Below are 237,808 nucleotides of genomic sequence, written 5' to 3' on the forward strand. Positions count from 1 at the left end.
AGTTGAAAGGGACCTTGGAGGCCTTCTAGTCCGACCTTCTGCCCAGGAAGGAAACCCTACACCATCTCAGTCAGATGGTTATCCAACATTTTCTTAAAAATTTCCAGTGTTGGAGCATTCACAACTTCTGAAGGCAAGTCGTTCCACTTATTAATTGTTCTAACTGTCAGGAAATTTTTCCTTAGTTCTAAGTTGCTTCTTTCTTTGATCAGTTTCCACCCATTGCTTCTTGTTCTACCTTCAGGTGCTTTGGTGAACAGCCCGACTCCCTCTTCTTTGTGGCAGCCCCTGAGATATTGGAACACAGCTATCATGTCTCCCCTAGTCCTTCTTTTTGTTAAACTAGACATACCCAGTTCCTGCAACCGTTCTTCATATGTTTTATCCTCCAGTCCCCTAATCATCTTTGTCTGAAGGCATTTCAGCCTGACTTGCCTCATGCTGACAAAGGAGCATGTAGCTTTGGGGCTGATTAGCACATTAATGGCCTCCCCATTTTTTTAACTTTCATAATTTTAATTATTCTATTTTGTTTTAATTACCTCCTAATGTAATATTTATGTTTTTATGATTTAATTGTACACACATCACATTCTGTGAGTGTGATGGTCAGTTTTTAAGTTCATTATGTAAATAAATAAATGAATAAATAATAAATAAATAAAATTTCTCTTCACTATAAAAGAGGCAGATCACACCAAAATTCTTTGGAAAACTGGTTAGGTTCTTTTTAATTACAAAGTTCCAAATCCTTTAGCCTGTCGTTACCAATTTTATTTTATGACATATTTCATTAAGTTATAAACATTTTTTTAAACATCAAGCAAAATCCTATAAATGTTTGCTTGGAATTCTGACCTTTGAATTAAGTGTGACCTATAGCTCTTGCTTAACAATCATTTATTCTGTGGCTGTTCGCAGTTACAATACTGCTGAACTAATGGCATAATGGCAGCTGCTTGTGTATCCTCTCACACTAAGCAGCAGCCACCCCCAACCTAAATGTATTTCACCCAGACTACCACAACCACTTATCTGCCTATTGGCCTGCCTGCAAATAACTGGGACCTGCAACTTCCTGGCAGCTTCTCCATTGACTTTGCTTGTTGAAAGCCAGCCGGAAGTCTCAAGGAGGTCCTTACTTAATGACCCACAATCCTCACTTAATGACGGCAATGGAAACTGATGAGATTGCCATTGCTAAATGAGGCAGTCACATGACATCATACTTTAAATGTGCTTCACAATGGGAATTCCCGTTCCAATTACTGCTTTAACCAAGAACCAGCTGTATGGAAAGTAGCCATGTCTGACGCTTACAAAGCTGTATGCGGTAGAGGGAAAATAGGTGGTTTTTTTTAATCTCATATTAGTACATGGAAGTCTTCTTATAAAATCAGTGGAAATTAGGTACAGGGTAGAACAAGGGAAAATATTTCTTCACAAAACACATAATTAGCACCACCACAGCTAATCATGATGGCCATTATCAATGCCTGCCCAAGACATTTTTCTGCCTGAATTCTAGATGAGAATTCCTGCCTCTCAGGGGTCTGCTTATGTTGTAATCTTACCACTTCATTAAGACCGGACTTCCTGCATTCCTTTGTTCTGCCCACTACATAGCAATGATCACATCAATCTGAGGACTTGGGCTTTTAAAATTCACCAACAATTACCACATGAGAAAAATTTTCTACACAAAAACAGAACCTTAACATTGTATACTTCTATGTGGGTTTTATTATGATGCCAGCATAATTTCTAGTATGGCCCTTTCCCTCTAATACAGATAGTGACTTACATGTGTCCCAGAACCAGGAGGTTTATTTGAGTGTTGAATCCAATACAGATAGTGTTGAATCCAATACAGATATTGGCTCTGCGCATGCGCGAGAATGGTAGCGACCTAGAGGAGCCCGAATCGGCGATGGCGGCTTTTCCTTGAAATGGAGGCTTTGGGCTGACTCACCAGGCTGCTCCGGTCCCTCGGCGTGTGGTTCGATCGGTCTGGCTGCCGCTGGAGAGGTTTGTGGCCTCTCGGTCATGCGACAGCCGAGAACGGGCCGAGGGACGGAGTGGCGGTCCGGAAGGGGGCGGCCATTTTGGAGGAAGCGGAGATGCGAGGGAGGCGAGGGAGGCCTGCTGTTTGTTGCAGGCTCCGGCCCCGGCCTCGGTTCTGGCCCTGCCTTGCCCAGCGGAGCGGCCCTGCCTCGTTTTGCGGAGCCCTGCCCAGCGGAGCGGAGCCCTGCCCAGCGGCGAGCCCTGCTTAGCGGAGATCTGCCCAGCGGCCCAGTGGCGAGCCCTGCTCAGCGGAGCCCTGTCCAGCGGCCCAGCGGCGAGTCCTGCCCAGCGGAGCCCTGCCCAGCGGTCCAGCGGTCCAGCGGCGAGCCCTGCCTAGCGGAGCCCTTTCCAGCGGCGACCCCGGCGATCTTGGCCAAATTTCAGCGGCGTGAGATCGTCGGTGATTCCGGCCTGGCTCCGACGGCTTCGGGGTGTGGATTCGGCCTGGTTTTGGCTGGCGCGAATCCCGGCCCGTTTTTGCCTGTCGGTGGGCTTGCCGGCTCCTTCGGCGCCAGTTCCATCGGCGCCAGTTCCATCGGTGCTGGTTGGGCCCGGCGGGGCTGTGTGGACCGCGAGGTGCCTGTCCAACGGCGCCCTGTATTTGGCAGCTCCACCGAGGAAGGGTGTGGTAACGCCTCGGTGGGAGAGGAGGCCGGAACCGTGGCTGAGGTTTGTCCCCTCTTGTGGCCTGTTTGGTCGCAGCTTTCCATCATGTGTCATCGAATGGCCCTTGGTGGCCTGGCTTGCTCCATCGTATTTTCCTTTGTGGCCTTATGGCCTGGCTTGCTCCATTTTATTTCCGCTCCCCTCTATCCCTATCCCGGACCATGGGTCATCTAAACTGGGCGGTCATGCATTTCCATCAGCGGGATGGAGTGGATTGGACTGGATTGGACTAGCTTGGACTGGTCTCGGGACTTGGGCTGACCGCTAGCCACGTCTACCTGATTAAGATCTGTAGAACTGCTTCCCATAGGCATGCTATGGAGACTGTCGGCCTGTCTGTTCCTGTTCTGTTATCGCTATCCGGTTCCTGCTCCATCTGTCCTTTGACCAACTGGACTCCCGCTAGAAGACTCACCATTTCTATTACTTTGGGATTTTACCACCTTAGCATCCCTCGCCGATTCGCACTTTCCTATGCGCTACACTGCACGTGAACTCTTGCGCCTGCGAGGTGCCCCCGCCGCAGGAATGGCCCATATCGCTACCAAGGGCCGCCCTCAATGACGGGTCTTGGGACCCACAGAGGTGGCATGCGAGAAGAAAGAGCCTTTGGGGGTTTTTAGACAGGGCATTTTTAAGGGGTGGGAGGGGTAGGGCGGGTGATGGGGGTAGCCCGTCGGGAGGAAACCAGTTCCAGCGCATGCTCGTGGCGATTATCAAATGGGTTCGGAGGTTATGGGGGGGGAGGGTGTTCCTTTGTGTGAGGGTGAGTCTATTGGCACGGTAAGTGGGAGGGGCAGATATGGCGGAAGGGGGGGATCGTATCGATATAGGGGGTCACGCGTTCGATGTATGCAGGCGATCGCGTGCCCCGATCCCCCTAACTTTACCCGTTCCCCGGATGGTCAGGACCCTCAGGGCCTGGGCCTTCGTCTGATGTTATGCAACGCACGGTCCGTGGCCAATAAGGCCCCCCTAATACATGATCTAATTCAGGGGGGTGCCGCGGATATTATAGGCGTTACGGAGACCTGGTTGGGCAATGAAGGGGGTGTGCCCCTGGTTGAGATGTGCCCACCGGGTTTCCGTGCATTCCATCAGCCGAGGGCCCAGGGTAGGGGTGGAGGGGTGGCGGTTGTGATTAAAGAGAGTTTAGAGCCGAGGGAGACCACTGTACCTCAGATATCCGGGTGTGAATCCCTCTTTGTGAGGTGGGGTCATAGATGTCAGATGGGCTTGCTGGTCGCGTACCTGGCTCCTTGCTGCGTGACAGCGGCCCTGCCCGAGCTCCTAGAGGTGCTTGCCGGGGTGGCGGTGGAGACCCCCAGACTTTTAGTCATGGGGGACTTTAACCTGCCATCTGCCGGCTCGTCATCGACGGTAGCTCGGGAGTTCTTGGCCTCCATGACGGCCTTGGACCTGACTCAAGTAGTGGATGGCCCCACTCACATCGGGGGTGGCACACTGGACCTGATTTTTGTCTCTGGTCAGTGGTCGTGAGAGCTGGACTTAAAGGAAATAGTCATTGAACCTTTGTCATGGTCAGATCACTCTCTCCTTCGCCTGGACTTTCTGACCGCTACCCAACACCGCAGGGAGACGGAACCATTACGTTGGTACCGTCCCAGGCGCCTGATGGACCCAGAGAGGTTCCGGACGGAGCTTGGGCCACTTCCTGAGGATCTGGCTCACGGCACGGCAGAGGAACTGGCTGCAGCCTGGGAACGGGCTGCGGCCGGGGCTTTAGACCGTGTCGTGCCTTTGCGGCCTCTGACCCGGCGTAGATCCCAACCGGCTCCTTGGTTCTCCGAGGAGCTGAGGGGGATGAAACGCCGGAGAAGACGCCTAGAGAGTTCCTGGAGGTCCAGCCGTTCAGAGGCTGATCGGACACTAGTTAGATCCTATACTAGGACCTACCTAGTGGCACTGAGGGATGCGAGGCGTTGCTACGCCTCCTCCCTCATTGCGTCGGCAGATAACCGCCCAGCTGCCCTGTTCCGAGTGACCCGCTCCCTCCTTCACCAGGGGGAGCGGGATGACCCGTTACAGGGACGTGCTGAGGAGTTTAACGGTTATCTATACGATAAAATCGTTCAGCTGAAGGACGGTCTGGACCAAGATTGCAGCGATTCGGACGAGCTGTCTGAGGGCGGTCTTGGTGATGTTGTATGGGATGAGTTTGACCCTGTGACTCCCGAGGACATGGACAGGTTGCTGGGTAGATTGAATGCCACCACATGTTTACTGGACCCGTGCCCCTCCTGGCTGGTGCTGGCCACTCAGGAGGTGACACGAGGCTGGCTCAGGGATTACGAGTGCTTCCTTGTTGGAGGGAGTCTTTCCGGCCGCCTTGAAAGAGGCAGTGGTGAGGCCCCTCCTCAAGAAGCCTTCCCTGGACCCGGCTGTTTTAGGTAATTATCGTCCGGTCTCCAACCTTCGCTTCGCGGCGAAGGTTGTAGAGAGTATGGTGGCATATCAGTTCCCCCTTCACCTGGAGGAAACTGTCTATCTGGACCCGTTCCAGTCCGGCTTCCGGCCCGGTTACAGCACTGAGACGGCTTTGGTCGCGTTGGTGGATGATCTCTGGAGGGCCAGGGATAGGGGTTATTCCTCTGCCCTGGTCCTATTAGACCTCTCAGCGGCTTTTGATACCATCGACCATGGTATCCTGCTGCGCCGGTTGGGGGGATTGGGAGTGGGAGGCACCGTTTATCGGTGGTTCTCCTCCTATCTCTCCGACCGGTCGCAGACGGTGTTGACGGGCAGAGGTCCCCGCGCCTCACTTGTGGGTGCCGCAGGGGTCGATTCTCTCGCCCCTTCTGTTCAACATCTACATGAAGCCGCTGGGTGAGATCATCAGTGGCTTCGGTGTGAGGTACCAGCTGTACGCTGATGACACCCAGCTGTACTTTTCCACACCGGGCCACCCCAATGAAGCCGTCGAAGTGCTGTCCCGGTGTCTGGAGGCCGACGGGTCTGGATGGGGAGGAACAGGCTCAAGCTCAATCCTCCAAGACGGAGTGGCTGTGGATGCCGGCATCCCGGTACAGCCAGCTGAGTCCGCGGCTGACTGTCGGGAGCGAGTCATTGGCCCGATGGAGAGGGTGCGCAATTTGGGCGTTCTCCTGGATGAACGGCTGTCTTTGAAGACCATTTGGCGGCCGTCTCCAGGAGAGCTTTTCACCAGGTTCGCCTGGTGCGCCAGTGCGCCTTTCTAGACCGGGATGCCTTGTGCACAGTCACTCACGCCCTTGTGACGCCTCGCCTGGACTACTGCAATGCTCTCTACATGGGGCTCCCCTTGAGGGGCATCCGAGGCTACAGTTAGTCCAGAATGCAGCGGTAGCGGGTGATTGAGGGAGCCCTCGTGGCTCCCGAGTGACACCTATCCTGCGCCGGCTGCACTGGCTACCTGTGGCCTTCCGGTGCGCTTCAAGGTGTTGGTGAATGTCTTTAAAGCGCCCATGGCATAGGGCCGGGATACTTACGGGACCGCCTGCTGCTACCGAATACCTCTCACCGACCCGTGCGCTCTCACAGAGGGGCTCCTCAGGGTGCCATCGGCGCGACAGTGTCGTCTGGCGACACCCAGGAAGGGCCTTCTCTGTGGGGCTCCGCCTCTGGAACGAACTCCCCAGGACTTCGTCAACTTCCGGACCTCCGAACCTTTCGCATGAGCTTAAAACCTATTTATTCATCTGCGCTGGACTGGGTTAGTGTTTTAATGGGTTTTAATGGGTTTTTAGTTCCAAATTTTAATTCTGGCCAATTTTAATAAGTTTTTTAATTGTATTTTTAATCTGTATTTATAGTATAGTATTTTTATTTGGCTGTGAACCGCCCTGAGTCCTTCGGGAGAAGGGCGGTATACAAATGTAAATAATAAATAAATAAATAAATAAATAGTCCTCGAGGTATGACCACAACTTATGAGCCCAAAATTTATGTTGCTGAGTGAGACATTTGTTAAGTGAGTTTTGCCCCATTTTACAACCTTTCTTGCTGCAGTTATTAAGTGAATCATTGCAGTCACTAAGTTAGTAAGAGGGTTGTTAAGGGAATCTGGCTTCCCCATTGACTTTGCTTGTCAGAAGGTCACAAAAATTGATCACATGACCCTGGGACATTGCAACCGTCATAAAAATGAACCAATTTCCATGCATCTGGATTTTGATTACATGACCATGGGCACACTGCAGTGGTCATAAGTGTGAAAAATGGCCATAATGGTCATTTTTTTCAGGACCATTGTAACTTTGAACAGTCACTAAACAAAACGTTGTAAGTCGAGGACTACCTGTATATTTATCACTGCTTCATATTTATTTAGATTGGTTTTCTTCACTTTTTTCCCCAATATGCTGACTGAGCTGAGACTATGCAGGCCGTACAGAACTGATATGCTAATGATTCCTATTTTAGGCATTTTTTAAAATCGAATAACTCATATGAATGAATGCATTCAATATAGAAGAACATGCTTAAGTATAACAGCATCCACAGTAGGGTAAAAAAAAAAGGGCAAGATGGTTACATCATGATCAAAGTCCTTTGTTTCATTTTGAGACTCTCCTAGGGATGCTCCTGCTTATAAGATAAATATTTAGGACTTGGGGGGAAAAAACCCTGCATTTGCAAGATTTCAACTTACTATTTACTTCATCTGTTAATATTTTGGAGCATATGACATTAAATTGTAGGTTCTTGTTTGATTTAGCTATTGATCAGATTACATATTCATGGTAATTTTGAAATTATTGTTACATTAAACACTGGTAATATAGAAGGTTTGAATGTATTTTTTATCAGGCCAGTATGCTGTTTCCTTTATTTACATTGATGTTTTATATTACACTTAATAGATGTTTTCGTTTAGCTTAGCAGGTAGCCTAGCAGAGTTTTCCTCCTGTGGTTCTTTAGATTTAACCACTATATTTCATATTTTTTAGAGTCAGCCTTTGAATAGCTATCTACTTTTATGGTTCACAGGTCTTTTTAATTTATTGCTCTATTTAATGTGGTAAAATCTGTCTAAAATATGTTTCAGTTTTGATTTGACACTTCTGAAATCTTTCACATTTCTCCTACAAGCATTGCATTTATTGGTTATAATGTTAAGCTATCATTTAAAACAGAAAGAGGTAACTCCCTACGCCTGAGAGTTTTTCTTTTTAAATGTCTCTTTGGGGGTCTATGATGCTTTTTGTTTTTGAAGGAAGAGTGATTGGGCTTTGAAAAGTGCAAAAGAAGTATGTCAAATGGGAATCTTAATGCATGGATAACTCCCCTGCTTTATAGAAGCTGTATCTACTGCTTTGTACCTTTTGCATACAAAACCATATAATAAAACCAGAAATATTTAGAAAAACCTTATTTTGTTCCTCTCCTTGCACAGCCATAGCCAAAAATTGGAAGAATCTGTTTTATTTCAGAATTTTCATATCAACCAAACCTGAAATGTTAACTAGGGTTGGTGAAAACAAGTTAGCTTTATCACTGGCCATCTGAAATGGACTTGTTTCCATTAATTATAATTAAAATTAGCCATAATTTGCTTGAGTTTCAGTGTAGAAACTGTGGACATCTAAAACAGAAATCAAGCTTCTGGGCTCTTGCTCATAGTCAGGTTGACAGAGGGATGGAAGACACATGTGAACTTGGCAAGAGATTAGGTTCATTATAAAGACTATATTATACTTTAGCATTATGTTTGAGCCAGGCAGTTATTGCCTCTGAAGATGATTATTATTCAATATAAAGATCTCTTCCATCTGTTCTTCATAATAGCATATTTCTCATTCTTTTAGAATCAAGTATAGATGTATCGATTTAATGTAGTCAAAATCCAGAGTATGTTATATAAACATAAATGACTTTTCCCAAGTAATACCACACATTACTTGCCTCTTTGTTTAGTTAAGGTCTTCAGTGACAAGCACAATTACTCTGTAGACTTTAGAAAATTCCAGTGTAAATAGAAAATGGATAAAAATTTTGAAAATTGTACTTATATTAAAAGTTCACCAACTGGCCAACCACAGTCTCTTGGTATTTTTATCTTAAAATCTCTCTCTCTCTCTCTCTCTCTCTCTCCCCCTCACTCCCTCCCTCCCTCCCTCCCCCTCTCCATCTCCCTTTCTCTCTCTCTGTCTCCCTATCCTTCTCCCTCCCTTTTATATTTTAATATTCGTGATCTATTAAATCCCCCAAGATTAACATTTTTAAGTGTGTTCACGTTTTATGGAGTGCCACTCATTTTGCCAACAAAAATAGCAAAAAAACAAAACAAAACCCAACATGGTTAAATCTCCTATGCTTTTTTTTTTTTAAATAATACATTTGGATTCTTTCATCTTTTATTTCTTTAATTTACAGTTAATGTGGTTCCATTCAAAAGCTTTTATTTTTGACTATAAAACTAATGGGCTTTTTAAAGCAAAGTTGAATATTTTTTTTAAATTATATTATGTAACTACAGGATAAGGAGCTATTATAGAAAATACAAAAGCAAATAAGCAGTGCACTGAAAGTAAAAATATATTTGTAATGGATTAAGAAGGGATTAGCTAAGGAGAATATCCTTTTAACATTCTATTGGGAAGCATGTCTTTAAACACTCAATTGTGTTGTCCTAGATCTCCTATATATTATTTACATATATATACAACTTTGTGTATGTGTGTATGTGTGTGTGAGAGAAAGAGATTGTGTGCCTGTCATAAAAATAATATCTTCATACTTAATTATGTTTAAGGATATATTTGCATCTGATAGCCAGAATACCCTGCTGTGTCCTGTAAGATACTACAATTTTTTTTTATTTGCATTTATATCCCACCCTTCTCCGAAGACTCAGGGCGGCTTACACTATGTCAAGCAATAGTGTATATGTATTATGTATATGTATAAGTAAATGTATTCAGAACACATTAAAAGGTCCATGTAGAAATTACTTGGGCTTGAATTTTGTATCTGATTGGTTTATCAGTTCTTACAAAGCGCATAACCTCTAATGTAGCTTTTCCTTAAATAACAACTACGGTACCTAATGGATTGCACATGATTGCACACGAATAAATGAATGAGAATCTGTCCAAAGGGACAATAGATATATTTATCCAGCAAAGCTAGAAAAGATACGAAGTGAATTGTAATATTTTCCAGATTAGAGTGCTAGTACTCTTCTGTAAAGTTAACCAGTAGCCATAAACTAAGATGAACAATTCTGTCTTTTTCTCAGAGGTGACTGATATTGGGATCAATCAGGCAAAGTCTTGCCAATCTGCTAATCCAATCTGCACATGCGGAGAGACTCTAATGGTTGATGGTCCCGTCCCTTTCTGAGGTTCATGGGATGTAAACCAAACTTTCCTGCTTGACACACACACACACACACACACACCCTTTGGAATACCATCTCTTTGGAGTTCATGATGGTCTCAATCCTGCCTACTTTCTATAAAGAAGTTAAAACCATTTTGTTTGAATATGCTTTTGGTCCCTTGCTGTTCTTAGATGCTTTATGCATGTGTATTATTTATTGAGTAAGGGGTTGGGCTGAATGCTTTATGTTACTCATCCACAGTATAACAGGAATAGGACAGAATATAGAGTATAGAACAGAACAGAACAGAACAGAACAGAACAGAACAGAACAGAACAAACCTAGGTCTTGAACAACTTGTAACTAACAATACAAGACTAAACAACTGCCTTGATCTCATCTTCTGCAACAATTCAAACTCAATTTACGGACTAGAAATTAAAGATCCTTTTTCCAACAGTGACCACTGCATGATTGATTTTCGTCTCAATATACGTCCATACTTAAATCGTCATAACAACAGTACTCCCAACTACAACTTCAAAAAAGCCAATTACGACCTTATAAACAACAATCTTTCATTTCTGGACTGGCAAAATTTGTTTGCAACCTGCATAACCACCGAAGACCACTATAGAGTCTTCCTACTTGAAATCAATAGAGTCATTAAACTATATGTTCCACAAATGACTACCATAATCAAGAAAAACAAACTACCCATATCAATAAAAAAGCTTCAATCAAAAAAAAAGTCCCTCTGGAAAAGAAACAAAAAAGGCTATGTTACAAATTTCAAAAACCACTACAGAAACATATGCAACCAAATAAAAACTGAATGCACAAATTACCACACCAAGCAAGAAGAGAATCTTCTGCGCACAAATTCCAATCGTGCTTTTAAAATTTTGTTAACAATAAACTTAAAGACTCTAGATCCATCCCATCACTAAAAGATTCTAACAACAAAGAATGCAATGACGAAATAGTTAAAGCAAACCTCTTCAACATTTTCTTCGGCTCAGTTTTTGTTAACTCCGATAACACATATTCGACTTTCCACAAACGTACCAGCAATGATTATGATGATTTAACTCATATAGATTTCACAGAAGACAACGTTGGAAGAGCTCTTTACAACTTAAAACCATCGCTATCTATTGGATCCGATGGACTGTGCGCATACTTCTTAAAAAAACTTTCCATTAATATAACAGAACCTCTAAGTATTATCTTTGAAAAAGCTTTCACTACCAGTTCTCTTCCCAAACTTTGGTCACTAGCCACAGTCATCCCTATCTTCAAAAAAGGAGACCCCAGCTTAGTCGAAAACTACAGACCGATCTCCCTTTGCTGTGTCACCTGCAAAGTCATGGAATCTATCATCAACCAATCCATTACCTCATACTTAGAAACAAACAACCTACTCTCCAACAAACAATTTGGTTTCAGAAAAAAATTATCATGTAATTTACAACTTCTGCACTGCAAAAACATATGGACTTCAAATCTTGATCAATGCAAATTAATAGATGCAATCTACATAGACTTCTGCAAAGCTTTCGACTCAGTAGTACACGATAAACTTCTCCTAAAACCAATATCCTATGGCATCTCAGGACCCCTCCACAAATGGATATCTGCTTTTCTGTCTAACAGACAACCAGTGGTCAAAATTGGCAATGCTCTATCAAATCCTGTTCCTGTCAAGAGTGGCGTTCCTCAAGGCAGCGTTCTTGGACCAACACTCTTTATACTATACATTAATGATCTTTGTGACCATATCTCAAGTAATTGTGTTCTCTTTGCTGATGATGTCAAACTATTTAACATCACAGACAACACTTCTATCATTCAAAACGACCTTGATCATCTAACCGCTTGGTCTAAAAATTGGCAGCTCCAAATTTCAACCAGCAAATGCTCAGTCTTACATATAGGAAAAAAGAACCCAAAAACTAAGTACACACTAGATGGACATTACCTTACAGATGACCCCCATCCCGTTAAAGACCTTGGAGTTTTCATGTCAAATGATCTAAGTGCCAAAGTCCACTGCAATTACATAGCAAAAAAAGCTCTAAGAGTTGTAAACCTAATCTTGCGCAGTTTCTTTTCCAAAAACACCACACTATTAACCAGAGCATATAAAACATTTGCTAGACCAATTCTAGAATACAGCTCACCTGTTTGGAACCCTCACCACATCTCTGACATCAATACAATTGAACGTGTCCAGAAATATTTTACAAGAAGAGTTCTCCATTCCTCTGAAAACAATAGAATACCCTATCCCACCAGACTTGAAATCCTAGGCTTAGAAAATTTGGAACTCCGTCGCCTTCGACAAGACCTAAGTTTAACTCATAGAATCATCTATTGTAATGTCCTTCCGGTTAAAGACTACTTCAGCTTTAATTGCAATAATACTAGAGCAACTAATAGATTTAAACTTAATGTTAACCGCTTTAATCTAGATTGCAGAAAATATGACTTCTGTAACAGAATCATCAGTGCTTGGCACACTTTACCTGACTCTGTGGTCTCTTCCCATAATCCTAAAAGCTTTATCCAAAAACTTTCTACTATTGACCTCACCCCATTCCTAAGAGGACCATAAGGGGCGTGCATAAGCGCACAAACGTGCCTACCGTTCCTGTCCTATTGTTTTTCTTTTCTTCTTTCTGTATATATGCTTATACCTCCTTATATTTACCCATATATGTTTATATACTATATAATCTTTTGTATGATTCCTATATATATTGTTGTGACAAAATAAATAAATAAAAAATAAATAAACAGAATAACAGAGCTAGACTGGACCTTAAAGATTTTCTAGTCCAACCCCCTGCTGAAGCAGGAGACCCTATACCATTCCACACAAGTGGCTGTCCAGTCTTTTTTTTTAAAAACGCCTCCAGTAATGGAGCACTCACAACTTATGAAAGCAAGCTGCTCCATTGATTTGATTGTTCTCACTATTTTGCATCAAAAATTATAGTGATTTCTATCCCTGATTGAAAAAGGATTAAGTGTAATTAGAATAATTGAAAGATTGTGTGTTTATTAACTAACTCTAATTCCAGTTCAGATATTGAAATGCCTTATTTTGTATTGTATGCAGAAAATGTTATTTCATTTGGTTCAAATGAAGTTGTGTAACTTTCCAAGTCCCTTTGGCTTTTTTCCATAAACAATTGTCATAATCTATTATTTAGTTTTGAAATGGGCATATTCCTGATCAGCTGAATCTAATACGTAGTTTATAGAGTTTTCCAGAAGTAATAGAATTTCTTAGGAACTAAGTATCAGGAACTTAAGGGACACAGTGGCTCAGTGACTGAGATGCTGAACTTGTCGATCGAAAGGTCAGTGGTTCGAATCCCTAGTGCTGCCGTGTAATGAGGTGAGCTCCCGTTACTTGTCCCAGCTTCTGCCAACCTAGCAGTTTGAAAGCACATAAAAAATGCAAGTAGAAAAATAGGGAACATCTTTGGTGGGAAGGTAACAGCATTCTGTGTGCCTTTGGTAGTCATGCCGGCCACATGACCGCGGAGATGTCTTCAGACAGCGCTGGCTCTTCGGCTTGGAAATGGAGATGAGCACTGCCCCCTAGAATTGGGAACGACTAGCACATTTGTGCGAGGGGAACCTTTACCTTTACCTAAGTATCAGGAATAAAATACCAGACCCTGTATTACCTGAGGTCCCTATTTGGGGTAGAGTTGGGGCAACTGGACGGAGCTGACCATTTATTGGCCAGATCCTTTCCTAATGCCTACAAGCAGATACTTGAATGAAATTGAGGCTGCTTCAGTGGTTGCTTCAGTGCTTGTTTCGATCATTGTTTCAGTGGCTGCTTCAGTGCTACTGGCTTCTGCTATACTGCTGGGCTCTGCTGCGATCACATGATCTTCATTTTCAATGTGTTGTGACACTTTCCCAGCCAGTCTTGCAATCCCTCAGGCCCTCCCACATTCAGCAGCAGCTGCTTATCTGCCTGCTAGAAGGGAAGGGAGGGAAAGAAGGGAGGGAGGGAGGAACAGGGAGGAAGGAACATATAGGTATCTTTCTCAACCCCTGCCACCTTCCTCATGCATCTTCCTCGATCCATATGGCATCACTTGGGCACCCCAAAACCAATGATGGGTTTCAAATTTTTTTACTACAGGTTCTGTGGCTGTGTCTTGGTGGGCATGACATGGCTTGGTGGGCATGGCTTGGTGAGTGTGGCAGGGGAAGGATACTGCAAAATCTCCATTCCCTCCCCAATCCAGGGGAAGGTTATTGCAAAATCCCCATTTCCTCCTGATCAGCTGGGACTTGGGAGGCAGAAAATAGATGGGGGGCGGGGCCAGTCAGACTTTTTACTACCAGTTCTCTGAACTACTCAAAATTTCCGCTACCGGTTCTCCAGAACTGGTCAGAACCTGCTGAAACCCACTTCTGCTTCACACACATCCTTCCTGACTTGCGTCACCCTGCATGCATCTTCCCTGACTTGCATGGTACCTCTTGCATATCTTCAGGCACCCGTCTCAACCCACATGCCTCCCACCCACCATCTCCAACTGGTGCAACACCTCTCTCACACACACCCCTGCAATCCCCATGCACTCTTTTCACCTCATACACAACTCCATGACCGCCCACACCCTTGATCCATGCTCCCCTGCATGTACCCCCTCCCAATCCACACAGCACTTCTCTCATATCCCTGGGCACTCCTCCTTACCTACCCACAAGCCTTCTCTGACTTCATGCAGCATCCTTGGTGCATTCTCCACCCTTCCCAACTCATGCAGCATCTCCTGTATATCCTTACGTACCATTCCTGACCCACACAGCACCTCTACATACTATTTCTGACCCACAGTCCGTTAATCCCTTCCCCACCTGGCAGCAGCCACTTATCTGCCTGCTGGCCTTGGATTTGCAATTTCCTGGTGGCTTCCGCACTAACTTTCTCAATGTGAAAGCCACCAGGAATTAGAGGGAGGGAGGGAGGGAGGGAGGGAGGGAGGGAGGAAGGAAGGAAGGAAGGAAGGAAGGAAGGAAGGAAAGATTTCTGATGCTCCTACAAGGAGGCCAGCAGGAAGTCAGAAGTTGTTTCTGTTCCTACTGCTTTTTTGTCCTGCTCTGTTTCTCTATTTAGATAAGGAAACATCTCTGAAATGATAACCCAATGAGGCATGAGTTGTCTAGTGTGAAATTGTAAATGTCCATCTTCATCTTTAGGACTATCAGCCTTACAAGTCTTTTTAAATATAGCTTGTTTCTCCCCAGTCTGCTAATTAGGAAGCTAGAATAGGAGTTAATTTAAATTAAAATTTAATTTAATTTAAAATTACTTTCACTCTATGGGCACTTCCACCATGTTTCATACTGCATTGGGGTCAAACTAATATTTGCTTAGAATTACTGGTGAGCTCTCTTTCTCACTAGCAATGTGGATTGCTTCCCATTAGTTTTCTTTGTGGGCATTTTGTGGGCCTAAAAGACCACAAAATGGGCTAATTTTGTGGGCCTAAAAGCAGCCACTGCAAGATACTTAGACATTCTATGTTGTTTTACATGCTGGTGAGCTATGTTGTTTTACATTGGTGAATGTATTGACTGGGGAAAAAATAACTGGAAAATTCAATTTCTATAACAGAAGTTCTTAACCTAGATTTTTGATGGTTTATAAATTATGTTTATGCTATTTTTCAAATATATTTCAGGTAGTCCTCAAATTATGACTGGTCAGTTAGTTAACATATGAAGTTGCAAGGTTACTTACGACCCAGATCTGAAGTTCCAATGGCTGAGTCCAGCCAGCACAGTCACATTTTGGGTCCTTGGCATCCAGCTGCGATTTAGGACAATTTGTAGTATCCCACAGTCATGTGACTGTGATTTTTAACATTTTTTTGTTGGAAAGAAAGTGTTTCTTTCTTTTTTCTGGCAAAAAATGCCCTTTGTCGACAATGAATTCTCTTAAGAACACCAGCATTTGCTTATCAATCACTGCAAAAATCGGATGTTGCCATGTGATAGCCTGCTTAATGACTTGGTCCCTGACTAGGTGGCTCAGTGGCTATGACACTGAGCTTGTCGATCAGAAAGGTAGGCAGTTTTGCAGTTTGAATCCTAGTATAGGTCTCCTGCATGAGCAGATGGTTGGACTAGAAGACCTCCAAGGTACTTCCAACTCTATTACTGTTACTGTCCCTTACTTACAACCATAATTCCAAGCTCAATTATGGTCATAAGTGGACTACTCCTTGTATTATATTTTAGCATGATTGGTGTCCTTTGTAATACGATCTATACTGCATTTAAATGTATGCTTTCTGAGAAGAGTTCTGTAGGTTTCAAAAGATCCTCAAAGAGACTCATGGAACAAAAATGTTAAGAACCCTATGCTAGAATATTATTTTACATACCCAAATGGTCCTGAAGTTTATTTATTTTTTTTTATTATTTAAATTTATATACCGCCCTATCTCCCAAAGGACTCAGGGCGGTTCACAGGCATATAAAACATCGATACACAAAATTAAAATAATCTTTAAAAAACTTATTCCAATGCCCTATCATTAAAAATAGAAATATAAATATTAAAATCAATTTAAAACCCCTATAAAATTTAAAATCTAAGCCAGTCCTGCACAGATGAATAAATGTGTCTTGAGCTCGCGACGGAAGGTACGAAGGTCCGGAAGTTGACGGAGTCCTGGGGAGCTCGTTCCAGAGGCGGGAGCCCCACAGAGAAGGCCCTTCCTGGGCGTCGCCAGACGACACTGCCTAGCTGGCGGCACCCTGAGGAGTCCCTCCCTGTGAGAGCGCACGGGTCGGTGAGAGGTATCTGGTCGCAGTAGGCGGTCCCGTAGATAACCCGGCCCTATGCCATGGGCGCTTTAAAGGTGGTCACCAAACCTTGAAGCGCACCCGGAAGGCCACAGGTAGCCAGTGCAGCCTGCGCAGGATGGGTGTTATACGGGAGCCACGAGGGGCTCCATCTATCACCCGCGCAGCCGCATTCTGGACTAACTGTAGCCTCCGGATGCCCTTCAAGGGAGCCCCATGTAGAGGCGTTGCAGTAATCCAGGCGAGACGTCACGAGGGCGTGAGTGACCGTGCATAGGGCCTCCCGGTCCAGAAAGGGGCGCAACTGGCGCACCAGGCGAACCTGGTAGAACGCTCTCCTGGAGACGGCCGTCAAATGATCTTCTAGAGACAGCCGTTCATCCAGGAGGACGCCTAAGTTGCGCACCCTCTCCATCGGGGCCAGTGACTCGCCACCGATGGTCAGCCGGATTTAGCTGACTGTACCGGGATGCCGGCATCCACAGCCACTCCGTCTTGGAGGATTGAGCTTGAGCCTGTTTCTCCCCATCCAGACCCGTACGGGCTCCAGACACCGGGAAAGCACTTGATAACCGTTGGGGTGGTCCGGTGTAGAAAAGTACAGCTGGGTGTCATCCGCATACAGCTGGTACTTCACACCGAAACCACTGATGATCTCACCCAGCGGCTTCATGTAGATGTTAAACAGAAGGGGCGAGAGAATCGACCCCTGCGGCACCCCACAAGTGAGGCGCCTCGGGGCCGACCTCTGCCCCCCTGTCAACACCGACTGCGACCGGTCGGAGAGATAGGAGGAGAACCACCGATAAACGGTGCCTCCCACTCCCAATCCCTCCAATCGGCGCAGCAGGATACCATGGTCGATGGTATCGAAAGCCGCTGAGAGGTCTAATAGGACCAGGGCAGAGGAACAACCCCTATCCCTGGCCCTCCAGAGATCATCCACCAACGCGACCAAAGCCGTCTCCGTGCTGTAACCGGGTCGGAAACCGGACTGGAACGGGTCTAGATAGACAGTTTCATCCAGGTGCAAGGAAACTGATATGCCACCATACTCTCTACAACCTTCGCCGGCGGGTTGAGACCGGACGATAATTACCTAAAACAGCCGGGTCCAGGAAGGCTTCTTGAGGAGGGCCTCACCACCGCCTCTTTCAAGGCGGCGGAAGACTCCTCCACCAAAGAAGCGCTCGTAATCGCCTGGAGCCAGCCTCGTGTCACCTCCTGCGTGGCCAGCACCAACCAGGAGGCAGGTCCAATAAACATGTGGTGGCATTCAGCCTCCCCAACAACCTGTCCATGTCCTCGGAGCGACAGGGTCAAACTCATCCCATAAAATGTCACCAAGACCACCCTCAGCCGTCTCACCCGTATCACCGCAATCTTGGTCCAAACCATCCCGAAGCTGAACGATTTTATCGTATAGATAACCGTTAAACTCCTCAGCACGTCCCTGCAACGGGTCATCCCGCTCCCCCCGATGTAGGAGGGGGCGGGTCACCCGGAACAGGGCGGGTGGGCGGTTATCTGCCGATGCAATGAGGGAGGAGGCGTAGGTACGCCTCGCTTCCCTCATTGCCACTAGGTAAGCCCTAGTATAGGACTTCACTAGTGTCCGATCAGCTTCTGAACGGCTAGACCTCCAGGAACTCTCTAGGCGTCTTCTCCGGCGCTTCATCCCTCTCAGCTCCTCGGAGAACCAAGGGGCTGGTTGGGACCTGCGCTGGGTCAGAGGCCGCAAAGGCACGACCCGGTCTAAGGCCCCCGCCGCGGCCCGTTCCCAGGCCGCAACAAGTTCCTCAGCCGAGCCGTGTGCCAGACCCTCAGGAAATGGCCCAAGCTCCGTCCGGAACCCCTCCGGGTCCATCAGGCGCCTGGGGCGGGACCCACGGGGCGGCTCCGGTCCCCCCCGGGGGTGGGTGGCGGGCAGAAAGCCCACACGAAGAAGAGAGATCTGACCATGACAAAGGTTCAATGACTATTTCCTTTAAGTCCAGATCTCTCAACCACTGACCAGAGACAAAAATCAAGTCCAGAGTGCCACCCCCAACGTGAGTAGGGCCATCAACTACTTGGGTCAGGTCCAAGGCCGTCATGGAAGCCATGAACTCCCGAGCTACCGTCGATGACGAGCCGGACGATGGCAAGTTAAAGTCCCCCACGACTAAAAGTCTGGGGGTCTCAACTGCCACCCCAGCAAGCACCTCCAGGAGCTCGGGCAGGGCAGCTGTCACGCAGCAAGGAGCCAGGTACGCGACCAGCAAGCCCATCTGACATCTATGACCCCATCTCACAAGAGGATTCGCACCCGGCAATCTGAGGTACAGTGGTCTCCTCGGCTCTAGACTCTCTCTAATCACAACCGCCACCCCACCACCCCTACCCTGGCCCTCGGCTGATGAAATGCTCGGAAACCGGTGGGCACATCTGAACAAGGGCACGCCTTCTGGGCCCAACCAGGTCTCCATGCGCCCATAAGGTCCGCGGCACCCCTGAATAAGATCGTGAATTAGGGGCCTTATTGGCCACGGACCGTGCATTGCATAACATCAGCGAAGGCCAGGGCCCTGAGGATCCTGACCATCCGAGGCAGGAGAAGTTTGAGGGCTCGGGCGCGCGATCGCCTGTAAGCATCGGCGCACCCCTAACACGATATGAGCCCCCACTTCCGCCATATCTGCCTCCCCTTACCGTGGAAATAGCACCACCCTCCACCAATGGAACACCGACTCCCCATGACCCTCGGACCCACCAACCCCGCCACGAGCATGTGCAGGAACTGGACTCCCCGACGGGTTACCCCAACACCCACCTTCCCTCCCACCCCCAACCCAAGCCCGTCGGTTTCCTTCCCCTTAAAATCCCTTTAAAACTCCCTTAAAAATCTATTAAAACAGCCAATTAAAAACCCTAAGCCTCCTATTTTTAGCATGCCACCTCTCGGGACTCCAAAGCCCGTCCTCAAGGTGGGCCTCGATAATCTGGAGGCCAGACCCGAGAGGGGCATCTCGCAGGGCAAGAAGGTCAGCCGCAGTAAATGTTCGCATCACTGAGACGGTCCGGGCAAGGCCCATCCTGGGCTGGTCAAGTTGGCAGCAAAAGTCATAACAGATGATAAAATGACCATGACCAGTCTGTCCTGATGGGAAATAGTTCGAGATAATCCATGCGGTAGATGACAAAACCGCTGACTCAGTCAGTTCACCACCCCATACAAACGACCTGGGGTGGGCTAAGGAAGAAGGGAGAGGCACGATGGTAGGGATGTTATAAAGATGGTAAATAGTGGAGGGTGTCCGCTGGACCCGCTGGTCTTCCTCCGCGCTGTCACATATCCGCGCCACTAGGGCAAGGTCACAGCCACCCTGGGCCTATCGGGCCATCCGCCACTTCAAGCACCGGGCAGGCCGCCGCCACCGCCTCTGCCAGGCCATCGCCACTGGAAACGCCCCATCGCCACCGCGAGCAGGCCACTGGAGCTCCCTAGATGAGAGGGGACACCGTCGCCAATCCGCCAGCAGACCCAGGGCTCACCAGTGACAACGCCCGGCGGAGAGGGAAGGGCCAGGCCGCCGCCCTCGCCACCGCAGGTTGAAGGGCCGATGGAGCCCGGGCGGCCCTCCAGATCTTCATTGGGGCGCAGCCCCTCCGGGGCTCCTCCCATCGCCACCGGAGACGCCCAAACTCCAAACCTCAACTTCCACTGGCCCAGTCTTCCCGGCAGGGGTCCCGGGGGCGCTGCCAACGCCCCCCTACCCCCCGCCGCCGCCACCAAACCGCCGAAAAAGGCTGGCGGCGGCTCAGCAGGCCGCTAGGCCGCCAGGATTCCCTCTGTGGCGCCGTGACTCGCCGTGACTCGGGCTTCTCCCAGCGCCGGAGTCGCCTGGCGCCCAGCCACCCTATTTACGGGTGGCTGGATCTTCCTCCATCAGGCGGGGCCTATGATGGTATTAAGCCCCCCCCCCAGACCCAAAAAGAGCCTGGAAAGGCCCGTCGCCGCGTCCCCCGATCAGCAGGGCGGCGCCATCTTGGACATGCGCAGTTATGACTATGGGTGATAATTTCTGCTTTTCTGACAAGTGATCTATGGTATTAGTTGTATTGAAAAAAGTGCTATGGATGCTAAATGGTGACTTCAGCATGGGACCTGTTGAATGATGCTATCGTATATGGCTTATGTGGGAATGTTATTGGTAGGGATGTCATTAGTGAATGGCAACAGTGTTGCTGCAGAACCTATGAAAGTATATTTTGTTGCCGTCTTTTCTGTTGAATCTGTTTTCCTTTTGATGTTCTTGGGGAAGACTGTTTCCTGTTACACTACCACAAGCTTAAATGCAGCAGTTCATATCTCATCTCAGCATTGCTCTGCCCTTTGGAAATGTCTGTAATCTAATTCTGTAATCTACTTCTGCTCAAAGAAGTGAAGCATGTATTTTTTTTGAAGAAATGCCAAAGAAGTTAAAACAGGCATTTGTTGAGTGTGACCGTCTGAAAAAGAACTGCATGTAATGTAATGCCAAAGATAATTTGAGGCAGATTTAAGGATAGACAGACAGAACGCAGTACTGATTTTTAGTTATATTTTTAAACACACATACACACATGTGTATGTTGTCATTGGGAGAAAAACAAAATTTCAACTCAATCTCTTACGTTTTTTTAGTTTTTGCTAAATGCATTAGCTGTCAGGTTAGGCAATTAATAATTTATCCAGACATAGAGGACTGAAAAAGAGGTTTAAATAATGTAGCCATATTACTTCCATATGTTAAATTAACTATTCTGACGCATTTTTACAAGGTCAAGAACTCAATGTACTCAATGCTAGGTGAGTTAGCCATCTATTCGGCTGGAAAAATATATGTGTTGAGTTGATGTTGGTAGCCTGCCACGAAATCAGATCTAGCATCTCAGTCATGGTACAGTACAGACACAACAGGAAATAAGATTATTTTGGAACTTTACTTCCAATCAAATGTTTGTAAAATGTAAATTATTTATATTTTACAATGTTTTTAGTTCCAGAGTTGACTATAACAAAAAGTCATTTGGTCTTTAATATAATAAAAGAAAGTTTGCAGAGAGAGAAAGAAAGTTCTTTCTATTTAGAGGAATAACTACATTACCTATTCACTCTTAGAAATAGTCAAACTTTCTCCTCTTGAACCACCAGGCTTAAAATGGTCATGCCAATTTATATTTCATCATTTATCTGTAATATCCATTTCACTTTCCATTTTCAGAATGATCCCAAAGCAAAAGATGCAAAATAAAACAATAAATTTCAATACATTTTTAAAGAACAGTAAAAAAAAAGTTTAAGCAGTGCAGAGTCAAACAACAGTGTGAGCACATAAATGTATCTTTAGCTGGCAATGAAGATTTGTAACCACAGAGCAAAATAGAAAAATCCTGGTGCATTTAAAATTCCTAGCCTCTTATTTTTCCTCAGGGGTTTCCTGGAATCATCAGGCAAGTTGGACTAATCATATGATATCGTAGTTGCAGGAAATTCTGCATGAAAAAGAAAATCTTTACTGCTGATTTAAGTAGATTAGCCTCTTTCAATATAGGAGGAGCAGGAGCAGCCCTGAATTAACCATTAAGGGAAATAAGCATGTGCTTAAGGAGCTACGGGAAAAAGAGCACCACAGAGTTTTTCCCCAAGCTGTCATGCAATAACTCTTTCACTGCCACACCCAGCTTTAATTTTCAGCATTTGCTGAGTCTTAATGGCTTGTCGGTTACATAATGGCTAAGAAGCACCATTGTTGGGCTGAGTTTAGGGCATCAGTTGGCTTTAACCCTACCATAAGGGGGAGCGATCTCTCTCTCATCACATGTTGTGACTTAGGCTTCCTGAGTCATTAAAACACACGACTAGCCCCAAAAACCTCTTTTATTGCAACAGTTGTAAATTACGTTCATTCACAGCTGAGTCCTAATTAGTTGCAAAAAGTCTTTTAGGAGAAGTCCTTTGGGATAATCATCAACCTTTATCTCCCTTGACACCCTGTCAAAGACCTACTTGGCAAAGCCACACAGATTCCAGAATCAAACAGAGATGCCGACTGGGAACAGAATTAACAATGTTGCTTTCCTGCAAAGTGCCCACGTGCCTTTGCTCCTCTTTTAAGCCTTATTGGAGGAGCCAGTCATTTCCAGGCCTTACTCCTGAGTCATCCCTTTTGTTTTAACTATTCATGCCTTCTGGCAGCTCTGCGCATGCGCACACTAGGAACAGGCTCCTCCTGTTCCTCTGCCTCTCTACTGTCTGACTCTGGAAGCTCCAGAGTCGTGCATCACTCCCAGATGGCCCTGGCCCCATCTCTGCCTCCGATGCAGAGCCCTCATCTGGGCCTTCCCCAGACTCCAAGACTGGCCCATGTTCCTCCCCAGCCTCCTCATTATCCAACTCCACTGCCAACTCCGCAGGCTGCTGACGAACCACAACATCACATTTATTGTCTAAAGTAAATTATACCACTTCTACTCTGTCCAATTTGTTTGATTTTTTTGAGTCAAAATGGTTACAGTCTGAATCAGATGAAAACATCCAGTTTTCCTCCCATCAAAATTCTAAATAAACTTTGTTTTCGTCTGAGATGCAACAGAACACCTTCTATTTGTCTAACTCCCAGACTTCAGAATCACTTATCAACAGTGCTTCTTGGCTCTGGATTTAGCTTCATCTTATTTGACCAGATTACAGTTGGTCAGCTTTCATACAGTCTCTCTTGATCCAGATGGAGTTTATCACCATATGATTATCCTAGATAATTTCAACAATCATTTGTATGGTCTACACAGATTCATACAACCTTTCCCACTCTACTAAGAAAGCAAAAGCTTCCTATTACACTGAAAGGGTTAACTGGTTTATTCTGTCCTTAAAAAAACAAAATGTCAAAGCTTTCTTGACTGTAGAGTACTTATGGATAGTCATAAGTAACAGCAGATCAAACAACCTGAAGTCAGAAGACCTTCTGCAGTCTTCCAAAACTTTGGCTTCACCCCCAGGATTCCACTAAACGTTGAATCTGAGTTCCATTTTTTCTGTGATATAAGGAAAAGTTATTAAATATCTTGGAAGTAATCATGTGTATAACTTTAGTTGATTAACATGAAAAATTAAATCAAATTTGTTTATTTTGCTGTTCCCCAGCCATGATTTGAAGTAAGCTTACCATTCATAAACCAAAATGAGACTCGTGACTGTTCTAGAATGCTGCCTTACGTAAACAACACATGAACACATAATTCATTATATACATATACATAATGTTTTTATAGACACTGTTATTAGTTTGTTTGTTTATCATCAATAATCATTATATGCCCAGTAAGAATCATGTGTGCTATCAGGTGAAAAAGTCTCATGTGATAGCAGCATTTTACTGGGTTTTAGATGCTAGACTTTGTATCATACTCCAGTTACCAATTGACCTTAGCACTCTCTATTTTCTTCTAAATACTGTATTAGATAAAGAGACCTTAAAAGATATGAAGATAGAAATGAAATGCAGTTCTTGTTTATCTATCCAGAACAAGGGGATATTTCTACCCTAAGCTATTTATTTAGTATGTTTTGGATTAAACTAATCTAGTCCAATTATGTGTCAGTGGAAATGTGAATCAAGCTACTCTAGGAACTGGCTAGGCTTCTTTACATTTTTAACTGAGCCTTTGCCAGCCCTGGCGTATTGTATGGAGCAAGGCAAAGGCTGATCCAATATATCCAGCCATAAACATTTTTAGATGGCAACCTGCCAATATATTGTAGAACTGTTTCCCACCATTTTTTGGTCAAATCCTTGTTGTTCTTACAGAAATTTATAATAAGGGAACTTTATGTTCAATCTGGGGATAGTACAAATGTCACTGGAGTTTCTTTTCTTTGGCAACTATTAACATTTGAAGAAATCAAAATATTCATGTGAATCCCTTCTTAACCCTATGGGTGGTTTGTATTTTCCTCAGTCTCAGGTTCTTTACCAGAGAGCTGAGAGTTTGATGGTTCTGTGTAGTATCTTAGCTGTTCCCAGCACTTCACTCTTCTGTACAGATAGCTCTGGTGTTGTTCCTGATATATGTTGGAGTCACTCCCCCAGCTTAGGAATCACAGATGCTCCTACCACCCAGGAACTACTTTAGCCTGTTCTTTCCACAACTTTCTGGTTCCTCCTTTAGACCCTGGTACTTCTCCAGCTTCTCCTACTCATTTGGCTGATGTTGCTGTCACTTGGCATTGCTATATCTATGACCACTGTCTTCTACTCTTGTCTATTATCACAGTGTCTGGTTGATTGGCCAGTATTGTCTGATCATCTATATAGGGATGTCTCATAAAATCTCTATGAAGGTTTTCATAGAAGGTCCTCTATGACCTTCTATGGAATCTCCCATCTGGACTTGGGAGGGTGTGGCCCATACACTGTGCAGGTGTTCCTGTACACAATCCCAGCTACTTGGTTATGCCATTCAAAGTATGCTGTTCCTACTTTATCTTATACACTGCCATATGTGTTGGATTGTCTCTGAGGCCTAACTGCACAGGCTGTACCCCAGGTCCTATCTAATGTCCTATGCTTCTGTGGCTCTGATTCTTATTGCCTGTTCTTGTGCTGCTATGATCAGTGCCTCAGTGCTGTCTTTTAGTCCAGTCTTTTCCAGCCACTGATAGGATTTTCCAGTATCTGGCCCCTCAACTACTTGTTGACGATATATCCCATGCAGGATTGTGTCTTGCCATGGCACTTTCTCTGCTTGATCTTTCTCTTGTCTCTGCCGCCACCTCAGACATTGTCTCAGCAGATTATCTTTGGGTACCAGTTGCTCTCCAGATCTTCATATTCTTGATCCACTGTTGGTTGGTTGTCTGCTACTGTGGTGGTGACTGGTTCCTATTATGGGAGATTGCTGTGGTCTGTTCTCAGATCCTGCAACCATTTTGCACTGACGTTATGTGTCTTCTCTTTCTCTAATACTTTCTTCCAGTACTATTCAATTTATGCTCTTGGTGGTTCTACTGTTTTTTCTGCTTTGCACCGCAGATGGTAGTATACCTTGGAGGGGTCATTGGAAAACAGGGAATTTATTTTCTTGGCCTGTAGTGTGTCTTTTTAGCTTTGATAACCAGTACCATGAGCCTTTATTTAGCAGGCTTTAGGTCTTCAAATGGTCAGGCTCTTATATTTTTTTTCCGTAACCAAGTCTTATCCATAATCTTCACTTCTGTAATTCCACCAACTGCAACCTCTTTCCAAGTTGCCTTGATCTTAGCCTGTGCGTGTGCGTGTGCGTGTGCGTGTGCGTGTGTGTGTGTGTGTGTGTGTGTGTGTGTTGCTATGTACTTCTATTCTTCTTGATCATGGAGCCAAGCACCTCCAGGATTACAATGGTTATAACATATACCAGTTCATTGGTTTGAGTTCTGGATGTAGTAAGTATTGTTGCCAAGTATTGTCTACTCGCATTTTCTAGTAAAGCAGCTGATGGTACTTCTCAACTGAGACTTGAAAATCCATCTCAAGGGTTGACTGCAGCTAGTTTATTCATGATTTTAGTAAAACATTTTATTAGTAATACTTAAATAACACTTCAGCCTGGTATAGATAGATTACATATATTCCAACTTCAAGAGATCATCTACAGCTTGAGCAGAAAGTGACTTTCTGACAATCGTTTATAAAACCTTGAACAAAGCATTGCAGAAAGACATAAAAGCTTTAATTAAGAAGGAGAAATATAAATAAGTATATGGCAAAAACAGATGGCCAATTGTTAGGAAAGAAACTTATATAAGTTTCCCTAATGGGAACAGTCCCCGGGCCTCCCACACAAATCAATCCATAAACAAATTACAGGAAGTCCTTGCTTAACAACCATTTGTTCAGCAACCATTCAAAGTTAAGATGAACAAACGGTAGTTAAAACTGGTTCTCAGAATCACAGCTGTTGCAGCCCCTGCCAAGGCATAATCAAAATTTGGGCACTTGGCAGCCCACCCACACTTACAACTGTAGCATGCACTTCAATTTCCCCATCTTCCTGTCTCCTTTGCATGGCCTTCACAAGCCCTTGCCGAGGCTGTGTGGAAGCCTTGTGCAGTATTGTGAAGGCCTTGCAAAGGAACAGCAGCACGCCTCAGCACGTTCTGAGTTACAAGGCCTCACAAAGAGCCAGCAGCTGCCTCAGTGAGATATAAGGATACAGGGAGACCTTGCATGCTGCCATGGAGATCTCACAAGGCCTTAGAGAGGCCTGGCATGACGTCACAGAGGCCTTGCATGGCTTCACAAAGGGCCAGCACATGTGTCGTGTCCCACTCCTCCGCTGACGGCCGGGTCAGGGAAATCCGAATCAGGCTTGCCTCTGCAGCTCTGCCCAAAGTCCTAGCAAAGTCCTCAGAGCAGGCAGGAGACCAGTAAGTGACTTCAGCAAGATAAGTTCGACTTTTGCCTGACTCAGAGACTGCCAGAAAGTAGATCCTTTATATAGGCCATGGGGTGTGGCTCCATGACTCAGCACTCATTAAGGCCTGCCCCTCCCTTCCCTCTGTTGCCTCCGCCTATCCAATCTTCTGATGCGAGGGTCACACCAATCAGCTGTTGGTAATAAACCCTCCTCAGGCTCACCTGCTGTGGAGGAGGGGGAGGGGTCTAGCTGCTCCGTTTGCCTGGGCATGGAGTCAGGGCTGGGGCAGGGAGATGCTCCTTCTTCTGCAGTTTGTGTGGGCATGGAGCCAGGACTTGGGCCGGGAGGCATACATTCTTCAGTGTTCGGGAGCAGGTAAGAAGGCCCCGGCTGCTCTGAGGGCGGGCAAGACACAACAACATGCTTTAAGCAGGGTCTGCCTCGCAAAGACTTTATAAACGGCCTCAGTGAGCCACTGCCACATGGAGGCCTTGCATATTGTTATGGAGAACTTCTTACAACACCTTAGGGAGGCCTGGCATGATGCCACTGAGGCCTTCCACTGCCTCACAAAGACCTAACAGATGCTTTAAGCAGGCTCTGCTATGCAAAGACTTTATAAAGACTTTTTAAAGAACCTTTTTCCAACAGTGACCACTGCATGATTGATTTTCGTCTCAATATACGTCCATACTTAAATCGTCATAACAACAGTACTCCCAACTACAACTTCAAAAAAGCCAATTACGACCTTATAAACAACGATCTTTCATTTCTGGACTGGCAAAATTTGTTTGCAACCTGCATATCCACTGAAGACCACTATAGAGTCTTCCTACTTGAAATCAATAGAGTCATTAAACTATATGTACCACAAATGACTACCATGATCAAGAAAAACAAACTACCCATATCAATAAAAAAGCTTCAATCAAAAAAAAAATCCCTCTGGAAAAGAAACAAAAAAGGCTATGTTACAAATTTCAAAAACCGCTACAGAAACATATGCAACCAAATAAAAACTGAATGCACAAATTACCACACCAAGCAAGAAGAGAATCTTCTGCGCACAAATTCCAATCGTGCCTTTTATAATTTTGTTAACAATAAACTTAAAGACTCTAGATCCATCCCACCACTAAAAGATTCTAACAACAAAGAATGCAATGATGAAACAGTTAAAGCAAACCTCTTCAACATTTTCCTTGGCTCAGTTTTTGTTAACTCCAATAACACATATCCGACTTTCCACAAACGTACCAGCAATGATTATGATGATTTAACTCATATAGATTTCACAGAAGACAACGTTGGAAAAGCTCTTTACAACTTAAAACCATCGCTATCTATTGGACCCGATGGACTGTGCGCATACTTCTTAAAAAAAACTTTCCATTAATATAGCAGAACCCCTAAGTATTATCTTTGAAAAAGCTTTCACTACCAGTTCTCTTCCCAAACTTTGGTCACTAGCCACAGTCATCCCTATCTTCAAAAAAGGAGACCCCAGCTTAGTCGAAAACTACAGACCGATCTCCCTTTGCTGTGTCACCTGCAAAGTCATGGAATCTATCATCAACCAATCCATTACCTCATACTTAGAAACAAACAACCTACTCTCCAACAAACAATTTGGTTTCAGGAAAAAATTATCATGTAACTTACAACTTCTGCACTGCAAAAACATATGGACTTCAAATCTTGATCAAGGCAAATCAATAAATGCAATCTACATAGACTTCTGCAAAGCTTTCGACTCAGTAGTACACAATAAACTTCTCCTAAAACTAATATCCTATGGCATCTCAGGACCCCTCCACAAATGGATATCTGCTTTTCTGTCTAACAGACAACAAGTGGTCAAAATTGGCAATGCTCTATCAAATCCTGTTCCTGTCAAGAGTGGCGTTCCTCAAGGCAGCGTTCTTGGACCAACACTCTTTATACTATACATTAATGATCTTTGTGACCATATCTCAAGTAATTGTGTTCTCTTTGCTGATGATGTCAAACTATTTAACATCACAGACAATACTTCTATCATTCAAAACGACCTTGATCATCTAACCGCTTGGTCTAAAAATTGGCAGCTCCAAATTTCAACCAGCAAATGCTCAGTCTTACATATAGGAAAAAAGAACCCAAAAACTAAGTACACACTAGATGGACATTACCTTACAGATGACCCCCATCCCGTTAAAGACCTTGGAGTTTTCATGTCAAATGATCTAAGTGCTAAAGCCCACTGCAATTACATAGCAAAAAAAAGCTCTAAGAGTTGTAAACCTAATCTTGCGTAGTTTCTTTTCCAAAAACACCACACTATTAACCAGAGCATATAAAACATTTGCTAGACCAATTCTAGAATACAGCTCGCCTGTTTGGAACCCTCACCACATCTCTGACATCAATACAATTGAACGTGTCCAGAAATATTTTACAAGAAGAGTTCTCCATTCCTCTGAAAACAATAGAATACCCTATCCCACCAGACTTGAAATCCTAGGCTTAGAAAACTTGGAACTCCGTCGCCTTCGACAAGACCTAAGCTTAACTCACAGAATCATCTATTGTAATGTCCTTCCTGTTAAAGACTACTTCAGCTTTAATTGCAATAATACTAGAGCAACTAATAGATTTAAACTTAATGTCAACCGCTTTAATCTAGATTGCAGAAAATATGACTTCTGTAACAGAATCATCAGTGCTTGGCACACTTTACCTGACTCTGTGGTCTCTTCCCATAATCCTAAAAGCTTTATCCAAAAACTTTCTACTATTGACCTCACCCCATTCCTAAGAGGACCATAAGGGGCGTGCATAAGCGCACAAACATGCCTACCGTTCCTGTCCTATTGTTTTTCTTTTCTTCTTTCTGTATATATGCTTATACCTCCTTATATTTACCCATATATGTTTATATACTATATAATCTTTTGTATGATTCCTACATATATTGTTGTGACAAAATAAATAAATAAATAAATAAATAAAGGACCAAGAGCTGCTTCAGTGAGCCATTGCCACAGGGAGGCCTTAGGGTAGGGGTCTCCAACCTTGGCAACTTTAAGACTTGTGGACTTCAACTCCCAGAATTCCTTAGCCAGTGCTGCTGGCTGAGGAATTCTGGGAATTGAAGTCTACAAGTCTTAAAGTTGCCAAGTTTGGAGACCCCTGCCCATTGGTGGGATTCAAATAATTTAACAGCTGGTTCTCTGCCCTAATGATTTCTTCCAACAACCAGTTCACCAAACTGCTCAGAAAGTTAACAACCGGTTCTCCCGAAGTGGTGCGAATGGCTGAATCCCACCACTGCCCCTGCCTTAGGGAGACCTGGCATGGTGTCACAGAGGCCTCGCATGGCCTCACAAAGGCAGAGGCCTCAGCCAGGCTTGCAAATACTTTATAAAGAGCCAGGTACTGCCTCAGTGAGACACTGCCAGAGGGAGGCTTTGCCTGCTGTCATGGAAAACGTACAAGGCCTTAGGGAGACTTGGCATTGTGTCACACAGGCCTCACATGGTCTCACCAAGGCCAGCAGCTGCCTCAGTTAGGCAGGCCTTGTCAGCAATGGGACGAAGAAGATAGCAAAGGTGAGTGGGTCACATTTGGAGTAGGCTGCAGTGTCGGAATACAGGACAGCCAAAAGGGCAGAGATGAGGAAAGATCAAGGGTGAAATCCAGCAGGTTCTGGAGAATGGGTAGCAGAAATTTTGAGCGGTTCAGAGAACCGGTAACGGAAATTTTGAGTATTTCGGACAACCGGCAAATACCACTTCTGGCTGGCCCAGAGTGGGGTGGGAATGGAGATTTTGCAATATCCTTCCCCCAGGAGTGGTGAGGGAATGGAGATTTTGCAGTATCCTTCCCCTGCCATGCCCACCAAGCCACACCCACAGAACCGGTAGTAAAAAAAAATTGATTTCGCCACTGGGAAAGATAGATGGGTTGGCAACGTTGAAGCAGAGATTAGCACAGTAAGGCAGGAGAAGCGTGTGATCCTCACTTTATGACACTATGGTGTTTCATTTTATTTCATTTTTGTATATGTAGGCCTTGTTTAACTCAGTCAGCCATTAACTCAGCTTCCAATTATTTATTTGTATCCCACCTTTATTATTTTTACAAACAATTAAACACACCTTCCTCCTATTTTTCCCAGAGCAACAACCCTGTGAAGTGAGCTGGGCTGAAAGAGAGTGAATGACTGGCCTAAGGTCACCCAGCTGGTTTTCATGCCTAAGGCAGGACTTGACATCACAATCTTGGAGGGCTGCTTAATATTGTAACTGACTGAGGAGAAGGTTGTTTCACAAATGCTGTGCTAATGTTAAAACTGCCCCTCAGTTGTCACATTATAGAGTTTGTCAGTTTAAACAACAAACCCTACCCTTAGTGACTTGTTCATGTATGTTATGTGAACCAGGCCACTGCAGTTGATCAATATTCACTAATTACTTATAAAGATTTGGTTCTTGTCTGTATACTTGTTTTTCAATAAGTCATCTCTATAGCTAGCTAGATTGATAGACAAACAAACAGATAAAGCTATTTTGGTTTTTAAAATGATCTATTTTTTTTTATTGAGATGAGACCAATTTGTGTCCTACAAATACTAAAATGAATTAATTTGTCTAATTAAAATTATTATATTTTTTTTAAACCCGCCCCCCTCCCCCCCAAATCATTTGGGTGCTAATCTATTCTTATAGTAGGGGGCTTAACTGAAATCTTCTGATGCCAAATTGCCAGTCCCAATTGTAGTTGCTAAAAAAAGGCTACCTATATTTAAGCAGAAATAGGAAAATAAGATTATTTTCAAGGAGGAAAATGCCCATTCAAATAAAATTTCTGATGGGTGGTGAGGTGGGCTGTTTGTTTCTATTCTGAAAAAAAAAGTTTCATTCTGGTAATGGGGCAACCAAGCTGTGTGGATAAACGTAGGTAAGCCCTAAATCTAAGCAACCTGAGTGAAATTTAATCTGAATCAATTAGAAAAGAAAGATACTTGAAAACAAAGATAAGCAGATCTTTGTTATATTATGTGGGTGGTAAAAGAGCAGAATTCATGCAGAGATTTTAAAAATAATTAGGGCATGCTTTCTAGAACACAATACTCTTCCTTCAAAAAACCTATAAAAAGAATTTATTTTCCCTGGTACCAAAGGAGCAGTAGTACATAGCACTAAAATTTTAATAAAAATATAGATTTTTGTGCATTAAAACAATTCTATATGAAATACTTGATAGAAGAAACTATTATTTAATGAGGAATTATTCCTCAGATGTTGTACTCCCCCACTTTTTTTTTTACAAAATTTTGGTGTACCAAAACACAAATAAATAAATCTCTCTCTCTCTCTTTTTTGAAAATTTTAAAAGTTTTTGAAAACTTTTAAGTTTCATCAAAAAATAAAATGTAAGAAAACAAAAATAAATAGAAAATAAAAACCTCAGAAAAGAAACAAGTTAGGAACAGAAAAGAAAAAAAAGCTTCCTTTGGTACAGATACAAATATAAAATATAGTAATCCTTTACTCTCATATTAACAATAATACACAATATTTCTATAATCACAAACAATTCTAATCATCAAATTCCAAAATTAAAGTTTCATCCAAAAAAAAATCCAAAAGTGGTTTCCAGGTAGAAACACAACTTGATAAATTTTTTTCTTTAATAAAAATAGTCATTTTTGTCATCTTCACCAACTCAATTAGTTTCATCATTTATTCTTCCATTGTGAGAATCTGTAAATCCTTCTGTCTATGTGCATACAAAAGTCTTGCTGCTATTATCATATACAAAAACTTATCTGAATTAAAGTACATTATCTGATCTCCAAATTTCTTAGTTTTCTTACATGTCCACCAAAGATGATTAAAGCCATCTTCAGCTTGATTATATTTCCAGCATATAATTGACACACCCTTCTACATCTTTGACAACTTATCATACTAAATACCAATGACATTTCATTTTATAAAAATCATGTTTCAAATTATAATTCAATGTAAGTTTCAATCCTTTATTCCACACATTCTCCCATTGATCATTAGAGTCTAGTCAAACTATAGCATTACATTCAGATAAAACATTCAGATATTTTAGCCATCAATTGCATTTATTTCCAATATATTGAATAATGTCAGCAACATTCCCCCTGCTCCTAAACACACTTAACTGGACTGAAGTTAAAATGGTTTTTTCCTGAAATAATTAAGGGAGCCAGAGCAATGTAGTGGTTAAGTTGCTGAACTAGTAATCTAGATCAGGGGTCTCCAAGTCCACAAGTCTTAAAGGGACCAAGGTTGGAGACCCCTGATCTAGAGAGCCAGATTCTAGTTTAGACATGGAAATTAGCAGCATAACCTTGATGAATCACTCCCTTTCAGTCTTTATCAAGCTGACTGAAAAAGAAATCCCCTTATCACATCATGCACTGATGAACTTTGCTGAACTAGGGTGAGTACATGCAAAACAAGTGATCTTGCAACTAAGACAGGGCAAGAGCTAAGAAGAACAAGAGCAACTTGCCTGAAAGTGAATGTGTTTGGGGTTCTGTTTAAAATGCCTTGAAGATGACAAGTGCAATAAGAATTCTGGTTATTCTCTGCTCTCTCCCAGAGGTTAATTTGAGCCAGAAAGACCTAAGGCTTAACTCCAGAACCTGTTTTAAATACCATGGGCATGCGAAGTAGAAATAGAATACATATGTGCATATGAACAATGGCATTCTTTGCCACTAAATAACCACAACATCTCCCAGACATCTGGATTTACAGCCATCAAAGAGTGCAGCTTCTTGGCAAGCCCATTCTTGAACCCCAGCCCCTTTATTTTAGAATTCAAGCATTACTCCATGCAGTCTTCTCAGCACCAAATATAACTTTCCATCATTTTCTATCCTATTTTTTCCATCTTTGTATAAGCTATTTCCATTGCATATCTGTCCACTATTTGCCTCCTCCCTTTTAATGAACTGGAACATCTGTATGTTTTTATTTCCAAGATATTGGGTGAAAAGACTATTTGTGCCACTTAGCAAAACAAAACAATTCCCCCCCCCAAAAAAAATTCCAATATAGAGTAAAATAAAAAGGCAAAGCATCAACTCTGTTCTTGATCTAAGACAGATTTTCCCAATCTAATACATTTTTAGGGATGCAGTTTATACGAATATCTAGAATAACATGTCAACATGACTTCAGTCCTTTGTTAAAATAGACAATTTGTTTACAGTTAAATAAATTTTCCCTGAACTATTGTTTTCCTATATGTTTTCTAAGATTCTTCTAAAATGCAACTATTTTACTAAAAAAAATCCAAGCAGGTTTATAGAAATATAATTGGCCAAGGTTTATTAGATAATATTAGCTAGAAAAATAATCAATTATAGGTAGACTTGTCTTAAAAACTGCTCTGTTTAGTGACTGTTTGAAGTTATGACAGTACTGAAAAAGTAACTTGACAATCACTTCTCACATTTGCAATTATCACCGCATCCCCATTTATCATGTGGCTGATATTCAGGCACTTTGCAGGTTTTATGATTGTCCCAGTATTCTGCAGTCATGTGATTGTATTTGCATTCTTCATAGCCATCTTCCACAGAAGCAGAATCAATGAAGAAGTCCATAGTAAAATCATAAATTGCAGTCACATGATGCCCTGCTTAATGGGCCATCATTATCATGTGATGTTTCATTTAGCAAGCACATCACTTAGCAATGGATTTGCCGATCCCAGTTGTGTTCACTAAGCAAGGATTACCTGTACTTTCATTTCCTAGTTTCCAATGAAGCAATAACTTGGAATACTTGATTGTGTTGGTTTAAATATTGAGTTGCATTGTCCCAAAGGTGCTTTTTCAAGAGGCAACTGAACTTTCTGGTTTTTCATTGAAGACATTTCACTTCTTGAAAAAGCGCCTTTAGGACAACCATGACCTGATAACTGAGAATCTCCATAGACATTAAGTTGCATTGTTCCACTCCAGTTTTACCCCAGGTTAAAAGCTGTGTAGGGGTAAGTATGAATAACTTTGGGAGAGAAGAGAAAGAGCCATGACCTAGACAATGGTCTTATAAATGAAATTTGAATCTGAAGGAGAAAGAGTGGCAAAAGCATCTCACAAGGGACTCTCCCTAGTTTTCAAGAGAGTAAACATGAGGGATAAGAAGGTATCTTTCAGTTTTTCAAGATTCTGTTACTATAACCTTATAATAAAGATAGAACTAGTACTTCAGAACTGATTTTTCTGGCATTTCAGTGCAACTAGCAAGCTAGTCTTGCAATGAATGAAATAAGATGCAGTGTAAGTAGTGTAACTGAGAGTAAATTTGGATAGCAGCTGATGGAATGGATAGGCAAGACTAACCTAAATGGTTCCTTTTAGGGAATCATGTAGTGTATATCGGAGGTGGAGAATCTTTTGAGAGCTGTATGCAACAAAATTTCACTTTAATGTATCTCTGATAATACATTTATTACAAATGTTTAATGTAAGCCTTATCTGGGGGGAATCTGAGGGAAATCTGGGTGTAAAAGGTTGACTGTATTTCCCCAAAGTCCATGAAATCAAACACTGCATTATTACAATGATGCAAATTATACAAAGTGCAAAACAAATAATACAAATCATTCCATTTGTATAACCAATGTTATTTGCATAAAAATACAATCATATCAATGAGACAATTTGAGGTCCATGCATGTAATGTCCCTTGCCCTGAGATGAAGAAAACTGACCACTGGATTACATTCTTTTATTGTTGTTGTTGTTACTCATAATATTATTGTTTAATTCACAAAAGCATTTTAATTTTGTACTTTATGTGATTTTACTAAAAAAAAAAGATATAGTAATGTTTCTGAATGGCAACATGGATATTATAGAAATTTGACCCAAATGCTTGGGAGCAAAGATGTAAGTTTGCTTAGTACTGAAAAATGGTTTTTTGCTTTTTTTTTTTTTTTTGGCAAAATTTAATTTCTTTTAACTGACCAAAATTGCATTTTATGTTCTCTGTTTTCACGACAATGGGAAACACATGAATTCATTGTGTCACGTAGCTCCTAGCACACATTAGATATTTTGCAACAGAATATATGGTAATAAAAAACATAAGCAATTAAGCAAACAGTATTTCCAACTGGTATTGACTAACAAAAGAACGTGGAGGCCCACTGTTGCGGATGAAATATGAGCAAGACTACCATCTGTTAAATTTTCAATTCAATCTACAAACTACACTAACTGGAAGATTTGGATTTATGCCAAATTCAGTGGGATTAATCAGCTGAAGTTCAGTAGATAATTTATACTTGATTATCTCGGGGATTCATTTTTTAAAAATTTTGTATTTGTATTTCGGAATCTGTTTACAGATTGATATTTTCCCTTTGAAAGCTTTTTTTAAAAAAATACTATGAAATATGGAAAACACAGCATAGTACAATCATGCAGCATAACGAGAACAGTATAGAAGGGTAGCATTAATGCAAGTAATTTTATGCTCATGTTTGTTTGTTTGTTTCCTGTCTTTATTATTTTTACAATTAACTCAAGGTGGCAAACCTGTTTCCCTTTTTATTACATTTATAATTTGCTGTCTTTTGAATAACAATTTAAATGTAAATTTTGGCATGTTAGCTTACTGGAATTATACAATATTGTCAATGTCTGATTTAGAAAGTATAATTTTATCTGAACAAGCTAACCTATTTCCTTACATTTCTAAGTTGCCAACGTACTATAATTGCAGACTTGGCATTGACTTCTGACTTTTTCAAAATGCCAGATGAAATGAATGCTTTTATAAAAGTCAGGAGTTTTACTACTAGAATTTCACCCTATGGAATGCATTGCTTTTCATAATGTAGATCATTTACTCTGTACTGTAGTTTGTTATTTCATCCTAATAGATCAGAACAGTAATTAAAATTACTGATACAGATCATATTTTTAAAAAAGCCACTATATAACTTGCATTATACAGTTGTACAGAAATTGTACAGAGTTGTATAGAAAATACACTGTGTGAAGAACAAACTTTATTATTTTGGTAGCAATTACTATTTTGCTATGTTGAGAGATATTTCTATGAGAAATTATTTACAAGCTAATTTTTCACAGAAAAAAAATATTGTAAATTTAGAAAACTGACCTGTATTTTGAATTTTTATTTATTTATTTATTTAATCATATTTGTATACCGCCCTATCTCCCAAGGGACTCAGGGCGGTTTACAGCCAAGTAAAAATATACATAAATACAAGTTAAAACCCCAATTTAAAAAACTTATTAAATACGGCCGAATATTAAAACACCAATAAAATAGTAAAAACCCCATTAAAACCAAATTTTAAATTTTAAATTCTAGTCCAGTCCTGCGCAGATAAAAAGATGTGTCTTAAGCTTGCAGCGAAAGGTTCAAAGGTCAGGAAGTTGGCAAAGTCCTGGGGGAAGTTCATTCCAGAGGGTGGGAGCCCCCACAGAAAAGGCCCTTCCCCTGGGCGCCGCCAGCCGGCACTGCCTGGTTGACGGCACCCTGAGGAGTCCCTCCCTGTGAGAGCGTACGGGTCGGTGGGAGGCAATCGGTGGCAGTAGACGGTCCCGTAAGTATCCCGGCCCAATGCCATGGAGCGCTTTGAAGATAATTACCAAAACCTTGAAGTGCACCCGAAAGGCCACAGGTAGCCAGTGCAGTCTGCGCAGGAGAGATGTCACATGGGAGCCACGAGGGGCTCCCTCTATCACCCGCGCAGCCGCATTCTGGACCAACTGGAGCCTCCGGGTGCTCTTCAAGGGGAGCCCCATGTAGAGAGCATTGCAGTAATCCAGACGAGATGTCACAAGGGCATGAGTGACTATGCATAGGGCATCCCGGTCTAGAAAGGGGCGCAACTGGCGGACCAGGCGAACCTGGTAAAAAGCTCTCCTGGAGACGGCCGTCAAGTGGTCTTCAAAAGACAGCTGTCCATCCAGGAGAACGCCCAAGTTGCGCACCCTCTCCATTGGGGCCAATGACGCGCCCCCAACAGTCAGCCACGGCTGCAGCTGACTGTACCGGGGTGCCAGCATCCACAGCCACTCTGTCTTGGAGGGATTGAATAATATTTTATAACTTTTCATTTTTTTGATATAAAATGCCAAAATAGTAAAAGATCAAATTCTTTTTAACTCCACTGGTATGTCTCACCATACATTTCTCACACCTGTGCTCACAGCATTAACACTACATCAACCAATTATATCCAACTAAGTTGTGAATAATGAAGCCATGCATGACAAACATTTCTAAAGAAGTGCCAACAAAATCTTACTGCTATGCCTAACTCAATTTCTCTTTTAAAGACTATGAATAAACTGTAAAAATGTATAGAAATGGCTTTTTAATCTTGCATTTCATACTCATGAATCCTTCCCAATCTTTGGAAAATCTACCCTCATTAATGCTAATGTGCTTTATCAGAAAGGTTAATGGCAACATTTTTAATAATATAAGGAAACCTTGTTTCATTGATTAATTGGTGATAGAGGTCCTTGTTATTTTGAAAGTCCATTATGTCATCATAGCAATTGGTACCATGATGTTACTTATGTGATTTACTTTATAATATGTAATTCATGCCATTGGTAAACAAATAATATAAAGAACAGTGGTTTACTGTATATGAAGTCTGTTAATAGAAGTTTGGCAATACATGTTTTTAAAATAACAAAAATTACAAAACCAGAGATATTAAAGAGTGTGGAACATGAGAAAAGATTCTTACTTAACCAACGTAAGCAACTATTTGAGAATATTGCATACAAAGGCTTCTATATAATGAGTGGTTTAAAAAGCATACACTATATGGAGCTATGAAAGCCTACACAGAGAGAAAGTTATGTACAAAACGTATAGTGGGATGATAATGAATGCTGTGTTTTTAATAGTTAAAATGCAAAAAAAAAATCTTCCAACATTATAGGGCTTGGATTCATCTACCTATCCTTCTACTTTATTATTTATTTATTTATTTATTTATTTATTTATTTATTTATTTATTTATTTATTTATTTATTTATTTATTTATTTATTTATTTATTTATACATAAATACATAAGAATATATAAGCATAAGCATGAAATAACTATACAATGTATAAGCATATATATAAGTATGAGTATGCAATAACTATATTAATTGGATATAACAAAAGGAAACAATAGGACAGGAATGGTAGGCACGCTTGTGCTCTTATGAACGCCCCTTACAGGCCTCTTAGGAATGGGGTGAGGTCAATAGTAGACAGTTTTTGGTTGAAGCTTTGGGGATTTTGGGAAGAGACCAGAGTCAGGTAGTGTAGTCCAAGCATTAACAACTCTGTTACTGAAGTCATATTTTCTCCAATCAAGATTGGAGCGGTTAACATTAAGCTTAAATCTATTGTGTGCTCGTGTATTGTTGCAATTGAAGCTGAAGTAGTCTTTGACAGGAAGGACACTGTAATAGATGATTCTATGAGTTAAACTCAGGTCATGTCGAAGGCGGTGGAGTTCTAAATTTTCTAAACCCAGGATTTCAAGTCTGGTGGCATAAGGTATTTTGTTGTATTCAGAGGAGTGGAGAACTCTTTTTGTAAAATATTTCTGGACACGTTCAATTGTATTGATGTCAGAAATGTGGTATGGGTTCCAAACAGTCAAACTGTATTTAAGAATTGGTCTAGCAAATGTTTTATATGCTGTGGTTAGTAGTTTAGTGTTTTTGGAAAGGAAGCTACGCAAGAGTTTAACTTTAACTTTGTATATTTACTGTTTTTATCTTTGGCTGTACACCGCCCTGAGTCCTTCGGGAGAAGGGTGGTATAAAAATTTAAATAAATAAATAAATAAATAAAGATTAGGTTTACAACTCTTAAGGCCTTTTTTGCGATGTAGTTGCAGTGGGCTTTGGCACTTAGATCATTTGATATGAAAACTCCAAGGTCTTTAACAGGGTGGAGGTCATCTGTAAGGTAATGTCCATCAAGCTTGTACTTAGTGTTTAGGTTCTTTTTTTCCAATATGTAAGACTGAGCATTTGCTGATTGAGATTTGGAGTTGCCAAGTTTTAGACCAATTGGATACAAAGTCAAGGTCTTTTTGAAAGGTATTTGTATTGTTGGTGGTGTTAAATAGTTTGACATTGTCAGCAAAGAGAACACAATTACTTGTAATATGGTCACAGAGATCATTTATGTATAGTATGAAAAGTGTTGGTCCAAGAACGCTGCCTTGGGGAACGTCACTTTTGACAGGAACAGGATTTGATAGAGCATTACCAATTTTGACCATTTGTTGTCTGTTTGATAAGAAAGCTGTTATCCAATTGTGGAGGGGTTCTGAGATGCCCTAGGATTTTAGTTTTAGGAGAAGTTTATCATGTACTACTGAGTCAAAAGCTTTACAGAAGTCTATCTAGATTGCATCTATTGCTTTGCCCTGATCAAGATTTGTAGTCCATATGTTTTTGCAGTGAAGAAATTGTAAATTACATGATAATTTTTTCCTGAAACCAAATTGTTTATTAGAGAGTGGTTGTTTGTTTCTAGGTGGAGGGTAATGGATTGGTTGATGATAGATTCCATTACTTTGCAGGTGACGCAGCATAGAAAGATTGGTCTGTAATTTTCAACTAGGCTGGGGTCTCCTTTTTTGAAGACAGGGATGACCGTGGCAAGTTTATTTATTTATTTATTTGATTTTTATACCGCCCTTCTCCCGAAGGACTCAGGGCAGTGTTCAGGCAAAAATAAAACAGATAATACAATGTACAATTTAAAATGTAATTAAAAAACTTATTTTAAAATTAGCCTGAGAAGTAAAAATATACAATAAACTAAAAACCCCATTTAAAATTAATTAATAAAAATTTAAAATTAATAAAATTCAATTCAAGCCAGCCCCGCGCGAATGAAAAGATGTATCTTCAGTTCGCGACGGAATGTCCGAAGGTCAGGTATTTGGCGTAAACCCGGGGGAAGCTCGTTCCAGAGTGTGGGAGCCCCCACAGAGGAGGACCTTCCTGGGGCCGCCAGCCGACATTGCTTGGCGGACGGCACCCTGAGAAGTCCCTCTCTGTGAGAGCGTACGGGTCGGTGGGAGGCATGTGGTAACAGCAGGCGGTCCCGTAAGTACCCAGGCCCTAAGCCATGGAGCGCTTTAAAGGTAGTAACCAAAACCTTAAAGTGCACTCGAAAGGCCACAGGTAGCCAGTGCAGTCTGCGCAGGAGCGGTGTTATATGGGAGCTACGCGTAGCTCCCTCTATCACCTGCGCAGCTGCATTCTGGACTAACTGAAGCCTCCGAGTGCACCTCAAGGGGAGCCCCATATAGAGAGCATTACAATAATCCAAGTGAGAGGTAATGAGCACATGAGTGACTGTGCACAAGGCATCCCGATCAAGGAAGGAGCGCAACTGCCGAACCAGGCGAACCTGGTGGAAGGCCCTCCTGGAGACGGCCATCAAATGATCTTCAAACGACAGCCGATCATCCAGGAGGACACCTAAGTTGCGCACCCTATCCTTTGGGGCCAGTAACTCGCCTCCAACAGTCAGCTGCGGCTGCAGCTGCAGCTGACTGAATCGGGATGCCGGCATCCACAGCCACTCCGTCTTGGAGGGATTAAGCTTGAGCCTGTTTCTCCCCATCCAGACCCGTACGGCTTCCACACACCGGGACAGCACTTCAACAGCTTCATTGGGGTGGCCTGGGGTGGAGAAGTACAGCTGGGTGTCATCAGCATACAGCTGGTATCTCACCCCAAAGCCACTGATGATCTCACCCAACGGCTTCATGTAGATGTTGAACAGAAGGGGCGAGAGGATCGACCCCTGCGGCACCCCACAAGTGAGGTCCCTCACGGTCGACCTCTGCCCCCCTGTCAACACCGTCTGCGACCGGTCAGAGTGATAGGAGGAGAACCACCGACACACGGTGCCTCCCACTCCCAATCCCCCCAACCAGCAAGATACCATGGTCAATGGTATCAAAAGTCGCTGAGAGGTCTAATAGGACCAGGGCAGAGGAATAACCCCTGTCCCTGCCCCTCCAGAGATCATCCACCAATGCAACCAAAGCTGTCTCCGTGCTGTACCCGGGTCGGAAGCCGGACTGGAACGGGTCTAGATAGACGTCTTCATCCAGGTATTGGGGTAGCTGTCGCGCCACAGCACTCTCTACAACCTTCGCAACAAAGCGAAGGTTGGAGACTGGACGATAATTACCCAAAATAGCTGGGTCCAGGGAGGGCTTCTTGAGGAGGGGTCTCACCACCACCTCTTTCAAGGCGGCAGGGAAAACCCCTTCCAACAAAGAAGCGTTGATAATCCCCTGGAGCCAGCCTCGTGTCACCTCCTGAGTGGCCAGTACCAGCCAGGAAGGACACGGGTCCAGTAAACATGTAGTGGCGTGAAGCCTCCCCAACAACCTGTCCACGTCCTCGGGAGCCACAGGGTCAAACTCATCCCAAACAGACTCAACAAGACGTGTCTCCTCTCCCTCGCTTGGATCATCCCAATTTCGGTCCAGACCATCCCGGAGCTGAGCGATTTTATCGTATAGATAACCACTAAACTCCTCGGCACGTCCCTGCAACGGGTCATCCCGCACCTCCTGATGAAGGAGGGAGCGGGTCACCCGAAACAGGGCGGCCGGGCGGTTATCTGCCGACGCAATGAGGGTGGAGGCGTATGAGCGCCTCGCCTCCCTCATTGCCACTAGGTAGGTCCTAGAATAGGACCTAACTAGTGTCCGATCAGCTTCGGAACGACTGGACCTCCAGGTGCTCTCTAGACGTCTTCTCCGGCGTTTCATCTCCCTCAGCCCCTCGAAGAACCAAGGGGCCAGACGAGATCTGCGCCGGGTCAGAGGTCGCAAAGGCACGACACGGTCCAAGGCCCCAGCCACGGCCCGCTCCCAGGCCGCAACTAGTTCCTCAGTCGTGCCGTGGGCCAGATCCTCAGGGAATGGCCCAAGCTCCGTCAGGAACCTCTCAGGGTCCATCAGGCGCCTGGGACGGAACCACCGTATAGGTTCCGTCTCCCTGCGATGGTGGATGGCGGTTCGGAAGTCTAGGCGAAGGAGAAAATGATCGGACCATGACATCGGATCTGTTACTAAATCATCTAGTTCCAGATCATTTAACCACTGTCCAGAGATATAAATCAGGTCCAGCGTGCCTCCCCCCATGTGCGTGGGGCCATCATTTACCCGAATCAGGTCCAAGGCCGTCATGGAAGCCTGGAACTCCCGAGCTGTAGTCGATAACAAGCCAGCTGATGGCAGGTTGAAATCCCCCATGACTATGAGTCTGGGGGTCTCAACCGCCACAGAGGCAAGTACCTCCAACAGCTCGGGCAGGGTTGTGGTCATGCAGCAAGGAACCAGGTACGCGATCAACAAGCCCAACTGATTCCTATGGCCCCACCTGCACTGGCTACCTGTGGCCTTCCGGGTGCGCTTCAAGGTGCTGGTGACAATCTTTAAAGCGCTCCATGGCATAGGGCCGGGCTATTTACGGGACCGCCTACTGCTACCAAATACCTCTCACTGACCCGTGCGCTCTCACAGGGAGGGACTCCTCAGGGTGCCGTCAGCTAGGCAGTGCCGTCTGGCGACACCCAGGGGAAGGGCCTTCTCTGTGGGGGCTCCCACCCTCTGGAACGAACTCCCTCCAGGACTTCGTCAACTTCCGGACCTCCGAACCTTTCATCGCGAGCTTAAAACACACTTATTTATCTGCGCGGGACTGGATTAGATTTTAAAGTTATGGGTTTTAAGGGGTTTTTATTATTTATACTATTTTAAATTTGGGCAATAGAATAAGTTTTTTAATCGTTGTTTTTTAATCTGTATTTATATGTATTTTAACTGCCTGTGAACCGCCCTGAGTCCTCAGGGAGATAGGGCGGTATATAAATTTGAAAAATAAATAAATAAATAAATAAATAAAACTCCCCTTAAAAAATCTATTAAAACAACTAATTAAAAAACCCCTAAGCCTCCTATTTTTCGCATGCCACCTCTCGGGGCTCCAAAGCCCGTCCTCAAGGTGGGACCTCGATAATCTGGAGGGCCAAACCCGCGAGAGAGGGGCATCTTGCAGGGCAATTTTGGGAAGTGACCAAAGTTTGGGAAGGAACTGGTCGTGAAAGCTTTTTCAAAGATTATACTTAGGGGTTTTGCTATATTAGTGGAAAGCTTTTTTAAGAAGTATGCACATAGTACATCAGGTCCAATAGATAGGGATGGTTTCAGTTTGTGAAGAGCTTTTTCAACATTATCTTCTGTGAAATCTATATGTGTTAGGTCATTGTACTCATTGTTGGTATGATTGGGGAATGTTGGATATAAGCCATTACTGTTAACAAAGACTGTGCCAAAGAATGTGTTGAAGAAATTTGCTTTAACTGTTTCATCATTATATTCTTTGTGGTTGGAATCTTTTAGTGATGGGATGGATCTCAAGTCTTTAAGTTTGTTGTTACAAAATTATAAAAAGCACGATTGGAATTTGTTCGCAGAAGGTCTTCTTCTTGCTTGGTGTGGTAATTGGTGCATTCAGTTTTTATTTCATTGCATATATTTCTGTAACGGTTTTTGAAATTTGCTACATAGCCCTTTTAGTTTCTTCTCCAGAGGAATTTTTTTTTTTTGGATTGAAGCTTTTTTATTGATATGGATAATTATTATTTTTTTGTTTGTTTGTTTTGTGGTGGTTTGTGGTATGTAAAGATTAATGACTCTATTGACTTCAAGTAGGAAAACTCTATAGTGGTCTTCTGCACTGATGCAGGTTGAGAACAGATTTTGCCAGTCAAGAGATGAGAGGTCGTTGTTTATAATGTCATAGTTGACTTTTTTGAAATTGTAGTTTGGAGTACCATTATTATGACAATTTATGTGAGGGTGTTATTGAGACAAAAGTCTATCATACAGTGGTCACTGTTGGAAAAGGGTTCTTTTATTTGTAGTCCATAAATTGAGTTTGTGTTGTTGCAGAAGATGAGGTCAAGGCAGTTGTTGAGTCTTGTATTGTTAATTACTAATTGTTCAAGACCTAGGTTTGTAACAGAGTTGAATAGGGTAGTATGGATGGGTTCAGTTGTACATTCATTTGTTATCCAGTTAATACAAGGTAGATTAAGGTCACCCAGGAAGATGAGAGGATATGGGCAAGAGGTAGCCCATGTTAGCAGTGTGGTTAACATGTTCGCATGAGCGATTATCTAGTATTGTTTATATTGTGAAATCATTTGCTATCTTAAATATAAAGCTGCTTTTATAACAACTTGATATGCAGTGGAGGGCTAGCTTTATGTACAACTTCATTTATTATGAATTTCATTTATTTTGAAAACAATAAATCAATTTGTATGCCTTTTAGGGAGCAGCTGCTGGACACAAACACACGCAAATATTTCTCCAGATTTAATAACAGTCCTCAGGCAGATGAAAGCTTACTGTGATCACAATGAGTGGTATATATCCTGTCACTTTAATTCTGTATCTTAATTCCAGAATTCTCCAAGTATTTTGAGCCAGGCTACAAACTGGGAGACCATACATTCTAGTCCTGCCTTGGTACAAAGCCAGCTGAATGACCTTTGGCCAGTTATACCCTCGTAGCTCTAGGAAGAAGGCAATGGTAAGCCAATTCTGAAAAACATGTGAAGAAAACTGCTGGTACTTTTCCAGGTAGTTGTCAGAACTCATGAACAGACTCAAAAGCAACAATAACAAAAAAAAAAGAGAGGAAATTTTTGCTGCAGTAAATGTTATGTTTTCTATAAAGCACATATCACTGATGACTAACCTTTTCCGGACCGAGTGCCCAAAGTGCACACATGTATGCACACGAATGCACACATGGGCGCCCGAACCCCCAAAATGCAATGCGTGTTTAGCCCCCACACATGCACCTCACCCCCACGCATGAGTGCATGGGCCCCATGCATGCACATGTGGGCTCCTGCATGCGCCCCATCCCTTCGCACATGCACATGTGGCAGAGACCTGAAGGCCAGCTGGCCTACGGGAGGCATATGTGCATGCGTGCCGGAGCTGAGCTGGGGTGATGGCTCGTGTGCCATAAGTTCACCATCATGGGCATATATGATAGAGTAGTATGCAAGGGTGCATCTTTGTTCGTTTCTTTGTTTTTTGCCTTTCTAGTGCATATCACTTTAGACAAGTGCTTTCCTGGGATGCATTTTAATCTGAAGCTAGTTCTGATGCATACTTAATAAATAACAGAGCACTGCTGCTGATGCCATTAGCTTCTGCTATAGATTTACAGTAGAAATGAAATCAAAGCCTCAAACATACATTTAAATATTGCTGTATATTTTCCACCAGCAAGATAGTTTCAGACTCTGGATCATTATATACAATAGCAAGAAGCCTTCCTGTTTCAGTCTGTGTTCAGCCAGTCTAACAACTTCCAGTACAAATCCCTAGCATAGATTTTTTTTCCCCTCACTGATAGTGCTTAAGAAACTGGATATAATTAACTAGGTCATTTTTTCTACCCTTACTGAAAAATAGGAATCTTTTTATAGATAAAACTGCTAGATGTATAAAATATTTGAATATCTGCTTAAGAAATATTTTATCTATACAAAAATTTAGAAATATTTAATTGGTAGAGGAATTGCTGAAGTTGTTAGGATCAATGAATAACTGAACTACAATCAAGAAGAGAGAGAGGCTGAGAGGAAGAAGAAAATGATAGATGTAGGAGAGTAAGACTGGATAATTACGATAAGTGGAGATAGAGATTAGCTATATGAGGAATACTGAGCTGAAATGCATAACTGAGAAATCTGTGAAATAATACTGATGTTTAATTAAAAATATAATAAAAAAAGTTTTATTACTTTCTTTCTTTAATGCTAAACAATGAGTTCTTGCTTGCTAGCTTCTTTTTTATAAAGAAAAGTTTTACTGGACCATCTGCTGACCTAAAACAGTATTACAATGGCTTACTGTATGCTTATGAACTTCCTATTAAACAGTACTTGGCAATATTAAATTAATATATTAAAATAATTAAGCATTATTTTATTATTTTTCCACTCCAGTAATTTATGATGGCATTTTGCTGTTTTGAAGTTGATTTTTTCTTCCAAACACTCACACTGGAAATCATTGTTGCTTGTATTATACACGTGAGTTTTAAATGTCTATTGCCTGCTGCACATTTTTAAAAATAAGCAAAAAAATCATCACTATAGACAATTTTAGCAGCTGTATTCAGTAGTTGGCACCAGTAGGAGAGCTGTGCAACATTAAACATTATGGCTTCCTAAGCATTTCAGGTGCTATTCCATTGTATCAAGCTTTCCATTATTTTTGGCAGGACACCTTAGGAATGTCTGCTTCGTTCAACTGTAGCTTGGATGCCAAGATCATGCTGGGGTAAAAAAGGGCTTACAGTAGAAAGCAAAGCAAAGTAAAGCAAAGCAAAACAAAGCAAAGCAATACAAAGCAAAGGAAAGTAAATTCACTATTTTCAGAATCATGAATTAAAATAATCAGATTGTGATCAGTCTGGCAACTACAAAGATAGAACCTATTTGCCAGACTGAATGCCTACTTCTCGAGGTAGCTGCTTTATTTAGTTGGATGAAATGCTTAGAAAACTGTCAATCTATGGAGATAAAAAAGAGACTTTACTTATTCCTGTGTTGGTATGAGGAAAGGAGGCAGACTGAGTATAAATTTAAAAACTTGCTTGTCAATAAAACACTTGCTTAGAGTTCTTCTATGTACTGTTGGCTGCTTAATAAACTTAATAACTTATTAAACGTTACTAAAAATTATAACTAAGACTTGTTTCTAGAGAACAATTAAAATATTGTTGGGAGGAAAACCTGAACCCTATGTCCAGATTTACATCATAACTGGCACCCTTTGTTTGATATGATGCAAGCATGTTATTTAATTGTAGTTGCAATGTGAACTTTTGCTTAAATGCCCGTGACATGTAGATCTTGTGTAACCTTTGCTTTAACATAGAGAATATTTTTTCTGATGATAGTTAACTAGCCCATGGTAACTTAATATGCACGGTCACTCATGCTCTCGTTACTTCTCGCTTGGACTATTGCAATGCTCTCTACATGGGGCTCCCTTTGAAGAGCACTCGGAGACTCCAGCTAGTCCAGAATGCGGCTGCGCGGGTTATTGAGGGAGCAGTTTGGAGCTCCCACGTAACACCTATCCTGCGCAGACTGCATTGGCTACCTGTTGTCTTCCGGGTGCGCTTCAAGGTATTGGTTATTACCTTCAAAGCGCTCCATCTACTGGACCGTCTACTGGACCGTCTACTGCCATCTTCTATCTCCCAGCGACCGGTGCGTTCCCACAGAGAGGGACTCCTTAGGGTGCCATCGCCAAACAATGTCGAATGGCGGCCCCCAGGGGGAGGGCCTTCTCTGTGGGGGGCCCTACCCTGTGGAACGAGCTTCCCCCTGGACTTCGACAACTGCCTGACCTTATGACCTTTCGCTGCGAACTTAAAACCTATTTATTTCGTATGGCTGGACTGGCTTGATTTTTTAAAAAAAGAAAAATTTTAATTTGATTTAAATGGGTTTTAAATTCCTGTAATTTTATAGGGTGTAATTTTATCTTAAATTTTTGGCCAATTAAATAAGTTTTTTAAGGGTTGTTTTTAATATTGTATGTGTTTTGTTTCTTATATTTTATTTGGTTGTTCACCACCCTGAGTCCTTCGGGAGAAGGGCGGTATACAAATTAAATTATTATTATTATTATTATTATTATTATTATTATTATTATTATTATTATTATTATTATTATTATTATTATTATTATTATTATTATAGTTATGTGAAATGTTACTTTGTGATTTTTATTTCATGTTTTCAAGAGAGAGACTACAAATAACCAGCCAGTATTGTATGTCTAAAGAAAACCAGTTCGGTCTAGTAATTAAGGCACCAGTATAACAACCAGGAGACAGTGAGTTCTAGTCTTATTCTGGAGACTTAATATAGTTTAAGGAAAGAAAGCCAACTGGGTGACTTTGGGCCAGTCAGCCTGTCTGCATCAGGCTCAGGCAACAAGCCAGTTGGTCAATTCCTTTGCAATCAATGGATCAACACTTGGTTGATCTGGGGGAAAAAACCAGGGCCTGCACTTGTGGGAAAATGCCTAGAAAAAATTAAATGAGATCTAATGGTAGAAATTATTAGGTTGGATTCAAATATTTATTTTTTGAGGTTCTCTTTTAAAAGATTAGTTTCATGTCAGTTTCATTTGAAAGAAGCTTCTTTCACTCTGAAAGGGGAAACCATTCAGACCATAATGGCAACTGAAGACTATAATTTCAGCAGTAAAAGAAGAAAAGAGAAAGTTGTAAGCTTACCCAATTAGCATTTCATATGCCTTCAGTTGAGGAAGAGAGGCATAGCATTTCCCATGTGTATATATTCAAACCTGGAGTGGAAATAATGAATAAAATACCTATCAGAAATCTTGCCAAACAACTACTATCAAAATGAATCCAATTCTACTGCATCCATCTGCATGACATGGCCCTGCCCTCTTTGCATCATGGCTGTTGCAAATCTTCAATATCAAAAATCCTAAGTGCAGTCTGAGTTACAAAGACATTATACGTGTCCTGATTATATGTGAACCTCCCTATGCTCCTAAAGCTTCTTCCTATTCTTCATTTTATAACAGAACACTTTTTTGTGTCTTCCAATAATTTATTGTGGAAAGAAATTACAGAGTTCAAGAGGACTTTTTTTCACATACATCCCAAAAGTTTTCTAGTTCCTCTAACAGGCATGTAATAGAACTTCCAAGCATGTTGGTGACACCTTCTGATTTATTGAAAGAGGCACCAATTGAAAAGGTTTTTTTGTTTTGTTTTTTAAATTGGTTCTTATGATTTGCATGGGAATACATTTGTGCAACTGAATTGTTCAATGGTGTTTGAGATCAGGCTTCAAGCTAATCTTTTATTTCTAAAGTGGTCACTGTGGTGATAGGAGAACTTGGGCTGTGACTTCTAAACTGGGAGAGTGGCTCCAATAGATCCCAGGAACAATATCAAAGTTTTCTATCCTGAAGAATACAGTGCTAGGAACTGCTTAGATACTGCACAAAACCCTCAAACTTCCAGGCCTCTGGTAGAGGACCTGGGATTAAAATAGACTCATCACACTCATAGGGGTGAGTAGGGTTTTGTTTTTTTAAAAAATACATATTTATATATATTGATCTTATCTTTTATATTCTGGGGTCTTTTTTTAACTAAAAATGCTGAGTGGATAAGTTACATTTGTACAGCTGCACTTTTGTCCTGTCATCTAATCCGCACTGTATATTGCAAGCCTAGGTATAATGTAGATCACAGATGGTTAATTCTCAAGTCCATCTTCTTTTTAACTAGAAGCCCAACATCTTGTAGGCAGTTACTAGAGTTCAATAACAAAAGGATACTGAACATATTCTGATTCTGTTTGCTTTACCAAACATTTTTTACTCTCATTTTTACTCAGAAATACTACTCAAGCTTTCTTCATTTTATAACAGAACACTTTTTTGTGTCTTCCAATAATTTATTGTGGAAAGAAATTACAGAGTTCAAGAGGACTTTTTTTCACATACATCCCAAAAGTTTTCTAGTTCCTCTAACAGGCATGTAATAGAACTTCCAAGCATGTTGGTGACACCTTCTGATTTATTGAAAGAGGCACCAATTGAAAAGGTTTTTTTGTTTTGTTTTTTAAATTGGTTCTTATGATTTGCATGGGAATACATTTGTGCAACTGAATTGTTCAATGGTGTTTGAGATCAGGCTTCAAGCTAATCTTTTATTTCTAAAGTGGTCACTGTGGTGATAGGAGAACTTGGGCTGTGACTTCTAAACTGGGAGAGTGGCTCCAATAGATCCCAGGAACAATATCAAAGTTTTCTATCCTGAAGAATACAGTGCTAGGAACTGCTTAGATACTGCACAAAACCCTCAAACTTCCAGGCCTCTGGTAGAGGACCTGGGATTAAAGTAGACTCATCACACTCATAGGGGTGAGTAGGGTTTTGTTTTTTTAAAAAATACATATTTATATATATTGATCTTATCTTTTATATTCTGGGGTCTTTTTTTAACTAAAAATGCTGAGTGGATAAGTTACATTTGTACAGCTGCACTTTTGTCCTGTCATCTAATCCGCACTGTATATTGCAAGCCTAGGTATAATGTAGATCACAGATGGTTAATTCTCAAGTCCATCTTCTTTTTAACTAGAAGCCCAACATCTTGTAGGCAGTTACTAGAGTTCAATAACAAAAGGATACTGAACATATTCTGATTCTGTTTGCTTTACCAAACATTTTTTACTCTCATTTTTACTCAGAAATACTACTCAAGCTTTCTTCATTTTCGCAAACTAATTTAGATATAAACAATATATATACTGCTTGGTTCAGTTAAACATGTGAAAGACAGAAATCAACTATAATCACCCAGAAATTTCCCTGAAATCCACTATTTGTCATTATAATGAATGACAGATTTTCAGAGAACATTTCTGCTCCATTTGTAGTTTTCGTCAGACAAAATATTAAGTGGAATTTAATTGTGAATGATCTTTTTCATTACTTTTACAAGCAGGAGCGGTAAATTCTACTCAGGTAGAACAACAGAATAGAACAGAACAGCAGAGTTGGAAGGGACCTTGGAGGTCTTCTAGTCTAACCCCCTATTCAAGTACTGTATGTGATTTGCTATGTTATGTTTATGTGCAAATGGGAACTCTGGATTATTTCTCCTTGAACAAACCAGAATCAAAAACATGTGTTAGCAATGACGGTTCTGCTAATCCCATCTGCTAGTGCAGTTGTTAGGTGAGTTGTTAGTTGCCATCATTAGTCAAGAAGCTCATGCTTCTCCTGCCTTGACACTGTCATTCTGTTTCAACTCTCTCTACCCACCTATCTCCCCTCTAGTTTTTGGCTTCCCTTTACTTCTCTGCAACCCACCCTTCACCTCCCTCATGGCTCCAGCTGACCATCACTTTTTCTTTATGTTAATGATGAGGTGTGCTGAGCAAGGCAGATGCTGGTCCTTCAGGAGGCCACCCTGAGGCCACCCATGCAAGATCTCAGGAAGGGCCAGCAGCTTCCTTGGCAAGGTGCACCTTGACAGTGGGAGGAAGAATTGAGAATCAGCTGGGGCTGCAAGAGGCAGCAGATGTAGGTGGTGGCAGACTGCAGGGCAGCCAAATGGACAGAGATGGGAGCAAGATAGGTGAGGCAGTTGAAGCTCATATTATGGTCATAAATATGTCTGGACTGCCAAGTGCCAGATTTTGTTTGCATGATCACAGAAGCACTACAATAGCCACAACTTCAAGAATGGCCATAATTACTATTTGTTCTATGCCGTAGTAATTTCAAGTAGGAAAGCAAGGATATAATTGGTTCTTGTACTATACAGTATTAATGTTGTGAGAACAGGTATGTGAAATGTGTGGTGAGGCATATCAGTAGAGTTAAATAGAATTTGATTTTTTAATATTTTGGCATTTTATATCAAACGGATGAAAAGTTACTAAATATTATCCAAAAGCCATTAAAAATACAGGTCAGTTTTATAGATGTACAATATTTTGTTTGAAAAATAAATATTTGCCAGCTGTAAAATTGTGTTGTTAATATTGGCAGAAAACTTATTTTTTTAATGTGTAAACAACAATTCAATCTGTCATAGTAAAACTCTCGTTATGTTGAAAAATTGCATGAAATCATAAATACTTCTGCTCTCATGTCAGATGTTCAAGTCTTGAAATAGACAAGGCTGATAAAGGAAAAAATGAGTAAGGAATAACTACATTTCAGCTCTTTTCAGTCTACATGTTACAGTAGTTATGATTTTTTAAATTACAAATATAATTTGCTTTTCTTCTAAGAGTTTATTAGTGCATATAAATTAATCCAACTTAATCGCACATTTGATGTTCAATAATTACTTATCTCAAGCCACCCTCCATAATTGTATGTCTCAATTTTAATTTTGGGGTGCCAAACGCTGTTTGCTTGCTTTGTCTATCCTTTAATTGGCTAAGATCACGTTTGTGTAGGAGTCCTCTGTGTAGATATAAGAACATATATCTAATTAATTTGTACTAAAATTTGCCTCTTTATTTTTCTTAATCTTATGCTTGTAACATTTATTTTTCTCTGTTGAAATGAGGGATGGTTAAGATGCTGTAGTGCAGAGACTAATGAATTCCATACGCTTGGGAGAGTCTCTAGATTTTTTTTCTTTTTTGTCATTGGAACAAAAGTGTTCTTTGTGGCATGAATAGTTGTTTACAAACTTGCACCAAGTTGTATCAGATGCAACCCTTCTTGGATAGACATAGTCATGCTTCAGTCATCCATGTCATAACAACTTCTTGTTTAAATTACTGAAGTGTGTTGCAATGAGGTTGCAAAATTCTTATTAATGCAAAATATGAGACCTAGAATCTGACTGGAACTGGATATTGTGTTAAGTATGCCATCTCCATTGTCTTCTAGTTTATTTGCATTTTCTGTCTTATAAAACTCTTTATTGGAGTATGTTATCTGAAAATATGCTTCCTCTTTTATAGCCCTAAAATCAATTGCAGAAACACTCATTTAGGTAGTAAAAAATGTGGCATTTTGAAGATCCACTTGAGTAGGCCTTTCTCATGATAGCCTTTGTGCTTGGTAGTATCTTATTAGTCTTTCCTTAGGCATAAAAGCTGGCTGCAAGACTTTGGAGATCGAGATCTCTCTCTCTCTCTCCCTCTTTTTCTTTCAATTCTTTGAAACTATTTTTAGCCTATTTTTAGTATCTACTACTGGTAGCATATTTGTACTTTTCCTAATTAAAACTTTATAGCTTTCACCCAAAGTAATGTTACTAGCATGAAACATTTAAAGTTATGACATACATAACTTATGTATATATATATATATATACAGGAATTTGAAGCTTTGCTTCTCAAAATAGCCAAATACCCATATATAGATTAGTTTTACTGAAAAATTATTTTATCCTTTCTGGACCTTAGGCTAAAAAGCTAACATATTAAATAAATAGAAATGCTATAGGTGGGAGTTTTGCCTTTTTCCCACATTACATTTCAGTACTGCTATAATTCATTCTGAATTTGAGAGAATGTCATCACAAATAGTTGACAGACTCACAAAGGGGTTGGTCTCTTTAGATATGGACCACCATTATCTCTGTTCATTCGTCACTATGGTAATTACATAAATATCTATATTAATCTCTTGGTATTTGCCGAGTGATTTTATATGAGTGGCTTCAAAACCACTGGATTCAAGATTAGGGGAAATACATATAGAAGATGAAGTCACAGTGATAAATGCTTTATCTCTGATCTTCTTCCAAGCACAAATTGTCATTGTTGATTGCATGTACTGAAGCAAACCACTATTTAGCAAGCCAGTTTTAGATAGAAAAATAATCAGACATACATCTTGCCATGGCATGTAGGCAATCATTGGTATTGATTCTGATTCTGTGCATCTATGCATGCAAAAGTTCTTTATTTTGTCATTATCATTATCAATTCTCTAAAGTTTGTGAGTTAATTCCTTGGGATAAGAATACACTCATAAAATACCAATAGAAGCTTTTCACATTCCCTGTCTTAAAATAATTATATACCAGTGGCATCATGGGTAAGGGATCAACAGTGTCAAAATATTTGGTGCAATTGGGCAATTGAAGTTCTGCCTCTTTTTACATGCATACAATGCAGATGAACACATTTTAAAATTGACCAAAATTGCGCTGATCCAAGTGGGGTGGCGGAGGCACGTCTTGTTGAGGTTGTTTGGGATGAGTTTGAGACTGTGACTCTCGAGGATGTGGACAGGTTGCTGGGAAGGTTACATGCAACCACATGTTTACTGGACCCGTGTCCTTCCTGGCTGGTGCTGGCTACTCAGGAAGTGACACGAGGCTGGCTCCGGGGAATTATAAATGCTTCATTGTTGGAAGGGGTTTTCCCCACTGCCTTGAAAGAGGCGGTGGTGAGACCCCTCCTCAAGAAGCCTTCCCTGGACCCAGCTATTTTGGGAAATTATCGTCCAGTCTCCAACCTTCGCTTTGTGGCGAAGGTTGTAGAGAGTGTGGTTGCATGTCAGCTTCCCCGGTACCTGGATGAAGCTGTCTATCTAGACCCGCTCCAGTCCGGCTTCCGGTCCGGTCACAGTACGGAGACAGCTTTGGTCGCGTTGGTGGATGACCTCTGGAGGGCCAGGGATAGGGGTTGTTCCTCTGCCCTGGTCCTATTAGATCTCTCAGCGGCTTTTGATACCATCGACCATGGTATCTTGCTGCACCGGTTGGAGGGGTTGGGAGTGGGAGGCACCGTTTATCGGTGGTTCTCCTCCTATCTCTCCGACCGGTCGCAGACGGTGTTGACAGGGGGGCAGAGGTTGACCGCGAGGCGCCTTACTTGTGGAGTGCCTCAGGGGTCGATTCTCTCGCCCCTCCTGTTCAACATCTATATGAAGCCGCTGGGCGAGGTCATCAGTGGTTTCGGAGTGAGTTATCATCTGTACGCTGATGATACGCAGCTGTACTTTTCCACCCCGGACCACCCCAACGAAGCTGTCGAAGTGCTGTCCCGGTGTCTGGAAGCCGTACGGGTCTGGATGGGGAGAAACAGACTCAAGCTCAATCCCTCCAAGACGGAGTGTCGTGTCCCACTCCTCCGCTGACGGCCGGGTCAGGGAAATCCGAATCAGGCTTGCCTCTGCAGCTCTGCCCAAAGTCCTAGCAAAGTCCTCAGAGCAGGCAGGAGACCAGAAAGTGACTTCAGCAAGATAAGTTCGACTTTGCTTGACTCAGAGACTGCCAGAAAGCAGATCCTTTATATAGGCCATGGGGTGTGGCTCCATGACTCAGCACTCATTAAGGCCTGCCCCTCCCTTCCTTCTGTTGCCTCTGCCTATCCAGTCTTCTGATGCGAGGGTCACTCCAATCAGCAGCTGTTGGAAATAAACTTTCCTCAGGCTCACATGCTGTGGAGGAGGGGGAGGGGTCTAGCTGCTCCGTTTGCCTGGGCATGGAACCAGGGCTGGGGCCGGGGGATGCTCCCTCCTCTGCAGCCTGCTTGGGCATGGAACCAGGGCTGGGACCGGGAGGTGCCCCCTCCTCTTCAGCTTGTCTGGGCATGGAGCCAGGACTGGGGCCGAGAGGCATACATTCCTCCGTGTTTGGGAGCAGATAAGAAGGCCCCGGCTGCTGTGAGAGCGGGCAAGACACAACACGGAGTGGCTGTGGATGCCGGCATCCCGGTACAGTCAGCTGCAGCCGCAGCTGGCTGTGGGGGGCGAGTTATTGGCCCCGACGGACAGGGTGCGCAACTTGGGTGTCCTCTTGGATGGGCGGCTGTCGTTTGACGATCATTTGGCAGCCGTCTCCAAGAGGGCCTTCCACCAAGTACGCTTGGTGCTCCAGTTGCGCCCCTTCCTTGACCGGAATGCCTTATGCATGGTCACTCATGCCCTTGTCATTTCCCGCTTGGATTATTGCAATGCTCTCTACATGGGGCTGCCCTTGAAGTGCACCCGGAGGCTGCAGCTAGTCCAGAACGCAGCTGCGCTGGTAGTAGTGGGAGCAACTCGTTGCTCCCATGTAACACCACTCCTGCGCAGTTTGCACTGGCTCCCTGTGGTCTTTCAGGTGCACTTTAAGATTTTGGTTACCACCTTTAAAGCGCTCCATGGCTTAGGACCCGGGTACTTACGGGACCGCCTGCTGTTACCTTTTGCCTCCCACCGACCCGTACGCTCTCACAGAGAGGGCCTTCTCAGGGTGCCGTCCGCCAAACAATGTCGGCTGGCGGCCCCCAGGGGCAGGGCCTTCTCTGTTGGAGCTCCTACACTCTGGAACGAGCTTCCCCCTGGTTTACGTCAAGTGCCTGATCTTCGGACTTTTCGCCATGAGCTGAAAACGCACCTATTTATTCAAGCGGGACTGGCCTAAAAATTTTTATTGGGGTTATTTATATTTTAATGTTTTAAATTGTTTTAAATTTGGCCACCTATAATATGTTTTGTTTTAATTTCTTTTAATGTTTATACTGTGATTTTTACTTGGCTGTACACCGCCCTGAATCCTTCGGGAGAAGGGCGGTATAAAAATTGAATAAAATAAATAAATAAAATAAATAAATAAAACAGAGCTGGGACTTCAATCGCCTGGTTGCAGCTGTCATTTTGATGCCATTGCTCTCACCACAACAAACACACAGATGCCCATATTCAATATGATAATGGAGGAATGGGATTAAGTGAATCAAGCTGTAAAATCCACCTAGGTTTTTAAACCGAAGGTTATATGAGAAAAAGAACATTAAGGGCTAAATGTATACAGTATTGATGGAAAAATAGACCACTTACAGAAGATTTTGGAAGGCAACAGAAGAAATGAAAATGATACACAGAAAAATGTAATCGTTGGAAATGAAACAAAAGAACTAAGCAACATAATGTCACAATCAAAACTAGCATCTGGATAAAAGCACCTGCTGGAAGAATTCTTCACCCTTCTTGTCTGTTTAATTTATTGTCAATTTTAGTAAAATACTTCACACTTGATTGATCATTCTCCACATCTACTCCAAGCTGTAAAGAGGAATGCTGTTATTTCACCAGGAATATGTGGCAGTGAATGTGTTGGATAGAGTTTTGGGCAAATTTCCTATACCCTTTTTAAAAAACTTGATAACAATAAATTAACAGTGGAAGTGAAAGATCCATCAGGTTCCTAACAAACCTAGCAGACAACTTTGTTTCCCCAAACATAGAGAAAGGAACAAGGGGATCAGCCATATTGGACTTAATTCTCACTAACAGAGATCAAATGATAGACGGTGCTGAAGCTACAGGAACCTTGGGGACAAGTGATCACACAATATTGGAATTCAACATTATGCAAACACAAGTAGTAGAACAAAGTCAAACTAGAGCTTTGGACTTTTAGAAAGCTAATTTCAATAAACTTAGAGAGATCTTGAGAAGGATTTCATGGATGAGAATCATCAAGGGGAAAACAACTCAAGAAGCTTGGGAAATTTTGAAAAGTGAGATTATAAAAGCTCAGTCTAGCACAATACCAATGAAGAAGAAAAATAATAGATCTCAAAAGAAACCAGCATGGCTGCATAAAGAACTCTCTGACAAATTGAAAGACAAACAGGACAAGTATAAAAAGTGGAAAGAGGGCCAAATAACTAAGGCAGAATATCAGCAAATAGCCCGAGCCTGTAAAGATGAAGTGAGGAAAACTAAGGCTCACAACGAACAAAGACTAGCAACAAAAATTAAAAATAACCAAAAAAAAGCTTCTTCCAAAATGTTAAAAACAAGAAAAAAGTCAAGGAAACAATTGGCCCATTGCTGGGAGAAAGTGGCAAGAAGGTGACAAGCAACAGGGAGCAAGCAGAACTACTTAACTCATTTTTTGCATCTGTCTTTACACAAAAGGAAAAATCAATCCAACCTATCAAAAACAGCACCACAAAAAACAGATTAGGAACACAAGTTGAAATAGGGAAGAAAATGGTAAGTGAACACCTGTCTACCCTAGACTAGTTCAAATCACCAGGACTGGATGGATTACACCCTAAGATTTTGAAGGAACTGGCAGACGAGATCTCAGAACCACTGAACTGTATCTTTCAAAGATCCTGGAGTACAGGGGAACTTCCAGAGGACTGGAAAAGAATTGATGTAGTTCCCATTTTCAAAAAAGGAAAAAAAAACAGATCCAGGACTACAGACCGATCAGCCTGACCTCAATACCAGGGAAGATTCTGGAAAAGATAACCAAGCAACGAATCATTGAACATCTAGAAGCAAACAAAGTAATAACCAAAAGCCAGCATTGGTTTGTCAAAAACAGATCATGCCAGACAAATCTTATTGCATTCTTTGACAAAGTGACAAAATTAGTGGACCAGAAGAATGCTGTCAATATAATTTACTTGGATTTCAGTAAAGCATTTGATAAAGTAGACCATAACCTACTACTAGATAAAGTAGAAAAATGTGGATTAGACAGCATCACCACCAGATGAATTTGTAACTGGCTGACCAACCACACTCAATGTGTAGTCCTCAATGGAATTGCATCTACATGGAGGGAAGTATGCAGTGGAGTACCCCAAGGCTCTGTTTTAGGCCCAGTACTCTTCAACATCTTCATCAATTTTTTTTAAAATTTGAATTTATATCCCGCCCTTCTCCGAAGATTCAGGGCGGCTTACATTGTGTTAAGCAATTGTCTCATCCATTTGTATATTATATACAAAGTCAACTTTTATTGCCCCCAACAATCTGGGTCCTCATTTTACCTACCTTATAAAGGATGGAAGGCTGAGTCAATCTTGGGCCTGGTGGGACTTGAACTTGCAGTAATTTCAAGCAGCTGCTGTTAATAACAGACTGCATTAGTCTGTAGAGCCAGCATCAATGACTTGGACAAGGGGATAGATGGAGAACTTATCAAATTTGCAGATAACACCAAGCTGGCAGGAATAGCCAACACTCCAGAAGATAGGCTCAAGATACAGAAGGATCTTGTCAGACTTGAATATTGGGCGCTATCTAACAAAATAAAATTCAACCGTGAAAAAAGTAAGGTTCTACATTTAGGCAAAAAAACCCCCACCAAATGCACAAGTACTGTATATGTGGTATCTTGCTCAACAGTAGTAACTGTGGGAGGGATCTTGGAGTCCTAGTGGACAACCATTTAGATATGAGCCAGCAGTGTGCAGCAGCTGCCAAAAAAGCCAACACAGTTCTGGGCTGCATAAACAGAGGGATAGAATCAAGATCACGTGAAGTGTTAATACCACTTTATAATTCCTTGGTAAGGCCACACTTGGAATATAGCTTCAGTTTTGGTTGCCATGATGTAAAAAAGATGTTGAGATTCTAGAAAGAGTGCAGAGAAGAGCAACAAAGATGATTTTTTTAAAAATTTGAATTTATATCCCGTCCTTCTCCGAAGACTCAGGGTGGCTTACATTGTGTTAAGCAATAGTCTCATCCATTTGTATATTATATACAAAGTCAACTTTTATTGCCCCCAACAATCTGGGTCCTCATTTTACCTACCTTATAAAGGATGGAAGGCTGAGTCAACCTTGGGCCTGGTGGGACTTGAACTTGCAGTAATTGCAAGCAGCTGTGTTAATAACAGACTGCATTAGTCTGTTGAGCCACCAGAGGCTCCGATTAGGGGATTGGAGGCTAAAACATACGAAGAACGGTTGCAGGAACTCGGTATGTCTAGTTTAATGAAAAGAAGGACTAGGGGAGACATGATAGCAGTGTTCCAATATCTCAGGGGTTGTCACAAAGAAGAGGGAGTCAAACTATTCTCCAAAGCACCTGAGGATAGAACAGAAGCAAGGGGTGGAAACTAATCAGGAAAGAAGCAACTTAGAACTAAGGAGAAATTTCCTGACAGTTAGAAAAATTAATGAGTGGAGTAACTTGCCTGCAGAAGTTGTGAATGCTCCAACACTGGAAATTTTAAAGAAGATGTTGGATAGCCATTTGTCTGGAGTGGTGTAGGGTTTCCTGCCTGGGTAGAGGGTTAGATTAGAAGACCTCCAAGGTGCCTTCCAACTCTGTTGTTGTTGTTGTAAATATTTTGATTTACAACCAATGAATCAGTTCTCCAAATAAATCACAAGTATAGGACTGAGGAAAAATATATACTATTCTTTTGGCTAATGGCACTGATTTAGCCCTCAGTCATTTATGCCCTAGTCATCACCCACTTGAACTGTTGCAACATGCTCTACATGGGGCCCTGAAGACTATTCCAAAGCTACAGCTGGCACAAAATGCAGCCCCACCGACAGTCCTTGGGGCCCCTAGGGTAACCCACACCTTGTTTTGCAAGCTGCACTGGTTGCCAGTTGCTTCTGGGTCCAGTTCAGAGTATTCATTATCACCTTTAAAACACTTCATGTCATAGGTCCATGTTATCTAAGGAACCATCTCACCCCAATTTTTGGTCAGCAAAAATATGCCCAAATCTGGGCAAGAGGTATTCTTCAGCGTATGTTAGTGAAGTAATGTTAAGTCTAAAATCACTATAGATCCCAATAGTTGGACTTCAGGCAGGTCTAGCCCATTGGCTTCCTGCAATTTAAAAAAAATAATCAGTTTTTTTAATGCAATTCAGTTCAGTTTTTTATAGTGTATTGCATATGGAACTGGAGGTACTCTTGCAACACTATTTTACCTTTGAATGCTAGCTTCATTCAAAAGTTCTACACATCCAATTCCATTTTCAGTTTATTTTTGGTGGTCTCTTTGAAAGGAAGCACAGCACGCTGACTATTGATGGAGTCCTAATTCAGCTGAGACCTCTTCAGCCAATCATGAACCCAAAGTGCTGGGCCCCTTGTTTCTGTAATATATAAGTCTAGGAATATACAGTACTTTGCTAATTATTATATTATACCAGGGGTCCCGAACCCCTGTGTAGCCTGTTAGGAACCAGGCTGCACAGCTGCAGGTGAGCGAGTGAGCAAAACCAAAATCATCCCTCCCCCCCACCCCAGTCTGTCAAAAAATTGTCTTTATGAAACTGGTTGAGTGGTGGGTAAGCACCCATTCTTCCTCAAAATAATAATAGTAATACTAAGATGAAATTACTATTAAATAAAAACACACTAAAATAGTTTTGTTAATTTTTCAGTCTTATTTTCTCCTAAAATCCTTTTTTTTAATATAGGTAATATACAAGGAGTAGGAATTTTAGTTTATAGGATGGTTGCAGTAAATTTTCTATATTATCTTTATTATAGTTTGGTGCTATTAAATAAGTGGATTTTTTTTTCTGTTCAGTCATGTCCAATTCTTGGAGACTGCCTAGACAGATCCCTTTAGGTTTTTTGGGGCAAGATTTTGGAGGCTTGCCATTGCCTTTTTCCTAGGGCTGAGAGAAAATGAGCAGCCCACGGTTACCCAGGTGACTTTGTGCCTAATGAGACATTAATATTCATGATCTTGTTTCTAGGCTCATGCCTTAACCGCTTTGTAAACAAGTGTTAAAAAGAAATGCAGAGCCAATTTGGTGTAGTGGTTAAGTGCAAGACTATATATTCTAGTCCTGCCTTAGGCGTGAAGCCCCTGGGTGACCTTGGGTCAATCATTTTCTCTCATCCCTGAGAAGAAGGCAATGGCAAATCAATTCCAAAAATACTTGGCAAGAAAATTGTAGGTACCATTTCAGGCAGTCACAGTCACAGGTACAGAGAAGGAGAAGGAGTGTTCTGTCCCCCTCCCCACCTCACAGAGAAGACGCAGAGACACATGTCCCACAGTCCTTTATATTTACAACAGACCTGACTTTCTGAAGTGGATGACAGACTTGGCAGTGACAGTGCAAAGGCCTGCCAAGTTCCAAGTTCCTTATCTCTTACGGAGACAGAAGGCCACGTGTCCAAAATCCATTGCCAAGAACTCACAGAAAAATCCTTTGCACAGTCCAGGCCTTTTAACTCCCAAACGACCGATCTGCAGTTCACACTTGGTAGCTTTTGTTTGTCACAAGGGCCAGATGGCAACTCCACCCGCTTTTATCCCCTGTGGGGTATGGCTCAGTGACTCAGCAATCTCTGAGCCTGCCACACCTCTTCCTTTGCTGCGCGTGCTTATATTTATGTCGCTGCCTCAGGTCAATCCAAAATTGCTTCTCAGCAGCTGGAGCTGAGGCGTTGCCAGGGAGGAGGAGGGTCTGGGAGATGGAGACCTTGTCAGCTCCTCCTCCTGGCCTGCAGCTGGAGCCTGGGGTGGTGCCAGAGAGGAGGGTTCTGGAGAGGGAGGCCTTGTCAGCTCCTCCCCATCACTCTCAGAGTCATCCTTCTCCATGAGGACAGAGTCGGGGGCCGGAGTCACAACAAGGAGAAGGAGAAGGAGAAGGAGAAGGAGAAGGAGGAGAACAACAACAACAACAACAATAAACTGTACATACCACAAATTACCACCAAAATCAGAAAAAACAATTTACCCATATCAATAAAAAAGCTCCAATCCAAAAAAAAATCCCTCTGGAGAAGAAACAAAAAGGGCTATGTAGCAAATTTCAAAAACCGCTACAGAAATATATACAACCAAATAAAAATTGAATGCACCAATTACCACACCAAGCAAGAAGAAGACCCTCTGTGCACAAATTCCAATCGTGCTTTTTATAATTTTGTGGACAATAAACTTAAAGACTCGAGATCCATCCCACCACTAAAAGAATCTAATGGCAAAGAATATAATGATGAAACAGCTAAAGCAAACATCTTTAACACATTCTTGGGCTCAGTCTTTGTTAACAGTAAAGGCTCATACCCGACATTCCCCTATCGTACCAACAATTAGTACAACGACCTAACACAAATAGATTTCACAGAAGATAATGTTGAAAAAGCTCTTCGCAAACTGAAACCATCCCTAACTATTGGACCTGATGGACTATGTGCATACTTCTTAAAAAAACTTTCCACTAATATAGCAGAACCCCTAAGCATAATCTTTGAAAAAGCTTGCACAACCAGTTCCCTTCCCAAACTTTGGTCACTAGCCACGGTCATCCCAGTCTTCAAAAAAGGAGACCCCAGCCTAGTTGAAAATTACAGACCAATCTCTCTATGCTGCGTCACCTGCAAAGTAATGGAATCTATCATAAACCAATCCATTACCTTCCACCTAGAAAAACACAACCTACTCTCTAATAAACAATTTGGTTTCAGAAAAAAATTATGTAATTTACAACTTCTCCACTGCAAAACATATGGACTACAAATCTTGATCAAGGCAAAACAATAGATGCAATTTAATAGACTTCTGTAAAGCTTTTGACTCAGTAGTACATGATAAACTTCTCCTAAAACTAAAATCCTACGGCATCTCAGGACCCCTCCACAATTGGATAATAGCTTTCCTATCAAACAGACAACAAGTGGTCAAAATTGGCAATGCTCTATCAAATCCTGTTCCTGTCAAAAGTGGCGTTCCCCAAGGCAGCATTCTTGGACCAACACTCTTCATATTATACATTAATGATCTCTGTGACCATATTACAAGTAATTGTGTTCTCTTTGCTGACGATGTCAAACTATTTAACACCACCAACAATACAGCTACCCTTTAAAAAGACCTTGACTTTGTATCTGAATGGTCTAAAACTTGACAACTCCAAAACTCAACCAGCAAATGCTCAGTCTCATATTGGAAAAAAGAACCTAAACACTAAGTACAAGCTTGATGGACATTACCTTACAGATGACCCCCACTCTGTTAAAGACCTTGGAGTTTTCATATCAAATGATCTAAGTGCCAAAGCCCACTGCAAGTACATCGCAAAAAAAGCTTTAAGAGTTGTAAACCTAATCTTGCATAGCTTCTTCTCAAAAAACACTACACTACTAACCAGAGCATATAAAACATTTGCTAGACCAATTCTTGAATACAGCTCTAAATATGACTTCAGTAACAGAGTTGTTAATACTTGGAATATACTACCTGACTCTGTGGTCTCTTCACCCCATTCTTAAGAGGTCTGTAAGGGGCGTGCATAAGAGCACAAGCATGCCTACCATTCCTGTCCTATTGTTTCCTTACGTTATATCCAATTAATATAGATATTACATACTCATGCTTATATATATGCTCATATATTGTATAGTTATTTCATGCTTATGCTTATATATACTGTGTGACAAAATAAATAAATAAAAGAAATAAAAGAAACAACAACAAAATCATGAATGTGATTTTTACAAGATATATATATATATTTGTTTTCTGAGGTTTTCGTGGGTGTTTGTATGTAGGTCTTTGGTTATTCGGGTTTTCTCCCACATAAAATTGGAAGTGTCTTGGCGACAGCATGTCACCACTACACATCCATGCGGAAAGCAGACTCAAACCCACACCGATAATGAAGCACGACCACATACCAGAAGCCAGACCTCAGCTGCATCATTAGCCATTTCAAACCCCTCCAATCCATACATGCAGCAGACTGACACCCACCATGAAGATGTAGCATGACCACGAACGCGAAGCCAAACAACAGCAATGCAGCTCACCAGCTCAAATCCCCCTGCAACTCAGACTAACCTGAGCACAACCAAGCCCCCCCAAACAGAACACACCCCCATCCAATCAGAGCACAGCCAACCCCACCATCCAATCAGAACACAGCCAAGCTCCCAACCAATCAGTTCAAAGCCCCACTAGCAGTTAAAAGGAAGAAACAGCTGCGATCACACATTGCTCCTAGAAGCACGAAGTTGTAAATACCAGCCTGAAGATGACATATGAGACTTCATCGAAACGTCGCAAAGACACTTCCAATTTTATGCGGGAGAAAACCCGAATAACCAAACACACACACACACACACACATATATATACGCACACACACACACATACACATATACATACATACATTCATATATATAATCAGACAATACATTTCTGCATTAAAAAGTGGCCCAGTCTATTTAGATTTGAAAATACTGTTATTTGCTTTTTAAAATATATTGAAAGGCGACTCATCTGCACAGACCACATTTGTAACAGCAGTTTACTGTGTATGTAAAGGAATTCAGAATATTTCTTTTTGTTTGAATTATGATCAGCTTCAAACACAGATGTAGAATTTAAAGAATTTTAATATAAAAAGTATGGGAACAAAACTCAATATGCTATAAAATCAAGCATATTATTATGGAAAAGTTTAGTTCTGCCAAGTTTTATTTTATCTGGAAAAATTAATAATGGGCACATAATCAAACGCCTAATATATAACCATTATAATGATTTATAAATAATGAGAAAAAAGATGAAAGAATATATAGTGCTCTTTATGCCTGTTATATGTGGGCTAATAGCTTAAATTTTAAGGACATATAAAGTTCTTTTTTCTGTACAAAATAGTATTGTAATACATTAATCTTATTGCAAGGAAGCTAAACAAATACTTACCCTTTCATCATCTGATTCTAAACCTCTTTTCATTTTTCCCCCTCAGCCCTCCCACTGTTATACTCCAAGTCTTCTTTCATGGTCATTTTTCAAGAATATATGTTGCTGCTACTCCTTCAGTCTTAATTTAAAGGTAATGAATTTGAAATGAATTCTCACTTGAAATCTGGAATATTTGGAGGAAAGGTCAAAAAAGACAAAATTGCAATCAAGTCATAGAACCAAAGTTCCATGCCTCCATCCCTTTTTATGTATTATGTATATATTTCTTTTATTTTTTAATCCTCAATGGTCTAAGTTACCTAAACATTAGAGTGTTAGTAAACTTTAATCAACACTGCACAAGTACCACTGTATCAAAACAATATAATATATTAAGTTTAGCAACAATATAATAAAAATATTACTATTTTAAAAATGTTCTGCTGTAATAAATTTCTCAGCTAGAAAGATATTCATTGTAAACTCAGCGTCAAAAAGAGTTTCAAGCTATAAGGCAATTGGTTGCTGATCCATTTTAACAGTTTTCTTAATTAAACCTGAAACAAGATCTTGCTCATTTATTTTGGAGTGATCTTGTTGGGGGGCATTTGTTAGCTCTCTTGAAACAAAATTATTAAGGAAATGGGTTTGTTATGAAGCCAGCCTGCCTTCACAGTATTCCAGAGTGTGCTGGGTAAACTGCAGACAGAATCCACCATTTGTTTGAGTCTGAATGTAAATAACTCAGAGGGACAGATTTATTTATTTATTAGATTACCATCCTACCTTTCATTCAAGAGCTCAGAGCTATGTACATTGTACTTCATCTTAACTTTTTCCAAGAAAAGCCCTGTGAAATCAGTTGAACTGACAGGGATAGATTAACCCAAAATCATTCAATTAGCTTCTGAGGATATATGTGAGCTAGAATTTGGTCTCCCTAGTCAAAATATTTGAAGATATTTGCAGATCCCTCGCATCCTGGACATAAACTGTTTCAACTCCTACCCTCAGAATGACGCTATAGAGCACTGCACACCAGAACAACTAGACACAAGAACAGTTTTTCCCCGAAGGCCATCACTCTGCTAAACAAATAATTCCATCAACACTGTCAGACTATTTACTGAGTCTGCACTACTATTAATCGTCTCATAGTTCCCATCACCAATCTCTTTCCACTTATGACTGTATGACTATAACGTGTTGCTGGCAATCCTTATGATTTATATTGATATATTGGCCATCAATTGTGTTGTAAATGTTGTATCTTGATGAATGTATCTTTTCTTTTATGTACACTGAGAGCATATGCACCAAGACAAATTCCTTGTGTGTCCAATCACACTTGGCCAATAAAATTCTATTCTATTCTATTCTATTCTAAAAATAGAAACAACTGTGTGGTGACTCTGGGTGGTTTACAAGATTATAATATTCAGACATTTTTGTCTTTCTTATTGACAGTTGTTAAGTCTGGGGTGTTACGTGGCAGGTATGTGTCTGAATTCTGAAGTCCCAGAGCAATATAATTTCTTCGTTTTCTATTTCTTTCTCTGTTTTTTTTAATCCCACTGCTTTTGTTTGCAGGGAAATGGTATTCTTACAGATCTTCCAATGAACCATTCCCACTTTGCCATGCCATTATTTTTTCAGCTACAACACAGAGTTAGCATTTGACGTCTGTTGTTGTCTTCTCAATTCTGGCTGTGTATGCATTTGCTTTTAAGGTTTGGTCCTGTGCAGCCAGAATTAGCCCCTCTCTTTCTTTCCTGCTCTTAGCCAATGCCAGGTCTTGTTATTTGCTTTGCTATATTTTATGGAGGTGTGTAATACTCTATATTGCCATATCTCTTTTTGTTCTTCATTTCAAGGCCCGTTTGGTCTCTCCAGTACCCAAGTAAGCCTTTTGCTGGATCTTTCATTATCAGGTAAGTTTTGGCAGATATCAACCAATCTTCAATTTCACCTTTTTGCAGTATATTGTTAAACTGCAAGGGAGTAGGCCAGTTGGATGCATGCAGTTCATCTTCACTGGTGCTGACTAATTCTTGATCTTCCTTGATTTTCACCACCATTTCTGCTATTATTATTATATTATTATGTTATTATTATATGTGTTAATATATTAATATAATTGACAGATTCATGGTCTAAGACTGGTAGAAATGTAATAATTCAAGTCTTAATCAACAACCTAAAATGATTACGTAGTGTCTAAGAATATAGAAAGGTCCAAATAGGATAGGTTTTTTGTAAAATTATGGAATTCGGATATTCAGGAATTCTGATAAATTCAACATTTCCAGATATTGAAGAAATCCTTTAGGTATCACTCCAAGGGCTTTAGTTGTGATTGATGTAACAGATTTCTTTTTCCATAAGTGCTCAACTTCAATCTGCCATTCCCAATATTTTCTATTTTTTCTCTAATTAATTTCCTCAATTCTAGCATCAACCATAATAGCAACATCAGCAAACCAAACTTTCTTCTTTCTGAGCAACAATTAAATTTTGTTGGAATTCCATAGAAAGAATGTCAAAGCAGCTAACATAAACAAATCCACTACACAGGTGTGTTAAAAAATGCTTATAATATGCTGTCATCCCTGGAGTGTGATAGTATACAGGAATGTAATCAGGATCATAAAATGGGACCTTATAGGGACCTTATAGGTCAGTGATGGCTAACCTTTTTGCCATTGCATGCCAGGATGGGGGGAAGTGCCTACACCCATAATTCTATGTATCACACCCTGCGCATGCACATGCAACTCCCCTCCCCCCCGCTCCTGCCACGCAATGGCCCGGTAGGCCCATTTTTCTTTCTCACCTGGCTCCAGGTCCTCTCTATGCATCTGGGGAGGGCAAAAGCAGCCTTCCCCACCCCGTCGGAGGCCCTGCGGAGGCCTGAAACGGCTCGTTTCCCAACTTCCGGTTGGACAGGAAATGACGTTTTTTGCTGTCCCCAGCCTCCAGAGTCGCTCTATATATTTGAAAGTTGGTCTATTGCCTCTCATATTATATTGTGTCATTAAGATCTGCAAAATTCCTACAGCAACTGGGAAATCCCCAAACATGATTCACAAAGTAGGAATATCCTACAGCAAATTTTCATCCAAATGAAACTGCCTTCATCAATTATGTAGACATTTTTTTCTTGTGAAAGATCCTCATTTCTGCTGAGCAAGGTTTCACAGTTTTGCAGGATTTTTTTTTTTTAAAGGCAAAGAAACCAAGGTAACTGGGACCAATCACAGAAAAAGATGGATAATAGCAAACTATTTCTGTTTTTAATGATCCTCCATTCAAGATGATCAAAATATTCTACTGAAATATGTTTTTCAACCGCTTCTAGACTGGTGATGGCGAACCTATGGCATGCATGCCAGAGGTGGCACACAGAATTCTCTCTGTGGTTTCTTCTCCTCTCTTTCCTGGTTTCTGGTACGCAGCTGATCTTCACATGCACTGGAGCCCCAGAAACCCAAAGACCAGCTGTCCAGTGCACATGCGCGTGGTGGAAACCAGAAGACCAGGTTTTCGAGTTTCCAGGGCTGTAGCGCACGCTCCAGTTTGGGCACTTGATGTTTTGAGGGCCTGGGGAAGGCTGTTTTTGCCCTCCCTAGATGCATAGAGAGGATCTGGAGCCAGGTGAGAAAGAAAAACGGGCCTTCCCCACCCTCCGCAGGCCCTCCGGAGGCAGGAAACAGCCTGTTTCCCTCCTTCTGGTGGGCCTAGAAGGTCTGAAAATCAGCTGGCTCGCGTGCGTATGTGCGCTGGAGTTGAATCGGCGTGCCCACTGATATGGCTACGCCTGCCACAGGTGGCACACGTGCCATAGGTTCGCCATCATGGTTATAGATCATCTAGTTGAAACCTGTCCAGGGAGGCATATGCTAAAACATTTCACCAAATGGCTAGTCTGTCTCAGAAGTCTTATTTCACTTACTGATATTCCTTACTAGAGGCCAATTCCTCCTAATATATAAGCTGAATCTGATTCTCCACAGTTTCAGCCTGTTGGTTCTGGCCTGGCCAGCCGACAACCAATTACATATTTACTTCCTCTCTATATGACTGCTCCTTAATTATTTGAAGGTTGCTATCATAAACTCATCAGACTTTTCTGTTTCAACTGTTCTTCATTTGCAGTCCTCTTGGCTCTTCACTTCTCAATGCCAGTTTTAGATTGTAGAGCTGGACCCAGGATTCCAAGCTAAGACAAAGCAGAGTGGGACATCACTACCTTTGAGGAACTCAGTGCTCTGCTAATACATCCCAAAATGGCACTTGCATGATTTATGGTAGTAGTAGAAATAACTGACCCATTGATCCTTTGTTGTTTTCCTTTATTTCTAAGGTCTACAGAGATTTACTGTAAAATGAAATATGGCAATTCAAAATTTTACCTGCCATTAAAAAGTCTTAATTCAGTATACCGTGATTCCTTTTGTAGAATCTGTATGGTTTTAGTGTCATTTCAGAGTGCAAGTATATGTAGGATCTTTTAGAACCAGGATTTTTTTATGTGACAGGCCTTAGAATATGCTATATTTTGGGTTTTTAATTTTCTATTCTGTAGCAGTAAAATGGTATTCTCTTTTGAGCAACACCCATAAAAGTTTAATCTACAAAGACAAACAGGTCTATCACACTAGAATACTCACAGGGCAGCTAAATTTATGTATTTAGATGATGTAAAGAATATTTCTTACAGACATTTAAAAAATACCTAAACAGATCACAGTTTTTGCTCTATTAGCAATTTTTACTAGCTTTCTATTTCAACATATTCTAAATATAGCCAATTACTTCTAAAAGTTAAAATCTATATAGTTGGTAAATGTCTATGGAGATTCTCAGTTACCAGGTCATGGTTGTCCCAAAGGTGCTCCTTTCCAAGAGGTGATTGGATTTCTGGTTGTTCTTTGAAGACGTTTTGCTTCTTATCCAAGAAGCTTCTTCAGCTTTATAGCTGGTATTTCTATATAGAAATAAACATAAAAATTCTGTAGCTATTCAGTTTAATTCTACTGACTTCAGTTTTAATTGGACTGTTTTAACACTATTTTATATTTTGTATTTTTATTATAGAATTTTATGAAACATTTTCCTTCATTTAAATTATTTGGGGAGTTACATTTACATATATATATATATATTATTTTTTCATATTTGCAAGTGCTCTGTTAGAACTTTTGCTTTGCTCTCTTGTTCCTTGCTTGTATGAATTTGTCATTCTGTTTTGGTTTCATTTCATCTGTCTCTTGACATTGCTTTTAACATATCCACCGGGTAATAGATTCAGTGTGCTTTGCTTGGCACATAGACACTTTTTTCATTTAAGACAGCTGTAGATTAAATGGAGAAGCCTTCCTCCAATGGCTATACTCAATATTGTGTAATATAACATTTTAGTCTTTTCTTCCCCGATTTTGGCCCCTTCTCCCATAAATGGTATTGGTGACTTTAAAGAAAAAGGATGGCAGGAAAGAAAACAGACAATTCAATCATATTTGTACTCAAAATATATAACATATATATGGGAACTTTAATCATGGCATGGTAACCAGATATATCTTTCTTGTTATATATATGGAAACTTCAATCATGTAACCAGATATATCTTTCTCGATGCCATTCCAAAGATCACCTAAGGTTGTTATCTTATTAAAGTAATTTTAGTATGTTTTATAAATTCCAGTAGGCATTGTTGGATTTCTTCAGAAGTGATATCTATATTTGTAGCATTATTTTTTATAAATCAACCAACTTATGGAATCCTCTCAATAAGAATATATTTTAAGATGCAGTAATTCCATATTAGGAGTCCATTGGTGAGGGAAATGGGAAATTCCAAAATGTGATAAATAAACCCCTAAGACATCCAGACTAGCATGATTGCTTCCTTCCCATCCAGTCTTTAGCATGTTACTGATAATGCTGGAGGAATTAAGTTATTCTGGGAGGTGTGATAGGAGAGCAGGCAGCAACCATAGAGGAACTGCAGTAACAGTGGGAGCAGGAAGAACTACTTGTGGAGTTGCCTGGGTGAATCTGTCCTTGCAGCTGCTATTCAACCTTTTGAATTTAGTTGGCAACCATCTTGTTCTCATTGTGCAGGACCTGACTCTGGAAAGGATGGAAAAACTGCCATGGGTATTTGGAACTTCTGAATTTCCCTTCTGGACTTTAGACCTTTCCCTCATGGACCTTTAATCAATGAGTTACATTTGAACTTGGAAGATAATTTTCATAAATGGGTGCTGTTTGAGCTTCACACAGAAGAGGTAGGAGGACAGTAGCTTTCAATTCCCCTTTGGGTTGATAGAAAAGTGTAAGGCTCTCTAGTACTCTGGTGTTGCTTAATATTCTGGGAGGAATTTGATCTGTTAGTGGTAATGTAGTGGCAATGGAATGGACAGGGGTTTTGGAATAGAAAGCTTAGCTTCCCATATATGGGATCTATGTCCTTCCTGATTAGCTCAGATTTCCTTGGAGATGAAGTATAGTTGGGCCAGGACACAGTGAATTCATCCTTGACAGATAAGGTATTTCTAAGGGTGGAGATTGTGGTTTATCTTTTCATCAAAAAGCCATCACTGTCCCCTCACAGTCTTTCTCTTTCTAGGGAAAGCTGTTGAGAAAGTAGTGATGCTACACCTTCAAAGATTTCTGGAAATTCATTATCTGGCCCCTTCAATTTGGGTTTGGGCCTTGTGTAGGGGACGGGAATGGCATTGATTGATTTGAGGATGAGCCCTGGCAACAGAGCAGTAAGGATGGTTGATCTTTTTGCATTTTCTAATGACATCTTTATGGACCAGCTTGGAAGTAGGGAAGGTTCTCCTTCCTTTGGAGATAGTTTTAGTATTAATGGGGGAAAATATCTAGATTTGCAAGTTGCCTTAGTACTCAACAGTAGTTTTGTTTAACTTCTATGATGTTAACTCATGATAACATCTTGTGCCATTGGATGACCATTAGATGAGGTCATCCAACGGTAGAAGATGAGGCATGAATATGATAATGGTATCCATGTTTGTAATTTGCACCCTGGGCCAACCAGGTGATGCTGTGGAATTGTTTTTGGTATCAGAAGATTGTGGCAGGCTTCAGCTCAACCCTAGCTAAACTGAGGGGTTTGAGGTTTTAGGCCCCTCTAGATCCAAGGATTTTTCTTCTTATTTTAGATAGGGTTGCACAATCCCATGCTGAACCACTGTTCAATCTGGGGCTCATCCTGGAATTGAAATGGTAGCCATGACCAGAAAGGTTTTTGTCAGCTTTGTTTTGTGCACGTTTTCCTAGACTGGAGCCTCTGCTCAAGGTGACTCATGATTTGGTCATCTACTGAGTGGATTATTGCAATGCACTCCACATTCACACTTTTAAATAGCTCAGATGCAGGTTGGCTCATTTATGGGTGTTTTACATGTCTTTGCTTCTTGAGGAAAGTACTTCTGTCTGATTTTCTGAAACTCCCAGTGTATCCTAAAACAGAATAATCTGCTAGGATTGGGTTCCTCATAACCTAACTCCTCCCATGTCTGCAGGTGTTGGTTGCTTCCTAAATTAATCTTAGATAGCTGATTGCTGAGGCTCATAATTTGCTGCATCAGTCCCATTCTTTAATTCTAGCAAATTAGAAGTCATAATATATGAGGCCAGTCCCAACCTAGATAATTTAGTCATCTGGATGAGAAGAGTTGAGCAAGCAGATGTTGCTCTTCTCCACATGCTTTGTCCACCTTCTCAAGAAAACAAGATGAAAATAGCCTGTATTTATTTATTTCTCCTTCCAGAAGAAATAAAAGCTTGTTTTTTTCCAGAAGGCTTCTGATGATTGTAGAGCTCTAAGAACCTATTTGTGTTTGTATTATTTTATCCCCTTATTACTAGAATTTTAAAATATTCTATTATCACCGTTTTAATATCTCTAAACTATATAGAATTCAAGAGGATGGAAGCACTAAATTATATAAATGGCACAAGAAATAAATTCTATTCAGCATGCAAAAATGTTGCTGGCAATGGTGCAAAGAGAAGTTATCTCTCTTCATTGCATCCATTGCCATGAGACTTCAGAGAAATCTTAAATCTTACAAAAGACCTCACTCTGATTTGACCCATCCTGAAAGTTCCTAATTTTGGTCCAGCCCTTTATTTTCTGCTTCCTTGTCCTCTACTTCCCATTAAAACAATTTTTCTGTGTTCAAGAGAAGGGGATGCTTAGGAGTAATAGCTTAAACTGACCCAGATATCTCATATTCCAGAGATTGGCCAGGGCTTGAGCAGGATTGCTGAGAAAAGATTCCTCAAAAGCATTCTGGAAACTGCTGGAACAGCAAAATATCCACCCTCCTCTTATAATGCTTTCTTGAACTTTAATTTGGACCAAAGGGAGTGGCCAAGTACCTTTCTTTTTCAAGGAATTATTGTTCCATTTCCAAGATCATTTTGCCAACAATGGACATGGATATTTCTGAAACGTTGCAATAATAATAATAATAATAATAATAATAATAATAATAATAATAATAATAATAATAATAATAATAATAATAATAATAATAATACATACATACATACCTAACCTAAGATGGCGCCGACGAAGGCTGCCTCGGTGAAATGCTCTCTAATTGTTTCTTTATTTCTAATTGTTCTCTGTGACTCACTACGGATTTCATACTCACGAGACCATCTGCTAAAAATTAAGGAACATTTCTTTAAGGAGCAGCTTTCTTTAATCTCACCCCCGCCTGTCTTTACAAACACGGAGGAGATTCTAACACAGGAGGAGGCAATTCCCACGGAGCCATGGATTACTAAAAAAACCAAACGACGGAAACGAAGGAAACGAGGTAAACGATCTGGGATCTTAATCAAGCTAAGAACTCGCACTTAAACTCCTCAGCCTTCATTTTTCCTAACAAATATCGCTCACTTGCAAATAAGATGGATGAAATACTCCTCTTAAACAAATACTATTCTGATTTTCGCAATTCAGCAGTCCTATGCTTCTCTGAAACCTGGTTAAATGAATCAATTGAAAATAGCAGCCTGAACATTCCAGGATTTCAAATTGAACGATCAGACAGGATTCCAGGAACATCTGGTCAAAGAAAGGAGGAGGCTTATGCCTATATATTAATTCAACCTGGTGTCAAGATTTTAACATAATTTACAAATTCTGTGACAACAATTTAGAGACTCTAATTATCAACTGCAAACCTTACTATTCGCCTCGTGAATTTTCCTCATTTCTTCTAATTGCTGTTTATGTCCCACCACAAGCCTGTGTAAACGAGGCATTACGAACTCTAGCTGACCAAATCATGGAGGCTGAAGCCAAACACCCTGATTCACTGGCCATTGTTTTGGGAGATCTAAACAAGGCAAACTTAAGGAAAGAACTACCAAAATACTTTCAGCATGTCAATTGTCCCACCAGAGGCAAGAATACTCTAGACCACTGCTACACAACACTAAAAGATGCCTATCGGTCTTTACCACGTGCAGCTGTAGGACACTCTGATCATTGCATGATTCACCTTGTACCTGCTTACAGGCAAAGACTTAAAGCCATAAAACCAATAATTAAATCAGTGAAAACCTGGACGGAGGAATCAGAATTAAAGCTACAGGCATGTTTTGACTGCACTGATTGGAATATTTTAAAGATACCTCTGCAGACCTGGATGAACTCACAGATACTGTAACATCATATGTCAGCTTCTGTGAAGACCTATGTGTACCTACAAGGAACTTGCGAATACACAGTAATAACAAACCTTGGTTTACACCTAAACTTAAGCAGCTACGACATTCCAAAGAGGAAGCCTACAGAAAAGGTGATAAAATGCTGTACAATCAGGCCAGAAATGCACTAACAAGGAGATAAGAGCAGCAAAAGAAGCTACTCTGAAAAGCTAAAGAATCAATTTTCAGCAAATGAACCAGCAAACATGTGGAAAACTCTTAAAAATATCACCGGCTATGGCAAACCTCCTTCCCAGGCTGAAGGTAATCAACAACTGGCAGATGACCTGAATGAGTTTTACTGCAGGTTTGAAAGGAAACTACAGCCACCTATCTACACAACCCCATCTCAGACACACCAACAACAGCCAAGCCTCCTACAACTGACCCCATTTCATTGGGTTCACAACCCCTAGTGATCACAGAAAAGGAAGTGCAGGACCCATTTCACAGACAAAAGCCAGGAAAAGCTCCAGGCCCAGACAAAATAACTCCTTCTTGCTTAAAAGTCTGTGCTGACCAATTGGCCCCATCTTCACCCATATTTTCAATAAATCACTAGAGATGTGCTATGTTCCTTCTTGCTTCAAACGCTCTACCATCATCCCAGTGCCAAGAAGCCCACCATCAAGAAACTGAATGACTACAGACCAGTTGCTCTAACATCTGTAGTCATGAAAACCTTTGAAAGGCTAGTGCTTTCCTACCTGAAAACCATCACGGATCCGCTCTTAGACCCCTTGCAATTTGCATACCGAGCAAATAGATCAACAGATGATGCTGTTAATATGGCTCTGCACTACATCCTACAACATCTTGAGTCTCCAAAGACCTATGCAAGGGTCCTATTTGTAGACTTTAGTTCAGCATTCAATACCATCATTCCAGACATTCTTCTAACTAAGCTAAACCAGCTACAGGTACCAGAACAGACTTGTAAGTGGATCACAAGCTTCCTAACAAACAGGAAGCAGCAGGTGAAGCTAAGCAAGATCACATCAAATACCTGTACAATTAGCACAGGGCCCCCCCAAGGCTGTGTGCTCTCCCACTTCTCTCTCTGTATACCAATGACTGCATCTCCAATGATCCATTTGTTAAGCTACTGAAGTTCGCAGATGACACAACAGTGATTGGTCTCATTCGAGACAATGACGAATCCGCATATAGACGAGAGGTCGAACGACTAGCCTTGTGGTGCAACCAAAACAATCTGGAACTGAACACACTCAAAACCGTAGAAATGGTGGTAGACTTTAGGAAAACCCTTCCATACTTCCACCTCTCACAATACTTGACAACACAGTATCAACAGTAGAAACCTTCAAATTTCTGGGTTCTATCATATCGCAAGATCTCAAATGGACAGCTAACATCAAAACATCATTAAAAAGGACAACAAAGAATGTTCTTTCTGCGCCAACTCAGTAAGCTCAAACTGCCCAAGGAGCTGCTGATCCAATTCTACAGAGGAATTATTGAGTCTGTCATTTGCACCTCTATAACTGTCTGGTTCGGTTCTGCAACCCAACAAGAAAAACACAGACTTCAGAGGATAATTAGAACTGCAGAAAAAATAATTGCTACCAACTTGCCTTCCATTGAGGACCTGTATACTGCACGAATCAAGAAGAGGGCCGTGAAAATATTTGCAGATCCCTCGCATCCTGGACATAAACTGTTTCAACTCCTACCCTCAAAACGACGCTATAGAGCACTGCACACCAGAACAACTAGACACAAGAACAGTTTTTTCCCGAAGGCCATCACTCTGCTAAACAAATAATTCCCTCAACACTGTCAGACTATTTACTGAATCTGCACTACTATTAATCGTTTCATAGTTCCCATCACCAATCTCTTTCCACTTATTTATTTATTATTATTATTATTTATTTATTTATTCAAATTTGTATACCGCCCTATCTCCCGAAGGACTCAGGGCGGTTCACAGGCACATAAAACATTTATATACAATTAAAATAACTATTAAAAAACTTATTCTAATGCCGAATATTAAAAATATAAATATAAATCTTAAAACCAAATTTAAACCCCTGTAAATTTAAAAATCTATAAATTTAAAATCTAAATTTAAAAATCTAAGCCAGTCCTGCACAGATGAATAAATGCGTCTTGAGCTCGCGACGGAAGGTTCGGAGGTCCGGAAGTTGACGGAGTCCTGGGGAGTTCGCTCCAGAGGGTGGGAGCCCCACAGAGAAGGCCCTTCCTGGGCGCCGCCAGACGACACTGTCTAGCTGACGGCACCCTGAGGAGTCCCTCTCTGTGAGAGCGCACAGGTCGGTGAGAGGTATTCGGTAGCAGTAGGCGGTCCCAGGTAACCCGGCCCTATGGCATGGAGCGCTTTAAAGGTGGTTACCAAAACCTTGAAGCGCACCCGGAAGGCCACAGGTAGCCAGTGCAGTCTGCGCAGGATAGGTGTCATACGGGAGCCACGAGGGGCTCCCTCTATAACCCACCCATTCTGAACTAACTGCAGCCTCCGGATGCCCTTCAAGGGGAGCCCCATGTAGAGAGCATTGCAGTAATCCAGGCGAGACGTCACGAGGGCGTGAGTGACCGTGCATAGGGCATCCCGGTTCAGAAAGGCGCAACTGGCGCACCAGGCGAACCTGGTAAAAGCTCTCCTGGAGACGGCCGTCAAATGATCTTCAAAGACAGCCGCTCATCCAGGAGGACGCCCAAGTTGCGCACCCTCTCCATCGGGGCCAATGACTGCCCCCAACAGTCAGCCGAGGACTCAGCTGACTGTACCGGGATGCCGCATCCACAGCCACTCTGTCTTGGAGGGATTGAGCTTGAGCCTGTTTCTCCCCATCCAGACCCGTGACGGCCTCCAAGCACCGGGACAACACTTGATAGCTTCGCTGGGGTGGCCCGTGTGAAAAGTACAGCTGGGTGTCATCAGCGTACAGCTGGTACCTCACACGAAGCCACTGATGATCTCACCCAGCGGCTTCATATAGATGTTGAACAAAGGCGAGAGGATCGACCCCGCGGCACCCCACAAGTGAGGCGCCGCGGGCCGACCTCTGCCCCCGTCAACACCGTCTGCGACCGATCGGAGAGATAGGAGGAGAACCACCGATAAACGGTGCCTCCCACTCCCAATCCCCAATCGGCGCAGCAGGATACCATGGTCGATGGTATCAAAAGCCGCTGAGAGGTCTAACAGACTTCAGAGGATAATTAGAACTGCAGAAAAAATAATTGCTACCAACTTGCCTTCCATTGAGGACCTGTATACTGCACGAATCAAGAAGAGGGCCGTGAAAATATTTGCAGATCCCTCGCATCTTGGACATAAACTGTTTCAACTCCTACCCTCAAAACGACGCTATAGAGCACTGCACACCAGAACAACTAGACACAAGAACAGTTTTTTCCCGAAGGCCATCACTCTGCTAAACAAATAATTCCCTCAACACTGTCAGACTATTTACTGAATCTGCACTACTATTAATCGTTTCATAGTTCCCATCACCAATCTCTTTCCACTTATGACTGTATGACTATAACTTGTTGCTGGCAATCCTTATGATTTATATTGATATATTGATCATCAATTGTGTTGTAAATGTTGTACCTTGATGAACGTATCTTTTCTTTTATGTACACTGAGAGCATATGCACCAAGACAAATTCCTTGTGTGTCCAATCACACTTGGCCAATAAATTCTATTCATTCTATTCCCTTGTTTCTGTGTCTGCAGCTGTCAACTTCACTGATCAAAGCTGACCCAGTACTCTCACTGACATCAGTGGCAAGGGACTATATATTGAGCCTGTCAGGTTACTTAAGAATTGTTACGAAATCCCCTTGTGAGTGTCAGACACACAGACGCTAACAAACGACCACAAGCCACTTGTGTAGCCTTAACATATTTCTCTCAAACTCAGGAAGTGAAGGGCAACACCAAATTTTACTGGCAATCAATCCGATTCGTCTTTTTTGTGTTGTTTTTATGGCAGTTGCTCTCCGAGGGCCTAATTGCGATAGGCGAAAGCCTCCTTTTAGCTCCTTCGTTGGGTACAAAAAGAGGATGCCAAGAGTTGTCGGAACAGGTACCGCGACGCGGTACTCCTGGGACGGACGGACGGACTGACTGACTGGCGCCCACCTCCCCCGCCAGTTTTCTCCAGCGCCCCCTTCCAACTTCCCGGCCTCAGCTCCTTCTCTCTCATCCCGATTTCCAAAACTTTCCCCCTCCTTTCAGCCAATTACCAGCGCCGCGCGGGCTTTCCTTTTCCATCCGCCGCCCCCACCCGACTCTCGGCGCCCCCTTGGCGCAGCCTCCCTCCCGCCTCCAGTGGGCTCCTTTCCCACGTGTTTGGCGCGCCGCTGCTGCTCCCCACTGACAGGCAGGCAATCGCCTCCCCCTTGCCCTTTCTTTCCTCCCTCGCCGAGCCGCGCTTTCCTCCTCCCCTCATTCTTCTTTCCGTACACCGGATCGCCGTCTTTCCTCGCTCCTCGGGCGGCAAGCAGCAGCAGCAGCAGCGTAGCAAGGAGTTCCTGAATTTATTATTATTATTTTTTTGTCCCTGGGTTCGCCGTCCGGGTGAAGTTGGCTCGTGTCCGCTGTGGTTATTAGTAACTTTTAATGTTTTATTTTTGAGGCGGACACTTCTCTTTATTTTCTTTTCTTTCTTTCTTTGCAAAGAATAGTTTTGGCTCACTGAGGATTTTTTTCAGTTAGTGTAAAACGACTGGTTGCGAAAACGTTTCCCGCCCTCCTGCCTTTTCCTCCCCCTCCCCGGTTCCCCCGAAAGAAACTGGAAGCTCACTTGTTGCTCTGACCAATTTTTGTATTTTTTTAATTTTTGGTGGGGAGGGGGGGGGTAAAATTTGCGCGCTTTCCAGTTGCTCAGGGGGAAAAAGGGGGAAGGGGGGGAGAGTGAGAAAGATGCTTCGTGGAAGGCGAGCAGCAGCCCCCTTGACCGCCACGACCCGCAAGGCGTCTCGCTGAGGGGGCGGAGGGCCAGCAGGAGCGACGCTCGCTTCGCCGAGGAGGGCAGCGGGCGAGAGAGGAGCAGCAGCGAGCGCTCCCTTAGGAAGAAGTCGGACTCGGTGCCGACACCTCAGGAATTCCTGCCGTCCGCGATGGGGAGACGGCGGGCGCTTTGCCTGCAGCCTTATTTCCTTTGGCTGGGGTGTGTGGCGTTTTGGGCGCATGGATCCGCTGGGCAGCAGCGGCAAGGTCGTCCAGCGGAGGGTGCGGACCCCAGCCGCTACTCTATCCTGGGGAGCCTGGAAGGAGGCACAGCGTCCGCCGCCGCCAACCGCGTCCGCAGGAGAGGCCAGCAGGACATGCTCAGGGGGTAGGAAAGCAACCTTTGCTCGCACCCACGTCCGCTACAGGTAGGCCTGTTTCCTGCAGACAGCAGTGGAAGGTAGTATAAACCTGCGCCTGGATGGGATCACTACAGACGGCAGGTAGGGGGTGGCATGCTGAAATGTGCCTTCCCAGGGATTAAATGGACTAATCCCTGATCAAAGATAAGGAGGGGACTAGGACTGTAGTCTACCTACCCTTCTTGGCTCTGCTGCTATGAGCAGGAATGTCTTGACTCTGCTCTCCCCCTTCCACTTAATGTGGCCCTCCATCTCTGAAAGGGTTGTCTGAAGTGGTACAATTCAGCCACAGGTTTTCTTCCTCAGCTGCTGTTTGGGGAAAAATAGGCCACACATATATAATTACACAACAGCAATTATGTAGTTGACCACATCTTTTAAGCTTAGTAAATATGAACTGTACAAGCCTTAATATTAATATCTGAAGGTAATTCACAGATGAAATGATGCTGTCATTTTTCTGCTTCTGTATAGTATACCTGTAATTAGCCATCTTCCACCTTTAAGCATTATTCCACAATATCAATATCAAGATAGTACAGGTACTAATTTTGTTCCTTCTTAAACAAAGAAGGTTGTGACATAGGTTGTAGTATAGACAGACACTTTGTCCTTAATCCCTTATGGCCTTCATCTATTTCCACTTTTCTAAAACTTTTCTTCAACTTTCCTTAGCTTTAGGCAGGTAATTCACCTGCTTGAAATACAATGACCATATTCATTCTTTAGCCATATAAGCCTGTTGGCCATTGATCAAGTCTGTGTTTCAGGTTTATCCTCATTGGCTAAAATTCAAGATTGTAGTCTTTAAAGACACAGCATACTATTTTATTCTGTGTCCTTAAAGACTAAAGCTGTCTTGAAATCTACCAGTAGTTACAGACTTATAGTCCATAAGTCTGTTTTGATGTCACATTTCTGCCAAATTATGTTTTTACTTCTAAACCAATTGTCTTTCTTTGATTTGATTATTAACCTTCTCAAGATCATGGCTAGGCCTACATGATACAAGAATGTCTATGTATCTAACTACCTCAGCAACCTGTGTCCAAACAATTCATTTACTCACAGGTGACATCAATTCTGGGGCAAAACCACATTGTTTAAAACACACTTCTATCTTGCTTCTCTAACAAATCTGTACGTACAAAACTGGATTGCACTTAGGTTTTAAATAAGTATTGCCATAACATTGGCTACACTTCACTCAGTATTTGAGTGATTTCATGACTGCATTTAAAATAATTATTTTCTCTTTCTTACATCACTGTTCCATAGAATTACATGCAATAAGCACAATTCCTTGTTTTAAAAATACTTAAGTAGAAAGCTTGCTCACAAGTTTAAAGTGGAAGTTCCATATATAATTTTCTTTCCTTTATTCCTATTTGCTTATTGGGTTCATTTTAATTGTGTTACAACAGCCACTTCTTTATTTTACTTGTTTTCTCAGGTAAAATGCATCATATCTTAATATATTCCCTTTAAAACTTTTAGTCTAAATACTTGGCAGGTATCTTAGTGTTCCTTTTGAACACTGCAATATGTCCTTTCCCATATTTATAATTGTTATTCCTTTTCAATTTTAATGTTGATCCTTGTTGGAAAGTTTTCACATGTCTTGAGGGTCTGGTGTAAAACTAAAACAAAAAACAACTGAGGGGTCCTTGGTGCTTTCTGAGCTTAGTTGTTTTCTTGCAGATGTTTCATTACCCAAGCTAGGTAACATATCAGTTACTTTTTAAAAACTAAACATACATAATATGATACCAACAAAGAGTACCAAATGTAGCAGACATTATCAAGTTTTAAAGGGTTTTGGTATAGTAAAGTTGAAGAATCATTTCAGTTAAAACCTGATAAAGATACATGCTTTTTCAAATTTAAGGGGAGAAACTTAAAAGTGCCAATATATAAAATATGTGACAAATCCTTTCCATTTTAAGTCTTTGTAATCGTTTACTTTGCATACCAGTTTGATAGACACTGTAATTCTTTCTTTTAAGATAGAAATGTTTTGTCAGATGTCTTTGATATTTCACTCTTAATAATAATAAAGTATGCATGAATTTGATCCATTCACAGAATGGTTTAAAATGGAAAGCGTATTGCTCGTCTCCCCCTTTTTTTCTATGAAGCAGGTTATTAATTTTTAAAAGAATTTGTAGGAATCTTCCTTTAGAAATATAAAACCCATCTGAATTTGTCTGTCATTGCTATAGCCAATAATTTTTTTTATTCTGTGGAGCAAATATTTGAATGGCTATTCCAAATGACCTGTTTTTTGTGTATGTATTTGTTTGCATGCAACAGACCAAATGTGTGTGGCTCCCGATTCCATTCCTACTGTTGCCCTGGATGGAAAACACTGCCTGGGGGAAATCAGTGTATTGTTCGTAAGTGTTTTGCCTTCAGAGTTTGCAATATTTATTTTTAGTAGATACTTACATTTAAACAACCCACCCATTTTGGCTTCTCTGACCCCTTCAGGCATCTGGGTATGCTTTTAAAAAAAGTGTCCCAAAGGTGCTTTTTCAAGAGGCAACTGGACTTTCTTTGTTTTTCCTTGAAGACATTTTGCTTCTCATCCAAGAACCTCCTTGGTTGAGAAGTGAAATGGTAACCTTTGGGTCAACCATGACCAAGATTGACTGAGAATCTCTGTAGATATTCAGAAGAAAGTGTTGAACACCAATTATCCAGAGTTTGTTTTCTAACAATACTTATGCCACCTAGAGTTGAGATAAAGGATGCATTGGAGCCTCCTGGTTAATAAAATAAAAATAGAAAAATGAGGGAGATGGAACCTGATGGCTGCCAAGAAAACTATCTATAAGCATACATATGTCTGTGAACATTATATTCCAGGTACAGAAATAGATTCAAATCATTCATTCATTACTTCCTAGAATCCCTCTGACACTGCCTAGAGTGTGAGGGAGATGGGCCCTTTTAATGTGATAAATAAATAAATAAAATCTATAGACCTCGCCTTTTTTCTAGAAGACCATTGCATTTAGTTCAGGGGCATCAAACTCATGGCCCATGAACCAGATGCATCACGCATTGGCCATGCCCACCCCCGGTTTAGTGAAGGGAAAAGTCACAATATGTCATGTGACGATAACGTGATGCCGCAAGTTTGACACCTCTGGATTAGTTGGCAGAGGGATAAGACATGACTTCAAACAAATCAATGAGGGTGGATGATCCTCATTTGATCTTCCCAGCCAGTCATTTCTTTTACCAAGTTGCTATAATGATCCTCAATAAATATTTCCAATAATTCTTGAGAAACCCTAGGATTATACCTTTTGTAGGCATAATCATGCTAATTTATTATATCTCACATTTTGATATTCCATGCAATTAGGCAACTGGTACGGAAATAAATTGATATCATTCTGGCCTACCATATGTTTCACTTTTTTTGTTTATCATAATACTTTTCTGATGTTAATATTAAATATTAATCAGATATTTAAGATTATAGATTACACTTACCGATTACACTTATAATTGTTCATTTAACAATGGTTCAAAATTATAACGGACTAGAAAAATGACTTTTTTAATAAAATTTTTGAAGTTACAACTGTTGTATCTCCCTTGCGGTCACTTTATCATAATTAGAGCACTTGGCAACCAATTCACATTTATGGCTGTTGCAGCATCTTGTGGTGATATGATTATGATTTGTGACTTTCTCTGTCAGTTTATGACAATCAAAGTCAATTGGGGAAGCCAAACCGTGTGGATCATTTCACAAGCATGTTATTCATTTAGTAAAAGTGGTCATAAAGTTGGGCCTGATTACATGATACGCTTAATGACTGCATCATTTAGTAACTAAAATTTTTGTCCCAATTGTGCTCATAAATCAGAGAATACCTGTAATGATATTAAATAATATGCCAAATATACAGGATGATAAATTGAGATTTATCTCAAGATTTCACAGCAGTTATATAACTGCACATATCAAAATACCAAAACGTGATAACAATTTGCAAACAACAAGGAAGCACAGCATATTTTGTAATCCATGGTGAACAATTCATCTGTAGACTATGCTTGGAATATAGATAAATCATTAATAAAGACCATCAGTTAGTTATATACACATTGAATATATTTACACAACACATTCCTTTTTCTGGTTTCCTTATTTTTTAATACTAAATTATAATTTGTCAATTGAAGCTAATGTGATTTACACAAGGGATTGCAATATGTATTCTACATTTTTTTTTCTTTTTTCAAGCTTTGCGTTATCAGAAATTGGGTCTATGTTTTTTAGCATAGGACCACCACCACAACAAGAGTGGAGTTTTATGATAGGTTTTTTTCTTTCATGTGCATTCAGATCAGTGTTGATTCCTGGCAATTACCTGGACTAATCTTTTTTTTTTTTAATGTGGCTTGCCATTGCCTTCTTCCTAAGGCTGAGAGAGAGTGACTAGCCGAAGGTCACCCACCTGGCTTTGTCTAAACGCAGGGACAAGAACTCATGGTCTGCTGGTTTCTAACCTGGCATTTTAACTGCTACATCAACCTGGCTCTCAAAATAGATTTGAAGCACAGCCTTTTCACAAATGTCCATAATTTCTTTCCACCAAAATACCAGCCTTGCCAACTTGTTTGATGTCATTACTCTGCTTAATGTGGCTCTCATTGGCTATAGCATTTAATTAAAATATTCCTGTCATAGGGGTATTTTGAAATAAACCTCTTTGAACTAATAAATTTCTTTTGAAGAAATAAATCAACTGAAAGAAAGGATGTATCTGTAGTATATGTTCATTTATATATCACCTTAGGTCTGGTAGTTTATAGTTTCCAAAGGGCAGTTAAAGCAGAATTAAAATCACATTTTGGTATTTTTGCTAGTGTAGTCTGTTAACTAAGAAAAATATATTGTTCTTTGAAGTGAAGCTAGAAATGCATTTGCAATTAGTGCATCTAAACAATGTCTAAACCTAGCATATCTCAAAAACACATGCTTTAGTTAGGAAAATAACATTGAAAGTTTTTTTTAAAAATATATCAGCTGGAAAGCAATGTTTAGTCCTGCAAGGCTAATACAGATCTGATGCTAAATGCAAGAATCTATCAATAAATCTGTCAAATTAGCAATCATGAGCTTATACGGAGAAATAGAACTTGAATTCAGATAAATGGGAACTTCCCCTTTCATATCCCATTTAGAAATCTTTTTCTCCTGAAGGTATTCAATGGGAAACTTCCATTGCCTCTCATTGATTACAGTAGCAGTTTAGGGTAGGCTTATTTGTAGACATTCCTGCTCTGCTGATCCCCATATCTCTCACTCATAAATTGTCTTAACAATAAAAACTTGATACCCTATTTTTATCCATATAGATGATCTGATGATTCTGGATGATTCAGATTTCTATACTGACTTAGTATTACCTATATATAATTTGCATGAAGTAGAATGTTGTGTGCTTTGTCCCACACTGAACATTGTAAAGATATTGAATGAAGACTATTGTTTTCATTCTGTTTGTTGGAGCAATAAATAAATTATAAACGAAAGCAAAATAATAAAAATTCCTAATATAATTAAGGAAAATACCTACGTTCTGTAGTTTTGAAACTTTTAAACATATGTTTTATTGTTTGCTTAACAATGTAATATTGCAAGTCATCTAATGTATTATTTTTTCCACAGCAATTTGTAGAAATAGTTGTGGTGATGGATTTTGTTCTCGTCCTAATATGTGCACTTGCTCCAGTGGACAGATATTGCCAAGCTGCGGACCAAAATCTAGTAAGGTTTAAATAGCAACCTTTTCATTTTATACGTAATAAAGGCATTTGCTGTTTAAGGTTAGAGAGATTGCATTTATTCTGGGATTCGGTTTAAAAATAGATAAATAGTAAATCCAATTACCGTCTTTTGAAACTTCTGGTATGTCTCCACCATTTTCCTACCTTTCAGTTGTGTCTCTTCTTTTGGCAACCCTATTGGAATAAATGGCTAAACTTGCACATTGGTTACCTGTACCTAAAAGCTTAACACATTATCTGGATTTGTTCACAAGTCATGCTGGGTCAGGATATAATGTTAGTTTATTGAAAATTTCAAATATCTATGTTTGTACTACACAGTAATTACTAAATCATGATTGAGAAACAACTGTGGATACACTAAGTGAGAAGCAAACAATCTGCTTTACGGTGTGTAAATATGGATGAACATGGTCTGATTCAAATTCTAATTTCACTGATTACCTAGTTTCTTCCTAGATCTGTATGTTTGCTCACAAAGAACCATTGCAAGCAAGATTTTGTTGACTTTTTGCTACGTTTAACTACCTAACTAGTAGGGCTGTGCAAAGTTTCAAAAACATATTTTGTTTTGATAGCTTGTATGAAGCATCCCTTTGAAGTTATCTCATGGACTATATCCCCTTCCTCCTTCTTAAAGCAAAGTGAAGTAAAGCATCCACATAGTTTTCCTTCCTGTTGTTTTGACCCCATTCATTTTTGCTTGTGATCATTAAAAATATCCCATTGTTTTACTGCGTTTTTATAGTGGTTTATAATTTTTATGAGCCACATTGTTTTTTTGATTGAAAAATAAGATATCAACTGTGTTATGTGATAAACAACTAAAATACGTAACTTGTATACTTAAAATAGCAATAACATGAGTTTAGAAGTATGTTGGAGTGAAGCTAATTAAACAAAGTGGAAATTAATTGAAATCAGAATGATAAAGAGTTTTAAAATAAAATGAATGTAATAAAGATAAAGCTTCAAAGCATTAATAGAAAACCAATTAGAGATTATTAGCGATCAAGATAATGTAGTCAAAGGAATTAATGGAAGAAACTATATTCTAAATATAGAAGGAAAATTATAGTTGAGTTGAGTTTATTAATGCAGAATTCAGATACTCTAGTATTACTTTGGCAAAGAAATGAAACATTGAAACAGCATTTGAGAAACAGAAATAGAGGAAGCATGTGTTAAGGACAAATGTATGTGTGCTGAGGAAGAGTAAGAAAGAGACATTAATAGCAAAACTGCACAAAAAAGCTGAATAGATAGTCCTCAAAGATATATGTACAGTAGCATTTATAAAGAAGCATTTATTTATTTATTTATATCTTGCCTCTTTTGTTTTTATAAATAACTCAAGGCAGAGAGCATAGATAATATTCCTTCTTCCTCCTATTTCCCCCAAAACATCAACTGGACTAGAAGGCCTCCAAAGTCCCTTCCAACTCTGTTGTTATATTATATTATAACTCCCTGAGGTGACTGACCCAAAGTCTCTCAGCAGGTTTTCATGGCTAAGGTAGGACTGGAACTCACAGTCTCCTGATTTTTAGCCTGCTGCTTTAATGACTAACTGTGAATCACTTATACTAGAACCTTAAATCGGTTTAAAGTGAAATCTTAGGGCACAAAATGCTAATATATGTTATATATTTTACGTGGTGTATTTTAATGATTTATTATGTCTATAATATTGAATTATTTCTCAATATTTGTGTCTTTGTTACCTAATAAAAAATGAAAATGTAATGCATAACTAATTGTCTGCATTTTTCTGTAGTACAACAGTGTAACATCAGATGTCTGAATGGTGGTACTTGTCTAGATGACCAATGCCAGTGTCAAAAAGGATATATTGGCACTTACTGTGGACAACGTAAGTAGACATTTGGCAGCTGTGATTTATTTGAATAATTCCTGTCATGAATGTAGCATAAGTATTACATAGTCTTCTGATATTTTTGAATGGCTGTTATTTCATCTGAATATAGAAATTGTGAATTCAGTGCATTTTTCACCTATTAGGTTCAATGGATAGTCATCAACAAAACATATATTATGTAGATAGGGTAGTTACGGGGAAGACATATTTCTTTCAGATGTAATTATTATAAAAATACAGAGATGTATTTATAAGAAGCAGTAATAGTATTAGTTTGTTTAAGCACCATTAGAATTGTGAAGTAAAATGCTGGCAGTTAGCAGGAACATTTTGAATGGATTTTTATATTTCAAGCAGTCCTTAATTAAGCAGACTTTAGTTTATATGTAAAAACAATAACATTGTTATATATTGTGTGTTTTATGTATATATTTCATCTGAATGTCTGCTGTTCACTTCAAATACTATAGCCATGCTTCACATTCTGGTGTTTTTCAGAAAAATTATCTTAGAAATAAGCTCTGATGGTTTGGTTTTGTCAGTATGGCACTGTTAAGTCTATGTAACAGGATTTTCCTTTGGGGAAGATTTGGCATGTGAATTGCATTAAAATGCCCCAAATGTTAACCATATGGCACTCATACTGTATATGTAATCTTCATTTAATGTCTACCTACCTGTATAGTAAAATGGGAATAACTACAATATCTACATGCACTGCTGATGAATCTAATAATTGAAGAATGATTGCTTTCATTCTTTGGAACATATAAAGCCATGTATAAATAAGTATAATGGAAGTTTGAAAACTCTACATTTCATAAATTACAGCCTGCTGCAAATGACAAACTGACTTAAGGAAGCATAAGGAAATTGGAGTGTTTCTTCATTCACTGAATTTGAAACAGCTAGTGATTAATAACTAATGAAATAATAAAAGGCATTTTTTTCTCAAAAAGGATATAAAATTTAAAAGTTTCCAAAAACTAATATAGGAGGTACTAATCTGGTAGCAATTAATTTTGTAGAATGTACAATGTTTTCTGAAGTATTTGCTTAGCTGATTGTGTAGAGCAAAGCAATTTAAGGAATCTACTCTAGAACATTTAGAATCTTTTTTCCCATGAAATTTGGCAAGCAGGACCTATAAAGTATATTCTAAAATAATGCCAAGCTATGGTTGGATATTATTTCAATAAATATAACATGGCTTCAAAGTCCTGTACTCCCTCTTTATATTATAAATTCAATGTCTCCTTTCAGGTTCCTGATCAGTCATTAATTGCCCTTAGATCAGATTCCCGACTCACATTTTAAGAACAAGTTAAAGTTATAAAGCAATAATTTGCAGGTTCTGATAATAGTGGCAAATAATCTGTTTACAAAAATTGAAACACATTGTAGAAGTGATGGAGCAAAAGAGGAAGACTAGGAGATGGAGATGGTTTTTTAAATCAAAGTCTTGATTTTGTTTCTGAAAAAAATACCAATTAATGGTTTATTGTTGTTGGTAATTTGTTTCTTAGTTATAAGAATAGAAATATATGATGCAAGCAAAATACAATTATCTGTTTCTTGTCTCAGTAGATCCTGTTTTTATATCTGTTGCTCTTTCTTCAGCCTTCTTTCTTTTCCTAGGCATAATATTTGTATTCCCACTTCTTTTATTTTAGCTGTTTCATGCTATGTTTCTCTACTAGTTCCTTGGTTCTGATTAAACTGTGCATAATTTCATTACATTCACTTTCCTTCTTTTATATCCTGTTTTTGCTCTTTTGAGTTGGAGCACCATTTTTTAAATGAAAAAATGTACCAAAATTGCACAGATATGGTCTTAACAAGTTTGTAAATTGTCATTAATTTAATTTAATTTACCAAATTGATTATGACCTTCTGTACCATTAGACAGGACAGTTTACAGAATTCTCAAAAAACACAACATTAAAAACATGCATAAAAAGACAGCTTCAGACTAAATCAAGCAGAACAATAAACCATACAATGCAAGAAGGGCCCCATATATACATTAAAAAACACATTAACCCAGGCTTGGGAGCAGAGCCAGCTCTTAGGGGCTTTGTGAAACCCAAGGAGATTATTTAAGGGAAGAGAACTCAGTGAGGAATCAACATGGTTTATCTTTAAAATTTTGGAATAGTGGTTTTTATAGAAGAATGGAATATCCTGAAGAAGGGCATGTCTGATTAAAATGAGTTCAGGATAAAATTACATTGTAACATTTTGTGGCAATTTCCATTTGGAGTCATTGAATTTTAGTTCACAAGTATTTAGAGAGATAATCTTTAGAGTATGACAGTATAGTTATTTGTTACATAAATTGTTCAGTTGCTGCCATAGTTCATTGTCCTACTGTATATAAAAAAATAATTGTATGGTAATTACCAAACAGCAATCATTAATTTAATGAAAACTTATTTCTTTACTCTTTTTTCTGATGCTTAAATAGTCTCAACACCCTTTCTACTTATCTGTTCTTTTGGCACAAGAGAATGAATGCTTTCAATAGCTGACCATATGCTGTTTGAGCCTTTAGTTGGGAAAATTGCCTAAAATACTCAAACCAAATAACCTTTAGCTTTTTCTTAAGGAAGTTATAAACGTGTTATAAATGTATCTGTTTTGTAACAGTGAAATACAACTATTCTGTATGCATCATTTTTTCATACTTTGTAGACTATTGGAGCAATTGTGCATACTGCAATGAAGGATTAATTTTGAATTTATAGGCAAGTATTGCCTTTTTTCAAAATCTCTTAGATTGCAACATATGTCTTCTATAGAAGTAATACAAATTTGTCAAGTTCTGTTATTCAAATTTAAATAAGTTAACATATACATACTTGGGAAAAAAACTAATGCCTATTCAAAATTTGTATTTTTAAAAAATTCATAATTAACTAGACCATCTGTGAATGAAAATGTGTTGACCATTTTAATACTGGTTTCTACATACACTTAAGACTGTAAGTCTATGTTTTTAGACTTCCGTATATTCATTAATTTTACTCACCCTTACTTTGGAAGATTTTACTTTAATTATTTTAACTTATAATTATTAGTTATTAATGACTTCATTGTGCCAGTAAGAGAAGAAATGTATTTATTATATTTTTATCTATTCAATGCAGGAGTTTTTCAGCCTGATTAGTGTGTCATAAAAGAGTAAATATAAAAATACTAACAAAATAATACAGTAAGCAATGAAATTTATTTATTTTATTAATAGATAACCAATTAAATAAAAGAAACATTAAAATAATGCAATTACCCTGATAAAAAAACATATGAAATAAAATATATAAACACAACTATCCAAGTATAATACGGACAGTGTAATTTTTCATTCTTTTTACAAGCACTTTTTTACAGATGACATTCACAATATCAAGGTTTTGTAGCCTCAAAATGTATGATAGAAAAGTCTTTAAGCTGTTGCCATTATTTTTTCAACACTGTAGATGAATTACGTTTTTCCCCCCCGCATTTTGATCTTTTCAGCACAATCTTTTTCTTAGTTCCCTCACTTTGAGTTTTACTTGTCTCCTCTAACTATCTGGATGTATGCTTTTTCTCCTTCTTTTCCCAGACACTGTGGCACTGCAAACAAATGTCATGTCCCCTGAGATGTCTAGATCTGTAAGAGAAGGGAGTGGGTTCTGCTGAATATAAATGCTTGTTTTCTTAGAGGCCAGGTCAAAAATCTTAGGGAATATAGAAAGCATAACAAATGGTGCTTTAATCGTTGTATGGTAGAAATTCTTACTTCAGACAGATGTGTGAAATCCATTATTACAGAAAATACTTTCAGACTGTACTTGGCACATGTAATTTCTATATGTTATATTTAAAAAGTGATATATTTGAATATGGTTTTCAGTGAAACTATTTGATATTTTAGAATTGAAAACAGAATATTTTAATGTACCATAACATTCATTTCTCTTTTTTGCTACAATTAATTATTGGTTTAAAACTGTCTTCTTCCGCTTTTCTTTGATTATATAGCTCACCTCTGAATAGGTAGTGGCATTTACCTAAATGTTTTTTAAGACATTGTGGCCATGTTTTGTAATAGGTTTTCAGTATTTATTTAACATTCATATACCTTCTGATTTCTCCAGCCATCATGTACGACCTTTGTTCTCCCAAAGCTTTAGGCACAATTTATATAACTAAACTTGTCATTAAAGCAAGTGACTTCCACCCACCCATCCTTTCAGGTTCATGAGAGCAGTTAGTGATTATGTTTCCCTTCAGGAAGTTATGCTTCATATGAGTGGAGAGAACGGTATCGTAGTATATTTTGGACTCATCAGTGAAGCTGTGTTATCTAGTGGGATCCAGGAATCATGCCTTTTCTGTTGTAGCATCTGGAATGACAAGTGGCCAGAGACCTAGATGGCTCTCAATCTGATAACGTTCAAGAATTAAAGACTTGGCAAAGAATTTAAGCCTTGTCCCAGGCTTAAAATTGTATGAATTAGCTAACTAATTAATTAATACAGGTACATTTTCCTAACTCATTTTCTTCTAAGCCTTCTCAATTAGGAATAATGATTATTGCGAATATCCGTTTTTTTAGTGACTATTTTCACTTTATTATATACATATAATACTTTTATTCAAAACACAGCTATCTGTGAACATGGATGCCAGAATGGAGGTCGCTGCATCGGGCCCAATCGTTGTGCATGTGTATATGGATTCACAGGCCCTCAATGTGAAAGAGGTAAGAACTACAAAACCAAAATGAAATGTACCCCAAATCTGAATGTTTCCTGTTAAGTGCTGTAGTGGTAAATAGAGGAATGTGGGGATATCACTTCTGTTTGCAAGCAATTAGAATAGCAGTTTATAATACGATGTTGATACTATTCCAGTTGGGAATTTAAGTTTTTTTTTCAAAGAATGGGCAGATAGCAGATCCCTGTATTTCTGCTAAGCAAGATAAAATAGAGTTGTACAATAATCTGAACATTGGGCTGCGGTAACTCAGTGGTTAGAGTGCAGTACTGTAGGCTACTTCTGCTGACTGCTGGCTACCTGCAATTTGGCAGTTCAAATCTCACCAGGCTCAAGGTTGACTCAGCCTTCCATCCTTCTGCGGTGGGTAAAATGAGGACCCAAATTATTGGGGGTGATATGCTGAGTCTGTAAACCACTTAGAGAGGGTCGTAAAGCACTGTAAAGCAGTATATAAGGCTAAGTGCTAAGTGCCATATAGGTAATCCTCCACTTATAATGGTTCATTTAGTGACTGAAATTAAAATGGTACTGAAAAAAGTGACTTATGACCGTTTTCAACACTAAATGACCATTGCAGCATCCTTGTGGTCATGTGATCAAAATTTGGGCACTTATTAACTGGTATGTATTTATGACGGTTGCAGTGTTCTGAAGTCTTTTGATCACTTTTTGCAAACTTCTGATAAACAAAGTCAATAGAAAAGCCAATTCATTTAATAAACATGTTACTAACTTAACAACTGCAGTGATTCATTTAAGTATAGCAAGAAAGGTTGTAAAATGGGGCAAAGTTCAGTTAACGTTTCGTTTAGCACAGACATTGTGGGCTTAATTGTGGCACTAAGTTGAGGACTGCTTATATTAGTAAAGATATAACTGAATATCTTTCGGTGGAACAAAAATCAGTTTTTCTATAATTGATTTCAATGCTGAATTTCTCTTGCTACCAGAAAATCTTTCATCCTGTTCAAATGGAATCTGCTTTTCTGTAGTAAGTTGAGTCTGTTATTTCATATATTATACTCCAGGATAATAAAGAAGAGGTCTTAGCTTTTAGTGACATTCCTTGAATAGTGTATCATGCACCATAAACATTCCTCGTCCATCCATTCCTCTTAATAGAATTTAATATATGGTCTCCTGATGGTTTCTATTCCCATTCTTTGAAATAGTTTCAGTTTTGTGAATCCTTCTTAATAAGATAAGAGTTCAAACTGATTTTTTAATGTAGAGTCTTATCAATGCAGAATAAAGTAGATTCAAATTAGAATTCTTTGAATATAACCAAAAGCAGCATTTGTCTTTTTTTGCACTCTGTTGATTTATATTGTTTTATAATCAATTATTGTTCTGAGATCTTTTTTAGAATAACTTTTGTAAAGCTAGCTGTTTCCTGTTCTGTGCTTATTATTTGATTTCAGTTACTTACATGGATAATTTTGTAGTGTTGACTGTCAAATTTCATTCTACTGTTTTCAGTCTATTTCTATTCAAAATTTATTATGAATTCTACTTTCTTCTACAATCTTAGTTATCCCTCCCAATATTATGTTGTCTGCAAATTTTGTAATTGTTTTTATCTCATCTAAATATAGGTAGTCCTCAATTTACAACCACAATTCAGCCCAAAATTTATGTTGCTGAGACATTTGTTAAGTGAATTTTGCCTCATTTTTACCACTTTTGTTGCCACAGATCCTAAGTGAATCACACAAGTGTTAAGTTAGTAACATGGTTGGTAAGTGAATCTGGCTTCCCCATTGACATTGCTTGTAAGAAAGTTGCAAAAGGTGATCACGTGAACCTGGGACACTGCAGCCGTTATAAATGAGTCAATTGACAAGTGTCTGAATTTTGATCACACAACTGTAGGGATCCTGCAATCTTGCAAAATGTGAAAAACAGTCATAAGTCTCTTTTTTCAGTAACGTTGAACAGTTACTAAACAAACTGTTGTAAGTTGAGGACTACCTGTAATTAATAAAAATATTGACTGTTAAAGGCCAAACACTAGATTTGGTGGCATCTTTCTTAATTATCTTTCCCCAATTTATTTATCTATATATGCATTCCACCAATTCCTTTTGGTTCAGTGTTATAACAAACAATTATGATATACTTTTGAACATATTTTTGATTGAATTATACAGTCACTTTTTTGTCATACTTAATAAGTTTTTCCTTCCCTTCATTGCCTTGTTCTACCCTGCCCTGGAGCTTATTAAGCCAACAAGAAGCTAAATAAATCTTTATTGTACTCTAAGCAAAATTATTTCGGGGGCGGGGGCATAGTTCAAGTAGAAAAAAGGAGGCTGCATGGGATTCTAGAGGGTTGAGAGGTTTTTTAAAGTCAATCATGGCAATGGTTTCCCTTACAGTTGGTCCTCGTCCCATACTCAGCATTAAAAATCCTACACCTTACCAAACCAAACCAAAGAAAACCTCAGCTACATTATTTCCAATTGTTTTACTGTAGAATCAACAGAAGATTGGGAAGCTCTATGCTAGCAGAACCCTTCGTTGATATATCTCTGAGGTTAAACAAAGGAAAATTGTATTACATGATGGCAGAAGGGGATTTTGTCTTCGCCTTAATTCCTTACAACCAGCATACCTTTGACTTAAGCTTGCAGTCTTACTAAGTTGCAAAGAAGAATGGTATGTCTGATAATAAAATTTAATAGTAATTTGTGCATTTTCCTAAAGAAAGATGTATGTTTTATATCAGGGGTCCTCTACCCCTGGGCCGTGGACCAGTACCAGTCCCAGGAACCAGGCTGCACAAGCAACTGAAGCCCCATTCACGCATGTACAGGATCCAGGCACTTCACAAAACCACACACCCTGGTCTGTGGAAAACCGCCCTCCACGGAACTGGTCCCTGGTGCCCAAAAGGCTGGAGGCCATTGTGTTAGATTGCACAAAGCAGTGAAACTAAGTGCTAAATGGATAGTAAATCTATGCTGGTAACTTAACTATATTATTATTCAGTAATGTACATTACAATATGTACAAGTATAATTTTGTATATTTTATAAGATGCTCTGTTTCTTAATATCTGTATTCAGAATTGTAAATTTAAATAATTTATCATATCAACTTTTATATGTTATGTGTAAATATCAAACTTAAGTATTTTATAAGGTAATTGGAATGAAGTATAGATACATAACATATGCAGTTTTTCTTCATAATAGCATCTTAGAATGATAAAGCATGACTGCTTATTCAGCTATCTTGGTTTCCTGTTGAAGGCAGAAGCCAACTGAAGGCATAAGGGTGAAAAGTAACCAATCATTGAAATTATTATAATATATTTAATTGTCATGTTACAAGAAAGTAGTTTTGGGGGACCTTCCTATGTAATTTTTTCAAAAAAATATTTATATTCATTATTGAACTGTTGGCTGTGGTTAGCTCTATTTCTGGTATAAAAGACATACATTCTGTTTTTTTTAGAATAAAACCTAGAACAAAATGGAATCTTTTTTTTAAACAAAATGTATCTTATAAGTATAATTTGTAAGATGTAAATTTTATTTAAATCATAAGAAAATACAAAAGGTAAAATGGCATTTTTCCCCATTTTAATTTGCTTGGGAAAGTGAGATTTTAAATGGGTGCCAGAAAGATTGTAATATAGATGCCAGATACATTTCTTTAGGGAAGACATTCCATAAGTGGGATGTCACCCTCAAAAGCTTTTTCTTTTGTTATTTCTTGGCTTGTTTTCAGTAAGCCTTTTCTGGCATTTACTTATATTGGCTGCTTGTGATTCAATATAATTCAGCCCAGTTATGTATCTTATTATAAAGAAGCCGCCATATACAAACCAATAGCAGTCATTAAAGAAATATTTCTTTACCATTTTGTTTTTCCAATGCTTGAGATCCCAATACATATAGAGCATATATACTCTATATGTGTGCTTCTTTGTATCATTTTTAAGTAAATAACTGGAATTTCTGAATTTAAAATGCTACCGTTATTCAGTATCCTTTATTGACTTTTCTGTTCATAAAATACATTTTAAAATTAAAGAAACTGTATTTCATAATAAATATTTAAGAATTGTATATGAACATAGTTTAATGAGTAAAATAATTATTCTTACATGACAATGATACAACCTAGAATTTCTAGAAAACTAATGCTTGCAACTTGAAACATTTTTTGTTCCTCAAGTTCTATATCTATATTCATAATTATTATTTATAATCCTCTAATTTTCCTTATTTACCTTCTGTGAAGCCATCCAACTCCTTATGATAAAGCTGAAGACAGTGGTTAGTGGGTATGCACAAGTTGAATAGAGTGAAATGTCCTATTATTTTGAAGTGTGTGTGTGTGTCTTGCTGATTCATAATATATTTGTAGGTGCTTTTATTTATTTTATTTATTTATTTTATTTGGCATATATTAACTCTTGGAATTTATCAGTATGGTGAGGAGCCTTTTTTCAGTTCTTCTGGCTTTTTGTCCTTTGTAGTTTGTTTATTTTGACAGATGGACACAAACAATTCCAATAAGAACCTGTCCTTTCCCTTAATCAATTTTTCATATGGACAAAATATATATTCCTTAAATTCAAAGATTCCAGGGATAATCAACAGAGTAAGTTTTGTGACAAACAGAAGAGTATTACCAGGAGCTGCTACATTAAATAAAGCACTGTCTAGTTAAAAAGTCTGTAATTGTTAGTATACCTGGAAAAGAGTCTAACTAGTTCCCAGCAATAATTTGCATTGCTGTCCTTACTCATGTTTTAGAGGACTGAACACCTGAAGAAGGAAAGAAATCCTATAGGTGTTTCATGTGATTGACAAACCTCATTCAGTTCATAAAGTTCTAAGTGGTCCATCCATATTGCCTGGAGAAGGCTTTAGGCTACGTGTTCAATCTTGGTATAATTTTATGGTGCATTCACATTTACAAAACTTTAATGTCTATTAGTTTTTTTAAATGTATATTTTAATATAATATTAAAAGTGTTTTTCAAATGAAAAGCTAAAGAGAATAATGTTAAGAAATCACATCCACATCCTCAGTTTACTAGGACTCTCTATGGAACTTTACAAGTCTTGATGCTTAGCTAGTCATTCAAAAATAAATGAAGGTTATTCAAATGGTATAATACAGTAAAATGAATTACCATCCAAAAGAGAAATTGAGACTGAACAACCCAATCTGATAATGTGACTTTCATCTTATTATAAGCCTAATCATGGGAGATACCATCCTGGGAAATATTTCCATGTTGGTTTGAATATAGAAATCATCTACGGTTGGAGGAGAATGTATTTTAATTAAGTTATTAATTGAATTTAGCTCCTTTTTAAAATCAGGAACAGGATAGAAGGTTAAAATAATCTATTACAATTGTAAAACAAATGTTTACAGAAGTAAAGATATAATCCTTTATTTGTTAAATTTCTGGTCTTGCAAATATTTGAATAACACGGCTATACTTTGTTTCCCCCCACCTTAAGTGATAACTTTTTGCACATGATCATTTTTTCAAATACCTTCTTTACCTGGATTATCTTTAATCTGTTTACATTTGTTTGTGTTTTCTGTAAATTGAAATAATAAAAAAGCAACATTCTGAAATTTGGCATACTGTCAGTTATATAATGTCTCTCATAATATACAATATATTGTATAATAGAGATTTTTATTAAATCCTTTTATTATTTGAAAAGATAGACAAGGTACTCCAAGACTAGAGTTTCAGTTTTAATATTTTTGGTGGTTATAAAAAATATTTTAAAAATCATGCCCTTGGACCTTAGAGATCAGTAGTTTATTGGGACAAGAGCATTAATGGGGAACAGATTATTCCATCGGATAACAGAACTAGATGGAAAAATTCCTGTGTGTTTAAACAGATGGGATGGAGGAACACTGCCTGTGCATTAAACTGTTTCCTTTTAATTTCCAGATTATAGAACAGGGCCCTGTTTTATTCAAGTCAACAACCAGATGTGTCAAGGTCAGCTAGCTGGTATTGTTTGCACGAAGACACTTTGTTGTGCAACTATTGGACGTGCATGGGGCCATCCTTGTGAAATGTGCCCTGCTCAACCTCAACCATGTCGTCGTGGTTTCATTCCAAATATCCGCACTGGAGCATGCCAAGGTGAGCAGAGTACTTTACTAACATTAAAAGTTTCCTTGCTATATCTTAGAATAAATTATTCTAGCCAGATGATATTTATTCCTTTTTGTATACTGTTTACTGTATATTCAAAATAGCAAATATTTGTACAAGTATCAAGCACTTACTAGGTTGCATTATGTTACAATAAAATTAATGTCTTTGGGAAAGAATGACATACTATAAAGAAAACACGAAGCAAAAAGAACTGTATTGTGCATTTGTTAATTAAGACCGGGCTTTAATTTCTACATTAAAAAGTTGCACAGTTTTCTTGGATATTAATTATTAGAAACGTTCAAAATGTTTCAAATGCAAAAGATCCATTTCAGGTTTTACCTATGTTTTTCAGTTGGAAACAACTTTTTGCATTTGAAATTATCGCAATCATTTTGGATATGCTTAAACTCTATCTTGAATTCCTAAAATTTGGAAACTGAAGCAACTATTCTGAATTTAAAATAGTTTTTTTTTAATTTTAAGAAGTTTGAAGTAGAACATTACTACATATTAACAGATTTCCATGTGTTAAATAGTTCATGTTCCCTTAAGAAATAAGATAGAGGAGCAAATGATGCTTAACTAAAAGACGATTCCTTAGTGAACATTTATTATACAGTCATAACGCCCTAATTATTAATATTTTTATATGCCTTAACAGGGCTAAAAAGTACAAGACAGATATTGCAAGATGTCTCTTTGAGGGATATTTTTTGCTATATTTTATTCTAAACATAACAGCAAATACAGCATAGCAAATGGCTGCTTATTTATAAAGTTAACAAATGAAGAATGTTGTCATTTTAAGAAAAAGACAAATTAGTAGGATGCCATAGATGGTACACCTGCTAAGTGCATCATTGATACTATCAAAAGATGGCATAATATTTGGCAGATTTAACTAGCAGTGATTAGAATTAGTAGTAGAAAAAAATTTATTTATTTATATCCTATCTATATTATTTTTATAAATAACTCAAGAGGGATGAACATATCTAACATCCTTCTTCCTTCTATTTTCCCCACAACAACCATGTGAGGTGAGTTTGACTAAGAGAGAGGGTGTCTGGCCCAAAGTCACCCAGCTGGCTTTCATTCCTAAGGCAGGACTGGAGTTTCAATCTTTCAGTTTCTAGCCTTTCAATTTCTACCTTAACACTAGATCAAGATGACTCTTATATAAAATACGGCAATCATATCCTTTTGCTTTATATTTTGACAGGATATTTTTAATCTGTTCTTTAAAATTGTTACTACTGTACAATTTAACCTACATGAAGCTCCTAATAAGAAAAAAAGCCCAATTATTTGTGGTTTCTTTTGCATTCTAATGACTTGTACAGCATTGTTTCATTTTAAAATATTATCATAATAGTGTTACAAGGTTAATGATTATTGACCATGTTCAACACATTGGGAAGGAAAACTGCAAACATCTTTATATCTACATGAATATGTCAGAACAAATGGTAAAAAGGTTTTAAAGATTTTAAATCTTTACTGATTTCAGCAGTTCCCAGTTGGCAGTGGAGTTACAGAAGAAGAGAGCAACACAAAAACCCCTTATTTGTGTAATGTAGTTATACGTCTCAAATGCTTCAGGCAGTGAGACCCAACAAACCTAAACATACATAAACAAGTAAACGCATTTTGGAAAATATACACATTAGAAACTAAGTGTCTTTAGTTTTGCAATTTTGTTTGCAGTAAAATATATTCGAGAGAAAACTCCCCAAGTTTTTAATACATTATTTAATACATTTACTATATTATTTAATACCTTATGTTTAATTAAATATTTATGTTGTGAATGAGCCATGCAAGTGGTGGGCAAGCATGCGAAGCTTCATTTGCGTATGCATGGGATTAGGTTGCACGCGCAAAACCTTCGCCCTGACCTCTGCTGCCGGTCCGTGGAACCAGAAGGATTGGGGACCGCTATGCTAGCTTGTTTATTGGGAACTGTTGTTAGAAACAGAATCATAAAATCTTCAGTACCTATATTTTTATATTGTCTGTACTGTATTTCTTTCAAATGTAAGTTAGTTTGATTAGGTCTTTCAGCTACAGCTAGAAGCTTTTTCTGAGCTTCTTTGGGTAGTTTCATTAGGTCTTTCAGTTATAGCTAGAAGCTTTATTACCATGCTTCATAACAGGGTATCATATTCAGAATAATTCTGTGCAATTTGAATCCGTAATTAAAATACTTAATTAAAATGTGAATTGTTTCCTTTCTCTAATAGTTTTCAGGGATTGTATTCTCTGCTCCTGACTTGGGTTTCTTTCTTTTTTATTTATTTATTTACTTACTTACTCATGGTACTTATGGAGCTTGTGGATAGTGAGAAGAATAAGGTAAAAATTTTAAAAAACTGAATTTAAAATTCACAATTTGTTTATATTTGGCAGTGAACTATCATTAGCCTTCAAAGGTAGGCTAATTGTCATAGGACAATAATTTGATATCTGTCTAATAAAAGTTGTTACAGTGGTGTTTCCAAGGCTAGTGGAGAAAAAATCAGAATAGATTTAATAAAAGGAACTATACAAGGGGAAATATCATTTTTCATTTATATTTTCTGGTAATGATTTTCTGTTGCAGCTATTGTGAATGTATCATTGTGTAAGTCTATCTGATATATGCAGATATACTTCACTCCTAGTTTATCCCCTTGTCTAGTAAGATATTTTCTAACTTCAGGTCATAATATAGGAAAACTATAGGAAAACTACTTTTAAAAAAATTCTCTCTTTTCAGTAGATCAGTCTTAATATAATGCAAGTCATTTGCCTTTCCTCATTTAGAAAAACATTTTTTTTATTTTTATAATTTGGTCATAGACTGAGAATCATTAACATTTCTTCAGTGCAAAAACTATTTTTATTTCAAGAAGAAAGGAAACTTAGCATATCTTTGTTTACTATGAGTACAAGGGATGCCAGCAGATTTTACTTTGCTAATCGTTGTTGACTATAGGGGGCGGTGCTTATCTCTGTTTCAAGGCCATAAGTACAAGAATTCCTTTTAATTGCTTAATTACTTCATTTCATTGAACTGTGAAACAGCTTCTTGTGAGGGAGTCAGACAGAGGCTTCTTTGTAAAGTAATTGTCACTAGAGAATTCATACATTGCTGTTTGCACATTAATTTGCTACTTAAAAACATCTGTAAATTGTTAGTACTCGCTAGTGCTTTCCTGACACAGTTGGCTAAATTGAACAATAACAGCGGCAGATAAAGAATGTACTTATACTCAGTAACTAAATGTATTAAGTGTGTATTGAAGTATGAGTCCAAAATAGAACATAATTTAAGAAATGAAATGAAAGGGTTATTGGGAATATTGAAATGGTTACAAATACTATGCTTCACTTAGTATCAAGTTGGGCTGGATTGTATTTTATAGTATTTTAAATGCACAAACATCACCTGTTACCATTTTGTTGTTTAATGCTCTTTCATCATTGATTGCTTCACCTGAAAGAGAATGAATGTATTTCAATGATTTTCCATCCATTAAAACAATCAGTTTGAAGGTGACAAGAAAATTCTGCTCGTGCATTTACTGTTTGGTGTTTATTGATACATGTAAATTGTTAGTTTTTGAATGTAAACGAGCATGCATGTTTGGAATCATAGAAATTTGCTCATGATTTTACCTTGTTTCCAGTTTGTTGATACATGGAACAACTGAAAGCAATCCAAGGAAATAATGGTCCAAATGGTATTGATGCATACTGCATGATTATATCAACTTTGACAAAATATACAATATATGAAACTGCACTCATTTTTCAGACGCAATAGAGTAAAATGGGGCTGTTCATAGGTGCTCAATGATTGTTAATTATTAAATTGCCAATATTGCTCATATTTGTGAAGACCTTGGTAGCAATATTTCCAGATATTTTATGGTAAAAGGTAATGTTTATCAAATCATTACTGTTGCAACTACTAACTCACTAATAGAAGAGCTATTGAGCGTTTTCAGATAATTCTATTGTAAAATTCTCTTCTTAGAAAGTATATTAATTTTATTAATCTACTCTGAAGCATATTAAACAGCCTAGACTGTGCATCAAAATGGAAATATAATAAAATTGTATGCTTTAAGAAAACAAGATATGAACATGGCTTTATCTCAGTTTTAATCTAAATGATACATTATAGAGGCTAAAGTATTTTAAATAAATTCAGTAAAACATAAACACTTCCTGCAATTATACTAAAAACTTGATATTCATTGCTATGCTAGATGTTCCAAACTCTTTTTTTTCCACAGTATACATTCTTTCAGATTGTTGGATCTCTGAAAATATTTCTATATTATTAATTTACGTAAGTTTGTTTAATGTTAAAGTATAGTAACTAAGGTAAAGTGAATTGGATCCATCCAAATGTACATTTCAGGATACATGTGCACAGAAATTTAAAACAAATAGCATTTTCTAAAACTAAAAAAAAAACTTTCAAGGGTATTTTTTCTAAGTGTTGTGTCTTGTCCGCTCTCACCGCAGCCGGGGTCTGCTTATCTGCTCCCGAACACGGAGGAATGTATGCCTCCCGGCCCCAGTCCTGGCTCCATGCCCAGACAAGCTGCAGAGGAGGGGGCACCTCCCGGTCCCAGCCCTGGCTCCATGCCCAAGCAGGCTGCAGAGGAGGGAGCATGCCCCGGCCCCAGCCCTGGCTCCATGCCCAGGCAAATGGAGCAGTTAGACCCCTCCCCCTCCTCCACAGCATGTGAGCCTGAGGAAAGTTTACTTCCAACAGCTGATTGGAGTGACCCTCGCATCAGAAGATTGGATAGGCGGAGGCAACAGAAGGAAGGGAGGGGCAGGCCTTAATGAGTGCTGAGTCATGGAGCCACACCCTATGGCCTATATAAAGGATCTGCTTTCTGGCAGTCTCTGAGTCAGGCAAAGTTGAACTTATCTTGCTGAAGTCACTTACTGGTCTCCTGCCTGCTCTGAGGACTTTGCTAGGACTTTGGGCAGAGCTGCAGAGGCAAGCCTGATTCGGATTTCCCTGACCCGGCCGTCAGCAGAGGAGTGGGACACGACACTAAGACATATAGTAATAGGAATAGCAATAGCACTTACACCATTTCACAGTCCTTTATAGCCCCTCTCTAAGTGGTTTACAGAGTCAGCATATTGCCCCCAACAATCTGGGTCTTCATTTTTCCGACCTCAGAAGGATGGAAGGCTGAGTCAAACTTGAGCTGGTGAGAACTAAACTGCCAAACTGCTGGCAGCCGGTGATCAGCAGAAGTAGCCTGCAGTACTGCACGCTAACTACTGCACCATCACGGCTCTTAGAAGTTGGGCAGCATGGTGGCCTAATGGTGAAGATGCTCGCCTCCTACTTGGAAGATTGAGAGTTCAATCCTAGGTAGCAGCAGATGTGTCTCTTTTAGGGTACAAAGAAAAAAATATATGCTGCAAACTGCATGGTGTAAGGAAAGGTATCTGGCCAGTAAATATTTAGCTCCATCCAGTTGCCTGGACTGAGATTACAGGATCATAAAAAGGGAGAATATTTCCATTGACCTTTGAAGAAATTTCTGTATTCTAGTTATTACCAGCAGAAAAATCCTCTATCTAGAATGTCTTGCAGTCAAATAAGACTTATTTTGAAGAACAGTGAAAGATAAAATTTTAGAATTTATCTTACTTAATTTACAGATATAGATGAATGTCAGGCTATTCCTGGAATCTGTCAGGGGGGAACTTGCATCAATACAGTCGGATCATATGAATGCAAATGCCCTGCTGGTCATAAACAGAATGAAGCAACTCAAAAGTGTGAAGGTAAGTGAAACAACTTTAAAAAATAATATATAGTAGTTGGTACTATACTGCCTTTTGAAAGCATAGACAATGGAAACCCTACAACTTTCATGTTATTTGACCCCAAATAGCAATTGTGGGATTCCTAATGTTAAATCAAAACAATAAAAACAATAAAAAACTTCTAAAATCTTTTTAATGTATATTACACTCTTCAAATAAAAATGTCATTTGCTTTAAAATACAAATCTGAAAATATAACATTGACATAATTGGAGACTAAGGTTTTAAAAAAATATTTTTTAAATGGATCTCCCATTTTCAGAGATTGAGAGAACAGTGAGAGAAGTATTTAGTCAATAGATGAATATTTGTTTTTTCCTTAACGTAACTGATCTCACTGGCAAGCATCCTGTCTACTCCCTTCCTTTCCTGATACGTGCACAAAGGCAGTTCAAACATTGCAAAGGGGCAAAAGTCTTATAGACCATACCTAGGCAGCATGCCAAGTTTAACATATGACCTTGACATTAATGACATGTTTCTTAACTGCAGTTTCAGTTATGTTTTAGCATGCTTAAAACATTAAAATATTTTTCCTATCAATAATTTGAATAAGTATTGATATTACATTTTCACAAGTTTGCTAACTAAAATTCCTTTAAAAAGCACATTTACTATAAGTTATGTTTATCTACAAGTACAAAGTCTATTGTACTTTTGTAATTGTATGCAATTGTATATTAGTTTTCATTTTTACTACTGAAAGCTGGCATTTGGCTTGCTTGCTGGTGCAGGCTGAATTTGGGAGATAAAACAGATGGATGAATGGATGCTTGCTGGTGCTTGCTAAAATTTCCCATGGTATGACAAGAACTATGACGTTCTGGAACTGCTTGCTATCTCACTTGTCTCTTGGCTTGGGGCAAGTGTTTGTGGGGTAGTGCTGGTCAGGGAGGGTATGTGGGGTAACATAGGTCAGGGAATGTGCATGGGGTGTGACAGAGGTCAGAGAAGGTATGTGGGAGCTGTTTGACTTGGGAACTGTGTGCAGGGTTGTTCCTCCCCTCCTCTCCCATATAGCCATCTATTTGCTGACTGCGACTTTTGAGTTATCATGATTTGATTTGAGATGAAAAGTGGAGGAGACATTATTCTGGATCACGGCATTTCATTTCTTGTTGTTAATGCCAAATAACAAATAACAAAAAATAATTTTAAAGAGAAACACTCCTCTTTCTAGATTAAGAAATTCAAATAATTGTTGAACAGTGAGGAACAGCACTCCACCACAAAGCATCCATTAATTTCAGTTAATCTAAAAATATTGATTATAATAATGGAAGGGTAATCCTTGTTTTTGTAGTTCAAACTAATCTTCACCAGTAATCCTGGTGACAACTAAGACCTGAATGACTGAGAATCTTCATAGAACTTTAGTAATGACTTCCAAACTTTTGGAATTTCCTTATGAATTGTTAGTACACATTTCTAGGGACAACCAAGTTCAGAATGTTGCATGGCTCCTTTTCTGGTTTTATTAATGCAAAGAACTATAAGAATAGACTTTTTAGAAGCTTCTGACTATGAGATCATACAGTTTTAAGTGCTTTATTAATAATAATACCAATTCTACTATTAACAAAAATAGAACATTTATTCATTTGTATGCATCTGCAAAATTGTTCTGGTATATTGGTGAAATTATTTATTAGATACTTATTCATTGAAAGTATAGGTGCATTCTTCCTTATATTCCTTTATTTTCTCCTTACTTTACAAGAAGAAAAACTGTTTTTCCTGGCAGACTGGCTTTTTATTAACTTATTCCATAGCTGGGAATTGGCAATCAATTTTATAGCTATGTCTACTCCTGTTTTTGATGCCTGGTCCTTAAATATCAGTTCTTACATCCCTGGCCTTGTTAGGACTTAAAACAATGACACCACTATGTTTTCTCCAGTTAAAAAGTTTCTGTATCCTTGTTAATCTTTAATAAATAGTTCCATATACATTTACTGTGGAGGTACTGTAGAGATGATAAGAGAGTGCTAGGGGCCACTTCTAGCGTAGCTAATGGATTTATTGCTTCTGCATCACGCATTTTAAGTGAACACTGCAACCTTTGAAAGAGAGAAGTGTAAAATTTAAAAACTGCATCTAATAAGACAGGTTTGTCTGAAGTTTCTTTAAACATGCCTTCTATATATTTATAATTCAACTTTTATTTTCACTCATTAATGGACTATAAAATTAACTATAGAAACAATCTTCCATATGAATCTGCCTTGAATAAGATATGTATTGTTCATTCTTCTATATATTCCATTCTACATATTCTAGCCATTAAGAAAGCTAGGTTTATGGGAATATGGGGCAAGGTTCTTTTCTGGTTTTACATCCTTGCATAATTTATTTTATAACAAATTTAATGTTTTATTAAATGATATTAAATTTATAAACACATTTTTTTTAAATTCTCCCTTATTAATTTTATTATATAGATGTTTGTTATTTAATTTATTATTTTTATTGTATTTTTATTACAGATTACAATTTCTTTTTGTTTTTCTAATTAAATGTTTTAAAGCTTAAAGTTCTTAAGTGCATTTAGTACTATGTGGTAGTTCAAAAATACTGTTAAATAAATAATATCTCTCCTAAACTCTACCTCACATGTTAAGTTACTGGCTAACCATGTATGATTTTTCTCATTTTTAAAGGAACAAAATAATAGAAATATATATATTATCTTAAAAAGAATAAGGTTGGGATGGAGAACAAAACTATACTTTTACTCTCATAGAATCACTTCATTGATCCAATTGTGATTGTACATATTTCTTGAAGAATGAAATAGAAGCAGTTTGTACTGCAGAAACTTAAATATTTTTCTCAGCTTCGTTTCCAAATCCTACAGCTGCTTAGTGTTTCCTTCCATCATCTAGGTACAGAAGCAACAATGCATGTATGCACCACTTTGTTTAAATTAATAAGGATGGCTTCAATTTTCAAAACACAAGGAAACATAATTTGGATAGTAGGGTCAAAATCTGGAGTGGGACATTACTATTTTACTAAGAAATCTTTGCTTCTGATATGAACTTCTGATTCATGGCTATTTTACAACTTATATAGCACGTGCTAATTCCTTATCTACTATAATAGAGATGTAATTATTATATTTAATAAATCTATGCATGATTTACAATGCGATATATTCTTTAGTATTATTGTTTTAGAAATGATACTATTACCGTAGTAATACTACTGAAGATTAGAATTCTGAGCATTAATATATATTGAAGTATGGTAGTCCTCTACCTTCCTATAAATTGTGTTTTGGGGTGGACTGGGGATAGAAAAAATGTTATTCTACTTAGCCTCAAATAATTGTGAAACTGGCTCATTTTTTCAAATAAATGCTTTCGTTATACTCCATTACCATTTTTGTGCTCAAAGTGAACATAACAACTCAAAGAAATATGATTATCTGCTTTACTACCTGAAGTGATCTTGGATATAAGTTCTGGATCTTACAAAAAAGTATGGATATACATTCAATCTGATACAATAAGAAATATGTACTGTCATCAATTTGGCCATAGGGAAGAGGTGCTGTGTACACTGTACTGCTGAGTGCAACATGTACATATTGTATAATCCAGTGTGTAAGAAAAATAGTAGAGAGATCTGAAGTAATTTCTTGATTAGCTTGATTATAAAGATTACTTATCAGAAAATAACCGGACCCCTCCATAATTGGATAACAGCGTTTCTGTCAAACAGACAACAAGTGGTCAAAATAGGCAATGCCCTATCAAATCCTGTTCCTGTCAATAGCGGCGGCGTTGTGTCTGCGCCCCCGAGCCAGGCCCCCTGCCAGAAAGTGACTCGGAAAGTGAGGGGGAAGGGCTATCAGGACTTACCTCTGGAGCACTGGCTTTCCTGGCTCAGCTCCAGGAGCCAGAAGCAGGCCAGGTGGAGGAGATAACAAGGCCTATGTCCCCTGACTCCTTCCCCCCCAGGCCATGCCTCCAGACCCGGCTGATGGCAATCAGGGCTGGCTGGACCCTAGGTTTCGTAGGCAGGAGAGGTGGGAACAACAGAAGCAGGGGTGGGGCAGGCCTAGGAAGTGCTGAGTCATGGAGCCATAACCCACATAGTATAAAAGCAGCCCTGGCTGCTCTTCTGCTCCGTGACGAGCAAAAATTGAGCTGAACTATTTGACTCATGTAGAAGTGAGCTGAACTCTTTGACTCGTGGAGAATTGAGCTGAACATTCGGCCTGGACTGCTGACTTCCTGGTTGCCTGGCAACCCCAAGATAAAAGGGAGACTTTGGCAGGCAGCTGCAGATTTCCTGCCAGGACTGATAGCAGCTGTGAACTCAATTACTGGCTCATTTAGCCAGCTTGCGTGGCTGAGGCCAGGAGGGGACAGAACAGGCATTCCCCAAGGCTGCGTTCTTGGACCAACACTCTTCATATTATACATTAATGACCTCTGTGACCATATTATAAGTAATTGTGTTCTCTTCGCTGATGATGTTAAACTATTTAACACTACCAACAATACAGTTACCCTCCAAAAAGACCTTGACTTTGTGTCGGAATGGTCAAAATTTGGTAACTCCAAATCTCAACCAGCAAATGCTCTGTCTTACACATTGGAAAAAAGAATCTGAACACTAAATACAAGCTCAATGGACAATACCTTGTAGATGACCCCCACCCCATTAAAGACCTTCGAGTTTTCATATCAAATGATCTAACTGCCAAAGCCCACTGCAACTACATCGCAAAAAAGCCTTTAAGAGTTGTAAACTTAATCCTGCATAGCTTCTTCTCCAGAAACACTACACTACTAACCAGAGCATATAAAACATTTGGTAGACCAATTCTTGAATACAGCTCGACTGTCTGGAAACCATACCTCATTTCGGACATTAATACAATTGAGCGTGTCCAGAAATATTTTACAAGAAGAGTTATCCAATCCTCTGATTACAACAAAATACCTTATGCCACCAGACTTGAAATCCTGGGTTTAGAAAATTTAGAACTCCGCCGCCTTCAACATGACCTGAGTTTAACTCATAGATAATCTGTTACAATGTCCTTCCTTTTGAAGACTACTTCAGCTTCAATCGCAACAATACACGAGCACACAATAGATTTAAGTTTAATGTGAACCACTCCAAACTTGATTGCAGAAAATATGACTTCAGTAACAGAGTTGTTAATACCTGGAATGCACTACCAGACTCTGTGGTCTCTTCCCAAAATCCCCAAAGCTTTAACCAGAAACTATCTACTATTGACCTCACCCCATTCCTAAGAGGACTATAAGGGGTGTGCATAAGAGCACAAGCATGCCTACCATTCCTGTCCTAATGTTCCTTTTAATTGTATCCAGTTCATATAGTTATTACATACTTATGCTTATATATATCCTTATATATCGTATAATTATTTCATGCTTATGCCTATATATACTGTTATGACAAATAAATAAAATAAAAATAAAAATATGTATATTTCTAGTATCCAGCAGGACTGTCCCCCCTCCCCAAAAGAAGAAACTAGATTTCTAGAAAATTCTGCACAGGTATTATTTTCTGTATGTAGGTAATGGTATTAAAAATAACTATCCAACAGAACATTTGACAGCTACAGAAACATATAATAATGATGTCCTTATATTGTGTTAAACAAAAGCATCCTTTCTAACATTGGTCCTTTCTGAATAATGACCTATACTTTCCAAAATGTGTGGTGCTTTATTAAAGTGATCTAGCCAACAGAGTGCGACATGAATATAACAGCTGCCCTGACATACTTTCTTCAAGTAAATGCTTTAAAATTTCAGTTTAAAATGCTGTTAGAAATTTGGTATGAATCTCTGTTCTGAGATTCATAGATAAGTCTTCTTTCTTGTCAGATCTTCACTACATTGTTTTGTCTCCTATTAATCTTTTCGATAGGAAGATGTGGGATTTCTATAGTCTGAAAATCTTTTAAAACATAGAGGACTAAAAATAAATTGAAGGCATTATTTTCAAGAAAGCTATAGTGTTTTGACCCTCTTACCTAAATTATTAAAAGCCTCCTTGTCTTTTGAAAATTGCAGCCACATTGTTGTTTTTATACCTGGCTAATGAAACAAAACACTGTGTTTTATTTTTTTCTGACGAAAGACAGACTTTCCCCTATGCTTATTATCTGTCACAAATAGATATTTTGTATCAGTGTAGGATTTTGATGAGATTTAATATCCATTTTATGTTAAAGAAGTGTCTGCCCCCACAAACTCAGTTTAGCTTTATCCTATATACATTTTCTATAGTATAATGACATTTTGTTATTTTGTTATTTGTTACGGTTGCAGATCACAAATTGCATAGGATTTCCTATACTCTATTTTAGAGTATGCCCTATTACTTGCTATCTTTTAAAATATGATTGCTAATATTAGTTCTGGAAATCAGATATAAAAGTGCAGGAGAATTCAATATTTGTAGATACAGATCAAATAATCAGAATTCCATCTTGCATGTAGAGCCCAAGATAGTGCACTCATGGATATCATATTTAATAACATAAATATCTTTAAAATAATTATATTTTGTGGAGAATCATTCTTCATTTGTTTAAATCTGTAGATATTAATGAATGTAGCCTCATCCCAGGAATCTGTGATGCTGGTGAATGTTCCAATACTGTTGGAAGTTATATTTGTTTATGTCCACGTGGCTTTGTGACATCCACAGATGGCTCTCATTGCATTGGTAAGTTACCATGCCCCAAAGTAGCAATTTTTAAGATCCTTTCTATGGGTTTTTCTTTTTTCTTTTCATTTCATTTGTTACTAGTCTCTTGAATAACTTTCCAATCTTTACCCTACTCTGCCGTGGAAGTTACTTGATTCTGAAGATCTTGTTCAGAGAACATAGTATCAGATGGTACATAATATTGTGTTCAATTATTTTGGAAAGAGAAAACGTTATGGTCTTATGTACTTTTGCCTTTTTTCTACACTTTTTTTGTAAGAGATCATTTTGTACTCTTTATCCTATATCAGAAAATCAACTCAGCAGCGAATATGCTAGGTATCAAGTTAGTAGCTCAAAGACTTCAGTATAACTTTGTATGATTTTCTGCACTAAAAAGAAATTTTCATGAATGTAAACATGTCGAGGCCAAGAGAAGAAATCCAAAGTTTTTCTTCTGAAAGGGGGGTAGTTCTTCAAGAGGGCACAAAAACTTAGAGTAAATTCTGAGGCACTATTCTATGGTACTATTCCTCAGAAACTGCCATCTATCTTACTGTATATGGTTGTCATTTCTACTGAACAGTAAAGATACACTTTCTGGCCACATTTGTCATGGTGTTCCTCGGAGCCTAGAAGTCACAATTAAATAATTTGTCACAAGGAAATTTCTATGTAGAGAAGCCTTATAGAAAGGTGCCACAGACCGTCTCTTATAGATGCTTGCTGATCCATCCAAGTGATCTCCTAGATCCGTGATGGTGAACCTGTGGCACGTAACCTATGGTACCAACCTGGTGCAAGGGCCCCCCCGCGCCCAGTTCTGGCTTCCAGGTTGGTGCAGGAGGCTTTCCAGGCCCAAAATGGGGCACAGGGGGCCTTGTGCAGCACCCCTGCATCCCATTTTGGCTTCCAGATTGGTACAGGCGGCTTTCTATGCCCAAAACAGGGTAAGTAGGGGGCCTCACACCCCGTTTTGGGCCTGGAAACCCTCTTGCACCAACCTGGAAGGGGCTTATACGTGGGAGATGCATGCACATGTGCGGGGACGCGTGTACAGGGTGCATGCGTGGAGGGCGCTTGCATTGCATTTTGGGGGTTCATGCATGTGCGTACTTTGGACACTCGACACCAAAAAAGTTAACCATCACTGTTCTAGATCCAAATACAAAGTAGCAAATCCCAAATTAATTTCTAGCCACAAGATCCCTGAAAACATCCACCTGACAAACCTGATAATCTAAGTCAATAAAAGATTTACAAAATAAAAGTGGATTAGAATGCAAATTACAAAAAGATAATTACATGTAATTAATGTTAAAAATATGGAGATGCATTCAAATGTCTCTTTAAAGATTGATCTGAATATATTATTCTTTCAATAGTTTTCTTGGTTGAAAATAAATCTATAGCACCTGCCTCATCCATCATTGATTTTCATTTAGAAAATTCAAATTAAATTGTGATCTAAATTTAAATAAGGCAGAAGAGGATAAATGTATTGGGTGAAGAATCAATTTATTAAAAGCGAGGGGGTAAAAAGTGATGACTTTTTTTAATCCAGGCATATACATGTTCTGTTCTGACCAGATACATTTTCCCCACAAGACTTGCCAATTTAAGTCTATGACACTTTTCACAAATCAGTAATTTATAAAATGTGGCTAATTTGCTAATTACTATTCTAATGTTTCTCACCTTGACAACTTTAAGATTTTTTACTTCAATTTCCAGAATTCCCCAGTTTATACTGGGTTACTTTGACAGCTCACAGTCATTTCCTCATGCCTTTGAATCCAGATGGTTGAAGTCCCAATAGTTAAGTTGCAGCATATTTTAGTCTAGTCACCATTTCAATTAGTCACCATTAGTTTTTAATGTTTTAAATAATAATAATTATTATTTGTGAATAATTGTTTTTTAACTTTATTGTACATTGCCCAAAGTTGCTTGTTTTGGGAGATGGATAGCTGTATAAATTTGAAAAATAAATAAATATATTTTATGGTTCTAGTTAGTTTTTAAAGTACTTTGTTGGGGTTTTTGAGGAAAAGGGGAGGATTTGTATTTATAGAAGACTTTTCTATATCACTCAGGGTCACTTTGTTAAAAATGGGTGGCTATATACTGTAACTAAATGCTGTAACTAAATAAACAAATCATTTCTTCTTCCCACTGCAAGTTGCAGTGAAAAAAGGAAAAGTCTGAAGTAGTGCCTAAGTACGGAGTCACTTGAGTAATTTGTGGTATAAATATAAATTTATTTGCATACTTTTGTCTTTTTTTGTCAGTGGCCTTTCCAAATGTTCTTAGCTATATTGACAACAATGGCTGTTCACAAATTGCAGAGGGTAGTGTTGCCTGTTTCATTGATTATATTTATAATAGTTAAGAAAATGTTTTTACTAAGTGCTCCATTAATAATTTTTCAAAATTAATATCCAGATCAAAGAGCAGGTACTTGTTTCTCCAGTCTGCTGAATGGTCGCTGTGCACAAGACCTTCCAGGCAGGTTTACCAAGATGCAGTGCTGTTGTGACTCTGGACGGTGTTGGGCTCTTGGATCCATTCCAGAAATGTGTCCTGTTAGAGGCTCTGGTAAATATCTTAGCGTGTTAAAATTACTAGAAAAACTCATTTTAATATCAATCCTGAAATAATGAAAACGCTTACTTTAAAGCAGGGGTTTCCAACCTTGGCAACTTTAAGACTTGTGGACTTCAACTCCCAGAATTCCTCAGCTAGCCACCTAGTTGTCAAGGTTGGAAACCCCTGCTTTAAAGTATTTATCAAATTAAGCCCCTCTGCTTCTGAATTGTTGTTGATTGAGCCAGTTTTTCCTATTGTTATTTGAAGTAATTCTTTAAAACAAAATTTATTTGAGGGAATTATTAATCATTTTGATTTAATGAAGCAACTTTCATTTCATTACATTGTTAAATTAAGTCGATAACAATTTTTTATATCTTTATTCTGTTGGATCCTCAAAGGGTGAGGTTACATACAGAAAGCTTCAACCAATTGAATGTTTCTGAAATAAAAAAGCAGCAAGAAAATTTATTTGTATGAGCTGCTTGTCTGCATAGAGAAATGATAATTTCCTATATTGCATAGTATATGTAAGGGTTGTTTTATATAGAAGTCCTTTTTATCCTTTAAGCTAATTGAAATACAACATCTTCAGTTAGTAGCTCATTGACTTGCTGAGTAGGACAACATCATTTGTAGTGGCTGATGGAGAATATTGATGTGGAAAGTAATTCAGAGTTATTCTTCATTTTAATGTTGCTTTTATTATCTGCATCTATAATGTAGATTTGAACTAGCTTTTATTTTTTCTTTTGGTTATTTCATTTATTTTGATTAGAATAATCTTTTTCTTATTAAAAGCCTACATCATTTCCTGAGAAATATTGACTTAGAGTGTGATTACATTGGAAGTGACTTAAATTTTATCTAAATGTTCACCGTTATCACCAATATTTATCATATAGTAAATTAAATCTAAATTGTTAACTAAATAAAATGTATACTAGATCTAATAAAATGTTATACTCGATACCTACTCGATAGTTACTCATTTTTGTATGTTTAAGAATAGTAAATCTTACGGTGAAATGCTGTTTTTCAAATAAGTACATTGATGTCTGTATGCCTTTTTTGAAAGATGTGTGATCTTATGATTTGCATTTTTTGGAAAAATGTGATTATAAATGTTTTTAATTTTTGTAGATGAATATCGTGGGCTTTGCATAGATGGCATTCCTGTTATAGGGGGTTCCAGGCCTGGTGTCGCAGGAGGAAATGGCTTTGGCCCAGGAGGAACAGGATTCATCCCTATTCCTGGTGGAAATGGGTTTTCCCCAGGTGTGCACGGAACGGGAATAGGGACCGGTGGCCACGGTCCCACAGGAAATGGCCCCATCATTACAGGACTGAGTAAGTTGCTTGATTGCATAATTATAAAACTGGAAGCTCTTATAGTAAACTTTTTAATACCTCCTTTTCTGCTTTATGCTTAAAACTAATGGGATTTTTTATGTCTTCTTTATAAAATAAGGCTAACAATGTAAACTTTATTTTTTTCAGTAAAAAATAAATTTGATTTCTTTCCATTGCTTCTCAAGTTGTTTTACATTCCCAGCATACTCCAATTGCACTTATGAATTATTCAATATGTGCAGTATTATGCATCAATTTTTTGAAAAAAATCTTCTTACATTTTAAGCCTATACCCCCAACCAATGACTAATTTAATCTTACGTAAAATTTCAAATTTATTATATATTCTAACTAATTTTTTGATAAAAACATTAATTGATCTACTTTTGGTCTTTCTATGTTTTCATGCATTATGGGTTCTCTTTCCAATTTCTTCTTGATAGGGAACAGAACCTGGCAGTGATATCCACACTCTCTAGCTGCTTTCTTTAGGTTAATGAAAGAAGTATCCCATTGAAAGGTGTACCTCTTTGGGGCATCTGGGAAAACACAGATAACACTTGCATTGCAATGTTGTGATGCTGCTTTCATCAGTCCCCACTGGTGGATACCAGTGGAACCTGATTTCCATTTTCAAAACTCTAAATTTCTTCATTGCGGTACAACCAAGTTATGTAAGGAATGAAAAATGATGAATCTCAACATTATGTGAGAGAAATCTGCAATTCTGCTCAAATTAAGAAGAAACCAAGCAAAAACCAATTGGAAAATACATATGTGCAACTAGTCACTTAGTGACCAAAGTTAGGATAGTTGCCCCCAACCTACTTACGACCTGGTTTCAAAGTTATTCCCACTATAGTGCCCCTGTTGCATTTGCCCTTATGACTGACTGTAGGCATGTTGCAGAGCTGTCCCCATAGATCTTCCTCACCAGTCCCGGCCCATGGATCTCTGAGACCTTTTCCCTGCTCCCAAGCTAGCCACTCAGGGAGTCTCAAGCTGATTGCAGAGGTTACCAATGTGTGCAAAGCTGTTGAAGCTTCCAGGCCTTGGGCTTGTTTCCTAATCAGCCACTCAGCCACCTAGGGCTTTGCAGGACTTGGCCTGTTCTTCAGCCAGTTCCAGGACCCAGCAGCACTCAACTCATCTTTCTCTTTTTGCAACTTCTGAGAGAGGCACCCAGCAGAGGTAAAGCTCAGCTTTCCTACAGAGGAAACCTTGTAGTAGTGTCCTGTTATTCTGCAAGCATGTGCTTTTCTTGAAATCCTTTGGAAAAGGATTTTCTAAATTTTTAAGGAAAAGGGAGCCTCTGTAACATGAAGCCTTCTTTGAAATGGAATTCTGTATAGGATTGTGAGAATACCACTTTCTTTCACAAGGAAATCCTATATCCATCAAAAAGAACTCCTGGAATAAATAACAAGCCCTTACCTTAGCTGAGCTGTTTGAAACCCTTGTTGTCTGGTCAAGTTTAATTTGAAATGTTTCCAGCATCTTCCTCCATTCCATTCTAAAACAGATTCCACCAATGCAGTTGACTTCAGAAAACATTGAGTTCACCTAATGACACAATTTTTTTTTATTTAATGTTAAAAAACAGTACTGTTTTTTTTTTAAAAAAATAACTTTAGAGGTAATAATCCAAACTTACCTCATGTCTTTTTATAGCAATACTCAATCAGACAATAGATATCTGTAAACATCATCCAAATTTATGCTTAAATGGGCGCTGCATCCCAACAATTTCCAGTTACCGGTGTGAATGCAATATGGGATATAAGCAAGATGCCAATGGAGACTGTACTGGTGAGTGTAACATCCAATTTCCCCTTTTTACTTATTATATATCTTATTATATCCTTCTTTAAAAACCAGACTTTTAGAAATTTATTTTATTTTATTTATTTATTTATTTTATTTTATTAGATTTATAAACAGCCCTTCTCCCGAAGGACTCAGGGCGGTGTACAGCCAAAATAAAAAGAAACAATGTACAGTTAAAATAAAATTAAAAAACTTATTATACAGTGTGGCCGGAATTAAAACAATCTAAAAAACCCCAATTAAAACCAGAGAGAAATTTAAATTTTAAAGCTAAACAATTTAAGAAAGCCCCGCACGAACAAACAGATATGTTTTCAGTTCGCGGCGAAAAGTCCAAAGGTCAGGTATTTGACGTAAACCAGGGGGAAGTTCATTCCAAAGAGTGGGGGCCCCCACAGAGAAGGATCTTTCCCTGGGGGCCGCCAGCCGACATTGTCTGGCGGACGGCACCCTGAGAAGGCCCTCTCTGTGCGAGCGTACGGGTCGGTGGGAGGCATGAGGTAACAGAAGGCGGTCCCGTAAGTACCCAGGTCCCAAGCCATGGAGCGCTTTAAAGGTGGTAACCAGAACCTTGAAATGCACCCGGAAGGCAACAGGAAGCCAGTGCAGTCTGCGCAGGAGAGGTGTCACATGGGAGCTACGTGGGACTCCCTCTATCACCCACGCAGCTGCATTCTGGACTAACTGAAGCCTCCGAGTGCATCTCAAGGGGAGCCCCATGTAGAGAGCATTGCAATAATCCAGGCGGGAGGTAACAAGAACATGAGTGACTGTGCATAGGGCATCCCGATCAAGGAAGGGGCGCAACTGGCGAACCAGGCGAACCTGGTAAAAGGCTCTCCTGGAGACGGCTGCCAAATGATCTTCAAACGACAGCCGTGCATCCAGGAGAACACCCAAGTTGCGCACTCCCTCCTTTGGGCCCCCAATGCCATGTTTCTGATTCTAGTGCATTTTTGCAAGCTCTGATCTATCTGAAATGTAGATTGATATGTTTTAGCTAAAATGATAACAATAAAATGATTTTTATTTGTACTCGTCTCACCAACATAAAGCCTTTAAAAGACATATCAAAAAAGAAAATGTTTTCTGTTGGAGAGATTTTTTTTTACAAAATGTATATCAATTAGTAACATAATTGCTAGGTAAATATACTTAGAGTATATCCCTTTGCTTCTCAAGACTTTTTTTCTCTAAAAAGGAAAGCCTTTAAAATATCTAAGTAATCAAACACTTGAACAAATTCATATTTGTGTGTATATATATATATATATATAGTATATACTATATATAGTATATATTTATATTGAACTATTAGAATATGCTCAGAAGCAACTCCTAATACATATTTCAGTTACTAGCTCCAAATTTTCAACTACAAATTTATGAATTCATTTATAAAGCTCCTTAGAAATATTAATTCTGAAATAACTGCTTTGTGTGGACAAAACAAAATAACCTAGTTTGTAATAAATTCCCATGTAAGTTAAAATATTAAAGAGAGTACCTGAGAAGAAAATGTTTAGAAAACACTGAACAATCATAAGGTAGTTTGAGTAATATGGTTGGGAAATTACAAAGATGTCAAACACAGTGGGATTTCATACAGTTTTTTCTGGGTAGGGGTTTTGGGTTTTTTTACTTAAAAGACAAGGTTTGAGCTTATTCTGTATGCATTGATCTGAATAGAAAGAAAATATTCTTTCTGTCAAATTCAGAGATAAAGTACTATACATATAGTGTGCCCCTTTTTGGACTTAACACACATACTATTTTTTTCTAAGCATACTTTAGAAATTTAGAAATGGGCACACTGCCAAACAAAGCATTGGGCTAGTCACATGTAATCTTTACTTTCAAAGAATATCTAAGGGGCCATTATTTTTTGTTCCATAGTGCTTCTTGGCAAAAGTACTGTTGGGAAAAAATGCTGGATTCTCTAATAATTGCAGTTTGCTCTGCAGAATGCTAGTTGCTTCATTTACTTTTTTAAAAAAAATGAAGCAGCTTAATTTTTTTTAAGTCAAGTGGAACAGGAAACATGACAGTAACATAAGGAAGTGTCTGCAAGCACAATGGAGCTCACAATTACTTGAGCAATGGTTTCCCTATAGAAAAAGAACCTATGGCTAGGGAATTGCCATTTGCGACGGGATTTTGGACCCCCCCTCCCTTTTGGGAGAGGAGGGGTGAGGGGTTATTCCTCAGGTTTGTAGATCTACCGGGGGACCTCTTTTCCGGGAATTGACAATGCCAGCGATGGTGGGGACGATGATGCTATTCACCAATTTTCCATATGGGATTGCTGGCCCTTTCTGATTTACCACCGGACATAGTGGCCTCCCATTGGACGGATCATCAATAACTTGCCTGCCCATTCTGAGGACATGATTTTATCTCGCTGTCTCTGTTTTCAACATGCGATACTCCGTACATGAACTCCTCCGCCTGCGAGGTGCCCACGCCTCGCAGGAATGGCCTGCTACATTACCTAGGGCCGGCCTCAATGACGGGTCTTGGGACCCACAGAGGTGGCATGCGTCAAGGAAGAGCCTTTGGGGTTTTTTAAATAGGGAATTTTTAAAGGGGGGGGAGGGTAAGGACGGGTGTTGGGGTAACCCGTCGGGGAGGGTATGTCCAGTCCCAGCGCATGCTCACGACAGTATTTTAGTTGGTCCGAAGACAGGGGGGGAGGGGATTGTGCAGAGCAGAGAATGTTTTTCCATCTGTACGGTAAGTGGGAGAGGCAGATATGGCGGAGGCAGGGGGCCGTATCGTTCTTCGAGAGCACGTGGTCGATGTTTAAAAGCAATCACGTGCTCCGGCCCCCCAGTCCTTACTCGTTCCCCGGATGGTCAAGACACTCAGAGCTTGGGTCTTCGGCTGATGCTTTGCAATGCCCGGTCCGTGATCAATAAGGCTCCCCTGATTTGTGATCTTATTCAGAGGGAGTCCGCGGACTTTATGGGCATTACGGAGACCTGGTTGGGCACAGAAGGGAGTGTACCCCTGGTTGAACTGTGCCCTCCAGGTTTCCGGGCATTCCATCAGCCGAGGGCCCAAGGTAGGGGTGGGGGGGTGGCGGTTGTGATTAAAGAAAGTCTGGAGCCGAGGGAGTCCACTGTTCCTCAGATAGCTGGCTGTGAATCCCTCCTTGTGAAGTGGGGCCATCGGAATCAGATGGGGCTGTTGATCACGTACCTGGCTCCTTGCTGCGTGTCTACAGCCCTACCTGAGCTACTAGAGGTGCTTGCTGGCGTGGCGGTTGAGATTCCCAGACTTTTGGTCTTGGGGGATTTCAACTTGCCATCGGCCGGCTTGTCATCAACGGTGGTTCAGGAGTTCCAGGCCTCCATGACGGCCTTGGACCTGATTCAAGTAACTGATGGCCCTAACACATCGGGGGAGGCGCGCTAGATTTGATTTTTATCTCTGGTCAGTGGGTTAATGATCTGGTTTTAGGAGATATAGTGAAGATACCAGTGTCATGGTCAGATCATTTTCTTCTTCGCCTGGACTTTCGGACCACTGCTCACCACCGCAGGGAGACGGAACCAATGCGTTGGTTCCGTCCCAGGCGCCTGATGGACCCGGAGAGGTTCCTGACGGAGCTTGGGCCGCTTCCTGAGGATCTTACCCATGGCACGACTGAAGAACTGGTTGCGGCCTGGGAACGGGCCGCGGCTGGGGCTTTGGACCATGTCGCGCCTTTGCGGCCTCTGACCCAGCGTAGATCTCAATTGGCTCCCTGATTTTCCGAGGAGCTGAGAGAGATGAAACGCCGGAGAAGACGCCTAGAGAGTATTTGGAGGTCTAGCCGTTCCGAGGTTGATCGGACACTAGTGAGGTCTTTTACTAAGACCTACCTAGTGGCAATGAGGGAGGCGAAACGTTCCTACGTTTCCACCCTCATTGCATCAGCAGATAACCGCCCGGCTGCCTTGTTTCGGGTGACCCGTTCCCTCCTTCATCAAGAGGGATGGGATGACCCCTTACAGGGACGAGCTGAGGAGTTTAACGGTTATCTATACGAGAAAATCGTTCAACTTCGGGATAGTTTGGACCAAGATTGCGATGATCCAACCGAGATGACAGAGATGCGTCTTGTTGAGGCTATTTGGGATGAGTTTGATCCTGTGGCTCTCGAGGACGTGGACAGGTTGCTGGGGAGGTTACATGCAACTACATGTTTACTGGACCCGTGTCCTTCCTGGTTAGTGCTGGCTGCTCAGGAAGTGACACGAGGCTGGCTCCAGGGGATTATAAATGCTTCTTTGGTGGAAGGGGTTTTCCCCGCCGCCTTGAAAGGGGCGGTGGTGAGACCTCTCCTCAAGAAGCCTTCCCTGGACCCAGCTATTTTGGGAAATTATCGTCCAGTCTCCAACCTTCGCTTTGTGGCGAAGGTTGTAGAGAGTGTGGTTGCATGGCAGCTCCCCCGGCACCTGGAGGAAGCAGTCTATCTAGACCCGTTCCAGTCCGACTTCCGACCCGGTTATAGCACGGAGACGGCTTTGGTCCCGTTGGTGGATGACCTCTGGAGGGCCAGGGACAGGGGTTGTTCCTCTGCCTTGGTCCTATTAGATCTCTCAGCGGCTTTTGATACCATCGACCATGGTATCCTGCTGCGCCGGTTGGAGGGATTAGGAGTGGGGGGCACCGTTTATCGGTGGTTCTCCTCCTATCTCTCTGACCGGTCGCAGACGGTGTTGACAGGGGGGCAGAGGTCGTCCTCGAGGCGTCTCACTTGTGGGGTGCCTCAGGGGTCGATTCTCTCGCCCACCTTGTTCAACATCTATATGAAGCTGCTGGGTGAGGTCATCAGTGGTTTTGGGGTGAGTTATCATCTGTACGCTGATGATACTCAGCTGTACTTTTCCACCCCGGACCACCCCAACGAAGCGGTCGAAGTGCTGTCCCAGTGTTTGGAAGCTGTATGGGTCTGGATGGGGAGAAACAGACTCAAGCTCAATCCCTCCAAGACGGAGTGGCTGTGGATGCAGGCACCCCGGTACAGTCAGCTGCATCCACAGCTGACTGTTGGGGGCGAGTTAGTGGCTCCAAAGGAGATGGTTCGCAACTTGGGCGTCCTCCTGGATGGACAGCTGTCTTTTGATGAACATCTGGCGGCTGTCTCCAGGAGGGCCTTTTACCAAGTTCGCTTGGTCCGCCAGTTCCTTGACCGGGATGCCTTATGCACGGTCACTCACGCTCTGGTTACGTCTAGGTTGGATTACTGCAATGCTCTCTACATGGGGCTGCCCTTGAGGTGCACCCGGAGGCTGCAGTTAGTCCAGAATGAGGCTGCGTGAGTGGTAACGGGAGCTGTTCGTGGCTCCCATGTAACACCACTTCTCCGTAGTCTACACTGGCTTCCTGTGGTTTTTCGGGTGCGCTTCAAGATTTTGGTTACCACCTTTAAAGCGCTCCATGGCTTAGTACCCAGGTACTTACGAGACCGCCTGCTGTTACCCTTTGCCTCCCACCGACCCGTACGCTCTCACAGAGAGGGTCTCCTCAGGGTGCCGTCCACCAAACAGTGTCGGCTGGCGGCCCCCAGGAGTAGGACCTTCTCTGTGGGGCCGGCGACGCTCTGGAACGAACTTCCCCCTGGCCTACGACTAGTGCCTGATCTTCGGACCTTCCGTCGTGAGCTTAAAACACATTTATTCCTTCAAGCGGGACTGGCATAATAGTGTGGAATTTTAATTTTGGGGTTTTGTTAATATTTTAAAATTTAAAATTTTAATTTTAATTATCAGCCTTTATAATTCTGCTATGTTTTAACTGTGGTTTTAATTGTATATATTTTATGTTTTTACTTTTGGCTGTACATCGCCCTGAGTCCTTCGGGAGAAGGGCGGTATAAAAATTTAATTAATAATAATAATAATAATAATAATAATAATAATAATAATAATAATAATAATAATAATAATAATAATAATAATAATACTTTAATGTTATTGTACTTGACTTCTGTGATACTGTATTTTGCTTTGTTTTTTAATCATATTATATTTAAAAAAATCAGTATATTTAAATCTGTATAACAAGATCACTAGAGTCAAAACAAAAAAATGGGAATGTACAAATATTAATAATTAGTTGTATGTAAAGATCTATATTTGATTATTTTCTTTTTGAAGATTTTATTTGCATGGAATTAAATATTTTCTATTTTTAAAAAAGCAAATTTATACTTTATATTAAGTTTATTTTAGTTAGAGAATTGTGATTCTTATATTTTTAAAATGGGGAATTGAATTAGTTTGTGATTGATGTAAGCTAATTGTATTTGTTTATGAAATGTTGTATTTTATAAAAAACTATTATGTATAAATTATGAAATCTGATTGCATTCTTTTCTGATGCCAACAGATGTTGATGAGTGTATATCAAATCCATGCTCTAATGGAGACTGTGTGAACACACCTGGCTCTTATTATTGCAAATGCCATACAGGTTTCCAAAGAACACCTACTAAGCAGGCTTGCATTGGTATGGAAATGTTATTTGCAATCTATCAATTCAATGTATGCTTATATTTGATACTTATTCAACTCTGAAAACAAGATTATTTTGTCTCTTCAATAAACCATGACAATGATTTAATGTTTGCAGGTATTTAATTAAATTTATGGTATAGTGAAGCAAAATTTGACAAACTCTATCATGTTAACTCTGGTCAGCTTACACACATGTATCTCATTTTGAGAATGAACCATGAAAAAGTAAACCAGCATTCCACATGTACAGTTCTAATAAAACAGTTACTGGTTTGGTTAACAAGATTTCAGTGAGCCTTTTTTCCAAACACAGTTTTCATTTTTTCAAATTAACGTTCATAAGTTCATAAGCTCCTTTGCACATGTGCAGGTTGAAGCATCCTGTTTAGTAGTTTTGCAATTGATTTTATGAAGGGAAGGAAAGAAAGTTTATGTTCCATATTTTATTTCATTTTTAAATCATAATTTCTCTGTATTAGAGAACACTGTCTCCTCTAGCTTTTGAAGTTCCAAATGCTTTTTCATATATTTGCATACCTTTTACACTGATATCGGATAGGGTGTACTTTGAAAAACATCAGGTAATTTTGGATGAAGATGGAAGATATGTAATAATTGTTGGAAATCTTAATGAGGAAAAAGTGACACTTGTTAATTTATATTTACCGAATGAAAAACAAAGAGAATTTCTTGAAAAAATAACAAAAATTTTGGAGAATGAAAGTGTAGGGAAAGTAATTGTGGCTGGGGATTTTAATTTAATCAGAGATAAAATAGACAGTACTAATCCCACCCGCTGTGGAGGAGCAAATAAAATGGGGATTTTAAATATGTGGATGCTTCGAAACGGCATGGTCGATGTGTGGAGAGAGGTTAAAGGAATTGAGAGAGTATACACTTTTTTCTCTAAGATATATAATACATATTCTAGAATTGATTATATTTTTCTTTCTAAAGATTTGTTGAATAATGTGGATAAGGTAGATGTGGGAATTTTTAAAGATTCTGATCATGCAGAAGTTATGGTGGATTTAGATTTTAATTTTGAGAAAAAAAGAAGCTATTGGAGATATGACGAGAAACTGTATAAAAATGAAAAGGATAAAAAATGGATACTTAAAAAACTGGAGGAAAGTTGGAGATTAAATGATAACGGGGAGGTTAAATTTGAAATTGTTTGGGATGCGATGAAAGCGGTGTTTAGAGGGGAGAGTATTAAATTATCAAGTAGGAAATATAAAAATTATAAAATTAAAATGGAAAGAGATAAAAATCAGATTAAAGAATTGGAAAATCAATTTTTGCTTACTAAAGAAAAAAAAATTCTTCAGGAGCTTAATATGTTAAGAAATAAAATGATAGAAGAAGATACAGAGTTAGTAAAAAGAAATTTGAGATATTTAAATAGGAATTTTTTTGAATTTAGTAATAGAAATTCTAAATTATTGGCAAAGATGGCGAAAGATAAAGAGAGAAGAGAGAAATTGGAGTTTTGATAGATGATAGAGGTATAAGATGTTATAAAATTAGAGAAATGTGAAGTGGTTAGAAATTTTTTCAGAATCTATATTCAAAGAAACCAATTAATCGGGAAAATTGCAAAGCTATTTAGAAAAGTATGTGGTGAAAATTGATCAAACATATAAGGAATTGATGGAAGAAGATATAACACAAGATGAGATTAATGGAATAATACAAAAATTAAAATTAGGGAAAGCTCCAGGTGAGGATGGATTACCTGTTGAGTTTTATAAAGAATTTAAAGAATTAATAATACCAAGATTGCAAAAATTATTCAATGGAATATTACATGGTGGGAAGTACCTTCGTCATGGAATAGAACGGTGATATCCCTAATTCCTAAACCAGATAAAGATTTAGAAAGGATTGAGTCCTATCGGCCCATTTCTTTAATTAATCAGGATGCAAAGATATTTACTGCTATTATAAGTAATAGATTAAATAGATTTATAGATAGATATATAAGTTATAATCAAGTAGGTTTTGTGAAGGGTAGATACATGAGTGATATTGTTAGAAGAGTATTAAATATTATAGATGTAGCTGAATATAATGGTGATAAAATTGGTATAGTATCATTGGATATTTTTAAAGCTTTTGATTCTGTACAATGGGAAACTATTAAAGTAATTGTGGAGGCTTTAGGCTTTGGTAATAAGTTTATACATGTTATTTCAAAATTGTACCAAAAGAGCAGTGCAAGAGTGAAGGTGAATGGAATATTTACTGAAGAGATAAAATTAGAAGCTGGTACGAGACAAGGATGTCCCTGTCCCCAACATTATTTTTATTGGCTATGGAAATATTGACAAAATGATAGAAAAGATGAAGAATTAGAAGGATATAAGGGTATAAGATAAATTTGTATGGATGATACTTTAATTATTTTGAAAAATGTAGAGAAAGATTTGAAAAGATATATAAGCATTTGATAGAATTTGAAGAAATGACAGGATTGAAAGTAAATTGGTCAAAGTCAGAATTATTGATGGATAGTAATGGTAATGAGTCTGAGAATATGCAAGAGCAATTTGGGATAAGGATTAAAACACATTGAAATATTTGGGTATAGTGCTTTCACTTAAGGTTAAAGAATTGAAAAAACTTAATTATGATGTGGTGATTAACGAAATTGAGAAGAAGATAGATAAATATAAAATTTTAAAGTTGTCTTGGTTTGGTTGAATTGCAATGGGGAAGATGATGTTGCTGCCCAAGTTCAACTTTTTATTCGAGATGCTACCACTAAATTTGACAGAGAAAGATATTGAAGGATAACAGAAAAAACTGGATAAATTTTGCAATGGTGGCAAAAGACCTAGATTAGTGAAGAAAATGTGGTATCAAAATCAAAAGGAAGGTGGATTAGGAATCCCCAAATTATTTAATTATTACTGTGCGTATGGTATCCGGATAGTGGTAAAAATACTTAAAGGTGAAGATAATTATTGGAGAGATTTAGAGTTAAGGGATATAGAAATTTGGATCAAGGTGGTTTTAGATAAAGCAAATTTAAAATGTGTAAGTAGAAGTTATTGGTTAAAGGGATTAAGTAAAAATGTGGAATAAATTTGTTAAAATTTTAATTCGGATATAATCTTTTGGGGAGACAACTGGAATTTGGCCAATTAAAAATAATATAAAACGTAATGAAGTGATTAAAGAGGAAAATATAGAAATTATTAGAGATTGGATAAAAGTTATGGAAATGAAAGGAGGAATAAAGAAATTATTGAAAAATTAGGGTTAAGTTGGTTTGAAAAATACAGATAGAAAATGGACAAAAAACTAAAGGAAAATTATTCGATAAATAGATGTGAAACTGAATTTGAATATTTAGTATCTCGGATTATGAAAGATGAAATTGGGCTAAAGGGACTCGTTAGTAGGGTTTATAAGATTATAAATTCTGATGAAAAATTACAAAGAGTGATGAGGACAAATTGGGAAAAAGATCTTAATATTGAAATACCAGAATCAGATTGGAATGTGAATTGGAAGAGTAGAATTATGAGAATTTTATCTATAAGGATTAAAGAGCACAATTATAAAGTTGTTTGGAAATGGTATTTGACTCCAGTAAGATTGTCACAAATGGATAAAAAAACTAGTAAAAAATGTTGGAGATGTGAGATGGAATTGGGGACTTATGAACATATGTGGTATAATTGTGATAAGGTTAAAAAGTTTTGGCAACAATTGGAGAAAATGATATTTGAAATGATGGGGAAAGTAATAACATTGAGAGTGGAAACTATATTATTGTTGGTAATTAAGGAAATAGAATTAACAAAATATGAAAAAGAATTGATTAGAATTATGATTATAATAGGTAGAATTATAATAGCTAGATATTGGAAACTAGATGTGATTTTTAGAATAGAAGAGTGGAATTCTGAAATGTGGAAATTAGCTTTAAATGATAAAATGACATGTGATATTAAAATTAGAAGTGGTGTGTATAAAGAAGATATTTTCTGGAAGACTTGGAAACCATTTGTGGACTTTGCGCTTGGAACATTGGACGCTTCAGTACCTGTACCTCGAGAACGTGGATTTTGGCAATCATGAGGATATATCCGAAGACCCAAATCTTCCTTTTATGTATAGCACAAGGGTGTAATAATGTATTTTTTTTGTTTGTTTGTTGTAAAAAAAGTAATAAAAAAAAAATCAAAAAAAAAAATCAAATTAACGTTTGCCAGAAAAGCATTAAAAAAAATCTGAAGACGCTTCTAGACCCATTTTGATCCTAATGATAGCATTAAAATTATAGTCCACAGGCCTATTGATTCCTAGCATATATTGGACTCTATTGAACTCAGGTGATAAAGAGTATTCTGCTGACTAGGAGAGCTCAGATTTCAGTATAAGATCTCCGACATATCCAGGATACTCTGAGGCTTTAAACATGAAAAGCTGTAACCCTCTTGCTGCTTGAATGCTCTATTTAGATAATGAAAATAATGAATAAATTGTATGTTTGCATAGCCAACTTCTTTTTTCATCAGTCATGATTAATTCTGGAAGTTTGCAATTAATATAATTTCTCATTGGTGTGTATACAATACAAGCATAGGGTCACTAGAACAAAAATTGTTCTAAACCTGGCTCTCTATTTTATTCCAGAAATTTTAGCCAGAGGAGAATTCATACTTGCCAAAGTTCAGCAGAAGTTCCTGTTTAAGACAAGAATACTTGTTCAAAATAGCCCCTAACCTACTATTTCCACTGGGAGGGAAATGATTTGGGGGGAAATGTAGTAATCCAAGTTAGGGCCTCAATATGGATATGAATTAACGAATCCTAATTTAATGATGTCCCATGCAACTACGCATTATTTTTAAGGCAAGGAAGGCAATTGATATGTGGAGAACAGAGTCTTGATTGTTTTAATCCTTGGTCGGGATCATAGCTTAGTTTTGTATTTAATGCCAATAACTTTTGGTCAGTGGTTTTAAAATTTGTGGTTTTAAAGATAGTGACAAAGTGGAAGACATAAGGAATAAATTTATTTGAAAAATTTAAAGGGTTTAAAACATGTGTTTTTTATATTAAATACCCATTTTATGCTTAATCAAATTCATTTTCTTTCTTGCTGTTCCACCTCTTCCCTCTGTCTACATCTGGCTCTTGAATCACAAAATAATTTAGGTTCCCATGATTTATAGACGGAGGTAGTCTTAAAAGTCTTGCAGATAAAATAGTAGCTGGTTATTGAAATGTTTATTTTTATTTGTTTTTCTCAGACATTGACGAGTGTATTCAGAATGGTGTCCTTTGTAAGAATGGTCGTTGTGTGAATACTGATGGTAGTTTCCAGTGCATTTGTAATGCTGGCTTTGAATTAACAACTGATGGGAAAAACTGTGTTGGTATGCATTTCTTATTTTATTTTACTTTTTAGGTGAGCTCTGAATTAATTGTTTGTTTTAGTTATAATTCCACAAATTATATTCCGCTATATTCCGAAATTTCGCTAACGGAAAATCAAATTTTCTGAGAAAAGCTTGCAACTTCTCCTGCTAAAGATGCACTCCATGTATTAAAAATTATATTGGATACTGTCAAGTTTTGAGGTGTGGGGTAATGGGATTGGAAAATTAGTTAAAAAAACAAAAACATACTTTTTTGTCCTGCACCAGGAGTTTCCATTAGATCAGAATTCTATTTCTGAGTAGAAAACAAATCTTTTGGTATTTAGAATTTCAGATATTATTTCAATTGTAATCTCTAATATTTTATTTTTCAGACCATGATGAATGTACAACTACCAACATGTGCTTGAATGGAATGTGTATTAATGAGGATGGCAGTTTCAAATGCATCTGTAAACCTGGGTTTGTCCTGGCTCCTAATGGACGTTACTGTACTGGTATATATTATACCTATCTTGATGAGACCAATATTTGTATAAAAAGCTTTTTACTTATATAACAACAATACTAAATTTAAATTTCAATGCCACCTGACTCCTAGGGACTCTTGTTTGTGATGTGTTTTCTGCATTTTATTTATTTATTTATTTATTTATCAAATTTTTATACCGCCCTTCTCCCGAAGGACTCAGGGCGGTGTACAGCCAAAGATAAAACACAGAATATGTACAATTAAAACCAAATTAAAAAATAGCAAATTACAAAAAAAGGCTGATAATCAAAATTTAAATTTAAATTTTTTAAAAAAAATATTAATAAAACCCCAATTTAAAATCAACTATTATGCTAGTCCCGCTTGAATAAATAAGTATGTTTTTAGCTCACAACGGAAGGTCCGAAGATCAGGCACTTGACGTAGGCCAGGGGGAAGTTCATTCCAGAGCATTGATGCTCCCACAGAGAAGGCCCTACTCCTGGGGGCCGCCAGCCGACACTGTTTGGCGGACGGCACCCTGAGGAGACCCTCTCTATGAGAGCGTACGGGTCGGTAGGAGGCATAGGGTAACAGCAGGCGGTCTCGTAAGTACCCGGGTCCTAAGCCATGGAGCGCTTTAAAGATGGTAACCAAAATCTTGAAGCGCACCTGAAAGACCACAGGAAGCCAGTGCAGACTACGGAGCAGTGGTGTTATGTGAGAGCCACGAGTGGCTCCCATTACTACTCGCGCAGCCGCATTCTGGACTAACTGCAGCCTCCGGGTGCACCTCAAGGGCAGCCCCATGTAGAGAGCATTGCAGTAATCCAACTGAGACGGAACCAGAGCATGAGTGACTGTGCATAAGGCATCCCGGTCAAGGAAGGGACGCAACTGGCGCACCAAGCGAACTTGATAAAAGGCCCTCCTGGAGACAGCCGCCAGATGTTCATCAAAGGACAGCCTACCATCCAGGAGGACGCCCAAGTTGCGAACCACCTACTTTGGGGCCACTAACTCGCCCCCAACAGTCAGCTGCGGATGCAGCTGACTGTACCGGGGTGCCGGCATCCACAGCCACTCCGTCTTGGAGGGATTGAGCTTGAGTCTGTTTCTCCCCATCCAGACCCGTACAGCTTCCAGGCACCGGGACAGCACTTCGACCGCTTCGTTGGGGTGGTCCGGGGTGGAAAAATACAGCTGAGTATAATCAGCGTATAGATGATAACTCACCCCGAAACCACTGATGACCTCACCCAACGGCTTCATATAGATGTTGAACAGGGTAGGCAAGAGAATCGACCCCTGAGGCACCCCACAAGTGAGGCGCCTCGCAGACAACCTCTGCCCCCCTGTCAACACCGTCTGCGACTGGTCAGAGAGATAGGAGGAGAACCACCGATAAACGGTGCCTCCCACTCCCAATCCCTCCAACCGGCGCAGCAGGATACCATGGTCGATGGTATCAAAAGCCGCTGAGAGATCTAATAGGACCAAGGCAGAGGAGCAACCCCTGTCCCTGTCCCTCCAGAGGTCATCCACCAACGCGACCAAAGCCGTCTCCGTGCTGTAACCGGATCGGAAGCCGGACTGGAACGGGTCTAGATAGACAGCTTCCTCCAGGTGCCGGGGGAGCTGCCACGCAACCACACTCTCTACAACCTTCGCCGTGAAGCGAAGGTTGGAGACTGGACGGTAATTTCCCAAAATAGCTGGGTCCAGGGAAGGCTTCTTCAGGAGAGGTCTCACCACCGCCTCTTTCAAGATGGCGGGGAAAACCCCTTCAACCAAAGAAGCATTTATAATCCCCTGGAGCCAGCCTCGTGTCACTTCCTGAGCAGCCAGCACTAGCCAGGAAGGACACGGGTCCAGTAAACATGTAGTTGCATGCAACCTCCCCAGCAACCTGTCCACGTCCTCGAGAGCCACAGAATCAAACTCATCCCAAATGACCTCAACAAGACGTGTCTCCGCCATCTCGGTTGGATCATCGCAATCTTGGTCCAAACCGTCCCGAAGCTGAACGATTTTATCGTATAGATAACCGTTAAACTCCTCAGCTCGACCCTGCAGGGGGTCATCCCGTCCCTCCTGTTGAAGGAGGGAACGGGTCACCCGAAACAGAGCGGCCGGGCAGTTATCTGCCGATGCAATGAGGGTGGAAACGTAGGAACGTTTCACCTCCCTCATTGCCACTAGGTAGGTCTTAGTAAAAGACCTCACTAGTGTCCGGTCAGCCTCGGAACGGCTGGACCTCCAGGTACTCTCTAGGCGTCTTCTCCGGCGTTTCATCTCCCTCAGCCCCTCGGAAAACCAGGGAGCCAAGTGAGATCTACGCCGGGTCAGAGGCCACAAAGGCACGACACGGTCCAAAGCCCCAGCTGCGGCCCGTTCCCAAGCCGCAACCAGTTCTTCAGTCGTGCCGTGGGTAAGATCCTCAGGGAACGGCCCAAGCTCCGTCAGGAACCTCTCCGGGTCCATCAGGTGCCTGGGACGGAACCAACGCATTGGCTCCGTCTCCCTGCGGTGGTGAGCGGCGGTCCGAAAGTCTAGGCGAAGAAGAAAATGATCTGACCATGACACTGGTTCTTTCACTATATCTCCTAAATCCAGATCATTAACCCACTGACCAGAGATAAAAATCAGGTCTAGCGCGCCTCCCCCAATGTGTGTAGGGCCATCAGTTACTTGAATCAGGTCCAAGGCCGTCATGGAGGCCTGGAACTCCTGAACCACCGTCGATGACAAGCCGGTCGATGGCAGGTTGAAATCCCCCAAGACCAAAAGTCTGGGAATCTCAACCGCCACGCCAGCGAGCACCTCTAGTAGCTCAGGTAGGGCTGTAGACACGCAGCAAGGAGCCAGGTACGTGATCAACAGCCCCATCTGATTCCGATGGCCCCACTTCACAAGGAGGGATTCACAGCCAGCTATCTGAGGAACAGTGGACTCCCTCGGCTCCAGACTTTCTTTAATCACGACCGCCACCCCGCCACCCCTACCTTGGGCCCTCGGCTGATGGAATGCACGGAAACCCGGAGGGCACAGTTCAACCAGGGGTACACCCCCTTCTGTGCCCAACCAGGTCTCCGTAATGCCCATAAAGTCCGCAGACTCCCTCTGAATAAGGTCACAAATCAGGGGAGCTTTATTAACCACGGACCGGGCATTACAAAGCATCAGCCGAAGACCCAAGCTCTGAGGGTCTTGACCATCTGGGGAACGAGTGAGGACTGAGGGGCCGGAGCACGTGATCGCTTTTAAACATCGAATACGTGCTCCCAAAGGACGATACGGCCCCCTGCCTCCACCATATCTTCCCCTCCCACTTACCGTACAGATGGAATAACACTCTCTGCTCTGTACAATCCCTTCCCCCCCGTCTTCGGACCAACTAAAATGGTGTCGTGAGCGCGCGCTGGGACTGGACATACCCTCCCCGACGGGTTTCCCCCAACACTCGTCCTCCCCCCAACCCAAACCCGTCAATTTCCACCCTCCCCTTAAAATTCCCATTAAAATTCCCCTTAAAAAGACGGTTAAAACAATTAATTAAAAATCCCCTGAGTCTCCTATTTTTGGCATGCCACCTCTCGGGGTTCCAAAACCCGTCCTCAAGATGGGCCCTTGATAGTGTGGGGGGCCAAACCCGCGAGAGAATCTCGCAGGGCAAGAAGGTCAGCCGCTGTGAATGTCCGCATAGTAGGAGTCCGCCAAACAGGCATTTGAAAGTGTAATGGAAATCTTTATTATTTACAGCTTGCATATGCTGTCTTTTTGTTGTTAAAATCTTTAATGTAATTGCAGAATTAAAACCAAACGTATCACTGTAGCTACATATATTGTTAAGCCAGATTGTTGTTGTCAATAATAGATGTTGAACAATCATTGAGAATTAGTTATACATAATACTCATTTATAATGTATGTAGGAATATTTCACAGAGACAATCTTTTTGTGGACTATCTGGGATTCCACCAATTTTATCTCACTAATAAAATTCAGTAGAAAATCAATGGCACTTTTTTCTTTTGGATAGTGAACAAAATACATTAAGATGTTGAATAAGTTTAAATATTAAAAAAATGAAAGAGAGAAAAATGGCTCCATTGATTTCTAATTCCTTCATGATAATATGAACTTGCTCTTTTGGCTGCAGAAAATAGTTTTTAAAAAGTGGCCCCCAAGTGCTCAACTGCATTAGGGTGTAGGTTATATCAGGAGTCTCCAGCCCCCGGGTTGTGGACTGGGGCCAGTCTCTGGCCTGCTGGGAACCGGGCCATGGAAGCATCAAGTTTCATTTGTGCATGCACAGGATCTAGGCTGCACATGTGAAACCATCACTTCCCCCTGCTGTTGCCACTGCCAGTCCATGAAGCCAAAAGATTGTGGACCACTGGGTTATATGATTGTGAATGTAGCATAACAAATACTTTTTAAAATGGTAGGAAATATTCATTGATTGATAAAGCCATATTAATTGTTTATCAAGCAATCTACTTAATAGGATTCTTGATTATTTTTAAGCAATACGACCTATTGTTGTTCACATAGGGAGTACTAAATTATATGTACAATTTACTTTTTCTAATAGATATTGATGAATGCAAGACTCCAGGTATTTGCATGAATGGCCACTGTATTAATACAGAAGGATCATTTCGTTGTGATTGTCCACCTGGACTAGCTGTTGGAGTTGATGGTCGAGTTTGTGTAGGTTAGTATTTTTTTCCACTTTAAGAAAACATTTTAGGTCTAACCTATAGTCTTGAGATTTACTAGTGGTTTTCAACCCAAGTGCTAATTGGATCCAACCCTGCTTATCCTGTTTTTTAATTAGTCAGGCTCAGTTCAATATTATCACCTGTTGCAACAAATATGTCTTAGATTTAAAAAAATTAATGTTACAGATAGTAGAACCAGAGGTGGGTTTCAGCAGGTTCTGACCAGTTCTGGAGAACTGGTAGTGGAAATTTTGATTGGTTCGGAGAACTGGTAGTAAAAATTCTGACTGGCCCTGCCCCCTTCTATTCTCTGCCTCCCAATTCCCAGCTGATTGGGAGGAAATGGGGATTTTGCAGTAACCTTCCCCTGGAGTGGGAATAGAGATTTTACAGTATCCTTCCCCTGCCATGCCCACCAAGCCACGCCTACCAAGCTATGCCACACCCACCAAGCCACACCCACAGAACCAGTAGTAAAAAAATTTGAAACCCACCACTGAGTAGAACATGGATTCATTTATATCTGAAATAGCATGTTTTTCTCCAAGAAATTAATTGATAAACTTCAATATGCTACTTAAGAAATAACCTGTAACATAGATAGAATACTCACTTAAAAACAGTAATTACATAAACCACAACTAGATGTTAATATTTGAGTGGTATAGAATTTTACGGGAATTCTTGGATTCCATATGAATCCATAAATTTTAGGTGTAAAAATTAGATTCATTTTTTAATTGAGAATTCTTATTTATATCATTATAGAGTAAGAATTTATGTATTGTTTTCACATCTTTTCTTAGATACTCATATGCGAAGCACATGCTATGGTGGAATCAAAAAGGGAGCATGTGTACGCCCTTTTCCTGGAGCAGTGACAAAATCTGAATGTTGCTGTGCCAATTTAGACTACGGCTTTGGCGAGCCATGCCACCCATGTCCTGCCAAGAATTCAGGTAATGGGATATACGGTAATTTTGGACTACATAACTGGTATGAATAATAAATTGTAAACAAATGATGGATTATAAATCTTGTTCATTGTTTTTTAAAAGCAGGTTTTTTATTATGAAGAAAGCAAAGTGTATGTACACAGCATATTCATAATAAATTAATCCAAACATTGAATTTAATTGGATCTAAATGTTGAGCTGGATTCTGTTCCAAAAAGCTTATTTGCTCATATTCCGTAACATGCAAATAAATATAAAAATACAGGATATTGAGTATAAAACCAATACTTTGCAACTTGTTTTTATTCCAGAAAAGCATATTTTACCAACTTTGCCAATGGTAAATTGTTAGTTGACATACTGCCCTATTACAATGTAGTTTAATTGTCCAGGAATTTTGGAATATGTGAAGGTGGGTGGTGTATAGCACACAGTAATATTGTTAAGATGAACAAGATAGTGTTCTGTACTGTAAATGAAGATATAATTTAATGTTTGTAATAGAAAGTTTGCTTCCATCTAAGTAATGTATGTAAATTTGATTATATTTATCTTATTTAGAAACAGTAAATATAGTATAGTTACTTTAGTATCATTAAACCAAATTATGTTGCTGTTGTTTCAGGAAATGTTTCTGAAGTAATTTTATTTATAAGAGAATGAACTTAATTACCGTATATACTCGAGTATAAGCCGAGTTTTTCAGCACATTTTTTGTGCTGAAAAACGTCCCCTCGGCTTATACTCGGGTCTATACGGCTTATACTCAAGTTTTTTTTTTAAGCCCTCGGCTTATACTCGGGTCTATACGGCTTATACTGAGTGTTTTTTTTCTTTTTCACATTTTACGGACTGAAGCCCTGCCGGTGCAGTGAGAGGGCGGGCGGGGAGCCAGCCTTCTCAGCTGAGGGAGGAGGGTTTCCCCAACCGGTAGGTGCCTCATTTCCCACCCTCGGCTTATACTCGAGTCCCCAGTTTACCCCAGTTTTTGGGGTAAAATTGGGGACCTCGGCTTATACTCGGATCGGCTTATATTCGAGTATATACGGTATGTTGAAGTGTATATGAACAAGAGCAGAATTTTCAAGGAATTTAACTACATTCATTACAATATTTTAAAATATTAAAACTTAAAGTATTAAAATATTAATACTTTAAAATATTAAAATATTGTTGCTCTAATTATATTCTATTTCACTATTTTTATTTTCTCATGGGAAGCTGAGTTCCATGGCCTTTGTAGTGGAGGAGTAGGAATTACTGTGGATGGAAGAGGTAAAATATGCATATACAGAAAATAACATTAAGTAAATCTAGTCTTTGACTTACAACTATAATTGAGCTCCAAATTATAGTCATAAATTGTGCTGGCCATTAAGTGGATCATGACATGCCTGCACCTGATTTTTTTACTTTTTTGTTGTGAATGCCTTGATCATTACACAAACCCATTATGAGCAATGGACATTTTGCTAGAAACTGAAAGTAAATGCTGGTTTCCAGCAAAATATGTTGTAAAATGCTACAATAAGCTGTAAATATGATCCAGTGGCTGTGTGCCCAAAATGGCTGTCAGAACTTTGAATCCGGGTCCTAGGTACCTTTTTGGGATCCATCATAACTTTGAATGGTTACTAAGCAACTGGTGATAAGTCAAGGACTATCTGTATTCTTGTGCATGTAAACTTTTCTTTTTTTTTTTTCAAAAAAGTTTTATTTTGACATTCTTATCCAATAACATATCCAATAACATATTTAATGTACCATCATATACAATTAATCGGGTCTGCCCGGTCACCACCCCCTTCCTTTTCCTTTTACTCTCCTTCTCTACCTTCTTCTACTTTCCATAACCATCCTCCCCCTCTCTTATCTACATCCTCTCCTCTTTCCTCCCTACTCCTTTCTTCTCCCTCTTCCCCTCTTCCTTCCTTTCCTCCTCCTCCTCTTCTCTTTCCTCCTTCTCTCTTCTACTCCTTCTTTCCCTTCATTCTAAAGTAGTAGCCAGGCAGGTCCGATCTTACATTAATTATACATCTTCAATCATCTTTGTACATTAACTATCAATCCATTTTCTGCCCCCCCCCTCCCTTCCCTCTCCCCTCACCCCCCAGGACTTCCGAGAACCGAGTACAGGGTATAAAACTAACAACAAAAATTAAAATCTAGCACAAATCATAATCCATAGTCATTCCTTAAAACCTCCACTCCCCTTCCAAAGACAAAGAAGATACTTTTCTTCCACTCCATTATATATCAGACCATTCCACTCCTAGAGTTCTCAGAAGTTTCCGATTGAGTTAGTGTTTATTCTTGAATAAAGTACATAGTTTTAATATCCAACCTTCATCAATCAATATCAAAACAACGTTCCATCTTCCAATATTCACCAAGGGTTCTTCTAAAATGTCTTTCTTCCTTAGCAGTCTCTCAAAATAGTTCATATTTCCAACTTAGTTTCTTTAATTTTTCTGTCCAACCTTCAGGGTAAGCAATAGTCCATCTTTTCACATCTTTAACATTTATATATACAACAAATAATATTACAAATATCCAAAGTATCAATTGTAGTAATTAAAATCTTCACTTTACCTTACTTATATCAAATAACATTGTTAAAATTACACCTATAACTTATCCAAAATATATCTATTATAACAATTACATTCTAATTAACATTACATCCATCTCTTAAATATAATATTTAATCCAAATTCCTAAATTTTACTATCTATCCTCCAAAATTAAACAATATTCCATCTTCCTATTCCTTTATACCTTTAATATATCATATAGTACCCCTAAAATTACACATTTATATCCACAATAAATCATTTACAAAAATTAACCATAATCATATGTAATAAAGTTAAACATTCTCCCTCCCCTTCTTCTATCTTACACATTTTCAACCATCTATTCACCATTCAACTTAACATCTGTTAACAAAGAATTCCCAATCTTTAATACATTAGTATAAAAATCTCGTGCTTTACAAATTGTGTTGAGAAAATACTTTCTTCCTTTATAATTCAGTGTTAAACCTGCTGGAACCTCCCATCTAAAATATATCTGATGTTTCTTAAGCTCATCCACCAGAAAGGCAAATTCTTTTCTCTTTCTTAACATTTTAGGAGGAATTTCCTTCATCATTATTATATCTTGTCCTAATATTTGAAATTTATTTTTATAAAATGCTCGCAAAATTCCATACCTAATCCTCTTATTTGTAAAATAAATAACCACATCTCTCGGTAAACACTTCTGCCTTGCCCACCAGGAATTAACACGATAAATTTTTTCAATATTAACTTCAAAATCTTCTGGTTCCATTCCCTCTATCTGAGCAAAGGCCTGAATAAAAATCTCTTTCAAATTTTCCTCTTTAGATTCTCTTAAGCCCCTTACCCTTATAGCATATTCCATTAATTTATATTGTAATATAACCCTTTCTTCCTCTGCCTTATCAGCCTTAACCTGAATATCATCTATTTTATTTTCTAAATTCAAATTAATTTGAACTTCATCTATTTTCCTTTGCAAATCTAAATTAATTTGGTTAAATTCATTCAGTCTTTCTTCTGTCTGTGTACTAGATAACAATAATGGAGTAATTGATTCCTTTAATTTTTTCATCTCCTTACTCTGCTCTTCCACCAAATCTTTAAAATCCAGTATTTCTTTCTCCATTTCATTAAATTTTTGATCTATTTCTGAAAGATATAAGGAGCTCCATAAGCTCCTGTAAAAAATTCCTTAGACTTTCTTTAATATCCTCTCTCAATTTCCGTACCTGAAGTGAAGATATTTCCAATATTCTAGAAGTGGTTAAATCTCTTTGCTTAAAAGCCATTTTTAAACTAAGTAATATCAAAAAGAAGAGAGAAAAAAAAAAGGAGGGGGAATAAAAAGAAAAAAAAACCCAATAAATTTTTCTTCTTAAACACTGTAAGAAAAAGATAAAAAAAAAAGAATAGATTTTTTTTAAAAAAAGAATTCCATTTAGAAAAAAAAATATCTTGTTATTTTCTTCTTAGAGGTTCCACGCCAGCAATTGTAATCAGCATTTCCTTAGCTTTCACTTTCAAAACACAAAACGCCATCTTTCTTCATCTCCACTCTTCAAATAACTTCTCTGTCAGGGAGTTAAAATCATCTTACAAACGAATGCCAGCCCTCCTGCTTTCGATTCTTTCCGTGTTGACAATTTATCAGTAATCCTCTTCAGTCACGGAGATGGACGCTGCGTTTTGCTCTGCTTTTGCAGAGGCGTTCTGGATTCTGGAGCTTTTTTTGAACTATAGAAGGAGCGTTCCCATCAAACCACCAGAAATCATTCTGGGGCTTTTCTTGGGGGCTCTACTTCAGTTCAAATGCTCATCTCCCCCTCCTTGCCCGAGGGCAGAGATTTACGAGCTGTTGACAGCAGATTAACGCTGTATAAACAGCTCTCACAGAATCACAAAGAATGGGCGGACTGAGATTGTCCGCCATTTAGCGCAGCGGCGCCACCCGGAAGTCTGCATGTAAACTTTTCTAATGACTACAGACTTTTCTTTAGAACCACATAGTATTGGGTTCATTCTGTTTTAATACAATGTAATGTGTTGTATATTTTGATGATGCCTTTTTAAAATAATAATATGTCTCTGGATTTCTAACCAAGATTTTTTATTTTATCTATTAATGTTCATATTGAATATAAACCTGTAGTGACTTTCATGAATAATATGTCCTTACTATTTAATAAAGGTACTGCAGAATATACTCTGACAGATTATATTATTATTGCAGATATAAATGAATGTGCTTTAGATCCTGATATTTGCTCTAACGGGGTTTGTGAAAACTTACGTGGCAGCTATCGTTGTAACTGCAACAGTGGATATGAATCAGATGTTTCAGGACAAAATTGTGTTGGTATGTTATATGAACAATATTCATTCTGAAACTGTTCCAATACCTTAAGATTTTGATACACAAAAAGAATAGTGATCGCTACTATGTCCTTACTATCAATAAGTTATTGACTATGTATCATATAACAGTTATGACCAATTTTTAACTGCATATAATATATTTAACCATATAATATCTATCTTCAAATATTATAGGGAATCATTTTCTTGTGTAATTCATTTTATTTATTTAATTAAACATTGCCATTTTGTGAGAATTACGAAATATGTTGCTGCTTTAGCTATTGATTGGACTTTTGCATTATAAATACATTTCCTATACATAAAATATGAGATCGTTTTCTAAAATCATAGTTAACATCTTGTCAATCCATTATTAGCATTTTAGAGGCTAATAAAAAATAAAGCATTAAGTAAATCATTGTTATTTTTGATTATGTGCCATCAAATTGGTATCACCAAATTGGTATCACATCACCTTATATAGATAGTTTTACTGCATCACAATCTGTTATTATCTTCATGATGATTTGTCCCTAGCCTGGTCCTTTAAGCCTTTCAATTCTAATCCATTACCACAGTAACTGAGGTCATCTTTCTGATGTTTTCAGAGGGGGAGGTCCTTACACAATCTGAAATGTAATACGGTAGTTTGAAACTGATCATTTCTGCCTTGAGTGAGAATTCTGAGTTGATTTTTTGGGATGATCAACTTGTTTTCTTGGTTTGTATTCTCAGAAGTCTTTTCCAACACCAAAACTGAAAAGTTTTAGAACTCTTCCTATCTTGTTTCTTTACAGTCCAACTTTCATCTACACAAAGTATTATAGGAGATACTATTGCTTGCATTATTCTGAAATCTATAAAGGTAGACACAGCACAGCATTTGAATTTATTTTCCAAGGCCTTTGTGGCTCCTCTACTAAATTTTAGTCTGCAGCATATTTCTTGACTATGTTACTTTATTGTAGATAGTTGATCCTAAAACACAGAAGCTTATCATCCACTTTGGTATCTACCTTGTCAGCTCTATGACACATTGTTGTATTCATTGTTTCCTTTATGTTTAATTTTAGTTCCATCTTTTCATTGTGTTCCTTTCTTTTAATACTAGAGATACTTATTATTTGCATTTTGGCTATCAAGTTAGTGTCATCAGCATAACACTGATTATTGATGTTTCTCCAAATTTTAAAATCATATTCATCTTCTTTCGTGCCTGTTGAATGGCAACTAGATACCTTGAAGGCTTTAATTTAGCCAGATCTTTAATTCTCTGAAAAATCATGAGCTCTCCTTCAGTACCATATTGAGTACCATCTAACCCAGTGGTGGGTTGCCCCTGGTTCGGACTGGTTCGCAAGAACAGGTAGTAAAACTGGTGGGAGGCTCCACCCACTGACCTGGATGTTATCAGGAAGTTTCTGCGCGTGGGCACGGTCCCATTGCGAACCGGTAGTAAAGTAAGTAGAACCCACCCCTGATCCAACCTGAGAAGCTGATCATCCAACAATATATTGTCATTCATTTTATATTTTCTATCCATGAGGTTTTCTTTGTAAAAATCAGAAATAGTTTTCTATGCAGTATGAATTGATGCTTCATTATTGTCCCTAATGTGACTCATGCATCTCATTGTAGCTCACTGCAACTCAATATAGGTACCTACTTTCTTTAGCTGCGCAGTGGAAATGACCATCATGCCTTGTATTTTATTATCTAAATTTTTGGTTTATTTTTGTACCAATTATATTTGTCTTTAATTTTTTTCAGGTATATAGCTAGGTAGAAGTCTCACTTATAATTGTTCAGGGCAATGCTATTGGGAAATAATTAATTGACTCCAAATAGTCTTTTCTCTATGTACTGAAGAACTACTTACATATTACATTCTCATGTGAAAAAATGGAGCAAATACAAACTAGTAATCCTGTGTTTAGATAGGGAACAAAAGATTTATTTCCTTTGAAGATCTTTTATCTATAACCTTTATGAAAAGCAGGAGATGCAGCAGGAAATGTGATGGATCAGAGGAAATGGAAAATTTATAACTTTTATAAGCTTATTCCTCTTCTTAGTTACTGGCTAGATCCTTCCATTCTCTCTACTCAGAATCTTTTATACAAAAGGGCCTTCAGGCTCTCCTACATATATTGAGTTGTAATGCTATATTAAAGCAGATTGGGAGAAAAATCAAACCATGGTATATCACGCAAAATTTGTTGTAATCATATGCAGGCAGGAGTCTCCATAATTCTATGTCACTATACTAGCACACGATATAGAAAAGGAAACTACGTAAGAAATTTTACTATTCTTCAGTAAATTTCTAGTTCTAGAAACAAAATTCTTTAAATTGCATAATATATTAAACATACTATTTGTCAACTATATTTAGTGGAAAGCTTATGGTTGTTTGAGTCAAGTTTTCTACATTTGAACTCATGAACCCTATTCATGAAAAAGTGTTTCATTTATGTATTTATAGATTGTATCTATTGCAATAAAAGCTAGTTTGATTAATATGTACTGTATAATAAAAATAATAACCTTAACTTTGCACATCATTGCTAATTAGATTAAAAGATACACTTTTCTTTTCATAATTATATTCTAAAGTGAGACAGTCTGATTGAAAAACTTAGTAATGTGAAAATTAGATATAGGTATAGCTTGCTCATAGAAGAACACATTCTCTAGCATATAAATTAATTTGAACTATTCATTTCTTTTCTAGACATTGATGAATGCTTTGTGAATCGATTATTATGTGACAATGGCCTTTGTCGAAATACACCTGGAAGTTACAACTGTGTATGCCCAAAAGGATATATATTCAGCAGTGAAACCGACACATGCGAAGGTAATAATTTTTAATTAAAAAATAGGGATTCTGTTGTTTAATCAATTTTCTCATTAATTTAAATTGATAATATTAGTAGAGGTAAAGTACTTGATTACAGTTCCTTTTAAAAAATGTAAAGTGCCAAAACTGTTCATTTGTACAATTCTTAATTGTAAGCTATTTTTTTAATTTTTGAGATATTAAAATAGACAAATCTTAGAGGCTGATTCACTAAATTCTGATAAACATTTCTGGACAGATAGGGCATATCTGGAGCTAAATTCAGAGCTAACTATAAAGTTGCATCAGTTTATTAGTTGTTAAGGGCAGATACTTTACAGACTAACTATTCCTCTAATGCTGTTTGTGATGGTGATGTATGGAATATTTGCTTCAATATTCTGGAAGTGTGTCTTTTGATTTTTTGTTCTGAAATGATAGCCACTGGAATCATAATCTTATATACCTGTGATGGCGAACCTATGACACGCATTCCAGAGGTGGCACGCAGAGTCCTCTTTGTAGGCATGTGCCTTTGACAGCTGCTCTTCTGGTTTCTGGCACATGCCGGAGTCCTGGAAACCCAAAGACCAGCTGGCCAGTGCGTATGTGTGCATTGGCCACCTGGTCTTCAGGTTTCCAGTACTCTGGTACGTGCGAAGAACAGCTGGCTGGAGTACATGTGCACATCAAAACCCAGAAGACTAGGTGCCAGCTGGCCATGCACACTGGCCAGCTGTTCTTCAGGTTTCTGGGGTTCCGGCGCATGCAGGCATGCACACATGCACGTTCCAGTTTAGGCACTTGGTGCCGAAAAGAATTGCTATCACTGTTACATACCATATTACAACAATTTGAAAATGCCCTATTGGAATCTTTTTTGTTAATAAAGAGTAGTCTGTTTAGCAGGAATGTAACGATTTAACTATTAAACAATAGTTTAATTAATTAATTAATTAATTAATTAATTAATTAAATTTAACTATTTAACAAAGAATGGAACAATGGAACAGTTAAAGCAAACCTCTTTAACACATTCTTTGGCTCAGTCTTCGTTAACAGTGATGGCACATATCCGACATTCCCCAATCGTACCAACAATGATTACAGCGACTTAACACATATAGACTTCACAGAAGATAATGTTGAAAAAGCTCCTCACAAACTGAAACCATCTTTATCTATTAGGCCTGATGGACTTTGTGCATACTTCTTAAAAAAAACTCTCCACTAATATAGCAGAACCCCTAAGCATAATCTTTGATAAAGCTTTCACGACTGGTTCCCTTCCCAAACTTTGGTCTCTAGCCACAGTCATCCCTATCTTCAAAAAAGGAGACCCCAGCCTAGTTGAAAACTACAGACCAATCTCTCTATGTGCGTCACCTGCAAAGTAATGGAACTATCATCAACCAATCCATTACATTCCACCTTGAAACAAACAACCTACTCTCTAATAAACAATTTGGTTTCAGGAAAAAATTATCATGTAACTTACAACTTCTCCACTGCAAAAACATATGGACTACTAATCTTGATCAAGGCAAAGCAATAGATGCAATCTACATAGACTTCTGCAAAGCTTTTGACTCAGTAGTACACGATAAACTTCTCCTAAAACTAAAATCCTACGGCATTTCAGGACCTCTTCACAATTGGATAACTGCTTTCCTATCAAACAGACAACAAGTGGTCAAAATTGGCAATGCTCTATCAAATCCTGTTCCTGTCAAAAGTGGCGTTCCTCAAGGCAGCGTTCTTGGACCAACACTCTTCATACTATACATAAATGATCTCTGTGACCATATCTCAAGTTATTGTGTTCTCTTTGCTGACGATGTCAAACTATTTAACACCACCAACAATACTACTACCCTTCAAAAAGACCTTGACTTTGTATCCGATTGGTCTAAAACTTGGCAACTCCAAATCTCAACCAGCAGATGCTCAGTCTTACATATTGGGAAAAAAAAACTAAACACTAAGTACAAGCTTGATGGACATTACCTTACAGATGACCCCCATCCTGTAAAAGACCTTGGAGTTTTCATATCAAATGATCTAAGTGCCAAGCCCACTACAACTACATAGCAAAAAAGGCTCTAAGAGTTGTATAGCTTCTTTTCCAAAAACACTACACTACTAACCAGAGCATATAAAACATTTGCTAAACCAATTCTTGAATACAGCTCGCCTGTTTGGAACCCATACCACATTTCTGACATCAATACAATTGAACGTGTCCAGAAATATTTTACAAGAACAGTACTCCGCTCCTCTGAAAACAACAAAATACCTTATACCACCAGACTTGAAATCCTGGGTTTAGAAAACTTAGAACTCTGCTGACTCCGGCAAGACCTGTGTTTAACACACAGAATCATCTGTTGTAATGTCCTTCCTGTTAAAGACTACTTCAGCTGCAATCGCAATAATACAAGAGCAAACAATAGATTCAAACTTAATGTTAACCGCTTCAATCTTGATTGCATAAAATATGACTTTTGTAACAGAGTTGTTAACTCTTGGAACAGACTACCTGACTCTGTGGTCTCTTCTCAAACTCCCAAAAGCTTTAACCAAAAACTGTCTACCATTGACCTCACCCCATTCCTAAGAGGACTATAAGGGGCGTGCATAAGTGAACAAAAGTGCCTACCGTTCCTGTCCTATTGTTTTTCTATCATTATATGTGCTTGTATATAATGTTGTGACAAAATAAATAAATAAATAAATAAAAACATATTGTAGCCCATAGAATTCACAATTCACTTCCAGGGACACTTTAATTTTATCAATGTCCAATAAAGCAGCACTTCTCAAAGCCTTCCCAAAAGTTCAGTGAAAACTTCACTCCTGATTTCCACATACCTTATGGTTAACATATACTCTTTCTACATGTCTAAATTTTGGTTCACTCTAAACAGCCAGTTTCCATCATAGTCAATGTAATTTGAACACTTATTGAAAATCTTGTTAGTATTTTTTTTAAATCACATTTCTGTTTAATAATCGGGATACATAAATATATATGTAAAAATATATTGATGCAACAAATAACACTGTAGCAAGGATTATTTTATGTAACACAATTCTGTTCAATTGGAACAGAACAGATTCTGTTGAACCCTGGGAGGCTTGTATTAAATAAACATGCTTAGCATTGTAATGCATGTCATGTTTTAAAAGCTGTCCACCAGATGGATAAAATTCTCTTTATAGACCCCCAAATCTGGTTCAGAGAGTTGGGGAAAACTTCCAGGGTAGATTTGGTGCATGTAGAAGACAACAAGGAGGAATAACTAAGGGAAATCAGTTTGCAGGATATTTGAAGTTGTGCTTTGTTGGGAGTTCAGATGGTTGCGTATGTGTTTTAATATTTTAGTACTATGGAGAATTTATTAAAAAATGAAGGCTGAAATAGTACAACAAAGAGATGCTAACTGTATCTGTTTATCTTGATATTTAGCTTCAAAGAACAGCTGTAGTTTTAAACATGTTCACGCTGTTATACATGAATCCAGAACACAAACAACAATACATAAATCATTGTTATGTAATCACAAGGAACATTTCAGATGTTGGCTTTGACTTTCAAGAAGAAAAAAATAACACAAGTTACTTTTGTAGAATGAGAAAATTCAGCTAAACTTTTAATGTAGAAATTACAATGGAAAATAGGTTGTTTATAATCTTTATAATCTTTTTTTCTTTAACATTTTATTAGATTAAAAACTCCCTAAAACCTGTTCTAAGCAAAGTGAAATCGAGATGATTGCAAACTCCTATAAGCGTATTAAAATTTTGAATAATCTTGCTTAAATCTATGAGAAACAGAAATGAAAGTTGTCATTTTTAAAAAAAAAAATTAAATAATGTTTTTAAGTTCTTAGACTGCTGTAGCAAATATATAAAATACACAAGGGCTCATTAAAACAAAGAAAATAGAGTGTTGCAAAATGTAACACTGTAGTCCACTCCAAACCATAGGACTTGTCTTAAAAAGGTTTACATACAATTGCCCTTAGTAAATAATAATAATGTAGAAGCTCTACTTAGAACAGCGTACATTCTGCAGTGATACCTCTAACCATCAGACATCAACATCTGCCTATCCTGGGTCCTTGGGAAGGATTCAATATGTGGATACAAATGGCAAATAGCAATAGCTCTTAGACATACCGCTTCATAGTGTTTACAAATGTCAGTATTTTGCCTTCAGCAATCTGGGTACTCAAATCCAGTCTAAACATTTGGTTGACTATGTGACGAACCATAATTTATCAAATTTATACGTTACCAAACTCCCAGCATTTCTGGTTTAGAAATAGTTAACTTTAAAACAAGAAACCTCGCAAAACAAAAAGAGTACAAAGATTGCTAAGATAACATATCTAAAGCCAGGTCTTCAGGGCCTTTCAAAATTCCAGTAGGGTGGGACTACTTGAATTTTAGAAGAATGTCATTCCAGAGGGCAGGTGCTATTACAAGAAGGTGTGTTTCTAGCACCCAATAGATGGCATTGTTTAACGGAAGGAACCTGCAGTGTGCCAACCCTTGAATCAAGCAGGCAGATATTATGTGACACAGGTGTCCCTCAAATAACCAGGCTCTTTAGTATGGAAGCCTTTGAAAATAATCAACCAGCATCTTTAATGGCACCTAGAAGTAAAGTGGCAACCAGTACAACTTGCAAAACAGGTGTCACATGGGCATACAGTGACATGTCCATCTCTGTCTGGGCCACTGCATTCTGGACCAGTTGAAGCTTACAAGTGGTCTTCAAGGGCAGCCTCATTAGAGTGCATTGCAGTAGTTGAGCTGTAAGATGACCAGGGCACAAGTGTCTGGAAGGCCCACCACAATTTAGGACGTAACTGGCACAACAGATGAAACTGCAAAAGTCTTGTCTGAACACCCTTGAATGGGAAAATGCTAACCATGGAATATTCCTAGATCTTGTTGGTTCTAACACCACCAGCCACTTGGACTTGGTTGGTTTATTATAATTAATAATATTTCTGGAAATATAAAGTTACAATAACACAGACATTTACAATTCACTTAAATAGTGGACATATTTTAAAAGGGCAAGTTTTCTCCACACTCCTGGCAATCTTTTAAATTTATGACAGTTTCTAAACACTAAACATGTGTAAAGTTAGCAGAAGAGAGAAGAAGACTGAAAAAAACCTCTATTCATTTGGCACCCAAAAAAAAAGGCTACTTGGCACAAGACACACTTTCTAATGGTTAGATATGACTACAGGACATAAATACAGATTCCCCATTTTTACCTACCCTCTTGAGAAATTTGCCAGCATTTTTATTGATAGACAGTCTTTATAGGAATTCAGATTTATTTAGCTTAAATAAAACAGACTTTTCAGCAGCTTGTCCAAGTTAATTTCTTTTCCAGATTGAATTGCTATTAGAGTTTAGGGATGGGTAGATAGGCAGATGTGTTAATGTCTGGTACATTAAGAAATAAATTTGTTGTATTCCATTTTCATTGTCATTTAAGGTTTATCAAAATATTCTGAATTCTAAATGGTTGTTTCAGGGATTTTAAACTCATAAATCCTCCTCCCACCCCCCTCTAGTCTAGAATTTCACACAAGCTCAAGATAAAATGGGACACGATCTGCCCTAATTGATCAGGCAGTTAAAAGCAATGGGAGGTCCTTTCTAGGTTTCTTCCTCTGATCATTAAGCCATTGGGGACTCTTCCTTGTCTTGTCTGATTGTTCCTTAGACAACATCTCCTTCCCTCATTCATCAAACATATTCTCACATACCATTACAGGTTGTCCCCAATTTGAATGTCTGAAAGTTGTCCATTGTACCATTTAATCATGTAGACTATTATAGACATGTTCAGTCTAGAAGTTGGAACAACATATTGGAAAAGGGGTACAGGTATTCTTGCCAATAAAATCATATAACAATGTGTTAACCTTCTTACATATACCAGATGTGAAACAGACCAGATGAACTACTACTATATTGTAATGCTAATTTACAGAATCTTAAAAGTCTGAATGTATAAATCTCCACTGTTTCTTTTGAAGCCTGTAAAGTTAGGGAGGGTGTCTTCTGAGCCTCTTTCTCCATCCTTTATGCAGCTGTGGCCTATACCCTCTTATCTGATTGTTCTCTAGGCTGTATCTCTTCACCCTATTTCTCAAGGCTTTTTCATATACCATTTATACAATGTCCATAAAGTTACTAAGAACTCCCCTTATTTATCTCTTACTGCAATTAATATCAACTGTCAGATGCTATGTCCTCATATGGAACTACTTAAAAACAACTGTGGAAAAAATGGAAGAGAATGTGAAAAAGAAAATATAGATTATTGCAATCACACATAGCCTTCACCTTCTTATACAGTATTATTTTCCAACTCTGGCTGAGTCAGTGGAGTCACAACACAATTACATTTAGTTTCTATAATTTTTAAAAATATCTTAAAGCTTTATGAGCCATACATTTTTTTAAAAAAACAATTTTTGGACATATTGTTGCACAGAGCATGCTGCTTCCATTAAAAAGTATTCTTGATTTCTCACAAGACAGTTATTCTGGAAAACTCCTTCAATTGAAATTTTTATATATTTCTAGGTTATTTGAGGTAACAAATTATCACTTACAAAATTATGCAGGCACTGTTATCTGCCTGCCATACATTCTCTGCATTATAGACATTTAACTCTTTTCTTAGATCAGTGAATTTTCCAGACATTCTGGCATAATGTTGTTCATGGCAAGATTCATACATTATTATATTTTCCAGAAACATACAGTGAGTCTGACATGTTTCCTTCTGGATTATAGATATAAACGAATGTGAAAGTAGTCCTTGTGTGAATGGTGCTTGCAGGAACAATCTTGGGTCTTTCATCTGTGAATGTTTATCTGGCAGCAAACTAGACTCTACGGGCTTCATTTGTATTGGTGAGTCTAATGGTTTCTTTTTTAAAAAAAACATGAATTCTTTAATTTGTGTTTACACAATAGTTTTTAAAAGCAAAAAGAAGAGTATATGGTAATATCCAAGAAATAATATAGCTGAACTCCATACAATATCTTACCTAGTGACATTCTAGTTAAAATTCATTTTTCATCAAGAAAATGCTATCAAACTTCTGAAAAAAAGTTTCAGAATATAATGTTACAAAAAGAATTTGTCTTTTATTTAGTGAATCTTAAATGTACCCCAGAGAAAAATAAGCTGTAATTCACGGTTGGTACATTTATTACATTTAGAAAAATCCTAATTGTTTGCTGTTAAAAGAATAATAATTAATTTTTAATTAGAATTTTTCTAATTTACTGATAAGGTCTCCTCATGAACTGTGCGAGTTGGGTGGCTCACAATAATTGAAAAATAATTGAAAGCAAGAAATTATATGAAGAACCAATTAAAGGGAATAAATAATATTTAAAGATGGCATGGAGAACAGGCTAGATAGAATGAAGCAAGGGGTTGTGCTGTCCCATGCCAAAGATCTGAGTAAGAATCCTGATTTTCATGGCTCTTCTATACAACAGAAGAATGTTAGGCCATCCAGATCTGTTCTTTAGAAGAACAGCCTTTCATGAGAGAGTAAAACCCCTTTGCTTCATTCCATTTGATCCAATCTACAACAAAGGTGAAATTTTCTGACAGTGAGAACAATTGATCTGTGGAATGACTAACCTTCAGAAGTTGTGAGTGCACCAGCTTTAGAGGTTTTTAAGAAGAGATTGGACAGACATTTGTCCAGAATGGTATAGGTCTTCTGCTTGGATAGGAGGTTGGATTAGAAGACCTCCAAGGTCCTTTCCAACTTTCTCTATTCTGTATTTGATCTCTTATAATTGTATTAAGGTGTTAATATGCTACATAATGAACAAACATTAATTTAATATTATTGAAAATAAAAAGCAAAAGAAGAGTATATGGTAATATCCAAGAAATAATATAGCTGAACTCCATACAATATCTTACCTAGTGACATTCTAGTTAAAATTCATTTTTCATCAAGAAAATGCTATCAAACTTCTGAAAAAAAGTTTCAGAATATAATGTTACAAAAAGAATTTGTCTTTTATTTAGTGAATCTTAAATGTACCCCAGAGAAAAATAAGCTGTAATTCACGGTTGGTACATTTATTACATTTAGAAAAATCCTAATTGTTTGCTGTTAAAAGAATAATAATTAATTTTTAATTAGAATTTTTCTAATTTACTGATAAGGTCTCCTCATGAACTGTGCGAGTTGGGTGGCTCACAATAATTGAAAAATAATTGAAAGCAAGAAATTATATGAAGAACCAATTAAAGGGAATAAATAATATTTAAAGATGGCATGGAGAACAGGCTAGATAGAATGAAGCAAGGGGTTGTGCTGTCCCATGCCAAAGATCTGAGTAAGAATCCTGATTTTCATGGCTCTTCTATACAACAGAAGAATGTTAGGCCATCCAGATCTGTTCTTTAGAAGAACAGCCTTTCATGAGAGAGTAAAACCCCTTTGCTTCATTCCATTTGATCCAATCTACAACAAAGGTGAAATTTTCTGACAGTGAGAACAATTGATCTGTGGAATGACTAACCTTCAGAAGTTGTGAGTGCACCAGCTTTAGAGGTTTTTAAGAAGAGATTGGACAGACATTTGTCCAGAATGGTATAGGTCTTCTGCTTGGATAGGAGGTTGGATTAGAAGACCTCCAAGGTCCTTTCCAACTTTCTCTATTCTGTATTTGATCTCTTATAATTGTATTAAGGTGTTAATATGCTACATAATGAACAAACATTAATTTAATATTATTGAAAATAAAAAAGTAAAAGTTCAAGACCTTGCCCTGGTGTCAAAGGTATAAATACATTTTTTATATTCTCCCATTATAATATATATTCTGTGTCCTAATTGGGAGAGGGGGATGTTTTTGTAATTATGATGAAAAAGAAAAAGAAAGTATCATAAAGGAGAGGGCTTTCAAAAAATAAAATTGCTAGATGTATTTTGCCAAATGTTTTTGGTATTTAAATCATCACCTCATTTATAGCAGTATTATAGCAGCAAAATTTGACAAGCCAGTAAATTTCTATAAGATCAGTAGTTATTTTGTGTTTATTTGTAATGAATATGCTTTACCACAGAAGAATTAGGAAAGCTTTATTGTGTTTTAATTTACTGTAGATAGTCTGAAAGGAACATGCTGGTTGAACATCCAAGATAATCGTTGTGAAGTGAACCTTAATGGAGCTACTCTGAAATCAGAATGCTGTGCTACTCTGGGAGCTGCTTGGGGTAGCCCTTGCGAGCGTTGTGAATTTGGTATGATTTCTACTTCATAATGTTTTCTAAATCACACACACACACACACACACACACACACACACACACGTGTGTGTGTATGTATGTATTTGGTGTGAAGACATCAGCTTCAGTAGAACGTGTATACGACAGTTTACTTTGTGTTAAAATTATTTATTATTGTCGTTATTTTGTTTTATTACTTTAATCTATACTAGTTTTAATGTTTTTAGGCTGTCCAAAGTCATATCTGATGTGATAGGTAGTACAGATAAATTTAATAAACCAACAAACTTATTATTTATATGTATGAGTATAATGGAATACTTTCATTTTACCTATGTTTTTAAACATAATTCCAATTTTTAGATTTCTTAGATTAAAGTAAACTTTTTATTTATCCTTCTTAGAATATTATAATGTAGTTCTCAATTAAAATAAAAGTTGTCCTCGACTTATAACCATAACTGAGCCAGGAATTACAGTAGTCGGTGATTGTGGTTGTAAGTGAAGGCATTATGTGACTGCACCAGATTTTTTTATATCTTTTGCAGTACTGGTTAAGTGAACACTAACCCATTTGCCGTTTTTTGTTTTTTTTTACTGGTAACCAAAACTAAATGCTAGAAACTATAGAAAAAAAATCGATAAACCTACAAACATGTTCACATAACCACGAGACACTGCAAATGGCCATAAAGATAAGCCAGTTGCCAAGTACTCAAAATGTGATTATGTGACCAAGGTAGGGCCTGTGGGTATCCATTGTAATTTTCAACAGTTATTAAGTAACAAGTCATATGTTGAGGACTACCTATAGTTTTTATGTGTTGGTATTTTTTATTTCAAGTGCATTTATGCTGCTTTAATCATTCTGACTTCTGGCAGCTTAAAGTAAGTCCTTGACTTAAGACTGTAATTGAGGCCAGAGTTACAGTATTGTGATTGTTAGACAGGACACTATATTTTTTATAGTGATCATTAATCAAATAAAACAATCTATTTTACCCAATGGGAACTTTTTTGCTGGAAACCAGAAGTAAGCACCTGAAATCTTCAAAAATAAATTTAAAAAATCACAGTCATGTGATCACAGGACACTGTAAATGGCTATAAAGGTGATCCAGATGCCAGGACTGTGGGGGAGTGTGCAGCCATTGTAACTTTGAAATTAGTCTGTTAGTAGTTTTTGGAGGGGGTCTGTCAAAACTTTGAATGGTTGCTAAGTGATCTGTCATAAGCCAAGGACTATCTGTAGTACAGCAATATCAAAATGTCCCAAATGCTTTTTTTTAAAAAGCAAAGTTTTTGGCAGCTTCTTAAGTACCAGGAGTGAAGCTACAGGTCTTATTTCTGATGTATGGATATTCCTGAAAAGTTTTTGTCTTTCAAGTACTTTCCACTGAATCTGATTGGATATGTAACTATCAGCAAACTTAAGGCACTTGTATGTTGAACCAATTTGCAGCGAAGAAAACGTCTCCTTTACAAGTGTTTATGGATGATATACTAAAGAGTCCCAGTTGGCCTCCACGCAGTCGCAGTTATACATTTAGCATTTACAGAATAGCCTTCAGGCCCACATAGTGTATGATGTGGGTGAGGTGATAACATCATGAGTGACCATTGCCAGAGCTTGTGTGTGTTTGTTTGTATACAGAATTTTGCATTCAAAGGAAAATGGCATTTGTCAATAATTCCATGAATAAAAAAAATCCTCGTAGGATTGTACAGCAGCTGCAGTTGTATGATCCTGATAAAAGTTGCAGTTGCTTTAAGGAATTATTGAGAGATGCTGCATATATCAGCCATGTGCTATAGTCTAGATGATTTTTTTATATTTCTATGTTATATATTTATAAATTTAATAAATATTTTTTCTCTTTGAATCTGAAGTCCTACCTAATCTGGATATGCACAGGTATGCATGTACGAACACCCATACTTATAAAGTCTGTCTTTGGTAAAGTTATATAAAATGTATGTATTAGGGGAAAATATTGAATATACTTCCAGTTTTTCTTTTGAAATGAGAGAAATGGGATAATGAGTAATTACGTGTAAATCTGACATGGATTTATTAATATATCTTTAGTTCATAAAGCATGAAATATTTTGTTATTAGGGTAGTGGGATTTGCAATATTGGTCTTATTTTCTACTACTCTAATCATTCTCTAAGTATGTATTTCCTTAATATAGCTGGTAATAAAAGTTTCCCTTTTTAAAACTGTGGTTTATCCTGTTCTAAATTAAGTTTGGGTGTGTATGTGGGTGTGTGTTTTTCTCAAAATGTTTCTTCTTTTCTCTTACAGATACTGCATGCCCTAGAGGATTTGCAAGAGTCAAAGGTGTTTCTTGTGAAGGTAAACTTCTTAACTATTTGAATTATTGTAACTAACAAAATAAAATGAAAATATCTTATATGATCCATATTGTTGTTGAAATCTACTTATTGTTCTCCAATGAACACTATCTTTTATATTAGAATAATACTGTTGTAAACTTTCTTTTGAGTTGATTTCAACTCCTTCAGGTTCCAGTTATTTTCTGGCAATAGAACAGAAATATTCTGCGAATATTTTCCAACTTTCCAGTCTAGCCTAGAGCTATGGTATTTCTTGGTTGTATCCCACTTAATTATGGACCAGATCGAATCCTGCTTAATTTCTGAGATCAGCCATGGTTGGCTACGTCCTGCTGTTTACTAAAGAAGTCATGGTGGCTTATTCAAACACACCCATGCAGTTTTCTTGTTAGCAATATGGAAGACCATAGTATTGTTTTCTTCCAGCTTACTTTTGGAAGTAATAAAGCTATTTTCCTTCTTAATTGTTTTCATGATAGAAAGCTCTTTCTTTTGGAAGACGTGGAAAGGACTTAAAGCAATAATATCTTTACATCAAATGCATTAATTTATGCATTAATATGTGTTTTTTTTTTGAAGAAATTGTATATTATTCTATCCCAAGTCTTTGAGTACTCAAAACATTAAAATATACAATAAAGAAACTAAATCAAATGATTAAACCAGCTAGTTAAATAAATATAAATGTGAAAATATTCTCCAAAACTAGTCTAGTTAAACAGAACCACTTTCTGAAAGTTCATTGGGATAGATGTCAATTGTACTTTTGGGCAAGCTGTTCCATAGCGATAGAGGAGCAACAAAGTTTGGCTCTGGACCTACTCTCCATATTTCTTATAATGTCAGATCCTGAAGCATCCCTTAAAGAATTGCAGAGAATTCTTCTATTCAGAAGAGATGGTTCCAACAGTAACCAGGAATTAAGGCTTTATAATGCTACCCCACCACTTTGAATTGCCCTCAGAATTCTGCTGTACCCACAAACTGGGGTTAATCAGCTAAAGCAACTGTCACCTGTCAGCATGTGAGCAACTATCTTCTGCATTGTTTTTACTTTCTGAATGATCTTTAAAGGCGGAATGTTTTTACATTCTAATATTAGATGTAAGGTGAAAAGTCACTGTTGCAGAAGTTTCTTGGCTATCGAAAGAGCCACAAGCAACCCACCAGCCAAAGGTGATCAAAAGGATCCCCTATCCATGGCTTTTACCTTTTGATCAACTGTCCAGACCTTTTCTCTTTGGTAGGAGACCAAATCTTCTAAATGACTGACATTTTAAAAACTACTTTAGCTACGTATTCTTTGGATTAAAAACTATTTCCTAAGTGTATATAACCAAATTCTTTGCAGTTCAAAAGTTATATGAAAAATCCATTTTGAATCCTGATTTCAGCTACAGTCTATAGAAAACAAAAAACTATGAACCCAACAAAGTTCTAGCCTTTATCTCAACAGATACCTTCACAATCACCTCTCATTTATAAAAAAATAAATTAGTTCAATTTTGACTGTGCAATTTTACACCTAAATATTCAAAATAAAGTTTCACTGCTCAATAGAGCTTACTCAAAATTAGGTGTACATAGCATTGTAGCCTTATTTGTACTTGCATTTTCTTACTTCAAAAATATAGCTCTATAAATAAAATGTAACTTATTTATAAGAAATATACTTTCATATTTTTGATATACTGTATGCCTATAAGAATAGATTGTCAACTCCCTTTTATGTATATATCAGATGTAAATGAGTGTGAAGTTTTTCCGGGGGTGTGTCCCAATGGGCAGTGCATCAACAGCAGAGGCTCTTTTCATTGTGAGTGTCCCAGCGGTTTGACATTGGATGGAACAGGCAGGGTGTGTTTAGGTGAGTATTCAAGATATTTCCCTTAAGCTTCTATCTATCTACATAAGCCACTATAAGTTGCACAGTGAAAAAGATCCTTAGCTTTTATCACTCACACACATTGACCTTTTCTAGTTTGTTATCATCCAAATGCTATATATCTGCAAGTCTCAGAATCTTAGACATCTTTGTTAATCAAAGAAAAATAGAACAGGTATTTTTTGCATTTATTGTGCACTTGTTCAGGTTTAGCTTCAGATTCAGCGAGGCTAAAGACAAGAATTACATGCTAGAATTATGCACACATATACACATGCATATACATACATACAAATATATTGATCATAAATGTCTGTGGAGATTCTCAGTCATGCAGGTCATGGTTGTCCCAAAGGTGCTTTTTTTCAAGAGGCAACTGGACTTTTTGGTTTTTCTTTGAAGACGTTTTGCTTCTCATCCAAGAAGCTTCTTCAGCTCTGACTGGATGGTGGGGAATGGAAGGATTTTACAGGCTACTCTTTCGAAGAAAGCAAACTTCACATTTTGGACAGAGATGAATGCGGGTTTGAAAGAGGGATTAAAGAGGCCATTTATGTCAAAATTGAACAGCCCTCTCTCAACAGAGAGGTAGGTATACGACATCATCTATCTCCAGTCTACAACACAGTTCTTTCAATAGTTCCAAGAAGGCTCCATACCCAGATATGGAGATGATGATACAGATAAACCTCCAGGTGACCTTAATGACCCACTAAAAGAATGCAAATGATCAGCTTTCTGCAAGGAGTATAAATCCTTCCATTCCCCACCATCCAGTCAGAGCTAAAGAAGCTGCTATCTTGGATGAGAAGCAAAACGTCTTCAAAAAAAAACCAGAAAGCCCAGTTGCCTCTTGAAAAAAGTACCTTTGGGATATATTGATCATATTTATTGGAAAGGAAGTCCGTTAATTAAATGGAAGTTGTTTCTACCTAAGACCTCTTCTCAACATCACACGACTGAAATGCTCAGGAAAAATATATAACACAATAGCCTCTGTTTTGTTTTAATTGGTTCATTTGCAGATGTAATTTCCACCCACTTCTTAGAATTTCACATTATATTTGTACTTGTTAGATGCCAGCATTTTGTAATGCATCTCTAAACATATTGAATTAATTTTACAAAACAACTATATTGCAATAAAATTAAAAACAGGACTATGCCTCTCTCACCACAAAACAACATATATAACTTTTATAACTCTGTTATAGTATAAAAATGTATTCAGAATAGACAATACATTAAAATTACTTCTAAAAAGATAGATCTCTGCAGGAGTTTTGTCAGGATGAAGAAAGCAGCATGTTACAATTGCAGGTTCTGCTCCTTTGGTACATGCATGCAATGTTATAGTGCATATACAAAATTTTACAACATAAATCTATCATGCCGTTTTTATCCTTCTGCCCTCTTGTATATATGCTGCTTTGTAGTAAATTCTATGATATTGAGAAGATTTTTTTCTTTAAGAAGTAACAGTCTCCTGTAATTTACTATATTTAATCCATAAGAAAGACTTTCAAGCATAATTGTGGAATAAATAGTGTTCTTTTGAATTCTTACTTAATATGAATTAATTATAATTAATATTTATTATATTTGACAAGTACAAATGGGAACCTTTTGTATTTACCTTTCATATTAATTTTCGTATCTGCTCACATAATGAGCATCATATATACCCGTTATGTGAATGTACATGCTGGCATTTACTGGCAGTAAACCAATCAACACATTTGAATATAGTTTTAGTATTTCCAAAGGGCCACAGCCCAGTACCGGGGCAGGGGGACCCCTGGCTTATAGCATATACAAATAAATGCAGCAGAAACACTTCCATAGGTGATATTGCTTTTAATGACACATGTAGATATCCGAATGGAACAGTGTTACCTGAGATGGGATGAAGATGACTGTGTTCAACCTGTACCTGGGAAATTTCGTATGGACACGTGCTGCTGTGCTATAGGTGCTGCTTGGGGTTCAGACTGCGAGGAATGCCCCAAGCCAGGCACAAAAGAATATGAAGACTTATGCCCCAGGGGTCCAGGCTTCTCCAACCGTGGGGATATTTTAACTGGAAGGCCATTTTACAAAGGTAAAGAATAATATTTCAGACAAACCTTATGTGCTTCATTAATATTTTTTTAAAATTCCATTACAAGGACTCATAATTCAGCAACTACAGGTAGTCCTCCACTTACAACAGTTCATTTAGTGATTGTTCAAAGTTACAACGGCACTGAAAAAAGTGACTTACAACCATTTTTCACACTTATGACCATTACAACATCGCCATGGTCATGTGATCAAAATTCAGATGCTTGGCAGCTGACTTATGTTTATGACGATTGCAATGTCCTGGGGTCATGTGATCCCCTCTTATGACTTTCTGACATGCAAAGTCAATGGGAAAGCCAGATTCACTCTACTGCCATGATATTAACTTAACAACTGCAATGATTCGTTTAACAACTTTGGCAAGAAATGCCGTGAAATGGGGCAAAACTCACTTAACAAATGTCTTACTTAACAACAGAAATTTTGTGCTCAATTATGGTCGTAAGTCAAGATCTACCTGTAGAATTTTAACAGATACCTTTTGATAAGAAAAATGAAGTCATTATATGAAATAAACAATTGTTGAAACAATGTACATAAATCTCTTCCCTCCTTTGCTGTGCTTGGAAGATCTTCTCAAAAACATATGAAATATTATATACAGTATATGATGCAATTATTCAGGCAAAAACAAATAAGCATTTTCTTTTTCTTTTCTTTTGAAGCAACTACAAAGGATTGTGAATTTGGTGAGGAATGGAAGTTCTTTCCCCTAGAGATATTTTCCACTCAAAATCATATTCCAAAACCATATATTTTGTCTCTCAAATGAGAAATAGCTGAGAAAAGTGTTTTTGACTGGGAAAATGGTTAGAGAAGAAACATTTAAGTAGCTCTTCTGCATAGCATTCCTAACAGATGTTTTTCGTTACAGATGTCAGGAAACTACTAAATACTCTGCCTTCTAAGGTCTAGTTTTACCATTTTATAATTGAAAGGAGAGTGTGGAAAGTACATCTTACCACTGTATCCAGGATGACAAAAGGTTCTTTCAAAAGTTTGAAATATGCAAGTGTTATGCAGTCCTATACATGGCACTCAGTAGCACTTAACGCTATAGAGCACTGCACACCAGAACAACTAGACACAAGAACAGTTTTTTCCCGAAGGCCATCACTCTGCTAAACAAATAATTCCCTCAACACTGTCAGACTATTTACTGAATCTGCACTACTATTAATCGTTTCATAGTTCCCATCACCAATCTCTTTCCACTTATGACTGTATGACTATAACTTGTTACTGGCAATCCTTATGATTTATATTGATATATTGACCATCAATTGTGTTGTAAATGTTGTACCTTGATGAACGTATCTTTTCTTTTATGTACACTGAGAGCATATGCACCAAGACAAATTCCTTGTGTGTCCAATCACACTTGGCCAATAAAAATTTCTATTTTTATCTATTTATCCAAGTCTTTATGTATTGAATTGCAGCCAAAGAGATTTTGTTCAGTTCAGTATTTTTGTCTCTAGGTTTTTGAATCAGATATAACCATAAATACAATAATATTTATTTATATGATCAACTGGATTATTGAGCCTAATTTTCTATGAAGGAGTGAAATTATTTGGTAATACACATTTATAATTCCCAGACTACTGTCTGACTAATCAAACGCAAGATTTGGCCATGCAACCTTAATCTATCCCTTTGTCCTTTATTCTTTTCCAGGCAGTATTTTCAGGCATTCTTTGCCAATGCTTTCTTTTTCTTTTTTGTCACAACAGTATACACAAACATAATATAAAAGCAAAAGTATGCAACAACTATATTAATTTGATATAATGAAAGGGAACAATAGGACAGGAACTGTAGGCACTTTTGTGCTCTTATGCATGCCCCTTATAGTCCTTTTAGGAATGGGGTGAGGTCAATAGTAGACAGTTTTTGGTTGAAGTTTTTGGGATTTTGAGAAGAGATCACAGAGTCAGGGAGTGCGTTCCAAGCATTACAGCTTAGAGGTCAAAATCTCTCATTTGGCTTCAGTGCATAAAGCAGCATTAGAATTAAAGTCGCTTCATTCAACTCCAATGCTTTAATCATTAAACCAAATAGCTGTTCCTTAGGATTATGTTTGTTTTTGCATTTTACTAAGTCTTAACTCCTGCTAACTATTTCGACAAGCATGTGCAGTTTTCTAGGCAATATTTTGAGAAATGGTTTGTTGTACAAAAACATCCCTTCTGTATATACAGTATGTTATTATTACTTTAATTATGACTTCGCAACTTGCTTAGTAATTTAATGATTTAATTGCCTACATCAAATAAATCTGTATCTTTCCTTATTTAATCTAAGTGACATGTTGTTAACTGCCAGCCACAAAGAAGCACAATTCCTAATTTCAGACAGTTTATATCTTTCTTGCTCATCATATTAAAGCAAAAATGAAAGAGTTTTCTATGCACTTTGAGAAAATATGATTTCATACAAATTCATAGCGGTCGGAATTTTCTTTGGAGAATTATTCTGTGATGGAAAGATCTGCAAAATAAGTATAAGGCATCCAAATGAATGGAAACATTAAAACTGTTTATCACATATTTATAATCATTGTCCAGATGTATTCCTGTGCTTTATAATGTTTTTAAGGGTGTATGAGTACATTTTTTCTATCTGATAAATAATCTCTTGAATCCATAAAGTATGCATTTATTTTCTTGTTGCAGATATAAATGAATGTAAAATGTTCTCTGGCATGTGCACAAATGGCAAATGTAGAAATACAATTGGAAGCTTCAAATGTAGATGCAATAATGGCTTTGCACTTGATATGGAAGAGAGAAATTGTACAGGTAAATTTGAGGTGGGATTACATATAAAGGATTGCCTTTCACTGCTTTATCAGTTGAGAGACTCCTATTGCTGTCATTAGATTCTGACTACTAATCATGTGTATCGATCTTGCAATAAGTAAACCTTGAAAAGTGTTGATTGCAATCTCTGACGTTCATTAGAAAATTAAAACAATGTTTTTCTCAACATTCCTGCAATCTAAATTTAGATGGTATGTCATTTTGAATGGTTAAATAACCAAATAGTAAATATTTGAGGAGTTTTGTTCCACCATCCATTTTTCTACCGAAACTAACAAATATTTGTACACTTTTCATTTGCGAAATATTTTGAAAAATATTTATGCAACAGCCTGCCCACAGGTGTTTAAGATTTACAATCTGGGAATTAGATGTTTGTAAGTAAAGTTGTGCATGCTTTGAAAATGATTCAAAAGTGTTTTGGACCTCTCATGTAAACAGCCCATTTGCTGTTCATTAAAGCAGACTAACTTTTTATACTCTCATGAGAGCATATTGCTGTAAAAGTGGGAAAGTCGGGGTGCTTTAATGAAAAGCAGAAAAGGATTTCTTCCAAATCATTTCAGCCTTAGCGGTAAAGCAACTTTTACGTTCCAATAGTTGCTAGCCGCCAGCCCTGGGGCCTTCTTACTCCATTTCATCTCTGCAAGCATTGTTAATTCTTTGATCTTGAACTGTTAATGAGAGAACATACAGAAGCAACAATTTATCTCGATCTATTTTAATACACAGTGTCACAGTTTAAAGATGCTAAGCCCATTTTGCACAGTAGTCCTAGATCCAACGTTCTGTCACTAATATACTTGGTGTGTCTTTTTAAAAATACAGGTAGTCGTCCATTACAAGGACTCATAATCCAGCAACTATAGGTAGTCTTCCATTTTCAACAGTTCATTTAGTGACCATTCAAAGTTACAACGGCATTGAAAAAAGGGACTTATGATCATTTTTCACACTTATGACTGTTTCAGCATCCCCATGGTCACGTAATTTACATTCAGATGCTTGACAACTGACTCACATTTATGATGGTTGTAGGATCCTGAAGTCATGTGATCCCCTTTTGTGACCTTCTAACAAGTAAAGTCAATGGGGAAACCAGATTCAGTTAACAACTGTGTTATTTATTTAACTACAGTGATTCACTTAAGAAATGTGGCAAGAAAAGTTCTAAGATGGGGCAAAACTCACTTAACAAATTTTTCACTTAGCAACAGAAATTTTCAGCTCAGTTGTGGTCATAAGTTGAGGATTACCTGTACAGATCTCATCTTTTTTACTGTAAGGAGAAAAACATAAGTAAGAATCTTGTTGACAGTAGAGCTTGGAAAGATTTCTTAAAATGCAGTTTTACTACTGTATTTAAAATAACAATAGTAATGTAAAAAAAATTGGAAAACTTTCTGGGAGTTGAGAGAAAAGGCAGGTTATTTAAATTATCATCAACTGGCTAAGTTTGTTTAAATATTTATTTAGTTTTATTTATTTAGTTATTTATTTGTCACACAGTATATATGAGCGTAAGCATGTAATAACTATACAGTATATAAGTATATATAAGTATGAGTATGTAATAACTAAATTAATTAAATTAATTAAATTAATTAAATATGGTTTCAACCTTTCTACATAAATCACTGTCCAACATTGTTCTGAAAGGAAAAATAATTCTTTAGCATCTAAAAAATTTGAGATTTAGTTAGTGACTTTATACATCTGTGAAGAATACCGTAGTTGTTTGTGGGTGGCTGCACATTTAAAGTGAAAAGAAGTTTGTTCTGGAACAGTAGAAATTAAATCACCAGAGTAATGTAAAATGTGTGTGGCAAGACATGTAAATCAAGGTTTTCTTGGTATTAATGCTGCTGTAGCAGTTATTTCCTTGTTTATATAATGATTGTTTTCCTTGTTTTTATAAAGATTGCATTCATAAAAATGTTCTTGCCAAACTTAACTTGATGTTTGTAAAGAAAATGTTACCCTGAATTCTTACGCCTATCATGTATCAGAAGAATTTCCTTTTCCTCTGACATAGAGTCACCTCTTCACTAAAAGAAAGGTCAATTCTCTCATTAGGGGAGCAAGGCCAATTTCCCAGGCACATTAAATAAGAAAATAGAGCCCCACATAAGTTTATACTCACACTATCGCATTTACCTTTTCTTTTCTCTCATAATGTGTAGTGAGAGATTAGAATGTCAATTGAGTAAATCAGGGAGAAGCTTTGTATGCTGTTCCTGGGAGGCTTCCTGCTCTTTTTTGTGTCAGAACCATGCATAAGTTAATTTTTTCTTCCTATTCTGCCTGCTAGATAGGGAAGAATATACAAGAATTAAACCTGAATTAAACCTTGAAACCTTCTTTCAGTCTTAGAATTTTGATTGGCTTGTCTCACTTCCTTTCCAGTCCAGCCAATTTGAAAAGAACCTATGTGCCTGCCCTCCTATACATTCATTACTAAGGGTGGGCAAGCTTTCTGCCATTTTTTTCTGCAGTTTGAAGCAGAAAAGTAAAAGCAGGAATAGAAGGCTTATTGGTTGTCATACTTGCCAGTCAACTGTTCTGGACATCTCAGAGCAATGTGAAAGAGGTGCATTTCAATATCAATCAATCAATCAATCAATCAATCAATAAGGCCTTTGGTTTTCCTCCTGGCAGTATCTGTTTATTGGTCGGTCTGTCCATCCATCTGTACATGCATCCATCCATACAGAGCAAGTTATAAAATTAAAATGCATATTATAGATATGATAGAAAGTACCAAAAAGTTTATGAATATCAATGTAAAATCAAATCTAATTCTGTTTGTGGTTATTGTAAATTCAAATGTTGATTAACCTTAACAGAGCCTCCAGAGTGAACACCAGTTCATGTTATCTGCTTCCAGATTCAGAATGTAGTCTTTAAGTATGAAGGTGGATGGCATAACATAGTTCAAGACCACCCATACTGCAGTCTCCATGATATATCTTCTTGGGATATGTGTGGTATTATTTTCCACAGTGCAGACAGTATCCTAGGAACCCAGTAAGGTTAACTTCTATCGACCTTATGAGAAGAGGTCATTTGCTTATAAATAGTTACAGTAGAAGGAGGAAGAAATTTGAGAAGAATGAGGAAGTCTAAAGAATGATGGATTGTCAGTGATTGTAGAAATTACTAGTTATAGCAGTGCAACCTTTCATTATATAAATACCATCTTCTTGTTTCAGTCATCATTTTTCCAATCAGTTTCAATAATTGTAAGATTCCTGGTGCCTCTGCATTTGAACTGTTTTCTTATCTCTGTTCTTTGGAGAACTAATTTATTTGATGCTTATGTTAACAACATATTGTTTCCTTTTTTATTCTGAAACCAGATATTGATGAATGCCGTATCTCACCTGATCTTTGTGGGAGTGGCACTTGTGTCAACACTCCAGGAAGCTTTGAATGTGAATGCTTTGAAGGCTATGAAAGTGGATTTATGATGATGAAAAACTGTATGGGTGAGTGATGGAGTTTTTGTGCAGTTTTTTTCCAGCTTCAAATTTCCCACACATGTCTACCACTTGCGCAAATGGAGCTGCACGCATACCCGTCTCCCGCACAGACCCATTCCCTCTCCCCCCACCCCCGCTGGGCCACAAACCTGGAAAGGTTGGGAAACTCTTTATGTTATGCTATGCTTTGCTATGCTATGCTATGCTATGCTATGCTATGCTATGCTATTGTACTGTACTGTACTGTACTGTACTCTACTGTACTATACTATATGCACCAAGACAAATTCCTTGTGTGTCCAATCACACTTGGCCAATAAAAAATTCAATACTATACTATACTATACTATACTATACTATACTATACTATACTATACTATACTATACTATACTATACTATACTATACTATATTTTGTGATGAAAAGATCTACAAAATAAGTATAAGGTATACATCTATTTTAATCCTGATTGCCATTTAATTATTTTAGTTTGCTTTAGTAATATGTGCTATTTTTATTTGATGATTTGGTATACTATTCAGTCATGATATCCCATAATAGTACAAAGTAAGTGCTATGGTACTAGTGGAAGCCACTAACATTGCATCTAAACATACAACTCTTTCTCTTTCTTTTTCAGAACAACTAGAAATCCATTAAAATAAATAGTCTAACTAGAGAAAAAAGATTTTTCAGCAATACCAAAAGATCACGTACCACTTGTGAAAAGCACATGAGCCTTAGCATCTATTTTGCTGTTTATAGTCTAAAACAAAACTAAAAAATGTGGTGGAACAGGATCCTTTTACACATATTAGAATATATAAAAGAACTTCAGAAATAGCAGTAAAAGAATTGGATTTTAAAAGCTTAAATACGATTTTATAAGCACCAAATTACCCATATTCCTGTAATACCATTATTCTGTTGCTTTGCATGTACCCAGAGAGCTTCTGTACTGTAGACAAATTCCTTGTGTGTCTAAACAAACTTGGTCAAATAAAGGATTCTATTATTATTACAAAATGTAGAGATAAGTTGTCATTGTTTTTATAAACAAAATTTAGAATGTAATTGTTTCTGCATTTAACATGTCCTTTAAAATCTTTCCAGACATAGATGAATGTGAACGTAACCCCCTTCTTTGTAGAGGTGGGAAATGCTTAAATACTGAGGGAAGCTTTCAGTGTGACTGTCCTCTTGGGCATGAATTGTCTTCATCACGTGAAGAATGTGTGGGTAAGTTTCATGCATTTATGAATAAATTATTGTGTGAATAAATCATCTATGATGTTGCAGTAGCATAATATAAATTTGTCCACTAATGGATTAAAAATTGTTTTACCTGGAATATTTGGATTACCTACATACCCATCATACTGTTTCCTTTTGGGGAAAGCAGTGTTATGCAAATTTCAGAATAGAAAAAACAAATAACAAAAGAAAATAAAGGCAAGATATAAAAGAAAATACTAATCTAGTTTACACTAACACCATTCACTATAACTCTCAATTATTTTCTATCGTTGATGCCATTCTTTGCTTCTATCAAATCCACCACCAATTCATAGGCTCTCTTTGGCCTGTATAAACATTAGTTTTGTAGTAGTTATTAAACTTACCATCCAGTTGCAACTGGTGAAGCTTTTTGGGTGAGAAGTGAAATGTCATTTTCTTCTTCCTCAAGGAAAAAACCAGTTGCCTTTTGAAAAAGCACCTTTGAGATAAGCATTTTATTTACTCTCATATATTCTTTACGTCCATTATGTACTGCTTTTACCCCACTCATTAACCAACCTTCAGCTCCATATTGTTCTATAATTTAGGCTTTTCATCCTGTCTTAAATCTAAAAAAAATACAATTATTTTTCTTAATTAATTATAATAATTTTCCTAAATCAGTTGTGCATAATAGTATTTATACAAACATTTTATAGTGACTTGTTGAAAAGCAAAATCATGTACATATACAATGCATCTGCCCAGTATAATATTTTGTTGCAATTCCTATAGTTTAGTCATTTCTTTTATATTTAATCACAATTCTGTCCCAAGATCTTTCCAGTTATACTAATAACAACATATAGTTTTTATATTTATTCCTAACTTTTCCTTTTAAATCTTTGTTCCATCTTCTGTCAAGGTGCAGTCCTCAAACATAAATATGTTGTATAGTTATTGCATAAACAAACTCCATCCGTATTGTAGCACCTCTGTAGTTATGCCAATTACACTTGTAACATTTTTACATCAGTTACAACTTTCTTCTCATCGTTTTATTCTCAGACAATACATAAAGGATATCAGATTTCTGTCTACCTGTTTATCTACTATAGCTTCTTTGTCAATGGGATAACTGTCTGAAAATAGAACAGAACATGATCAAATTTAATGTGGTGGAAGAAACAGCAAAAGTAAGATAAAATGAACAGAAGTCATGGTTGACATGTACAGATTAATTCAGGGGGGAAAAACGCTCATTCTAAGCTCCCTTTCCTCCCAGATCTGTGACCCTCCCCCCAAAAAAATCATAGGCAGCCATTATCAGTTCTTCCTACATTACCAAATGGCCTTGTCACCTTTTGTCTACTCTCTTCTCTTGTTTCCACCCCTCTATTTATGCCTCCCAAAATAATAACTTGTCTTTGAAACTGCATTCATTCCAAACATTATACAACATTTTTTTCCACCAAATTGATCCTTCATACTTCCATTAGCACCTTTCTATGGTGAATAACTTGCAATTGTCATAAATGTATGACTTCCTGCTTTTATATTAATCCAAAGCAAAACTTATATCAAGCATATTTTTCATCCTTTTAGACATTTCATAGTAATGAAACTCAAGCCTGTATTTGATACCCTAATTATGCAGGGTCAGACCACTTTCATTGATGCCTGTTACAGCTTTCCCCTTTCACTTCCTTTCACATTTTGGATTAGATATGTGAAATTAAATTCTTCACATTTACTTAGAGATCATCCTGAATAATCAACCCTGAAGATACATGTGCCTTTTGATAATATTAAGCTATTAATAGTTAATATTTGATAACATTGTCATTTATCTTTGTTATTAATAAATCTATAGGAGCACTTGCATTTTTTTCCTATGGAAAGGCTGGATATTAAATAATATCTATGTCAGATATGTGCAAAACTGCATAAGTATTTTTTAAATTTCCAAGAAATAGTATGCAATGCTTAGCAACTAGAACCAGAAGTCCCTAAAATTTTCTGACCAAAATCATTAAGTTTCCCAGCATAAATAGGATTTTAGTGTCAGTTTGTTTATTTGTTGTTGGGCAGACATTAACAAACAGTGTGACTTTAATTAGAACATGGAGGCAGGGTTCTTATCACTGGGGATGAGAAGATAATTTATATAAGGATTAGCTTCCATTTTATTTTTAAAAATGATGACATATTAAGGAGGGTTATAGATATTCAAATTGGAATGGATTGGAAAAGGAAACTAGACATTGTTTTCTAGACATTTGCTAGAAAAGCTTGCGATATGGGTAAACATTCTCTACTTCGAGCCAAGGGCAATTTGCGTTATTACTGTATATGATCTCATGAACATTGATAAAGACAACACTGCAAATAAGGATCATTAAATAAATCTATATAGCTGCCCATGTGCAAAAAGAAATTCTGAGTGGTAAACAGAATAATAAAAAAAAATCTGATTTCTCCACTTTGAAAACTATAATCAGTTTACCTTTAAGATAATTCACATTGAGGTAAAGTACTTGTTGCTTCTGTTGTTTTTGTGAGCACTTAAGCTATTTTTTTTTGCTTTCACATTCTTTTTTTTTATTCAAAAAGTTTTACCAAAAAAAAAATCCCCCCCCTTTCCCCCCAACCCCCCTACCTTCACTAATACCCTCCCCCCTCCCCCCTGACTTCCCGGAACAAGCACAAGGTATAGTTAAAAATAAAACAAACATATGCTAAGAAAATTTTCCCCAAAACTATTATACCAATTTTCCCTCTCTAGCTCTGACTTCCTCCTAACATAACCAAAATCCTTCAAAAAAATAAATTAATTAACAATTAACAGTAATAAAATATATAAATCAATAGAACAAATTAATCCTAAAGTATTTAAAACCAGCTAAATCATAAAAATCCTATCCAATTCAGAGAATATCTCCCTTATAGCTTCTATAACCATATAATTTTCCCCCCAGGTCTTTCTTACATAAGATCTTTCGAGAATATTCTATTTAAAATTCAGTGCAACACATTATAAAATTTCAATACAGAAAATTACAATATCTATTCAACTTTAGTCCTTCCTCGTCAAAATCCAGTATAGATCCAAATATCTAGTCTTTTATGATAGATATAAAACATATAATCAACCCATTTCTTCCAGATCTTCCTCACATATTGTCTTTCCGGGACACTAATATTTTTGTCTGTTAATATTTCAAAAAAACCTTGTTTCAAGGATAATACTTTTGTCTCTTGCCATTTTTTTTGATGCATTAATCTCTGTCTTTCCTTCATTACTCCTTTTGAAAAGTCAGTCACAATATTTCCTAGTAGTTCCTTATGTCCAGGAATCCACAAATTACTGCCGTATATTCCATCAGTCCAAAAAGAGAACTCTTGAAAAGCATTAACCCTGTGAGTTTTTTCGGTTTGGGAGACAGCCTCCTGTAGCACAAATTCAGGCATTTCATCCAAACTATTTAAAGAAAACTTCTTTACATCAACTTGTTTATTCACGATCATATCTTCATATTTATCCACTTTTGTTTGTATCTCCTCCATTCCATTTTCCAAGTCCTGATTGCACTGGTTAATTTCCTCCAAGCTCTCATCCAAAACGCTTTCACATTCTTGAAGTATCTGTATGTTCTCTGGTTTTCTTAACCAATGTACAGAAGATGAAATAAAAATATTTAAACAATGAAATACATTGTGCAAATTGTTGCTATGCTAATGTCTTTTTTTTAGTAGACAATAAGCAGACTCAGAGTCTGAATCTGCCACTGACTAATTGCTTTCTTATGGTTGGATGTTGTAAAATGCAATGTCTCTCTGTGTATGTGGGTTATGTATATAGGGACTGGAATTTGCATTATATCAATAATGTGATTGTTATTTTTCTATGACTGTAATATTAGCATTCTTGTAATATTAAAGCATAAAACAACTGGCCCTTAGATGTTGAAATGTTTAACTTCATATCAGAACCCGTTTTCGTGATATTGCTAGATTTTTGCCCATTGAAAACCTGAAAAAAAGACAAGAGCTGAAGCAAGCAAATTTTCTTTTTCAGATATCAATGAATGTTCTCTTAGTGATAACTTATGTAGAAATGGGAAATGTGTGAATGTGATTGGAATGTATCAGTGTTCCTGTAATCCTGGGTACCAGGCAACTCCAGATAAGCAAGGCTGCATTGGTGAGTACTAGAAATTTTAAAACCAGTCAGTTTTATAATATTATTAATGTGTTCTTTTCAGAATTTCAACTTCATAAAAAATAAGATGTAGCTTCAAGATCTATAAAACTGTGCCACCCCAAATACATCTCAGTACAAAAATTGCACTCTGTTACTTTTGTTAATTTAGCTACATTTTGCATTCTAATTTTAGTTTAGTTTGATACATTATATCACAAAATATTGACTCCTAAAAGCACTTAAGTTCTTCTGTTGGTAGAGATAGGGAAGAAATGTGAAAACTGGGGACTAAAAATATAAAAATGCAACTATTAGAAACAAAAAAAGGGATGCTTTATAAGATACGTGTCTCATCTGTCCCAAATATACTCTCCTAGATATTGATGAATGTATGATTATGAATGGAGGCTGTGACACTCACTGCAGTAATTCAGAAGGCAGCTATGAATGTAGTTGCAGTGATGGATATGCTCTGATGCCAGATATGAGGAGTTGTGCAGGTAAGATAAAGAAGTTTGACTTTATTTATTATACTGCATCCACCAAACAATGAGAAAATGTATATACAGTTCTATAATAAAGAGGCTTAGAGAATGAACCATCAAAGTTAGAGCCAGGGTGATGCAGTGATAAAGATGCTGGACTAGGAATGGGTGGATGCAGATTCTACCCCACCCTAAGTCATAGAAACTCAGTGAGTCATTTTCTCACCACCCAGCTATCATACAGGGCAATTTTTCTGGAAGAAAATTGGAGGAGGGAATGTTATGTATATTAGCTTGAGCTCCTGATTGAATAATGGAAGTATAAATCAAATAAATAATGGTCACTTGTTAGATTTATATTATGCTTATTATATTCTATTATCAAATATAACCTTGATATGCAGCCCAATTCTTTCAGTAATTTCCTTACTTGCCTTTAAAATCCACTAGGATTTTAGTTTCAACAGTAAAATTAGTATGAATTATGATTCTAACAAATGTATGGTTCTAGTAAAATACAAACAAAGTAGCAGTATACACCAAATATCAGGTTAAAAAAATAAAAATACAGAAAGGAAGGACAATCTCTGCAAATCTTTGCAATCTTTACAACCTTTGCAATCTTTGCAAAACTCATATGTGTAGCATCAAATTATGCTTTAAAAAACATGAAGAGATCTTTCTCCTTCTATCTTTCTTTCTATTAAAACCTGTAAATTAAGAAAGATTTTAAATTTCTGAAAAGGAAAGTTTGCTTAATATCTAAGGTAACAATTTCCTCACGAATTTTAGTCTGACCATTGGAACTATTTATTTTCAACAAGAAACTCATAAGGGATTTTTTTTAAGGCATCAGAAAAATGTACTGAAGTATCAGGGAAAGTCAAGTCAGGAATGAAAATAGGCCATGGGTTAAATGCATAGGCAGCCATAGCTTCAGCTGCTTTTATCAAAGTGACAAAAACAATGTCACACAGTTGATGTGCAACTTCTGCCCCTTTGGAACATGCACATAACATAAAAATACATATGTAGAATAGCCGGATTTTGCATGGTGCTGTGCTGCTGAATTAGTGAGTGCTACATAAAAGAAACAAGGAAAGCATTTTTACAGTGTAAGAATCACTCCAGATTACCATAGCCAGACCTGGGCAAAGGATTTTGGATCCCTAGATATTAGAATAAAATAGAGATGGTGGTTAGAGTTTTACAGTAGTCCAAGGGAATAAGTATATCTTATGGCAAAGTCATTATGCAGAAATGTAGACAAGGCAGCAAATTGGGAAAATAAAATATCCCTGGAAACAAGGGAATTTTGGGCACTTTAATACAAGTAAAGACTACAAAATGTTCTATAGTTATGCTGAAAAAAATGTACCCCGACAAATATTTCATAGCAGATTATATAATGATGCATTTGAACATTTTTCCCAATTTTATTACTGGGAAAAGGTTATCAAATTTATTAAGCAAATAGAAGATCAAATGTGATGTTATTGAGATTTTTTTTTTCAGATATTGATGAATGTGACAGTAACCCAGATATCTGTGATGGTGGGCAGTGCATTAACATTCCAGGAGAATATCGTTGTCTTTGTTATGATGGATTCATGGCTTCTGTTGACATGAAAATATGCATTGGTATGTGATATAATTACAGATTACATTATTCCCTTTTATAAGCAAGCTAATGTTATAAAATAGTAACATACAAGTAGGGGAAATTAATTAGATTTTTTTTCTGTGCTTAAATGTAGTTTTAGTTAAGATAGATTTGATTTCAGCTTGTGAAAATGCTGGGAATATAATATATCTTGATTTTATTCGTACGTATGATGTTCTAATGAACTAATTTTGGGTGGGAAGATGGCAAATATGTTAAATTGATTTATTGCTGGTCATAGTTTTCTTGAATGGTTCCTCATCAAACTGAATAAAGATATCAAGTGGAATAGCATAGAAGCTAGAGCTCAGCCTAGTATATTTAACCTTTTTATTTATAAATTGGATGAAAAAGCAGAGGGAATGCTTATCAGAGTTGAAGTTCACACACCACTTAGTGAGATAGCTAATACTTAGGAGACCTATATTTTAAAAATCTGCTGAAAAGATGATTCAGGGGTTGCTTTGCTGTAATCTTCATGAAATAAAAGCACCCATTTTATTCCATACCAGGCACGATAATAACATTATTGAAATGTGTTTGGGAATTGAAACTGATCAGAAGCTGAATTCAGTTTTATTGTAAATTGTGGTGTAAAAGGGCAATGCAGTCTTAGATTGCAACAGTACAAATAAAGTTTTCAGTTCTCATGAAGAAAAAGTTATGATGCTGTATTGCTCATACTCCATTTCAACAGAAAGCTGTTCAGATGCCAAATTTAAAAAACATTCGAAGAAGCTAGTATACGTTTAGAGCAGTAGAATTGTGGTAATAATGTACCTGGCTATGGTTAGCCTTGATGTATGATAGTACTTTCAATCATCATCCTAAAGAGGAAAAAATAGAATAAAGGTCCTGGGTCTTAAGGCAGTATGTGGATAAATATTTAAAAAATCATGCAAACAGTAAGATCAATGGCCAATAAGAATAGGAGTTGGAATATTACGAAGTTCACAATGAAAAGCAAATGGCGCTAATATTTGTTGACACACAGAAAGCATTTGACAATGTCAAATGGGACTTTATGTTAAACCAACTAAGATATATGGAATTTGGTGAGAACTTCACAAATATGTTTAAGGCAATCTATTCTAAACAAGAGGCCAAAGTAGTAGTCAATGGTGAACAACAAAAAGTTTTAAAATACAAAAAGGTACTAGACAAGGATGCCCACTATCTCTGTTATTGTTCGTATTATCCCTAGAAGTATTGACTAGAATAATTTGGAAAGAGAAACAAATTAAAGACTTAGAAATCAAGTAAGAAATTTTTAAAGTACGAGCATTTGCAGATGATCTGGTGTTCATCGTAGAAGACCCATTATAATCTGGTGTGAGGCTAATGGAAGTTACTGGGAGAATATGGGGAAACAGTGGGTCTGAAGGTAAACAAGGAGAAAACTAAAATGTTAGTTAAATATATGACTAAACCTCATGAAAATGAACTGACTGGAAGAATAAATATACAGATAGTAAAGAAAGTGAGATATTTAGGAATTCAATTGGTGGAGAGATGTGCCACACTCAAAGAAGATAATTATAGTAAATTAGTGGACCAAATTAAACTGGATTTGGACAAGTAGAAAAATTTGTAACTCTTCTTTATGGGAGAGAATTGCAACAATTAAAATGAATATATTACTAAAAATACTTTTTTTATTTCAAAATATACCGATAAGATTAGATAAGGAGTTCTTTGGAAATTTAAACAAAATTATATATGAATTCATCTGGCAAGGGAAGAAACCAAGAATTAAGTTAAAACTATTACAGGATTTGAAAGAAAGAGGGGGATTTGGCCTTCCCGACTGGGAAAAATACTACCAAGTGGCAGCTCTCATGTGAGTAAGGGATTGGATAAATTTAGAAAACAGGAGGCTATTAATATTGGAAGGTCACAACATGCAAACGGGGTGGCATACTGTCCTTTGGGAACATAGTACCCACCAGTACTTCCATAAGCACCTCATTAGACGAGCCTTATTGGATGTTTGGGTAAAAATTAAACAACAAAATTACATGGAAATCCCAAATTGGTTATCAACATTGGAGATGTTTGTACACCCAAACTTCATGAAATCAGGAAGAGTAGTTACTTATAAGGACATACTAAATGAAAGAGGAGAACTAAAGTCTAGGCAAGATTTACACAAGGAAGGGATAGAATTGGAATGGTGGGCATATTTATAAGTTCAATCACAATACATGAAAGATAAAAAAGAATGGGGAATAAAGATAGAATCTATGGAATTAGATAAAATTCTGCTAGGAACAGATGAGAAAATGATAAGGAAAATATACAAATACCTATTGGATTACACAATGGCAGAAGAACAGGTGGAAGAAACTATGCTGGCCTGGGGTAAAAACTTTGATTATAGTATTGATTTAGATAAATGGCAGGAATTATAGGAAAGAAATAGAAAATTAACCCTAGCTACTACATACAAAGAAAATCTATATAAGATGTTCTATAGGTGGCATCTCTCACCCACAAGATTAGCTAAGAGGAATAAAAACCTCTCACCAATGTGTTGGAAATGCAAAGTAGCGCCAGGAACCTATTACCATATGTGGTGGGTTTGCCCGAAAGCCAGGGACTATTGGCACCAGATAAAACATTGGCTAGAAAAGATGCTAAATCAAAACATAGAGTTAAGGCCAGAACTCTTCCTATTGGGTATAACAAGGGACAAATATTATAAAGATACGATATATCTAATGTTGCATATATTAACGGCGGTGAGATTGGTCTTTGCACAAAATTGGAAAAGTAAAGAAAACCCACCTGAAGAAGAGATAATAACTAAGATACTGACTTATGCAGAAGTGGACAGGCTGACTTTGAAACTCAAAGACAAGGGTGAAACAGAATATTATGAAATCTGGAACAAAATGTATCAATCAATGGCTGGGAAAGAGGAGGAAAGGTGGGATAGAGAAATATGGATAAATTGAGAATTATAGAATTAGTATTCTAGGTGAAAAATAAGAATTGAATTCATGTTGGATGTATTTTGCCTAGATAAAGAGATGCATATAGTTGAATATTGATCGTTTGTATTGTTATATATAAAATATGAATTGTTGTTATAAGGAAAAATTTGATGGAAATGTTGAAACCAGAAAAGTTGTACATGTCCAATGTTTTTAAACTGTATATTTAATAAAAAAAACTTTTAGAAAAAAGCATAGGAGTTGATCATCTGTTAGGTATACTTTAATTTTAATCTCTGTAGTTAAGTAGGAAAATGGACTCATTGGTTTAAGTGTCTTCTTCCAATTCTATAATTCTCCATCATATTAAATAATATGCTTAAGTAATTTATTAATATGTAACAATTCTTTATTAAATGCTTTTGCTAATCAAGCTCTTTTAAATGTTAGCCAAAATATAGAAGACATTTTACTTTTTTATACAGATGTGAATGAATGTGATCTAAATTCGAACATTTGCATGTTTGGAGAATGTGAGAACACCAAAGGATCCTTCATTTGTCATTGCCAACTGGGTTATTCTGTCAAGAAGGGAACCACTGGGTGCACAGGTATGATACCACAATACTATTTTTAAAAAACAAGCACAAACTTAGATTTGCCTCTGTGGAGAGGTTCTGAACATTTTTCATTTACTGATTTGGGCTTCCTTCTCGTGCTACTAAAAAAGGGGATTCCTCAGATAAGTGGATGCTGTCAGGTGGAAGAGGATATGCTGGTGAAGCGTAATATGAGCATGACTGATCCTAGATTTGGCGGGGGAGGGTTGCACAAGTGGCTCATGCAGTGTCATACGATTGGGCCAGGGCAGTGAGAAATGCTTGGACAGGGATGCAAATGACTTGCTGGGGTGACTTGTGACCTTCCCTGCCAGCTTCCCCATTCACTTTGCTTGTAGGAAGCTAGCAGGGAAAATCACAAATTCAGTCACGTGACTGGGGTGCTGCAACTTTTATAAGTGTGAGCCAACTGCTAAGCATACAGATTGTAACTAAAGGGTTGCTAACGAGTAGTCATTAGCTGATGACTACCTGTAGCTGAATTTGAAATCCCAGCACTTGAATTTTCTGTACTTTGTTTTATTTAAAAGCAAATATATGCTCATCAGAAAAATCTTATAAGGAATTTATTATTTTCACATACTTGTTTCTGTCCATTCTTGCTGTAATTTCCATAGATATGATGACATCAGTAGAAGTCAGATGAATGTAAAATGCTTTCTATGAAATTTGCATATCAGTTTCTGTTCTTGCCTTTAATTCATCCTTTCTTGCATGTAATTCAAGACACATGATTTTTAGTTTGTTTTGGAGGCTTTTTGTATTTGATTTATTGATATTTTTATTGGAATTAAATTGTATCTCTTCTGTCGTATCAAAAACTCGAAGAAAATGTGACACTGAGAGATGGGGCAGGTTTTCTTTTCATGTTATATTGGCTCCTTTATATATTTTGATACTTTTCTATGATTAATTGCTTACAATTGCCTATGTCACTGTATTTCTTTCTTAGGTTTATGAAATTAATATCCATTATTTTAAAATCTATATTAAATCCATGTTATGATTTATAGGTATTGTTTACGGTTATTTTATCAGTTGCAGACATTCTAAAAAGAGAAATAATCATGGTACTTAAAGTATGTGGTACATTAAAGCCATTATAATTATTACCAATACCAACCTAGCTAACATTTAACAAGTTAGTTGAAAGTTTCAGTATTTTAATGTTTAACATTTCTTTGTTTAGATGTGGATGAATGTGAGATTGGTGCCCACAACTGTGACATGCATGGTCTGTGTCTCAATGTTCCGGGAAGCTTCAGATGTAGCTGTAAGGAAGGATGGATTGGAAATGGAATTAAGTGTATAGGTGAGTAAAGATAAATTGATATATATTTTTTTGCCTAATAAAAAGGCAAATGTAAGTTATGTGTTTATTTTATAATTCTATAGGTTGATCAATAAGATAACTAGCTAACTGACACCACAGTAGCAGAATCAGTTGTATATATACTATTAGGAAATGGCTTTAAAAGAATTTCAACAAATTTCAGATAGAATCTCTCTTGTCCATATAGGCTAAATCAAATGTTTCTATTTTACATATTGGATGTATTGGTTATTTTAAGAGCAAACTTTTTAAAGTATCATTTAGAACTTTATATTTATCAGGGTTTCCTATTCCAAAAGATAATTTCAGACAACTGCTGCAAAAACAATGACCTTCACTGTCAGCTGTAAATTCATTCCCAATATAGTTTAGGCTGTGTATTTATTCAGTACTTTAAAAGTACATCTGTATATTTCACTGTTATTAACTATTCAAATATAACCATTATCCACAGGATAGTCAGTGAAACTTGCATGATTTCTAGTGTTTCCCAACTATTCTCATAGTTCACCAAATGTTTTTAGAAGACCTGAGATAGCATTTAACCAATTCATCAATTTTTTGATGTTTCAATAATAAATATCAAGCTAAACTTTTTGCTTTTTCAAGGGACTTATATCATAGTGATTGAAGCCAGTACTAATAGCTTTTAAGCCAACTTCTGCTAGCAATTTGCTTCTGTGAATTCTGTAGAGCCAATAATAGTTACTATTAATATGTTTATTATTTTTCTTTTTCTTACTATTCGTTTAATAGATCTTGATGAGTGTTCTAATGGAACACATCAATGTAGCATAAATGCTCAATGTGTGAATGCTCCTGGATCATATCATTGCACCTGTGCAGAAGGATTTACTGGGGATGGATTTATTTGTTCAGGTGAGAGAAAGTTTAAAGGTATTTTATGAAAGAATTATATGTAATTTAGAAGTTGAATTCAGAACGTCATGTGACAATGGATCAATTCAGCATTTACTTTTACGTGAACCTGAATATGGAGTTTCATCGAAGTCCTAACATTTCTGATACATCGTTTCAAAATACAGATTATTTTGAAAATGGTGTATGTATTTCTTTGGGAATAAAACTGATTTTTACTATTAATAAATTTAAGAAAAAGTGAATGAAATGAATTTCTAATCTATAAATGCTTAATGCTTTCATATTTTTAATTCAATAGATATTGATGAATGTGCAGAAAATATTAATCTGTGTGACAATGGACAATGTCTTAATATTCCTGGTGGATACCGTTGTGAATGTGAGATGGGCTTCACTTCAACTTCCAATAGCCGAACTTGCCAAGGTAATTCTAACCTCATTTTGAGTATCTGGAATACGACTGAGCAGTGGCTCAGCAATTAAGACCCCGGGCTTCTTGGTTGGAAAGCCAACAGCCCAGATTCAAGACCTGAGTGTCGCATGACGGGATGAGCTCTTGTCCTCACCCTAGCTCCTGCCAATCTAGCAATTTGAAAGCATGCAAATAGGTAAAGGTAAAGGTTCCCCTTGCACATACGTGCTAGTCGTTGCCGACTCTAGGGGGCGGTGCTCATCTCCGTTTCAAAGCCGAAGAGCCAGTGCTGTCCGAAGACATCTCCGTGGTCATGTGGCCGGCATGACTCAACGCCAAAGGTGCACGGAACGCTGTTACCTTCCCACCAAAAATAGTCCCTATTTTTTCTACTTGCATTTTTACGTGCTTTGAAAGTGCTAGGTTGGCAGAAGCTGGGACAAGTAACGGGAGCTCACCCCGTTACACAGCAGCACTAGGGATTCGAACCGCCCAGCTGCCGACCTTTCGATCGACAAGCTCAACATCCTAAGCCCTGAACCACCGCGTCCCTTTAAGCATGCAAATACCGGTAGCTAAATAGGTACCACTTCAGTGAGAAGGTAAGAGCATTTTGGCTGCATGACCACAGAAATGTATTTGGACATTTAATACCCCTTGAAACGGAGATGAGCACTGCCCCTATAGTCAGCAACAACTAGTGAAGTAAAATCCACAGGGATCCCCCCCCCTTTTTTTTTTTTTGAGAATTTAGATCAGATAGGAGAAAGTAAGTTCAGAGTTTTTGTGTGATGCAGAATATACACTATATGATTTACATCAATGGTGGGTTTCTACTGGTTCACCACGGTTCAGGCGAACTGGTAATGGCGGTGGTGGAAGGTTTTGCCCACCTGCCCGGATGTCATCATGGACACTCTGCACATGCACAGAAGGTTCTGCACATGCACAGAAGTGCCACGTTCGCACTCCCTGTTCCAAACTGGTAGCGAAGGTAAAAGGAACTCACTACTGATGTACATATAAGGCTAGCTATTTCTTTCAAGCAAAATGACTTTAATGAAGGTTTGCACAAGAAGTTTGCACTAGAGGTTTTTATGGCTTTGCACATAAAATGTTGCATTGAACAGTGGATTGACTATTTTTGTCAATTAACAAATAGCATGTAGAAAAAATGTTCCGGTTACACCATTGTATGTATATGGAAATATATTTCATTAATAGGGATCTTAGCAGTGGTGGAATTCAATTTTTTTTACTACCAGTTCTATGGACATAGCTTGGTGGGCGTGGTGTGGCTTGGTGGGCATGGCTTGGTGGCAAAATCTCCATTCCCACCCCATTCTGGGGGGAAAGATATTGCAAAATCTCCATTCCCACCCTACTCTGGGGCCAGCCAGAGGTGGTATTGGCCGGTTCTCCGAACTACTCAAAATTTCCACTACTGGTTCTCCAGAACCTGTCAGAACCTGCTGAATAGCACCCTGGATCTTAGAGAAGTGAATATAAGAATTTTGTATTTGTGATAATATATTTTTCAATAGATTTCAAAGTAAAATGAATTATTTAATTTAGTGACATGGCTGTGATCTTTCATAGTTCAGATGCATCATATCCATCACATTTATCTCTGCTGTGATAATTTAAACTTATTATTGCGGCTCCAGTTGTATTATTGTTTTTATTGCACTCTTTATTTTAGCTCTATTCTTATTTACGATTTTTAAAAATTATTTTGGCATGCTGTTTAAATTATTTCAATTTTGGGGGGGATTTAGATGTTTTGAATGGAAAACTACGTGCAATATGAATGCAATGTGATATGCAAATATTTTCAAATGATCTCTTTAAATGTTCCCATTATATACAAATATTGTATTCTAAGATATATACATTCTCTTCTGCAGATCCAATCTGGCTTGGTCGCTGGGAGCAGAGGTTTTGGTTTCCAAGTTTTAGGACTAGGGCTAGAGCCCATCTTCAGGGAACTTCTCTTTGGCAGAGTGTGAAGTTCCTTAAGGATGGGCTCTAGCACGAGTCCAAAAACTTGGAAGACAAAATCTCAGGTCCTGCTGATGTATCCAGATTGGATCCTGCAACATTATCCTGGGAATACTTATATTTGCCTTCATTCATGACATTATCTTCTTATTGTATAATAAAATTAATAGAGCCAACTGCCAAGGTTCCAAGTAACACCCCCAACGAGGCCTAACATTAACTTTCTAAGGAAACCACAGGGAACTGTATACATATAAGATTTAGACCTTTCAAATATAGGTTTGCATTCGATGAATTATTATGAAATAAATTATTGGGTATACAGTATGTGTTGTATTCATACATAGTAACTAATCATTTCTGATATTATCCTTTGTTTCAGATATTGATGAATGTGCCTTTCAGAATATATGTGTGTTTGGTACTTGCAATAATTTACCTGGCATGTTTCACTGTATTTGTGATGATGGCTATGAACTGGACAGAACTGGAGGAAATTGTACAGGTAAAAAAAATATGTCTCTGGGTGCGGTAGGTATGTATATGGAAGTATGTGTATAACCAATCCTCTATGTAAAAAGGTTAAAACATTACTGAGACAAAGAGAAAGTTATTTCCACTGGACTACTGTTCATTGATAATTTTTTTTCATATGGACTGTCGGCAAATATTTTCAAAAATACAAAATTACATATTCTTCCTATGAACAGATTAGGTAAAAGCCATAATTATAAACAATCTGCAAAAGATAAATGCCAGCATAAAAAAGTTATATGTACTAAAGTATAATTATATATTTGCTATAATAATGCTATAATAGCTATGAAATTCAATTATATTTTATATAATTAGATTTTGGTTAAAAGAAAGAATTCTGACTTGTTTTTTCATTATACTAATCATTGCTACAATATGCCGTGGTCTAGAGTAAAGATATTCACCTCCCACTCAGAAGGTTGAGAATTCAATGCTAGGCAGTGACCGATGTTTCTCTATCAGGACGCAAAGAGAAAATATCTGCAGCAAACTCCACATAGGCATCAAAAAGGGCATCCAAACTAGTAAACATTCAATTCCATTCAGTCACCCTGAGTCCACCCCAATAAAAGGGATAATACGGTCATAAAAATAATTTTAAAAAATCATTGCTAGAATATAGCCATGAAATGAAATGTTGTTTGGTTCAGTATTTCAGAAACTGGTTGAGATTCATAGATTGTGTTAAGTAAACAGTTAAGAAGGAAGTGTGTTTATTTTTTATTATGAAAAAAAACCTAATGAAATGAATATAAAGGCTTAAGATTAATTTCAGATGCATGTTTTTTACTTTAGATATTGATGAGTGTGCTGATCCTATAAATTGTGTCAATGGCTTTTGTGTAAATACTCCTGGGAGGTATGAATGTAACTGTCCTCCAGATTTCCAGCTGAACCCAACAGGAGTTGGCTGTGTTGGTATGTAGAATTACACATATAATTATTTTATTTAAAGGGAGAGGGAAGACTACCATATGGATGTTAGTATGGAGACAACAAAAATGACAACAAATGTTTCATGATGCAGATGATTCAAATTCATTAGATGTGCTAATCCAGTGGGATTGGCTGGCAAAAAGTGAACCATTGTGTTCAAATTGGTTCTTGAGGAACAAATTGACAACTAGGAAAATAGCAGGTTATAAAGCAACTAGAAATAACGATAATTATAGTTTATGACTGCACTGTAACTGAACTATAAAAAATCTAAAAAATTTTAAAAAAACTATTATTCTGCACATAAAATACTATACATTTTATGTTATATATGTTTGTGTTATAAACACAGCTTTATTACATGGTGTGTTTTGTGATATGCCTGATGACTTTACTTGAATAGAACAGAATAACCGAGTTGGAAGGGACTTTGGAGGTCTTCTAGTCCAATCCCTGCTTAGGCAGGAAACCCTATACCACTTCAGACAAATCAGCTTCCTCAACACCTGGAGGAAACTGTCTATCTGGACCCGTTCCAGTCCGGCTTCAGACCCGGTTAAAGCACCGAGACGGCTTTGGTCGCGTTGGTGGATGACCTCTGGAGAGCCCAAGACAGGGGTTGTTCCTCTGTCCTGGTTCTATTAGATCTCTCGGCGGCTTTTGATACCATCGACCATGGTATCCTGCTGCGACGGTTGAGGGGATTGGGAGTGGGAGGCACTGTGTATCAGTGGTTCTCCTCCTATCTCTCTGACCGTTCGCAGACGGTGTTGGCAGGGGGGCAGAGGTCTACCCCAAGGCGCCTCACTTGTGGGGTGCCTCAGGGGTCAGTTCTCTCGCCTCTCCTGTTCAACATCTATATGAAGCCGCTGGGTGAGGTTATCCGTGGTTTCGGGGTGGATTATCATCTGTACGCTGATGATACTCAGCTGTACATTTCCACCCCGAACAACCACAATGAAGCCATTGAGGTGATGGGCCGGTGTCTTGAGGCCGTACGGGTCTGGATGGGGAGGAACAGGCTCTGACTCAACCCTTCCAAGACAGAGTGGCTGTGGGTGCCGGCGTCCCGGTACAGTCAGCTTACACCATCGCTGACTGTGGGGGAGGAAGTACTGACCCCCAGGGAGGGAGTGCGCAACTTAGGCATTCTCCTGGACGATCGGCTGTCCTTAGAGGATCATTTGACAGCTGTCGCCAGGGGAGCTTTTTATCAGGTCCACCTGATCCGCCAGTTGCGCCCCTTCCTTGACCGGGACGCCTTACGCACGGTCACTCATGCCCTTGTCACTTCCCGCCTGGACTATTGCAATGCTCTCTACATGGGGTTCCCCTTGAAGAGCACCCGGAGGCTCCAGTTAGTCCAGAATGCGGCCGCGCGGGTGATAGAGGGAGCACCGCGCTGCTCCCATATAACACCTATCCTGCGCGGCCTACACTGGCTACCGGTAGTCTTCCGGGTGCAATTCAAGGTTTTGGTTACCATCTTTAAAGCGCTCCATGGCTTAGGACCGGGATACCTTCGAGACCGCCTTCTGCCACCGATTGCCTCCCAACGACCTGTGCGCTCCCACAGAGTGGGCCTCCTCAGGGTGCCGTCGACCAAACAATGTAGGTTGGCGACCCCCAGGAGGAGTGCGCAACTTAGGCATTCTCCTGGACGATCGGCTGTCCTTAGAGGATCATTTGACAGCTGTCGCCAGGGGAGCTTTTATCAGGTCCACCTGATCCGCCAGTTGCGCCTTCCTTGACCGGGACGCCACGCACGGTCACTCATGCCCTCGTCACTTCCCGCCTGGACTATTGCAATGCTCTCTACATGGGGTTCCCTTGAAGAGCACCCGAGGCTCCAGTTAGTCCAGAATGCGGCCGCTGGTGATAGAGGGAGCACCGCTGCTCCCATATAACACCTATCCTGCGCGGCCTACACTGGCTACCGTAGTCTTCCGGTGCAATTCAAGGTTTTGGTTACCATCTTTAAAGCGCCCATGGCTTAGGACCGGGATACCTTGAGACCGCCTTCTGCCACCGATTGCCTCCCAACGACCTGTGCGCTCCCACAGAGTGGGCCTCCTCAGGGTGCCGTCGACCAAACAATGTAGGTTGGCGACCCCAGGAGGAGTGCGCAACTTAGGCATTCTCCTGGACGATCGGCTGTCCTTAGAGGATCATTTGACAGCTGTCGCCAGGGGAGCTTTTATCAGGTCCACCTGATCCGCCAGTTGCGCCTTCCTTGACCGGGACGCCACGCACGGTCACTCATGCCCTCGTCACTTCCCGCCTGGACTATTGCAATGCTCTCTACATGGGGTTCCCTTGAAGAGCACCCGAGGCTCCAGTTAGTCCAGAATGCGGCCGCTGGTGATAGAGGGAGCACCGCTGCTCCCATATAACACCTATCCTGCGCGGCCTACACTGGCTACCGTAGTCTTCCGGTGCAATTCAAGGTTTTGGTTACCATCTTTAAAGCGCCCATGGCTTAGGACCGGGATACCTTCGAGACCGCCTTCTGCCACCGATTGCCTCCCAACGACCTGTGCGCTCCCACAGAGTGGGCCTCCTCGGGGTGCTGTCGACCAAACAATGTAGGTTGGCGACCCCAGGAGGAGTGCGCAACTTAGGCATTCTCCTGGACGATCGGCTGTCCTTAGAGGATCATTTGACAGCTGTCGCCAGGGGAGCTTTTATCAGGTCCACCTGATCCGCCAGTTGCGCCTTCCTTGACCGGGACGCCACGCACGGTCACTCATGCCCTCGTCACTTCCCGCCTGGACTATTGCAATGCTCTCTACATGGGGTTCCCTTGAAGAGCACCGGAGGCTCCAGTTAGTCCAGAATGCGGCCGCTGGTGATAGAGGGAGCACCGCTGCTCCCATATAACACCTATCCTGCGCGGCCTACACTGGCTACCGTAGTCTTCCGGTGCAATTCAAGGTTTTGGTTACCATCTTTAAAGCGCCCATGGCTTAGGACCGGGATACCTTGAGACCGCCTTCTGCCACCGATTGCCTCCCAACGACCTGTGCGCTCCCACAGAGTGGGCCTCCTCAGGGTGCCGTCGACCAAACAATGTAGGTTGGCGACCCCAGGAGGAGTGCGCAACTTAGACGTTCTCCTGGATGATCGGCTGTCCTTAGAGGATCATTTGACAGCTGTCGCCAGGGGAGCTTCTAACCAGGTCCACCTGATCCGCCAGTTGCGCCCCTTCCTTGACCGGGACGCCTTACGCACGGTCACTCATGCCCTTGTCACTTCCCGCCTGGACTATTGCAATGCTCTCTACATGGGGCTCCCCTTGAAGAGCACCCGGAGGCTCCAGTTAGTCCAGAATGCGGCCCGGCAGGTGATAGAGGGACCCCCCCGCTGCTCCCATATACCCCCTATCCTGCGCGCCCTACACTGGCTACCGGTAGTCTTCCGGGTGCAATTCAAGGTTTTGGTTGCCATCTTTAAAGCGCTCCATGGCTTAGGACCGGGATACCTTTGAGACCGCCTTCTGCCGCCGATTGCCTCCCAACAACCTGTGCGCTCCCACAGAGTGGGCTTCCTCAGGGTGCCGTCGACCAAACAATGTAGGTTGGCGACCCCAGGAGGAGTGCGCAACTTAGGCATTCTCCTGGACGATCGGCTGTCCTTAGAGGATCATTTGACAGCTGTCGCCAGGGGAGCTTTTATCAGGTCCACCTGATCCGCCAGTTGCGCCTTCCTTGACCGGGACGCCACGCACGGTCACTCATGCCCTCGTCACTTCCCGCCTGGACTATTGCAATGCTCTCTACATGGGGTTCCCCTTGAAGAGCACCCGGAGGCTCCAGTTAGTCCAGAATGCGGCCGCGCGGGTGATAGAGGGAGCACCGCGCTGCTCCCATATAACACCTATCCTGCGCGGCCTACACTGGCTACTGGTAGTCTTCCGGGTGCAATTCAAGGTTTTGGTTACCATCTTTAAAGCGCTCCATGGCTTAGGACCGGGATACCTTCGAGACCGCCTTCTGCCACCGATTGCCTCCCAACGACCTGTGCGCTCCCACAGAGTGGGCCTCCTCAGGGTGCCGTCGACCAAACAATGTAGGTTGGCGACCCCCAGGAGGAGGGCCTTCTCTGTGGCGGCACCAGCCCTGTGGAATGAGCTTCCTCCAGGATTACGACAACTCCCCGACCTCCGGACCTTCAGACGTGAACTGAAGACTCTATTATTTCAGCGTGCGGGACTAGCCTAAGAACAAAATTTTTTAGTTAAATTTTAATGGGGGTTTTACTGGTTTTTACTTTTTTAGTGATCAGGCTATGATAATATTTAGTTTTAACTGGGTTTCCGCCCTGAGTCCTACGGGAGATGGTGCGGTATATAAGTTTGATAAATAAATAAATAAATAAAATAAATAAATGGTTGTCCAATCTCTTCTTAAAAACTTCCAGTGTTTGAGAATTCACAACTTCTGGAGGCAAGTTGTTCCACTGGTTAATTGTTCTGTCAGGAAATTTCTTCTTAGTTCTAGGTTGCTTCTCTCCTTGATTAGTTTCCACCCATTGCTTCTTGTCCTGCCCTTAGGTGCTTTGGAGACTAGCTTGACTCCCTCTTCTTTGTGGCAGCACCTGAGATATCGGAACACACCTATCATGTCACCCCTAGTTCTTCTTTTCATTAAACTAGATATACCCAATTCCAGCAACCGTTCTTTATATGTTTTAACCTCCAGTCCCCTAATCATTTTTGTTGCTTTTCTCTGCATCTTTCTAGAGTCTCTACATCTTTACATTGTGGCAACCAAAACTGGATGCAGTATTCCAAGTGTGGCCTTACCAAGGCATTATAAAGTGGTATTAACACTTCACGTGATCTTGATTCTATCCCTCTATTAATGCAGCCTAGAACTGTGTTGGCTTTTTTTGGTAGTTGTAACTCTCTCACATACTAATGAGCGAGGTACCACCTAAAAATATGAAAGAGAACATATTTTTAAGTTTAGTATCTAGGTTAAGTGAAAAAACAGCCTGATAGTCATAGTCAGTGCTTCATAGCTATTACAATAAACAAGCTGTAGTTTTTCTTGTTTATGTAAAACTTCTTGGATTATTCTTAGATTAAAACATTTGTGGAATACCTTTCTATATTGAATACATCTCCTTACCTCCAAATTGTTTCCTTCATGGTGCAGAACACAGGAGACATAATTTGTGTTCTACTTTCCATCTCTATTCTGGTGCTGTTAGGGCTGTCGCTAGAAAAACCAAATGCTGTTTTCTTAGAGCTAATTTATTTATTTATTTATTTATTTTATTTATTTATTAAATTTTTATACCGCCCTTCTCCCGAAGGACTCAGGGCGGTGTACAGCCTTATTTAAAACACATAGATACACAAAAATCCGAGATTTAAAATACATTTAAAACGAAATATTTAACAGGCCAAATTTACTAAAACGGTCAATCCCGATATAAACCTTTAAAATTTTAAAATTATAAATAAATTAATACATTAAAATTTAATTAAAATTAAGTTAAAATTAAATTAAAATGCTTAAAATACTTAGGCTAGTCCCGCCCGATTAAATAATAGAGTCTTCAGTTCCCGTTTGAAGGTTCGGAGGTCAGGAAGTTGACGCAGCCCTGGAGGTAACTCATTCCATAGGGTCGGTGCTGCCACAGAGAAGGGTCTCCCCCTGCGGGCCACCAGCCGACACTGTTTGGCTGATGGCACCCGGAGCAAGCCCACTCTGTGGGAGCGCACAGGTCGTTGGGAGGCTATCGGCGGCAGAAGGCGGTCTCGTAAATAGCCTGGTCCTAAGCCATGGAGGGCTTTAAAGGTGAGCACTAACACCTTGAATTGCACCCGGAAGGCTACTGGCAGCCAGTGCAGGCCGCGCAGGATAGGTGTTATATGGGAGCAACGTGGTGCTCCCACTATTACCCGTGCAGCCGCATTTTGGACTACCTGGAGCCTCCCGGTGCTCTTCAAGGGGAGCCCCATGTAGAGAGCATTGCAATAGTCCAGGCGAGAGGTGACGAGGGCGTGAGTGACTGTTCGTAGAGAGTCCCGGTCAAGGAAGGGGCACAACTGGCGCATCACTCGAACCTGGTAAAATGCTCCCCTGGCGACGGCCGTCAGGTGCTCCTCTAGGGACAGCCGATCGTCCAGGAGAACGCCCAAGTTGCGTACCCTTCCCCTGGGGTCAGAACTTCACCCCCCCACAGTCAGCGAAGGCGTAAGCTGACTGTACCGGGACGCCGGAACCCACAGCCACTCTGTCTTGGTGGGATTGAGCTGGAGCCTGTTCCTCCCCATCCAGACCCGCACGGCCTCTAGACACCGATACATCACCTCGACAGCTTCGCTGGGGTGGTTCAGGTTGGAAATGTACAGCTGAGTATCGTCAGCGTACAGATGATAGTCCACCCCGAAGCCACAGATAGCCTTACCCAGTGGTTTCATATAGATGTTGAACAGGAGAGGCGAGAGAACCGACCCCTGAGGCACCCCACAAGTGAGGCGCCCGCGGCCGATCTCTGCCCCTGTCAACACCGTCTGCGACGGTCAGAGAGATAGGAGGAGAACCACCGGTAAACGGTGCCTCCCACTCCCAAACTCCCCAACCGGCGCAGCAGGATACCATGGTCGATGGTATCAAAAGCCGATGAAAGATCTAACAGGACCAGGGCAGAGGAACAACCCCTATCCCTGGTCCACAAACGCGACCAAAGCTGTCTCCGTGCTATACCCGGACCGGAAGCCAGACTGGAACGGGTCTAGATAGACAGCTTCATCCAGGTACTGGGGAAGCTGCCATGCCACCACACTCTCTACAACCTTCGCCACAAAGCGAAGGTTGGAGACTGGACGGTAATTACCCAAAATAGCTGGGTCCAGGGAAGGCTTCTTAAGGAGGGGTCTCACCACTGCCTCTTTCAAGGCGGCAGGAAAGACCCCTTCCTGCAAGGAAGCATTAATAATCCCCCGGAGCCAGCCTCGTGTCACCTCCTGAGTGGCCAGCACCAGCCAGGAGGGACACGGGTCCAGTAAACATGTAGTGGCATGTAACCTCCCCAGCAACCTGTCCATGTCCTCGGGAGCCACAGAATCAAACTCATCCCAAACAACATCAACAAGACGTGTCTCAGTCATCTCATCCGGATTATCACAATCTTGGTCCAAACTATCCCGAAGCTGAGCGATTTTATCGTATAGATAACCACTAAACTCCTCAGCACATCCCTGCAAGGGGTCATCCCGTCCCCCCTGGTGTAGGAGGAAGCGGGTCACCCGAAACAGGGCGGCCGGGCGGTTATCTGCCGACGCAATGAGGGTGGAAACGTAAGAATGTTTCGCCTCCCTCAGTGCCACTAGGTAGGTCTTCAAAAAAGACCTAACTAGTGTCCAATCAGCCTCGGAACGGCTGGACCTCCAGGTACTCTCTAGGTGTCTTCTCCGGCGTTTCATCTCTCTCAGCTCCTCGGAGAACCAAGGAGCCAATTGAGATCTGCGCCGGGTCAGAGGCCGCAAAGGCACGACACGGTCCAAAGCCCCAGCCACGGCCTGTTCCCAGGCCGCAACTAGTTCTTCGGTCGTGCCGTGGGCAAGATCCTCAGGGAACGGCCCAAGCTCCGTCAGGAACCTCTCGGGGTCCATCAGGCGCCTGGGACGGAACCAACGCATTGGTTCCGTCTCCCTGCGGTGGTGAGCAGCGGTCTGGAAGTCTAGGCGGAGGAGAAAATGATCTGACCATGACACAGGTATCGTCACTAAATCTCCTAATACCAGATCATTAAACCACTGTCCAGAGATATAAATCAAGTCTAGTGTGGACCCCCCCCCCATGTGTGTAGGACCATCAGTTACTTGAATCAGGTCCAAGGCCGTCATGGAAGCCTGGAACTCCTGGACCACCGTTGATGACAAGCCGGCCGATGGCAAGTTGAAATCCCCCATGACCAAAAGTCTGGGAATCTCAACCGCCACTCCGGCAAGCACGAAATGATTTCCTAAGTTTAATAATAGGGATGAAATTAGAACTGGTTACTATAGTCATATACTATATGACTAGGGCTGCGGTGTGGTTCAGGCTGTAAGATAGCCTGTTATTAAACACAGCTGCCTGCAATTACTGCAGGCTCGAGTCCCACCAGGCCCAAGGTTGACTCAGCCTTCCATCCTTTATAAGGTAGGTAAAATGAGGACCCAGATTGTTGGGGGGGCAATAAGTTGACTTTGTATATAAATATACAAATAGAATGAGACTATTGCCTTACACAATGTAAGCCGCCCTGAGTCTTCGGAGAAGGGCGGATATAAATGTAAATAAAAATAAATAAAAAAATAAATAAAAAATTTGTTCATTTGTTTTTTCCTTAAATTTGTTCACTGCTCTCTCTACAGTGTCATTTTAATGACACACTGATCAACACCTCTTTATTTTCTTTTGTTCTATCCAGATAACAGAGTTGGTAACTGTTACTTGAAATATGGACCAAGGGGTGATGGAAGTCTGTCCTGCAGTACTGAAATTGGTGTTGGAGTCAGTCGTTCTTCTTGTTGCTGTTCTTTGGGAAAAGCCTGGGGGAATCCCTGTGAGACATGCCCACCTGTAAATAGCAGTAAGAAAATGACTCTGTTAGGTGGGAGGACAAAGAACTAATATAGCAGATAATATGGCTATATACATAAGCCACAAGGGCTTCTATAAACCAGTGCTTATGAGGAATCTGAGGTGATACATCACCTTGTCAAAGTTCCTTCCTATGCTTCTATCACATGTCAAATTAATCCTCATGACTTGGTTTTATTCTTGGTTGTTTTATTTAATCCCTAGGTGAATATAATACCTTGTGTCCAGGAGGCGAAGGCTTCAGACCAAATCCTATAACAATTATCTTAGAAGGTATTTTTGTTTCTTTCAGTACAGCCATGGGTTTTGCTGATAGTAGTCAGATTAGTCAATTATCTATAAAAGGGAGATTTGCAGATTGAAGTTAGAGAGAAAGTACTTTCAAATTTAGAATAAATTTACAATAAACTTTTTAAATATAGATGGGAAGATTGATAAAAGTTCATGATGATAATTCAACCTTCTCCATTTATATAATTTTTCCACAAATTCACAATTTCCTTTTGAAATGCTGATGTCCTTAGAATTTCTTGTTGGATTTGGCAGGTCTTACTGTTAAAGGGGAATAAGGACGTTAATATTAGTTGCCCAAATTTTATTACTTTTGGTATCTCTAAGGAATTTCCATCATCACTTCAGAAAAAGAATAATTAGAAATATGAATTGGCAACTCTATACTTGAGTATTAGTTCCTGCTGAAAGACAGAAAAAGGCTCAAAATGAAAAGTTACTGAATATGTATTAAAATTGCTGCAAAATGTCTAAGATTGGTTAAATCAAATTAATAAAGCCAGTAATTAATAGTAAGTATCATTTAATTGTAATGATTTTGGGAGGAAAATCAAATCTCAGTATTTTAATATTGTACTTACTGGTAATATTTTTCCATCCAAAATTATGAGAATAAAATATTCTTTTAACTTTGCATGGGTAATCATTTATTTGCAGTTCCCCCCCCCCCAAGATCTCTGTAATAACAAAGTAAGCAGATTTATAATAAAAACTAAAAGCATAAGTTAATGATTTAAAAGTAGTCTTTCATGTAAGTTTTATCAGCCAAGAAACATGGCCTTATTTTTTCTTCGCAGACATTGATGAATGCCAAGAATTGCCTGGTCTATGCCAAGGTGGAAACTGTATCAATACTTTTGGCAGCTTCCAATGTGAATGTCCCCATGGGTACTATCTCAGTGAAGAAACACGTATCTGTGAAGGTGAAAATTCTTATTTTTCCTTACAGCAGGAATGGAAAAACAATATTCTTAAGCAATATTTTGTCCCACAACTATTTTCCTTTTGAGAATATTCTATATGTATTTAATGTGGAGTCATAAATTAAAACTTGTGGGTTCTAGCTATTCTGCAGATCCCATTACTGAATTTCTTAGAAATAATAGAAATTGAATCCTGACTTCTTTGTATTCTGATATTAACTCAAATAACTCAATGGGATACAAATTATTTCCTTTCCCATGAAATTTCTTCAAAAATAGGTTCAAGAAGTTCAAAAAGGTATTGGGGAGGGATTGTACAGGCGGAGAACATTATCCCATCTGTACGGTGAGTGGGAGGGGCAGATATGGCGGAGGCAGGGGCGTATCGCTCTTTGGGAGCACGTGTTCGATGTTTAAAAGCGATCACGTGCTCCGCCCCCAGTCCTCACTCGTTCCCGGATGGTCAAGACCCTCAGAGCTTGGGTCTTAGGCTGATGCTTTGCAATGCCGGTCCGTGGTTAACAAGGCTCCCCTGATTTGTGATCTTATTCAGAGGAGTCCGCGGACCTTATGGGCATTACGGAGACCTGGTTGGGCACAGAAGGGGTGTACCCTGGTCGAACTGTGCCCTCCGGGTTTCCGTGCATTCCATCAGCCGAGGACCCAAGGTAGGGTGAGGGGTGGCGGTTGTGATTAAAGAAAGTCTGGAGCCGAGGGAGTCCACTGTTCCTCAGATAGCTGGCTGTGAATCCTCCTTGTGAAGTGGGGCCACGGAATCAGCTGAGTGTCATCAGCGTACAGCTGATAACTCACCCCGAAGCCACTGATGACCTCGCACAACGGCTTCATATAGATGTTGAACAGGAGAGGCGCAAGAATCGACCCCTGAGGCACCCCACAAGTAAGGCGCCTCGCGGTCGATCTCTGCCCCCCTGTCAACACCGTCTGCAACCGGTCAGAGAGATAGGAGGAGAACCACCGATAAACGGTGCCTCCCACTCCCAAACTCCCCAACCGGCGCAGCAGGATACCATGGTCGATGGTATCAAAAGCCGATGAGAGATCTAACAGGACCAAGGCAGAGGAACAACCCCTATCCCTGGTCCACAAACGCGACCAAAGCTGTCTCCGTGCTATACCCGGACCGGAAGCCAGACTGGAACGGGTCTAGATAGACAGCTTCATCCAGGTACTGGGGAAGCTGCCATGCCACCACACTCTCTACAACCTTCGCCACAAAGCGAAGGTTGGAGACTGGACGGTAATTACCCAAAATAGCTGGGTCCAGGGAAGGCTTCTTAAGGAGGGGTCTCACCACTGCCTCTTTCAAGGCGGCAGGAAAGACCCCTTCCTGCAAGGAAGCATTAATAATCCCCCGGAGCCAGCCTCGTGTCACCTCCTGAGTGGCCAGCACCAGCCAGGAGGGACACGGGTCCAGTAAACATGTAGTGGCATGTAACCTCCCCAGCAACCTGTCCATGTCCTCGGGAGCCACAGAATCAAACTCATCCCAAACAGCATCAACAAGACGTGTCTCAGTCATCTCATCCGGATTATCACAATCTTGGTCCAAACTATCCGAAGCTGAGCGATTTTATCGATAGATAACCACTAAACTCCTCAGCACATCCCTGCAGGTCATCCCGTCCCCTGGTGTAGGAGGAGCGGTCACCCGAAACAGGGCGGCCGGGCGGTTATCTGCCGACGCAATGAGGGTGGAAACGTAAGAATGTTTCGCCTCCCTCAGTGCCACTAGGTAGGTCTTCAAAAAAGACCTAACTAGTGTCCAATCAGCCTCGGAACGGCTGGACCTCCAGGTACTCTCTAGGTGTCTTCTCCGGCGTTTCATCTCTCTCAGCTCCTCGGAGAACCAAGGAGCCAATTGAGATCTGCGCCGGGTCAGAGGCCGCAAAGGCACGACACGGTCCAAAGCCCCAGCCACGGCCTGTTCCCAGGCCGCAACTAGTTCTTCGGTCGTGCCGTGGGCAAGATCCTCAGGGAACGGCCCAAGCTCCGTCAGGAACCTCTCGGGGTCCATCAGGCGCCTGGGGCGGGACCAACGCATTGGTGCCGTCTCCCGCGGTGGTGAGCAGCGGTCTGAAAGTCTAGGCGGAGGAGAAATGATCTGACCATGACACAGGTATCGTCACTAAATCTCCTAATACCAGATCATTAAACCACTGTCCAGAGATATAAATCAAGTCTAGTGTGGACCCCCCCCCCCATGTGTGTAGGACCATCAGTTACTTGAATCAGGTCCAAGGCCGTCATGGAAGCCTGGAACTCCTGGACCACCGTTGATGACAAGCCGGCCGATGGCAAGTTGAAATCCCCCATGACCAAAAGTCTGGGAATCTCAACCGCCACTCCGGCAAGCACGAAATGATTTCCTAAGTTTAATAATAGGGATGAAATTAGAACTGGTTACTATAGTCATATACTATTTGACTAGGGCTGCGGTGTGGTTCAGGCTGTAAGATAGCCTGTTATTAAACACAGCTGCCTGCAATTACTGCAGGCTCGAGTCCCACCAGGCCCAAGGTTGACTCAGCCTTCCATCCTTTATAAGGTAGGTAAAATGAGGACCCAGATTGTTGGGGGGGCAATAAGTTGACTTTGTATATAAATATACAAATAGAATGAGACTATTGCCTTACACAATGTAAGCCGCCCTGAGTCTTCGGAGAAGGGCGGGATATAAATGTAAATAAAAATAAATAAAAAAATAAATAAAAAATTTGTTCATTTGTTTTTTCCTTAAATTTGTTCACTGCTCTCTCTACAGTGTCATTTTAATGACACACTGATCAACACCTCTTTATTTTCTTTTGTTCTATCCAGATAACAGAGTTGGTAACTGTTACTTGAAATATGGACCAAGGGGTGATGGAAGTCTGTCCTGCAGTACTGAAATTGGTGTTGGAGTCAGTCGTTCTTCTTGTTGCTGTTCTTTGGGAAAAGCCTGGGGGAATCCCTGTGAGACATGCCCACCTGTAAATAGCAGTAAGAAAATGACTCTGTTAGGTGGGAGGACAAAGAACTAATATAGCAGATAATATGGCTATATACATAAGCCACAAGGGCTTCTATAAACCAGTGCTTATGAGGAATCTGAGGTGATACATCACCTTGTCAAAGTTCCTTCCTATGCTTCTATCACATGTCAAATTAATCCTCATGACTTGGTTTTATTCTTGGTTGTTTTATTTAATCCCTAGGTGAATATAATACCTTGTGTCCAGGAGGCGAAGGCTTCAGACCAAATCCTATAACAATTATCTTAGAAGGTATTTTTGTTTCTTTCAGTACAGCCATGGGTTTTGCTGATAGTAGTCAGATTAGTCAATTATCTATAAAAGGGAGATTTGCAGATTGAAGTTAGAGAGAAAGTACTTTCAAATTTAGAATAAATTTACAATAAACTTTTTAAATATAGATGGGAAGATTGATAAAAGTTCATGATGATAATTCAACCTTCTCCATTTATATAATTTTTCCACAAATTCACAATTTCCTTTTGAAATGCTGATGTCCTTAGAATTTCTTGTTGGATTTGGCAGGTCTTACTGTTAAAGGGGAATAAGGACGTTAATATTAGTTGCCCAAATTTTATTACTTTTGGTATCTCTAAGGAATTTCCATCATCACTTCAGAAAAAGAATAATTAGAAATATGAATTGGCAACTCTATACTTGAGTATTAGTTCCTGCTGAAAGACAGAAAAAGGCTCAAAATGAAAAGTTACTGAATATGTATTAAAATTGCTGCAAAATGTCTAAGATTGGTTAAATCAAATTAATAAAGCCAGCAATTAATAGTAAGTATCATTTAATTGTAATGATTTTGGGAGGAAAATCAAATCTCAGTATTTTAATATTGTACTTACTGGTAATATTTTTCCATCCAAAATTATGAGAATAAAATATTCTTTTAACTTTGCATGGGTAATCATTTATTTGCAGCTCCCCCCCCCCCCCAAGATCTCTGTAATAACAAAGTAAGCAGATTTATAATAAAAACTAAAAGCATAAGTTAATGATTTAAAAGTAGTCTTTCATGTAAGTTTTATCAGCCAAGAAACATGGCCTTATTTTTTCTTCGCAGACATTGATGAATGCCAAGAATTGCCTGGTCTATGCCAAGGTGGAAACTGTATCAATACTTTTGGCAGCTTCCAATGTGAATGTCCCCATGGGTACTATCTCAGTGAAGAAACACGTATCTGTGAAGGTGAAAATTCTTATTTTTCCTTACAGCAGGAATGGAAAAACAATATTCTTAAGCAATATTTTGTCCCACAACTATTTTCCTTTTGAGAATATTCTATATGTATTTAATGTGGAGTCATAAATTAAAACTTGTGGGTTCTAGCTATTCTGCAGATCCCATTACTGAATTTCTTAGAAATAATAGAAATTGAATCCTGACTTCTTTGTATTCTGATATTAACTCAAATAACTCAATGGGATACAAATTATTTCCTTTCCCATGAAATTTCTTCAAAAATAGGTTCAAGAAGTAAGTTCAAAAAGGTATTTGGGGGAGGGGATTGTACAGAGCGGAGAACATTATCCCATCTGTACGGTGAGTGGGAGGGGCAGATATGGCGGAGGCAGGGGGCCGTATCGCTCTTTGGGAGCACGTGTTCGATGTTTAAAAGCGATCACGTGCTCCGGCCCCCCAGTCCTCACTCGTTCCCCGGATGGTCAAGACCCTCAGAGCTTGGGTCTTAGGCTGATGCTTTGCAATGCCCGGTCCGTGGTTAACAAGGCTCCCCTGATTTGTGATCTTATTCAGAGGGAGTCCGCGGACCTTATGGGCATTACGGAGACCTGGTGGGGCACAGAGGGGGGTGTCCCCCTGGTCGAACTGTGCCCCCCGGGTTCCCGTGCATTCCATCAGCCGAGGACCCAAGGTAGGGGTGGGGGGGTGGCGGTTGTGATTAAAGAAAGTCTGGAGCCGAGGGAGTCCACTGTTCCTCAGATAGCTGGCTGTGAATCCCTCCTTGTGAAGTGGGGCCACCGGAATCAGATGGGGCTGTTGATCACGTACCTGGCTCCTTGCTGCGTGACTACAGCCCTACCTGAACTGCTAGAGGTGCTTGCTGGCGTGGCGGTGGAGATCCCCAGACTACTGGTCTTGGGGGATTTCAACCTGCCATCTGCCGGCTTGTCGTCGACGGTGGTTCAGGAGTTCCAGGCCTCCATGACGGCCTTGGACCTGATTCAAGTAACTGATGGCCCTACACACATTGGGGGAGGCGCGCTAGACTTGATTTTTATCTCTGGTCAGTGGGTAAATGATCTGGATTTAGGAGATTTAGTGAAAGAACCAGTGTCATGGTCAGATCATTTTCTTCTTCGCCTAGACTTTCAGACCGCCCACCACCGCAGGGAGACGGAGCCAATGCGTTGGTTCCGCCCCAGGCGCCTGATGGACCCGGAGAGGTTCCTGACGGAGCTTGGGCCGCTTCCTGAGGATCTTACCCACGGCACGACTGAAGAACTGGTTGCGGCCTGGGAACGGGCCGCGGCTGGGGCTTTGGACCGTGTCGCGCCTTTGCGGCCTCTGACCCGGCGAGATCTCAATTGGCTCCTGGTTTTCCGAGGAGCTGAGAGAGATGAAACGCCGGAGAAGACGCCTGAGAGTGTTTGGAGGTCTAGCTGTTCCGAGGCTGATCGGACACTAGTGAGGTCCTTTACTAGGACCTACCTAGTGGCAATGAGGGAGGCGGAAGCGCCTCACGCTTCCACCCTCATTGCATCGGCAGATAACCGCCCGGCCGCCCTGTTTGGGTGACCCGCCCTCCTCCATCAAGAGGGACGGGATGACCTTACAGGGACGAGCTGAGGAGTTTAACGGTTATCTATACGATAAAATCGCTCAGCTTCGGGATAGTTTGGACCAAGATTGCGATGATCCAGCCGAGATGACAGAGACGCGCCTTGTTGAGGTTATTTGGGATGAGTTTGATTCTGTGGCTCTCGAGGACATGGACAGGTTGCTGGGGAGGTTACATGCAACTACATGTTTACTGGACCCGTGCCCTTCCTGGTTAGTGCTGGCTGCTCAGGAAGTGACACGAGGCTGGCTCCAGGGGATTATAAATGCTTCTTTGATGGAAGGGGTTTTCCCCGCCGCCTTGAAGGAGGCGGTGGTGAGACCTCTCCTCAAGAAGCCTTCCCTGGACCCAGCTATTTTGAGTAATTATCGTCCAGTCTCCAACCTTCGCTTTGTGGCGAAGGTTGTTGGGAGTGTGGTTGCATGGCAGCTCCCCCCGCACCTGGAGGAAACTGTCTATCTGGACCCGTTCCAGTCCGGCTTCCGACCCGGTTATAGCACGGAGACGGCTTTGGTCGCGTTGGTGGATGACCTCTGGAGGGCCAGGGACAGGGGTTGTTCCTCTGCCTTGGTCCTATTAGATCTCTCAGCGGCTTTCGATACCATCGACCATGGTATCCTGCTGCGCCGGTTGGAGGGATTGGGAGTGGGGGGCACCGTTTATCGGTGGTTCTCCTCCTATCTCTCTGACCGGTCGCAGACGGTGTTGGCAGGGGGGCAGAGGTCGTCCTCGAGGCGCCTCACTTGTGGGGTGCCTCAGGGGTCGATTCTCTCGCCCACCCTGTTCAACATCTATATGAAGCCGCTGGGTGAGGTCATCAGTGGTTTCGGGGTGAGTTATCATCTGTACGCTGATGATACTCAGCTGTACTTTTCCACCCCGGACCACCCCAACGAAGCGGTCGAAGTGCTGTCCCGGTGCCTGGAAGCTGTACGGGTCTGGATGGGGAGAAACAGACCCAAGCCCAACCCCCCCAAGACGGAGTGGCTGTGGATGCCGGCATCCCGGTACAGTCAGCTGCATCCGCAGCTGACTGTTGGGGGCGAGTTAGTGGCCCCAAAGGAGGTGGTTCGCAACTTGGGTGTCCTCCTGGACGGACGGCTGTCTTTTGATGAACACCTGGCGGCCGTCGCCAGGAGGGCCTTTTACCAGGTTCGCCTGGTTCGCCAGTTGCGTCCCTTCCTTGATCGGGATGCCTTATGCACGGTCACTCACGCTCTGGTTACGTCTAGGCTGGATTATTGCAATGCTCTCTACATGGGGCTGCCCTTGAGGTGCACCCGGAGGCTGCAGTTAGTCCAGAATGCGGCTGCGCTGAGTAGTAACGGAGCCGCCGTGGCTCCCACGTGACATCGCTGTCCGTAGCTTGCACTGGCTTCCTGTGGTCTTCGGTGCGCTTCAAGATTTTGGTAACTATCTTTAAAGCGCCCATGGCTTAGGACCCGGTACTTACGAGACCGCCTGCTGTTACCTTTTGCCTCCCACCGACCAGACGCTCACAGAGAGGGTCTCCTCAGGGTGCCGCCCGCCAAACAGTGTCGGCTGGCGGCCCCAGGAGTAGGGCCTTCTGTGGGGGCAGTGACGCCTGGAACGAACTTCCCCGGTCTCGTCAAGTGCCCGATCTTCGGACCTTCCGCCGTGAGCTCAAAACATATTTATTCATTAAAGCGGACTGGCATAATTAGTGATGTATTTTAATTGGGTTTTTAATACTTTTTGACTTTTTAATTTAAATTTTAATAATCGGCCTTTAAAATTTGCTCTTTTTAATTGTTGTTTTAAACTGTTTATATCTTTGTTTTTACTTTGGCTGTACACCGCCCTGAGTCCTTCGGGAGAAGGGCGGTATAAAAATTTAATAAAATAAATAAATAAATAAATAAATTTAGATCACTATCTTACACAAAGAAAGACAGATTTTAAATAATTTAAGAAAAATTCAAAGGACATAAAGTTCTTAATTTATAGTAATAGCAGTATAATTCACTGTAAACCACAATTGATATACTTAAGTTTAATCTATGGCTATACAAACTCTAAATTAATTTTATCTGATTCAAATTCAGCATGTTGATTTCTTTTTTTCTGTTTTGAAATAATGACAACTTGATCTATGTAGGTAGTCCTTGACTTAGGATCGATCGCTTAGCACTCATACAACTTACGACAGACCTCCTCAGAGTTACTTATGGCCCAGATTCACATGATTACATTTAGGGCACTTGGCAACTAGCCTCATTTACAGCCATTTGCAGTGTCCTATGGCCACATGATTTATAGCATTTTTTGATGGAAACTGATTTTTATTGGTTAGCTGGTTTTCAGCAAAAGAATGACATTGCAGACAATTGTCACTTAACAAATGTGGCATTCACTTAACATGTCCAGTCACATGGTGAGCCGCTTAAAGATTAGCACAATTTACAACCATAATTCCAGGCTCAATTGTGGTCGTAAATTGAGGAATACCTGTATAGGGCCTGTAATAGAGAGGGATAGGATAACTTGTATCCTGAGTCAATGTTTTCCCAACCACATATCTGTCAGGTTCACATAGTGATTTTCAGTGAGATTGTAGCATAAGGAAAACGTACTATTGATGTATTTTGTGGATCATTTAGTTAATGTTGACTTTTAAAAGATGAGTAAAATTTCAAACACAGGATTAAGAGATGCATTATTTGTACCTTGAGAACTTTGTAATAGAGTATGGAAGTTTTCATTTCTTCAATATATTCTATGTTTAAATTTTGCTGATTTGTTATTATTTGTCATTTTACTTATTAAAATTAATTTTGGTGGTTGATTTCCCTACCCCCCCAGATATTGATGAGTGTGTTGCACATCCTGGTGTATGTGGTCCTGGGACATGCTATAACACCTTAGGAAATTATACCTGTATTTGCCCCCCGGAATATATGCAGGTGAATGGAGGACACAACTGTATGGGTATGTTTTCACATTTATGTACTATATTTACTTTTTTAAACTCTTAAAATGCAGGGCCAATTTACACTGATAATTATTTCTATGTGCGCATTTTTTAATTTCATCTTATTTATATCCTGCAGTTGTTATTTTTTTATAAACAACTCACGGCGGTGAACATATGTTGTACATGCAGAGACTATAAGTAAGGTTTTCATCAAAGCAAAATATTTAATATATAAAAGCATCACATGGAAAATATTATTGAAGATCAACTAAACTATTATTTTGTGCCTTTGAGTTGGCATGGACTCCTACATGTTTAAAGTAGAGTTTATAATATAAACTTTCCAATACTAATGATGCATTTGTAATTCATTCTTTATTCCTACTTTCTCTGATTTGTAATTATGCCAAATTTTGGAGCTATTAGAGGCCAGATTCAGCCAATATAAAAAGAAAAGTCACATGAATCTCAGCTTCCTTGATCTTGTTTTTCTTCTTGAAATTCAGAACAAAAATTAACTGGTACCTCTTTCATGGCTAAGTTTCCTACTTATCCTTTTCCTCATCCGCTTTAAAAATCCGCTTTATATCATGGGATATAAATATGGTTGACATACTTTCTGCTCTGTTTCATATAAAATTGAGCTTTCTTAGGTCAAAATCTCATAGCATGCTAAATCCTGAACTAAACATTTATTGTACTCGCCACAATATTTTTTAAAGCACGTGGTTTTTATATGTTTAGATATGAGAAAGAGCTTTTGTTATAGAAGCTACAATGGAACATCTTGTGATAATGAACTGCCCTTTAATATTACCAAGAGAATGTGTTGCTGCACTTACAATGTTGGGAAAGCCTGGAACAAGCTGTGTGAGCCATGCCCAGCTCCAGGGACAGGTAACAATTTATTTACATTTTCTTGAGCAATTTATATTTAAATGCTACATTTGAGTGTCAGGTTGGTATCATGGTAGCTTTAGTATGTTAGCCTCACTTTCAATTTCACAGCAAGGAAGAAAGTAAATTTTAAAACTTTTTTCTCTCTCCAGTATTGTGTTTTGTTCCATGTACAATTGAACTTGTTAAAAATAAAAGTTCTAATTCTTAGATAGCAGTGAAAGAAGGCTGTCCTCCTTCAGTTATTTATTTAATTGTTTGTTAATTTATTTGCTGCTTATTTTGCTATGAGGCTATGTAGGGAGCTTACAAAAACAGAAATGAAAAGAAATGTAAACCTAATAGTAGCTAAATAATGAAACAATAAAATAAAGAATAAAAATACAGTAATGTAAGATTAAAAGATGGCTGGATGGGATCAGGGAATGCGGAAGGAAGGTAGGAAAATTAGTAGCCACCTCCAGTGTGGTACTATGCCATTGGGTCCTCAGGCCAACTGGCAGAGTCAGGTGTCTTGCAGAAGGATAGAAGAGTAGAGGCAGAGCTCACTGTGGGGAGGTAGGATATTCCAGAGAGCAGGATTAATGCTTTCTTCTCCATTGCTGTATTTTGATAGGAAAACTGAATACCGTATATACTCGAGTATAAGCCGAGTTTTTCAGCACGTTTTTTGTGCTGAAAAACGTCCCCTCGGCTTATACTCGGGTCTATACGGCTTATACTCGAGTTGTTTTTTTTTTTAAGCCCCTCGGCTTATACTCGAGTATATACGGCTTATACTCGAGTTTTGTTTTTTTTTTTCTTTTTTTCACATTTTGCGGATTGCTGGGAAGCCCTGCCGGTGCAGTGAGAGGGCGGGGCGGGGGAGCCGCCAGCCTTCTCAGCTGAGGGAGGGAGGGTTTCCCCAACCGGTAGGTGCCTCATTTCCCACCCTCGGCTTATACTCGAGTCCCCAGTTTACCCCAGGTTTTGGGGTAAAATTGGGGACCTCGGCTTATACTCGGATCGGCTTATATTCGAGTATATACGGTAATTGAAAAAAGGTTCACAATTACCATCCTATCTTGCAGTGTCTAATCAGTAGTTAATAACTGGATTATTTTGGCTGAAGGAAATATTCCTATATGAAAGGCAGAAGTTTATAATGCAGTATTTTCTTCAGAATTACTAGTTTTTACATTTCCTTTCTTGTTGGTTCTGGTATTTCTTTTGCTAATCCAAGGCAGGAAAGTACTAGATTAGTGATATGAAGCAACTATTTTTTTTAAAAAAATATTGAAATATAATTGTACTACTTTTAAAAATAATGGTATATTTGTCTAAATCTTGCAGTGAATTTTATTTATTTTCTACAATATGCATGTTCTTTTCTGGCATATTAAATATGTTATTTTAGTTAATTTAGGGAATACTATCTTTGTTAGTGTTTGTAACAAATAAAATAAATCATTTTAATTATAAACAAAAAAGAATTATAAGTAGCTTGAGCAAAGAATAAGGAATAAAATATTATACAGATGTGAATTTGGCATATCATAAGAATAATATGGAAATCCTCTGCAGTGGTTTTATGAGATAATATATTGTGCAAAAATAATTCTTTAAAATTAGTTATACTTATAAATTAATAAGTATATATACACACACACACACACACACACACACACACACATACATTCAGAAGGGTTATGTCCTTGTTGGTTTTATTCATATGTGGAACATCACAAATCTCAAAAATAAGGGTGATTTCTCTCTAATTCACTTTGGATTATTCTGGATGTAATCTTAGTTTCTTCTCATACCAAATAATTCAGGCTTCTTTTTTTTTCAAATCAGTTCAAAACTTGGATAAACGACAGCTGTACAATTGCAGGGAAACAATAGGAAAAAAGCTTTCAGTCTAGAAAAGAATTTGAGGATTAAAGATGAGCTTTTATTTGATACAAGTTTCTACAGGTCTCTGGAATATATACTCAGGCTTGGTTCAGGGGAATTTTGATACCAGTTGATAGTTATTAATTAAATACAAGGATTGTAAAATAAAACTATGAAGTAATTTTAAAAGACTTGCAATAAATATAAGTTTTTCCCCTTTTTGTTACTTAAGTTGAATTCAAAACATTATGTGGAAATATTCCTGGTTTCACCTTTGACATTCATACTGGAAAAGCAGTTGGTAAGTCTGAAAGCTGTGTGTTTTTTAAACTACATAATTAATAATTTAAGACAGTGATAAGCAAACCTATTTTTAATTACCTTTTAAAAATCAACTCTATAATAAAATTCTGACTTCTGTTGCTTGCTGTTTTGGAAATTACAATGTTTTCTCCAGAATCACTCCCCAAATTGTATTTTGAAGATAAACTGAATCTCATGCTGATATTTACATACATAGACATGCATGTGTCTGTCAGCTTAGCATCCCTCATTAAAATGAGTCATTTGAAATATTATTATTTTTTTTTGTATTTATATCCCGCCCTTCTCCGAAGACTCAGGGGCGGCTTACACTATGTTAAGCAATAGTCTTCATCCATTTGTATATTATATACAAAGTCAACTTATTGCCCCCAACGATCTGGATCCTCATTTTACCTACCTTATAAAGGATGGAAGGCTGAGTCAACCTTGGGCCTGGTGGGACTTGAACTTGCAGTAATTGCAAGCAGCTGTGTTAATAACAGACTGTCTTAGCAGTCTGAGCCACCAGAGGCCCAGTATGAAAATACGTCTGTATATGCATTTCTGCATGTATGTAAACATTAAAAAAGGAAAACCTACTTTGATTCCCTATACTTCTACTTTTTATGTATAATTTTTATTAAAGCTTTTAAACAAATAAAAGCATACTAGCATATGAGCCCAATATATTTCATTAATAATGTTCATTTTTCAGATATTGATGAATGTAAAGAGATTCCAGGTATTTGTGCAAATGGTGTTTGCATCAACCAGATTGGAAGTTTTCGTTGTGAATGCCCCACAGGATTTAGCTACAATGATCTTCTCTTGGTCTGTGAAGGTGATGTACTTTCTTGTATAGCCTAACCATTACAGCAATTGTATGTGTTTCAAGCTGGTGCAAATGACTGGGTGTATGCATTGACAAGTGTCTGCAGATTTTATACCCTTGCACTGCCAAGTTACCATTATCTCAAAATCATCTACTGTGTTTAAGTGGGCCAGAAAAAAATGCACAAGATGAAATACTTGTGGAATGTTAGTGCATATTCCTCCATAGTTTGGAACTTTGTGAATGTTTCCTTAAAACAGTCCAATTGTTATAATATATGAAAATGTTACTCTTTGTTGAAAAGATCAAAGGAAGCTTGTCTTTGCCAGAATATTAGTCTTCAGATTGTTTGTTAAATTTTAAACCTTATTATGAGTTGCAATTCTTTTCTTAATATAAAGGCACTATATTTTGACTTATTTCACAAGGTAATGTTTATCTTGCTAATTTGATTTCCTACTTAGGAAAAAAAGAAAATAATGACCTTCTTTATAAGCATCAGTGTTGCTTATGAAATGTTACATTGATTTTCTTATTCTTTGCTATATTATAAGCAAAATGATAGATTTAGTCAATAATTTTTAATACTGATAATCTAATACTATTTTTATTTATTATTTTAAATATATATTTGGGAACATATGTATTGCCTTTCTGATGACATTGTGACATTTTATTTAACAAGTAAATTAAAATATTTATGTCTTAATATTATATAGGTACCCTAAAATATTAGGCAGATAGATTGATCCGAAATGCATTTAGGTTTTAGATTTCAGCTGGAATGTAAAATACATGTTTACCAAGATTAAAATTAATGGAATATAAACATGCTTTACCTGATTCATATTCACTGTTCCTTGTTCAATATAGGAAATATCTGAAGGTTTCATTGTGATAAAACACATATATTAATTCTTAATCATGGATTATTGATGTTACAGATATTGATGAATGTAGCAATGGTGATAATCTCTGTCAACGAAATGCAGATTGTATCAATAGCCCCGGTAGTTACCGCTGTGAATGTGCTACAGGTTTCAAACTTTCACCCAATGGTGCTTGCATTGGTAAGGAGTCAGTTATGGTCAGCATGTTGCTTAATTTTCGTTTTAGTTACATATTTTCCAGTTTTCTGTACTGAATTTGCACTTCATTCACCCTTTTTTAAATTCATAAACAGAAAAATGTAGTAGGGAAATCAGTGATGTAATTTCCTTCAGTATAACTAATATCTTGATTTTAACATGCAGAGAAAATAAAGCTTGTTCAAAGTTTGCTGATTCAGAGAATAGAGTTTTTTCATAGAATAATTTTGTCCAGGGAGTAGGCTTTGACTCTAATAATCACTAACAGATTCTAAAAGTGCAAATTATGAGTCATAGATAAATCATAACACTATAGATAAATATAGGCATCATGTGTTTTATGTTTTGTTTTAGATCGTAATGAATGCCAGGAAATACCTAATGTATGTAGTCATGGCACATGTGTGGATAAAGAGGGGAGTTACTACTGCATCTGTCAAAATGGTTTTAAGGCATCCCGTGATCAAACAATGTGTATGGGTAGGTGAAGAAATACATAAATCTAGAGTATTGCTATGCTGAAGATAGGATGGCAACAGTAGAGTATAATAGAGAAGTATAAGCTTCATATGCACAGATAAAATGTAATAATTAATATGCCATCCTTTGTTACTTACCAGGGATACAGGGATTACAATTGTCAGAATTCCCAGATAGACAGATATTGGTTGTATTATATGAATAAAATCAAATAACACTATTGGAACTGAACATCAGTTGGCATGAGAAGATCAATATATTGATAATCCCCAGTTACACATTCTGACATAACTATGAATCCAGCTGAAATTATATCTTAGTCCTTGGAGGATTTAAGGGAGAAGGAATGGGCTTATCCTCAATTCCTACAAGCTATAATGGCTATGGATACAGAAATTAATGTCGTAGTTTCCAATAGCATTTCTTCTTTGGTCCTGAGTGTTTTTGTGTTCCCTCATATGAAGCAACTAGGCAGTTATTCTTGATCTCATGATTCCTGCTAGAAGAGCAGGTGGAGACCTTGACCTTTGCACAGCCTCATATTGTACACCAACTGCAACCATTCCTGCGCCAATAAATTTTGCAAAAGACTATTTTACATCAAGACTAGTGCATGAGGCCGTCCTTGAAGACCATTCAGAAGCTATTCTAATTCAAAATGCAATAAGTTGAGTAGTCATTGGTTTATCATGGTCGGTTCATATGACTCCATTAGTTAGGGAATATAAATAAATAGGGTAATAATTAGGGAATAAATATAAAATTGCAAACAGTGACCAGGCACACTAATAAGAACCACAAGGAGGTCAACTCAATTTCATCCAAACTTTTTAATATAGCAAAACTTAAAAGAGGGAAACTGGATCCTACCCTTCTCATGATTCTTGGGAGAAGGCAGTATTGCAAGTAACTCAGTCCTATGCCATGTAGGGCTGTAAAAGTGATAGCGCAGCTTACAGAGCAGCAGTGTTACATGGATGTAATGAGCTATGCCATCCTGTGCCACTGCACTCTGAACCAAATAAAACTTAGAGATGTCTTTAAGGGCAGCTACATATAGAACATATTACAGTAATCCAATCAAAAAAGTATATAAGTATGGCCTCCCAAGCTAGGAACAGATATAACTAGCATACAAGATATAGTTGTGGAAAGGATCCACTAGCCATAATTGCCACCTGCTCTGAGAAATCCCAGTTTGCACACGTCTCAATGGGACAGTTCCACTCCATTCAGAACCAAAGTCAGAAATACTGTAGCTCTCAAATCCAAGGAATCCAAATCAGCCTTAGAAGGTTTCAGCATTTTTTGAGTCACTGATGCTACTCTAAGAAGCAAACTGGTGGATGCTTCTACAGCCAGAAATCCAAAAATTGGAAACCTTCCAAATGTACTGTCCTATAGGATCGTGACATCCCATTGATAAATCACATAATAAATGACATCTTCTGTCACCAGTGTTGCAATTAGCCAGCAATAGCAGATGAAATCCATAAATGGCAGCTGAGATCATTTGCTGTCTATAAGTACCCATAAATTACTCTGGAAGACATTACCTCACAGATAGAAAGTTTAGTCTAGAGGTTCTACATAAGGCAAATATAAATAAAGGCATAAGGCAATTAAAAATATGCATTTAATGCAACCCATTTATACACTAGATTTGAATCAAGCTAAAACCTCAATGAAGTACAAAGCATTGTAGTAAGGCATTGTATTAAACATCTATAGTCCTACAGACCCATAATACTAGGGAGATCTAGTTCAAATTTAAAGCCTTAATGGCTGAGGACTTAGATATCCGTAGGACCAACTTCTCTCAGTGGAATCTGCTTGCCCAATAAGACTGAGCAAAGAAGTTTTGCTGTGGGGCCCAACTCTTAGAGAATGTGACTATCAGCTTCATGACTGCATGAACAGCATACCCATGGAAATAAGGATGACTTCCTTGATAGCTACTATTTCAGAGCAGTATTTAAACTGTGGGTGTTCTATAATACCTTTGGGGATGGGTGGTTTTTGAATTGCTCCTGAGGTATAAGATACCATGTTTTCCCGAAAATAAGACCCTGTCTTATATTTTTTGAGCCCTGAAATAAGTGCTTGGCCTTATTTTTTGGGGAGGTCTTATTATTTTGGAGTGCATGGAGCAAGACGGGGTTCCTCTTGCTATCTTACCTGATTTCCAGCTCTGTCTCCCTAACCCTAACCAGAGGAAATGGCGGGGACTGGCTGCGCATGTGTTTCAATATTTTCGGGGAGGGCTTATTTTGGGGGAATGCTTATTTTCAGAGGAGACTTAATTTAGTGCATGCGCTCAAAAGCCCGATTGGGCTTATTATCAGAGGATGTCTTATTTTGGGGGAAACAGGGTACTTGTTCTATTAATGAGCATAGATATATGACAGATTAACATAATGATGATTGTTGCTATAGTCTCATTGTTCATTTATTAATTATTATTTGTTGTTCATTATTTAACCCAAAACTATTATGAGATCTGTAAGCCACCCAGAATAATTTTCTGAGAGCCATATGAGACAAAGAAATAGAAAATTAATTTTATTGTGTATAATTGTTTGGTATTAATGTTTTCTGTCTATAGATGTAGATGAATGTGAAAGACATCCTTGTGGGAATGGAACTTGTAAAAATACAGTTGGATCATATAACTGCCTGTGCTATCCAGGATTTGAGCTAACTCATAATAATGACTGTATGGGTAAGAGAATGAACAAATAGTACATATCATCATTTAGAAAAAGTGATGATATAATTCTATCCAAGAGAAACATGGAAATGCCATAATATTTATTTCAGTCCTGTGATCAGAAAAAAATATGATAATCTTTCAATTTCATAAATTTTATTTAACAGTGTAATCATAATTATACTTTTAACTAATCAGAATTTGCATAAGTTTTGGTTGTCATTTCTCAGTTATTTCTTTGTTGTTGTTTTACGTGGCCTATTATTGTATTTCAATTCTATCAGTTTGTAGTCCAACAAAGCTCTTGATAAGAATGATGGATAATATGAGGACACCAAAATTTCTTATGAGTCAAACTCATGTAGGTCAAACACAGAAGATCTCTAGTTGGCTCACACTTGAAATAACAAATATTCTATTCCTTTCCAAAAATGTTTTTTTCTGGTTTTGGAGTTTTACTTGTAATCAAATACAAATAAGTCTACTTTATTGGGGGGGGGGGAATTACCCAAGAATGTGGTTGCTAAGCAGTTGCAGTGTGGATTTAGACAGATTTGAGATTTGATTGGCCCTAATTGCCCTGATATATTTTTTTTTGTTGGAGAGAAATAGAAGAAATGCAATACTGATCCTGCTTGAACTTTTAGCACTAAGCACAGAATCTTGGGAATCATTTCTGTGGTGGAGATTGTGATATTTTACTGTGGATGGTTTCAAAGAGTAGAATTACATGGTTGCACTTCTATTCTGGCATCTATATTGCAGAATTCCACAGAGTACTCTCTCCACTATTGAGTTACACTATTAACCTCTTTTTCATATATCAACTATATTTGTACTCCCCATTGCCAGTGAGGCCCTGTCTCTGTTGCATCTATTTAATATCACTGCCAAACTGAGATGTCTTGGTTTGTAGGTGTGCCAGCCAGCTAGGCAAGGTGATTGTGTTTATCCTCTGATTTGCTGCCATATCCCTCCAGTTTATTCCCAGCTGGCAGTTAAAATATCAACCAGAGTATAATAGTGCTATCCATTTGCCCAACCAATGCCTCCCTCCAAATTGGAAGATTTTCTTTCCTCTGTTAAACTGAAACACTCTTCTCATTTTACACTATCCAATAGGTGAATATGAATGGACTGTTTCAACTCTATTTAACTCTTCCTGTGCTTAGAATTTCCTTGAATTGTATAACATACCTGATGCTGGTATAAGTTATTAGGGCTATGTGCAAAGACTTGAAAGATTTCTTTGCTTCAGTCAAAGACCTAGTCAAAGCAGCCTTTGTAGTTCTGTCATAAAGTATGGCTGTCAGGGTTCCAAGTAATAATCCCATAGCAAGCAAAACCCCGAGGCAGATGAATTCCTCAAAGGATAGGTTTATTGGAAAAATCATATTGGCACAAATCCAATAAAAACTGACACGGAAGGGTCCCGCAATTTTCACCTAATTAAAAGAGAAAGTTGTCTCACAATCCCAAACAATCAGTCACATGGCCCAATCAAGCTGTATGGTGACCTCACTTCTTTTTCCATGGTCCAGATGTGAGAATGTCCTTGGTTCTCAAGAGAAAATATTTTACTTTGGCTACACAACTCCCGTTATCTCTAATTCCCCCTCCCTTTCCCTCAGCTCCAGTGTGGCAACACTGAAACTCCAATATGGACTTTTGGCCTGCCTCTGGTCAGGGCAGCTTCAGGGTTGACAGTGGCAGCCATATTGGCTTTTGTATATGCACTAAAGATGAAGATCAAAATTTATATACAAATATTTCTGGTCTTTCTGAATAGATTTCTTTGATGTATAAAATATTAAAAAATAAAGATCTGTCTAGTAATATTTATTCTTAAATAATCCATATATCTTAAAATGCTCGAGAAATTATTATTTTTATATAAAAGGACCTAATTCCTTACCAGCCATCTTTTGCTATTTCCATAATTTTATCCATTAGCTGTGTTTATACCTTAATATGTTAACTCTTGCTATATATACATTCATTGTATTGAGCTCATAAGAAATACCTAACTTTTTCTTGTTTATTTATAGATATTGATGAGTGCAGTTCCTTCTTTGGGCAGGTGTGCAGAAATGGAAGGTGCTTTAATGAAATTGGTTCTTTCAAATGTTTATGTAATGAAGGTTATGAACTTACTCCAGATGGGAAAAACTGTATTGGTATGTATAAAAGCAGTTATCGAGTGCCCTATGCTACTACAATGTAATGCACATTTAATCAGCTGCACTGGACATTGTGGAATATATTTTTACATATATTGTATAATATTTATCTGGGTTTTTAGGCACCATTCATAGAATGGTGTAATTATTTTATTTATGTGTTTATTTAAATTTATTGGCTGCCCAACATTTAGCTATTTGGAATTTGAAGTAGCTTAATTTCTGTAGGATAAATATATCATTAAATTTCCATGCAAGAGATTTGATTATGCACTATCTGCAGGGGCTGATTTTAACATTAGATATAATTTTTTCATCTGCAGATTTAACAGTTTTTTCAGCCATGACACTTTCTTGAAGATAGCAGTTCTGCATAGATGAACCTACTAGAAAAGAATCCAGCGAATTAGTGATAGAAATTGGGGGAAGTTCAATGAATTTGTGTACAATATTTGCCTATTGTGCTTGTATTTTTTATGGTGCAGTAATAAAAGTACTGAACTATCAATAGAAATTAAAATTTATCCATATCTATGAGAACCGTTAAGTGATTATGGGATGGTCGGTCAGCTGTATCTACATCTGCTTTTTTTATGGACAAATAATGAATCTTGTTGTCTAAGATGACGGACAGAATATAAATGGAAGAAATAAATTCAGCTCAGAATCCTTAAATTGCCACTTTTTTCCTTCCATTCTATTGAGATATTAATGAGTGTGTAGTGCTTCCTGGCTCATGCTTTCCTGGGACATGTCAAAATTTGGAAGGATCATTCAGATGTATCTGCCCACCAGGATATGAAGTAAAAAGTGAAAGCTGCATTGGTAAGGCTTTCTTTTCTTTCTGGAGATGATTTGCATGGTAAAAAAACTGTTTATGGAAATAAAATTTAAGTATTGTACTACACACACAAACAGACGTGTATGTGTGTGTGATCTGTGATACCAGAAACATACTGATCTTCGTGTTTAAGTAACATGATCTTTCAGATGTTGTTCCCATGCTGAATAAGTCTTATGGAAATTGTACCCAGCAAGTCTTGTACCATTACAAATTTCCTGTTTGGTCTATATACTCACATTAGTTATAGGTGGCCTGTTTCTTTATGGTGATTTTTTGGAAGTCAAGAGGTTGTAACTATATATTTTATAAATCTATGCATTGTTTTCTATGAACAATTTTTCCTCTTGAATGCAGAACCTCCATTTTTTTAAAAAATTGAGATGGATGCTATTTTTATATTCAGCAAAAAGTATCTTTGCTAATTATCTATCAAAACAGTATCTGAAGCAAATAAAAATAAAATGTTTTCTAATCTAAGAAACATGTGATTTTAAAATTTCTTTTAACATATGATACCTTGAGAATTACAACATTTTCCATCCGTTCTCTGGTTCAAATGATTGCAATAAGAAAATATTTAACGTTTTAATTATATTTTCAGATATTGATGAATGTAATGAGGATCCTAACATTTGCCTGTTTGGATCCTGCACTAATACTCCAGGAGGATTTCAGTGTATCTGCCCTCCAGGTTTTGTAATATCTGACAATGGTAGGAGGTGTTTTGGTAAGTATAATGGTTATAACAGGTAATAATAATAAAGTCAAATATTATGAGTGATTAAATTAACAACAATATGGAATCTTGTTTTTTATTGAATAAAACCATTTCTATCTCCCCTTTCCATTTAAAATTTTGTCAGAGTAGTTAAAAGGATCATTAAAATAACAAATTATCTAGATATGAAGGGTAAATGTAACAAATTCAGCTGTACATGCCTTTTAAAAAAATTAAGCAAATAAACATTTAAAAGAAATCTCAGCATACTTCATGATATAGGGTTGAATATAAAAGTAACTGTTGCTAATTAAGTATGTACTAATTAACCCTAACTAGGACTAAAGTGAATTGTGATTAGTGCAAATTATTATTGGAATCTACACTAAAGCTTGATCAAAAACATGGCAGTGTATGGCGAATTACTATTTCCTACTGATGAAAAGTGTCTAAGCTGGAATTCTTAATGTGGGATTAATTACAGCGGTATGACTTTTGATTTCTCTTAGATACTCGACAGAGCTTCTGTTTCACTAACTTTGAGAATGGGAAGTGCTCTGTGCCAAAAGCATTTAATACCACCAAGGCAAAATGTTGTTGCAGCAAGATGCCAGGAGAAGGTTGGGGTGATCCATGTGAACTGTGTCCTAAAGAAGAAGAAGGTAGTAAAAACATTACAAAGCTTTTCAAGAAAAGCAGAATATGAAACATGAAGCCAATATACAATGTCTCCATTTATAAAACCACATCCTAAATTAAAATATTGGATCTCACTCATCAAGTCATCATATGAAATTGGAAGTAGAAAAACATGTTGGAACCTATCATAGAAAAACTTTCTTCATCTGTTTTTATTATCGTCTTACACTAAATGCTGAGCAGTATTACTGCTATAATTACTGATTACATTTTGGACGTACTCTCTGCTTAGCTGAATTCCTTATACAAGAGTAATTGGAAAATTTCCTTGATAGAATGTTTTGAAAATGTTATTTAAATTTCAGTAGAGAGTTTAAAATATTGCTTTGTATATTCTCTCCTTAGTAATGGTGTTTCAGAAATTTTCTTTTAACAGTTGCTTTTCAGGATCTCTGTCCATTTGGCCATGGAACAATACCTGGAATAGATGATACACGAGAAGGTACTGATTTCCTTCATTACTGCTCCACTAAATATCACTCTTGTTTTATATAATAAAGGAAATTGTGTATAGGATGGAACGCTTTTAAAATAGGATTTATATACTTAACTAAGGGAAGTGAATATAAATTTTATTTCAAGAAAGCTTCTCTGCCTCTAAAGATTTGGCATAACTTTTTCCTTTAGATGTCAACGAATGCCTGGAGAATCCTGGTATTTGTTCCAATGGACACTGCATAAACACTGATGGATCATTCCGTTGTGAATGTCCCTTGGGGTACAACCTTGATTACACTGGAGTGCAATGTGTAGGTGTGTGCTGATTCTGTACTGTACGTTGTTTATATATTGCATGTTTTGTAACCCTAAAGTTTATAAACTTGGCTTGAATTTCAGTTTTAAAATACTTGTTTGGCCTATTATATTTTAGATACTGATGAATGTTCCATTGGTAATCCATGTGGAAACGGCACATGTTCCAATGTGATTGGTAGTTTTGAATGCAATTGCCTGGATGGATTTGAACCTGGGCCAATGATGAATTGTGAGGGTAAGTCATAGTATGTTTTTTATACACCTGAAGAGTGTATTTCAACAGCTAGCTTGCTCTGAGTACTTATATTTAAAAGAGAAAAAGAAGATGGTAGGACTGTAGCAAGTTTTCAATTAATTGTATTGTTAACTGCCCGAACTTAATCAGTTCAGCTTTAAGCTGGCCAGAACCCTCACAATATAGCAGGAACACAAATAACAGCAATAAATCTCATGTCTGTGCATTCCTGCATGTAGAGTGGGCTTGAGAAAGAAAAAAATATTCATCTGAGGCATTGAGGCGTAGGGACTTCTGGGCACTGGGGAATTAGTCCATTATTACTAGAATAGCAGTTAGACATATACTATTTCACAGTGCTTTACAGCCCTCTCTAAGTGGTTTAGAACAGGGATCTCCAACCTTGGCAACTTTAAGACTTGTGGACTTCAACTCCCAGAGTTCCTCAGCCAGCAAAGCTGAGGAAATCTGGGAGTTGAAATCTACAAGTCTTAAAGTTGCCAAGGTTGGAGACCCCTGGTTTAGAAAGTCAGCTTATTGCCCCCAACAATCTGTCCTCATTTTACTGACCTTGTAACATCCCTTTCCCTACTATTTCTTTGTTCTAATTATGTTTTATTGTTTTAAATATTGTTGAATAATAATGATAATTATTTTAGGTATTTATTAATTATTTTAGAAATAAAAAATCCATGTATGACCAGTACACTAAATTTTGTTGTTGAGAAAGGACTTCATTAATTCTTATCCCAATCGCTTTCCACACATAACTGCACCACCCACAGCATTAAGAAATGTGAAAAAAATGATTAATTATAAATTATAAGTATACTATTAAATGCAAGTGTATTATTCTGTTTTGCTTTGCTTAGATATAAATGAATGTGCACAAAATCCTCTGCTTTGTGCTTTTCGCTGTATAAATACTTATGGTTTTTATGAATGCACCTGTCCAGTGGGATATGAATTAAGAGAGGACCAAAAAATGTGCAAAGGTAAGGATCTCTTTAGCATGTTAACACTTTTGCCAATACAATTTTTATAGAACAATGTATTCTGTAAAGTTTCTGAAATTGAAGCATGACAATTTACTATAGAAGAGAAGGCTATTGGTATAATGTCATCTTGTATGAAAGATTGTTGTTGTTGTTAGTTGCGAAATCGTATCCGACCCATTGCGACCCCATTGACAACATTCCTCCAGGCCTTCCTGTCTTCTACCATCCGCTGGAATCCATTTAAGCTCAGAGCTTGTTCTCTGTCGTCCCCTTCTTCTTTTGCCCTCAATTTTTCTCAGCTTTGCTCTTCTCCAGTGAGTCCTTCCTTCTCATTAGGTGGCCAAAGTATTTCAGTGTCATCTTCAGGATCTGGCCTTCTAAAGAGCAGTCAGGGTTGATCTCCTCTAGGACTGACCTATTTGATCGCCTTTGTATGAAAAATGGAACTGAGCATTAAAGAATGTATGCAGAATGTATAAAATAATAAAACATGGAATTATTTGGTATTATTAATTAAACGTTGTGCCTTATAAATTACTGAATTGCTACATTACATTTCAGTTTGTCTTTTGATAAGGTTACAAGAATCAGGATGCCATTCAATTTCCAATTTAACTCTGGTATTAAGAAAAAGGTATTTTTTTCTACCATTTATATTATTTTGCTTTCTGAAAAGATCTCGATGAATGTGCAGAGGGTCTACATGACTGTGAATCAAGAGGCATGATGTGCAAAAATCTGATTGGAACCTTCATGTGCATATGTCCCCCTGGAATGACTCGAAGACCAGATGGAGAAGGTTGTATTGGTAGGTACCGAAACTAGGTACTTTACTTTGTTCTCTGTAATTAAATTAAAAGCAAACAATTTGATTTAATAATTCATTCTTAGACAGTGGTAGTTTTTAATATTGTGTATTTTATTGCTAGGTGTTGTAATTGTGTACAATTGTCATCAGATTATTAGAGAAACAGCTAAAGAATCCAAATAAGGGGTTGTAATACAAATGCAAAAAAGGCTTGTTCATAGGCAGTAGCTGGTAACAGGACTTCTACAGGTTACACAGGATGTGTTACCTTCCACATCCCAAAAACTAAGACCAGGTTTAACAAGGTATAACTGAACACATTGATACAGAGTTTCATGCCAAGACTATGTATAATTCTGCCTGACAACCTCCGGCATTTTAATTGCTCTCAGTAGGTTTGTACCTTTGTAGTTTAAGACACCGGGAAAAAATAAACCTTAAAATTTTGTAATATGTAAAATGCACTACTTTTACCACATAACTATAAATATGAAGAATTGTCAATGATGAAATAATTATGTTTGTTTATTAGAAATTACATTATCTTATATTATTTGCATGCTAAAACAAAATTTCTATCTGTTCAATCTAGCTAAAGCTTCAGATAGTTATTCAATAAGTGCATGCTTTCATTCTAATTTCTGACTATTTACCATTTCAGTTTTTCAGCAATTTAACACATATTTGTATCAAAACAGATACAGATCCCTATCACACAGTAATTCTTATTTCTCTGCTTCCCAAAAAACCCCTCCCATTGAAATGTTTTTAGAAATGCAAGCTTATAAGAATTAAAATCTTTTTTTTTTTTTTGCACTCAACATAACTGTCTTTCTGAGGTTAGGACTTTTTAGCACTGACTTTTTTTTAATCCGCTATCATCAGCAGTGTAGCTTTCATTTTGAATTGTGGAGATTACTGTTACTCTTTTTGCTTTTGTGCTATTTCAGCTTTTTTTTTTGTTTATTTTCTTGTGTTCAAGATGAAAATGAATGCCACAGTAAGCCTGGTATTTGTGAAAATGGTCGTTGTATAAACATTATTGGAAGTTACATATGTGAGTGTAATGAAGGTTTCCAGTCAAGCCCATCTGGAACGGAATGCATTGGTAAGTAAATTTATATTCCTAATTTCTATGTCTGTTTGCCTATAGTTTGTAGGTGCTTCTGACAAAAATAAAGATATCTGTTTGCAACATAAAATAGGGTTGTTGTTTTTTCACAAAAGCCAGTCTTTACTAACTTTATTATTATTAGGATGCTACAATCATTTTTAAAAATTTACTTTGACGTAAGAGATATAAATTTTTAAATGTTTTGAATTAAACAATCCAGTGTTTTGAGTTAAATGTTATTATATGTGAAGTACTAAGCTGTTATCATAGCTAAAAAAATCTTCATTTTATTTCATGAAATATATATTTAGATGCTGTTTTTATGAAAATATTTTTCCAAAATAAGTTTACTCTAGAAAACATGATTGAAAAATGAGAAATTATTTTAACAGAATGAAATGCTCCTTACTTAAACGTCTATGTTATTTCTCCCCATTCATTACACAGACAACCGACAAGGTTTCTGCTTTGCTGAAGTCTTGCAGACAATGTGTCAAATGGCTTCCAGTAGCCGTAATCTTGTCACCAAATCAGAATGCTGTTGTGATGGTGGAAGAGGGTGGGGCAATCAGTGTGAGATTTGCCCACTCTTAGTAACAACTCAGTACAAGAAGCTGTGTCCACATGGTCCAGGATACACCACTGATGGGAGAGGTATTCTTTATGGAACTTTCAGACAAGTTTACTTTTTCTAACTATAGGGTGGTAGGAAGATGAAGATGTATAATATCGCCTTAGTATCCCTAAGGATATCTTGATTTTGAAAATAGAAGAATATTGTGATGTACTTTAGCTGTATTGCTTAGCAAACAATTTCACGTGCAGTGAACCATCCAAAAATTTGCACTTCTTTTGCACATTTCTACCATTCTAGTAACATTGAAACAATTGATACTAATTGTTGTGAATAAAACTAGTAGGCATCATATCGAAAGACTATAAAGTAAAATTCTTAAACAATTTAGGACAGTCTATTGGCTATGAATGAGACAGAAGGAGCAAGGTTCTGCTGAGGTTTGGGGGAAAGGATGGTGCTGCAGGGATCCTTTTTTTATGGGGAAAAATTATCCCATTTTAGAGCAGTGGGTAGAACAATAATTACAAGAGATGTTACACTTTCAAGAGCTGCTGGGACAATTATACTGAGATTCACTTTATTCACTCATTTATTTAAAAAATTATCCTGAATTTTTCAGTAGCTTTTTAACTCTTAGTACGCCCTCATTTTCAGTCTGGCTAAAACAATGCTGGCTTCTCTGCTGGTGAATCATTTTCTTCATAGAAAGAAAGATGTTATACTTTGATACCTACAAAAAAACTCATTGGGATATTGCTATATAATTAATTTGTATTTGTTTAATGGCATGTATTTCATTAACTGCAAGCAATTACATGCCAAAATAAAAAATACATCTTATTTTTTATTCTATAGATATTGATGAGTGTAAAGTCATGCCAAATTTATGTAGACATGGCCAATGTATAAACACCATGGGTTCCTTCAGATGTTTTTGTAAAGTTGGCTATACTACTGATATAAGTGGTACTTCTTGTGTGGGTAAGTTACAGCCTTTATGGTTACTTCTATATTTTAGTATATTATTATATCTATATTATAACTTGTTACATTTTCCATTTTGTGATTTAAAATATTGCCTCAAGCTTTGTATTTACTTTTTCATCAGATATAGAAAGTTCCCTTCAATTATATTCCTGATTCAAGACTTTCTCATGTCAATAGGAATACTAATTGAATGCCTTTTAACATAGTCCCTGTATTTTGATCAAAAATAGTGTTCTTGTTCTGTAGAGATTCAAAGCTTGGGATTGGGAAGTGGGATTAATGTCATAAATTACTTTAAGCAAGGTAGTATTTTCTTCCAGTGCCTTTGGAAATATTTTTTATGAAGATTGGAAAGCAGTAATATCACTGTGGTTTATCATGTGGGAATTTGGGACTTAAACTTACGTAGCTTCCTATATGAACTGTAAACTTGATATTGTGAGTTTAAACTTTCTTGAAATATTTTTTCAATCATTTTACAAATTTGATTGCAAATGCTGAACTCTGAATTGAGCTAAAGGATTTTTTTTCCCCCATTACTAAGTGAGAACTTCAAAATTCTTATCAGGTTGGTTGGCTTTTTTGCACTATGATGAATCTTGTCCTTAACCATATTAAACATGTTTTTTAAATAAATTTTAGTCTATGAGGCATTGTCCCCCAGTTTTATTTTGGATCCAATGCTGTGGAATTAATTAAACTTGAATATGAATTATTCCTATAATTAGATCTTGATGAATGTTCCCAGTCTCCCAAACCATGCAATTTTATCTGCAAGAATACTGAAGGAAGCTACCAATGTTCATGCCCACGTGGCTATGTCCTCCAAGATGATGGAAAATCCTGTAGAGGTAAAAAGATTGAGTAACTTAGTGGATTTTCTAACCAATTAAATTATTATGTGATACAATCATGTTTTATATCAACTATCAAAACAATAATATTAAATGTGGCCCATTTGGATTCAATCCCAAAGGTGCTTTTCAAGAGGCAACTGGACTTTCTTTGAAGACGTTTCACTTCTCATCCAAGAAGCTTCTTCAGCTCTTCATCTTCTTCAGAGAGTTGAAGAAGCTTCTTGGATAAGAAGTGAAATGTCTTCAAAGAAAATAATGATAAAATCATGGAGTTCAGTTACCCCTATATTAGATTGTGCTTAATTTCAGTCCATGGAGCTGCCTGGAAATATCAAAGGAGTGGCCCGCAGTGCCTCTGGCAGTTAAAATGGGCTGCGTCTCATTTTCACCTTCCACGGCCTTCTGCCAGCCGAAAATGGACCGAAAAATGAACCCAAAAACAGGCTGAAAAACGAGCCAAAAAGGAGTCGAAAAATGGGCTGAAAAACAAGCCAAAACTGGGCCAAAAAACCAGGCTCAAAACAGACCCGAAAGTGGACAATGAGAGTGCTGCAGGAGGCCATGGAGGTGAAAACAAGGCACAGAGGTACTGCATGCGGACCCCGTGTGCCTTGTTTTGGGCAGCAGGGTGCTGCAGAAGACATCCATCCTGCCACCGCCCCTCGCTGGCCTGCAGAGAACTACAATGCTGATCCGGCCCTTGAAGAAATCCAATTTGACACCCTTGGTTTATATATTCCAGTTCTATGGGCAAAGGAGTAAAGACTGGGCCATTATTCCATTCTTACTGAGCATTTTTGTGGGTTTTTAAAGATGCTTCTCTATACACAGATCCTTAAGGAAGCATTACTCAGGGAGTCCTGATATGCTTTTGCTGGGATGCGTTCCCGTCACCCCAACCCTTCATAAAGGAAATGCTTACCAAACTCAATATCTGCCCAAATGAAAGCAGGACAGGACAGTTGCCAGCATCCACTTCTCTGAAAACAATACAGGGCAACACAGAACATGGGGTATTAACAAAATTAGGATCTTGAGAATTCCAAAAAAGGACAATTTATGAGAAAACCAGAGATTGGATTTTTCTAGACAAAATTGATAGGAACATATGTCTGTGGCGGGGTGGGGGTGGCTACTCAAATGATGCAATGAGTGCCATACCATTGTAGGACAAACTCCTCCCTTTTATTATATCCATTGTGATTCTGCATGCATATTTGTAAGGGGTGGCACTTACACAATGGCATTTTTTAGTATTGAATCGAAGAGAGCCTTTTAGCTAATTCACTGCATTTAAAAGCAATTTTTATTGCTCCAACAATGTTATTAAATATTAGATTAAATAATTATGTTGCCTTCATTTTAAAAGAAATAAACACCTTATTTTTCAGATCTTGATGAGTGTCAAACTAAACAACATAACTGTCAATTCCTTTGTGTCAATACTCTGGGGGGATTCACATGTAAATGTCCACCAGGTTTCACCCAACATCATACAGCCTGTATAGGTAAGAGATTAATGTTGTTGTTTTTTGTTTCATAAAAAACATGTAACATTTCTCAGATCTACTTAGCAACAAACAGGGCTAGTAATAAGATTAATAATCAGATTGATATGATATAATGAGAAAAAGATTAAGATGAGAATTTGATCAATTCCACTTGACATATATCTTTCCATTTATTGACCTTTATCATGTATCTCTTGCTATTTGCAACCTCTTTCATGTAGAGGGAAATTGTGAAACATTCTCAACCAACAAATGCTCTGTCTTACACATTGGAAAAAAAATCAGAACACTAAATACAAGCTTGATGGACATGTAGATGACCCTCACTCCATCAAAGACCTTGGAGTTCTCATATCAAATGATCTAACTGCTAAAGCCCACTGCAATTACATCGCAAAAAAGGCATTAAGAGTTGTAAACCTAATCTTGCATAGCTTCTTCTTCGGAAGGATTACACTACTAACCAGAGCATACAAAACATTTGCTAGACCAATTCTCGATTACAGCTCACCTGTCTGGAACCCACACTTCATTTCGGACATTAATACAATTGAGCGTGTCCAGAAATATTTTACAAGAAGAGTCTTCCACTCCTCTGATCACAACAAAATACTTTATGCCACCAGACTTGAAATTCTGGATTTAGAAAATTTAGAACTATGCCGCCTTTGGCATGACCTGAGCATAACTCATAAAATCATCTGCTACAATGTCCTTCCTGTCGAAGACTACTTCAGCTTCAACCACAACAATAAACAAGCACACAATAGATTCAAACTTAAAGTGAACCGCTCCAATCTTGATTGTAGAAAATATGACTTCAGTAACAGAGTTGTTAATGCCTGGAATGCACTACCTGACTCTGTGGTCTCATCCTAAAATCCCCAAAACTGTAACCAAAGACTGTCTACTGTTGACCTCACCCCAGAGGTCTGTAAGGGGCGTGCATAAGAGCACCAGCGTGCCTACCGTTTCTGTCCTAATGTTCCCTTTGGTTGTATTCAATTTGTGTGATTATTTCATGCTTATACTATTGTTGTGTTTGACAAAATAAATAAATCAATAAAATAAAATAAATTCTGAAAGTGAAACCATAATTTTTCCTATATTGCTTACATTGATAGTATGCAATAGGTAAATATAGTTTTCATTGTATATTATAATGAAAGATAAAAGCCTTGATAAAATTTGAAATTGAGGGTATGTCTTTATGATACCAAGAATATCAATTATGAATACAAATCTGCAAAAGTTCATACGTAGCATTCTTTATTTTTCTTTTGGTATCTGATTTATAAAAAAATGAAATGTCATTTTGTAGATAACAATGAATGTGGATCACAGCCTTCACTTTGTGGATCAAAAGGAATCTGTCAAAATACTCCTGGGAGTTTTGCCTGTGAATGCCAAAGAGGTTTCTCTTTAGATTCTACTGGATTGAACTGTGAAGGTAATAAATTGTGAAAACTGTGAGTGTCATAAATTACATACCAAAGAGGTATTTATGGAAATCGCCAATCATTACTTAATAATCATATTTGTATCTGTTAGACTTATCATGTGATTAATTGGCATCTTTATTATTCACCGGAACTCTTTTAACTCTTAGTGTTACTGTAATGTTGTCATTTAAGTGTGACAGAGCTACTGAAATATAGATTGGAGGACAATTTTGAATTTTTGATTGATTATGTGCCATCAAGTTGTTTTTAGGTCCTAGTTACCACATAGATAGATTTTCTCTATCGCATAAATAGATAACAGTCTATCCCTAACCTTTTCTTTCAGGTCTTCCATCCACATTGCTGTTAGTCTGAGCACTGTGAGGAACATGAGTGTTTGCTTCCTGAATGGATTGCTTTAGTTGTTTTATATTTTACTGTTATTTTCATTTCATAAAGCTTTCCAGAGTCCTCTGGATTGGGATGGCATACAAATTCAACAAACAAATGAACAAAAGAGGGAAAGTAAAAAAGAGTGGCTGAAATGTACAAAATATGTCATAAATCTTCCATCCTTTAATTTATCTGAGTCTTGTCCTTTTCTCAACAGCCAAGAAGTAAACTGAACTTTCTAGCTAACCATGTACAATTGTTATTCCCATCCCCACCCTAAATAAAGCAGCTACTTCTCCTAAATACTGAATGGTTAAGGGTAGGGCTGCCCTCCTGGCCTTTGATTCATAATTATCCTTAAGTGGAACCAAGAGAAAACTGAAGCATTATTTTCTCTGGCTTGTAATGGTTGCAGAGGATTTTTACAGCTTGAATCTACTTTTCTACTAAAAAAACTTTAATAATAACGATCTTTTGCATATTAACTCAGAATAAAATGTCATTATGTGATATGGAATTGTTTTTCTAAATGTATATACACAAAATTTAGCAAATTATTTACTATTTTATTCTCTTATCTTTTTCTTTGGTTTAATATCTTTATTTATAGATATGGATGAGTGTGATGGAAATCATAGATGCCAACATGGCTGTCAAAATATTCTTGGTGGCTACAGATGCAGCTGCCCACATGGGTATATGCAGCATTATCAGTGGAATCAGTGTGTGGGTAAGAAACTCACTTTACATAAAGAGTGCTAGAATTGATACAAGGTAGAGAATAAAAATGGTGTACAGAAATACCAAATCAGTTTATTTTATATCATTTAATCTTTCATGTTGCTAGTTGTTATACAAACCCCTGCTATTAAAATGAAATATATTTATTTTGTTATTCCGGGTTCTTTAAAACAACACCTATTTCTGTATGCCAATCTTAAAAAAGAAAACCAGGAAATACGTTTATTAACCTTAGAAATTAGTCACTATTGTAACAAGCTCTCCCTTGATAAAATCTGTATACTTAAAAAAGTATGTTTTTAATTGCCCAACAGATGAAAATGAATGCTCAAATCCTAGCATTTGTGGTTCAGCTTCATGCTACAACACTCTAGGAAGCTACAAATGTGCATGTCCCTCTGGATTTTCTTATGATCAGCTCAGTAGCACATGCCACGATGTCAATGAATGCTCTTCTACTAAGAATCCCTGCAATTATGGCTGTTCCAATACTGAAGGCGGATACCTCTGTGGCTGCCCTCCGGGATATTACAGAGCAGGGCAAGGGTGAGTAGTTGATGGTGGCAGACTCTTCCTGCATCTTTTACAAAACTGTGAGCAACTAACATATTTTAGTATGAAGCAATTTTCATTATCTTGGAAGAGACACATCTCAATTCATTAATAAATAGTTAGTATTTTACTGTTCAACATCTATATGAAGCCGCTGGGTGAGATCATCAGTGGCTTTGGGGTGAGATACCAACTGTACGCTGATGATACGCAGCTGTACTTCTCCACCCCGGGCCACCCCAGTGAAGCTGTCGAAGTGCTGTCCCAGTGTTTGGAAGCCATATGGGTCTGGATGGGGAGGAACAGGCTCAAACTTAATCCTTCCAAGACAGAGTGGCTGTGGATGCCGGCACCTCGGTACAGTCAGCTGCAGATGCGGCTGTCTATCGGGGGTGAGTCATTGGCCCCGATGGAGAAGGTACGCAACTTGGGCGTGCTCCTGGATGGTCGGTTGTCCTTTGAAGATCATTTGGCGACCGTCTCCAGGAGAGCTTTTCATCAGGTTCGCCTGATCCGCCAGTTGCATCCCTTCCTGGACCGGGATGCCTTATGCACGGTCACTCATGCTCTTGTTACTTCTCGCCTGGACTACTGCAATGCTCTCTACATGGGGCTCCCCTTGAAGAGCACCCGGAGACTTCAGCTAGTCCAGAATGCAGCTGCACGGGTTATTGAGGGAGCGGTTCGGAGTTCCCACGTAACACCTATCCTGCGCAGACTGCACTGGCTGCCTGTCGTTTTCCGGGTGCGCTTCAAGGTATTAGTTACCACCTTTAAAGCGTTCCATGGCTTAGGACCGGGCTACTTACGGGACCGTCTACTGCCGGCTTCTATCTCCCAGCGTCCGGTGCGTTCCCACAGAAAGGGACTCCTCAGGGTGCCGTCAGCCAAACAGTGTCGACTGGCGGCCCCCAGGGGGAGGGCCTTCTCTGTGGGGGCTCCGACCCTGTGGAACGAACTTCCCCTCGGGCTTCGACAACTACCTGACCTTAGGATCTTTCACCGCGAACTTAAAACCTATTTATTTCGTATGGCTGGAGTAGCTTGATTTTACCTTTAAAATTTTAATTGGATGATGGGTTTTAAATTTTGGTAATTTTATGGGGTGTATTGTTATTTTAAATTTCTGGGCAAGTTTAAATCAGTTTTTTAAGGGTTGTTTTAATTATTGTGTATGTTTTGTATTTTATCTGCCTGTTCACCGCCCTGAGTCCTTCGGGAGAAGGGCGGTATACAAATTAAAATATTATTATTATTATTATTATTATTATTATTATTATTATTATTATTATTATTATTATTATTATTATTATTATTATTATTATTATTATTATTATTATTACTAGTGAAGTCTCTGATCTGTGATCTCTGATTTCATATTATGCTTTCATGAAAGATTGAATGTTTAAAACAGTTAATAGAGAGAAACTATAATTTTTGTTCCTCCGCAAAAAAGAAATGTATGTGTAACATCTGTCCAAGTCAATCCCAATTCAGTGCTGACTATCATCACTTTTTAAAGTACCGTATATACTCGAATATAAGCCGATCCGAGTATAAGCCGAGGTCCCCAATTTTACCCCAAAAACTGGGGTAAACTGGGGACTCGAGTATAAGCCGAGGGTGGAAATGAGGCACCCACCGGTTGGGGAAACCTCCTCCTCAGCTGAGAAGGCTGGCGGCTCCCCGCCCGCCCTCTCACTGCACCAGCAGGGCTTCCTAAAATGTGAAAAAAAGAAGAAAAAAAAACTCGAGTATAAGCCGTATAGACCCGAGTATAAGCCGAGGGGACGTTTTTCAGCACAAAAAACGTGCTGAAAAACTCGGCTTATACTCGAGTATATACGGTAATACTACCAGCCGGTTACCAATTCATTTGCTCCACTGTTCTCCAACTTGCACTGAATTCCGGCTATTCCAGTTATGTTTTTGTAAGACAAATCATATACCTCTTGTTTAAAAATGAAATATTTATGAAACTGAATAAGAATAAGCTCACAAATTCCCTTCTGTGCACAGAAGGGAGCTGCCGGTCCCCCTTGGTCAGGTAGTTCTTTTCCTTCATTTGCTTAACAACCACAGCTTGGAAAGTCAGAGTGCAGACATAAAGTTGAGTCAGATCCTGTGGTGACCTGCTTTACAGCCGCCATAACTTATGACCATAATTCCAAAGCCAATGATGGAATATATCATCATTATCCAGGGAGGTATTTACGGTATCGCATCACCTTAATGACGACACTATACAATTTCTGATTTTCATATATAAAATAGCAGTAATGTATATTGAGAACCTTGACAATAAAACTATATTTAATTCCATTTACATTACCTTTTTAAATATATCAGTGACTTACCACTCTGCAGAAAGAAATGGAAATTTATTCCTTTGTCTTACATTTTTTTGTTCTATTTGTGTTAGTGTCATGATTTTTGTTTTGTTTTGTTTTAATATGTATGTAACATACATAAAAAGTTTAAAAAGGAATGAATCCCTCCCTGAAGCTAAGTTACTAACAAAGGTGAAAAATAAAAGATTGAAAATATTGAGAAGGAAATGCACAATTAATGTATGTATTTTGTTTGTACAAAATGATTGCAACTTGTGTTTTTATCTGCATAACAAACCACTCTTTTCTCTTATTAACTATCAACCTGCCAACAAAAAGGCTTCTCTCTCCAGGTGCTAATATTATGATATTATTTATCAGGCATTGTGTCTCTGGTATGGGATTTAGTAAAGGCCAGTATCTACCAGTGGATCAAGGTGAAGAGAATGCTTTGTCCCCAGAAGCATGTTACGAGTGTAAAATTAATGGATATTCCCAAAAAGACAGCAGGAAGAAAAGAAGCCTCAATCAATCTGAGCCTGTAGCGGTAAGCAAAAACTGCCCAAATGATTTGCACTTGCTGTTCCAAAACCAGATCTAAACAATATCATCCACTAAATTTGTTAGAATCTCATGGAGCTTTGAAAAGAAACTACTAATAATCTTCCATTATTAACATCAAGGCCGATATTCTTTTGCCGACTGTTTTCTGTCAATAGCAGTTTCTTACATGAGCTTGCGTAGCACTAATGTAGAATGCGAAGTCATTATGCACAGTAGTTCTGCCCTTCCAATTTCAAAGAGATTTTGTATATACAAACAGAACAAAATAATTGGATTGAAATAATTGAAATTGGACCGAGTAATCAGTTGCAATTTATTGAGTAATCAATCATCAGAGAAAAATATTGTTACTACAGAATATTGAGGAATCCTGGAAAAACTCTCAAATTAATCTTCGTATGATTACTTTATTAAACTTGATATAAGCCTCTCAGATTCATTTTAGAATTACAGCATGTGAGTCTCAGAAATTAAAATAAATCAATCTATGCTTTTGTTCTGGTCTGCTGAATCCCACTCTCAATTCTTGACTGTTTTTTCCATGCTTCACAGTTATTGTCACCATTGGTCATTAATCATTATAACTGCAATGAAATTTCAGTGAATAATGGAATAAGATATTGTATGCAATGGATCAAATGTTCACTGCAGTTTATATAATTTGCCTTATTATGATTATGGTAATGGTATAAATGTCTTAATATGTGCAGAGGTCATCACACAAATTATGCAAAGTAAGATTTTGTGCCATTTGATTATGTCATCACAGATGATGTAAACCTCCATAGTGATAGGCTTTCTAATTTATCAGATATTTGTGGATATCACACACATTTTCCCAACAACTGTTTTATTAAAATGGAAGAACAGTGAAATGAGATTTTCTCATCAGGAGTAGGAATTATTTCATTCTGACCTTCCTCTAGATAAACACTTGGTTTAATTGATATTTAACACCATGCATGCTTTGCTCCCACTAACTGACAAAACATAGGAAATGAAATTTCACACATCTGAAGGCCTGTGTGTGAGAAAGGTTGCTTTGGTGGTATGATACAAGTATGTTGATCTATGTCTGTGGAGATTCTCAAACAACCAAGTCATGACTGTCCCAAAGGTGCTTTTTCAAAAGGCAACTGGACTTTCTTGTTTTTTCCTTGAAAACATTTCAGTTCTCATTCAAGAAGCTTCTTCAGCTTCTGTATTGATCAATATTTCTGATCAGGTCCTAAGCAAATTCTATATTTTCCTGTTGAATAAATTGCCCAATAAATTAGCAGAGCACAAAAGATGATATTTAGACTTATTTCTGTAAAATTCATGTTGGATGAAATATTCAGAAGAATGATAGATGTCCATACATGCTCCAAAATTCAGTTTCTTGACCCGAGGTCTTGATACCATTCTAGAGCCAGATAGCAGCAAGGATGGAAAATTAGAATAATTAATGATGGATGGTTAAAAAAATTATCTAAACAGAAATAATAAGGTTTGCCTATACCTTTTGCCCTTACCTTTGCTTTCTGGTTTAACAGATCAGTTTGGAAAGTTTGGACATTGATCTTCCATTGAAGATGAGATTCAGCATAACTGGCCTTGGCAATAAAGAACATATATTAGATCTCATGCCTGCAATACAGACCCTCACAAATCACAACCGCTACGTTATCTCCTTTGGCAATCACAACAGCACCTTCCGGATACACCAGAAAGATGGGCTCAGTTATCTTCAGGTTGCTAAGAAAAAAGCCACACCTGGTATTTACACACTGGAAATAGTTAGCATTCCTCTGTACAAAAAGGAAGAACTAAAGAAATTGGAAGAAAGCAATGAGGACAACTACCTCCTAGGAGAACTTGGAGAAGCTCTTAAAATGAGACTTTGGATTGAACTCTATTAAAACCTTCCTTCCTCACTCCCATCATGAAGGATTCCCTTCTGTTCACGTATTATATCATATACTTTGGTTTTGAAAGCTTTAAAGGGGTCAGTAACTTACTTTTTCAGAAGACCCAAAATGGCAAATAGTGACCTCTGCATCCTTCTGTCCTGAATAAGACTGAAGAACAGACCTCAACCTTTCTATTACCAAAACCTTGATTACAATGCCAACAATCATGATTACTATATTGTCTATATAATCTCAATTTTAAATATATATATTTTTTAAAAAAAGAAAATGTGGTGCTTAAAAAATCATATATGGCACTAAATGGCACAAAATGTGAGTTACTTTTTTTTCCCTATAAGTACTCTAGCATATTGATGATTTTGCTGTAGTTCCTAAATTAAAAATAGAGATTTTATTTATTTTTAATGCAATAATATATGGAGAAATTAACAATCTGTGTTAAAAAGGAAAAAGAAAACACTTGCTTTTCTTTGCAATTTTATGAATTTGAACTATTACATGTATTAGGTATTTTAGAAAAAAGAACAGAAATGAATAGATTTAAAAAGTTTCTTCTCAGTCTTGTGCCTATTATCCACAAAACATTAAAAAGAAAATGTGGTGCTTAAAAAATCATATATGGCACTAAATGGCACAAAATGTGAGTTACTTTTTTTCCCCTATAAGTACTCTAGCATATTGATGATTTTGCTGTAGTTCCTAAATTAAAAATAGAGATTTTATTTATTTTTAATGCAATAATATATGGAGAAATTAACAATCTGTGTTAAAAAGGAAAAAGAAAACACTTGCTTTTCTTTGCAATTTTATGAATTTGAACTATTACATGTATTAGGTATTTTAGAAAAAAGAACAGAAATGAATAGATTTAAAAAGTTTCTTCTCAGTCTTGTGCCTATTATCCACAAAACATTAAAAGAAAAAAATCACGTGAATCAAATGAGCACTGTAATGTACTACCCAAGGGCTTTCTTTTCCCTAGGCAAGATATTTAAATAATGCATTATCTTAAATAACCACGATCAGAATTTCAACTTTAAACTTGGTGCTGATACTCAATATGCACATCATACAAACTAGATTTTTCTATCAGAGAAGACTATTCACGGAAATGATGCACAACCACTGTAACAAAATACCTGTAATGCTTGTGATATCCTTGGTATTGCAAGTCAACCCGTACTGTATTTCCTTCAGGTAACCTCACTACATCACACAAACCTCATTAACTACAATAAAAGGTGCTTGACATATTTGCATTACTGTAGGCAGCTGATTTACAAATCATGTATTCTTAGAAAGGAACTTCTTAGATGTTTCATTCTAAGTGGTGCTGGCTTGAATTCATCCTGAAGTAAACATGGCTGAGCTATTGCAGAATTGTCATATGTGTACACTATTCATGCTGCATGGAAAAAACACATATTGGAAAATAAGAATGTTCATTAATGCTGTAGTTGTACCCGATATGTCTCGTTTTATCATAGCCTATTTTATAAGTTACCTTTGTACAATGTGTTGGCATTTAGTTTAGTGTGTTTTTTATTTTTGTTTTAATTTGTCATTTAATGTGTATGTCACCATGGTGCTATTAAATAATAACTTGTACTTGTTACAGGTCATATAAAAAAGCCTCACATGTGAACCAACACAAAGCACATTCCATCCCTGCTTTTCCTCTGGTTTTTTTTTAAACCTGTACTGATCAAAAATTGCCAGAAGTTATGGTCACTGTTTTGGTTCATACTCTGTATTTTCTGTGTATTTTCTTTTATGAAAAGAGAAAACCTTGTAAATTGAATTTTGGGGGAAAAAACAGCAGTATTATTTTGTTGGTCTTTGTATTAATACAACATCACTTTTCCTGAAATAAAACTTATTTTCCGGTAGCTGCATTATTTTGTTTTGATATGGGGAGAGTCAGCCTTATAATATTAGGAGTTAATGATGATGATGTGTTTTATCTCCTTATTTTCAATTTTGCAGAACTTGCACAGGATTATCATTGTTTCCTGAGTGAATTATAGCACTTTTTCCTGAGACACAACTGAAAAATATTACTGTGAAATATAGGGCAGGTGGAAAGTATGAAAAAAGGTTCAACTTGTACATTGTGAGTCAAAGTATTTTGAGAATCTGAATAATGAATTCAGTTAATGACTTGGTAATTTTATTTAACAGACTGTGTTAAGTGGTGCTCCTCAATTAATCACTTACGTGATTTAATCCGCACAGGTAGAAAGAGCAATGATTTTCAAGGCCCAAGACTTCTTTCCCTGCAGAGCACAAAGGCAGGAAGAGTAGGGCTAAGGAAGGGAGCAGAACAGAATAACTCACCAAGGCCAACTCACTCAGGGATAACTTGCTATTCAACAATTCAATTTAATTTAAAATAATTTTTAAAATATTTTATTTCTTGTCATTTGCATTTCATTTTGTCCCTCCTTTTGCATTTTTTCTTTAATGATTCTATTCCTTAAATATTATGTAATTCTTGTCCTGCGATGAGTTGTCTGTGATGAGTTAGGTGTAGCAAGTTGGCTGTGGCAAATTGGCCATGGTGAGTTGGCTGCAGTGAGTTGGCCATGGCAAATCGTCCTAGACACAGAAGGGAGGCCCTCTGCCTGGGTTGGGTCTCAACATGCCTTGGTCCCAGCATTTAGTGGCAGGACAGCTGTTGTCTCCCCCACATATAGGTCCCACAAGATCGTATCCATATAGAAAGAACTTGAAGATTCCCATCTCCCATCTTGGTGGCTGTCCTGGCAACCTGATTGTTAAGAAGGACCTTAAAAGCAGGTTTTTACTCAGAGATCATTCAGGAGGCCAATGGGCTCCTTGTAACACTTATGCTTTTTTACATAAGATTCTAAACCTTGAGCCCTATGAAAAATAGGTAGTGTATACAAAATGGCTATTTCTGGCAAAGCATTGCTAGACAATTCATAAAGCTTCTGATACTTGTCTATTCTGATGGCTAGCAGAATCATAGGCAGAAGGATGTGAGTCATGTGGGGCCCTATGTTTATTGTTTAAAAAATGGTGATAGCAGATTGAAGCTAGCGATGCCTCCCACTGAACAAAAGCATCCTTTGTATTCTGAAGGAGGCGGCAAGACAAACCAGGCTTCAAGGTTAGCTATCTTCTTGCATCAGTGTTCTCAGTTTGGCAGGGAAATCTTTCCTTAATTATCAACAACAGATTTAATGATTTAATAATTGGTTAACACTTCCAATTTATGTACATCTATAAAACATACTTCAAATACGTTTAAGAGTGGCCAAAGTATATTAAATCATAGAAGTTATTGCTGGAGTTTTCTAAGTTATACTTCTTAAATTCCTGATTTTTATTTTTTGAAGAGCTTCTAATTTTATTGTTTGGAACAGAGTATGATCAAAGATGCTGTAGTCCTGGATATTTACAGGATTGCTGCTTTTGTCAAAATGGCTAAGTAGTGTGGGACTGTTGTGCTGTGAGCTCCCCCCTTTTATAGGTACATGCAAAACAATGCAATGTCAAATGTGTGTGCTTGTGTCACAAAGATGACACACATCTTTTTGCCCCTGCACACTCTCCTCCTCCCAGGTGCTGGCTCTGAGAGTAGCCCTGAGAGAACAAATTGGAGGCATATGGAAAGAAGGGAAGTTTATAAGGAATGATGCAGATGAACTGATCATCAGGAGGTAAAGCAATGTAAGGAATCCATCACTAGTCTTAAGGGGTCCTTGGTGCTCTCTCAGTGTGGTTGTTTTCTTGCAGATGTTTCATTAGTCCAATTAGATAAGATCATCAGTGCATTGAAGATGTTACCTAGTTTGGATAATAAAATGTCTGCAAGAAAACAACCAAGCTCAGGCCCTAAAGCACCACATTTGATCCCTGAGTTACAAACGCTCTCCTTTATTGGATCACTAGTCTTTTCCAGAAATCAGAATGAGGCAAAGCAAATGATTATCTTTTAATCCTTGAACTTTCTTCTACTCCCCCAATCTATTCGTCTCACTGGGGCCAAATGGCAAGGAACACTCTAATTTGGGGTGGGGGGAATTAGTATCCCTCCTCTTTTTCCTTTCCCTGTTTAGCATTTCAGTTACATGTTAAAAAGATGCTTCCACTTTCAGTGCAGCTACTCTGGCAAATGACAATGGAATTTTGTAGAGCCCAGGAACCAGGCTGGCAGGGTTCAGACCAACTGCGGCATTCCAGGTAAATTGGAAGTTAGTGAGAATGACCTTACTTTTAAGAATTAAATCCAGATTTCAACCACACCTGTTGTGCATTTATGCTGTTCTTTATACCTATTTTTATTACATTTAGTAAGCCTGAATGTGTGCCTTTGCAGATGAAAATGTAGCAAATTGATTATAATTATCAGTATCTGTAGCACTTCCAGGCCCATTATTGCCAGCTAACCTGGCAAATTATCATGGTGGCTAAGAATTATGGGGAATGTAGGCCAACCTAGGTGGAAGTGTTACATTCAGTTCAGTTTTCAAATTGTACCTGGTAATGCACAGAATCAGGTTCTACTTCATTCTTTTCTTCTTCAAAGACTTAAAATAGTTGGCTGCACTTGGCCCTACCTTTATTTAAATGGGTGCCTCTGCTTTTGAAAACAGCACAAGGAGTTTGAAAAAAATGCTGGCTTTGGAATTTAAGGGCAAAAAAACACCAGCATTTTCTCAGCAAATGCTGGAGAAGGTGGGATGAGCAGTGCAAAGTTATCTACACTACAAATAATCTTGAACGTTCTGTTCTGAGAAAATGGTTGCTTTATTTGGTTTAAATATTTAATAGTTATTAATATTAGTTCAATGATCCTTCTCTCCAGTGCTTAATCTAAAGACACTGGCAGAAACTTCTCTTATATGACCTCGGATCTTTTTTAGCCTGAATTTGTATACATTGATAATTTTAGTTCAGTTGTAGCTCTTGGTTGGTTAAACATGCATATGAGTTCAGGAAGACTTCTAGAACAAAATAAAGTTGCCTTAGAAACTGAGATATGTGGAAATTATCACACTTTAAATGTCTATATTTCAGTGTATGTTTTGCTGAAAGCACAACAAAAGTAATTCTTACCTGCTCTCTAGAATTGGAATTAACAAAAGATTTTCCTGGATATTGTATAGGTAGTGCTGGAACTAAGGGAATCATTTCAGTTTGATTACTTTGTTGAAAAACTTATGCAGGCTATAATACAAAAGTCTAGGTATTAAACTAACAGAGGTTCATTGCAATGATATATAGTTTATTCAGTGCATGGAGGGCACAACATGTGACAACTACAGCAGTCATTTGGGGTCAGTGTCTATAGTTGGATATTAAAATCGAATTAATCAGGGTTTGTAGGATTTTTCTCTGACCACAAGATGGCGTTTGACAACTTCCATATGACAATGTTCTCAATTTTTGTTTCCCGCTTGACATACTATCTGGTTCATTTCAAACTTGACATACTATCTGGTTCAGTTCAACTCAGTTCAGTTCAGTTCAAGAAGCCAGTTGAGAGATGCTTCTAGCAACCTTGCTGGAAGGGAAAACAAATTGGAGGAGAGATAAAAAGGACTTTTCCTATCATTCTTCAGAAATATTTTCACTCTAATTCTGCAAAAAAAAATATTGACAATAAAACAATATTGAATATTCAAAACAAAACAAAAACTAACAACCACCCCAAATTGGCAAGCTTATATAGCCCAGGTAGCAAGTTCATACCTGCTCCTTTTTCCTGGAGGAAATTAAATGCAATGGAACAGGGGTCTCCAACCCTGGTCCCTTTAAGACTTGTGGACTTCAATTCCCAGAGTCCCTCAGCCAGCAAAGCTGGCTGAGGAACTCTGGGAGTTGAAGTCCACAAGTCTTAAAGGGACCAAGGTTGGAGACCCCTGCAATGGAAGACTAAGTTGTGAGCCTACATTCCATTCCAATAAATCTAGCTTCCTCCAAAGGGAAGTCTCGGTTTGAACAAGAACATAGGAGTTCAGTTGTTACTACTATCTTTCTCTCCTTCTTTATTCTAAGGCAAGCTACTAGAGGAAGACTATAAAGGTTTACATTCATTCACTCTGGTACAGGGGTCTCCAACCTTGGTCCCTTTAAGACTTGTGGACTTCAACTCCCAGAGACCCTCAGCCAGCAAAGCTCTGGGAGTTGAAATCCACAAGTCTTAAAGGGACCAAGGTTGGAGACCCCTGCTCTGGTATCCATAGTGTGGTTATCCAGCCAAATTTGTAATGCCATCGCTCACATACACCTGCCCCTCTCCCGAGGGAAAATTGCCATGCTCTAGTGCTCCCATTTTGGGTGAACAAACCAGCCCTGCAGTGATTTCAAGGCATGCTACTCAGCAGATGACCTTCCATCTCTAGATTGCTGTGAATGCTGTCATTTGGGGCCACAGGCAAAGTCAGGGAAACGAAACGTCTGTTGAAGATTCAAATTCCATGATGTTCAGTCCCTTCTTATGATCTATGGGCCACAAGACATAGCGAATTAGAGTACATTTTAAATTTTTTAACAATCTTGCCTTGATTATTTTTATAAATAACTCAAGGTAGTGAACATATCCGACACACATTCCTCCTATTTTCCCCACAGCAATAACCCTGTGAGGTGAGTTGGGCTGAGAATGACTGGCCCAGTCACCCAGCTGCCTTTCATGCCTAAAGTGAGGCTAACCTTATACTGGCTATCTGCCTGCTATAAGAGGTAGCTAATGTGAGGTTATTTCCTCCTGCCTCTCCTCAGCCATGTGTGGCCTGGAATGTAGTTAGCTCAGTGCTAGGTGCTGCCTATCCTTATAATGCATGTTCTGCTACAGTTAAAAACCTGATTCGCTAATTGTTGCTCTGAGTAAGATTCTCCCCCTCAGGAATGCTCACAAGTCCACAGAGAAAGCTTCAGCCTCCAACAAGATGCAGGTGGTTAGTCAACGTTGCTAAACAGGTAAAAGAATAAAATAAATAGCAGCTTATTTTTTCCCTATGGCCCCAGCTTAGTATTTGGATAGGATTTGCAATTTTAGATTCAGAGCTCATGACCAGAAAAGTATCTCTCCTGAAACCTGTTAAACCAGGGGTGCCAAACTCACGGCCCGCAGCCCAGATGTGTCATGCACTGGCCATGCCCAGCCCCATTTTAGCAAAGGGGAAAAAAGTTGTGATATGTTACGAGTCGTCATGAGTTTGACACCCCTGTGTTAAACCATACGCTAACCAGACTAGAGCCAAAAATGCATTTATTTATAATTCTGCATAGATTTGTGAA

General features: G+C 38.5%; 1 protein-coding gene across 1 annotated transcript; it reads left to right on the forward strand.

Moving 5' to 3' along the window:
- Positions 1-80,607: 80,607 nt before the first annotated feature.
- FBN2 (fibrillin 2) lies at positions 80,608-231,125 on the forward strand. Its single transcript, XM_058166657.1, has 65 exons — positions 80,608-81,515; positions 83,863-83,945; positions 87,245-87,343; positions 89,141-89,236; positions 93,897-93,992; positions 99,951-100,148; positions 105,852-105,977; positions 112,620-112,745; positions 115,173-115,325; positions 116,460-116,666; positions 118,341-118,478; positions 124,875-124,994; positions 130,273-130,398; positions 130,776-130,898; positions 135,471-135,593; positions 136,407-136,559; positions 137,778-137,831; positions 141,351-141,476; positions 144,213-144,338; positions 151,158-151,277; positions 153,509-153,646; positions 155,940-155,990; positions 157,734-157,859; positions 159,751-159,978; positions 162,680-162,805; positions 166,186-166,314; positions 167,422-167,547; positions 171,605-171,730; positions 172,108-172,230; positions 173,731-173,856; positions 177,300-177,425; positions 178,624-178,746; positions 179,524-179,646; positions 179,948-180,073; positions 182,445-182,567; positions 183,395-183,517; positions 191,966-192,127; positions 192,343-192,411; positions 193,227-193,352; positions 202,018-202,143; positions 202,874-203,026; positions 205,134-205,202; positions 205,923-206,048; positions 206,984-207,109; positions 207,482-207,607; positions 210,213-210,329; positions 212,366-212,494; positions 213,203-213,322; positions 213,943-214,068; positions 214,569-214,721; positions 215,135-215,200; positions 215,386-215,511; positions 215,630-215,749; positions 216,622-216,744; positions 217,424-217,555; positions 218,538-218,663; positions 219,117-219,323; positions 220,102-220,227; positions 220,962-221,084; positions 222,482-222,598; positions 223,923-224,051; positions 225,047-225,166; positions 225,492-225,723; positions 228,441-228,606; positions 230,159-231,125. The coding sequence occupies exons 1-65, from the start codon at positions 81,298-81,300 to the stop codon at positions 230,522-230,524; spliced, it is 8,661 nt and encodes a 2,886-aa protein (XP_058022640.1). The 5' UTR covers positions 80,608-81,297; the 3' UTR covers positions 230,525-231,125.
- The last annotated feature ends 6,683 nt before the right edge of the window (positions 231,126-237,808 follow it).

The sequence above is a fragment of the Ahaetulla prasina genome, chromosome 2, assembly GCF_028640845.1.
Source record: "Ahaetulla prasina isolate Xishuangbanna chromosome 2, ASM2864084v1, whole genome shotgun sequence".
Taxonomy (NCBI): Eukaryota; Metazoa; Chordata; class Lepidosauria; order Squamata; family Colubridae; genus Ahaetulla; species Ahaetulla prasina.

Bases quoted from the DNA above. Each gene is read 5' to 3' on its own strand.
- FBN2 (XM_058166657.1), top strand. From the start codon at position 81,298: ATGGGGAGACGGCGGGCGCTTTGCCTGCAGCCTTATTTCCTTTGGCTG. The intron at 155,991-157,733 runs GTAAACTTCTTA...TGTATATATCAG, and splicing joins CAAAGGTGTTTCTTGTGAAG to ATGTAAATGAGTGTGAAGTT. The intron at 221,085-222,481 runs GTAAAAAGATTG...CTTATTTTTCAG, and splicing joins TGATGGAAAATCCTGTAGAG to ATCTTGATGAGTGTCAAACT.